Source organism: Erpetoichthys calabaricus, chromosome 2 (genome assembly GCF_900747795.2).
Source record: "Erpetoichthys calabaricus chromosome 2, fErpCal1.3, whole genome shotgun sequence".
NCBI lineage: Eukaryota > Metazoa > Chordata > Cladistia > Polypteriformes > Polypteridae > Erpetoichthys > Erpetoichthys calabaricus.
The window spans coordinates 43,999,635-44,218,123 of NC_041395.2; the positions used below are offsets into that span (position 1 = coordinate 43,999,635).

At 39.1% G+C, this 218,489-nt stretch overlaps 3 protein-coding genes across 29 annotated transcripts; 2 read left to right on the top strand and 1 right to left on the bottom strand.

Annotated features, from left to right (window-relative positions):
- The first annotated feature begins 20,113 nt into the window (after positions 1–20,113).
- LOC114645814 (nuclear factor 7, brain-like) lies at positions 20,114–112,023 on the top strand. 25 transcript variants are annotated; one of them, XM_028793671.2, is made up of 25 exons: positions 20,114–20,255; positions 25,441–25,483; positions 39,362–39,418; positions 39,917–39,961; positions 44,336–44,392; positions 44,891–44,935; positions 59,269–59,291; positions 59,793–59,819; positions 60,509–60,535; positions 60,817–60,843; positions 61,349–61,849; positions 62,717–62,743; positions 64,520–64,546; positions 69,301–69,327; positions 73,317–73,343; positions 74,663–74,689; positions 80,559–80,585; positions 84,990–85,016; positions 87,505–87,531; positions 88,778–88,804; positions 96,266–96,292; positions 98,727–98,753; positions 109,125–109,151; positions 109,438–109,464; positions 110,528–112,023. In XM_028793671.2, exons 2-25 carry the CDS (start codon positions 25,458–25,460, stop codon positions 111,043–111,045), a joined length of 1,704 nt encoding a protein of 567 aa, XP_028649504.1. In that variant the 5' UTR covers positions 20,114–20,255; positions 25,441–25,457; the 3' UTR covers positions 111,046–112,023. The 25 variants fall into 25 exon arrangements, with proteins under 25 accessions (XP_028649504.1, XP_028649506.1, XP_051778336.1 ...); XM_028793673.2 differs by lacking the exon at positions 109,438–109,464; XM_051922376.1 differs by lacking the exon at positions 61,349–61,849.
- Positions 112,024–129,046: 17,023 nt separating this feature from the next.
- On the bottom strand, positions 129,047–164,808 carry ngdn (neuroguidin, EIF4E binding protein). The gene is made up of 11 exons (XM_028793678.2): positions 164,402–164,808; positions 159,521–159,580; positions 159,319–159,390; positions 154,334–154,471; positions 143,186–143,270; positions 141,756–141,808; positions 138,663–138,777; positions 138,352–138,526; positions 136,909–137,065; positions 133,654–133,714; positions 129,047–129,245 (listed from the first exon to the last, which is right to left on the bottom strand). The coding sequence occupies exons 1-11, from the start codon at positions 164,423–164,425 to the stop codon at positions 129,232–129,234; spliced, it is 954 nt and encodes a 317-aa protein (XP_028649511.1). The 5' UTR covers positions 164,426–164,808; the 3' UTR covers positions 129,047–129,231.
- Positions 164,809–165,135: 327 nt separating this feature from the next.
- pabpn1 (poly(A) binding protein, nuclear 1) lies at positions 165,136–202,790 on the top strand. 3 transcript variants are annotated; one of them, XM_028793679.2, is made up of 7 exons: positions 165,136–165,996; positions 167,517–167,625; positions 187,603–187,670; positions 187,757–187,863; positions 189,286–189,373; positions 191,767–191,918; positions 202,263–202,790. In XM_028793679.2, exons 1-7 carry the CDS (start codon positions 165,862–165,864, stop codon positions 202,456–202,458), a joined length of 855 nt encoding a protein of 284 aa, XP_028649512.1. In that variant the 5' UTR covers positions 165,136–165,861; the 3' UTR covers positions 202,459–202,790. The 3 variants fall into 3 exon arrangements, with proteins under 3 accessions (XP_028649512.1, XP_028649513.1, XP_028649514.1); XM_028793680.2 differs by lacking the exon at positions 202,263–202,790 and adding an exon at positions 201,110–201,962; XM_028793681.2 differs by lacking the exon at positions 165,136–165,996 and adding an exon at positions 166,275–166,432.
- Positions 202,791–218,489: the final 15,699 nt, after the last annotated feature.

Genomic DNA, 218,489 nt, shown 5'->3' on the forward strand with positions numbered 1-218,489 from the left:
GCCAAACGTTTCAATAAAGTCATTAGAGTCCATGATACTATGGCTCTAAGTTGCACTGAAATTGTCCAAGGAAATTTGCTAAAATTATTTAACAGAAGAAAATTCTGTTAAATAGACGCTGTTTAAGCGTTGCATTCAGACATACATTCTTGAACGACAAATGTATGTGACACCCATTATTAATTAGATTGCCACCATTTCTTGAAGCTTGAAGAACCCACATTGCAAAACGTTTTTGTATTTTTTTATCAGTAAATTACTGTATTTGTGTATTTACAGTATTTTACTGTTAAATGCTAAGAATTATGGGATATTTTGTTGGCTCCAGGGTTTTTTACATTAATGTTACCAGAAAATGCAATGCATTTTGGGGTGTAACTTTTAAGAAGCATTTTAGGCCTAAGAAATATCTCCAAAGATATTGCCGGTAAGTTACTGTAAAATCTACAGTGATTTTTTTTAACAGTGCATGATGGCCTTTTTAATTCAGAAATTTTCAGTTAAGATGCCATAGATGTACTGAGGTGTCACGCCTGGTATAAACTCTGTGGCATCTCTCTATCTCTAGATCTAAGTCAATTAAGTCTGGAAAGATATTCGTCTATATTTTTTCAAGAAGCATAGAATGTCATTACTTCTAAACCTTCTCTTAGAGCCAAAACAAGGAGGTTGGAATGGCGGGCCCTTGTCTTTAGTTTTGGTGAGTTTAGGAGCGATAGTTTTGTCCTTGGCTTGGGGGCTTTTGAGTTCATGCTCATGTAACAGTTTTTGTCACACCAAACTCTCTGACAAATGTCTTTTGCTCTTCCTTTACTGAGGGTATTTCAGCCCACAACTCCGCAAGTTACGTTAAATGTTTGCATTTATTATTGAGACTTGTGCTAAAACAAAAGATTTCATGTCCTTGAGCAAGATACCATGGAGGTGTTAGTAATTCTGTCATCAACAGCAAACATCCTCTGCTCAGGGAGATTTCTTTATCAGACTGCGACGGTTAGAGTGGCATCTTCTCAAAGTATCCACAGAAGGAATGTTAGAGTCCAAGTAAGTGGTAGGATTGTTATTTTAATCTAATCTTGAACAGGTGTAATAGAATTCTGGTGGTTTTTGTGGCATGAAGGTGAAGGAGGAATTCAAAGCGCAGATTAACCCTTGGGCATCACACGATTTTTCCAATTTTGCTCTTTTAAAACCCCAATTCATGAAATCTGCTCTATGTCCTGCCATTTGGCTACTTGCAAATTACAACTGGGAAGTGATCACTATCTATTGTGAATTTGCAATACCCATATCCCATAAGTGTTTCCAAGGCAAATTACTACATAATAACACCAAATCAGAAAAAAACATCTTATTTGTTCCATCCTTGCACCTTTCTCACCACTTAAACAGACTAAATTAAATTTTTTCATAATATCCTCTATTATTGAACTGTTCTCATCTGTTTGCATATGTGTAAGAATTAAAGACATTACACCAAATAACTATTATTTTTTATAATATACTAACCTGTAATGTTTTACAAGGACAAAAATATAATTATTAATTAAGTCTTATTATGAGCTATAATTCTATACTGTATAAATCCTTTACTAAATTTCTACACTAACTATCATTTCCATCTCTTCTATCTCTCCTTATATGAGTATCCTGAAATTTTAAACTGAAGTTCTTGTTTCAACCAGATCTCTTCTATATATATTATGCCTATCTTGTTTTTATTATCTATTTTATTTATCTTGTTTATAATGCCTATCTTGTATTTTCTTTTAACTTAGCCTCAATTGCTATCAGACATATTGCATTCCATTGTAAAATAGAAAACAACACTATTGGGAAAACAACTGTTATCAGTCTAAAGAAATGTCTTCAGCATGGAAGTATTTTAGGCTAATAATTTTTATTTATTTTTTGTTTTACTCTTACCTTGATCGGTATAGTTAATTACCTCAATAATAAACGCTATACCATGTATTTTAAATTCATATGGCATCTGTAATCATTTGCTCATTACTTTTAATGCTATTTGTTCCCTTCCTTCTAAGACACTTTTCCTTGGATTTATAGGTGCATTTGCATAGATAGATAGATAGATAGATAGATAGATAGATAGATAGATAGATAGATAGATAGATAGATAGATAGATAGATAGATAGATAGATAGATAGATAGATAGATAGATAGATAGATAGATAGATAGATAGATAGATAGATAGATAGATAGATAGATAGATACTTTATTAATCCCAAGGGGAAATTCACATACTCCAGCAGCAGCATACTGATAGAAAAAACAATATTAAATTAAAGAGTAATAAAAATGCAGGTAAAAACAGACAATAACTTTGAATAATGTTAACATTTACCATCCCCAGGTGGAATTGAAGAGTCGCATAGTTTGGGGGAGGAACGATCTCCTCAGTCTGTCAGTGGAGCAGGACAGTGACAGTAGTCTGTCGCTGAAGCTGCTCTTCTGTCTGGAGATGACACTGTTTAGTGGATGCATTGGATTCTCCATAACTGATAGGAGCCTTTTGAGTGCCCGTCGCTCTGCCAAGGATGTCAAACTGTCCAGCTCCATGCCTACAATAGAGCCTGCTTTCCTCACCAGTTTGTCCAGGCGTGAGGCGTCCTTCTTCTTTATGCTGCCTCCCCAGCACACCACTGTGTAGAAGAGGGCACTCGCCACAACCATCTGATAGAACATCTGCAGCATCCTGTTGCAGATGTTGAAGGACGCCAGTCTTCTAAGGAAGTATATATATTCTAATGGGTGAAGCACCTATTGATAGCCCATGTCTGTCTGTCTGTCTGTATGCATGTACTAGCTCAACCCCCCTGTGGACCAATTTTGTTGAAATGTGGGACACATATTCTTTAAGATAATTAATAAAAACAGTTCAGTTTTTGTCAAGATATCTTGAACAGATTTCGCTCAACACAGTTTTAAAATTTCAAAATCTCCCCTTGAAAAGCATTGTCGAATTTGCAAACTTGACTATTTTAACACACAGAAACTTTATGTGTTTCAATTTTACCTTGACAGCAGTTACGCCAATTTGTATATTTTCTTGTTTTTCACCTCTGATAGCCACAGACTGCATGTGCAGGTAGGAAGTCGCTGTCACTGGCTGTTTGCATGAGTGCTGAACTGCAGTCCTCTGTCTGCAAGTCGAGATGGGTGGACATGGTGAAACCTATAATTCAGTAAGTTGTTTCTGGTTTATGAAGTCTTGCCAGCGGCTTAAGCACAAACAGAAGAAAAGCAGTACATCGGCATCTCACTCCACCATGTACTTTAAGTCACAATTGGTAAATTCAATTTTTTTCTAACCGTAAAAGTATAAAATGCAAGAACAGAAAATAAAACATTATGTAGATATGAATTTAGTACCCTGTGGCATGTAAGCTGCTGTGCACAGAGCAAATAAACATTTACTTTGTATTTACCTTACACTAAACCAACCTTTCAACTCCATCATCTGCAGTTTATAATGATTCACTATTTTACTGACACTGTAACTTACAAGGGTGACCATACGTCACGTTGGCAGCAACAGTCCCGATAAATAACTGAACAATAACAGAATGCCCCTGGTTTAATAGCCTGCTCATCTTATAAAATGTTGCTCAGCTGACACAAGCAACCTCACAATATATTTAGAATATATTTACAAGACTTCAAAGAGAACAAAACCCCATAACTCATGTAACATACAAATAATAATGCAGTTAAAACTCTGACAGGGAAAGCTTCATTAAGAACTAGTGTTGAATTTGAACAGCATTGCAAGGATAACTAAGAAGGAGACAAAAACAGACAGCACTGACATTTGTGCAAGCAATATTTGGGCATTCATTTATGAAAGTGTTTTTTTTATGCCCTCATCCCTCTCTGATGACAATGAGATAAAGCAGCCATTAATCAAATGAGGTTGGACATTATGTGTGGGCATACATGCTACACAAATGTCACAGTTTGGGACTTTCAAAAGCTAGTCACGCTATAATTTACCATCAGAGTGCCACATTCACCTGATATCCATAATGGTCGGTCACTAAACTAAAGTTTTCCTTCCCCTTCTGTTTTTCCCTAAAATTTGTTATAGCTGAATAGCTTTTCAAATTCCATGTAATAAAAATTACTATGACCAGAGATGCTCAACCAGAGAAGAAATTACAAAAAGGTTTTATTTATTTAGGGTATGTTAATTGGCGCTTGCAAAGTGTCACTGTGTGAGACTATGGTGTGGGTGAATGAGAGTGGTTCCTGTGATGGACTAGAGTCCTGTCCAGGCCTGGTTTCGGTCTTTTGCCCAGTCCTGGCCTCCACAATCCTGCAATGGATTCGAGAGTTGTAGAACCAACCTACTGAACTCAGTCCATTGAGGGCTACAATGCCTGCACAGCCCTTGATATTAGTTAGATCCTCCTGCTTTTTCTCCTTTACTTTTGCACAGAGCTTCAGCACAAGCTTCCTTGTGTATTTCATATCCACCACTTAACCCCAGCCCCTCCATATTTTCCATATTCAAGTTCACTACTACATGTAGCACAGCATTTTTTAATGTTGCATACTACATGTACATAACAGAATCTTTGGCAATTAAAACATTGATGTGATATAAGAATATGCAACATTACATTATAACATAAAAACAAAATAAACATTCTCTGTTATGGAGACAATCAAAAAAAAGAAATGCCAAAACCTTTTTCATTAATTAAGGTGAATGGCTCAACAAGAAACCATCAAATATATGAACACTCATGGTCACACAGTGGGGAGGTCTTGAACAGTGAATTCAGGTAAAAATTGTTAAAAAATAATAAAAAAGGGAAAACAAGGAATGGTTGAACCCAGCCCTGATGTCAGGGAGTACAGTTAATTCTGTCAGTACAAAGCTTTTCAATATTATCTCTAAAAAGTACATAAGTACGATTAAGGCTGTGAGTATTAATAATACTGTTCTGTTCTGTGAACTGCAATGTATTGTATTGACCCCCTTCTTTTGACACCCACTGCACACCCAACCTACCTGGAAAGGGGTCTCTCTTTGAACTGCCTTTCCCAAGGTTTCTTCCATTTTTTCCCTACAAGGTTTTTTTTTTGGAGTTTTTCCTTGTCTTCTTAGAGAGTCAAGGCTGGGGGGCTGTCAAGAGGCAGGGCCTGTTAAAGCCCATTGCGGCACTTCCTGTGTGATTTTGGGCTATACAAAAATAAACTGTATTGTATTGTATTGTATTGTAATAATGGGTGACAAATTTGATTGCTAAAACATACACTGAAACCAGGCATTTAACTCCACACTAACAACACTTTCCCTTCAAAACTTAAGACTGCTGAAGTGCTCTCATGTTTTACTGCATTTCTAGTATTTATGTCTTTCTGTGCTGTCTGACTACAACTCCATGCATTCCTTGCTGATTCCCAAATGGGTGCTGATATCCAGGGCTGCTGCCATCTAGCGCCAGGGGGGAATAAACACCCTTCCCTGTCCTTCTCTTCATTAAACCCGACCAGGGATGGTACTAGAAACATGTCGAGCTGGGACGCTTGTCCATTTGCCTAGGGCCTGCTGTCTGGATAAGGAATCTTCTCCTCTGTTTGGGATCCATCCACCTGGAAAGTCCCATTCTGTATGGAATCTTTCTCTTCTTTGGCTGGGATACCTGTCTGTCCTATTAGGTAAGGAACCATCCCTTTTCCTGATCAGGATGCCCTTCTGTCCCATGTGACACTTGCATTAACTTGTCACCAGTCATTCTAATTTCTTTTCATTATATTCTCCCCATCCATAGTCACTTACTAATCTACTCACTTTGCCATCTTTTCCAACATTTTTTCTGTCTCCTCCTATTTGCTTTTAAGATGTCCTCCTTTTTTAAATGTTTCTTGTGTTTCTGAACTCTCACGATTGGACAATAGAACACAAACGTGTTCATCTTTAAGTTATCCCTTAGGCATAAAGTCACATTACAAACTATAAGGTGAAAGTTTTAAGATGTATAGTGTATATTTTATTTAATTAAATCAGATAATAATATTTAACATTAAAAGATGGCTACAGGAAATTAAAATGCGTTAGTTAATTCTTCTTAAGTCTCACAGATTTCATCAGCTTGATATACATTATTTGGTACTCTCTACTATTAAATCAATAAAATAAAATGAAAATACTAGTGCGACATGGGTTTTCATTGAACAAACATTCGTCTCTGCATACATTGCCCAATACTACTGTCGAACCCTGTTTATGTTACATTACAGGGGAGGACATCACTCTGGGACTTTTAATTCCAAATACTTTTCTTTTCCAAATAAAACTCTTTTATCCATTAAAACAGAAATACAATTTTTAATTATATAACCTAACAACTAGACTCTTAGTAAATGTATATCAATATGATTTTCTATGGCATATGCCAACAATGCAACTCTTATTAATATTATACATCTGATTATAACAGTTTTTTCGATGAACAGTATCATTTATGAAAATGCAACAATTCTTTAAAATCAGCAGAAAACAGTGTAAAAAAATCGAACTGGTACTAAAAATAAACTTACTGCAAATGCCAGCCCATCTGCCCTATAGCAACATTTATACCAAATATTAGTATTAAATTAACTTTTTTTGTTTCTTTTTTCTCTTTAAATAAGAACAAACATTCTTACGCATAAATGGTGTCTCACACATGCACATGGGAGGCAGCTAACAGGCTCAAATGGTTGTAATTACATGTCAGACCAGGGGGTCTTTTCTCTGTAGACCAACAGAAGGAAATCCCACTGCAGTCTAAGGAAGACGTTGCTTCCGGTTGTAGTCCTAATAACCTCATTTCCTTCAGTCCTTCTATATAAATGCCACCTTGACTCTGTTTTCTCAGTTCTGTTGTGAACTCAAGTTTGTAAAGACCTGCATTTCTGATCATTTATCGCTTGTTTTCAAGTACACAGGGTGACTACCCCAAACCATTTTTTTCTTTTCTCTGTCTTTATATCACAAAGGCTAATAAATATTGTCAGACCCCAAGGTCCTTACCTTTGGCTTTAGCAGTAGAGCAATAAGGGAGTCAGACACAGAGTTGCAGCAAGCTAAAAGTTGCACTTTCTTTTACCATAATGTCATCCAACCATCCATCCTCTTCCGCTTATCTGAGATTGGGCCGTGGGGGCAGCAGCTTGAGCAGAGATGCCACTTCTTCTAGGAGACATAGTCCATCCAGTGTGTCCTGGGTCTTCCTTGGGGCCTCCTCCCGGTTAGACGTGCCCGGAACACCTCACCAGGGAGGCGTCCAGGAGGCATCCTGACCAGATGCCCGAGCCACCTCATCTGACTCCTCTCGATGCGGAGGAGCAGCGGCTCTACTCTGAGCCACTCCTGGATGACTGAGCTTCTCACCCTATCTTTAAGGGAAAGCCCAGACACCCTGCGGAGGAAACTCATTTCAGCCGCTTGTATTCGCGATCCCGTTCTTTTGGTCACTACCCATAGCTCATGACCACAGGTGAGAGTAGGAACATAGATGAACTGGTAAATTGAGAGCTTTGCCTTACGGCTCAGCTCCTTTTTCACCACGACAGACCGATGTAGAGCCCGCATCACTGCAGACGCCGCACCAATCCGCCTGTCCATCTCACGCTCCATTCTTCCCTCACTCGTGAACAAGACCCAGAGATACTTGAACTCCTCCACTTGGGGCAGGATCTCGCTCCCAACCCTGAGAGGGCACTCCACCCTTTTCCGGCTGAGGACCATGGTCTCGGATTTGGACGTGCTGATTCCCATCCCAGTCGCTTCACACTCAACTGCGAACCGATCCAGAGAGAGCTGAAGATCACGGCCTGATGAAGCAAACAGGACAACATAATCTGCCAAAAGCAATGATACAATCCTGAGTCCACCAAACTGGACCCTCTCAACGCCCTGGCTGCGCCTAGAAATTCTGTCCACAAACGTTATGAACATAATCGGAGTCCAACTCTCACTGGAAACGGGTTCGACTTTCTGCCGGCAATGCGGACCAAGCTCTGACAGCGGTTGTACAGAGATCGAACAGCTCTTATCAGGGGGTCCAGTACCCCATACTCCCGGAGCACCCCCCACAGGATTCCCCGAGGGACACAGTCAAACGCCTTTTCCAAGTCCACAAAATACACATAGACTGGTTGGGCAAACTCCCATGCACCCTCCAGGACCCTGCTAAGGCTGTAGAGCTGGTCCACTGTTCCGTGACCAGGATGAAAACCACACTGTTCCTCCTGAATCCGAGGTTCGACTATCTGATGGACCCTCCTCTTCAGGACGACCGAATGGACTTTTCCAGGGAGGCAGAGGAGTGTGATCCCTCTGTAGTTGGAACACACCCTCCGGTCTCCCTTCTTAAAGAGGGGGACCACCACCCCGGTCTGCCAATCCAGAGGCACTGTCCCCGATATCCATGCGATGTTGCAGAGACATGTCAACCAAGACAGTCCTACAACATCCAGAGCCTTGAGGAACTCCGGGCTTATCTCATCCACCCCTGGGGCCCTGCCACCAAGGACTTTTTTGACCACCTCGGTGACCTCAGTCCCAGAGATGGGGGAGCCCACCTCCGAGTCCCCAGGCTCTGCTTCCTCATTGGAAGGCATGTTAATGGGATTGAGGAGGTCTTCGAAGTACTCCCCCCACCGACCCACAATGTCCCGAGTTGAGGTCAGAAGCGCACCATCCCCACTATATACAGTGTTGACACTGCACTGCTTCCCCCTCCTGAGATGCCGGATGGTGGGACAGAATCTCCTTGAAGCCGTCCGAAAGTCATTCTCCATGGCCTCCCCAAACTCCTCCCACGCTCAAGTTTTTGCCTCAGCAACCACTGAAGCCGCATTCCACTTGGTCTGCCGGTACCCATTAGCTGCCTCCAGAGTCCCACAGGACAAAAGTGTCCCGTAGGACTCCTTCTTCAGCTTGACAGCATCCCTCACCGATGTTGTCCACCAACGGGTTCAGGGATTGCTGCTACGACAGGCACCAACCACCTTACAGCCACAGCTCTGGTCAGCCGTCTCAACAATAGAGGCACAGAACATGGCCCATTCGGACTCAATGTCCCCCACCTCCCTCGGGACAAAGTCGAAGTTCTGCCGGAGGTAGGAGTTGAAGCTACTTCTGACAGGGGACTCTGCCAGACGCTCCCAGCAGACTCTCATAACAAGTTTGGGCCTACCAGGCCTGACCGGAATCCTCCTCCACCATCGAAGCTAACTCACCACCAGGTGGTGATCAGTTGACAGCTCCGCCCCTCTCTTCACCCGAATGTCAAAGACATGTGGCCGCAAGTCCGACAACACGACCACAAAGTCAATCATCGAACTGAGGCCTAGGTTGTCCTGGTGCCAAGTGCACATATGAACACCCCTATGCTTGAACATGGTGTTCGTTATGGACAATCCGTGATGAGCACAGAAGTCCAATAATAAAACACCACTTGGGTTCAGATCGGGGGGGCCATTCCTCCCAATCACGCCCTTCCAGGTCTCACTGTCATTGCCCACGTGAGCATTGAAGTCTCCCAGCAGAACGAGAGAGTCCCCAGGAGGTATGCCCTCTAGCACCCCCTTCAGGGACTCCAAAAAGGGTGGGTACTCCAACCTGCTGTTCGGCGCATACGCACAATCAAAGTTAGGACCCGCCCTAAGGTGGAGGGAGGCTACCCTCTTGTCCACCGGGTTAAACCCAAATGAACAGGCTCCAATTCGGGGGGAAATAAGTATACCCACACCCGCTCGGCACCTCTCACCGGGGGTAACTCCAGAGTGGTAGAGAGTCCAGCCCCTCTCAAGGAGATTGGTTCCAGAGTCCAAGCTGTGCGTCAAGGTGAGCCCGACTATATCTAGCCGGAACCTCTCAACCTCGCATACTAGCTCAGGCTCCCTCCCCTTCAGAGAGGTGACATTCCACGTCCCAAGAGCCAGCTTCTGTAGCCGAGGATCGGACTGCCAAGGTCCCCGCCTTTGGCCACCACCCAACTCACACTGCACCCGACCTCCATGGCCCCTCCCATAGGTGGTGAGCCCATGGGAAGGGGGACCCACGTTGCCCCTTCGGGCTGTGCCCGGCTGAGCCTAAAAATCTAAAATCTAAAATAACATGAAACCCTTTTTAATGGCGTATAAGTAGTCTGCATAAGGAAGGATGTCATCCAGAAGCAGCTCTGCTCTCTTCCCACAGAGGAGGAGGAGGAGATTAGGAGCATGTGCTGATACAGTGCATTGCCGCACCCACCACATGACAAACCAACTCAAGATCCAGATTAGGAAAGAGTGCAGCCATGCAACGGGTGACACCTACTTGTAATATATTGCTGCGACCTGCTGGATAATATGCCTCATTCTTTCCTATAATTCCTTTCTAAATCTTTCTATCATCTTTTCTTCTCAAAAACTATCATTTTTCCCAGTATCATTTAGATGTGTCACAAATGATCTTAATTAAATTGTTTTATCTACAATCCTCTTGATAATATCACTTTAATTAACTGAATTTCTGTAGTTCATTGCTAAACCTTTTACATTAATAACCGAGTCATGGTTTTAATTCACGGTGGCGCAGTGGTAGCACTGTTGCCTCGCAGTTAGGAGACCCGGGTTCGCTTCCCGGGTCCACCCTGCATGGAGTTTGCATGTTCTCCCCGTGTCTGCGTGGGTTTCCTCCGGGCGCTCCGGTTTCCTCCCACGGTCCAAAGACATGCAGGTTAGGTGGATTGGTGATTCTAAATTGGCCCTAGTGTGTGCTTGGTGTTTGGGTGTGTTTGTGTGTGTCCTGCGGTGGGTTGGCACCCTGCCCGGGATTGGTTCCCTGCCTTGTGCCCTGTGTTGGCTGGGATTGGCTCCAGCAGACCCCCGTGACCCTGTGTTCGGATTCAGCGGGTTGGGAAATGGATGGATGGATGGTTTTAATTTCATTTTATTTAATGTACTTTGAACCAACTTATCAGCAATCTTATTTACTAGTATATCTTAATGCCCTTCAATCCATATTAGTTTTGCAAACTACTTTTTTTACATATAATCCTGGTAATTTGTGTAGTATTTCTAAATTTTCCCTATTACCCAATTTCAGAGAATCAGTTAATATGGCAACCTTTTGAACTTTATTTCAATTACCTTTTCAAAAGCCAAAGAAAGTGACAGCACTTTAACTGAAAATACTGATAATTTATCCAACACCCTGACAAGTGTTTTTTTTTTCCTTTCAAAATATTTAATATAAAATGCTAATGCCACTCAGTTTTTTCTGGATCATTTTGATTCATCTCTAATTATAATCCTTATACTCTACTGTATATATTAAATTTTAATATATGTTTTATATATCAATACATTTTATCTTTTACTTCCAGTCTTAAGATTGAAATCAATATCTGGTCTAACTGGATAATATGGTGGCCATAGTGAAATTGTGGTATTTGCTATTAAGCATTAATTTAATCCTAAACCTGATACTAATATTACCAGCACTTTTCCTATAAGACTCGTGTTTCTTTCCTTTGAGGTAACCCTAGAAATGTTCAAAATTTCAGCAGGTGGATGGTTACCATGTTGTCTTAAATACATAGTCCAATACAAAAAAAGAGACTGTACCTGTAACTCTTTTTTAATAAATTAAGAAAATTAACTACGATCACCTTCAAAGTAGTTCCTGTCTGAGTTGACACACAGCTGCATATGATGCTGCCAACGTTCAAAGCAATTCCACAGATCATTTTCTGAAAGGCCATTGAGGATCTCCCTCACTTTTGCTTTCACATCTTCTACCAAAAAAAATGGGTTCCTTTCAGCACCAACCTGTGCCATTCAAAAATGCATACACAACACATGCATTCTTCGCTGAAAGCCTCAGTCAATAATTGAAAAGTTTGCGTTGCAGATTTCTTCAGTTTTACAAGAAACTTCATGTTAATTCGCTGTTCACTCTTGCACTCTGACATTTTCTGAACGAGTGTAAGAAAATGTGTATATTTGAGCACATGTCCATTCATACTGAGTGAAGACATTGAGTTGAGCCCATTCTCACTGTGACAAGTTAGGACATGGTCTATAACCATCTCTTTTTTTTTTTCTCCCCTCCCAAACTTGTTTCCTGAGTTATGGGGTTGCTTCTGCTTGGCATCCATAAATCTTCTTATATAATATGCTACCGTGTCTGTCCGTTTGTCTGTCCAGGATTTTAAATCACCTATAGCTCGCAAACCGTTTGAGCTATTGACCTGAAATTTGGTACACATATACTGCATGATGTCTACTATCCGCTATACTATTGACCTCCAAGGTTATTCCATCCATCCATCCATTTTCCAACTCGCTGAATCCGAACACAGGGTCACGGGGGTCTGCTGGAGCCAATCCCAGCCAACACAGGGCACAAGGCAGGATACAATCCTGGGCAGGGTGCCAACCCACAGCAGAGGTTATTCCTCTTTTTATTTTTATTTTATTGTAGAATCAACTCTCAGCCACAGGGTGGTCATTCAGCACATGTGTATGGGCGCCGTTCTCTTCCCTACCACCTTCACTGTCACTTCACCTGCCTCTTCATATCTTAAATCATTCTTGAGGCAAATTGAAGACTTAAGTGCCAGCTTAAGTGAAAAATTAAGGAAAACGTACTAAGTAATTGCAACACAAACACTAACTTAACAAGTTTTAACGTGAAAAGATGCCAATGGAAGAAGAGAAGCGGGCCGCTAGGGTGGAGAAAAGAAGAGCTGCTCAGGAAGCAGCAAGTGCATCAACCTCTGAGCAAACGAATGCTAAACATACAGAGAAAGAGTATGAAAACCGTAAGTCAAGTGTATTCACTGTACGTTATTGTGCAGTCCACCGTTACTGGTATATAATATAATGGTATATAATGTTACATTTCAGTAAAATTTCCTGAATATGTAATTTCCACTTTTTTGTGGTATCAAATACCATTCCCAAAAATCTAAATTTAATCTTCCATTCTGCTGATAAATAACACAAAATAAAGGATGTACTTTTTTCTTTTGTATGATATCTTAATGAAAAGCTGTATCAAACTGAGCACTAGTGATTGTATTCTTTGAACCTTTACATATCCCTGCCCAGTAACCATGGTGGAGATATTAAGACAAGAGAAATATGGAACAAAAGAAAGGAGATATATACATTTTTAATTGAGCAACCAACCAAGAAGAGGCCTTTGAAATATATAGTTGTCTCACAGTTCTTCATTGAGGTTTTTGAAAATTATATGTCCATTTTCATAGGAGTCTTGGATCTTCTGGAAATTTCACCTTTTGCCCAACCTCTTCCAGGCACATGCTTGAAGTTAGTGTTTTTCTTGCTCCTGTAAGAAAAAGCACCAACAATGGTGAAATGTTGGAGCACCCAAAGGCAAACCCTGTATAATGTAAACAAAACATGGGTTTATAAATGCGTTGAAAAACCAAAGAAAACATCATGTAGACAAGAGTCTCCAAATAGACTGCCTCAAGATGGTGGAACTTCTGCTGTTAAGGACTTCTGGCAGAAAAGGATTGTTTCCAGGCAGGTGGACACCAGAAGTGATGTCAAGGGTGGTAAAGCCTTTCGGCCTGCAGAGGGAAGAACAGAAAAGATTTTAGTCAACTGCGCTCTCTTGTGTTCCGGTGGAAAATGACCATTAACTAAGCCTTTAAGCCTCCCCAATGCGCACATGTTTATGCTACTTATTTTTACAAGAAAATCATTAACTTCCCATTTCATAGATTTTTTTTACTTCTTTAAACTTCCACAACCATACTCTTTATCCATGCAGTCAATTTAAGTAGACTAAGTTCTCCAAACTTATTACTATAAATAACTACAAAAGCATTTTCTCATCCCCTGGCTGTTACTGAAATGCCTGAATCCCCAAGTCTCCTTCTCTTTTTATTCCTTACTCCTGCCACATCTCCATTACTTCTATTTCCTCTATTTTATTAAAGTTCCGCACATAATAAAAAAAGTGTGAATTAAACTACACAAGAATGCAGCCTAACAGTCCAGCATAAATTTCAAATCTTTGTAATAAAACAGGGTAATCAAAAGAATCCAACATTTCACCTACAGTACATCAAAATGCATAACTGCAGCATTTTTGTCATGCTGTGACAAGTGTGAAAGCCAGATTGAACTTTTTCTAATAGGCTATAGTGTTTAAGGAGAAAGAGAAGTTGCAAGGCTACATTTTTTTTATCAATAACACAAAAATAAACATGAATATTTGAATTTGGTCTATAATTACTATGTATTTTTTCAGTCTAAAGCTGATTTCTTTAATAAGGATCAGACAATAGCAACTTTTAATGGATCATGAGCTGTGCTTATCAATTAGTTTATGTATGATGTGAAGAAAGGGTGTAATGAACAGAATAAATGAGTTATTTCACTAACTATTTTGTCTTGGCAGAGTTCTATATTAGTCTTCTTTCCCCTTTTGTAATCTTTAATGTTACAATGTTGCCAGAATGCCTCAAATCTCATAGACTTACCACTGTTTATAAGGTATTGTACTTTATAACTTCTCCCCACCTTTCCTTCTACATCTATAACTTCAGGCAATTGCATAGAGTAAAAGGACAAGCAGGAGTTAAGATACAACTTTAAATAATACATTATTGATAATATCCATTGTCACACACGTGCGCATGGGAAACAGCTGAAGGGCTTAAACTCTAGTAATTCTACGCCAGGCCAGGGAGCAGCGGAGTGTACCGACTATCTCTCTCAGTCCCTTGCACACCTTTCCCAAGAAATCCCACCTGTTGCCGGCCCCAAGGATGACGTCACTTCCGGGCACGAGGACGCCACTCCCAGTGCCTGCACCAATGACGTAATTTCTTTTACGGACTGTTAAAACTGCCATCTTGTCTCCATACGGGCAGTTCTGTTCTGGACTCTGACCTAAGCACATCATGCTACCAAACAAAGCAACTTTTGCAGCCGAGAAAATATTATATGGGTGGCTGCCCCAACTCTTTATGATGTCTCCAACTCATTCTTATCACACCATAAATAATGACAATAAGCAAAGTACAAATGAATACCGGCATCCATAATACTTGATAAATGTTGATGTGTAGTTTCAGGCAGCACACAGATTTGTTATTTATGTCTTTAGTTAAGTCAACATTTCTAGCTTCCTTACGGACGGGTCGCATGCCTGTCTCAATATGGCTGCTGAGCTGTGCTCTTCATTGTGCTCTCCTTTTAATGGTAATGGTATGAGAGATGCTCCTTCATGGTGATGATGTAAGAGAGAGATGGATGGGTAAAGCAAGCAAATTTATAGATTCCCTGTTCAAACTTTTACACCAGTAGGGCATCATGGTGCCTCTGATTAAAAACCAAACAGCCAACTTTAGACCAATAGAATTCTGGTGCGACACATCCCCAAGTTACTGGCTTATTTTCACACCTGCCCCCAAAAACCATTAGGTGAGTAAAGCTTGCCAGTCAGATACTTTGGCTTTCCTGTGGGGGTTGATTGAGAGAGAATGTCCTGTAGAGCAGGGGTCCCCAACCACTGGTCCGCGACCCACTACAGGGCCGCAGCCGTCTGACAGCCAGGCCACAAGAGAACTGCCGGCAATGGAGACTCACTCAGACTTTTCACAACGCTTGGCGGGCGGGGCTTTGCAGCGGCACAGAGAGAGGAGAGAGACTGAGGTGAGAGAGTATTACAACAAAGTATTTTTATGGTCCCGACAGTTTCCCCATATGACACGAGACTATAGAAATCTCGTTACTACGAAGTACATTCAGCAGATGCTTTCATTACAACGAGGTGACCTTGAAATGCTTGAATGAATCTCTGTGGCCGCAGCTCAGTCGTACACATTTAGGCTACACAACGATCCCCAATCAGAAACATTGTAAAAAAAAATTCTTTCTTTGAACTTTCCTCGTACTGTTTTTTTTTTGATGTTTTTGTTTTCTGTGGTTTTCAGTGATACCTTTTGCTTATTGCTTTTCAACATCTGAAAAACATTCATTGGAATTTAACTCATTGTCACCCTCCTATAGAAACGGCAGACACGTAAAAAAACGATAACAGTGTTAATGTTTGTGATGTGCAGTCTGTTGGAATGGCAAATGTAAAGCATATGTATTTGTTATATGCAAAAAAAGACGAAAAATCTCAGGTTGCAAACGTATGTGAACTGCTTAATAATAATAGAAATGTTATGTAAATTGTGTATAAAACTGCCCCCCCCCCCCCCCCCCATCCCCTCTTATCCTAAACCCTCCGAAACCTCCAAACACCGACCGGTCCGTGGAAAAATTTGCATCTAATAAAGTGGTCCTTGCTGTCAAAAAGGTTGGGGACCACTGCTGTAGAGAATCATTTGACAAACTGGTTTTAGGCACTTTCCCCAGCCCTGTTATAAAATTCCTCAGTCAGTCATAAAGACTGGACTCTTAATTCTGTAAACAATACTTCTCACCAACGAAACACTAATATTACATCACTTTGTCTAACTTACAAATAAAGACATACAAAATATTTATCAATTTATATACAAAATTTCACACCAAAACACTAACTTAAAATGAATGTAAGACACATGTGGATGATTTTATTTTAATAACCAAGAGTAGAATTTCCTGTTCTGGTACAGAGTTAAAATTACTTAAGTGGTACACTTGATGAATACTCTACTGTATTGTTTTGGGGAAGATTTTGACATTTGTAGTCTTATGACGATCACTTTATTAACAAAATAAATCGGTGCTACAAACATTGGGGAAAAAAATTTTGCATGCCTACTCAGATTTTTTTATTTAAATTAGCTAACTTTAAATCAAAGTGAGTTTTTTCATCAATTTGTTAATTTGAAATAGAACTTATAGTGGACCAAGATAAAGAGTTTTCTTAATTCTCCACACTACCATCCAATGCTATTTGGTAAACTTTAGACATCTGTGCTCTGGTTTTCAGCCTATTAATTTAAAGGAATACTCCATGTAAAAATTACATTTTTTTAAATGTTACTTACGTCATGTGGTTTGTATTGATGGCTGAGAAAAAAAGTAATCTCATTTTTAAATGCAGAATGGAGCTAACAAAATTTATGCTTTAATGGAAGCAGACAGTGACCAACATTGGACAACAGTCAGTTTAACCAGCCATTTAATCATATTATGTTCATAAGAATTAATTATGAATGCTTTCAAATCACTTCAGTTTTTTTTTCTCCAATGTCTTTGACTCACTGGTTCATGAAAATCCCCACATATAATACACTGTTTGATGTGTCTTGATGACTAGTTAAGCAAGATGTCAAGCTTTTCGGGGTTACCATCAATTTTGACCTTCCAGGCCCCAAACAGCCTCATGTTAAGTCATTTTTTGATTACATTTTGTGCAGGAAATTAAACCTTTATGATAAAGAGTAAACCAATAGATGTCTTTGGCAAAAACGATAAGATGAACTTGAAGTTGTGTATACCACATCAACTGACTCCAGTGGCTCATTCACCCCCTAAAGGGATATGAGGAGGTCAAAGTTTATCCATTTCACAAAACTTCCAAAAAATGGAGATCAGTAATATATTCGTGTGAAGTGTTGTTTTAGGCTAATTCAAGGTTGCTGGTCACAAAAATGATAGGATTTTTGATATCTGATTTTTTACTGCTAGCCCAAGCCTTCTAAATACCACTCCCAGAAGGTTAAATATGACAAATTTGATACATAAGCATGTGGGGTATCGCTTTAGACTATTTCAGTGTAAGCGATTATGAGTATGTTATTTTTTGATCCTTTACTAGGGATCTAGCCATCTACAATAGATAATATTTAGAATTTAATTTTTTTAAATTGAAGCACGTTTTATTATTTCAAATTTCTGATGCAAATATGTTTCTTACTGATGCAGTGCTACAATATAAGTATTGCACAGTTTTCTTTTTTTAATGTTTCATGTGACTGGCATGGATAAAGGCAGATCTAATATATTCATATCTGATGTATCCATCATCAGATTTACTTAATCAAATTCAGCCACGCCAGGTTTGGAGGCTATATAGGTAGTCCTAGCTCAAGGTGTCCCATCTGCAGAAAGGGTATCGTTCAGGCCTTATGCACTCTACCAGACTCACCAACGAAATATAAATTACATTTTAAACAACACATCCATCTGACATTTTAAACATTAATATCAAAATGAATAAATATATCCACTAACTGTAATTGTTCAAACGCTTACAATTTCAGCAATGTAATGTGCATAATAAACCTGCTGTGAAAAATAAGATGGGGTCCAGCAAGTCTCGCACAACTACAATCGCACATAATACCAAAAATTACTGAATTACATTTACAAAACTTGGCGACATGACGTTCCAACACATGCCTTAAAGGACTGCTTGCAAATGAGCGAAAGAGAACATATGTCAGCCCAGCACTGACACAATGGCCATAAACCATCCATCCATTTCCCAACCCCCTGAATCCGAACACAGGGTCACAGGGGTCTGCTGGAGCCAATCCCAGCCAACACAGGGCACAAGGCAGGAACCAATCCCAGGCTGGGTGCCAACCCACTGCAGGACACACACAAACACACCCACACACCAAGCACACACTAGGGCCAATTTAGAATCGCCAATCCACCTAACCTGCATGTCTTTGGACTGTGGGAGGAAACCGGAGCACCCTGGAGGAAACCCACGCAGAAAGGGAGAGAAAATGCAAACTCCACGCAGGGAGGACCCGGGAAGCGAACCCTGGTCTGACCACTGCGCCACCGTGCCGCCCGTGTTTATTTGTGATGCCACTCATTTGATGATATGCTGTTCACTCACAGTCTGCTGTCCTAAAGCAATTACTGTAGTAGGTCAAAAGGTTATCAGAGGTACACATTTAATATTTTTGTGCATTTTATTTCACTGTTTTGTAGTATAGGTGTTGCAGGTAATTACTTCAGAGTGTATATAATTGTGTTAAAAAACCCCGAATTTTCAATTTTATGACCCTTAAGATGACAAAATGCTACTTTTAAATGTGACTCACTTTAAAGTTGAGAAGACATGTTACAAATCACACTAACACAAATGTGTCTAAAGAAAAGGAGAATGTTAATTGTTTTGCTTAAACAGCAAACCTAAGGAAACATTGTACAAAAAGACCACAACAGAATAGGAATACAGTTTAACTATTTAATTTTACATACTGCTTCTTGATTTATTTATCACATCATAGTGCATTAAGCATTCACAAAAATCAGAGCAGTTGCATTGTCCAGTTAACTGTCTAGACTGGACTGCCAATACTGATGCTCTGTGTAAGAAAGGACAGCCGGTTATACTTCCTTAGAAGGCTGGCGTCCTTCAACATCTGCAATAAGATGCTGCAGATGTTCTATCAGACGGTTGTGGCGAGCGCCCTCTTCTACGCGGTGGTGTGCTGGGGAGGCAGCATTAAGAAGAAAGACGCCTCACGCCTGGACAAACTGGTGAGGAAGGCAGGCTCTATTGTTGGCATGAAGCTGGACAGTTTAACATCTGTGGCAGAGCAACGGGCGCTAAGCAGGCTCCTATCCCTTCGGGAAACGAACCCAGGTCCCCAGGTCTCCCAACTGCGAGGCAGCAGCGCTACCCACTGCGCCACCGTGCCGCCCTGGCCATAAACCGCTACTGTAAATTAATTCGTCCATTGGATTTTTCGAACGCATTCAAAAATGTATAATTTTATAAAGTAAAATGAACTTTTTCATACCAAATATATATATAACGTATTTGATTGATATTACTAATCCATATAATTTAATACTAAATTCGACCTCGGAATATACAGTAGGTAACAAAACAAATTTCTAACCTTGGTGGCTTTCTGATAAAGGGCCAGAGCTGCGAATGTACTGTACTGTATTACGAAACTCGGCCAAAGTGCATCTTGTTTTCATGTGATCGATGCTCGGACACGCCTCCAGAGAAAACTAACCCTGAGCATCAAGCAGGGTCTTGTCTCTGTGCCTGGATTTATCACGCCAGCGTTAATCCTCCTTAACAGGACTCCGACATCCAGCAAGTCTCGTACTCATGCTGTGGCGCTCGCTCTCATTGTCAGCCACTTCCACAACATCGCGTCAAGAATTTGATCAGCAGCGAGCCCGAAGTGTCAAACAACCTTAAGGACGACCAGTTAATTTTACAGGTGGACCGCGTTTGAAAACAGGAGTGAGAGGGAAGAATTGTAACTGAAAGTTGCGAAAAAGGTATGCAATAACTGACGTCATCGTTTTTTAAACTACGTGACGAACGGTGTGTCTGTGTAAGCTATATAGAGATGAAATTAGTTTAGCTTATTTTTATAGACAAATGCATGTTTGTACTTGATAATTAATTGTAATTTTAGTCTATTTTATCAACCTGACTCCTTTAGTTACGGTATTACGTGCGTTGATGCGGACAATAACTCGAGGCTAAGAAGTGGGATATCACGGATGTCGACCCCAGTTAAAGTTCGCGTAAGACACACGCACTACGTAAATTTAATCCATAAATGTAATTGCCTTTAATTAAATTGTAGGTTTACTCATCAGTGTAGTTTTTGTGGTTGTTTCACATAACACGTATCTATACTGTACTTGCTCTTAAACACTGTGCCTTTACATTAACCACACATGAAAGGAAAGCAAAAGAAAAATCACTGCAGCTGAAGTGTCTGCTGTCTTAGTGCACGCGCGTTTGTTTTACGACCTATACACACTTGGCATTTGTCCGATTTTTTCTGTTTACTCTTTACAGGACTGAACAGCACAGAATCTATTACACTGCACACATACAACAACCATTTAGAGCTGCCAGACACCATAAGAGCAGAGAAAACCAGAACACATGAACACAAACTCAGCGAATTAGCCTGGAAACAGGAGGCAGCAGTGTTAAAGTATTGTGCCAACCAGGTTCAAAGTACTTCATTGCGTTATTGGCAGAAAAGACGTGTCACACGGTGGAATAAAATGCTCTGTATTGTCATAAATGTAATCAGGTTAACAAGGTTAAGTACAACGTGTAAAATGCCCTTTGAAACATTGCAGAGTTGTCACATTATGTGCGACTCTGGCTTCAATTAATATAATTGTGTACTTTTGGGGGCTTATTGGAGGTGTGATAAGATGTATGTGTGTTTTGTCTTTGCTGCCTTCACACATGTTGCAGTTGCATTATCAGGTGGTAGATGATGTTCAAAGTTGTATTGGAATGCAGTAATCGTTAACATGCCATATTTTTAAAATTCTAAGTAATGTTAAAAGAAAATTTAAATATTTAGTGATTCTTGAAGATGCATACAGAAAACTTTGTAAATTGAACAATTTTTAAGAACAATAATTTGGGTCAATCCATAGTATGACATCTGAAAATTTTAACCAGTAAGGTTACAGAATCTTTGACTTTTATTAATGTCACCATAAAACAGTGATCCAGGTGACAATCTAAATTTGTGATGTTTTTAATTGAACAAAAAGTTGCTGACAACATGCTAGATATCTGTAATATTCCACACTATTTTTATTTTCTTACAGTTTAGGCGCTGTCTATTGCTAATCTCTGTTGAGCCATGAATATTTTTCAGTAGTGATAATTTCAACTCAGAAATAACAACCTACAATTTATATATATAATTTCTTAAAACAAATTTCCTATCAAAATATTCTGCAGTGTTGTTATACTTGTAGCTCAATGTATTGCTGCCAGCATTCCGTAATTTTAAATCATAAGGTCTTAAGTGTATTTAACTAACTTGTCTCATAATGTTACAGACATCAGTCTGTTTTATGTTGTTTTGATTATATACATTGTAAAACAGTAGTTCTGTAAAGTGAAGACTGATAATATATTTGGTTTTAAATGCTCATGTTTGCTTGTTTGACAGAAAAAATCCATGCTCATATACAGTAGATAGATAGATAGATAGATAGATAGATAGATAGATAGATAGATAGATAGATAGATAGATAGATAGATAGATAGATAGATAGATAGATAGATAGATACTTTATTAATCCCAATGGGAAATTATACAGCACATTGCAGACTCCGTGTCCTGCCAGTTCAAATTATGATGTAATTGGATCTTGATCCTAAAAGTTTCTTATGCTGCTTGTTTTTTCCCCCAAATTTCTTGACAAAATACAGAAACAACAAACTCTTTATTTTTATTTTAATGATGAAAATAAAACTTTTTCATCTAATTTCTTTTAATCAGCCATACTTCTTTATACTGTGTATGTGCATAAACATGATATCCCAGTCCTCTCTGCTTGATAATCTCAACCAACAGGAAATGACAAATAGTAAAAAATCAATGGGTCATTATGTAATGAGGACAGGATTTAGGCTGCCAATACACAAATTGGTGTGTGCCTGTTTGGTACATTTTAAACGATGCCAAAAGCAGTTCCATAGCACCGAAACAAGATTACAGATGTTGAATGAGCACAGAATAGCACATCAGCTGCAATAAGAAGAACATTAACAACCTTTACCAAAGCCGTCTTGGCACTATGAATCGCCCAAATACCGGAATGATATGCTTCAAACAGTTGGTGCATTTCCATATAAGAAATTACTTGCTCAGGTGATTTACCAAATCTGGAAGGTTGGAAATTAGCTTTAGTCAACTTCTCTAGATCAAGGCCTTAAGACTGGTGTGACAGCAGGCATTTTTTAATCAATTGGGACATTACTGGTTCGAAGAGACATGTTAACAGTGTCTGCTAAGCAAGTACACAAAACAGACATACAAGCCATGACCTGGATAGTAGGCATAGAGTCCAGAGAGCAGGTGGGAGACTTAAGTTTTTTATGATTTCACTGATGAAAGTAATGTCAACTTGAGAATATGCACCAAATTTGTAATTTTGGCTGACCTCCACACATAATCTCACCGATAATGAATGTGTAGTGAGGTACTGGATGATCCAAGTTATTTATGGATAAGCTGAACTTAGTTTAGAAAAAAATTGTTACATTTTTCACACATATCAAATGAGGCTGAGAATGGTGAAAGATGTGATGGTTGCAAGATGGTTGCTTATGTGGAAAGTATAAGTGTATGATTAAAAGTAAATTTTCTGGATTTCCATCACCATTATTAATAATCACTGAAGAAAATATTGTTTTAGTTGATAGAATTGCTTTCCTGTATATATCAATATGTTTTTTATACATTTCTGCATGTATAGGAAGGCCCATCTTTCTTAGTGCGTAGTTCAGTAGTAAATCAAGGTGCTGAATGGTTAAAAGTGATTTTAAAACAGCAACGTTCTCGGATTTCAGGTGTCAGGACACTCGTGAAAATGAAACAGTTGGCCATTATTAGGCAAATGTGGATCAGTGCAATACTGCATATATAATAAATCCATAAGAGGAGAAATAACAAAATATTTAATATTTCTAAAATTATTATCCTGTACTTTATCTAATCAAAAATGTATAAAGTACTATAAATGTCAGAAAGAATAAATTGTGACATTAAAAAAAACTAAAACAATATCAAAATGTTTTATACACTGTGACCCCCCTCAACTAATTTTATCCCCCCGAATCTGAAATCCTTCCTTGTGTTGGGGGATAGCCCCTCCAATTTCAATAATTAATTTTATGCCTATTAATATTGCTGTAATGTATGTGTTTTTCCTTACAGAATAATAAATGTCAGGATAATGTGTGTGCAGTATGAATGTGACTTGTGTTTATTTGTCAGTCAGTCAGTCATTCTCCAACCCGCTACTGTATATCCTAACACAGGGTCATGGGGATCTGCTGGAGCCAATCCCAGCCACCACAGGGCAGGAACCAATCCTGGGCAGGGCGCCAACCTACTGCAGGACACACACACACCAAGCATACACAATAGGGACAATTGAGGATCGACAATACACCTAGCCAGCATATTTTTGGACCATGGGAAGAAACCGGAGCACCCTGGAGGAAACCCATGCAGAAAGGGAGAGAACATGCAAACTCCACGCAGGGAGGACCCGGGAAGCGAACCCTGGTCTGACCACTGTGCCACCGTGCCACCCGTGTTTATTTGTGATGCCACTCATTTGATGATATGCTGTTCACTCACAGTCTGCTGTCCTAAAGCAATTACTGTGGTAGGTCAAAAGGTTATCAGAGGTAGACATTTAATATTTTTGTGCATTTTATTTCACTGTTTTGTAGTATAGGTGTTGCAGGTAATTACTTCAGAGTGTATACAATTGTGTTAAAAAAACCCTGAATTTTCAATTTTATGACCCTTAAGATGACAAAATGCTACTTTTAAATGTAACTCACTTTAAAGTTGAGAAGACATGTTACAAATCACACTAACACAAATGTGTCTAGAGAAAAGGAGAATGTTAATTGTTTTGCTTAAACACCAAACCTAAGGAAACATTGTACAAAAAGATCACAACAGAATAGGAATACAGTTTAACTATTTAATTTTACATACTGCTTCTTGATTTATTTATCACATCATAGTGCATTAAGCATTCACAAAAATCAGAGCAGTTGCATTGTCCAGTTAACTGTCTAACCTAAGAGTAAAAATTTTATTGCACATGACCTGATATTAAGTGCCTTAGTTCAATTATGTTTTATTGTGCCATATATGGAAGTTTATTGAATTATAAAACGTAAGTTATTTTGTAATTAATTACTGCTGTAAAAGTGCTATATGTAAGCCAGGGTAGGTTTTTTATTTCAGATTTACAAGCAGTTGTGCCTTAAAAGTTTTCTTACTGTAATCTGTGAACTGTTCTGTTAAGTCTAGCTGTTACTAGTTTTCTAAGTGTTATGATGAAAATGGAGTGATACATCCTTTAAAAGATAATGCTTTTCACAAATATGTTTTTTTTTAATAATGCCTTCTGTCTTTTATATTTTTGCTTCTGGTATAAGTGGTTTGTTTGTTAGGATCAAACAACTTACAAGTTGTTAACTGTATTACCATATGTGAACTTATTTCAGTTACTATGGCTTTGTGTAAGTAAAGTGTTCATGAAGGATATAGTTTGGGCGCATAACTTGTAAATTCAATGTACAGTATACTATGGCTAACTAAACCAACAAATAATAAGATTGTCTAAATCAGAACTAGATTTTATGTCCACTTACCCACTTGCACATTTTTTTAATGACCCTCTCCATTTCATCTGCTTAAACAAACAAGTGAAGCTTGTTTTTTTCACACTCCCCAACACTTTCAAAAGCAATGTAATGACAGATATGTAAGTGCTCACTTCACCTGAAAAGGTGCAAGTATTTGTATAAATCATTTTTAAAAATTGCACAAAAAAGTTAAGTGCACTCCTTCAGACTTGGATTTAACTGTGAGTCACAACTTTGACACAGAAGGAAATCTTTACATTTAAATTTCTAACTTTTATTTTTTTCTCATCTTAGGGAAATCCAGTCCAATTATGACACCCAAAGACTACCTATTAAAGTGAGTATACTTTTAGACACATTTTACAATATCAAATATAAAAATATCACAGATTTCATCAAAAATGGACTAAAGCATAAATCAGCTTGCAAAGTATTTAATAAATCAGCATCACCTTTACTATTGCTTTCTCAACCAGTATGTAAGATGCCAATGTCTGGATTCTTGAGAACTGGCTCAACAGTTAGAGTGTTTTGAAATGTTTGTTGCATTTACAGTATGACTGAAACCAGACAAAATGCCAAAGACAGCAAAAGTTACAATTGCACTGTAATGTAATATATATAAATGTAAAGAGTTATTATTATTATTATTAGTCAACATGTACAAAGAAAAAAACAGCTAATATGATCAAAAAATATGTCATCATCTGTTTTAATTTTAAGCCACGGTTAATTATTATCTTTGGAGATGAATACAAATGTAATTTGATTTCAACAAAAAAAGTAAATGCATCATAAACTGATAGAATTCACTACCAAGTGACCCACCAATGCATCACAAAAATGCAGACAAATAATCAAAATGAGAATGAGTGATATTATATTTTCAAGCAGCTAACTTTTTTATTCAGTTAATTCATATTTATACAGTTGTGGCTACAAATGCAACAAGAAATGTTCTTTCTCATCAGGCTGAATGCATTACTTTAATCAATTTTTCTATTATTTTCATAAAATAATTTGTTATCACTGCTATTATTGAGTAAATGTCTATGAAGGATTATCTATGTTAACATTAAACACCATCCAAAGTGTAAAATTCACTGAAATGAAATGCAAAATCCTGTCATGCATTTAATTTTAGTTCAGTATTTATTAATGTCATAAGTAAAAAAGAAATCATCTCATCCCCTCTTATCATCTAAAACTGTTTCTTCTCACGAGAGTGGCAGTGGCAGCGGGCCAAGCAGGTCAGCCCAGAGCTTCTGGTCCTCAGCCATAGATTCCACTTCTTCCTGAGGAATTCCCAAGAGTTCCCAAGCAAGCCAAAACATATAATATCTTCAGGGTTGCATGGGTCTGCCACGGGGTTCTTGCACAGTGGGATGTACTAGTAGCAGATGCAGAGGGATTTGCCCAGGAGTATCCTTACGACAAGTCCAAACCACCTCAATTGCCTCCTTTCAATCCAGAGGAGCAGCGACTCTACTCTGATGGTCTCCCGAATTGCTGACCTTCTCATCCTATCAGAGTGTTAGCCTAGCCAACCTACGAAGAAACCTCAACTCTGACTCTTGTACTTACAACTTAATTACTGCAGTCATTATCCATAACTCATGACCATAGGTGAGGACAAGGGTGTAGATTGGTTTTCAAAAGAGAGTTTTCTCTTTAGACTGGCCTCCCGCTTCCCACCCATGGACCGTTACAGCTCTGGGAGAATACCTGCCACCATTTCAACCCACTTGTTAATGATACGTTTTTTTCTTCCATCACTTGTGAACAAGGTCACAGTCAAATGAGGAAAAGAGGGCAGCATCATCAGCGTAAGGCAATGATGCTGCCCCTAACCTGCCCAATTGGACAACCTCCCATCTTAGGCTGCACCTTGACATCCTGTTCATGAAAACCACAAACAACAGCAATGATAAAATACAGCCTAGATGGAGTCCGACACACACAGTGAATGAATTTAAGTTAACGCCCAGTATTTAGACACAGCTCTTACTGCATTCATATAGGGCATGAAGAATATGCAAGAGCAGTCCTGTTACCCTATATTTTTCTACAGCACCTCCCCCAACATGTGCTAGGGCAGTGCTCCGCAACCTTTTCTCACCTACGACACACCAAAGTTCTTCCTAAAATTCCGCGGCACGTCAAGAGCTAAAATATATAGCAGTGGCGTAGCTTGGGGGGGGGGTCGTTGTTCCGCTCCGAGTGCCAGCTATTTAGGGGCGTCCAAACTACGGTAGTTTCCTTGTTTTTTTTGTTCCTTAAGGAGGCGCAAAAAAAAAATTTCATTCAGCTTTGGGGTGTCAAATTTTTCACCGCCCCTGACAACATGAACTCCAATTTATTTTTCAGCTTTAGGGCGTCAAATTTTTCACCGCCCGGGCAACATGATCTCCAATTTATTTTTCAGCTTTAGGGCGTCAAATTTTTCACCGCCCCGGGCAACATGATCTCCAGCTACACCACTGATGTATAGATATGAATTTAATACACAAATTTTACAATAAATTTTCATTTTTTATTATAAGTATACATTTATTGTAAGTAGACATACATAAAAACTATACTTTTACGCAATCTTAATAATTATTATAACATAATGACTGATTAATGTGATACCTGCGCTTGTTTCAATAAACACAAAAGTTTTATATTCGGCTCAATATTTGACAGCGCAACCCGAAGTTCTTGGTCAAGATCTTTTAAGCATGACCGCTTATCATTTTTAATTAACACAAGAGTTGTTTGTCTTTTTTGCCGTAACTGGGATGGTTTGAATTTAGATGGCGATTTAGTTTACTGGGTGCCATTGCCTCGTTTGATAGCTGATCGCCGCAAATGATGCATTGTGGCTTTGGAGGCGTTTCGTCACCACACCACGAGAATCCGTATCGAATGTAGTCTTCGTTGTACTTCCTTTTCACAATCTTCTTTGGTTTTTTTTGCAACAATTGTGCTGGGTTCTTCATCATCTGTACGTGAAGACGAATCTTTTCCACGTAAAAATTTATCCATATTTAAAGGGGTATAAAACTAAATATGAATCACACGAAGAACGTTAACCATACACAATTCAGCAACACAACTAATAGTAATGAATGATAACTACTGTCGCAAGACGAGTGAATGCGACGTAGCACAACTAATACGTCGGCTTGAATTGAATCTAGGTGAGGACACGGAGCGATCTGCCTATCAAAGCATACTACGGAGTTGTCTGGCGACTAGGTAGGGCCTACATCGTAGGCGACAGGCGCCAGGCGATGGGATTTATTATTTCAGAGAAATGACACATAAAATTATGAAACCTTTAAAAGGCTATTTACGCGAATATTTCATTGCATGTATTCTCGTTATTGTGTTTCTAAGGAGGACCGTTGAAATATTATTTAGTTAGAAAATTGTCTTATTTGACCGCGTCACACCTGTATCGGCTCAAGGCACACCAGTGTGCCGTGGCACACCGGTTGCGGAGCACTGTGCTAGAGGACACAGTCATAAACTTTTTCTAAATCTACAATATGCATGAAAACTGGGTTAGGACATAGCCTACAGCAACTGTATCAGACAGAAGATCTGATCCACTGCTCCATGGCCAGGATGAAATCCACATTGTTCCTCCTGTATCTTAGGCTTAACTATTGGACAGGGTATTCCCACCAGCACCTTGGCATACCCATTGCCTGGGAGGCTGAGGAGAATCCTCTGACCAACACTGTGACTTCAGCAACATTGATGAGGTATTCCCCACCAGATGTCTCCAGTGCTGCCACCTGATTGTAAGGCATGTCCATTAGTTTGAAGAGTTCCTCAAACTGTTCCTTCCACTTCTCAATGAATTCCACATCCACAGCTTAGTACCTTCCTGCCTAATACAATAAAACAGTTTATCAGAATACCCTTGAGGCCATCTTTCACAATGTCCTATCCAAACTCCTGCCATGCACAAGCTGTTCCAATCACTTTTGTAGCGCTGCTCTTATCCTGTCATAATGAGATGCTTAGACTTCCCTAAGAGCACATCTTGTAACAAGCAATTTCACATTTGAGGCCATGGGCAGCATCCTTTCAGACTCCATCTCCCTGACTTTGTTTTGCATATGGGAGAAGTTTTTTCAGAGGCTGAGCTTATTACACATGGAAGCTTTAGCCAGAAGTTCTGCTCTTCTAGGCTTCTCCAATCTATCCTGCCTATGCCCATTGCTTTAAATCTAACTCAAATATCTAGAGGTGCTCAACACTCTTCACCCAAGTGTTCAAAATATATGACCTCAGGTCAGAAGACACAACTTCATAGTTTATCATTAACTTGCAACCCAAGGTGCTCTGGTACAAACCTCCTTTGTTCAAACATGCTGTTTGTTACGGATAATCCATGGCTAGTGCAGAAATTCAGTAATAGCTCACCGTTCTAGTTCAGATCTGGAAGGCTGTAGCTTCCAGTTATGCCTCTCCAAGAATATCTGTAACTCTCAACATAAATGTTGAAGACTACAATGTCAGTAAATTTCACCCTTTCAGGCACCTCACATGCTTTCTCTAAGAACGCTGGTGAACAAACAAAAAGTGAGGTTTCCAAAAAGGTCTTTCATTTTAAGATAAAGTTCCAGTTTTTCATTAAATGTTCCTGACTGGCAGCATTAATAAAGGTTTTTGATTAATATTCTGAATCATTAGTGCTATGTGCTCTAACACTGTAAACTGCAGCACTTCATTACTCAACACATATCATATGAATAAATGCTGTTAGAGTTTTTGCCTGTACGGCTTGTAATCACATTTAAGGAAAGTCTGTATGTAAAAACACTATGAATGGTAACTTCTAATTTCATCTGTCAGCATAAATAAACTGATGTATCATATGGTTGTTTTTCATTTCATTTTGTAATCACAACATAAAAATACGGCAGATTTCCAGTTGAGATGTAAAAATATGAAAAAGTATTCACATATAAATATTTATATCTAAAAGCTATAAAAAATCATTTAATTCATACTATCCATGAATAAAGTTTAGATGGCTTGGCCAGGACACTTCCTGTGGCACCTCTGTAGTGTGGCCCTGTGCATGATGGTAAATTTTGTTGTAGGCTTCTTAAGCCAGTAATGTTCTAGCACTTTGCTTTGGCATTCAGGCCTCCTGTCCATGGCGTTTTCAGGTGTGTGTAATCAGTGTCAATTAATAGGAAATCACATAATAGGTGAAATTCTGGTTATATAAAGAGGAGCAATTCCTTAAGGCATTCATCAAGCATTTCTCTCTTCCTCTGTTTCTTTCTTGTGACATCTAGTTTTTGAGTCAAATTTAAAGTGTCTCAGCCTAACTGACCCAGGCCAGCAGGCTACACATCTATCTATCCATCTATCCTTGAGCATGGGAAAGGCTCTATATAAATAAAATATATTATTATTATTCTCAACCCACTTATCCAGAGCAGGGTTATCCAGAGCAGAGTTTTAGGGCAGCTACTGGCAATTATAGAGCGCAAGGCAGGAACAATCCGACCTTTTTCAAATAATCTGCATTGTGCTGTGTTACTGACTAGAGACTATTGTTTTCATACAGTATGGCAAATCACAAAGAAACATCATTTTGACTAAATATGCTGTCTTAAAAGCAAATGTTTTTTCAAACTCCTAAAGAGCTGTAATATGGCATTATCTTCCATTTCCAATAGTATTGAAAAAATAAAGTTTACACTTATGGGTTAAAAACAATATTTTCACTTTTATTTCATTTAAGTATCTTACCTGAAGAAGGGGCCTGAATTGCCTTGAAAGCTTGCATATTGTAATCTTTAGTTAGCCAATAAAAGGTGTCATTTTGCTTGACTTCTAACTACATTCATAATGGCTAACACTGTACAACACCCTAATACTAAAGACATTACATGCAAAAATAAGTGATAATGTACATATTTGCGAAAATAGATGGATCCATTTAAAGTGGAATTTTCACTACAGAAGCAAGAGCAATAAAATATCAACCAATTTTTTAATCATATGGTGGTGAGTTTCTCTTTTAAACCATTTTTACAGGCATTTGTCATCTTTTCTTTAGGAGACATTTTCTTGGTTATATTTATAGTACTAGGGTGTTGTACCGTGTTAGCCATTATGAATGTAGAGAAAAGCCAAGCAAAATGACACCTTTTATTGGCTAACTAGAAAGATTACAATATGCAAGCTTTCGAGGCAACTCAGGCCTCTTCTTCAGGCAAGATTACATCTTGCCTGAAGAAGGGGCCTGAGTTGCCTCGAAAGCTTGGTTATATTTATAAATGTTTATTTCTAAATTTTTATTTTCTTTCCTAGATCAACTGCTTCTATTATAACTCGCACCGTATCATCACCATTTTTTCTATGTAACTGGATTATAAAGTCTAGGATTGTTAGGATAAAGTTTAGAGGCTTCCATATGACTCCAAAGTGCTTCCGCTATTCAAGGCTGTGGTTCCGGAAGTACTCACGGGTCAATCATTAAAGGAAGCCGTCTTGATCCAGGGGTTGAGACAGAGTCGTGAGGCAAATTGAACTGGAGGATCTGAAGGAGGCATTGTGCTCATTGGTTATTTGGGTGTAGATTTTGAATACTGGAAAAAAGAAGGTATTGTAAATAAAAAAAACATTGATTTGCACCTGGGACTGTCTTGATGTAATGTGTGTGTGTGTATATATATTTCTTTTGTGTTCGTACTCTTACTGAAATTTTGTTTTTTTTTCTTTCTAATAATTTTTATGTAATGTTTCTTGATTTAGTATAATTCATTTATTGATTCTCCTAAGACCCACAAATAATATATTTGAATAGTTTTAATATTTTAAGAATATATTTTAAGCTGTTTTCTCTGCTTAGTTATTTGTTTCTTATGTTGTGGTTTATAAGCACATATTATATTTATTTATTTTGTGAATTTCCCCTTGGGATTAATAAAGTTACTACCATCGCAAAATCGCTAACCCGACGTCCTGGGGCTATTGTGTCTTCCAGTCGGGCTACCAAAATCTATCTCAGCCCTGCCCGTCGGGCTATCATAGGAAGGAAAAATATATGTCAATGCTTTTGCATTCTTTTGCAAATGTAGCTGGGTAATTATGTCATTTTCGGGCATCAATGAGCCACTGTCAATATGTGAAATATTGAAATCGTGTTTGAATTCGCGCTTGTTTTTTACTTTCACTTTCACTTTGCGATCGCGCGAACTGTGTATAGAGAGCGGCAGTACTGATTGGTCAGTGACGGATTAATTGCGCACCAATTCCTCTGACATCGTCTTATCACTCATTAGCTTACTATTCAAACGTGACAAGTGAAATCTCCCGCAGCAAGCTTAAACATGTGATAGAGGTTGATTGCGCAGAGAATTTAAAAAATCGCTGACCGTTATGTGTGTGCATGTGTAAAAATAGATGGATTTACGCAGGTATTTTAGTTCTGCTGAGCCAAATAAGACAGGTCCGGGTGAAGAAGGGACAGCCAAAGAAAAGCCTACCACAAAGCGGAAAAGTTATGACAAATCAGACTATGAAGCAAAAAGAAAGCACAGCTTTTTGGTTTCATGGACAAAAGAATTTCTGTGGCTGGAATATGACAATCTACATAACATAATGTTCTGCCGGGTGTGTCGTGAGTTTCCCTCGATTTCTGACTCGACAAGCACCTTTGTTACTGGGACCAGTAATTTTAGGAAAGACCCTATCAAAACCCATGAGAAATCTCTGCATCACAAGAAATGCATTGGTGCTCAGTCTGCAGCATCTTTCCCAGAACAAACACCAATTGCAAAAAACATACTAAAAATAAACCAAGCACAACAAGAAGTCCTGAAAAAGCTGTTTAGAACAGCGTACTATGTTGCAAAGAGTGAACTACCATTGGCAAAATTTAGCAGTCTTTGCAAACTTCAAAAAGCAAATGGCCTAGATCTTGGTTGCACTTACCTCAATGACCATGCTTGCAGAGAGTTTATTGGAGCAACAGCACAAACTTCAAGAGACCAGATCGAAAAGAAATTCAAGAAAGCAGGTTCTTATCCATTCTTGCAGATGGCAGTACAGACACTGGTATAATAGAACAGGAGTTGGTTCATGTCAGGTATGTGAGAGGTAATGGTGACATATCCACATACATGTGTCAGCCAGTCAAGAGTGCAAATGCTGCAGGTATTTTAGAGGCTATTGATGAAGCAGTGAACACCATGGGTATCAGAGAAGACACATGGAAAAAGAAAGTAGTGTGTGCAAATTTTGATGGTGCTGCAGTGATGATGGGTGAGAAAACAGGAGTAGCTGGGAGACTGAAACAGAGGATACCCCACATCATAACAATCCACTGTGTGGCACACAAATTAGAGCTAGCCGTGCTGGATAGTGTGAAAGGCTGTGAGTACCTGGTGAAATTTGAAGATACACTGAAAACCATCTTTAAGATGTACTACTATTCCCCAAAGAAGCGAAGAGAACTGACAGAAATAAGTGAACTGCTAAATGAGAAACTGGCACATTTCAGTGGCCTGAAGAGCACACGGTGGCTTCCAAGCCGGCTGAGATGTCTGAAGGCTGTGGAAAAAAATTACACTCCCACTGTTGTTCATATGGAGAACATGGCAGGAGGAAGTGATGTCAAGTCCGAGGATGCAGCTAAGGCTAAGGGGTTGGTGCAGGAGATGAAGACTGAGAAATTTGTTCGCTTCCTGCATTTCATGTTGGACTACATTACCATCTTATCCAAGTGCTGTACTGATTTTCAGCATGATAACCTAAACATCACACGAACAAATCAGTTAGTTGAGAGCACCACATCACGCTCACTCAGCCTAAAAACAAAACCAGGAAAATACCAGAAAACCTTGGACACAAAGTTCACAGCGAACGAGGATGGCAGCATTTGCTATTGTGGAACTCCGCTCACAAAAAGTCAGCAACCTGCTAGAAGAGGTGAGGGCACAGACAAAGACACCTTTGGTGCAGAGATTCAGAAGATTATTGACAACACAGTCAAGTACATGGACAACAGATTTAAAAATCTGCGTGAAAAGCCTCTCTCTTGTTTCAAGGTTTTTGACCCTTCCACTCTTCCCTACCCCAGAGAAGAGCTGGCAAATTATGGGGATGAAGAGGTGGATTATCTTGTCACACATTTTGCCAGTTTGCTAGATGAGGAAGAGAATTCCACAAGAATGGATGGATCTAAAAGTGTGGCTTGCAGAACACCGGGGTAGCAAGCTAGATGATTGCTTGTACAGAGATCTCCTCTCTGAGAATCCAGAACACCTCTCTCATATCTTGTTGCTGGTGAAATTAATGCTGACACTTAGTCCATCAACAGCCATCTGTGAGAGAGGATTTTCTTGCATGAACCGAGTGAAGACAACACATCGTACCTCTCTACACCCTGAAACACTGAATGGCTGCATGCAACTCTCCATTAATGGGGAAACAGTTGAATCTTTTTGCCCTGACAAGTCAATTCGTTTCTGGATGTTTTCTGGAAAAGGTTCAAGACACCTGGATCATAAAACCCCGACAAGAACAAAGAGCAGTGAAATGGAGGCCAATGCACAGGAAGAGAAAGCTGATGAAGGAGATGCTATGCCCTCAACGTCGAGTGGCATTTTCTCATCCGTGACTTCAGTGGAAATTTCAGATTCAGAATCTGACACAGACTGATTCATGTTCTACACAGTTCTTACAAGTTCATAGAAATTTCTGTTCAATTAGAACCAAATATTTGAGTTGATGATTGAAATTTTTATACAGTTGTTGTAATTTGTGTTTTAACAATTTTTTGATTGATGTTTTGTTTCCTTTACAATATTATACATTAAAAATAATCTCTTTTTTATTCGGGCTACTTAAATTTATTTTGGGCTACCAAAAACTGAAGAGTGCCTGCCCGAAGGGCTACCAGGGATTTTGAAATTTTGCGAGCCCTGATTAGTATCTATCTATCTATCTATCTATCTATCTATCTATCTATCTATCTATCTATCTATCTATCTATCTATCTATCTATCTATCTATCTATCTATCTATCTATCTATCTATCTATCTATCTATCTATAAGCAGTACTGTAACAGGGTTGTATTACTATGAATTGTTTTGTGTGTCCTATTTAATTATGACACAAAAGAAACTGTCTAAATGCACAGCATACACTGTATTTTCATCGCATTTCCCTGTGTTTCAAATACTGGATTGTGTTTAATTTCGACTCAGATAGTCCTACATAAATTTCTGATGCTCTCATAATTGCACTTTAACCCTCATACATGAGAATATGATTTTCATTGACAATTTTTCCGTTTTAAATATTTAATGTCAATTTAAAATAGACATTTAGATTTTTTTTTATCACATACTGTTTGCCTAAGAGACCGCTACACACACTTCTATAGGCAAGAGCTATGGAATGTTTTCTGGTCATACTAACCAACACTATCTGTAAAGAATGGCTGACATTTATCCAGTGATTTATGCAAGACTTGGGTGTTCAAATTCAATCACAGGGAAGTCTTTGATTGCAGATTTTCATTCCAACCAACTCCCGCTTTTAGCAGGAATGCTCTCTGAATTAAGTATGCTGGTGTTCCATACTTTTACCTTTATGTGTCATTCCAGAACATTTAAATATTTTTTAAGGAATCTAATAAGTATTTGTATGTTGAGAGCACTTTCTAGTTATAAATAACCATAATGATGCCAAATATCAGTTTCCTTTACTTTGACACTTTCTTTTTAAAGCTGGATAATCTGAACATTATTATCCATTTCAGAAGGAAGTACCTTCATTTATTTCAGCCTAGAAGTACATAAAGCCATTAGTTAGACTACTTACAATGCCCTTGTAATAAGGAATAATGTAGTGAGTGGTTTCTGTTTTTAACTGCTTTAACAAAATATTCTCTTTGAAAAAAGAGCTGTTATAACCATGCAGTAAGGCTGCCTGACCCCTCTTAGAATTTGCTAATGTTTTCCAACAATACATTTGCTGGTGAACAGAATACTGGGGTACAAGAGATGATATTTTTTGATTCAGACTATCCATAACCAAAATTTAAGCACACACCGATCAGTCTGTCCTGATGAAGACCATCTCAAACTGCTGTACAGTATTCTTAGAATCAGTAACTGTCCTCAAATGACAGATTACTTCACCATGCCATGAAATGTGATCTAAATGACCTAGCCAAGCTTGTTATTTAAGTCACATATTATCATATATTGTTTATGTTTTTGAATGAAAGTATCAAAGGTGATCATGAACTGAAAAATGGTATATTTTCCATAAAAAAGTAAGCATAGTTTAAAGCTTAAAATATTTCCTATGAGGTAAAACATGCACACATGCCTGGATCATTATTTTATGTTTAAAAAAACACACATTTCTGAAATAAGCTAGTTTCTCTTTCTGTGCTTTTATAACAGAGTACACTGAGACATGAAACTGCTTACATTTCTCAAGCTCCATTTTAGCAGTAGCTTTCTTCCTGCCACTCAATCTATCAAACCTACAGCTGCAAGTGTTTTCTTTACAATTAAAAGTGGCACTTAGTTACTGTTAAACTGTGCTTGAAGCTGTTGTCTTGTGAGGTGCCTGTCATGCCAGCTGCTGACTCTTAGAAACTTATCTTCTAATTCTGTTGTGGCTTTGGGTCTATCAGACCTGTTGCTTAAGCTTCCTCCAGTTTCCAAGTATCTTTTAAAAATCGAAAATTTCATTATGTTTCAGTTTTTGTTATGCTAAACATTTTATTTTTAACTGCTGGTGGTTTACTACTTACCTTTGTACCATTTCACAGGTCCTGAACTGGTTAAGTTTCAGTGAAAACTGGAAAAATGGTGGTGTTGTAAAACTTGTGATTTGCAGCTAATACAGTAGTCTTATATGATAGACTAGATATTTAATGAAAACCAGTGTAGATTTTTCAAATAATTCTCCTTAGTGCTAACATTAACCTTGTGGAAACATTTTAAATTAACTATACCCTCAAAGTAAAAACATCTACCAGCCTGCCTTTCTACTTGAAATAAATGCACAAACATTTCTTTTTTGACATCCTGTGTAATAGGAAAATTCCTCAGTGTGCTTTACGCTTCTTGTCTAACAGAAGATTTTGGATAGTGCAGTAATGTAAGAGCTAAAGTATTAATCAATATCAAAGATGACACCTAAATTGTTTAAGGAATGCAGCAACACTAATGTTAAGCTTATATGTCAGAATTAAATTTCCCACCCTGTAGTAATATTTGTTTGTTTTTTTTCTGTCTAATAATATATAAATACAGAAAGTATCAGTTGGTGTGCTGAGGTACTGATTCACATCAAGTCAAACTGAAAATTAGCCGGAGGAAGGCAGTATATTCCATTTTCAGTAGTTTTGAAAGACGCCATTTTTGACTGGTTAAAAGTAATACTTGCATTGTACCACATTTACTTCATTTTAATCATAGAAATTTTCATTTATTTATTTACATTTTATTGATTTTATTGAAGTCACACAACATTCCATACAAATAGATCAATTTATACAAAAGTAGGATTGAAAACAAATCAACCCCCGCCCCTGAGAAAGAGAGCATGGCCAGCAGAGTAAAACTTAAAGCTATTAAAATAAGTAAATAGATGAATTAATAAGTGAATAAAGATAAATGGAGAATAAAAAAGAAAATGAGAGAGAATCTACTTCCTCAGTGCTTTAAAAACTTATTCTAAAATGTTATTGATTAGATCCTGCCAGGTTTTGAAAAAGTTCTGCACAGATTGTCTAAGTGAGAATTTGATTTTTTCCAATTTGAAATAATGTATAACATCAGTTACCCACTGACTTAAAAGAGGAGAGTTAGGATTATTCCAGTTGAGGAAGATAAGTCTACATGCCAATAGTGTAGTAAAGGCAATTACAGTTTGTTTGTCCTTCTCCACTTTAAGCCCACCTGAAGTACACCAAACACAGCTGTTAATGGGTTAGGAGGGATTGTTGATACCAAGGCTGTCTGAAAGGCATTTAAAGATTTTGGTCCAAAATGATGTTAATTTGGTGCAGGCCCAAAACATGTGACCCAGTGAGGCTGGAGCTCGATTGCAGTGTTCGCAGATTGGATCTTGCCCTGGAAACGTTTTGGACAATTTTAAACGAGACAGATGTGCTTGATATACAGTGGAACCTCGAGATACGATCACCTCTGTATACGAGAAATTCAAAATACGAGGAAAGTATGAGCGAAAAATTCAGATCTAAATACGAGCATTGGCTCGCGTAACGAGCCACGAGCCAGGCTGTGGGTATAGCTCGCGGCTTAGCAAGGGGGCGTGGTAGCAGTTGCGAGCCGCGATCTGCGTTGTCTGCGTTTCTCACTTAAGTGCACAGGTGGGAAACTGCCCACATCCATGATTGTTCCTGTGGCTGATGGGCTGCAGCTGCCATGTCCTCCCCGCATATATAGAGAAGCGCGAGCCGGTTAAGGGGGAGAAAAAGTAAAAGAAAAGAGAGAGAGAGAGAGAGAGAGAGACAGGCAGGCAGGCGGGCGAGTGAGTGCAGGCTCGCGTGTAGCTGAACAGGCGAGCCAAACAGCTGAAGCAGGACGGTGTAGAGAAGGTCAGCTGCATTAAGAGTGTCTCGCCTGTTGCAGAGCCCGCAGGTGAGACGCTAACAGAGAAGAAGCACCGGCGATTGTCATCTGTTTTTTAAAGACGGCATCCTTTTGACGTTTTAACCTCGTGTTAAAGGATTGTTATTCTTGTGTATTTTAAACCTCCACTTCACAACTGTTTTAAGGATTATTTATTTAAAGATTTATTGAATGCTCTACTGCACTTTGGACACCTGTTTTGATTCTTTTAATAATCAGTTATATTATTTACCAGTGTTATTTATTAAAGGTAGACTACAGTATATATAATTTATCAGTGTTATTTGTTAGGAAAATTGATTTTTATGTTAATATATTTGGGGTGCAGAACGGATTAACTGGATTTCCATTATTTTCAATGGGGAAGTTTGTTCTAGATACGAGAAATTCGCTATACAAGCTCAGTTCTGGAACGAATTAAACTCGTATCTAGAGGTTCCACTGTATAATTTTGAATTGAAGAATTGTGTGCTTTGCACTTATTTAAACCATTTCTAGATAGACATTTACAATTTGTAAGTGTAATTTGCTCAAGTTATGTTAATAAATGTTTCTTTTTTTCCTCAGATTGCCAGAATCTTTTACTGTAACTAGCATTATATCGGCTCTATTCAAATGTGTAAGGTAAATATGTATTTTTTACAAATTTTAGGATTGTGTGACACATTTATTGCGTGTTAAAAAAATGTAATGTGAAAGTTTCATACACTAAATGGAATGTCCATGGTTTTCAGAGAATACAGTATGTTAAATCACTTAGAAACCTTTTTTTTTAAATAAGCCCCAACTTAAAAGTAAATATTTTTTCTAACTGAAAATTGGCAGTAGGAAGGCAGTATGTTCCATTTTCAATAGTTTTGAAAAATGCAGTTTTCAGTTGCAATATTTGTACTTTTACTTCATTTAAGGAATTAAATGAAGAAAAATTTGTGGTGACACCTCAGTCTTCAAAATATTGGCGAAAATACAGTGGAGCTTAGTTTCTGTGCAGATACAAGAGCAAAAAATTATCAGATCAATATTTTTTAATCATAAAGTGATGAAATTATTATTTAAGTAATTTTTATACAGACATGTAAGGTTTATCTTTAAGTTCAGTTTTATGTTTCATTTCTTTTCTAGGTCAACTATAACTTGCACCCTATCAATTCCAGGAAAATGTGTAAGGTAAATATTTTTGTTTCTCTTTGTAACTAAATTACAAACTATAGAATTATGTGGTCATTAGTGTGACACATGAAGAGTTACAGTACTTCGACAAAAAGGAGTGATACTTTTAAATTATATTGTGCTTCCATATTTCCCATGTACACAGAAAAAACTGAATTTCTGAAAAAGTCTTGCATTTTAAAATAAAATTCCACTCATTCACTAATTATTCCTGACTGGATGCATTAAGGTTTTTAATTCATATTCATGAAACAGAATCATTAGTGCTATATTCTCTGATTTCTAGGAGGGAGAGAAATGTTTATGTGTAAAAAACAAAAAAACTATTAAAGGTCACTTTATAACTATTTATAGATATAATTTGATTCTTTACTGGTGGTCCTAGTCCTCTAAGAGGCTTTCCCAGAAGGTTAAAAAGACAAATTTTAAACATAAGTATGATGGGTAACATTTTAGATTATTTCAAGACCAGTGATTATGAATACAATGTTATTTTTGATCCTTTACTAGGGATCTTGCCCTCTTTGGTCCTCTATCAGAGGGTTTAAAAAGACACATTTTTACTACAATTGAAAATATTTTGACGTTAAATGAGAGCACACAGTTTAATATTTCAAAAATCTGACACAACTATTCTTGTGTATTATGTATTTTAATGTCATGAAGTATATCATTTTTCTACAGAACTTCTCAAATTAGCGCAGCTTATGCTAATTCAAACTTTTTTTCTAACTCAAAATGTGCTGTAAGAAGGCTTCCATTTTCAATAACATTAAAAAAATACAGGTTTTGATTTATAGGTTAAAAGCAATATTTGCATTTTTTTATCCATCCATCCATTATCCAACCCGCTATATCCTAACTACAGGGTCATGGGGGTCTACTGGAGCCAGTCCCAGCCAACACAGGGCGCAAGGCAGGAAACAAACCCCGGGCAGGGCGCGCACACACACACCAAGCACACACTAGGGACAAAAATAGTCTAAAACAATATCCAACACGCTTATGTTTAAAATAAGTAATTTTTTAACCTTCTGGGAGCAACTCTTATATTATATTTATGATCAGCAACCTCAAAAATAGCATAAAACAACACTTCACACACCCAAACGTTTTGTGAAAAAAAGTTACTTTGACCCCATGTGTGCCATTAGATGATGACCCCTGAGGTCAGTTGATGTGGCATAAAGACCTTCAACTCTTTCTGATTATTTTTGCTGAAGATACCTATTGGTTTACTCTTTATCACAAGGATGTAATCTCTTGAACAAAATATGGTCCAAAAATGGTCTAACAATGACCCTAGGGGGCCAAAAAAAGGTTAGAAACCCAAAGGGTTTGACATTTCCATAACTAGACATCAAGATGACTAATACAGTATATCATATATGTGTTTTATTTTTTTTGTGAGGCGGGTGGCTGCAGACAGAGAAAAAAACTGAACTGATTTAAAAGCATATATAAATCTTATGAACACTATTAAGCTGAATTAGATGTGAGGTGATGCCATTTAAAAAAATGCTCATATGCCATTTCTTGGCTTTCTTTCAGAAACTTAAATAAACATATTTGATTCATGTTTTCCATTTATCGTCACATTCTTTTCAAACATTTTGTCATGTTTGTTGTATGTGAGTTGCTACGTTCCTGACATGAGACATGCAGACGCACATCTATCAAACCTACAGCTGCAAGTGTTTTCTTTACAATTAAAAGTGGCACTTAGTTACTGTTAAACTGTGCTTGAAGCTGTTGTCTTGTGAGGTGCCTGTCATGCCAGCTGCTGACTCTTAGAAACTTATCTTCTAATTCTGTTGTGGCTTTGGGTCTATCAGACCTGTTGCTTAAGCTTCCTCCAGTTTCCAAGTATCTTTTAAAAATCGAAAATTTCATTATGTTTCAGTTTTTGTTATGCTAAACATTTTATTTTTAACTGCTGGTGGTTTACTACTTACCTTTGTACCATTTCACAGGTCCTGAACTGGTTAAGTTTCAGTGAAAACTGGAAAAATGGTGGTGTTGTAAAACTTGTGATTTGCAGCTAATACAGTAGTCTTATATGATAGACTAGATATTTAATGAAAACCAGTGTAGATTTTTCAAATAATTCTCCTTAGTGCTAACATTAACCTTGTGGAAACATTTTAAATTAACTATACCCTCAAAGTAAAAACATCTACCAGCCTGCCTTTCTACTTGAAATAAATGCACAAACATTTCTTTTTTGACATCCTGTGTAATAGGAAAATTCCTCAGTGTGCTTTACGCTTCTTGTCTAACAGAAGATTTTGGATAGTGCAGTAATGTAAGAGCTAAAGTATTAATCAATATCAAAGATGACACCTAAATTGTTTAAGGAATGCAGCAACACTAATGTTAAGCTTATATGTCAGAATTAAATTTCCCACCCTGTAGTAATATTTGTTTGTTTTTTTTCTGTCTAATAATATATAAATACAGAAAGTATCAGTTGGTGTGCTGAGGTACTGATTCACATCAAGTCAAACTGAAAATTAGCCGGAGGAAGGCAGTATATTCCATTTTCAGTAGTTTTGAAAGACGCCATTTTTGACTGGTTAAAAGTAATACTTGCATTGTACCACATTTACTTCATTTTAATCATAGAAATTTTCATTTATTTATTTACATTTTATTGATTTTATTGAAGTCACACAACATTCCATACAAATAGATCAATTTATACAAAAGTAGGATTGAAAACAAATCAACCCCCGCCCCTGAGAAAGAGAGCATGGCCAGCAGAGTAAAACTTAAAGCTATTAAAATAAGTAAATAGATGAATTAATAAGTGAATAAAGATAAATGGAGAATAAAAAAGAAAATGAGAGAGAATCTACTTCCTCAGTGCTTTAAAAACTTATTCTAAAATGTTATTGATTAGATCCTGCCAGGTTTTGAAAAAGTTCTGCACAGATTGTCTAAGTGAGAATTTGATTTTTTCCAATTTGAAATAATGTATAACATCAGTTACCCACTGACTTAAAAGAGGAGAGTTAGGATTATTCCAGTTGAGGAAGATAAGTCTACATGCCAATAGTGTAGTAAAGGCAATTACAGTTTGTTTGTCCTTCTCCACTTTAAGCCCACCTGAAGTACACCAAACACAGCTGTTAATGGGTTAGGAGGGATTGTTGATACCAAGGCTGTCTGAAAGGCATTTAAAGATTTTGGTCCAAAATGATGTTAATTTGGTGCAGGCCCAAAACATGTGACCCAGTGAGGCTGGAGCTCGATTGCAGTGTTCGCAGATTGGATCTTGCCCTGGAAACGTTTTGGACAATTTTAAACGAGACAGATGTGCTTGATATACAGTGGAACCTCGAGATACGATCACCTCTGTATACGAGAAATTCAAAATACGAGGAAAGTATGAGCGAAAAATTCAGATCTAAATACGAGCATTGGCTCGCGTAACGAGCCACGAGCCAGGCTGTGGGTATAGCTCGCGGCTTAGCAAGGGGGCGTGGTAGCAGTTGCGAGCCGCGATCTGCGTTGTCTGCGTTTCTCACTTAAGTGCACAGGTGGGAAACTGCCCACATCCATGATTGTTCCTGTGGCTGATGGGCTGCAGCTGCCATGTCCTCCCCGCATATATAGAGAAGCGCGAGCCGGTTAAGGGGGAGAAAAAGTAAAAGAAAAGAGAGAGAGAGAGAGAGAGAGAGACAGGCAGGCAGGCGGGCGAGTGAGTGCAGGCTCGCGTGTAGCTGAACAGGCGAGCCAAACAGCTGAAGCAGGACGGTGTAGAGAAGGTCAGCTGCATTAAGAGTGTCTCGCCTGTTGCAGAGCCCGCAGGTGAGACGCTAACAGAGAAGAAGCACCGGCGATTGTCATCTGTTTTTTAAAGACGGCATCCTTTTGACGTTTTAACCTCGTGTTAAAGGATTGTTATTCTTGTGTATTTTAAACCTCCACTTCACAACTGTTTTAAGGATTATTTATTTAAAGATTTATTGAATGCTCTACTGCACTTTGGACACCTGTTTTGATTCTTTTAATAATCAGTTATATTATTTACCAGTGTTATTTATTAAAGGTAGACTACAGTATATATAATTTATCAGTGTTATTTGTTAGGAAAATTGATTTTTATGTTAATATATTTGGGGTGCAGAACGGATTAACTGGATTTCCATTATTTTCAATGGGGAAGTTTGTTCTAGATACGAGAAATTCGCTATACAAGCTCAGTTCTGGAACGAATTAAACTCGTATCTAGAGGTTCCACTGTATAATTTTGAATTGAAGAATTGTGTGCTTTGCACTTATTTAAACCATTTCTAGATAGACATTTACAATTTGTAAGTGTAATTTGCTCAAGTTATGTTAATAAATGTTTCTTTTTTTCCTCAGATTGCCAGAATCTTTTACTGTAACTAGCATTATATCGGCTCTATTCAAATGTGTAAGGTAAATATGTATTTTTTACAAATTTTAGGATTGTGTGACACATTTATTGCGTGTTAAAAAAATGTAATGTGAAAGTTTCATACACTAAATGGAATGTCCATGGTTTTCAGAGAATACAGTATGTTAAATCACTTAGAAACCTTTTTTTTTAAATAAGCCCCAACTTAAAAGTAAATATTTTTTCTAACTGAAAATTGGCTGTAGGAAGGCAGTATGTTCCATTTTCAATAGTTTTGAAAAATGCAGTTTTCAGTTGCAATATTTGTACTTTTACTTCATTTAAGGAATTAAATGAAGAAAAATTTGTGGTGACACCTCAGTCTTCAAAATATTGGCGAAAATACAGTGGAGCTTAGTTTCTGTGCAGATACAAGAGCAAAAAATTATCAGATCAATATTTTTTAATCATAAAGTGATGAAATTATTATTTAAGTAATTTTTATACAGACATGTAAGGTTTATCTTTAAGTTCAGTTTTATGTTTCATTTCTTTTCTAGGTCAACTATAACTTGCACCCTATCAATTCCAGGAAAATGTGTAAGGTAAATATTTTTGTTTCTCTTTGTAACTAAATTACAAACTATAGAATTATGTGGTCATTAGTGTGACACATGAAGAGTTACAGTACTTCGACAAAAAGGAGTGATACTTTTAAATTATATTGTGCTTCCATATTTCCCATGTACACAGAAAAAACTGAATTTCTGAAAAAGTCTTGCATTTTAAAATAAAATTCCACTCATTCACTAATTATTCCTGACTGGATGCATTAAGGTTTTTAATTCATATTCATGAAACAGAATCATTAGTGCTATATTCTCTGATTTCTAGGAGGGAGAGAAATGTTTATGTGTAAAAAACAAAAAAACTATTAAAGGTCACTTTATAACTATTTATAGATATAATTTGATTCTTTACTGGTGGTCCTAGTCCTCTAAGAGGCTTTCCCAGAAGGTTAAAAAGACAAATTTTAAACATAAGTATGATGGGTAACATTTTAGATTATTTCAAGACCAGTGATTATGAATACAATGTTATTTTTGATCCTTTACTAGGGATCTTGCCCTCTTTGGTCCTCTATCAGAGGGTTTAAAAAGACACATTTTTACTACAATTGAAAATATTTTGACGTTAAATGAGAGCACACAGTTTAATATTTCAAAAATCTGACACAACTATTCTTGTGTATTATGTATTTTAATGTCATGAAGTATATCATTTTTCTACAGAACTTCTCAAATTAGCGCAGCTTATGCTAATTCAAACTTTTTTTCTAACTCAAAATGTGCTGTAAGAAGGCTTCCATTTTCAATAACATTAAAAAAATACAGGTTTTGATTTATAGGTTAAAAGCAATATTTGCATTTTTTTATCCATCCATCCATTATCCAACCCGCTATATCCTAACTACAGGGTCATGGGGGTCTACTGGAGCCAGTCCCAGCCAACACAGGGCGCAAGGCAGGAAACAAACCCCGGGCAGGGCGCGCACACACACACCAAGCACACACTAGGGACAAAAATAGTCTAAAACAATATCCAACACGCTTATGTTTAAAATAAGTAATTTTTTAACCTTCTGGGAGCAACTCTTATATTATATTTATGATCAGCAACCTCAAAAATAGCATAAAACAACACTTCACACACCCAAACGTTTTGTGAAAAAAAGTTACTTTGATCCCATGTGTGCCATTAGATGATGACCCCTGAGGTCAGTTGATGTGGCATAAAGACCTTCAACTCTTTCTGATTATTTTTGCTGAAGATACCTATTGGTTTACTCTTTATCACAAGGATGTAATCTCTTGAACAAAATATGGTCCAAAAATGGTCTAACAATGACCCTAGGGGGCCAAAAAAAGGTTAGAAACCCAAAGGGTTTGACATTTCCATAACTAGACATCAAGATGACTAATACAGTATATCATATATGTGTTTTATTTTTTTTGTGAGGCGGGTGGCTGCAGACAGAGAAAAAAACTGAACTGATTTAAAAGCATATATAAATCTTATGAACACTATTAAGCTGAATTAGATGTGAGGTGATGCCATTTAAAAAAATGCTCATATGCCATTTCTTGGCTTTCTTTCAGAAACTTAAATAAACATATTTGATTCATGTTTTCCATTTATCGTCACATTCTTTTCAAACATTTTGTCATGTTTGTTGTATGTGAGTTGCTACGTTCCTGACATGAGACATGCAGACGCACATGATTTAAACTTATGGTTCATGTTGTTAGTCAGAAAAAAAAATTTAATAACATTGCAGTTACATTAAGTTGTATATACTGACCAGGAGCAGGTACCCCTTCATAGTTGTGTTCCATTGAGAAGGCACCTGCTGTGCTGTTTTTTCTCAGTATGGACTCTCACAGTTTGTGATAAGCATTTTCTCTTTCAAAAGCCAATTGCTGTGTTAGTACGACATCAGAGTTGTTCCAGTTAAAAAGGCAAAGCAGCAGTCTCTTAAGGCTGCATATGAACTTTGTGCAGATTTAAAGTGCTGCCTACAATAATAAGTGTTGCAATGGTGTATAAAGGCAAGGATGTTTGTGTTTAGAATTTGAACACAGAGGAATACTACAGAAGGTCTTTTTTTTTTTTTTTTACAATTCTGCCACTGTATAGGTTAACCAGAAGAAAGTTTTTCTGTCAATGACCCATATCCAACCTGAGCCCATAAAGCTTCAAGGCGTGAACACTAGCCATTGCACCACTAGATCACGCTGTTTCAAAATGTCTAAACTGCATTTGAACTAAACTGATACTTTATTTTTAGGTTTCTGTTACAGGATTGAATGCAGCATATTCTTTTCTGATTGGTTGTGTGATCTAGACCTGCAAAGGACCAGCATTCTGTCCACCATGTTTGCTTTTGGCCTTACACCCAGTGCTGCTGGAATAATCACCGGCTCTCTGTGACTCTAAACTGGGAAGATTTCATTTACCCCAACACATGCAGAATTAAATACATATTTGTAACTGTTGTTCAGCTGTTGTCACTTGATTGCACACTATGCTAGTGCTTAACCTCTCCTTCACTAGTCATCACTAGACTGGAGCATGCACATATCTCTGTGAAAAGACAATATCTCTGTGAAAGAATTCAGTGTTTCCTGCAAAATAGCACAGTACATTTAGAAATAAAGTTCCATAGGACTCCAATAGGCAATATTTGATGAAGAATATAAGAAAAAAGTACATATTGACTTTTGTTTTTGTGGTGAATTACAGACATCGTTGTACCTCACCTTTAATGAAATACACTTTTATGTGTAAAATTAAATTAAAATCCTCACGACCTCAGCCCACCTCCTGCTCTTTCTCCCCGGCTCACCCATTACTCGCATAGCCGACAGAGACTCAGCAGCCACAAATTCCTTTCTGCCGACCCCCGTCTTGGCTGTTTCCAAACTGCGCAGCCAGGCCGTCCAAGGTCGGCTCTCCTCCAGTCTTCCTTCGCGCTCCTTCAGCGGCTCCTCGGATGCCTTGGGAAGTCATCTGACTTGCTTGCCCCAATGCACCCAAAAATTCAGTGAGGCAAACTAGCCCCTAGAACACAACAGCCTACGCTCCTTTGTGGAGCCCCAGCTCGTGCTGCCTTCTCCTTCCAGGTGGCCAGATTGTTCTCCCAAGACTGCCTTTCATGTCTTTTAACCTCCTTGTCTTTCGATCTCCTTTTTTTCCTCCTGATCCCCCTGTGCCTGCCCGCACCTATCAGGCTCTGTGGGAGCAGCGCATTAATCACACACCGCAGGAAGCCAATGAAGCAATTGAAAATGACGCACCTGCACGTGCATGTGTGACTCACCCCAATTACCTCACTAACTCCCCATAGTCTTGCAGTCGCACCCACGCAGCTATCTGGATTTAAAACTGGAAAATATTTTTGAAGCCATAGACCTGTTATACCACAGATGCATTAATAAAGGTTTTTGATTCATATATAAATGTAATGAATTATTATTATTATTATTATTATTATTATTATATTCATAAAACAGAATCATTAGTGCAAAATTCTCTGATTTCCAGGAGGGAGAGAAATGTTTATATGTAAAAAAAACTATAAAAGGTCACTTTAATTTCTTCCATCATTGTGAGTAGAGTGATGTATAATGTTTATTTTTCATTTATTTTTGTAATTACAACATAAAAATACAGTACATTCCAGGTGACATGTAAAAACAAGAGAAGGTAGTCAGACGTACATGTTTGTATCTAAAAAGCTATTTAAAAAAAAGTATTTTAATTCATTACTAGGAGGCTTTGCCCCCTGCTCGCCTCGCTCGCCAACCCCCATTTTTGTTTTTCCAGATTCACAATTTTAAGATTTTTTTTTATTTGAATTGTTGCTGTTTCATTAGTTTCACTTTTATTTCTGAACTTCTGTAAAAAAACAGTATTTGGAATCCTTCGAGTGCCAATGTGCTGAATCTTTTTAAAGAGGTCAGTGAGATATGTGTTTAATGACTTTGTACCATAATTCAGGATAGGTTTCTCTGTTTGGAATTTCAGCACAGACAAAACGATCTACATCATCAGCAGTTAATAATTTTTTTTTTTGCAAAGTAACCAATAAATGCATGTGAGGTAAACTCCATTTTTGAAATTCTCTTGACTTAAATTTCAAAGCCTTACAATATTTACATACTTCTGACATATCACCTATGTCCATATATTCAATCTCTATTCACCTTTTCGTTATTTCTCCGAGTAACAATTTCTATTTCTTTGCGCTAATGCAATGTTTACTTTCTTCGTTTTGACACTGTCATTTTTTCTGCTTTCATATTCTGTATCTTGCTCTGCATGTGTTTTTGCGCCTATGTTTTTTTTGAGGCTCTTGAATTTCAGTTTTCATTATCATTTCCTGCAGTGGGCTGGCGTCCTGCTCGGGGTTTGTTTCCTGCCTTGCTCCCTGTGTTGGCTGGGATTGGCTCCAGCACACCCCCGTGACCCTGTAGTTAAGCTATAGCGGTTTGGATAATGGATGGATGGATTATCATTTCTGACCTCGCTTTATCCTGCTTTTGTTTCAATGATACCTGGTCCGTGGTGATTATTTTCCCTTTTTGGAGTAATAATTTCCGTTTGTTTGCGCTACCGCAATCTTTACTTTCTTTTTTTTTATACTTTCTAATTTTCCTACTTTCATATTCTTTAACTTTTTCCACATGTGTATTGCGCCAACATTTTTTTTTGAGCCTTTCGAATTCCATGGCTTTCATAATCTCTATCCTGCTCTGCATGTGTATTGCGCCAACGTCCGGACTGGACGTGCTTTTTTTTTCAATTCCATTTGTTCCAGTTTAAATTAATGACTTAAATTATTTTACTTTTATTACTTAAATAAATATTATTTTATTTCAGCAAATCTCCAGGAGTACAGTAAGAGAACATAACTGTGTTTGACTGCATGAAACTACACAAAGAAATTCCTAAGATTATATTATTATAAGGCATAGATGAGACATGACAGAGAGTTTAATCATACTATAGACTGTGGAAAGTTACTATGAGAGTTAGAAACTTAGGCCCCGTCCACACTAAGGCATTCTCATTTGTAAAAGCATACATTTACGTGCGTTTTCAACTCTTGGCTACACTACCCCATTGTTTTCAACCCCTGAAAACATAGACTTTTAAAAATGTTCCCCAGAGCTATAAACTTCTGAAAACATGTTGTCAGTGCTTTGGCGTGAACACGCAAAAAAGTTGATACTAGTAAGAAGTCAAGCAAAATGACACCTTTTATTGGCTAACTAAAAAGATTACAATATAATCACACTCTAATTGGTTTGTGCATATTTCATGGCCCTTTCCCAATTGGATCCTGTTAATTATAACAGCTGTAAAAGAAGCCCGGACACAGACAGACACTGAGACAGCCAGATGTCCAAAAAACACTCATTTATTCTTCTTTTCTTCATACACAACACCAACCACCACAATACTCTCACGATTACTCAGTCCTTTACTTTCCTTCTGCCGCCTCCACTCCTCTCATGCAAGGTCCATCCTCTTCCACCCGACTCTGGCTCCATGAGTGGAGTGAGGCGGCCTCTTTTATAGTTCAACCAGATCTACTCCAGGTGCTTTCTGATGATCTTCTGGCACCACCTCCTGGTGTGGCGGAAGTGCTGCCCTTGCACCCGGAAGCACTCCGGGCGTACCTGGACTCTCTTCCGGCAGCACTTCCTGGTGAGCTTCCAAGCTTTGTTCCTGTGGCCCCCACACAGACCAGGGCTGATGCACTCTCGTGGCCTTCATAAACATAAAACATTGTTCAACATAGAAGGCAATAAAGGGTTGCTTTCCATGGCGCTTGCTGTGCTGTTTACCAGTATGCATCTAAGCTGTGTTTTGTAAAGTGTGAATGCTACATACATGAATAAAAAGCAAACGTTTTATCACTCGCTACAGTTCTTCAATAAACCCTGTGGCTGGCGACATTAATGTTGTAGTGAAAAAGTCCTTAATTTTTAAAATAAAAACTAAGATTGCAAATAACTCTGCTGAAGGCCTCTAATCAGGATTTATTACTTAAACTTAATCTGTATCACATGGAAGAGCGCTTTCCACAACAAAATTAATAAGTCGCTTAAAGAAGTGGATGGGTGTAGAATGTAGCTGAGCTCACAATATTACAGGACAGAGAGAGACAAAATCACAATGGAGTAAAGAGACGATATACAATAGATGCACACAAACATGCATTTATTTATCTATTTGTTTATTTTCTCCGTTGAGTTAGTTTTACAAATGTTGTTTGGTACAAGATGCACTCAGATTGCTGTGGACTGTTCATATTATCTCGCAAAAGAACACAGAGCTCAACACTCCTTTAAAGTGTCATTCTAACTTGTGGTTTGATTTTAGTTATTGGTTAGACAACCATCGCCAGTTCTGAAGACATTTTAAACTTGAATCAGTACATTAAAATGACACATGGGCAATTCGCTCCAGTTCCTTAATTAAAGAATTTCTTTCTTTTTCTGTGCTGTGACCATGCTATCAAAGTCTGCACATGTGGATAGTTTTGAAAGGGCATAAAGCACACAGGAATTGAATTGAAGTTAGGAGTTTGCTGCCAATATTCACAAGCCCAGTGTAGGCGAAGATCGCCTTCATATGTGTTTTTGGGAATTTTACTATGGACGGTGATACGTTTGAAAATGGTACAAAAACTACTATATCGCTTTCATTTGTTTTTTTATTGTGAAAACTTGGTTGTGTGGATGTAGCCTTAAAGTAAACAACTTATCATATGGTCAACCCATCACCATTTAGGATTAAGCTGATAGTGATCCTTTGTTCTTTAACAACTGTAAAATTGAATAGACACATATATAAAATGGATCTAAAAATATTAAAAAAAAAAAAATTTTCCTTCACAATGCAGCACTCAAGCAGGGCCAGCTTTACATGGAAAGTTTCAAGCGGCTCACACATGTACGCAAAGGTCTCGCCTTGCAATTGCAAAATAGGCCATACTAAGTGAGACGTGATGTCACCCATAAAAATGCACATATGCCCTTTCTGTACTGTCATTTAGAAAATTAATAAGGCCCAGTCCACATGGGCGTTCAAATCTTACACTGCTCCTTGAATTGACTGTCAGTCTTTCTTAAATGTGCACATTGAGGAATCCTCTTCCATTTTGCTTTTTTTGTAATGTTGCTACAATGGTGCAAAGTGCCATTTTCTTCTCTGAGTATATCATTCAAACAGGGGCCACATTCAGGCTCCTTATTCATGCATACAACACTATAGTTCTTGTCTTGCAATTTAAATGTTTAAAGTACAGTGGAACCTCGGTTCACGAACGTCTCGGCACACGTACAACTCGGTTTACGACCAAAAAGTTCGCCAAACTTTTGCCTCGGTTCACGACCAAACACTCGGTATACGAACAAGCCAGGTTCCCTTTCGGTTTGTTGATGTTCATTCTCTCCCTGTGCATTTCCTGTGCAGCGAGCGAGAGAGAGAGCACACAGCACACAACACAGAGAGGCAGCGCAAGAGACAGAGGGCTGTACACACACACGCACACAGGAGCACGCGTGAGAGAGGCGTGTGCGCACACACACAGGAGCGCTCTAGACAGACACACTGTGAGCTGCAAAGCTGATCGCACCCCCAGAGAATACAGACGCCCCTGGGAAAGCCCCTAAGAAACATGGACAGACTACCTTCACATTCCTCTTTTCTCTTCTTGCCGGCTCTGTCGCGTAATATGCCTCTCGTGCGGTGCTCCGCCTTCTTAAAAAGCCTGCACGGGCTTCTTTCAGTTTGTTAAATTGGTTGCTTGCTTCTCCTTCTTTCTCTCTCAGACAATCTGTGCTCCTGGCGGAGCTGTCATCTCTGACTTGTCATGGAGCACGTTTAAACTGTTGAAAAGAGACAAATGTTTGTTTGCAGTGCTTTGAATAAAGTTCCTTTTTTTCTACAACCTCCTGTGTCTCTGTGCAAATCTGTGACCCAAGCGTGACAACACACACAGGCGCTCCAGGCTCGCAAAAGAGAGACGCATGCACACACAGGCGGGGGAGAGAGAGGCGCGTGCACACACACAGGAGCGCGCTACAGAGACACACACAGGTGCTCCAGGCTCGCAAAAGAGAGACGCAGGCACGCGCACGCACACACACACAGGCGGTGGGGGGGAGGGGTTGAGGCACGCGCACACACACAGGAGCGCGCTAGAGAGATACACACAGGCGCTCCAGGCTCGCAAAAGAGAGACGCACGCACACACACACAGAGCGATTGAGGGACGCATAAGTTAGAGAAGGCTTGTTTTTGTTTTCAGTTCTGTTTCCAGTGATCGGTTCGTAGCCTGCATTGTTGCAATGTTACTTTTCTTGGTGGTTTATTAAATTACGGATTTTTCAAATGTTCCTTTTTCCCCTGTGCTTAAAACTCATTAAAAAAAGTGTTTTTAGCGAGAGCGGTTCCTAGCACTATAGCGCGAACTATTGCGGTGTTAGTTTTCTCTGTTGTTAAAGGTTTTATCAGTGTTATTCAATGTTTTTACATTTAGTTTACCATTACGCTGTGCATTCTATGGTATAATTAACTATATTTGTGCTTAAAAACTAAAAAAATGTATATATTTACATACAGTTTCTACAGTCTAGAATGGATTAATTGTATTTACATACAATCCTATGGGAGAAATTGCTTCGGTTCATGACCAACTCGGTTTACGACCATAGTTTTGGAACGAATTATGGTCGTGAACCGAGGTTCCACTGTACAGTATAAATATTTTCGGTTGTAGCAGAAATTTGTCACTTTTCTCCCTCTGATAGAGGTTCATAGAATGCCCTATTAAAGAATCAAAAAAGTTAAAATAACATCCTGTTCATAATCACTGATCTAGATGTACAGTGATCCCTTGCTATATCGCGCTTCGCCTTTCGCGGCTTCACTCTATCGCGGATTTTATATGTAAGCATATTTAAATATATATCGCAGATTTTTTGCTGGTTCGCTGATTTCTGAGGACAATGGGTCTTTTAATTTCTGGTACATGCTTCCTCAGTTGGTTTGCCCAGTTGATTTCATACAAGGGACGCTATTGGCAGATGGCTGAGAAGCTACCCAACTTACTTTCTCTCTCTCTCTTGCGCTGACTTTCTCTGATCCTGACGTAGGGGGTGTGAGCAGGGGGGCTGTTCGCACACCTAGACGATACGGACGCTCGTCTAAAAATGCTGAAAGATTATCTTCATGTTGCTACCTTCTGTGTGCAGCTGCTTAGTGAAGCGACATGCTGCACGGTGCTTCGCATACTTAAAAGCTCAAAGGGCACGTATTGATTTTTGACTTTGTTTTTCTCTGGCTCTCTCTCTCTCTCTCTCTCTCTCCTTGCTCCTGACGGAGGGGGTGTGAGCTGCCGCCTTCAACAGCTTTGTACCTGCGGTGCTTTGCATACTTAAAAGCCAAACAGCCCTATTGATTTGTTTGCTTCCTCTCTGTTTCCTTTGAAGAGGAAGATATGTTTGCATTCTTTTAATTGTGAGACAGAACTGTCATCTCTGTCTTGTCATGGAGCACAGTTTAAACTTTTGAAAAAGAGACAAATGATTGTTTGCAGTGTTTGAATAACATTCCTGTCTCTCTACAACCTCCTGTGTTTCTGCGCAAATCTGTGACCCAAGCATGACAATCTAAAAATAACCATATAAACATATGGTTTCTACTTCGCGGATTTTCTTATTTCGCGGGTGGCTCTGGAACGCAACCCCCACGATGGAGGAGGGATTACTGTAGTCTAAAACGATGTCCAACATGCTTTAATATGAGTCATTTTTTAACCTTCTGGGAGCAACTCTTAGAGGGTTAGAACCATCAGTAAAAAATCAAATATCAATAATATCGTACATTTATGATCAGCAACCTCAAAAATAGCATAAAATGACACTCTGCCCACCCCACAAAAAATGTATGTACTTTTTTTTTGCTTTGTGTGTTTGGTTAGCTTTTTCTTTTGTTTCTTCACTAAGTTTCCATTGTTTTATATTCAGCTCAATGAAATGTTCTCTTTCATAGGTGTTATTCAAAGTGTTAAAAACATTTAAGTCTTTCTTAACATCTTCTTGAGAACAATCACAGTCTTGCTTAACTTGGAGTCTTGGTTTTGTTGCTTAATTGGAAATATTTAACATTTTGCTAAATTTGCAATCATTTCTATGATTGCATATATTTCATTAGTTATAAAAGCCATTTATTCAAGGGGCAAGGGATCAGTCAGTTTACCTCGTGGGTGGGAGGCACATCTGCTCAGATCTATTAGGTGCTTTCTTCTCTTTGTGACTGGTTTTATTGTTTTTCAGTGGCCTTATAATCACTGACTCACCAAATAATTTTAAGATGAAGCCTACTTTCAAATTTACTGCAGCAGCCATTAATGTAGAAAAAGTACAAAAGAGGTGAAAGAACACAGCCCTGAGGGGATCCTGTGGATGAGGACAGCATGTCACAGAGACATTCACAGACTTTCATTCTTTGAGTCTTGTCTATTAAAAAGTCAGTCACCGACCCTACAAAACTGAAGTCCAAATAAAAATCAATAATAAGTCTCTCTGCAAGAAGGATGGGCAGGATGGTGTTAAAAGCTGATGATAAGTCTACAAACATGAGCCTCATATGAGCCTTGGTGCCATCTTAGTTGTTATATAACAGATGAAGCAAAATGACAACGTCATCCTATGTCCCTTTATTAGCCTGGTAGGCAAACTGAAGTGGACTTCATAAACCCTGAATTTTCTTTGTTACTTTACTTTTTATACATTTTAAAAATGATTTCATAACCAGTGAAGTCAGAACCACTAGTCTAAAGTAATTTATTTATTTAAGTTACTGGAATTACTTTAGCCTGCAGGGATGTTGTCTCAGTGTACATGAATGCCTAGGCCAATTTACAAAGCCTGGTAGAGGTCAAAAACAGGTGTTTGCTGTTTTGTGTTTTCGCACAAGATAATCATCTGGGAACGATAGACGGTATAGAAAGTGATACCACACACTTTTAGAGGAGCACAAAATTTGATTTAGAGTTGGATCGGAATGTTTTGACAAGAAAAAATATTTTACTGCAAAATGTAATTGTTGTGGTACAATTAAATTAAAAATAGCTACTCAGCAGAGTAGTAAGTTAGGTTAGTGCTACTGTCTCTCAGTTCCATGATACTGTGCCCAAATCTGGGCTTAGCCACTGCTTATGTGAGTTTGTCATATTCTTGTCCGCATGGGTTTTTTCCTCTGTTATACCGATTTATGTTTCACATCCCAAATATGTGCTGGTTAGGTTAGCTGTCAGCTCTAAATTGGCTGTCTACGAGTAAGTGTGCCTTTGTGTGTATGAGTGTGTCCTACAGTTGCCTGGCTTCCCATTCAGTGTTGGTTCCTGCATAACTTACAGTACTGATAGTGTAGGCTTCAGCCCACACCACCCAGAATTGCATTAAACAAGTTTGATAAATGGCACCTGCTCAGGTCAGGACAGTGAAGCATTACAGAGGGTGGTGAAGTGGGCACATAATATTACTGGCACACAGCTCTCCTCTGTCCAAGACATATATAGCATATACTGGAGGAGGAGTATAGGGACCTAATCAAGGACTTTGTTAAATGGTGCGACTCAAACCACCTACACCTGAACACCAGCAAAACCAAAAAGCTGGTGGTGGATTTTAGGAGGCCCAGACCCCTCATAGACCCAGTGATCATCAAAGGTGACTGTGTGCAGATGGTGCAGACCTATAAATATCTGGGAGTGCAGCTGGATGATAAATTAGACTGGACTGCCAATACTGATGCGCTGTGCAAGAAAGGACAGAGCCGGTTATACTACCTTAGAAGGCTGGCGTCCTTCAACATCTGCAATAATATGCTGCAGATGTTCTATCAGACAGTTGTGGCGAGCGCCCTCTTCTACGCGGTGGTGTGCTGGGGAGGCAGCATTAAGAGGAAAGACGCCTCACGTCTGGACAAACTGGTGAGGAAGGCAAGCTCTATTGTTGGCATGGAGCTGGACAGTTTAACATCTGTGGCAGAGCGAAGGGCGCTGAGCAGGCTCCTATCAATTATGGAGAATCCACTGCATCCACTTAATAGTATCATCTCCAGACAGAAGAGCAGCTTCAGCGACAGACTGCTGTCACTGTCCTGCTCCACTGACAGATTGAGGAGATCGTTTCTCCCCCAAACTATGCGACTCTTTAATTCCACCCGGGGGGGTAAACGTTAACATTTAACATTATACATAGTTATTGTCTGTTTTTCACCTGCATTATTATCATTCTTTAATTTAATATTATTTATTGTATCAGTATGCTGCTGCTGAAGAATGTGAATTTCCCATTGGGATTAATAAAGTATCTATCTATCTATCTATCTATCTATCTATCTATCTATCTATCTATCTATCTATCTATCTATCTATCTATCTATCTATCTATCTATCTATCTATCTATCTATCTATCTATCTATCTATCTATCTATCTATCTATCTATCTATCTATCTATCTATCTATCTATCTATCTATCTACTGTTTTAAAAAGGTAGATTTTGTTATTGAAGACCTCCAACATCCAACACAGTCACTTTGCTCCTTCCTTTGTTCAAGCAACTAATACAGGGCCATTAGCACTCACACTGCTAAATTTGTGGTCAGTTTTATCCACAGGCAATAAAGATACAGTGTGCTCGCTTATACTGACAGCTGTTTGATTTTTTTCTTATATACACACATGTATGCATAGCAGAGACACAAGTGCAGACTTGAGCACACTTCATACTTACTCAGTTGCGTTGACTTGTGTGTGGAGTGCCTTCTGAAGGAGGAGAACCAGTTACAAGTACACAGGACAATAAATGTGCACTTAAAGGACAGACAAACTTTCAAATCTCTTTGAAGAAACTGCTTCATTAGAAATCTAATTCTTTTGCTCAAAACATCAAGAAAAATATTAAAGATGCACAATGCAGAATATTTATTACTAGACAAAGAGCCCGTTTCGACAATGTAAGATGAAACGAGCACGAGTGGAATAGCAAGTAATAAGTATAAGCACCACAAACCTGATATAGGTGTATTGAATGAATGCGTAATTAGGCCTGGAGCTGTAGTCGAAATCGCCTTTCAGGTCTCTACAGCTTTAATCGAAGTTGCCTTTCTCTTTGAATTTTTGCGGCCGTAAATCCGCCGCCTGCCGCGATGTTGGTCGAAGTCACCTTTCTCTTTGCATTTTCGTGGCCGTAAATCCGCCGCCTGCCGCGATGTTGGCCGAAGTCGCCTTTCTTTTTGAATTTTCGCGGCTGTAAATCCGCCGCCTGCCGCGATGTCGGTCTCGTAAGGTTTTTCGGCCAGCTGCACAGAAGGTGACAGCACATTCAGCTTTGCACATGCGCAGAAGACGACTGCGCATTTGGCTTCGGACGGACCCTGCCGCGATGTTGGTCGAAGTCGCCTTTCTCTTTGAATTTTCGCGGCCGTAAATCCGCCGCCTGCCGCGATGTTGGTTGAAGTCGCCTTTCTCTTTGTATTTTCGCGGCCGTAAATCCGCCGCCTGCCGCGATGTTGGTCAAAGTCGCCTTTCTCTTTGAATTTTCGCGGCCGTAAATCCGCCGCCTGCCGCAATGTCGGTCTCGGGCAGCTGCACAGAAGGCGATTGCGCATTCGGCTTCGGACTGACATGAGTGAGTGAGTGAGTGAGTGAGTGAGTGAGTGAGTGAGTGAGTGAGTGAGTGAGTGAGTGAGTGAGGAGACTGGCAAATTATATATAAGATTAGTAATATGATAACAAGAAATTGTAACACTGTTAAAATGGAGCAGAAAGGTACAGTTTCTCTTTGTGTAATGTTCCAGTCTATATTTACTGTTTTACATGTTTTTGTTTTTTAGAAAGAAAATTCTAATCCCCACATTTTCAGCTCATAATCAAGTACTGATAATTTATGATAGACCAAATAACATAAATTAAACCACAAAACAATGCTGGTCCAGTGTACTGCAATCAATCAAAGATGTTGATTACTGCACTATTGCTTTCTGCACACTTTTGTATTTCTGTCTCATTTTATGCAGTTATGAAATGTTATGTTTCTACATCATGTACAATTCAACCTGCTTTTTTTAAAAATAAGCATAATTTTAATGTGCCACTGACATGATGGAAAAGATTATATCAAGAAGTCTGTTCAGTGAACAATAATGTTCTGTCAGAGCTGTTTACTCCTTTTAAAATACTATCAACTCCATATTTAAGTCATACTGTATAAGGGTAGCATTTGACAGAAAATACATTTTATCAAAACTTTGTTTATATATATATGTTTTTTTCTTTTGATTTCTTTAGGGAATTAAACCACTACAATCAAGGTTGGTAATTACAAGGAGCAATTCTCTAGCAAGGGAAAGCCTCAGTCTTATTTTAATTATGTTTGTGAAAATAATTATCAGCTCAAAATCTAGATGGAGAATAAACCTTGTTATCACAACATATTCTGTATTGCATGTAAAAAAAATAACTGAAGTCCACGTTACATGGACCTTAACTGAATTTTTTGATATAACACTTTGGGTTTATCTTTGCTAACTAAGGTCACTTCATGTATCATAATTAATTAGTGGAGTAGATTGGCCACATGAATGGGCCTTGGGATGGACTAGCACCAAATCTTATAGTTCTAGTATAAGTTCTAGAAAGTAGAAAGTAGAATGTTAAAAATGTTGTGTTAAACTAGTACATCTGGTATGCTATGTAAAAAGTAAATTTTTTTATATCATCTAATTTTACTCACTCTTTGGATATCATCAGCCACATACCGTAGGCAGATGGTTTGTCCTCATTAATCAATGTCCTCTTTGTTTAACTTACAGATGCTGAAGAAATCCTCAGGAGATACAGTAAGATTTTATGCTTTTTTCACACTATCCATCTGATATAGCAATCCTACTGTATAATATTATATCAGTGCACAATCAGCTGTGAAAGCCTTCTGGTCAAATATGATATTCTACTCAAAACAAGCAGGCAAAATTGGGTTCTCTCTTCAGTCACTGGAATAAACTAAAGCTGTTTTCATGCTAACACTCCAGCCCAGACTATAGCACACTTGTTATCACCTCATGTTGTCATTGTCAACTTCCTGCAATCTCTGCTCAAAGAATTCCGTTGGTAAGGGAGCATTTGCTCAAAGGTCTTTGCTGGTACAGAACTGCACATGTTTGATTTATGGCAATCTGGAGAAACACTAGCATCTTATGAAGTATTCAAAGTTGAGCCTATTCATGTTGAAGTGTTTTTCTTTCAGATTGTATGTAGTCTACAGTTTCCTAGGTTCCTATTCATACTCTGACTAAACTACACTTTGGCCCATATTTGCATGATGGCCTCCAATGCTGGTCATCGTCCTTTGATTTTTTTTTCTGTAGTCTGTAGAGGACAAAATAGGGTTGCAGGTAACCCTTTATTTTTCCAAACATCATTTAGTTGTGGGTGTTACTTAAGGTGTTAAATGGCTAAGAAGTGGTGTGGACATGTCTAATCCAGGCCTTTTTTTGTTTTGTTTTTTTGTTTTTGTTTTTTATTCCAGATGCTGAGGGTTACATTGTTCAAAGAGGTATAACACATATTTGTAATATTATATTAATTTGTTTGTTATTGAAGTAGTACGTTTTCAATAATTACCCCACATAAGCTCCAATACTGCCAGTTTTTTTCTGTCACATCCCAAAGGTGTGTGTTAATTGGATATTCTGAAGTAGATTGGCCATATGAATGGGCCTTGGGATGGACTAGCACCCCATCTTACAGTTCTAGTATAAGCTCTAGAAAGTAAAATGTTAAAAATGTTAAGTGTGTTAAACTAGTACATCTGTAATTATTTTGTTTTCATTCCAGAGTGGAATGAAATGCTTACTTGTCAGGGTAAGTTTCTCTCATTTTTGTCTCTAGTTACAGTATTTGAAATCATGTATAAGTCAGACCTGCATTGAGCTGCCCGTCCTTTACAAGTATGCTTTATTGTTTTACATTTAGTGTTTTGCAATAAAGATAAAGCTGACTTTTTGACGTTTGCTCTGTCTTGTACAGAAGAATGTTAAACTGTCTAGGTTAATCTTGAGTTTGCATGTTCTCCCTAAGTCCACGTGGGTTTCTTCTTCTTGCCCTGGTTTAATCTCACTGTCCAAAGACATGTAATTTAGGTGGATTGATGATGCTAAATTGACCCTGATGTCTGTCTGTGTTAAACCTGTGATGGATTGGCTCTCTGTCCAGGGATGGTTTCTGCCTTCTGTTGGTGGCTGGCTGGGATAGACTCCAACCTTCCCACGACCCAAGCAGGTTTAGAAGATGGATGGATGGATCTTCTTACTTTTCTTTTTTCCCCAAATACTAATGGTTGGCCTTATTTTTTTGCAATTGTGAACAGATATAGAGACGGTGGATCGAAGCAGAGTAAATAATGATCTACATGTGTCAGAAGACAATAAAATGATATCATTCCAGGCAAAGTGTCCTGGTGGAAGAGTGGAGTGGCCCTGTGCTTTGGCTAAGGAGTTGGAAAGTGGGAAGCACTGCTGGATACTAGAAGTTGGAGAAAAAAGTAGCTGGGCTGTTGGGGTGGCTTCAGAAACCATTTTAAAAAAAATGTCAATTCCTGACTCTTGTAAAGAAGGCTACTGGTATATCAAGCTGTTTAAAGGGAAGAGGTTCCAAGCCTTTTCAAGCTCTATGACTGACCTTAGCCAAAACCCCAAAAAAATCGCAGTGTATCTGGACTTTGACAAGAGTGAACTTTTATTTGTTGATTTGGAGACACAAATCACCATACACAAATTTAAAGAGCAGTTCTCTGAAAAATTATACCCTTTGTTCAGCCCAGGAATACACGACAAAGGCCCACTTATATTGCAATCCGTATCCCAAAAAGGTATGTATTAGGTGAATTGGTGTCTTTACATTGGCCCAGTATAAGTCCGTGTGAGTGCATGAGAGTGCCTTTCAGTAAACTGGTGTCCTTTCAAGTCTTGATGTTTTATACTAAATTCTGTTGGAGTGATCTATGGTTACCCACAACTGTAGTCTGGGTAAAATTGGTACAAACATTGCATGTTTGGATAATTAATTAGCATATACTCCGGGACAAATATGAGACTGAAAGGCAGGTTTTCCAAGAGAGCACCAACTTTTAATATAAGATCAGTTACAAATGAATGGAAAATCATATGCTGTAGAATGTTTTAAGTATGACCCAGGCTAAGGAAATATACAGAGGAAATAATTTATAAAACCTTTTGTCTTGTACTACAGTACAGTATGAAGTGGTAATACTAATGATCTGTATATCAAGTTGTTACTGTACATTGCATTCATTAGATCTTTTTTAAAATTAACCAGCTTTGTGAGATGTTAAAATCTATAAAGAACCTTCTCAAATAAATACGGAATTTTAACTAGAAGCAAACATTCCCAAGACACCCTAGCTTGTTTCACACATGCAGGCTATTCTACTTGAAAATTTGGTCAAAGTCATGTATGAACAAAACTCTAATCAAGCATTTCTAAAATACCAATTTCTTGTGTGAAACATCTGGTTCCTACATTGTGTTCACTACTGCAGGGATAGACTTTGCATCCCCAACCAATGCTACCCTGATGTGGGTTTGAGAACGCTGTTTGATGTAGACAAGGCTCATTTTATTTCTTTCATTGGGTTTTGTCCACTTGTTGGGTATCATGATACACATTTGCTGATGCACCTTCTCACTAACCAGTGCTATTTTTGTTCACTTTGTAGATGTTAAAGAAACCCTTGGAAGACATAGTAAGATTTTTTTTGCTTTCCTTACAATGTGTAAATAAAACTTTGTGTTTAAGAAGAGTATTTTCTACTTCACAATACATTTTACACACTGATGAGTTATGCCCTATGTTCCCATGCTTCCTGGCCCTATACCATATAAGAATGTGTACATTTTATGCAGTCTTATTTATATTCCATATCAAATCAGATTACTGTTTTTACCTTGAAAGTAATTAATTAATCAAGCGTTTGGCGTACATAAAAATTAAGACACTCACACAAAAAATGGTCCATAATCCTTTATAAAATGCCCAAGTACAATACTGGGGGTTGAGGGTTAAAGAAATATCACCTTTACTTTACTAGTAAGATTTTAATAATTAACAGTTTAAGACTGGAAAACTGGTGGTACCTCAAAACATTTCAATTCCTGCAGGTGGTACAACAAGAGAAAAAGTTTAGAACCCCTGCTTCTAATGGCAAGTGACAGAAAGACACCTTGTTGGTGTCAAAGTGTCACACCATGAAACTGAGATTTGACTAGAATAATCATCTAAGTGTGTTAAGAACATGCTCACACATACAAGGTGAAACGATTTTGTTTATACAATACATTGAGCATGATATGTTTCCACATATCAGGTATAACCTTGCCATGCCTCAATAAAGACCTGCAGTCAGCCATGCAAATGAGCATACAGGTGACAAATGTCCTCCTGAGAATGTGAGTACATGCCATTTGACCTTAAGTTACAACTGGTTGAAATATATTGCTGGTGGCTGTACACCATGCCTGATGTGTTCTCAGTTGGGAGAAGTGCAGTGAGATTGTGGGGCAAGGGAGTTGATGAGCAGTCTCACAGATGTTGTGTTGCAGGTAGAACATACTGTATGTCAAATTTCATGTGGGAACAGAATCAGGATCAAGACTGGCTGGATGATATTCCTGATCTAGGCATTCCTGGTTGATTTCCCCTTCACAAATGCTAGACTCAGTGAGCATTGTACTTAAAAGCACCCCACACCATGATGCTTGGTATTGTGCCCTGTATTTTGTAGGCAAGTACATAATGTATGCAGCCACTTACAAGTCTCCATCAGTCATGTATATGACCATTAGTCATTTCTTGGCACAATCTCAATTTCATCACTAAAGACAACAGACTACCGTTCCTCTTTTCGGACGGTCTATTCCAGGTACCATTATGGGCTTATGTAGTAGTAACAATGAGTAAGTAGCAGTAGTTTCAACCAAATGCATTACCCCAGTCCTGCTTCATGAAAATGAATGAATATAATTTGTGTGGACACTGCTGGTGCTCGCCACTGTAGCCATTCAATCTGCCACAAGCACACATCTGATGCTCTGGTTTTGACATGATATACTTCTGGGCTGTCCAGTGCTTCATCTCTGGCTGTGGATACCCTCTTCTTCTCATGGTCACCCACACCAAAACCAAAACATCTGGTTCATTATGCAATTTCATGGAAACACCATCCTGTTTGTAATGGTCCACTATATGAGCCCCATTCAGACTCCATTAATTGTTCCAACAGTGCATGGTTTAGTCCACTAGGTATGAAGAACACAGAGAGCTGGACAGCATGTGGTAGCACAGACAGCTGTTTCTATAATGCTGTGAATGTGATAGCAGTGATGTGACTTTCTTTAAACTTTGTATTTTTAAATAGAAATACATTACTAAATAATTTCTCTCCTGTTAAACTATTGACCAAGTAAAATAAGTGCATGAGGAAAGTTGTCTCAAAAATAAGTAAGTTTTCTTTTCATTTCAGCTTCTTTACTACTTCAGCTGCTATTTGGTAAGTGTGCTCCTCTTCATGCTATATGTACTAACTGGGTGTCTGACTTTCTACTCAAACTGCATCACTTCATAGTTTGTGGGACTTGTGGATTTCCTTGGCTCAGGTGATAACACTGAATGTTTTTTAAAATGATGGTTGGAAAATGAGACCTTTGCTGTTAATCTTTAGAAACCAGAGATTTAGAATGATTCAGAATTATTTATAAAGATCAAGAATGGAAATGCCATTCTGAGCAGGAGTATATGGAATAGGGAACTGTTCCCTTAAACTTGCTACAAGCAATAAGTGATTTGATGATGTTTGGTACAAATTATTACAATTTCCAAAGATTTCAGAGTTTTTTTAACTGTATTGCAAGTTAATCAAAATTCCTGTAATTTGAAGAGAAAATACATACAAAAAATCTATATAAAATGCAAAGATGATTCACTCACTCATCAACAAAAACACTATTTCCCTTTTAGTTAAAAAGTTAAATTTGGCAGGAGGTATCCACTAAGAAAGGACATTTTGATATATAATATATCAATGTTTAGGGATAAAAACAACACCTACAATTGAAAAACTAAATATTCCAAAATCTAACAAATGCTTCCAATGATCTGATTGAAATTTGGTGATGTTATAGAAAAGGAAACTTAGCTGACATTTGTTTTTTATATGTCGATTCAATGTTTGTTAATACTAATACTGTTCCAAATAGGCTACACTAACACGGTGCGTCCTTTTTCGGCTCAGTGATGAGATGAAGCCAGGACAGGCACAGAGCCACTTGGCTTTTTAGGGTTTCCAGTTAATTCAAATGAAGGCCTCCAGCAGAGGTGATTGGAGGGGCACACAAACAGCGGCACTGACCAATAAGGGTGGATGGATGAATGAAGAAGGAAAAGACACAATATGATATGTGGCATGAAGTGTGAGCAGGAGAATGTCACAATAAGAGAATGTGGAAACATGTCACGTTCAATGTACTGAATTAATTAACAGTGACTTCCTAAGAATATAAATTAAGAACTTATATATGTATTCACTAACTTTCTTAAGCAGTCTTAAAGATAAATATTATCTGGTCATGCTGATTTGTTTGATTTCAGCGTGTTTGAATTAAGCAATACTTCTCCGTCTACAATTTCTAAATCACTTCGTTCATCCTTATTAGTACCTTTAACCATTGGAAAGTTATCTACTTCATCACTTGTGTAGACCTCAGCTATATTTTTTAATTTTCCTTTATTATTCCTGATGTACTTCACCTCCTCCTTGATTGTTCTTTTACTACTAAAACACAGAAAGAATCTCTTTGGGTTATCTTTTGCCTAATCTTCTACTGTATATTCCTCTCCAACTGTCTTTTAGCCTTCCTAATAATTCTTTATTAATTCACTGCAAAGTTTGTTTTTTTTTAATTTCCTACTTATTCCAAATTTAGATAAGTACCTAAGCGTATTAGGGCCACGGAGAAGAAAAAGAAATATGAACACAGTGAAGAAAAAAGCGTATGTCGAGATTAAAGTCGACATCTTGAGTTTATTCTCAACATTTCCACTTTAATCTCGATGTTTATATCAAGATTAAAGTCAACATGTTGACTTTATTCTCATAGTTTATTTTGTCATTAAAGTAGAACGTCATAAACTTCATCTTAAAATCAATATTTAATTTAATAGATTTTCTCAAACCCCATCATAAGTAATGTAGCACATTAAATGCTTGTGTTAAGTGTTCCCCGAGCCATGTTAATCAGTACGTGCTTCTTAAACTGACTTTCAGAATATGTTAATTTCATGATATTCCTGCTCTCTGAACATTTAGGATACTAAGATAAATACTTGATATCATTTTCATGATGAATTGCATTAAAGCATGTATTAAACATGTGGTGGCACGGTGGCATGGAGGTTGTGCTGCTGCCTCGCAGCAAGGGGGTCCCAAGTGTTCCCTGTCTTGAGCTTGCATGTTTTCTGGTGGGTTTACTTGGTGTGCTTCAGTTTCCTTTCAAAGTCATGTAGGATGTGGGGTTTTGTTATGCTAAATTGACCGTAGTGTATGTGTGTGCTCATATTCACCCTGCAATGAGCTGGCGCCCTGTTCAGCAATTGTTCCTGCCTCGCACACAATGCTTGTTGGGATGGGCGCAACCCTGAATGGATAGCATAATTAAACATGTATAAGATTTTTCAAAGTTCTGAACACTCCGTGTCCTACGTTTATAGCTAGTTTTACTTTCACAAAGATGTTTATCGTGTGGTGATTGGTTATGTGGAGAAAGAAAAAGGAAGGATTGGGACTGGGGGTTTGGTACGTCAGATAGAGACAGCATGCATGCAATAAAGAAAACCCGCTCACAATAACATCCATTGAATTCTGCGTTTGTGTCTCTAACCACCAGCTCCCAAACCCAACATTTACACAATATTTCAGTTAAACCAGTGCGATACCCATTCATACATACAGCTTTTTGGAGTCTGGTCACACCTGCCATAAAGGTCCTCTACACTGCACGTACACCTGGGGACTCTTACTGCAAGGGAGCAGCACTGTCGTCATGCCACTGTGTCCCCCTTTGCCCATGTTTAATACCTGCTTTAATGCATTTCATCATGAAAATAATATCAAGTATTTCTCTTGGCATTCTAAATGTTCAGAGAACAGGAATATCATAAAGTGAATGTATTCTGTGTGGCGATCACTGCCTACGCCTCCTCTCAGTGCAAGAGGAAATCAGTTTAAGAAGCATGTACCATTAACAACTGGGTTGGGGAACACTTAATACAAAGCATATAATGTGCTACATTAGTTATGACAGGGTTTGAGAAAATCTAGTACATTAAACATTGATTTTAAAATGAAGTTTACAAAATGCCAAAGTTAAATTAGAGACAGAAACAACGAAGTTAAACTGAACAGTTTTGGTCTTTACATCCGCACTCTTTCAAAATATTGAGAACTGTATTATATTATGGTCACTTGACCCTAGTGGTTCAATCACCTGTACACCCTTAGTTCTATAACAAAATACTAAATCTAGACAGATTTCCCCCCGCATGGGTGCTTTAACATACTGTTTTAAATATACAGTAAGTCATTCCATATAATCAAATAGTGAAAATCATATTTAACAGTAAAATTCAACTCCAACAGACCTTGGCCATACTTTGTATTTTTAAGTAAAATTACATTTATAAATAAATCCTCTCCTGTTGAACTATTTACCAAGTGTGATACGTGTCTGAGGCAAAGCATCTCAAAAATAAAATAAGGTGTTCTAAGCAAATTTTCTTTTCTTTTCAGTCTCCTTACCACTTCATCCTCAGAAAGTGTATTCATGCTCATACCATACATACTAATTGGGTATCTAATGACTTTCTATTCAAACTGCACCAATTTGTAGTTTATTTCATTATGTTTGTGGGACATGTAGATTTACTTAACTCAGATAATAACACTAAAGGGTTTTTAAAGTGATAGCAATAAAATGAGAACTTTTCAAATTTTAGAATGATTCAGAGTTCTTTATCAAAAATGCTCTTCTAAGTAGGATTAAACTGAATAAAGAACTGTTTCCTTGTACTTGTTGCAAGCAATAGTCAATGTGACATTGTCAACAGATATTGTTATAATTACTAAATAAATGAAGATTACTTAATTGTAATGCAAGTTAACCAAACTTCTGAAATGTGAACAGAACATCCATACAGAATAAAGAATATGAAGCAAAATTAATACACATGTGGTGTTCACATTAATGTTTGAAAAATCCCATGATTCTGCTGAGTGAGATGGCTACATTTAGAAATTTGTTAGTAAATAAAAGAGAGTAGGATGTGATGGTGGCCCAATCTCAAGTTCCACTCCAGCTCCTCAAGTTCAGTACCCCTTCCTAGTTGCTGTCTGTGTTGAGTTTACGTGTTCTCCTCATGTTTGTGATTTTTTTTTCTTTGTGTACTCTCATTACTTCCTTCAGTCAGCAGACACAACACATGCACTTCACAACAGGGCATCCTCCTGAAGCTAAGCATGTTCATGCCCAGCCAGTACTTGTTGGGGAGACCATCTAGGGAAAGCTTGGGATGCTACTGAAAGAACCGTTAATGAGGCCAGCCCTGGGGTGCTTACCCTGTGGCCTGTATGTGGATCTAAATACCCCATTGCAGTGATGGGGACACTGCGCTCTAAATATGGTGCTGTCCATCGGATGAGACTTAAAACCAAGGTCCTGAGTCTCTGTGGTAATTAAAGATCCCTGGGCATTTCTCATAAAGAGTAGGGTGTATGCCAATGTCCTGGCTAAACTGCTCACTTCAGCCTAGTCATTCTGGCCCCTAACTCTAATTGGCTATCTTTCTCACTACTTCACCACCTAATAGTTCATGTGTGGTGAGCATACTGGCGTAATATTGTCTGCCATCCCTTCATCCAGTTGGATGTACCATAAACATGTAAAGAATGATTATTGTTATTATTATTCTTTATGCTAAAGCCACACATATTAAGTTACTTGGAGATCATAAATTGGTGCTGTATGTACATGAGTGTAACTTACAATGGACTCGGCTCCCCCATCCAGGATTGGTCCTGCCTTGTGCCCACTACTGCAGGGATAGGCTCTGGCCCCTCGCTACCTTGTTATTTGATGTAGACAAGGGTCATTTTATTTCTGTCATTGGGGTTTTGTCCTCCTTTAGGTACCATCATACACATCTGCTGATGTTTGTTCTCACTAACCAGTGCTATTTTTGTTTACCTTGTAGATGTTAGAGAAATTCTTGGAAAATACAGTAAGAGTTTATGCTTTCCTTACAATGTGTATCTAAAGCTTTCTATGTTTAAGAAAAGTGTTTTATGACTCACAATGCTTTGTGACACTGATGAGCTATGTCTGAACGTTCCCATGCTTCCTGTCCCTATATCACCTCTACTATATACTGTACCATTTTATCACTGCACAAGAAGCCCTGAAAGCCCTTTGGTCAAATCTACAGTATGTTGTTCTGCTCTAAACAAGCATTTGCATTAGCCAGATCAACTACACCACTGCTCAATCTATGGGACAGTCAAGGAGTTTTTAGTGCGAACACTCACCTCTTGTTGTATCAATTTGTGTCGACATAATAAAATTTAAAAGACAGACACCCACACTTATTAAAAAGTGTCCAATACTTGGGGTTGAGTTGGGGTGGTTAATAAATTTCACCTTTAGTTGTGCCAAAAAAGATTCCAGTGCTTAAAAATGTAACACTGAAAAACTGGTGGTACCTCAAAACATTTCAATTCCTGCAGGCGGTACGCCAAGAGAAAAGGTTCAGAAACCTTGCTTTTAGTAGAAAGTGAAAGAAGGACACCGTGTTGGTGTCAAGGTATCACACCATTAAACTTAGATTTGACAAAATCATCTAGGTTTGTTAAGAACATGCTCACACATACAAGATGAAACAACTTTGTTCTGTACATCAAGCGTTACATGTCTCTGCATTCTACCATTAATAACAAGTGTAACCTCCTCAATGCTGCAATACAGGCCTGCAGTCATTCATGCAAACAAGCATACAGGTGGCAAATGTCCTCCTGTGGAATGTGACTATATGCTCTTTCTACCTTGAGGTACAACTGGTAGAAATATATTGCTAATGGATGAGGAGCAGAGACACACTGTCCATTGTAGTCTGATATGTTCATAGCTGGGGAAAGGTGCAGTGAGATTGCTGGCCAGAGGAGTGAAAGAAGACCCTCAAGTTGAATTGCTAGGATGAATGTGAACAGACATTGTTTTTTTAGGCAGAACATATGTCGCATTTCATGCAGGAACAGGATCAGGACTGGCTGGTTTAGGTAGCCATGGTTGATCTTCCCTTTACTGAAACCAGATGTGCCGAGCATTGTACCATCAAGGAACCCACACCATAACACTTACCACAGTCCCTGTCTGTTGTGGCCTTTTACATAATAGATGTAGCTACTCACCAGGTCTCCATCAGTCATGTACGTAACCATTACTCATTTCCTGGCAGAATCTGCCAAACCACCATTCATCTTTCCTGTCACTACATTCAAGGCACCACTGCAGGCTTATTTGGCATTTGGCAAAGAGTAAAGTGTCAGTCATTTGTTAAAAAGGTGCTATATATGCGCCCAACCCGACACAGACTGACACAGAGGCACGTGTAAAATCAACACAAGATTTATTTTTCTTCACCTGTGGGGCACGTCTTCCCCATGATCCCCACAGGCACAACACAGTCCCAAGTTCACAAACACAATAAATCAAAATAAAGCACACTATACTCTTCTTCCTCCTCTACCACTCCTCCCAGGAAACCTTGTCCTCCTCCTCCTGACTCAGACTCCCGAGTGGTGGCCTCTGGCTCCTTTTATTAGGCACCGGAAGTGCTCCAGGTGCTCGATGGCCGAGTCCCAGCTGCACTTCGGGGTGTGGCGAAAGTACTGCCCACATGGGCCCAGCGGTTCCCACTGCAGCACCCTCTGGCCACGCCTGAAGAACCCAACAGGGCTGCACCAAACTGCAACTCCCATGAAGCCCTGCGGGAGTCCATGGCACTGCTGCAACCCAGGGAGGCTGCCATCTAGCGTTCAGGGGAGGTATTGGGTCTCCCATGCTTGCCCCCCCAGGACATATGCTGAAGGGGTGTCCCGGCTGGGCAGGGGCCCCGACCGTCCGTCACACATTCCAGGGTAAGGTGTAATCCCAGTCCTGCTTCAGGAAGATGACTGGATGTGATCTGCATGGACCCTGCTGTTGGGTGCCACTATAGATAGATAGATAGATAGATAGATAGATAGATAGATAGTGTGATGGATGGCTGGCTTCATATTCCGGCCCTCACCCCCAGGCCGCCAGGAGGAGCTCTCCCGACAGCATGGACGGGCCCCGAATTCCAGCAGGGCCTCATGGACTTTGTAGTTTCTACACACAGCCCTGCTGGATACCTTGGGGACCACCGGGAGTCGCTGTAGGGAGGCTCGTGGACTCATATGTGCCCTATAACCTGCAAGTACGTCCTGGTCACGTGAACAGGAGAGATGACATACTTCCAGGTTGAAGAAAAGGACTTTTACCCTGACCCGGAAGTAATAAGGACTTGTGGACTGTTGGGCAGGAACACCTCCGGGTCAGGGAGTATAAAAGGACTCTGGGAAAGCCCAGACACTGAGCTGAGCTGGGAGGTAGGGTGGCTAAGTGTCTGGGAGAAGAGGAGTGATCATTATTGTGCTTTATTATTGATTTATATGAGTAGTGTGGAGTGGAGGGTACTTTGTGCACATGATTGCAAAATAAAAGAGTCTTGGACTTTTACCTGGTGTTTGGAGTGGTACCTGAGGGTTCAAGAGGTGGATCAGAACCTCTACTGCTACAGTAGATAGATACTTTATTAATCCCAAGGGGAAATTCACATACTCCAGCAGCAGCATACTGATACAAAAACAATATTAAATTAAAGAGTAATAAAAGTGCAGGTAAAAACAGACAATAACTTTGAGTAATGTTAACGTTTACCCCTCCGGGTGGAAATGAAGAGTCGCATAGTTTGGGGGAGGAACGATCTCCTCAGTCTGTCAGTGGAGCAGGACAGTGACAGCAGTCTGTTGCTGAAGCTGCTCCTCTGTCTGGAGATGACACTGTTTAGTGGATGAAGTGGATTCTCCATAATTGATAGGAGCCTGCTCAGCGCCCGTCGCTCTGCCACAGATGTCAAATTGTCCAGCTCTATGCCTATAATAGAGCCTGCCTTCCTCACCAGTTTGTCCAGGCGTGAGGCGTCCTTCTTCTTAATGCTGCCTCCCCAGCACACCACCGCGTAGAAGAGGGCGCTCGCCATAACCATCTGATAGAACATCTGCAGCATCTTATTGCAGATGTTGAAGGATGCCAGTCTTCTAAGGAAGTACAGCCTGCTCTGTCCTCTCTTGCACCACAGAGCATCAGTATCGACAGTCCAGTCCAATTTATCTTCCAGCTGCACTCCCAGGTATTTATAGGTCTGCACCCTCTGCACACAGTCACCTCTGACGATCACGGGGTCCATGAGGGGCCTGGGTCTCCTAAAATCCACCACTAGTTCCTTGGTTTTGCTACTGTTCAGTTGTAGGTGGTTTGAGTCGCACCATTTAACAAAGTCCTTGATGAGATTTCTATACTCCTCCTCCTGCCCACTCCTGATGCAGCCCACGATAGCAGTGCCGTCAGCGAACTTTTGTACGTGGCAGGACTCCGAGCTGTATTGGAAGTCCGATGTATATAGGCTGAACAGGACCATAGCCATTTAGTCTGTCATGGCTACTCTTCTGACACCCCGGTTTTGATGTGCCTCCATACTGCCTGGCTATCCAGAGCCACATCTGTGACTATTGATATCCTCGTGTTCTTATCATCGCCAATACCAATGCACTGAGTAGATCTTCTATCTATGTCATTGTGTAAACAGAAGGAAACACCATTGTGCTTTGTGATGGCCCACTATATGAGCCTTGCTCAAACTCCATTAATTGTGTCAACAGTACATGATTATGTCTACCAGGTTGAAAGAACACTTGACAGAGTATTGGATGGCATGTGGTAGCACAGACATTTGTTTCTGTAATTCTGAGAATATGACAGCAGTGATGTGACCGTTACCATATTTTTAAGTAAAAATACATATATAAATAATTCCTCTCCTGTTGAAGTTTTGACTAAGTGTGATAAGCGCACAAGGCGAATCATCTCAAAAATAAATTATGGTGGTCTAAGCAGATTTTCTTTTTGTTTCAGTCTCTTTGTTACGTCAGCGGCTGAATGGTAAGTGTGTTCTTGATCTTGTCATTCATAATAATTAGGTGTCAGATGACTTACTATTCGAACTGCATCACTTCATAATTTATTTCATGACGCATGTAGGACCTTTTTGTAACTCAATATCAGTAATAAGTTTTTAAGGTGGTGGCTAGGAAATGAAGTCTTTGTTGTTAATCTTTAAAAACTAAAGTTTTCAAATAATTAAGAATTGTTTGTCAAAGTGGCGGCACAGTGGCGCAGTGGTAGTGCTGCTGCCTCGCAGTAAGGAGACCTGGGTTCGCTTCCCGGGACCTCCTTGCGTGGAGTTTGCATGTTCTCCCCGTGTCTGCGTGGGTTTCCTCCGGGCGCTCCGGTTTCCTCCCACAGTCCAAAGACATACAGGTTGGGTGGATTGGCGATTCTAAATTGGCCCTAGTGTGTGCTTGGTGTGTGGGTGTTTGTGTGTGTGTCCTGCGGTGGGTTGGCACCCTGCCCAGGATTGGTTCCCTGCCTTGCGCCCTGTGTTGGCTGGGATTGGCTCCAGCAGACCCCCGTGACCCTGTGTTCGGATTCAGCGGGTTGGAAAATGGATGGATGGATGTTTGTCAAAGACTGAGCGTGGAAATACCATCCTAAGCAGGGGTTTGCTGAATAAAGAATTGTTCCCATGAACTTGCTTCAGGTAATAAGCGATTTGATGATTTTTAGCTCAAATCATTATCATTACAATAGACTTGAAGATAATGTCATTTAAATACAAGTTAATCAAAACTTCTGACATGTGAAGAGAAAATCCATATGATATCATTTGAATCAAAATAAGTAGAAACGTAAAATGTGCATGTTAATCTTTGAAATGATTCTGCTGAGCGAGATGGCTACATTTAGAAATGTGTAAGCAATAAAAAGAGTAGGATGGCATAATGGCACAATCTCATCGTTCCTTACAGAGCCATCACCTCTAGTTCAATTCCCCACCTAATTGCTGTCTATGTTGAGTTTACACATTCTACCCATGCTTGTTTGTGTTTTTCTCAGAATTTTTCTTTATCCTAATGTAAGACATGTTAGGTTTTGGAGATCCTAAATTAGTGCTGTGTGTAGATGAATGTGATGTGCAGTGGACTGGACCCCCTATTCAGGATTACTTTCTGCCCTGTGCCCACTACTACAGGAATGGACTCTGGCTCCTGCCACCCTGGTCTGGATTTGAGAATGTTGTTTGATGTAGATAAGGGTCATTTTATTTCTACAATTCAGTTTCATCCTCTCCTTAGGTACCATGATTTTCATTTGCTCATGTGTCTTCTCCCTAACCAGTGCTATTTTTATTTACCTTGCAGATGTTAAAGAAACCCTTTGGATATTCTGTAAGATTTTATGCTTTCCTTACATTGTGAACAGAGATGGGTACAGTAGCCAAAAATTGTACTCAAGTAAGAGTAAAAAAGTATTTGGTAAAAAGACTACTCAAGTACTGAGTAACTGTTTGAACATAATAAATTATTTATTTTTTAGAAATGTTGTAATAAGACAGACAAAAATATAAAATAATGTCCAAATTCTGCTATTTCCAAATAATAAAATTAAAAATGAGTCCAAATAAATAACATTTTTACAAAATAAAGATGCACAAATAACAAAAAGTTCCAAATCTCAGTTTTTCACAACAAAGCTTTTGAAGCCAATACCTACAGTAGGTAACATGTATGTTTGAACAGTGCAGACTACTTACAGTGACAAGATAGTCTGTGCACTGACAGTATAATACTGTATATTCACTTTGTGGTGTAGTGGGTCCACAGCTTCAAAAAAAAAGGCCAGTTCCAAATCCATAAAGCCGTGTCATTCTCCGTAGGCACAATTGCACGACCACGGGGAGTTAATGAGGTAGTTGGAGTGAGTCACACCTGCACGTGCGGGTGCGATCCTTCTCAATTGCTTCATTGGCTTTCTGCGGCATGTGATTAAGGCCCACGGAGACGGGAGTGTATATATACGGGTCTGCAAAGAAAAAAAACAAATGAAGGGGGAATCAAAGAAGAGTGTCTGTAGGGGACTGGCATCGTCACACACTTGCCCTCCAAATAGCACAGTTGATAGAAAATAACATTACAACAAGGCAGCTTGTGCACGTACAAGAAGTCTCACTTTACCATGACTGTCTGTGTATGTCTGGTTAAAATGTGCTTGTTCTTCACTCAGTGAAGTGATGGTTAAGCTTCAGCAGGAGTTGGCTCTCAAGTTCTTGCAGTGAAGCTGTGACCGTTTAGCAGTGAACAGGAGCCCCGCATGACTACAGGAAGTTTGTGTGTGATCATGTGACTGCATGGCTACGTCTGATTGGTGAAACGGAGTCATGTGATTATTGTTGCTACGTCTGATGGTGAAACATAGTCATGTGATTATTGTTGCTACATCTGATTGGTGAAACAGTCATGCAGTAGATCCACTGGTGACTTCTCTCTGGCAAAAATAGCGTATCTGGTGTGTAAATGGATAAAAGTAACGAGTCGAGTGTTGCCCAATGTAGCGGAGTAAGAGTAGCGTTTCTTCTTCACAAATGTACTCAAGTAAAAGTAAAAAGTAGGGTGCAGTAAAATTACTCTTAGAAGTACAATTGTTTTAAAAAGTTACTCAAGTAAATGTAACGGACTAAATGTAACTCATTACTACCCATCTCTGATTGTGAATGTAAAACTATGTGTGTTTAAGATCAGTGTTATATGTTTCACAATGCTTTGAGACACTGATGAATTGTGTCTGAACTTTTCCATGCTCCCTGTCCCTATAACACATCTACTAAACTTGCTGCAAGCAATAAGTGATTTGATGATGTTTGGTACAAATTATTACAATTTCCAAAGATTTCAGAGTTTTTTAACTGTCATGCAAGTTAATCAAAATTCCTGTAATTTGAAGAGAAAAAACAATAAATCCATATAAAATGCAAAGATGATTCACTCACTCATCAACAAAAACACTATTTCCCTTTTAGTTAAAAAGTTTAAATTTGGCAGGAGGTATCCACTAAGAAAGGACATTTTGATATATAATATATCAATGTTTAGAGATAAAAATAACACCTACAATTGAAAAACTAAATATTCCAAAATCTAACAAATGCTTCCAATGATCTGATTGAAATTTGGTGATGTTATAGAAAAGGAAAATTAGCTGACATTTGTTTTTTATATGTCAATTCAATATTTGTTAATAGTAATACTGTTCCAAATAGGCTACACTAACCCGGTGCATACTTTTTTGGATCAGTGATGAGATGAAGCCAGGACAGGCACAGAGCCACTTGGCTTTTTAGGGTTTCCAGTTAATTCAAATGAAGGCCGCCAGCAGAGGTGATTGGAGGGACACACAAACAGCAGCACTGACCAATAGGGTGGATGGACAAATGAAGAAGGAAAAGACACGATATGATATGTGGCATGAAGTGTGAGCAGGAGAATGTCACAATAAGAGAATGTGGAAACATATCACGTTCAATGCACTGAATTAATTAACAGTGACTTCCTAAGAATATGCATCAAGGGTCTATATACTGTATGTATTCACTAACTTTCTTAAGCAGTCTCAAAGATAAATATTATCTGGTCATGCTGATTTGTTTGATTTCAGCGTGTTTGAATTAAGCAGTACTTCTCCGTCTACAATTTCTAAATCACTTCGTTCCTCCTTATTAGTACCTCTAACCACTGGAAAGTTATCCACTTCCTCACTTGTGTAGACCTCATCTATATTTTTTAATTCTCCTTTATTATTCCTGATGCACTTCACCTCCTCCTTGATTGTTCTTTTACTACTAAAACACAGAAAGAATCTCTTTGGGTTATCTTTTGCCTAATCTTCTACTGTATATTCCTTTCCAACTGTCTTTTAGCCTTCCTAATATCATTCTTAATGGTTGCCCTCATGTTTTCATACACCCTACAATTCAATTTGGAGTTATTAGTCTTGTATGCCTTATACAACTATCCATCCATCCATTTTATTTTTTTCCTTTACAGCTTTTTTTAACTCTTTATTAATCCACTGCAAAGTTGTTTTTTTTTAATTTCCTACTTATTCCAAATTTAGGTAAGTACCTACAGAAGCGTATTTGGGCCATAGAGAAGAAAAAAAAAAATACGGACACAGTGAAGAAAAAAAGTGTTTGTCCAGATTAAAGTTGACATCTTGACTTTATTCCCGTAGTTTATTTTGTCATTAAAGTAGAACGTCATAAACTTCATCCTAAAATCAATATTTAATTTACTAGATTTTCTCAAACCCCGTAATAAGTAATGTAGCACATTAAATGCTTGTTACGTGTTCCCCGAGCCATGTTAATCAGTACGTGCTTCTTAAACTGACTTCCAGAATAAGTTAATTTCATGATATTCCTACTCTCTGAACATTTAGAATACAGTAATCCCTCGCTACTTCGCGGTTCACTTTTCACGGATTCACGACTTCGCGGATTTTATATGTAAGCATAGCTAAATATATAACGCGGATTTTTCGCTGCTTCGCGGGTTTCTGCGGACAAAGGGTCTTTTTACTTCTGGTACTTGCTTCCTCAGTTGGTTTGCCCAGTTGATTTCGTACAAGAGATGCTATTGGCGGATGGCTGAGAAGCTACCCAATCAGAGCACACAGTTAAGTTCCTGTGTGCTGCTGATTGGCTCAGCGATGGAGTGCTGTATTAACCAGGAAGTCTCATCTCACTCATTCAGCATTAACGTGCTCCTGCTTCAGGGGTCGTGTCCAAGCGCCAACAGAAGATGCAAATGATTGCAGAAAAGGTAAAAGTTTTGGATATGTTGAAGGAAGGGAACAGCTACACCGCTGCAGGACACCATTACAGCATCAATGAGTCCACGATTCTTTTTATTTAAAAAGGAGGAAAAGCATATAAGATCTACGGCAGCAGTGTCCTTTAACCAGGGCGCAAAACGAGTTGCAAGTGGACGTGATAAGGCAGTAGTCTGGATGGAATCTGCTTTAGAAATCTTTGCAACAAGGTTGACGACGTCATGACCGCCTACAAGCTGCTCTTCGACCGGAAAAAGAAGCAGCGGCAGCAACTGCCGATCACAATGTTTTTGCAGCCTCGCAAAAAAGAGCCAGTTCCTACTACTACTACTACTACGGATACACCTTCGGAAACCGTGGAGGAGGTGCCCCAGGAAATGGCACCGCCGTCTGAAGAGACATTAAATACAGTCATCGGCTGCGCAGTAAAAGTCATCATCACCTTCATCGTCATCATTTTTACTGTGCAGCATATTCATCACCATTATCACGTCATATATAGCTACGTGTACTTCGCTATACAGTAAGTGTAAACTTATATACCGATTTCATATTGCTTAGCAGTTGTCCCTGTTATTAATAGAGTAAAGGGTGGGTTGTAAACAATACAGGCAGGGTTTAAAAACGTCCAAATACACTTTAAATAATTAAAAAAATATGGTGTCCCTACTTCGCGGAAATTCAGTTATCGCGGTCGGCCTTGGAACCTATCTTCCACGATAAGTGAGGGATTACTGTACTAAGATAAATACTTGATATCATTTTCATGATGAATTGCATTAAAGCATGTATTAAACATGTGGTGGCACAGTGGCATGGAGGTTGTGCTGCTGCCTCGCAGCAAGGGGGTCTCAGGTGTTCCCTGTCTTGTGTTTGCATGTTTTCTGGTAGGTTTATTCGGCGTGCTTCAGTTTCCTTTCAAAGTCATGTAGGATGTGGGGTTTTGTTATGCTATATTGACCATAGTGTATGTGTGTGCTCATATTCCCCCTGCAATGAGCTTGCTCCCCGTTCAGGAATTGTTCCTGCCTTGCGCACAGTGCTTGCTGGGATGGGAGCAACCCTGAATGGATTGCATAATTAAACATGTATAACAAAGATTTTTCAAAGTTCTGAACACTCCTTGGTCTAAGTTTTTAACTAGTTTTACTTTCACAAAGACATTTATCGTGTGGTGATTGGTTATGTGGAGAAAGAAAAAGGAAGGATAGGGACTGGGGGTTTGGTACGTCAGATAGAGACAGCACGCATACAATAGAGAAAGCCCGCTCAGAAGAACATCAATTGAATTCTGCGTTTGTGTCTCCGACCACCAGCTCCTGAACCCAACATTTACACAATATTTCAGTTAAACCAGTGCGATATCCATTCATACATCCAGCATTTAGGAGCCTTGTCACACCTGCCATAAAGGTTCTCTACACTGAACGTACACCTGGGGACCCTTACTGCAAGGGAGCAGCACTGCCACCTTGCACCCCTTGCCTATGTTTAATACATGCTTTAATGCATTTCATCATGAAAATAATATCAAGTATTTATCTTGGCATTCTAAATGTTCAGAGAACAGGAATATCATAAAGTGAATGTATTCTGTGTGGCGATCACTGCCTACGCCTCCTCTCAGTGCAAGAGGAAATCAGTTTAAGAAGCACGTACAATTAACAACTGGGTTGAGGAACACTTAATACAAAGCATATAATGTGCTACATTAGTTATGACAGGGTTTGAGAAAATCCAGTACATTAAACATTGATTTTAAAATGAAGTTTACAAAATGCCAAAGTTAAATTAGAGACAGAAACAGCAAGGGTTTAAAGTGGAAATGTCGACTTTATTCTTGACATACACTTTTTTTTCTTCACTGTTTCTGTATTTTTTTTCTTCTCTGTGACCCTAATGCGCTTCTGTAAATACTTGTCCTGTGTTACACGTAAAATGTGTTTAAACCTGTTCCACTGCCATCGACTGTCTCTGCATTTAAAAGCTTATCCCAGTTTATCCCTTTTAGACTTTGCTCATCTGCTCAAATTTTGCCCTACCAAAGTTAAACTGAACAGTTTTGGTCTTTACATCCGCACTCTTTCAAAATATTGAGAACTGTATTATATTATGGTCACTTGACCCTAGTGGTTCAATCACCTGTACACCCTTAGTTCTATTCTGATTATTACAAAATACTAAATCTAGACAGATTTCCCCCCGCATTGGTGCTTTAACATACTGTTTTAAATATACAATAAGTCATTCCATATAATCAAATAGTGAAAATCATATTTAACAGTAAAATTCAACTCCAACAGACCTTGGCCATACTTTGTATTTTTAAGTAAAATTACATTTATAAATAAATCCTCTCCTGTTGAACTATTTACCAAGTGTGATATGTATGTGAGGCAAAGCTCTAAGCAAATTTTCTTTTCATTTCAGTCTCTTTACTACTTCATCCTCAGAATGGTAAGTATTTCAATGCTCATACCATATGTACTAATTGGGTGTCTAATGACTTTCTATTCAAACTGCACCAATTTGTAGTTTATTTCATTATGTTTGTGGAACTTGTAGATTTTCTTAACTCAGATAATAACACTAAAGGGTTTTTAAAGTCTTCCCATGGGCTCACCACCTATGGGAGGGGCCAAGGAAGTCGGGTGCAGTGTGAGTTGGGTGGTGGCCGAAGGCGGGCATCTTGGTGGTCTGATCCTCGGCTACAGAAGCTGGCTCTTGAGACGTGGAATGCCACTTCTCTGAAGGGGAAGGAGCCTGAGCTAATGCGTGAGGTCGACAGGTTCCGGCTAGATATAGTCGGGCTCACCTCGACGCACAGCTTGGACTCTGGAACCAATCTCCTTGAGAGGGGCAGGACTCTCTACCACTCTGGAGTTGCCCCCGGTGAGAGGCGCCGAGGGGGTGTGGGCATATTTATTGCCCCCCCGACCTGGAGCCTGTTCATTGGGGTTTACCCCGGTGGATGAGAGGGTAGTCTCCCTCCGCCTTCGGGTGGGGGGACGGGTCATAACTGTTGTTTGTGCATATGCGCCGAACAGCAGTTTGGAGTACCCACCCTTTTTGGAGTCCCTGGAGGGGGTGATAGAGGGCATACCTTCTGGGGACTCCCTCTTTCTGCTGGTAGACTTCAATGCTTACGTAGGCAATGACAGAGACCTGGAAGGGCGTGATTGGGAGGAATGGCCCCCCCGATCTGAACCCGGGCGGTGTTTTGTTATTGGACTTCTGTGCTCGTCACGGATTGTCCATAATGAACACCATGTTCAAGCATAGGGGTGTTCATATGTGCACTTGGCACCAGGACACCCTAGGCCTCAGTTCGATGATCGACTTTGTGGTCGTGTCATTGGACTTGCGGCCACATGTCTTGGACACTCGGGTGAAGAGAGGGGCGGAGCTGTCAACTGATCACCACCTGGTGGTGAGTAGGCTTCGATGGTGGGGGAGGATGCCGGTCAGGCCTGGTAGGCCCAAACGTGTTGTGAGGGTCTGCTGGGAACGTCTGGCAGAGTCCTCTGTCAAAAGTAGCTTCAACTCCCACCTCCGGTAGAACTTCGACCACATCCCGAGGGAGGTGGGGGACATTGACTCCGAATGGGCCGTGTTCCGTGCCTCTATTGTTGAGGCGGCTGACCGGAGCTGTGGTCGGTGCCAGTCGTGGCGGCAATCCCCGAACCCGTTGGTGGACACCGGCGGTGAGGGATGCTGTCAAGCTGAAGAAGGAGTCCTACAGGACTGTTTTGTCCTGTGGGACTCTGGAGGCAGCTGATAGGTACCGGCAGGCCAAGCGGAATGCGGCCTTGGTGTTTGCTGAGGCAAAAATTGCGTGGGAGGAGTTTGGGGAGGCCATGGAGAACGACTTTCTGACAGCTTCGAGGAGATCTGGTCCACCATCCGGCATCTCAGGAGGGGGAAGCAGTGCAATGTCAACACTGTATATGGTGGGGATGGTGCACTGCTGACCTTGACTCAGGACGTTGTGGGTCGGTGGGGGGAGTACTTCGAAGACCTCCTCAATCCCACTAACATGCCTTCCAATGAGGAAGCAGAGCCTGGGGACTCGCAGGTGGGCTTCCCCATCTCTGGGACTGAGGTCACCGAGGTGGTCAAAAAACTCCTTGGTGGCAGGGCCTTGGGGGTGGATGAGATACGCCCAGAGTTCCTCAAGGCTCTGGCTGTTGTAGGACTGTCTTGGTTGACACGCCTCTGCAACATCACATGGACATCAGGAACAGTGCCTCTAGATTGGCAGACCGGGGTGGTGGTCCCCCTCTTTAAGAAGGGGAACCAAAGGGTGTGTTCCAACTACAGAGGAATCACACTCCTCAGCCACCCTGGAAAAGTCTATTCGGGGGTCCTGGAGAGGAGGGTCCATCGGATAGTCGAACCTCGGATTCAGGAGGAACAGTGTGGTTTTCGTCCTGGTCGTGGAACAGTGGACCAGCTCTACACCCTTAGCAGAGTCCTGGAGGGTGCATGGGAGTTTGCCCAACCAGTCTACATGTGTTTTGTGGACTTGGAAAAGGCGTTCGACCGTGTCCCTCGCAGAATCCTGTTGGGGGTACTCCGAGAGTATGGGGTACCGGACCCCCTGATAAGGGCTGTTCGGTCCCTGTACAACCAGTGTCAGAACTTGGTCCGCATTGCCGGCAGTATGTCAAACCCATTTCCAGTGAGAGTTGGACTCCACCAGGGCTGCCTTTTGTCACCGATTCTGTTCATAACTTTTATGGACAGAATTTCTAGGCGCAGCCAGGGCATTGAGGGGATCCGGTTTGGTGGACTCAGGATTGGGTCACTGCTTTTTGCAGATGATGTTGTCCTGTTTGCTTCATCAGGCCGTGATCTTCAGCTCTCTCTGGATCGGTTCACAGCTGAGTGTGAAGCGGCTGGGATGGGAATCCGCACCTCCAAATCCGAGACCATGGTCCTCAGCCGGAAATGGATGGAGTGCCCTCTCAGGGTTGGGAGCGAGATCCTGCCCCAAGTGGAGGAGTTCAAGTATCTCGGGTCTTGTTCACGAGTGAGGGTAGAATGGAGCGTGAGATCGACAGGCAGATCGGTGCGGCATCTACTGTGATGTGGGCTCTGCATCGGTCTGTTGTGGTGAAAAAGAAGCTAAGCTGTAAGGCAAAGCTCTCAATTTACCAGTCGATCTACATTCCTGCCCTCAGCTATGGTCATGAGCTATGGGTAGTGACCAAAAGAACGAGATCACAAATACAAGCGGCTGAAATGAGTTTCCTCCGTAGGGTGTCTGGGCTTTCCCTTAAAGATAGGGTGAGAAGTTCAGTCATCCGGGAGGGTCTCAGAGTAGAGCCACTGCTCCTCCGCATCGAGAGGAGTCAGATGAGGTGGCTCGGGCATCTGATCAGGATACCTCCTGGACGCCTCCATGGTGAGGTGTTCCGGGCACATCTAACTGAGAGGAGGCCCAGGGGAAGACCCAGGACACGCTGGAAGGACTATGTCTCTCGGCTGGCCTGGGAACGCCTTGGGATTCTCCCAGAAGAGCTTGAAGAAGTGGCCGGGGAGAGGGAAGTCTAGGTATCTCTGCACAAGCTGCTGCCCCCGCAACCTGATCTCTGATAAGCGGAAGAGGATGGATGGATGGATGGGTTTTTAAAGTGATAGCAAGAAAACGAGAACTTTTAGAATTTTAGAATGATTCAGAGTTCTTTATTAAAGATGCTTTTCTAAGTTGGGGTTAAACTGAATAAAGAACTGTTTCCTTGTACTTGTTGCAAGCAATAGTCAATGTGACATTTTCAACAGAAATTGTTATAATTACTAAATAAATGAAGATTACTTAATTGTAATGCAAGTTAACCAAACTTCTGAAATGTGAACAGAACATACATACAGAATAAAGAATATGAAGCAAAATGAATACACTAGTAGTGTTCTCATTAATGTTTGAAAAATTCCATGATTCTGCTGAGTGAGATGGCAACATTTAGAAATTTGTTAATAATTAAAAGAGAGTAGGATGTCATGGTGGCCCAATCTCAAGTTCCACTCCAGCTCCTCGAGTTCAGTACCCCTTCCTAGTTGCTGTCTGTGTTGAGTTTACATGTTCTCCTCATGTTTGTGATTTTTTTTTCTCTGTGTACTTTCATTACTTCCTTCAGTCAGCAGACACAACACATGCACTTCACAACAGGGCATCCACCTGAAGCTAAGCATGTTCATGCCCAGCCAGTACTTGGAAGGGAGACAATCTAGGGAAAGCTTGGGATGCTACCGAAGGAACCGTTAATGAGGCCAGCCCTGGCTGATGGGGACACTGCGCTCTAAATATGGTATTGTCCATCGGATGAGACTTAAAACCAAGGTGCTGAGTCTCTGTGGTAATTAAAGATCCCTGGGCATTTCTCATAAAGAGTAGGGTGTATGCCAATGTCCTGGCTAAACTGCTCACTTCAGCCTAGTCATTCTGGCCCCTAACTCTAATTGGCTATCTTTCTCACTGCTTCACCACCTAATAGTTCATGTGTGGTGAGCATACTGGTGTAAAATTGGCTGCCATCCCTTCATCCAGTTGGATGCACCATAAACATGTAAAGAATGATTATTGTTATTATTATTTTTTATGCTAAAGCTACACATATTAAGTTACTTGGAGATCGTAAATTGGTGCTATATGTACATGAATGTAACTTACAATGGACTCAGCTCCCCTATCCAGGATTGGTCCTGCGTTGTGCCCACTACTGCAGGGTCCCTGTTGTTTGATGTAGACATGGGTCATTTTATTTCTGTCATTGGGGTTTTGTCCTCCTTTAGGTACCATCATACACATCTGCTGATGTTTGTTCTCACTAACCAGTGCTATTTTTGTTTACCTTGTAGATGTTAGAGAAATTCTTGGAAAATACAGTAAGAGTTTATGCTTTCCTTACAATGTGTATCTAAAGCTGTCTGTGTTTAAGAAAAGTGTTTTATGACTCACAATGCTTTGTGACACTGATGAGCTATGTCTGAACTTTCCCATGCTTCCTGTCCCTATATCACCTCTACTATATACTGTACCATTTTATCAATGCACAAGAAGCCCTGAAAGCCCTTTGGTCAAATCTACAGTATGTTGTTCTGCTCTAAACAAGCATTTGCATTAGCCAGATCAACTACACCACTGCTCAATCTATGGGACGGTCAAGGAGTTTTCAGTGCGAACACTCGCCTCATGTTGTATCATTTTGTGTCGACATAATAAAAATTAAAAGACAGGCACCCACACTTTTTAAAAAGTGTCCAATACTTGGGGTTGAATTGAGTTGGGGTGGTTAAAAAATTTCACCTTTAGTTGTGCCAAAAAAGATTCCAGTGCTTAAAAATTTAACACTGAAAAACTGGTGGTACCTCAAAACATTTCAATTCCTGCAGGTGGTACGCCAAGAGAAAAGGTTCAGAAACCTTGCTTTTAGTGGAAAGTGAAATAAGGACACTGTGTTGGTGTCAAGGTGTCACACCATTAAACTGAGATTTGACTAAAAGAATCATCTAGGTTTGTTAAGAACATGCTCACACATACAAGATGAAACAACTTTGTTCTGTACAAACGTTACATGTCTCTGCATTCTACCATTAATAACAAATGTAACCTCCTCAATGCTGCAATAATGCCTGCAGTCATTGATGCATACAGGTGGCAAATGTCCTCCTGTGGAATGTGACTATATGCCCTTTCTACCTTGAGGTACAACTGGTAGAAATATTTTGTCAAGGGATGGGCAGCAGAGACACACTGTCCATTGTAGTCTGATTTGTTCATAGCTGGGGAAAGGTGCAGTGAGATTGCTGGCCAGAGGAGTGGAAGAAGACCCTCAAGTTGAATTGCTAGGATGAATGTGAACAGACATTGTTTTTTTAGGCAGAACATTTGTCTCATTTCATGCAGGAACAGGATCAGGACTGGCTGGTTTAGGTAGCCCTGGTTGATATTCCCTTTACTGAAACCAGATGTGCCGAGCATTGTACCATCAAGGAACCCACACCATAACACTTACCACAGTCCCCGTCGGTGGTGGGCTTTTACATGATAGATGCAGTCACTCACCAGGTCTCCATCAGTCATGTACGTAACCATTACTCATTTCCTGGCAGAATCTGCCAAACCACCATTCATCTTTCCTGTCAATTCATTCAAGGCACCACTGCAGGCTTATTTGGCATTTGGCAAAGAGTAAAGTGTCAGTCATTTGTAAAAAGGTGCTATATATGCGCCCGACCCGACACAGACTGACACGGAGGCACGTGCAAAATCAACACAAGATTTATTTTTCTTCACCTGTGAGGCACGTCTTCCCGGTGATCCCCACAGTCACACCACAGTCCCAAGTACACAAACACAATAAATCAAAATAAAGCACACTACATTCTTCTTCCTCCTCCACCACTCCTCACAGGCAACCTCATCCTCCTCCTCCCAACTCAGTCTCCCGAGTGGTGGCTGCTGGCTCCTTTTATTAGGCACCTGGAAGTGCTCAATGTGCTTGATGGCCAAGTCCCAGCTGCACTTCGGGGTGTGGTGAAAATACTGCCCACAAGGTCCCAGCGGTTCCCACTGCATCACCCCCTGGCGGCACCTGCAGAACCCAACAGGGCTGCACCAAACTCCAACTCCCATGAAGCCCCGCAGGAGTCCGAGGCACCGCTGCAACCCAGGGAGGCTGCCCTCTAGCGTTCAGGGGGAGGTATTGGGTCTCCCATGCTTGCCCCCAGGGACATATGCTGAAGGGGCGTCCTGGCTGGGCAGGGGCCCCGGCCGTCCATCACACATTCCAGGGTAAGATGTAATCCCAGTCCTGCTTCAGGAAGATGACTGGATGTGATCTGCATGGACCCTGCTGTTGGGTGCCACTGTAGCCATTTAGTCTGTCATGGCTACTCTTCTGACAACCCGGTTTTGATGTGCCTCCATACTGCTGGGCTATCCAGAGCCACATCTGTGGCTGTTGATATCCTTGTGTTCTCATCATCGCTGATGGCAATGCACTGAGGAGATCTTCTATCTAGGTCATTGTGTAAATTGAAGGAAACACCATTGTGCTTTGTGATGGCCCACTATATGAGCCTTGCTCAAACTCCATTAATTGTGTCAACAGTACATGATTATGTCTACCAGGTAGAAAGAACACTTGACAGAGTACTGGATGGCATGTGGTAGCACAGACATGTGTTTCTGTAATTCTGAGAATATGACGGCAGTGATGTGACCTTTGCCATATTTTCTATTTTTATGTAAAAATACATATATAAATAATTCCTCTCCAGTTGAAGTTTTGACTGAGTATGATAAGTGCACAAGGCGAATCATCTCAAAAAAAAATTATGGTAGTCTAAGCAGATTTTCTTTTTGTTTCAGTCTCTTTGTTTCGTCAACGGCCGAATGGTAAGTGTGTTCTTGTTCTTGTTATTCATAATAATTAGGTGTCAGATGACTTACTATTCAAACTGCATCACTTCATAATTTATTTCATGACGCATGTAGGACCTGTAGATTTTCGTAACTCAATATCAGTAATAAGTTTTTAAGGTGATGGCTAGGAAATGAAGTCTTTGTTGTTAATCTTTAAAAACTAAAGTTTTCAAATAATTAATAATTGTTTGTCAAAGACTGAGCGTGGAAATGCCCTCCTAAGCAGGGGTATGCTGAATAAAGAATTGTTCCCTTGAACTTGCTTCAGGCAATAAGCGATTTGATGATTTTTAGCTCAAATCGTTATGATTACAGTAGACTTGAAGATAATGTCATTTAAAAACAAGTTAATCAAAACTTCTGACATGTGAAGGGAAAATCCATATGATATCATTTGAATCAAAATAAGTAGAAATATAAAATGTGCATGTTAATGTTTGAAATGATTCTGCTGAGTGAGATGGCTACATTTAGAAATGTGTAAGCAATAAAAAGAGTAGGATGGCATAATGGCACAATCTCGTTGTTCCTTACAGAGCCATCACCTCTAGTTCAATTCGCCACCTAGTTGCTGTCTATGTTGAGTTTACACATTCTCCCAATCCAGGATTACTTTCTGCCCTTTGCCCTCTACTACAGGAATGGACTCTGGCTCCTGCCACCCTGGTCTGGGATTGAGAATGTTGTTTGATGTAGATAAGGGTCATTTTATGTCTACTATTCCGTTTCACCCTCTCTTTAGGTACCATGATTTTCATTTGCTCATGTGTCTTCTCCCTAAGTGTTATTTTTATTTACCTTGCAGATGTTAAAGAAACCCTTTGGAGATTCTGTAATATTTTATGCTTTCTTTACATTGTGAATGTAAAACTATGTGTGTTTAAGATCAGTGTTTTATGTTTCACAATGCTTTGAGACACTGATGAATTGTGTCTGAACTTTTCCATGCTCCCTGTCCCTATACCACATCTACTAAACTTGCTGCAAGCAATAAGTGATTTAATGATGTTTGGTACAAATTATTACAATTTCCAAAGATATGGTATATGGTAGCACAGACAGCTGTTTCTATAATGCTGTGAATGTGATAGCAGTGATGTGACTTTCTTTAAACTTTGTATTTTTAAATAGAAATACATTACTAAATAATTTCTCTCCTGTTAAACTATTGACCAAGTATGAGGTAAGGTGTTCTTAACAAGTTTTCTTTTCATTTCAGCTTCTTTACTACTTCAGCTGCTATTTGGTAAGTGTGCTCCTCTTCATGCTATATGTACAAACTGGGTGTCTGACTTTCTACTCAAACTGCATCACTTCATAGTTTGTCGGACTTGTGGATTTCCTTTACCCAGGTGATAACACTGAAGGTTTTTTAAAATGATGGTTGGAAAATGAGAGCTTTGCTGTTAATCTTTAGAAACCAGAGCTTTAGAATGATTCAGAATTATTTATAAAGATCAAGGATGGAAATGCCATTCTAAGCAGGAGTATATGGAATAGGGAACTGTTCCCTTAAACTTGCTGCAAGCAATAAGTGATTTGATGATGTTTGGTACAAATTATTACAATTTCCAAAGATTTCAGAGTTTTTTAACTGTCATGCAAGTTAATCAAAGTTCCTGTAATTTGAAGAGAAAATACATACAAAAAATCTATATAAAATGCAAAGATGATTCACTCACTCATCAACAAAAACACTATTTCCCTTTTAGTTAAAAAGTTTAAATTTGGCAGGAGGTATCCACTAAAAAGGACATTTTGATATATATCAATGTTTAGGGATAAAAACAACACCTACAATTGAAAAACTAAATATTCCAAAATCTAACAAATGCTTCCAATGATCTGATTGAAATTTGGTGATGTTATAGAAAAGGAAAATTAGCTGACATTTGTTTTTATATGTCGATTCAATGTTTGTTAATAGTAATACTGTTCCAAATAGGCTACACTAACACAGTGCGGCCTTTTTCGGCTCAGTGATGAGATGAAGCCAGGACAGGCACAGAGCCACTTGGCTTTTTAGGGTTTCCAGTTAATTCAAATGAAGGCCGCCAGCAGAGGTGATTGGAGGGGCACACAAACAGTGGCACTGACCAATAGGGTGGATGGATGAATGAAGAAGGAAAAGACACGATATGATATGTGGCATGAAGTGTGAGCAGGAGAATGTCACAATAACAGAATGTGGAAACCTATCACGTTCAATGTACTGAATTAATTAACAGTGACTTCCTAAGAATATACATCAAGAACTTATATATGTATTCACTAACTTTCTTAAGCAGTCTTAAAGATAAATATTATCTGGTCATGCTGATTTGTTTGATTTCAGCGTGTTTGAATTAAGCAGTACTTCTCCGTCTACAATTTCTAAGTCACTTAGTTCATCCTTATTAGTACCTCTAACCATTGGAAAGTTATCCACTTCCTCACTTGTGTAGACCTCATCTATATTTTTTAATTCTCCTTTATTATTCCTGATGCACTTCACCTCCTCCTTGATTGTTCTTTTACTACTAAAACACAGAAAGAATCTCTTTGGGTTATCTTTTGCCTAATCTTCTACTGCATATTCCTCTCCAACTGTCTTTTAGCCTTCCTAATATCATTCTTAATGGTTGCCCTCATGTTTTCATACACCCTACAATTCAATTTGGAGTTATTAGTTTTGTATGCCTTATACAACTATTTTTTTCCTTTACAGCTTTTTTTAACTCTTTATTAATCCACTGCAAAGTTGTTTTTTTTTAATTTCCTACTTATTCCAAATTTAGGTAAGTACCTACAGAAGCGTATTTGGGCCATAGAGAAGAAAAAAAAAATACGGACACAGTGAAGAAAAATAGTGTTTGTCCAGATTAAAGTTGACATCTTGACTTTATTCCCGTAGTTTATTTTGTCATTAAAGTAGAACGTCATAAACTTCATCTTAAAATCAATATTTAATTTACTAGATTTTCTCAAACCCCGTAATAAGTAATGTAGCACATTAAATGCTTGTTAAGTGTTCCCCGAGCCATGTTAATCAGAACGTGCTTCTTAAACTGACTTCCAGAATACGTTCATTTCATGATATTCCTACTCTCTGAACATTTAGAATACTAAGATAAATACTTGATAACATTTTCATGATGAATTGCATTAAAGCATGTATTAAACATGTTTTGGCACAGTGGCATGGAGGTTGTGCTGCTGCCTCGCAGCAAGGGGGTCCCAGGTGTTCCCTGCCTTGAGTTTGCATGTTTTTCTGGTGGGTTTACTCGGCGTGCTTCAGTTTCCTTTCAAAGTCATGTAGGATGTGGGGTTTTGTTATACTATATTGACCATAGTGTATGTGTGTGCTCATATTCACCCTGCAGTGAACTGGCACCTGTTCAGGAATTGTTCCTGTCTCGCGCACAATGCTTTCTGGGATGGGAGCAACCCTGAATGGATGGCATAGTTAAGCATGTATAACAATTCAATGTTAAACTTGCACTTTCCAGCACTAAGTTTTCCCGTCTCATGTCTTTCCGTAATATTAAGAATATTAACTTAGACTCTCTTTCCTGTAGTATTGATTCCCTTAGATAGATAGATAGATAGATAGATAGATAGATAGATAGATAGATAGATAGATAGATAGATAGATAGATAGATAGATAGATAGATAGATAGATAGATAGATAGATAGATAGATAGATAGATAGATAGATACTTTATTAATCCCAAGGGGAAATTCACATTCTCTAGCAGCAGCATACTGATACAAAAACAATATTAAATTAAAGAGTAATAGAAATGCAGGTAAAAACAGACAATAACTTTGAATAATGTTAACGTTTACCCCCCCATGCCCACGGGTGGAATTGAAGAGTCGCAGAGTTTGGGGGAGGAACGATCTCCTCAGTCTGTCTGTGGAGCAGAACAGTGACAGCAGTCAGTCGCTGAAACTGCTCCTCTGTCTGGAGATGATACTGTTTAGTGGATGTAGTGGATTTTCCATAATTGATAGAAGCCTGCTGAGCGCCCGTCGCTCTGCCACGGATGTCAAACTGTGAAGCTCCATGCGTACAATAGAGCCTGCTTTCCTCACCAGTTTGCCCAGGCGTGAGGCGTCCTTCTTCTTAATACTGCGTCCCCAGCACACCACCGCGTAGAAGAGGGCGTGCGCCACAACTGTCTGAGAGAACATCTGCAGCATCTTATTGCAGATGTTGAAGGACGCCAGTCTTCTAAGGAAGTATAGCCGGCTCTGTCCTTTCTTGCACAGAGCATCAGTATTGGCAGTCCAGTCCAGTTTATCATCCAGCTGCACTCCCAGGTATTTATAGGTCTGCACCCTCTGCACACAGTCACCTCTGATGATCACGGGGTCCAGGAGGGGTCTGGGCCTCCTAAAATCCACCACCAGCTCCTTGGTTTTGCTGGTGTTCAGTTGTAGGTGGTTTGAGTCGCACAATTTAACAAAGTCATTGATTAGGTCCCTATACTCCTCCTCCTGCCCACTCCTAATGCAGCCCACGATAGCAGCGTCGTCAGCAAAACTTTTGCACGTGGCAGGACTCCGAGTTGTATTGGAAGTCTGATGTATATAGGCTGAGCAGGACCAGAGAAAGTACAGTCCCCTGTGGCGCTCCTGTGTTGCTGACCACAATGTCAGACCTGCAGTTCCCGAGACGCACATACTGAGGTCTGTTTGTAAGATGGTCCACGATCCATGCTACCAGGTATGAATCTACTCCCATCTCTGTCAGCTTGTCTCTAAGGAGCAGAGGTTGGATGGTGTTGAAGGCGCTAGACATTGATAATATATCCACTCCTGAAGAACTGGTCTCACACTATAACACTGGACTTAATGGTATTCTTAACTCTGTCGCTCCATTAAAAACTATATCTGTTTCTTTCTCCTTTTCTGCTCCCTGGTTCACGCCTGAACTTCAGCTTTTGAAAGCCAAAGGCCAGCAACTTGAACAGTTATATAAAAAAACTGGACTCTTTGTTCACAAAGAGATGGGCAAAAACCATATACTTTATTACAAGGACTGTATTGCCCAAACTAAATCTAACTATTATACTCTCATTATTTCTTCCAATGAAGGAAAGACCAAGTCATTGTTTTCACTATTTAACAATATCACACAACCCCCGGATTCTTTACCGTCTCACCTTTAGTGAACTGAATTTTGCAATTCCCTTATGTCCTTTTTTTAATGAAAAAATCCAGAAGATTCATCAGTCTCTCTGCTCGGATTCTTCCAGTACTTCATTTGAATTTCACCCACCAACTCACTCATTTTCCTCTATTCAGCTACCTGCTTTCTCAGAAATCTCAGATCTTGTCTGTAAGTCTAAGCCATCCACCTGTCAACTGGACCCCCTCTCTACAGTTCTGGTCAAAGCCTGCCTCCCCTCTCTGGTCCCCCTTATCTCTGCTTTAATCCACTCTTCTCTCACTACTGGTACTGTTCCTTCATCTTTTAAAACTGCTGCAATAACCCCAATACTGAAAAAACCTGGTGCCGATCCGACTAATTTCAGTAATTTCCATCCTATTTCTAATCTACCCTTCATTTCCAAAATTCTTGAAAAAATAGTGGCTATTCAACTTCATTCTCATTTATCTCAAAATAATCTGTATGAACATTTCCAGTCTGGTTTTTGTCCCTTCCACAGTACAGAAACGGCACTTATAAAAATTACAAATGACCTCCTTATGGCAGCTGATTCTGGTTTAATTACTATTCTCATCCTCCTTGATCTGAGTGCAGCCTTTGACACTATTTGTCACAGTACTCTTCTCAATAGATTATCTTCGATTGGCATTACCCACACACCACTAGATTGATTCAGATCCTACCTCTAAGGCCGCACTCAGGTTGTTCAGCTTAAAACTTTCACATCCCAACCCACCACTGTTACATCAGGTGCACCCCCGGGCTCTGTCTTGGGGCCCCTCCTTTTCATTATTTACCTCCTTTCCCTTGGCAATATCTTTCGTAAATATAACATTAGCTTCCACTGTTATGCTGATGACACCCAGCTCTATCTCACTAGCAAACCTACTGCTTCCTTTCCACCCTCCTCACTTACTGATTACATAGCAGAAATCAAATACTGGTTTTCTTTAAATTTTCTTAAATTAAATAGTGACAAAACTGAGGTTCTCCTTATTGGTACAAAATCAACATTACCCAAAACTGATCACTTTTCATTTGTTATTGATAATTCCTCTGTCTCCCCTTCCCCACAAGTTAAGAGTCTGGGTGTCATCCTTGACAGTACTTTATCCTTTCAGTCCCACATCAATAACATCTCCCAGTCTGCATATTTCCACTTGCGTAACATTAATTGTAATCGCCCCTCCCTCACTCTCTACACCACTGCTATCCTTGTTCATAGCCTTGTCTCCTCTCGTTTGGATTATTGCAATTCCCTTTTCTTTGGTCTTTCTCACAGATCTCTTTATAAGTTTCAACTGGTCCAGAATCCAGCTGCCCGCATTATTACTAGAACCCCTGTATTCACCATATCTCTCCTGTTTTGCAGCAGCTTCATTGGTTTCCAGTTCAGTTCCGAATTCAATTCAAAATTCTCCTACTATCTTTTAAGGCTCTCCACAACCTTGCCCCTCCACATCTGTCTGACCTCCTCCATGTTGCCATTCCATCCCGTACCCTTAGATCCTCTTCCTCCATCCACTTGACAGTCCCGTTCCAGCTTTGGAACCCACTACCACCTGAACTTAGAAATATTGAATCGTTTTCACTTTTCAAATCTAAACTTAAAACTCATTTGTTTAGGACTGCTTTTTCTCTTTGATTACAATTGCTCTGTCTGATTTTAACTTTTGTATTTTACTTTTGTTTAGAATCTGTGTTTTGTCTATTGTTCGGTGTCCTTGAGTGTTTAGAAAGGTGCCTACAAATAAATAAAATGTATTATTATTATTATTATTAAAGACTTTTCAAAGTTCCAAACACTCCTTGTCCTACGTTTATAGCTAGTTTTACTTTCACAAAGACGTTTATCGTGTGGTGATTAGTTATGTGGGGAAAGAAAAAGGACGGATAGGGACTGGGGGTTTAGTAAGTCAGATAGAGACAGCACACATGCAATAAAGAAAGCCCGCTCAGAAGAACATCCATTGAATTCTGCGTTTGTGTCTCCAACCACCAGCTCCCGAACCCAACATTTACACAATATTTACGTTAAACCTGTGCGATACCCATTCATACATCCAGCTTTTTGGAGCCTCGTCACACCTGCCATAAAGGTTCTCTACACTGAACATACACCTGGGGACCCCTTACTAATGACCATCCATCCATCCATTTTCCAACCCGCTGAATCCGAACACAGGGTCACGGGGGTCTGCCCCTTACTAATGACTTTCTATTCAAACTGCACCAATTTGTAGTTTATTTCATTATGTTTGTGGCACTTGTAGATTTTCTTAACTCAGCTAATAACACTAAAAGTTTTTTAAAGTGACAGCAATAAAATGAGAACTTTTAGAATGATTCAGAGTTCTTTATCAAAAATGCTCTTCTAAGTAGGGTTAAACTGAATAAAAAACTGTTTCCTTGTACTTGTTGCAAGCAATAGTCAATGTGACATTGTCAACAGAAATTGTTATAATTACTAAATAAATGAAGATTACTTAATTGTAATGCAAGTTAACCAAACTTCTGAAATGTGAACAGAACATCCATACAGAATAAAGAATATGAAGCAAAATAAATACACATGTAGTGTTCTCATTAATGTTTGAAAAATTCCATGATTCTGCTGAGTGAGATGGCAACATTTAGAAATTTGTTAATAATTAAAAGAGAGTAGAATGTCATGGAGATCCAATCTCAAGTTCCACTCCAGCTCCTCGAGTTCAGTACCCCTTCCTAGTTGCTGTCTGTGTTGAGTTTACATGTTCTCCTCATGTTTGTGATTTTTTTTCTCTGTGTACTCTCATTACTTCCTTCAGTCAGCAGACACAACACATGCACTTCACAACAGGGCATCCACCTGAAGCTAAGCATGTTCATGCCCAGCCAGTACTTGGATGGGAGACCATCTAGGGAAAGCTTGGGATGCTACCGAAGGAACCGTTAATGAGGCCAGCCCTGGCTGATGGGGACACTGCGCTCTAAATATGGTGCTGTCCTTCAGATGAGACTTAAAACCAAGGTCCTGAGTCTCTGTGGTAATTAAAGATCCCTGGGCATTTCTCATAAAGAGTAGGGTGTATGCCAATGTCCTGGCTAAACTGCTCACTTCAGCCTAGTCATTCTGGCCCCTAACTCTAATTGGCTATCTTTCTCACAACTTCACCACCTAATAGTTCATGTGTGGTGAGCATACTGGCGTAAAATTGGCTGCCATCTCTTCATCCAGTTGGATGTACCATAAACATGTAAAGAATGATTATTGTTATTATTATTCTTTATGCTAAAGCCACACATATTAAGTTACTTGGAGATCATAAATTGGTGGTGTATGTACATGAATGTACCTTACAATGGACTCAGCTCCCCTATCCAGGATTGGTCCTGCCATGTGCCCACTACTGTAGGGATAGGCTCTGGCCCCTCGCTACCTTGTTATTTGATGTAGACAAGGGTCCTTTTATTTCTGTCATTGGGGTTTTGTCCTCCTTTAGGTACCATCATACACATCTGCTGATGTTTGTTCTCACTAACCAGTGGTATTTTTGTTTACCTTGTAGATGTTAGAGAAATTCTTGGAAAATACAGTAAGAGTTTATGCTTTCCTTACAATCTGTATCTAAAGCTTTCTATGTTTAAGAAAAGTGTTTTATGACTCACAATGCTTTGTGACACTGATGAGCTATGTCTGAACGTTCCCATGCTTCCTGTCCCTATATCACCTCTACTATATACTGTACCATTTTATCACTGCACAAGAAGCCCTGAAAGCCCTTTGGTCAAATCTACAGTATGTTGTTCTGCTCTAAACAAGCATTTGCATTAGCCAGATCAACTACACCACTGCTCAATCTATGGGACGGTCAAGGAGTTTTCAGTGCGAACACTCGCCTCATGTTGTATCATTTTGTGTCGACATAATAAAAATTAAAAGACAGGCACCCACACTTTTTAAAAAGTGTCCAATACTTGGGGTTGAGTTGGGGTGGTTAAAAAATTTCACCTTTAGTTGTGCCAAAAAAGATTCCAGTGCTTAAAAATGTAACACTGAAAAACTGGTCGTACCTCAAAACATTTCAATTCCTGCAGGTGGTACACCAAGAGAAAAGGTTCAGAAACCTTGCTTTTAGTGGAAGGTGAAAGAAGGACACCGTGTTGGTGTCAAGGTGTCACACCATTAAACTGATATTTGACTAAAAGAATCATCTAGGTGTGTTAAGAACATGCTCACACATACAAGATGAAACAACTTTGTTCTGTACAAACGTTACATGTCTGTGCATTCTGCCATTAATAACAAATGTAACCTCCTCAATGCTGCAATAAAAGCCTGCAGTCATTGATGCATACAGGTGGCAAGTGTCCTCCTGTGGAATGTGACTATATGCCCTTTCTACCTTGAGGTACAACTGGTAGAAATATTTTGTCAAGGGATGGGCAGCAGAGACACACTGTCCATTGTAGTCTGATTTGTTCATAGCTGGGGAAAGGTGCAGTGAGATTGCTGGCCAGAGGAGTGGAAGAAGACCCTCAAGTTGAATTGCTAGGATGAATGTGAACAGACATTGTTTTTTTAGGCAGAACATATGTGGCATTTAATGCGGAAACAGGATCAGGACTGGCTGGTTTAGGTAGTCTTGGTTGATCTTCCCTTTACCAAAACCAGATGTGCCGAGCATTGTACCATCAAGGAACCCACACCATAACACTTACCACAGTCCCTGTCTGTTGTGGGCTTTTACGTGATAGATGTAGCCACTCACCAGGTCTCCATCAGTCATGTACGTGACCATTACTCATTTCCTGGCAGAATCTGCTAAACCACCATTCATCTTTCCTGTCAATACATTCAAGGCACCACTGCAGGCTTATTTGGCATTTGGCAAATAGTAAAGTGTCAGTAATTTGTAAAAAGGCACTATACCTATATATGCGCCTGACCCAACACAGACTGACGTAGAGGCACGTGTAAAATCAACACAAGATTTATTTTTCTTCACCTGTGGGGCACGTCTTTCCCATGATCCCCACAGGCACGACACAGTCCCAAGTACACAAACACAATAAACCAAAATAATGCACACCACACTCTTCTTCCTCCTCCACCATTCCTCCCAGGCAACCTTGTCCTCCTCCTCCCGACTCAGACTCCCGAGTGGTGGCTGCTGGCTCCTTTTATTAGGCACCCGGAAGTGCTCCAGGTGCTTAATGGCCGAGTCCCAGCTGCACTTCCAGGTGTGGTGAAAATACTGCCCACAAGGGCTCAGCGGTTCCCGCTGCAGCACCCCCTGGCGGCACCAAACTCCAACTCCCATAAAGCCCTGTGGGAGTCCGAGGCACTGCTGCAACCCAGGGAGGCTGCCCTCTAGCATTCAGGGGGAGGTATTGGGTCTCCCATGCTTGCCCCCTCGGAACATATGCCGAAGGGGCGTCCTGGCTGGGCAGGGGCCCTGGCCGTCTGTCACACATTCCAGGGTAAGGTGTAATCCCAGTCCTGCTTCAGGAAGATGACTGGATGTGATCAGTCTGTCATGGCTACTCTTCTGACACCCCGGTTTTGATGTGCCTCCATACTGCTGGGCTATCCAAAGCCACATCTGTGGCTGTTGATATCCTCGTGTTCTCATCATCGCTGATACCAATGCACTGAGGAGATCTTCTATCTAGGTCATTGTGTAAACTGAAGGAAACCCTATCGTGCTTTGTGATGGCCCACTATATGAGCCTTACTCAAACTCCATTAATTTTGTCAACAGTGCATGATTATGTCGACCAGGTAGAAAGAACACTTGACAGAGTACTGGATGGTATGTGGTAGCACAGACATTTGTTTTTGTAATGCTGAGAATACAACAGCAGTGATGTGACCTTTGCCATATTTTGTATTTTTACGTAAGAATACATATATAAATAATTCCTCTCCTGTTGGAGGTTTGACTACTGTAAGTGTGATAAGTGCACAAGGCGAATCATCTTAAAAATAAATTATGGTGGTCTAAGCAGATTTTCTTTTTGTTTCAGTCTCTTTGTTATATCAGCGGCAGAATGGTAAGTGTGTTCTTGTCATTCATAATAATTAGGTGTCAGATGACTTACTATTCATACTGCATCACTTCATAGTTTATTTCATGATGCATGTAGGACCTGTAGATTTTCGTAACTGAATGTCAGTAATAAGTTTTTAAGGTGATGGCTTAGGAAATTAAGTCATTGTTGTTAATCTTTAAAAACTAAAGTTTTCAAATGATTAAGAATTGTTTTTCAAAGACTGAGCGTGGAAATGCCCTCCTAAGCAGGGGTTTGCTGAAAAAAGAACTGTTCCCATGAACTTGCTTCAAGCAATAAGCGATTTGATGATTTTTAGCTCAAATCGTTATGATTATAATAGACTTGAAGATAATGTCATTTAAATACAAGTTAATCAAAACATGTGAAGGGAAAATCCATATGATATCATTTGAATCAAAATAATTACAAATGTAAAATGTGCATGTTAATGTTTGAAATGATTCTGCTGAGCGAAATGGCTACATTTAGAAATTTGTAAGCGATAAAAAGAGTAGGATGGCATAATGGCACAATCTCATCGTTCCTTACAGAGCCATCACCTCTAGTTCAATTCGCCACCTAGTTGCTGTCTATGTTGAGTTTACACATTCTCCCCATGCTTGTTTGTGTTTTTCTCAGAATTTTTCTTTATCCTAATGTAAGACATGTTAGGTTTTGGAGATCCTAAATTGGTGCTGTGTGTAGATGAATGTGATATGCAGTGGACTGGACCCCCAATCCAGGATTACTTTCTGCCCTGTGCCCACTACTACAGGAACACAGGGACTCTGGCTCCTGCCACCCTGGTCTGGGTTTGAGAATGTTGTTTGATGTAGACAAGGGTCATTTTATTTCTACGATTCTTCTCTTTAGGTACCATGATTTTCATTTGCTCATGTGTCTTCTCCCTAACCAGTGCTATTTTTAGAAACCCTTTCGAGATTCTGTAAGATTTTATGCTTTCCTTACATTGTGAATGTAAAATTGTGTGTGTTTAAGATTAGTGTTTTATGTTTCACAATACTTTGAGACACTGATGAATTGTGTCTGAACTTTTCCATGCTCCATGTCTCTATAACACATCTACTATAAAACATTTTAGCACTGCACAAGAAGTCCTGAACGCTTTTGGTCAAGTATATAATATGCTATTCTTCTCTAAACAAACATTTCCATTAGTTAGAGCAACTACACCTCTGCTCAGGCTATGGGCTGAGCTACAGCTGTTTAGCTATTAACACTCCAGCCCTGTCTGCCGCACAGTTCTTATTATCTCATGCTGTGTCAACTCCTGGTATCTCTGCTCGAACAATTCTTTTGCGAATAAAGCACTGGTTAATCTGTTAGTAGAGAATCCACAGATGTGACTTATGGTACATATCTGGAGCAATTCTGGTATCTTATACAGTCATTTGTGAGTTATTCTTAGCCTTTGTTTGATCTGAAATCATTTGTAACTGTATAATTTTTGTAAATTAAAAATTTAGAAATTTTAGGCTTTGTAATTGTTATTCCAATCATTACACACTACTGTTCTTTCTTTACAAAATAATTAATTGCAGAAACGTTTGGTATGCATCCACACACACACACACAAAAAAAAAACCTGTCTCTCCATGAAATGTCAGTACATGTACTTTCAACCTGAAGGTAAATAAATTGCCAGTGGTTGGGCAGCTGAATATGGTCTAATCCGAACCCTAACCTGTTCAGTCTTCCACAGCCACCTTTCTAATGGGTTGGATTTGACATGCCATACTTCTGGGCTGTCCAGAGCCACATCTCCAGCTGTGCATATCCTCCTCTTCCCATAATCCCCAACACTAATGCACTGAGTACGCTTCCCGTCCAGTTCATTCTGTGATTTGATGGAAACAGCCTCCTGCTTTGCAAATGCCCGATATATCATCTTCACTCAGACTCCATGAATTGTGCGAACACTGCATGGTTACTTCTACCAGACTTGAAGAACACTTGACAGAGTACAAGATAGCATGTGGTACACAAACGTCTGTTTCTGTAATGCTGTGAGTATGACAGCAGTGACGTGACTTTCACTGTATTTTGCATTTTTAAGTAAAAACACTTTAATAAATTCCCACAGTCCAAAGACATGCAGGTTAGGTGCACTGGCGATCCTAAATTGTCTCTAAGTGTGTGCCTGGTGTAAAATTAATAGACTCGACACACACAAACGGTGCTAAAAGGTTTGGGGCAGCCACCTCTATATTATTCCTGGCTGCAAAAGAGTCTTTTAAATACAGAGATGTTCTCTATACCGAGTCCAAAACAGAACTGTCGATGGTTTGTCAAGATGGTGGTTTTAAGGGATAGGACAGGAAGTGATGTAAGGGAACTGGAAGTGATGTTCTTCATTAGTCAGAATAGATGCCAGAAGTGATAATCTTCTAGGCGCCGGAACCGGAAGTGATATTTTTCTGGGTACCAGAACCGGAAGTGATGTCTTCTGTTCTAAATCAGACAGGTTTTACTGCAGCTGATCTGCGGAGATAACAGGAGAAAGTTTAGTATACCCTGCCACCCCCTGGCCTGGCATGGAATTACCTTTGCTTGGTCCATACAACATCTTCCTAGTCGCATGTGTGTGACACTGGTGTGTGTGTGTGTGTGCGTGTGTGTGTGTGCTCTGTGGTTGGCTGGCGCCCTGCCCGGGTTTGTTTCCTGCCTTGCGCCCTGTGCTGGCTGGGATTGGCTCCAGCAGACCCCTGTGACCCTGTAGTTAGGATATAGCGGGTTGGATAATGGATGGATGGATGGACTTTAATAAATAATTTCTGTCATATTGAACTTTTGACCATGTGTGATAAGTGCATGAGACAAAGCATATCAGAAAATAAAATAATGTTGTCTAGGCAAGTTTTTTTTTCATTTAGATAGATGTCTGTTGACTTTATTACATATTTGAGACTTTTTGATTTTCTTATCTCATGTGATATCACTGAAGCATTTTTAGGATGATGGCTAGAAAATGAGATCTTTGTTGTTAATTTTCAGAAACCAGACCTTGAATAATTCTGAATTCTGTACCTATTATTAAGGGTGGAAATGCCAATCTTAACAAGTTTAAAATGAATAAAGAACAATTTGCTTGAACTTGTCGCAAGCAATAATTGATTTGATGATTTTTAGCACAAATGTAGTTACTTGTGATTTGTGTGTGGATCCCAGAACGGTGATGGGGACACTGTGCTGTAAATATGGCGCTGTCCATCGCATGACACCGAAAACTGAGGTCCTGACTCTATGTGGTCGTTTAAGATCCCTGGGCATCTTTTAAAAAGAGTAGGGTTTATTCCAATGTCCTGGGTAAATTGCCCATCACAGCCCCACCCATTCTGACTCCCTAATCATTCTTTGTCTCTAATTTGCTCTCTCTCCCTCCCCTTCACCACCTAATAGCTAATGTGTGGTGAGCATAATGGTGCAAAAATGGCTGCCATTGCATCATCCTGGTGGATACTACAGTTTGGTGGTGGTTGATGTGGTTCCCCTATGTCAGTGTAAATACTCTGAGTAGTGAGAAAAGCACCATATAAATGTAATTAATTATTACTGATTATTATTATAAGAAATTTGTATACACATTTAAAGTGTTCAAGATTCCAGGAGCACTGAAGCAAAGATGGCATACTGGATCAGGACCTAGGTGATTGTTTCTAGTGTATTGTAATGCAAGATGATGAAAATGTTTGCATTGTGACTTGCGGCCCTGGAAGATGGGTGCAGAAGAAATAATATAAGAATTGAGGGTATACCTGAGAAATGAGAAAGCTCAAGCCCAGTGAAATTTTCAGTAGAATTACTCTCTAAAATAATTGGAGATGATTTTAAACTCAACATTTGTGATAGCAGCAGCTTATCGCATATACAGATCAAGCACCTTTAAACCTAGGTCTTTTATTGTCCACTTCAAGCGATTACGATGTAAGCTTGATGTGATGGCACTTCTCAGACACAAGCAAGAGATTATATTTGAAAATAATCTTATTCGTATTTTCCCCGACTTCTCACCATTAACAGCTGCAAAACGCGTAGCCTACTTTAACATTAAAAAGTTGCAACAGAAAGCCGATATCAAATACAGCCTCTTGTATCCCACCAAACTGAAAGTGGAAGTTCAAGACCAATATTATGTATTTTCAAGCAAGGAGGAAGCTGAAAAGGAACTAAAGAAGCTGTTTCCGACACTCTTCTGAAAGTTAATAAGGAGCCGTATTCTGTCAAGGCTTGGGAAGGTCCTATCATCTGCTGTCGGATCCACTTTTAAAGAGACTGGTATTATAATTATACATCATTTTCTTTACTTGGACATTATATGTTTATGTCTTAATTACAGTTATAGACGTGAGTGTGGAAGTGTGGAAGTAATTAAAGTAGGGTTTGTTTTTTTTTTTTTTTTTTTAGTACCTTAAAGTAGACTGTTTAACATCATACTCTTGGTTTATTGCTATTTCTACTATTACATTACTATTACTATTACATCACTATTACATTTATACTATTACATTATACTATTACATTAGGATTTATTATGTTTATCCTAGACTACTTTTTAACTCTTTTAGGGCGGATGTCGACTTTTGTCGACAGGAGGGGTTGAAGGCGAATGTCGACAAAAGTCGACATCCAGGGATAAAGGGCGACAATCAGCTGTTAATGGCGACAAATCTCACTGTCACGTCACAGGCATTCCCTCTGTGCTTGGAGGAATGCTAGACTCGTTGACTCGGCAAATAAACATTGCGTGTGCGTGAGTTGCGAAATGTAAACAAAGGCAAGATGGCATCGACATGTGAAAAGGCAGCGAAGCAAGTGCAGAAAAGAAAACACTTGGCAGACGTTGTTTTGCGCATTACCGCGGAGTCGGACTCTTGATTTTTCAGAATCGGACTTTATTGGCAGTGATCAGGAGATCGAGCAAGAGAGTTAGAAGCAGGCATCAGCTGATCAGACACCAGCCGATGCCGCGCGAGCAGATCTGCTGCCAGTTGAGTGCCTTCGCGCAGCCGATGAATCTACGGCAAGGTTCGCATGGGATAAATACACATACATTGATCCGTTGAGAGCCGATCTGGCTACCGGAGTTTACAAGACGGCATGGCTTGCTTTTGGACACGACAGATCACCAGCTGCTGTACTTCAGGCTGCTCTCTCCTGATGCTGCTTTTCAGCTACTGTCAGATGAGACAAACAGGTAGGCAGAGATTTTTTTTGAATCGCGGGCTGCGTTTGCATCGCATTCTCGTTTTTCAAAGTGGAAACCCACAACGAAAGACGAGATGAAACGCGCTGTGGCATTACAAATAGAGATGGGACAGAACTGGTGATATAACTTCAGGGAGCATTGGTCCAAACGTGTTTTGTCCCCTGGTGGCTTAGGTACGTGCTGCTGCAAAGTTTTATTCACTTCTGTAATAAACAGAAGCAAATCCCATGGGGTGAGCCAGGCTATAATGCCATACATAAAGTTCATAAAGTTTCAGAAGATGAAAAGAGGTGACAATACGGTTTTCATGCAGGCAGAAAACTTGGTGGCAGTGGCATGGCACGATGGCAAATGGGTGACTTGTCTCTCTACAGTACACACTAACAATATATGTTAGAAAATGCAGCAACAGACAATTGAAAAATAGGCATCAAAACAACACATATTGTAAGGAGTGCAATGTGGCAATGACTGAAATTGGCTGCTTTGAGCGAGATCAGACTTTGATGTGTAAAATGTATGTGATATGTATGTGAAATCATAGAGAATTCAGGCTCATACAACATGCAAGACAGTAACATTTGTCAAAAGTAAATATTTTTTGTTGATTTGATATGTTAAACAATTGCTTTGTGTTCTTTTTTAAAAAATGTTAGTTTTTGGAAAAATATTCAGCCCTGGGAGAAAAGAAACAAAAAAAAATTAGCCCTAAAAGAGTTAAAATCATTCCCAGGGTTCATTCTTTTATTATCTTAATATCTTAAAATTGCTGAAGATTATTTTAAGCTTAAAGACTGTTAATGATTATATTTTCGGCAGAAAGTATTTAGAATTCAGCTGCAATAGATGTCTCTTTGTTTTAATTCTCAAACGCCGCTGCGGGGTGGGGTTTGTTTTGTTTTGGACCTGCTCTGTCTCTTTGTATGTCAGAGGACCGGGACATCGCAAAGTGTGATCAAGCCTCATGTGGGGAGGCAAAATGGGGGGGTGGGGGGATAAAGGGGGGAGAGAAGGAGAGCAGGCTATATCTAATCTATTCCTCTAATCCTTATAACTATAAATATCAATGCAACAATAGGCTAAAATGCAATAACTCATGGGGAATTTTGAAATTAAGATTAAAACTGCCTCACTACCAGTTAAGACTATAAAATGACATTAAAAACTCAGAATCAATGTCTCCATGATGGGACAGTTAACTTTGTGAGCTGGAATGTTAAAGGCCTGAATCACGAATTAAAGAGAAAGAAAGTATGCTCTCACCTAACAGGCTTAAACGCTAAAATAGTATTTTTACAGGAGACCCACTTACTAAGCAAGGATCAGTTCAGACTACAAAAAGACTGGACTGGCCAAATGTTCCATTCTAGCTTTATAAAGAAAACTAGAGGGGTGGGAATTCTCATACACAGAACAGTTCCATTTGTAGCATCAGATGTAGTATCGGACCCTGAAGGGAGATATGTGATGGTCATGGGCAACTTATTTAACAGTAAAATGAAAATGTTTATGTACCCAATGCTGATGATAAGGAATTCATGAAAAATCTATTTGCATCCATTCCCAATGTGAACACTCATAAAATTATAATGGCTGGGGACTTTAATTGTGTTTTAAATCCACTCTTATATAGGACTCCTGTGACAGGGCGGACTACATCTAACACTGCAAAGACAATTACACAGTTTTTAACTGACCACAACTTATCAGACCCCTGGAGGTTTCTTAACCCAAACTCAAGATCATATTCGTTCTACTCACCATCATAGCTACTCAAGAATTGATTATTTTTTTATAGATAATAATTTCCTGCCTACAATTAAATCGTGCAAATACAACACAATTGTTATATCTGACCATGCCCCTCTAGTTATGGAGCTAAAATCATTAAGCCCCTCACACTCGCCTCGCAGATGGCGTCTTAACCCTCTTCTATTAGCAGACGAGAACTGCACAGAATTTATATTCAAACAAATCAGCATCTTCCTAGAGACAAACACGCCCACAGAGGTTTCTGCAGGAAACTCTAAAGGCCTTCTTAAGAGGACAGATTATTTCATATCTTTCCCACAGAAATAAATTAGAAACCAAGAAAGTGTTAGAGCTAAGAAGCGAAATTACTAGAATAGATGAAGAACAAGCCAGAACTCAACATCTTAGCAACTAAAGAAACTGAACAATTTATTTATAAGTCAAGACATCATAACTATGAACACGGAGAAAAAGCTATTAAGCTTTTAGCTCAACAAATTCACAAACAAGAAGTTCACAATGCAATACCAGTAATCACCAACACGAATGGAGAAGAAATCATTGACCATAAAAATATAATGCACACATTTAGAGATTATTATAAATCCTTATATTCTACTGAGTTCAAAGAAGACAACACACAATCTAATGCATTTCTGGATACATTACAGACACCACAAATAGATGCTTTAAGTGCTGAGGAACTGGATAAACCTCTGACGCTAATAGAATTACTAGATGCTATAAAGTCACTTCAAAGCGGGAAATCAGCAGGCCCTGATCGTTACCCCGTAGAATTTTATAAGAAATTCTCCACTCAGCTAGCTCCCCTCTTATTGGCAACATTTACAGAAGCTAGAGACGACCAAATACTACCTCAAACATTTCGTCAAGCATTAATCACCGTCTTTCCTAAACAAAATGTGCATCATACAGACCAATTTCACTCCTGAATAATGATGTTAAGATACTCTCAAAAATTCTAGCTAGAAGGATGGAGAAAGTGCTGCCTTCGGTAATATCATAGGATCAAACTGGATTTATTAAAGGCCGACACCTATCTTCCAATCTCCGACGCTTGTTTAAAGTTATATATTTACCACCAAAATCAAACACCCCAGAGATATTACTATCATTAGACGCAGAAAAAGCATTTGATATGATTGAATGGAACTACCTTTTCACTGCATTGGAGAAATTTGGGTTTGGCCCAAATATTTGTGCATGGATCAAACTACTGTATACCAATCCAGAAGCTTCGGTTTGTATTAACAACATTTGTTCAGACTACTTTAAGCTAGAACGTGGTACCAGACAAGGATGCCCCTTGTCACCACTGCTGTTTGCAATTGCCATTGAACCACTGGCGGTTCACTGCCGAAATTCTTATCAGATAAAGGGGATTATCAGAGAAGGACTGGAACAGAAAATTTCTCTATATTTAGATGATATGGTTTTATATATATCAGACCCAGAAAACACTGTCCCTGCAGTTTTAACAGCACTCACAGAATTTCAAAAGATATCTGGTCTTAGAATTAATCTGAATTAAAGTATACTCTTTCCAGTGAATTCACAAGCATATAATATTAGATTGGACACCCTACCTTTTACCATAGCAGATCAGTTTAAATACCTAGGGATAAATATCACAAGTAAACATAAAACTCTTTATCAACAAAATTTTGCCTTCTGTATGGAAAAAATTAAGCAAGACTTGCATAGATGGTCAACCCTTCATCTCACTCTAGCCGGAAGAATTAACGTTGTTAAGATGAATATCCTTCCTAAATTTCTTTTTTTATTTCAAAACATTCCAATATATATCAATAAATCGTTTTTTAAGCAATTAGATTCAACCATAACCTCATTCATTTGGAACTCAAAACACCCACGTATCCGAAGAGCGACCCTACAAAGACCTCAGGCAGAAGGTGGCATGGCTTCACCTAATTTTCAGTTTTAATACTGGGCAGCAAACATACAAGCCATAAAAACCTGGACATAAAAAAATGAACATACACTGGCCTGGTCCGCAATAGAAATAAAGTCCTGTAGTACTTCTTTATACTCCCTCCTCTGCGCTCCAATAAATGCAAGTTATCGCAAATATACTAATAACCCAATTGTGCTTTACTCACTCAGAATATGGAACCAACTTAGAAAGCATTTTAAGATGGAAAATCTTTTATCTGTGGCACCTCTGCAAGAGAACCACCTCTTTCAACCCTCACAAACATATCCAGTTTTTAATACCTGGAAAAGTTTTGGGATTAAAATGCTCAGAGATCTTTATATAGACAACATATTTGCATCTTTTGAACAATTACGTTCTAAATTCAACCTCCCAGCTACACATTTCTTTCACTATCTTCAAATTAGAAATTTTGTTAAACAGAAATTGCCCGATTTTCCTCACCTCGTACCCTCCACCATGCTGGAAAAAATACTGCTCAATTTCGAGGAATTAAACACCATTTCCGCATTATATAAAATCTTATTAGAGTCCCTACCTTTCAAAGACCCAAGAGGACATTGGGAAGAAGATCTCTTAATCAATATATCAGAAAAGGAGTGGAAGGTAGCAAAGCAGAGAATTCACTCGAGCTCCATATGCACAAAGCATAAAATTATTCAACTAAAAATTTTATATCGAGCTCATCTGTCTCGCTTAAAACTGTCCAAAATGTTTCCAGGGCAAGATCCAACCTGCGAACGCTGCAACCAAGCTCCTGCCTCACTGGGTCACATGTTCTGGGCCTGCATCAAATTAACTTCATTTTGGACCAAAATTTTTAAGTGCCTCTCAGACAGCCTTGGTATCACAATCCCTCCTAACCCATTAACAGCTGTGTTCGGTGTTCTTCCAGATGGACTTGAATTGGAGAAGGACAAGCAAACGGTGATTGCATTCACTACACTTTTGGCACGCAGACTGATTTTGTTAAATTGGAAGAATCCTAAGTCTCCTTTGATAAGTCAGTGGGAAACCGATGTTTTATATTATTTGAAATTGGAAAAAATAAAATTCTCAGTTAGAGGATCTGTACAGAATTTTTTCAAAACCTGGCAGGATCTAATCAATATTATTTTAGAATAAGAGAAATAACTATTACCGCATTTAATTCCCTTCTCCATTTTTTATTTACATATATATATTTTTTCCTTTCTTTTGTTTATTGTTGCCTTATTAAAAAGCCCTAAGCAATTCTCCTTTGGCTAAGCTCTCCTTCTCAGGGGTGGGGTTTGATTTGTCTTCAATTTTATTTTTGTTATAAATTGATCTATTTGTATGGAATGATTACAATAAAATTAATAAATTAAATTTTTTTAAAAAATGAGCAGAAAATGATTTTACTCTGTGTAATCCAGGTTGGTGTTTTTTTAACCAGATCCTGAGAGGTTCACTCTTGATACAGGTATGTTGTGTTATATTTACAGTTGTGACATGTATTGGTTTCTTATTGATCTACTAAGTTTCTTGCAGTTATCATGCCTTGGATTAAACTGATTAGCCTCATATGCTCTCGCATCCCCAAGTTGTGTGTTAGGGTTAACTGTAAATTCTAGGTTAGCCATATGAGTGGGCCTTGGGATGGAATGAACCCCATCTTGGATCCCCAGTACTGCCAGTACAATCTCTTGAATTAAGAATGTTATGTGTGCTAAACTGGCACATCTGAAATTATTTGTTTTTTGTTCTAGAGTGGAATGAAATGCTTACTTCTCAGGGTAAAATTCTCTCTTTTTTATTCTTAGTTACAGTGTTTGCAGTCACTCACCTGCCAGTCCTGCATTAGCCCCCACCCCCCCAAAAGCTTTTCACTTTCCAGTTAACCCAAGGAGAGTTTATTTACAATTTTGCAATGGACATGTAGCAGACTTTCTGATGTTTGTTCTGTCTTGTAGAAATTGCATTTACAGAGGGGAACAATATAAAACTGTTTAGGTTAAAGGATAAGTTTGGTATATTTTAAGTCAAACTTATTTCTTCACAAAGATGGCATATATGCATTTGCCACGTGAAATTGTGCTTCAAAGTCTAGCATTTTCTAGAAATTAAAAAAAAAAAAACATCCAGCCCACACTGGTGCTTTACAGTGGAGGTAATGGAGCAAAAATCACCACCAGAAAATAAAAACCTGAAACTTACCAAATACGTCCTCTTTGAGTTTCGATACAAGAAAACGTGCCTTCTGTGTTTCTGAAGCATGTTTGCAACAACAAAAGGGATCTGGAAATAATTGCTTTATTGCATATTCCTGGTACTATTTTTTTCTCGAGGTAAGGATATGTTTTACAATCGCTTGTGTGAGTTCTCACATAAATATGGAAATTAAACAAACCAAGCAAACGGGACAAACAGAGGAAACCGCTCTCAGAGGGCTGAACGTTTTTTTGCAGAAGACTGCACACACGCACAACTGCTTTTCTTTTCAAATGGCCAAATCTCATAAAATTGGTGTTTTTTTGTTAAAAAATGACACATATTAACTATTTTAAAATGTGTGTGTAATCACATGACACTGAGCAATAACACAGAGAACTGTCTTGGCTTGACAAAGGGACGTATTTGTTAAGTTTTAAAACTTTTGTTTTTTAGCTATTCCCATGCCCCATTAACTCAGATGTAAAATGCCAGTTATAGAAGTTATAGAAAATGCTGGACTTTGGAGCACAATTTTGTATGGCAAATACATGAAGAAATAACTTGGACTTGAAAAATACCAAACTTATCCTTTAATCTTATTCTTATGCAAATGGTTGGCCTTATTTCATTTATTTATGTGAGCAGATATAGAGACGGTGGATCGAAACACAGCACATGGCGATCTTCATGTGTCAGAAGACAACAAAAGGATATCATTCCAAGGAAATGTAAAGTGTCCTGGTGGAAGAGCGGAGTGGCCCTGTGCTTTGGCTAAGGAGTTGGAAAGTGGAAAGCACTGCTGGATCCTAGAAGTTGGAGAAAAAAGTAGCTGGGCTGTTGGGGTGGCTTCAGAAACCATTTTGAAAAACTTGTCAATTCCTGACTCTTGTAAAGAAGGCTACTGGTATATCAAGCTGTTTAAAAGGAAGAAGTTCCAAGCCTTTTCAAGCTCTACGACTGACCTTAGCCAAAAACCCAGAAAAATCGCAGTGTATCTGGACTTTGACATGGGTGAACTTTCATTTGTTGATGTAGAGAAACATGTCGTCATTCACAGATTTAAAGAGCAGTTCTCTGACAAATTATACCCTGTGTTCAGCCCAGGAATACATGATAAAGGGCCACTTATATTACACTCCATCCCACAAAACAAAACCAATTGAAAATGAGATCATTCAGAACACTAATATGCACTTACTGTATATATTATTGTATTACTAACTGTAATATACACTAACATGTCACAAAAGTTTGGTATGGAGACTTTTGTATCTATTTTTTTTATATTTTTCATGCTGGTGGTGGTCTGCATTAGCTGTCAAGTTGTTTTTGCATTCATCACAATCTTCAATCATACATTTCTGTTCAGTACTAACGTCAATAGATATTATTTATGACACAATAACAAAATGAAAAAGATTAATAAAACTGCACATGGCTATGCTTGTGCTGTACTCTGAGTTCTGAGGTTGACGTAACTAGATAACGCTTTGTGCTGCAGCTGAAGGAGATCTAAACAAGTCACGCTTCACTCTGGACAGTTGAAACGTCTGACAGTCTTACAGCTGCACTTAAGTGTCTTCTTCTCCTCCTGCTTCTCTCACTTCTTTCCAATTTGTTCCCTCACTTGATTCTGATGATGTCCACGCCACCTGCTTCCTGCCACTCATTTTTAAAATGGAGCACAGCCAAGCCTGCCTGCCCCCCCAGTCCACACTGAATCACACCAATCTTGACCCACACTTTGGATTCCTAAAGGAAAGTGTGAGGGGAGACTTTAACAATCCAGAAAGGACCCCCACATCCTGGAGTTTTAAATTGGACCCTGAAAAATGCAAAAAGTATAATAAGATTAACAGAAAGCAGACCACCGGTGTAATATTAGCTTGCTACTTTTTTTAACTTTGACCTGAGTCTGTGAAATTTAATAAAATATCAGGATTGTTTTTATACTACAATAATATTAGCAGTACACATAATTTGTTCACAAATCACCTGTGTAGTGGATCTGAACTCTGCTTACTTATTAAAATCATGTTTACAGATTGAGAAATTCAGCTGCCGGTGGTCAAAGATGTATTTTATTTTATTTTAGATACAACAGCTTGTTAATATTACAAAATAAACTTTTTTGCCAAACATGTAATGCAGTCTTTTGATATTTATCCATGTCAGGATATGAGTTTATAGTTATCATAAGAATTTTTCCTACTTTTCATTTGGGTGGTCCCAGGTCTGTGTGGTCTGTACTGTACATCCTCTGATCTCTCAGTCTCATTTCAGACCTCTGCGTTGTTTTTATTGCCATCTCCATACGGCTAAGTGTGCCCTGCAGTGGCATCGGCTCCCTTTTCATGGTAAGTTCCTGCATTGCGCTTGATGCTGTTAACGTTTTTTCCTGTCTTAAGCAAATTTTGAAAAATGGCTTAATAGATGTTCATCATTTTTCACATTTTTTAGATATTTTGAATGAGGCATTTGATTACATGTGACATGCTTGCCAGTGCTATCAGTGCTATGGTATTTTTGCTCCCTGTGGTTACATCAATATTTAAGCATCTCCATCTTTTATGCAGTGGCTCTCATTTGTGTCCCTCTATCTAAACATACATACAGTAGAGATGGCACTGCATCATTCGAGCTGTCCACTGCAGTGCTTCTCCCATTTGTCTGTCTGTCCATAACAGAGTGCCTCTCTTTTCTGTCTGTTACTGTTGTGACCTCTAGGGGGCGCACCTGCACCCCAAATACCCACATAGAACCACACCACAAGCCTTGTCCACCTCCTCCCGAATCTGACTGCTGGATGAGGTGGAGCGGCTGCTTTTCAGCACAAACCCAGGAAAGTACCATTAACCAACACGGTCGAGATACCTATCCGTCCATGTCCTTCCACTGTCATGGTTTCCTGGCTGGGTAAGGAACCACCCACCATGACACTATATATAAGCTAATAAGCGAAAACATTATGATCACTCCCATATGAAGTGAATGACTATCTTTTAACAATGACAGATGTCAGGATCACAGATTATTAGACTTGAGGCTAACTTTAGGTGCTCACAGTTAACTGGGTGGCTGCAGAAGATACAGGAAGTTGTAAAGACCTGAGTGACTTTGATAAGGGCCAAATCGTTATGGTCAGATGACTGGGTCAGGGCGTTTCCAAAACGTCAAGACTTGTGTGGTGCTCACGGTCAGCCATGTTGAGTACATACTGATAGTAGTCTGAGGAGGGAAAAACCACAAACCACCAATAGGGTGTTGGCAGCCAAGACTCAACGATAAGAGTGGTAAATGAAGTCTGTATCATCTGGTATGGACCAACAGAAGGACTAATGTGCAAATATCATGGATAACTTTAATGATGATTACGGGACATGCAGTGCATTGAAACTTTGCTGTGTGTGTGTGACTGCATAGCTTCAGGCCAGTCAGAGTCTCCATGCTAACCTCTGCCCACCATCAAAAGAGCCTGCAATGGGCACGCCAACATCAAAACCTGACTTCAAATCAATGGAAGAAGGTTGCCTTATCCAATGAATCCTGTTTTCTTTTGCATGATGTAGACACCCAGCTAGATGAGCATCATTTACCAGGGGAACAGATGACACCAGGATACATTTTAAGAAGAGGACAAACTAGTAGAGGGAGTGTGATGCTTTTGGAAGTGTTCTGCTGGGAAACCCTGGGTCCTTTAATTTGATGAGTACCACCTACTTAAACATCATTGCTGACCAGTTACTCCTTTTCATCTCAGTGGTATTCCCCAGTGGAAGTGGCATCTCTCCGCAGGATAACACGCCCTGCCACACTGCACAAATGTCTTTGGAAATTGTTTAAGGAACATGATGACAGAACACCAAATTCACCAGATCTCAATCCAATTAGCATCTGTGGGATGCGTTGGAACAACAAGTAAGATTTCCAGCAGCTTCACTTCACAACTTACAGAACTTGGAGGATCTGATGCTAATGTTCTGGTGCCAGATTTCACAGGACACCTTCAGAGGTCTTCTAACATCGATGTCTCAGGAGTCAGAGCTGTTTTGGGAGAACATGGAGGAGTAACAAATGTGAGATAGACAGGTGGTGATAACGTTTTGGCTCAATGGTGTAGTTCCCTCTCACGTCTACCTGTCTGTTGTTTATCTGAAGGAATGTGACATGTTTATGTCCCGGCAATCACTCAAAACACAAATAATGCTCATCGGGTTCATCAATGTGCCCTTTGACAGCTGCAGACATATAAAGGTTGTGGGTTCCAATCCCACCGCTGACACCATGTGACAATGAGCAAGTCACTTCAGCTGCCTGTGTTCCAGTTGGAAAAATCAAAACAAATGTATCGAGTTGTATCTGAGATGTTGGTAAGTCACTATGGATGAAGGTGTCAGAATAAATAATACAGTAAGGAAGAGAGGTTACTAAACAGAAATTCAATGCGTCACAAAAACAAGCTTCCTTGATCACTAGCAAAGGCTCAGCCTAAGAACTGATTCAAGTCAGATGTGGATTGGCAACACTTGAGGCTTAAAACGGAAAGGCCAACGGGAACTTTTGACAGTTTAGTTAGACAATAAAGAAACTGAGTTGAAAAGATTGAGGAAGAGGAGGATCTGGACAGGTAACACAGCGTCGTCTTCAGTGGGCCGTGGTTTAAGTGACCTTTTGAACCAAACTGTGACATTACAGCCAGAGCTTTCTGTTCTGCAAAATCTAGTTAAATAAGAAATAGGAATGCATTTCAAGGTATTTTACATTTTAAACTTGATGCTTTTGGTTAATCGTAACTGAAACTAAGATAAGAGACAAAGGAATATAATTTCTCTTAAATTAATGATAAGGAAAAAAGTGAAGTCATAGTGATGGCTACAGAAGTCAAGTGGCTTTATGGTCATGCCATTCATCCACTGTGTTACAGCTTACAGTGGCACAGACAAGTAAATATATTATAAATAGATAATTCAATAAATAACAGGTAATGAAGAGATAGCAATAAATAATAACTAAAAATAAAAACAAATGCACTGCATATAAATAATCTACTAGGGGTAGATCTGAGGAGATGGAGGCGGCACTGAGGTCAGAGTCCGGACAGCCAAAGGGTAGAAGCTGTGGCAGAACCTGACAGAACTGACTCAGATGCTATAGAACCTTCTGCAAGAATGAAGTGGGACAAAGAGACCATGGGAGGGGTGGTAGTGGTCCTCCACAAAGGTGTAGGTCTTCAATGGAGGGCAGAGAGCTCCTAATACCACCTGCACTTCAGAAGTGGTCGCCCACCTGAAGCCAAGTATGTTTTTGGCCCAGCCAGTACTTGGATGGGAACACTCGGGTGGATGCAGGTAGAGGTGTTGGTGAGGCCAGCAGGAGGTGCTTAACCTGTGCTCTGTGAATCCTGATGCCCCAGTGCAGTGATGGGGACGCTGTGCTGTAAATATAACTCCGGCCATCGGATGAGACGTAAAACCGAGGTCCTGACTCTCTGGTGTCATACAAGATATCTGGGCATCCGTAAAGAGAAGGGTGTATCCCAATGCCCAGGCTAAACTGCCCAGTGTGGCCTCATCCATTCTGGTCCCCTAATCATCCCCAGTCCTTTATTGGGTAATTGTTTTTATTTTTGCTTTTTCTTTTTGTTTGGACTGTTTTGAAGGCACAACACTTACTGCCAAAATAAAACAACAGCTGTTTATTCGGGTGTCTGTATGTGTCTGTGTCTCACTCCCACTAGTTTATGTGGAACTACAAGATGTCCAGGGTTTAGTGGGTAGTGAAGTTCCACAGCACGGGGCATCACATGTCCACATACTTCCAGCCATTTAGTGTATCACTCGACAGGCTCCTGAAGTCGTTCATTTCCTTCTGACGTGAACCTATCAGGCTTTATGTTCATCCTGCTGTTCCATAGCTCCTGGCCTTGTTTGCTCACTTGTTGAAGTCCCCAGTGTCCCACAGTTCATGGTCCTAGTCCTGCTTTACTCTTCAACACCTTCCCCAACACACAAACCTATCAGACCAGAAACAATTAGGAGGCCTACATGTCCCACACACACTGAGGGTGACCCTCCACCAAAGTGCGTCTCAATGGAGTGGCCTTTGACGCTATTCCTTTCAAGCACCAGGTAAGTGCACCACTGCTATTTACAATAAAAACACCAGTTGCTACCAGCTTGGTGACGCGGCCCATCACAGGACAGCCGTCCACATTTTTGACTTCATGTGTTTCATTGCTGTCAGTGCATTACGTCGAGTACACAGCCATATGACTCCATTGACACCGGCAGTAGAATGCGTCATACTGAAGCACTCGGTGACTTTATACATGGTACTGTCATATGATGTCTCTTTTGCTGCAGGTCTGTATGTGGAATTTCTGCTCTTCTAGATCTGTTAAATGCTGTTACTGTGAAGTGGAAGCGCCCGGGGACGACAGCAGCTTAGCCACAAGGTGGCAGACCACACAAACTCACAGAGTGCGGCCACCAACTGCTGATTAAAAATCGTCTATCCTCAGATGAATCACTCCCATCAGATTTCCAAACCTGCTCTGAAGGCAACATCTGCACAAGAACTGTGGGTCAGGAGCTTCAGGATGAGAGATTCCATGGCTCACAAGCCTAAGGTCACTACATGCATTGCGAAGTGTGGGCTGGAGTGGTGTAAAGGTCGCCACCATTGGGCTGTGGAGCAGTGGTAACATGTTCCCTGGAGTGAGGAGTCGCACCTCGCTATCTGGAAGTGTGAGGGACGAACTTGGGTTCGCCGGATATCAGGAGACCGCTACCTTTCAGACTGTATATTGCCTACTGTAAAGTTTCGGTAGCGTAGGGATGAGTCTGGGGCTGTTTTATGGGTTTGGGCTTGGCCCCTTGTTTCCACTGAAGGGTACTGTTAATGCTCCTTTAAAGCTTGTTTTGAGATCATAGCGGAGTGGGCACATGGCTATTACCATATATACTCGCGGATAAGTGGCTTGATTTTATCATATAATTTTTGGTATTTTATAATGTCAGTTGTATAAATTCAATGTGGAAAACTCATGCTATTAGTACAAGAGATTATGATATGCTGACGCCCACCAGAGAGAGTAACCACGGAACACACAGCCTTTTTTTCTATGTATAGTGCCTACCTGACCACACGGTAATACCCGCACTATTCCAAAGCAACGTTTGCACTGATTTGTGTTTTTTGTATCTCACACCCTCCTAAACCTTGATCGTAAGAACATCCCTTATCCACAATGGAGCGTTCGATCAGAAGAAAATATGAAGCTGGTTTTAAATTAAAAGTCGTTGAAGTAGTGAAAGAAATTGGTAACTGCGCTGCTGCAACAAAACTCGATGTGTCTGAGAAACTGATGCGAGATTGGAGGAGGCAAGAAGATGTTAAAAAAAAAAATTTAAGTGTTGCATTTTTGAACGGGCTTATAAGTCGGGGTCTGATTTTATGATCAATTTTTTGGGTTTCAAGACCTGACTTATATGTGAGTATATACGGTATGCACTCAAATTAGCCATGCGGCGCTGCGAGGCCAGGACATAGGGATCAGTGTCATATGTCCAGTGGCAGTACTCATATTATCATTATGGTCAGCTAAAGTAAATGAAAATCCTGCATGTATTGTTATTTTTTTTTTAGACAGGAATGGCATCACGCATTCCCAAAGGTGCTCCACAACGATCTCACAGTAGGCACACATAAAAGATCTGCACATGGCTGCCACAGCTCTATGATATCATGATGGCTTTGCAAGGCATTATGGGACACTGGGATAAAAAAAAATGTCTGCCTAAGCCACCACAGGATAATTATGAACAAACAAGGTCGCCAACAAATATGATATATTCACTGTGAAAAATGCTTTGGTGAATTTCACTGATCAACACAAGTTGCACGCAGAGCTTTTAGAGTTTTATTTGATTTTGTCAGAGCGTGTTGGAGTGAGTTGCTGGACAAGTCACACTACATGACTGGTGGTCATGGGAGCATAGAAAAGTATATTCTTAAAGTTGATGATTTGTATATATTCAAACAGAAAGTATTATATCCTAATGCCTGCTAGTATAGTGAGGGTTAAACCACAAAAAGCCCTCGCCTGCATAGTTGATTAATTTTCTCTTTGCAGCTCTTGCTGCTGAGCTGATAAAGTTTAGTAAAGGACACTGTGTATGTACTTTGAGAGAGCTAAACAGGCCATTGTTTTAGAAATGCAGCTGCTTAAATCGTCAGCCTTGAGAGATGTTTGGACGTCAAGCGACTTTCATCTGAACAGCACAGTGCATATCTCATATTTGGGTCCTCCTGGTTTCATCTTAAGCTGTGTGTTTGATCAATGAATACGTTTCAGACATCTGCACAGGGTAGGAAGTAATGATGGCAGTTTCGGTCAAGTGATGGACATTAGGTAATAATCTGGAAGAGCCAGAAGGAGGAGAGTATTTTGCCTAAGTGAGAATTGTACTAAATGTAAGCTCACCGAATTTGTTAATGGCTTGTTTCATTTGAATCGAGACTGTGTATGCATCACGCAATACGACTCGATTGTGCCGCCTTCCGGAGACTCCCGTGTACCTTCTTTGAGCAGCGTGTTTCTGCCACATCAGGAGCACACTGGTTATGTACATGGAGGCCACGACTGTTGTGTAGTGTGACATGGCCTTCACTCACATGGGGCCCAGCTAACCATCCAAATGACATTTTTATGCAGATACCTTTCATTTTTCATAATACAACGACCCAATGTGTTTTCAAAGTTAGGCCATCATTGCCAAGTCACATTTCTCAATAAAGATGAAGGTAAAGGAACACAGGAGTCGTTACCTCCCACTTGGAAATACAGTAGTCACTGCGGATGAAGAGAGACTCCATGACCACACTGCCGTTGCTCTAAAAGTGGGCAGTTGAAGTATTCCAGTCACAAGAGGGTGTCATTGTGATGACCTCCAACGGTACAAGAAAATAGAGGACGTTCTGTAGATCATCGCATGCATCCAAGTGTTTAGGTTGAGCTTAGGAATAAAAAAGCTTTGTTTCAAAACAAAAGTAGGAGAACAATTTTTAGAAAAGGTGTTTGCCCTTTGTAACCCTGAGAATGTGGAGGACAGGAGCCATTTTATCTTTTTTGTAAGCTCTGTTATGCTGTTTGTGCTTAGAGGAACGATGCTGGCAAGCCTAACAGATCCCAGGACACTGAAGTTTCTACTTGGTAGTCACTTCCACAAACCCTGTATTCTCCTCGCTCTCCCTCCATTGCCGTCTTCTGTTCACCTCATCAAAGAGTGACTTTGAAAGGAGCCTGGTGAATTTAAAGTCATAGTGGACATTCCTCTTTTAAGGTCTCCTAGCTTATGATTATTCTTTTTTTTTTTTTGTAGGGGTAGGCCCTCAGAGTGTCTTTGAATCATTTCTTCTCACCACTGTTGGCTGACTCAGTTGGGTGGAGAAGCCGACTTTAGGGAACCGAGATCAGTATTGTGATGCAGTCGCCCACCTAGCAGAGTGGCTTCTCTTCATTGCTGGTCACCTCAACCTCCAGGTTGCTTCAACTGAAACATCTCAACAGCTTTTAAATGGTAACAGCTGGTAGTGTGAGAGAATAAAGGGGTAATGTAGTTATTTAGGGGTAATACAGTGATTGGGTATGAAGTGTTTTGGCATGATTTCAACATTCAAATATAGAGTAGCATTTATCTTAGAAGCAGCATGAAGAGACTGCTGAAATGGTTAAGCACAGAGACAGGAATGTTCTTTAAAGGAACTGGCTGATGTCATCTACACAGTAAGAAATTCCATAAAAGGGTAAGAGCTGAGCTTCAGTATTGAAAAGAACAAGGATATAATAAGATGAGACTTTTATTTGGATATTTGAGCTAATGAACCAATCAGAGTAAATGGCATATGATGTGTAAGCATGAATTCAGCTGTCTCCAAATGTGGCTCACTGTCCTTGCTCTGTGACACTCCCTTAACAGACTGCTGTGACGAGGTGCTCCCTCTTTATGAAGAGAAATTAAAGACGCGTGAACAGGCTTCCTCCTGTCTGATTCGGACTCAAAGAGGTTCATTTGTTTCTTTAATATATTTCCAGTTTAATTTTTCTATAGTAGCCTAAAGTCATGTTACTGTTTGAGAGCGCGGAGACACGAATCACCCTTTAGACTGTTAGTTGGGTTCTTTCTCTGAAGTGACACAACAGGGCAGTGTGGAGCCAATCTTGATTAAAATGGTGCTCTGGAGCAAATATTTATGAACTTAAAATATACTGCTCAAAAAATTAAAGGAACACTCTTTAATCAGAGTATAGCATCAAGTCAGTGAAACTTCTGAGGAGAGGGGGTTGTTAATCAATTTCAGCTGCTTTGGTGTTATTGAAATTAACAACAGGTGCACTAGAGGGGCAACAATGAGACGACCCCCAAAACAGGAATGGTTTAACAGGCGGAGGCCACTGACATTTTTCCCTCCTCATCTGTTTTTCAGTAGTTTTGCATTTGGCTATGGTCAGTGTCACTACTTGTAGCATGAGGCGATACCATGACCCTACAGAGGTGGCACAGGTAGTCCAACTTCTCCAGGATGGCACATCAATACATGCCATTGCCAGGTTTGCTGGGTCTCCCAGCACAGTCTCAAGGGCATGAAGGAGATTCCAGGAGACAGGCATTTACTCTAGGAGAGTTGGACAAGGCCGTAGAAGGTCCTTAACCCATCAGCAGGACTGGTATCTGCTCCTTTGGGCAAGGAGGAACAGGATGAGCACTGCCAAAGCCTACAAAATGACCTCCAGCAGGCCACTGGTGTGAATGTCTGTGACCAAACAATCAGAAACAGACTTCATGAGGGTGGCCTGAGGGCCCAACGTCCTCTAGTGGGCCCTGTGCTCATTGTCCAGCACTGTGAAACTCGATTGGCATTTGCCATAGAATACCAGAATTGGCAGGTCCACCGCTGGCGCCCTGTGCTTTTCACAGAGGAGAGCAGGTTCACCCTGAGCACATGACAGACGTGAAAGGGTCTGGAGAAGCCATGGAGAACGTTATGTTGCCTGTAACATCGTTCAGCATGACTGGTTTGGTGGTGGGTCAGTGATGGTCTGGGGAGGCATATCCATGGAGGGACACAAAGACCTTTACAGGCTAGACAACGGCACCTTGACTGCTATTAGGAATCGGGATGAAATCCTTGGACCCATTGTCAGACACTATGCTGGTGCAGTGGGTCCTGGGTCCCTCCTGGTGCACGACAATGCCCGGCTTCATGTGGCGAGAGTATGCAGGCAGTTCCAGGAGGATGAAGGAATTGATACCATTGACTGGCCCCCATGCTCACCTGACCTAAATCCAATAGAACACCTCTGGGACATTATGTTTCAGCCCATCCGATGCTGCCAGGTTGCACCTCAGACTGTCCAGGAGCTCAGTGATGCCCTGGTCCAGATCTGGGAGGAGATCGCCCAGGACACCATCCGTCGTCTCATTAGGAGCATGCTCCGACGTTGTCAGGCATGCATACAAGCACGTGGGGGCCATACAAACTACTGAGTACGATTTTGAGTTGCTGCATTGAAATTTTGCAAAATGGACAAGCCTGCCGCATCATTTTTTCACTTTGATTTTCGGGGTGTCTTTGAATTCAGCCCCCTGTAGGTTGATAATTTTCATTTCCATCAAACAATGTGGTGTCCTTTCATTCCTAACACATTACCCAGTCTGTATCAGTAGAGATAGCCAGCAGGATTATTTTCCCATTGAGATCTGATGTGTTTTCAAAGTGTTCCTTTAATTTTTTTGAACAGTTTATTTACATTTATTCACTTAGTAGTCATTTTTGTCCAAAGTGAATTAAATAAGAGGTCAAACATAATTAAACTGATGCAGTGGAGTGAGAGGGGAGAGTGGTGTGGCAAAGCTGAAGTCAGAAGAGGGTCGCCACTAGAGATCATTTCTTGTTAGTGATGCACTAATATTTTGTATCAACCTTTTGGTGGCTAGGATTTTTGATAATTAGTAATCAATGAGATACCCACCCAGGGGGACGCCATAATAATATGAGATTTGAAAAAGAGATTTTAAGTTGGCTAATTAATTACGTTTTGTCTTACCTTTCTCTGTTGTAGGAGGGGGGTCTCTGACCTTTGGACTTGTATCAAGGTAACTTAAGCAATCTCGTTTTAAGGCTCAGAATAATACAATTTATTAATAAATACTAGGATTATACAAATATGATAACTGCATATATTAGAGGGTCAGCTCAAGTTGGACGGTTGGGAGACGAAGTCAGAGAGGCGAGATTGCGTTGGTTTGGACATGTGAAGAGGAGAGATGCTGGGTATAGTGGGAGAAGGATGTTAAGGATGGAGCTGCAAGGGAAGAGGAAAAGAGGAAGGCCTGAGACAGCAGTTCTCAAACTGTGGGGCGCACACCCCAAGAATCGAAAATATGAAAAATACATCTATTGAAACCAAAACAAATTAATTTAAACTACATTCTGATACTTGAAAAATAAATATAGAGTTAGATAAATGTCAATAAAAGTTAAGTAGGTATAATAAAATATGCATCTATGATATATCATTAATTAAAACAGAACAAATTGGTATTAGTAGGCTCCTTTCAAAAAAACATTAGGGGGGCGCGATTAAAACGGTTATGAAAACCCAGGTCGCAAATACTTAAAGGTTGAGAAACGCTAGCCTAAGAGAAGGTTTATGGATGTGGTGAGAGAGGACATGTTGGTGATGAGTGTGACAGAACAAGATGCAGAGGACAGAAAGATATGGAAGAAGATGATCTGCTGTGGCAACCCCTAACGGGAGCAGCCGAAAGAAGAAGAAGAAGATATACATGTTGACATAAAGGATTGGAAACGGACTAGACAGACAAACTTATAACATACAGGCTGGCTGTTTACTGGTGTTTACAGTTCTACTTTATATTTGCACAGACAACAGAGAAAAGGACTCATTCTGGCCTAAGATTTTGGATGCTGAAGTTCCCTTTTTGAAGTAATGGCCTCTCATCCTTGTCAGACTACTGGCACACAGCTTTGGCTTGACAGACTGGGTCTAAAAGTCTGGTCCACAAAGAGCAGAGTTTGTCAGCTTTGGATCTCCAAGAAACAGCAGCTCATAACTTCTTAGGTTTCAGAAGGTCATTTTGGAGAGTTCCTGCTCCCTGAGAGAATCAATGAACTTCTCTCAACTTGCTATTCTATCCTCTCTTTGCTTCTTCTCATTTACTTTGAGAGATGGGGTGCACGTGTCTTCTAACTGGTGAGTTCTTCTGTCCATCTCAGTTGTCATCCCATTAATTATAGGTCTTTGTCTTTGCTTGAGTCCATGTCATGCTTTCTGGCTCAAAAGGTCTGCAGATGGGCCTCTGGAAAGGTGTCAGTACAACTCTGCTCTTTGTTATCAGATGAAGTGCAGGCAGGACTATAAGCTGGAGCTCAGCATGGGGGAGACGCAGCTCGATGCCAGTATCTCTCTCTACTTTCTTAAACAGGCCTGGTGTGCTACGAAAGCCTGGCAGAAGGGGCAATGCCCACTTTGTCCTACAGCTGATGAAACTGAAATTGTCACAAAGCTGAATAACAGCATCCAGCCAAAAGTCATCTTGCTGTATGAGAGTGCAGTGAGCGCGCAGTTGTTTTAAAACAGAACATTTACACTGAGCACTGCCGTGACTCACAGTTAAAACTAAGGCTTTAATTGAGAGGAGACTTGCTGCTGAATAGCAGGAATGGGTTCGTTTCACTCTGGGTTCTACCTCTTTAGAGTCAACACGGACATTAATGCTTAAAACAGGACGGCATGTGACGGAAGTGTGACACAAAATAGCCCCCTATAGTAAGCAGCATTGATGAGCAACACATAAATATGCTTATTGATCGATATGGAAAATTGCAATTAAAAGTGCTTAGCACATCAAATATACAAGGTCATTTAAATACATTAAGTACAATCTGCCTACAACAGTGGTCTCAAACTCCAGTCCTGGAGGGCCCCAGTGACTGACGCTTTTCTTAATTAGTGAACAGTTTTTGCTGCTAATTAACTCCTTTTCCTTTTTAAGATTTGTTCCTCTGATCATTCCTCTGAATTGCTTGATTTCTTTCCTTAAATGGCACCCAAACAGAAATGAAACGTGAAGTGAGCGAACCAAAAGAAGACCAACTAAGTCAGGGCCTTCAAGTCCAACCAGTTCTGATTAGGCTCTGATTCTTGTTGTTAATTAAACCCGTTCTTTAATTCCGTGGCTTGTTGCTGCTCTCATTGTGCAATAGTAGACATTTCTGAAAGTGTTGATTTTCTCCATTCTAAGAGCACTGGTCAAATGTTTTGAGGACCTGAGCAGATCAACATTCCTGAGACCTTCATCTTTCTTTATTTTCAGATATTGTATGATGGACAGTTTGCTAGTCATGTTTTGGCTCATTTTTGTATCTTATTATTATTTGGCTGCTAATTAAGGAAAAAGAAACAATTAAAGAGGCCAGAGTCTTCAAGAGCAAGTCAATTAAAATTAATTAAGTTAATTAACAGCAAAAACAGGTCATTAATTAAGAAAAGGGTTAGAATGAAAACCTGAAGCTACTGCAGCCCTCCAGGACTACAGAGAGAGTATCAAATGATTTTAGAAACCATGCACAACCATCTCGCCATTCATCGTCTTCAGCGGAGTCTGCCACATGGCAGTTGTCAAAACACTTTTAGTAACTGACCTGTACTTGTGACACACTGAGGCTTTCAACAGTGTCAGAAAGGAAGCACAGATATACACACATAGATGCCGCACTGCCTGCTGCTCTTATTAGCGGCGAGGTGTCTGTGCGCCGGCTGTGCGCTGGCCATACTGAGGCGGTCCAAATCCGCAAGTATGGAGACAGGCAGAGTTCTTATGTTAAAATTGGTTATAACTTTATTTCTCAACTGATTTTCATAAAGTTTATTTTGTTACAATTATAAGACATGTCAGCATATGTATAGCCGGTTTTCCAAATTATGCGGCCTGTTTGTAAAATATTTGTTATTAATGGCTGCAGGAAGCAGTGGCCACAATAAAAATAATAAATACCTAAAATGTTCAGTTTTCTCCAAATAAACATACAGATAATAAGCATACAGATTAGGGAGAGGTTTTGCACAGTACACATAAAATAATACAAAATAAATGAATAAAGTGATAAAAATAAGCATAGCTTGAAATAATATTCTTGTTCCCCCATGTGAAAAGTAATCTTAATTCAACTCCATCAGTACAGAATAATGACATGTCTCAGTTTTGCAGATGTCTGGTGCTGTTCTGATGTTTAGTCCATGACCCACTAGGTGGGCCTTAGTGCAGCCTGCAACACTTACAACGCAGGTCAGGAAATACCCACTACGTCAGTCACAGAATGCCCTCCCACAACCCTAACCTTAACCACAGTGTAACGGGGCATGTGATGGGCATTTGTGACTGGCATTGGAGGCATTTCATCATGATGGGGGCGTTACGTGACTGACCTCATAAGTACTTCGGTCTGCAATTACACTCTGTTGTGACCCATCGCTAGCTTTGCATTATTGTTATTTTTACTGCTGTTGTTAGTTTTATGAAGTTTGCCTCATATTCAAATTGATTTGACAATCTGTGGTTTATCTTGACATGCACTAGTTTATTACGTACTGCTGGTTATTCATTTAGGGTGGTCAGCCTAAATTCTACTTCTCAAATGCCATAAAACAATGTCGAGTAACCTGGACACATCTTATTTATGCTCTATGTCCAATAAATAAATAAAAATGTTTTTAACCTAAACATTAAAATATCACAGTATCATAAAGAAGCTGCCACTAATTCAAAATGTCATTTTCTCTTATTGGAAGCTCAAGTATTAGATCAGCGTGACAGTGACACAGTTTTAGAAACTAAGGTACAAGTTGTCACTGTACCCTGTAGCAGATAGAGGCTTTGTCCACCTCTTGAACCCTCAGGTACCACTCTGATGATCAGGTGAACGTATAAATATTGTTTATTTTATTATTAAACGGTGCACAAAGCACTCTCCACACCACACTATTCATAAACACAATAATTCTCCAATAATAAATCACTCCTCCTCGCCCAGACACTTCGCCCTCCTACCTCCCAGCTCAGCTCAGTGTCTGGGCTTTCCCACAGTCCTTTTATACACCCTGACCCGGAGGTGCCTCTGTTCCAATACCCACAAGTCCGTATTCCTTCCGGGTCAGGGTAAACAGTTCTTTTCTTCACCCCGGGAGCACGTTATTCCTTCCTGACACGTGACCATGACGTACTCCCGGGTTATAGGGCACATAAGAGCCTACTAGCCCCCCTACAGCGACTCCCGGTGGCCCCCAAGGTATCCAGCAGGGCTGTGTATACAAACTACAAAGTCCATGAGGCCCTGCTGGAACTCGGGGCACGATCATGCTGTCCGGAGGGCTTCTCCTGGCGGCCTGGGAGTGAGGGCCGGAGTAAAATGCCGGCAATCCACCACAACCCTCAGGTCATACGCCAACTGTACCACTGGCATGATAATGATATCTGTATCCATCAAATAGCACACAGATGGTTTTTTTTTTTTTTTTTTAAGGGTACATATATTGTACCCAGGCCTGGGTACTGTTGCCATATACCCCGATTATAGATCCCCCACTAACAACACCAGAGTGCACAGTGGAATGTGAAAGGTGAACACGCTGGTCAGGGGTCCAATAATTCCAAGGGAAACAGGCAAGAAATATGGTGGTACCTTCACTGTTTAGCTAAAACAGAAGTGGGAAGGCAGGTGATGTGGCACTGCAACACACCTTCAAATACCCTTGAACAAACACCATCTGTGGAAGGAACTGACTCAGCACACAGCTAACTACATCCCAACACCGTTATTGATAGCTGGCCACTTACAAAACATTTTTAAAAGATAAAATAAAATAGAAGCCACCAGACATGGTCAGAGTCCTGTGGTTTTTGAAAGACATTATGAATGCTCTGGAAAGCATAACTCCTTTGTATTGCTTTTTAATGGGGCTACATAATAATAGGTATTCTGTGTTTGTGCTGAGTGCGTTTCGTTTCATCGTCCCGTTTACTGTCCATTACATGTGCATCAGTGAATGTTGTCCCCGTAAATGAAAAGGGGAAGAATGATGGAGAGAGACCGCAGCACTGAGACGGAAATTACCTGTCAAACTCCTGGAAATTACCTGTCAAACTGCGTATTTAAAAAAAGAGGAGCGAAAGGAAAAAAAATGAAGAGGAGAGGGAGATGGACAGAGAGATAGAGCAGTAGAGCAGAGAAACTAATGGGGAAAAAAAGAAAATTTAACCATTCATTTACTAACTCATTACAGCTTTATTCCACTCCTTGCCTTTTCATCATCTGATTCATCATCACAACAACCAGCACCAAGGAAACCCGGGGTTCGGATTCATCCCAGCAATTGCCAGGACTTTCACGGTGAGTTCGTTTTTTTTTTTGGGAAGGAGCACAATAACATTACAGCCAACATCAATACCGCTGGACTTTATTAACGTTGGACTCATTTATCACCACATTTCAATTGCTGTGTTTAACTAATCTGTGTTTGTATTTGTGTTCCGTGTTTCTATTTATTGTTTAGGAACAAGGGAGGGTTTTTGTAAATATTTATAAATTTTTGTTTTTATATAGTAATCACTGGTGTCATTGGGATAGTGGTGTTTTGGGCGCACATATCTACATTATTGAATATTTGCCTTTTCCATTTACAATATATCCGTGTTTGATTTTACATTCCTGTCTGCTGTTTGCTGGATATTTTGCCGTGTGGGAAAAAAAGTTCAACTTGTAAGGAGTACGGCTTGTTACTAGATCAAGAAGCCTCAGGTTATCCAAGGAATAGTCTTGGTAGTGTAGTGGCCAGTCTGGGTAAGGGGTCAGCCGTTACAGCTTTAGTAATCTGAGCATTCTAAGATGTTCTACCGAGCCAATCCAATATTTATATGTAGAGCAGAGTAGAGGCATTGATATCCAATTGTGTCAAAGAAGAGGAATACAGGGGCATACCTGAAGTTGCTGCCCCAGTGCACAGGCACCATCAATAATACTACTGTTAACATCAATCAACTCCAACCAACAAAGCACACCATCAGCTTTATTAGCGAAGGAGAGCCACTTCAGCCCCAGAAGAGGGTATCCATTGAGAACCCCGCATCTACACAGGACTGGCAGCAGATGGTTGAGAGTCCTTCTGGCATGACCACCTTGAGATCAGATATCTGAATCAACAAGATGGGTAGTCATGTTAGAACTCACTGTTCTCTGAAAAGACAGAATTGAGGACTTGAAGCAGAGGAGAGGGGCCAAGTATGAGGATTTTGTGGCGTAGTGTCATAGTCTGGGGTGGAAGGCACGGGTTTATGCCAGCAAGTCCCTCAGTAAGCCTAGCGTTTTCGGGGAGTAGTGTAATAGAGGTGGTGGAACACTCCTTTGGATAAGGGATCTGCAAAGCTGGTCCTGGCGAGCTGTAGTAGCTACAAGTTTTTGCTTCAAACCAGACTGCGTAATTAGAAGCCTATCCTAGCCAGTAACAGATCTGATCTGATTTTATGGCTTGTTAGCGTTTTCAGTCTGCCACTTCAGGTCATTATCATATCAGAGATTTTTTTTCCTTTCCAATTCAGAGTCTGAAGCGGATGTGTAATTTTCACTTCTTCACTTTTTTATCTTCAGTTCCCTTTCAAATATTTCATTGAACCAGACAGTTCACAATGAATATACACAGGTGTAAATGGAAACAGGATGAAGAACTGCTGGTTCCTTTGTCATTTGCATTTTGGGTTTAGGGCAGCATCTTAAGGTACTACTGATCCTTTGGTTGCATTTCTAGCTAACACGCTCCTCTTCTGTACACACTCACACACATAAATATGTCTGTATTTGGAAAAAAGAACTCCTACCTCTTCAAAAATCAGATTTCGTACTGTTTACAGAAAACATTCCAACTAATTCCTCAACACTATGCTCCAATTTGGCTTCTCACACTTTCCATGAAGTAATCCCAAGACTTGAGGACACACCATGGACTGTTTTGCTTCTAAGTGAACTATTACTTTAAGTTTGAATTATAAATTAAAAATGTTAGGCGTGACATTACCAGCAGTGCAATTACTTCTTTTTTCACCTTTAATTAAAACTTTATGCATTTTGTACAAAACAACACAAAATCAGATGTTACATTCCACATGCTACAGTGATGAGCAGTCAAACATAAAGATTTTTTAAATGTGAGAATACTTTACTGAGGGTCTCCTGCAGAATATCACATGTATTACACCTCCAGCTTTCAATTTTCACTTCCGGAAGCCTAAAAAAAAACCAAAACCAATACATGAAGCACAACATGTACAGCCGTTCATAATTCTTCTCACTGATTAACCCAATCACTGGCCAAAATGCACAGCAACATTAAAAATTTTACAGATAGTCACGTGGTGATGATCATTAAGAAGTCGACTTGTTTCTTGTGCTATTTTGCACTGCACCGATGTACATAGTCAATGTGATCCAAGTATGTGCTTTTTTTTTTTTTTTAAATATAAAAAGTTTTCTAATATACAAACTATTTATCTTCTCTGCATGAATCATGAAATGTTATATGTGAAATTTATAAAACCCACTAAAACTTGAGAGTAAATGATTCTATGCAGGATAGTGTGCATTTAGATGTACAGTTTTAATTCTTGACCACAAATGCTGATATCCAAATTATTACTTGCCAAAATGTAAAAACTATAGAAAGTAAGGATTCATTTAGTTGTCTTCTCAAAATTTTCTTCTTATTGAATTCATAAGAATTACTTCTGAACGCACTGAAATTATGGTATTGATGATTCTGTTTTAGAATTTAACTCTTCTTGTAAAACGGTATTAGACTCAATTGCTCCGCTCAAGATACGCTGTTATAAGGGAAGACCTGCTCCCTGGCTAAATGAAACTACACGATTGCTACGCCACGCCTGTCGAACTGCGGAACGGCTTTGGATAAAAGATGGACTGATTGTTTCTAAACAGATTTTTAGGACTTCTCTATTCAACTTCCAGGTTGCAGTTAAGAAAGCTAAACATGATTTCTTCGCTGATTTAGTAGTCCGTCATTCTAAGAATTCTAGGGTCTTATTTAATTCAATTAATGCGGCCATTCACCCTCATTTTGTGACGGGATTAAATAGAACTGTTCTTTCATGTGAACAGTTTCTTTCATTCTTTGTCAGCAAAATTGATACAATCCGCTGTGGTATTGTTCCAACTGGCTATGAACTTCCTACTGTTAATCATGGCATTGTCTTGGAATCTTTTGATCTTGTCTCACTTTCACAGTTAAAAAGTACTACTGACACCCTTAAACCTACTCTCAGTCCTCTTGATATTGTACCACCACGCCTCTTAGTGGAAGCCTTTGATGTTTTGGGTCCATCTTTACTAGCCATTGTCAATGGTTCTATTAGTGAGGGGGTTGTGCCCTCATTTCTTTTAAACATGCTGCGGTGTGTCCCTGTCTAAAAAAGGCAGAATTAGATCCTGGAGTTTTAGCCAATTTTCGCCCGATTTCCCAATTGCCATTTCAGGCTAAAATATTAGAAAGAATTATTTATAATCAATTGGTTGATCACCTTAACTCCAATAATTTATTTGAGATCTACCAATCTGGCTTTAGGCGTTATCATGGTGTTGAGACGGCCCTCCTGAAAGTATTCAATAACATCTCTTTTATTACTGACTCAGGTGGCGCTGCAGTCCTTGTCCTCCTTGACCTGTCCGCTGCCTTTGACACTATTGACCATGAGATACTGCTGTTGCGGCTTGAACATCTTGTTGGGCTTAAAGGGACTGCTCTTAACTGGTTCAGGTCATATCTAATTGGTAGACACTTTTCAGTGACTTTAAATGCTTCTTTTTTGTCTACTGCTCCTCAGGGATCCATTGTGGGTCCTATTTTATTCTCTATATACCTTCACCCTATTGGAGCTATTTTTAGGAAATTTAACATTTATTTTCACTGCTATGCTGATTATACACAAGTTTATATTCCCGTCTGCAACTCTGCAATGAATCAACTGCACAACTGTCTTTTTGAACTAAGATCCTGGATGGCTTATAATTTTCTTGATCTGAATCAAAATAAAACGGAAGTGCTTATAGTGGGTCCATCAGCTAAAGCCCAAATTGGTCTTGGACTTCTTGGCTCTTTCTCTGTCTTTTGAAAACCTCAAGTCCGCAATCTTGGTGTTATTTTTGACAGTAACCTCTCTTTTGAGAAACAGATTAATTATGTATTCTTTTAGGTAAGATCAAGCCTTTTTTATCTTCTAGAGATCTTGAGAAAGCTACTCATGCTTTTATCTTTTCTCGCCTTGATTACTGCAACTCACTGTATTCTGGGATTAGCAAATCCCTTATACGCAGGTTACAGTTGGTCCAGAATGCTGCCGCTCACTTTCTGGTTGGGGCAAGAAAGGCTGATTCTTTTTCTCCAATATTAGCCTCTTTACACTGGCTGCCTGTCAGTTTTCGAATTGATTTTAAAATCTTGTTGCTAGTTTTTAAATCTTTACATGGGCTTTCTTCTTTCTATTTATCTGAATTATGTGCTTTACACCATCCATCTAGAGTGCTTAGATCTTCTGGTCAGTTGTCTCTTGTTGTCCCTCGTACCAAGTATAAAACTAAGGGGGACAGGGTTTTTGCAGCTGCTGCTCCTCGTCTGTGGAACTCTTTACCTCATCACATAAAGGAGTCGTCTACAATTGAACTGTTTAAAACAAGATTAAAGACTCATTTCTATTCACCTGCTTTCCGTGACCTTCATTAATACTGATGGTTTCCTCATTGTGATTATGTAATCTTACTTTTATTTATTATTTATTTTATTTATGTTAATTTATTTTATTTCTATTTATATTATTTATGTTTAACTGTATGTTTTTTTCTTCTTTTATTGTAAAGCACTTTGGCCACAGCATTCCTATGTTGTTTTAAATGTGCTATATAAATAAATTGACATTGAAATCACTTCAGTTATACTGTCTGGCCCTTTCTGACCCAATAGCAGTCTTCAGCAAAAATGTTCTGAAGGACTAAAAGTTGCAAATGCCAGATCAACCGACTAAAGGGGGTTCACCCCCTAACAGGATACAACGGGTCAAATCTACTACTTTTCACTTAACTTCAAAAAATCAGGATCAGTAATATAGGCAAGTGCAGTGTCATTTTATGCTATTTCAAAGTGGCTGATTACAATTAAAATAAGTTTGATATTTGATTCTTTACTGGTGGCCCTAGCCCTTTAAAAGCCACTTCCCAAAGGTTAAAAATAACAAACATAAGCATGTGGGGGTTTTAGGCTATTTTAAGGTTAGTTATTATAAACAGGATGTTATTTCTGATCCTTTACTAGGGATCTAGCCCTCTATATACCTCTATCAAAGTATGAAAAATGACAAATTTCTATTACAATTAAGAATATTTAGATTTGAAATATTTAAACTGAATCACACAATTTAGTATTTAAAATGTCTGACACAGCTATTCTTGTTTATTATGTACTTCTACCTAATGAAGTAAATCATTACACTTCTTATGAACACCCTGAATTAGGGCAGCTTACACTAACTCAGACTTTTATTTTTGTTTTTTAGTGTTGATTATACCACTAAACACAGATAGCAAATTTGAACATAATGACTTGATTTTAAAATCTTGCTGCTAGTTTTTAAATCTTTACATGGGCTTGCTCCTGCCTATTTATCTGAATTGTGTGATTTACACCAGCCATCCAGAGTGCTTAGATCTTCTGGTCAGTTGCCTCTTGTTGTCCCTCGTACCAAGTGTAAAACTAAGGGGGACAGACAGGGCCTTTGCAGCTGCAGCGCCTCGCCTGTGGATCTCTTTACCTCATCACATAAAGGAGTCGTCTACAATTGAACTGTTCAAAACAAGATTAAAAACTCATTTCTATTCACTTGCATTCCGTGACTTTCAGTAATACCGATGGTTTCCTCTCTGTGATTATATAACATTACTTCTATTTATTATGTATCTTATTTTATGTTCATATATTTTATTTCTATTTATGTTATTTATGTTGTTTTGTTTTTCTTTTATTCTATTAATGTAAAGCACTTTGGCCACAGCATTACTATGTTGTTTTAAATGTGCTATATAAATAAATTGACATTGACATAATGCATGTCTGGCACATATTCAGGTTTGTCAATTCAAAGTATACGTACAACGATTCTGCTTAGCCTCACTCTAGTAATTTCACATCCTTCTCTAGAGGTCTGTGCGGGACTGATTTTTTAAACCCGCAGCCGCCCACTCTCGCAGTACTCCATCCTGCTCCCAAATGTACTTGGCCTCATTTGTCCCGCTTCCACTCGCACCCTAATGGTTTTATCCCGAAAAAAGTAATGTATGGTTGATACCCCTGTTTAACATGATCTTGTACAAGGAGGTGGCTGAAGGTTTCCCCTTATTGGCCTGGTTGTTGTTGTTTGTTTTGTTTTTTTGTCCCCAAACTATTCTACTTTATCAGTATTTAATACAGATCTTCAAATGGGACTGAAATAATCATTTCTGAGCACAAACCTGCACATCTTTATCACAGAAAGGAACAAAACAAGAGCAGTATATAAGCAACACATCTTATAGCCTTATTAATTGAAATTGACTTGATTTGAATATGGTATAAGCAACAACATAAAAATACTCACCTTTGGATTTTTTCTTCTTACTGTTGTGCTTTTTCTTCTTTGGTTTAGGGTTACCAAAGCCCTGTTATACAGATAATTCAATGAAATTAATGACCAATTAATTCTTACAGATAAAATGCCTGTAAATGCTCACTGGAGTGAGTAATGGTATTTTAGACACACAGCAGAAACACAGAATGTGGCAAATGTTAAGTAAGGGCCATTGGTAACATTTTACACTAAGCCATTCCTTTCACGCCAAACCTTAATTTTAAATTCAGCCCTACTGCACTTCAATCTTAAACAAATAATAGTAATCACTTATGATAGTTCACTAGCCTTTGCAAAAGTATGCAGAATATGATGTTCTGTGTACTTGTGTTTATATTAATGAAGTTTAATAGGCATGGGATAGAAAGGTCAAGTCAGGTTGGGGAGTATGCACTGGTACAGCACGTTGCTACATCCACCATACGACGAAACAGCTTGGGATCCAAGGTGGCAACCCCACTGGCAGACACGCGATCCAGCCCTAACCTACGGAAATTACCATCTAACTGCCGCAGCCAGGTGTTACGTGGGCATCTCCTTGGCCTGGTCCAGCCACTTGGGTCCTCACAAAATAGGATCTTGCGAGCTGAATCACCCTCGGGGAATCACATCACATGGCTGTAGTGCCGTTACTGATGCTCTATCACAATGCAGGTAATGTGCATGATTTGGGAATCTGTGAGCAACCACTCATTCAACACAATGTCAAACCAGTGGTACCCAAGGATTCTCCAAAGAGACACAGTACCAAAGGAGTCTAGTCTTCGTCTCTGGTCACTGGATAGCATCCATGTCTCACAACCATATAGTAAAACAAGGAGCACCAGGACTCTAAAGACTCGGACCTTCATTCTTTTGCAGAGATATCAGGAGCGTCACACACCCATTTCCAGCGAAGTAATGACCCTCCTGTGCTCTCCCAATCCGTCTACTGACTTCATAAGAAGAGTCACTAGAGACATGAATGGCCCTGTTGAGGCAAGTAAACTTCTCAATGAGGTCGCCACTCTCTCTACAGGCAGACACACTATTGATTGCTGTGCCCAAGTGGTTATTAAAGGCCTGGATCTTGGTTTTTATCCAGGACACTCACAAGCCCAGACACTAAGACTCCTCACTCAGTCTCTCGAGAGCCCCAATCAGAGCCTCCATTAACTCTGTGAAGAGTCAGTCGCAGTCAGGGCAGGTGGATGATAGAACGGTCCTTATGGATGACACTGCAGTTGTGATCCGCTGGGTTACCTACTTTGAGCAGCTGTTTAAAGCTGATCCTCTGGGTAGAACGGTGGACATATCTGGGTCCACAGTTCTTGAGGCTGATCCTCCAATTAGCTGTTAACCACCCAATCTCATTGAAATTGCACAGATGGTGAACCAGCTGAGGGTAGGGAAGGCTGCAGGGATCTGTGGTATCCAGGGTGAACTTCTCCAGGCTGGTGGTAAGGCTGTCCTCCTGCCACTGCAAGCAATCTTTGCTTCTATCTGGGAGACGGTCATTATCCCAACTGACTGGAAAACTGGACTTGTCATCATTAACTGGAAAGGGAAGGGTGATTGCCTGGATTGCTGCAAATACAGGGGGATAACGCTGCTCTCAGTGCCTGGTGAGGTCCTTACCAGTGTCATCCTCAATAGGATCTGTGATCACTTACCCACCTACCAGCAACCACAACAGTCTGGTTTTAATGCCTAAGAAATCCTACCATCGACTGCATCCTGGCACTGAGGGTTTTCTCATTGAGCACAAATGCAAATTTCGGCATTGGTTTCTTTGTAGCCTTTTTTGTTTTTCATAAAGCATTTAACTCAACCTAAGACTTCGCGGGATCCTCCCAAAACTGCTGGATACCATGCCTTTACACAGGTACTGCGAGTGCAGCAAAGAGTGGAGGCAGAACCTCTGCATTTTTTCCCCAGTTGATTCTGAGGTTCATCAGGGGTGTTTTCTTGCTCCTACCCTGTTCAATGTTTGCATGAACTGGGTGTTGGGCAGGGTCATGGGCTCCAGTGGCTGTGGGGCATTTGTTGAATAAGGAAGATTCACTGATCTTGACTTTGCCAACTATGTGATCTCCAAGGAATCAATGGGATATTCAGCCAAGAAAAATCTAATCTTTTTACATTGACAAAGCTCTTTAATATTTATAAGTAAAGCAGTGTTGCCTTTCAATAAAACCTACATTGCAATAGTTTACTAGAAATGTACCATATATCCCTCCACTAGAAAAACAACAGCAAATTTCCCAGCATTGCATTATGAGCAAGTGCAGTAAGCTTAATTTAGTTCAATTCATATTTTCAAGTATGACTAAGTCTTTCATACTGTACAAATGATAAAAATGAATGCCAGCATCATAACTAATGTACAAATGTTGGAAGCCATGATGTTTCAGCCAATATTAAATGCATCACTGTGGTCTATGTATTCCATTAGCTTTGTACATCTATAACCTGCTGATTACACTTTATTCTTTCATGTACCACATACATCTTATTTATACTTATTTTTATGTTACATTGTTTGCTTTTCCTTTTTATTAAATATTTTGTTTTTTGTTTTCAATACTACACTATATCAGTTGGTAAGAAAACCTTTTGGGCTCTACTAAGAAAAGCACTGATATAGTTTTATTCCCACATAATTTCTAGCATGTAGAAGCACTAAGCTAAACACTGATTGGTTTAGTGTACAGTAGTATCTTAACAGCTATAAAATAACATTACACACACTGATACTGAGACCCCACAACCACTGAATTCCGTACATTTCAGAGCACCACAGCTGCTGACCTGTTCCACCCTGGGACTGTTGATTTACAGCTCTTTGTAACCTTTCACCCTCTGGTAGCATATGGAGAAGGTAACAGCTGGAGCACTGACAGCGCCTCAGTTAACATATATTTCCGTCTTTATTGACTTTTATCAGAGATCTCCCAGTATTACCTGGTTGTGGATTTGTATGCTGAAAATGTCTTTAATACAAGCTAAATATAAAATCATTACTTATGTCATTACTGGGTCTTTCAGTTTATATTCTAAGTGGAATGATGTTTCCACAGTGGATTTTCCAAAAATAATCTTGTACATCCATGGAGATAATGCTCCCTGAGGGACACAGCAAACAAGTACAAACCTCTGCTATACAACTGATTAATATTGTAAATTTCCCAAAATCTTTACATTTTTACACTGTGTAACAGTTACTACTCTTAAAACACAACTTACCAAATCAGATTTGTCTTGACCTGTTAATGCACCAATATCCCCAAACTGTGTGATTGAGCGAAGTTGGGAAGACATTCCCATCATGCCTCGTTTTCTGGCAGAGCGTTCTTTTTTTGACACTCCTATACGGACCATCATGGATTCTTCATATTGCAGTCTAAAAAAAATAATGAAGTATACTAAATCATGTTCAATTTTTCATCTTCTATAAAACACAAAGTTTGAATAAAAACATTAAAACTTTATTCAAAAATAGCTGTAGAGGTACTCAACCACAACCAAGCCTCAATCCAATCATTTTCACATATACCACAAAGCCATATGGGAGTAGGAGCTCAATCATGTTGAGCAATAAATATCCTTAAAGTCAGACTCCTAATTTGCACTTTTCCTTCAGCTATGAACAGACAACCATTTTTCCTTCTTAAACACTTGTTTTTGTAGAGTTGTGTAAAGTGCCTCTTGACATATTCTAATCTACCTGTTAACATTTTATTTCTTTTCTGCTTTGGAACAAATAATATTGTTTTTTGTGTGTTTTCTTTCACTGATATCTGCTTCTTAATTATATTATTGTAATTTAAAGCATCAGATTAAAGAAAAAACATATCCATATAATTTGAAATAAAACTTTCCTATTTGTCCATTACTGCATATACAATGTATTCAGTTAAGAAGATTAATGCAATTTGTGTGTAGCTGACAGTAAAACTGAAAACAAAATGTTTACATAGTGCCAATGTCATATTATGCAAGGTCTAGTCGGAGGGGTTGTCAGACTTGCCAACTGCCATTGCTGATCTCATTGCCGGAGAATGCCAATTTACATGACTAAAATTCTCTTTGTATGTCAAATTATGTGACTCTGCATTGACTTTCCAGCAAAGTTTCACACTTCTAAAAATCTTGTGCTCAATAGTTTTTTTATTGATACAGCGAAGAACATGCTCCCTGATGTAACTGGGACTGTACAAATGGTTAGCAGGTAAGGAAAGCTGAGCTGCAATCGTTTGTCTGGGTGTGTCCAGGACTAGTAAGAAAGAGTCACTGAGAGTAGGTCAAACTACATGATTGTGTGTTACAAGATCATGCTGCCACTGCCTCCAACTTGTTAAGATAATGTAAATGAAGTCTGAAACAGAAAATCACTAGAAAAGTCATATAATGTGACATGGCCCTTAAGGAAAAGTAGCACACAGACACAAGCTGAGATTTAAAAATCACACACACACTCAAACACTCAAATATTCATTTTATCGTTATTAAACATGTGATAAATACAGTGAACAAACAAAAAAACAAACAGTCTACAAAATGTACTGATGTACACTGCTGACTACCAACTTATTTAGTTGTAGTAAAAAACATAAGCCATATATGGTAAGCAGTATTGAAAGTTAAAAACACAATACTTTTTCGACATGTCCCTAAAAGCAGTCTCACCTGTGCTGCTCTTCTTGACTTTGGCGAATGCTTCCAAAAATGTGTCTTTCTTGGATCTCTTCAGGTGCATCACCATATTGTTCCCGGAGCTCACGGATAACAGAGCTACTAAGCGCACGCTTCTTGGCTCTGTCTAAAATTTGTTTGTTTCGATCTGCATCAGTCTGGTCACCATCTGCATATAATACAAATACAAACAGGCTGACAAGTCAAAAGTGGAAAAATAAAACATGTGGCGAAGCTTTAGGCAGTCATTATCTGCTTCAGACTTAAGCTATCACTCACTTATAAAAATTAAATCAGGTAGTTACCATAATGCATTGGAGCAAGTCTTGGAGGAATGTACTTCTTGCCAGTGGCAGATTGATCCCCTGATTTTTCTGATTTATGTGCTTCATCTGCAGATTCCCCTTCAGATTCACTGAGCTGAAAAAAGTGAAAAGAATGAAACCAACAGAATTATCGCAAAAATAATCACTGTATTAATATTACATTGTTATGCAAAATAACAGCCTTAAAAATAAAATGGAAATCCTTACAACAGATTGCCAGTATATCTTATTATCACAGTAAATGCATTATGCGTTCTTTTAAATTATACATATGATCAAGAACACACAACATAAGCAGTATGTCAAAGAGGATTTTGATGGAGGATTTGACTAACAGCAGTTTTTATAAAACGCTTAGGAGCTGCAAATGTGATTCTATCATCAGGTGTCTCCTGAATGCCCAGATAAGATGTTGCTCTACAAAGCTGAAATGTTTCACCAGTAAAAGCAGAAAGGGGCAGCAGAAATTAAGATGGACAGACAGCATTTGTGAGGCCAAGAATATGACCATACAACAACTACGACCATACGATCACGAAGAGTCAGACTCGAATGAACGATTGAAGAGTGCAAGTGAACATAGCAAACCCTGCTTTGAGTTTACCATGAACCGTCGCCAAAACCAAGAACATTTCTAAAATTCCATAAGAGAAAGTAAAATCGAATTGTGGTAGCATGGGGGATAAACATCCTGCAGTGTTGTAATTTTTCTGCTAAAATGTCCTTCAGTTCAGAATTGGGTGGCAGCCTAAGCCATGGATATATATAACAGCTCACATTTTCTTGAAAATTTTACTTGAACACCATATCTTATCTGTTTATGTGTCACTGAAATTTACCTTTCAGATTTAAAGGCAGTCAGACTATCATAAAAATTTTAAAGAAATGACAATTTTTAGTGTCTTTTAGTGCTCTAATAAAGACACAAATCGGTTGCAGTCAGTTTAACAATTAAAAAGGAGTGAAGCTGAATATAAATCAACTGAGCAATCCAAGCCAATTTCCAGAATTTGTGCATTGATGTTCATACAAGAATATAGTTACAGCCTCGTTTCAGCCTTCAATATTAACCAAGTTTAGTCAAGTTTCTTGTAATCTGTGGCTTAAATTCAAGGCATCACGCACTGCCCGTGTCTTCAAATTCTGCTGCACACTGGCGCAGCTCTATTGAACAACCAATTGCTGAATTCTCCAGCAGCAGTCAAGATTAATTGAAACAGCCCTGTGACCTCTTATATGAATGTGATCTTAATGAAAGAAACAAGAAAAAAACAAATTAAGATCAATTAAAAAAATGTAGTTTTACAAAGATGTTGACCATTATTGCAACAAGCAAAAGAGACTACTTGCCAAATAAAATGTGTGGGAGATTTGTACATTAAAAATTAGAAAATGAAGGAATTATTAAATATGTGCAGGATACCTGTAAACCTGGCACTGAATTTCAACAACTGCCTGTATCACAAAAAATGACCAAATTGAAGAATTATTGCCACTTCAGGACAAAGGGGAAAGATGACAAAATGTACAATTGTATAGCGTGACCACAAATGTATAGAACTAAATTATAAAATAAGGAAGTAGAACTGTGCCAGGTTGCGTATCCATTAAAATGTCTCTGCACTTTATATCGAACACTGAGAAACATGTGAAAGGATGGTGTGGCACTAAGCTCCACAGGCTGAAGTATATTGCTTTTTTCACTATAGTTATTACATATACACTGATAATGCAGGTTGCATCAAGGATGTTTGTTATGAAATATAATTGTCTCCATGTGAAGTAAGTACCTTGTTATTCTTGGTATACCAATTCAGGTGCCTTGCTGTTCCCCTTCTCAAAGTAGTTTTAGTGTTTTTTTTCTTGTTTAAAGTCAGGTTTTCAAATAATGAAATTTACTGGTGGTTTTGCCTACAGAAATTGCAATGCTGTTTCATGGTGTTTTACACTGGCTGCCTGGAGTTTGTAAGCATTTATACCTGATCCTTATGAAAGGCTCATCTGTCATATGGAGAATTTGATTATCTGACAAGGACAGCTGGTGGACTTAGGAGGATAAAAAAGTATTATAAAGGAGAAGTGCAAGTCTCAGCCATATGACAACATATGGTTATATACAGTATTTCCCTTGACAACTTCAATTTAGCAAAGTGTGATTTGCAGTGTTAGTTGTCACTGTGGTTAAATGTTTAATTTTTTTTAATTTTATTTTATTATGATTCATAATAATATTTTGTACTGTTTGAAAGTGTGGGAATTTTCAAGGGTCCTCTTAATTTTGTTTGGTATAGCCATTACTGAATGATCTATAATAACGACATGCTGCAAATAGTCGCCTGGCTGTTTTTCTGTAACCTTTGAGAAAGCTGACTTTTCTTATTATTATTCATAAAAAACCCCTGCTATGTGCTTGTTTTTCCCTTCCATTTGTCTTGTTAGGCTTATTTTGTGCCACTGACATTAATAAGTTCATACAACAAGATTCCAATACTGAGTGCTCTGAGGAGGGCATATTCAATGTGTTTAAGAGTTCCTCAAAATGTGCTTAGAACATTTTTGCAAAATATAGAGATTTCTTCTCCTGCATATCCTTCTCAAGTCATCACATGCCTTGCTGGAAGACACAGAAGGCCTTCATTTAACCTGATGGCTTCCATCAAGATGTCACAAGTGTACTTCTGTGACAAGAAAAGGCCACCTTCTGCTCACTCTTTGAAGCTGGATGGAATAACAAGTTATAAAACAGGTTAATTTAGAATTTATGTTCTTTACTTCAATATGGTACTGAGGATGCTCTCTCAGGAAGATCTTAACTTATCCCTAACAGGAGTTGATCGCTCCCAGGATACATCCTCAAGCCCTTTGGACCTTCCCAGTCTCTCTAGCAAATGCCCAATGATTCTGAGCCACCTCACCAGAAAGTAGTAATTAGCAAATATATAAGCCTTAAATGACATGACTTCAATCAGATCCGTGTATGAACAAGTCTGAACTGTGATACATTTGATATGTTCACAATGATACTGTCTTAAATTGCAGGTGATAGAGGATAACTTTTCATGAACAGATTACCTTGCTTTGAAGTAACTCTGGACGAGGCTTGAAGTGCAAAGGATCATCTGTAGCTGCAAAAACACATTAAAATGAATTAGTCTTTTTTAATAACTATTTTAACTGTTACTGTAAATGTTCTATTAAACAGTCCCTCAGAACAAAATTACAGAAAACCCTAGTGATGCTCCAATCAATCAGTGTTATGTCCATTAATGAATACTAAAACAAACATATAATTATTTTTATTAACTAAATTGATTCACTAAAACTAAACTAAGAAAAAACATTTGTGCATGTTGATGACTGACATACAATGATACTGCCATCGTTAACCATGTGTAATCTAACAAAAAGAAGGACAATATAAATGTTAACAGCAATTTGTTAATGCACCAAAAATAAATTGGCTTCAATTTGTGTTTATGTATGAAGAAACCATGGGCAAAAACTCTTGGCTGCTTTCTTTTCTGATGTAGCCGAGTACTTTGAAACTTGTGAAATTCCTTCATTGAGAGCAAAATAAGAATAAACCCTGAGCTGAGCACAGCACTACAACAGGGTACATTATTTTGACATCATGGCTTGGTTTTTGATCTGATACACATTGATAGCTGTGGGACTTTAGCAAAGGGTCTTAATACTTGTGTCAAAGAATTATTTCATTTTTTTTTGTTATTTTCAAAAAATGTGGAAAATTTTCTACAATCCTGTTTTGCACTTTGTCATTTTGGGGTTATTGAATGTTACTTGATGTGGCGGAAAAACGTATTTACATAACGTTGGTACAAGACTGCAACAAAGCAAAATGTGAAAGAAGTGAAGGGGTCTGAATACTTTCTGAATCCATTGTGTGTGTATGTATATATATATATAAATATGTTTTGGGTAAAATATTACAGTATAGCTTTATATATGAAAAACAAATCCCTAAAAATTGGGATTTGAATGCACTAACTGTCCCATAGCATGGTATAAAGGCAGGTAAAATGGGTAGGCATCAATTATGGACCCAAGCTATGCCTCAAAACCTCTAGATTTAGTGGAGTCAATTAGCCTATCAACCGACTATGACAGAATTTTAAAAAAACACATTTTGTATCAAATAGTGCATTTATTGTGGTAATTAATATGATATAAATGAATATAAACACAATCCCATACCCACCTATTTCCTACTGTGACAAAAAAAAAGAAATGAATACCAACCAATAATATACACTGTTAAAATATGTACTTGTACCTTTCTAATTACTTTATCTGTCATTTAAAGTGTTCAAAACAGTACAATTTTTTTAACAGAAGTACATACATCAAATACTTGTAATTACTCAGCTACCAATGGCACAGCTCTGACAAAACAAAATGTAAAAACTAAAAAACAAAATTCTGATCTAGAATAATCAAACAGAATCGTTTTTGTTAAAAGGGACCATTAAAGTTCAGCTTACCTAATTTCCCAGTCACAGCTGTTCGCACCAGTTTATCAACCTGGTATTTTAGTTTTTGATCAATAGGTCGCATTTTTTCCAGGACCTAATGAAAAAAAGAAAAATATCATTGTCAATTACAAATATTAAATAGAGGGGGATATAAAGTAAATGATACCTTTAAATGTCAAATGTTGGATATCCAATGACACAAACCATTAAACAGTCTTTGAGAGCATGTGGTAGAGCTAGTGATACTGAGTGACTTTGTCATTAAGTGAATTAAGATGCAGGTTTGCTCCACAGTCAAATTGTCTCGTACAGCATGTTACCTTCTGAGCATACAGAAGGGGGTGAAAGACCTGCCTGGAAGGATGGATCCTAGTGGTTATCGTCCATGCTGGAGTTTAGGTCAGGCTAAATGTATAGTGTCACACATGGGCTCCTCAAATATCGACAATACTACCCCAAGCACAAAGATGTCACTTTCATTTACTGCCTGTTCCTTTTCACCTGCAGTTCCAAAGCCTGCTCACAGAATAAGTGACTTAGTTCTGCTTTTGGCCAGTAACTCCACCCTTCCAGGCCACCAATATATACGCAGAAGCTCAACCAGAAGCTGACATTCAGGGTGAAACTACCATTAGCAGGAACCTGAAAACAGCTATAGTCAGTTTTGTACGCTTGTAGGTCTTTCTCTTTACCTTTTTTTTTTTTGACGTTAAATAGGTTTTTCCATCTGTAATCTCAACCCTCTTTGAGATTTCGACTTCTTTCTTTTTGACCACTGATTAACCCAGCCACAGGGGATGCACAAACAAGTGTGTTTCTTTGTGCCGGTCCTAAGCCCAGATAAATGGGGAGGGTTATGTCAGGAAGGGCATCTGGTGTAAAATTATGCCAAATCAATAAGCGAACAACAATACAAATTTCCATACCGGATCGGTCGAGCCCCGGGTTAACAACGAACACCACCAGTACTGTTAGCCAACAGGGTGCTGGTGGAAACTGGGCTACTGTTGGCCGAAGAAGAAGAAGGAGAAGAAGAGGGGGGAGACGTGTCTGGAGGCAGGAGGAGAGGAGGAAAGTAAAGAGAGTGGAACTGAGGGTAGGAACTTTGAATGTTGGCAGTATGACTGGTAAGGGGAGAGAGTTAGCAGATATTATGGAGAGAAGGAAGGTTGATATATTCTGCATGTAAGAGACTAAATGGAAGGGGAGTAAGGCCAGGTGGAAAGGAGGTGGATTCAAATTGTTCTATCATGGTGTGGATGGGAGGACAAATGGGGTAGGAGTTATTCTGAAGGAACAGTATGTCAAGAGTGTTTTGGAGGTGAAGAGAGTGTCAGATAGAGAAATGATTATGAAGCTGGAAATTGGAGGTGTAATGATGAATGTTGTTCGTGTATATGCAACGCAAGTTGCGTGTGCAATGGGTGAGAAAGAAGATTTTTGGAGTGAGTTGGATGAAATGATGAACAGTGTACCCAAGGGACAGAAAGTGGTGATTGGAGCAGATTTCAATGGGCATGTTGGTGAAGGGAACAGTGGAGACATGGAGGTGATGGGTAGGTATGGTGTCAAGGAGAGGAATGAAAAAGGTCAAAGGATAGTGGATTTTGCCAAAAGGATGGACATGGCTGTGGTGAATACGTATTTTAAGAAGAGGGAGGAACATAGGGTTATGTACAAGAGTGGAGGAAGATGCACACAGGTAGATTACATCCTATGCAGAAGAGCTGATCTGAAGGAGATTGAGGACTGCAAAGTGGTGGCAGGTGAAAGTGTAGTTAAGCAGCATAGGATAGTGGTTTGTGCGATGACGTTGGAGATCAAGATGAGGAAGACAGTGAGGGCAGAGCCAACGATCAAATGGTGGAAGTTGAAAAAGGAAGACTGCAAGGTTGAGTTTAGGGAGGAGGTGTGACAGGCACTGGGTGGCAGTGAAGAGTTACCAGACAGCTGGGAAACTACAGTAGATGTAGTAAGAGTGACAGAAAGAAGGGTGCTTGGCGTGACATCCGGAAGGAGGAAAAGGAAACCTGGCGGTGGAATGAGGAAATACAGGAGAGTATTAGTGGAAGAGGATGGCAAAGAAGAAGTGGGATAGTCAGAGAGATGCAGAAAGTAGACAAGAGTACAAGGAGATAAGGCACAAGGTGAAGAGAGAGGTGGCAAAGGCTAAAGAAAAGGCGTATGATGAGTTGTATGAGAGGTTGGACACTAAACAGGGAGAAAAGGACCTGTACTGATTGGCTAGACAGAGGACCGAGCTGGGAAAGATGTGCAGCAGGTTAGGGTGATAAAGGATAAAGATGGAAACGCACTCACAAGCGAGGAGAGTGTGTTGAGCAGATGGAAAGAGTACTTTGAGAGGCTGATGAATGAAGAGAACGAGAGAGAGAAGAGGTTGGATGATATGGAGATAGTGAATCAGGAAGTGAAAAGGATTAGCAAGGAGGAAGTAAGGACCATGAAGAGGATGAAAAATGGAAAGGCCGTTGGTCCAGATGACATACCTATGGGAGCATGGAGGTGTTTTGGTAGAGATGGCAGTGGAGTTTTTAACCAGATTATTTAATGGAATCTTGGAAAGTGAGAGGATGCCTGAGGAGTGGAGAAGAAGTGCACTGGTGCCGATATTTAAGAATAAGAGGGATGTGCAGGACTGCAGAAACTACAGGGGAATAAAATTGATGAGCCACAGCATGAAGTTATGGGAAAGAATACTGGAAGCTAGGTTAAGAAGTGAGGTGATGATTAGTGGGCAGCAGTATGGTTTCATGTCAAGAAAGACCACCACAGATGCAAAGTTTGCTCTGAGGATGTTGGTGGAGAAGTTTAGAGAAGGCCAGAAGGAGTTGCATTGCATCTTTGTGGACCTGGAGAAAGCATACGACAGAGTGCCTCGAGAGGAGCTGTGGTATTGTATGAGGAATGAGTGGCAGAGAACTACGCAAGAGTTGTACAGGATATGTACGAGGGAAGTGTGACAGTGGTGAGGTCTACGGTAGGAGTGACGGATGCATTCAAGTTGGAGGTGGGATTACATCAGGGATCGGCTCTGAGCCCTTTCTTATTTGCAATGGTGATGGACAGGTTGACAGACGAGATTAGACAAGAGTCCCCATGGACTATGATGTTTGCTGATGACATTGTGATCTGTAGCGATAGTAGGGAGCAGGTTGAGGAGACCCTGGAGAGGTAGAGATATGCTCTAGAGAGGAGAGGAATGAAGGTCAGTAGGAACAAGACAGAATACATGTGTGTGAATGAGAGGGAGGTCAGTGGAATGGTGAGGACGCAGGGAGTACAGTTTGCGAAGGAGGATGAGTTTAAATACTTGGGAACAACAGTAAAGAGTAACAGGGATTGTAAAAGAGAGGTGAAAAAGAGAGTGCAGGCAGGGTGGAATGGGTGGAGAAGAGTGTCAGGAGTAATTTGTGACAGACGGGTATCAGCAAGAGTGAAAGGGAAGGTCTACAGGACGGTAGTGAGACCAGCTGTGTTATATGGGTTGGAGATGGTGGCACTGACCAGAAAGGAGGAGACAGAGCTGCAGGACAGAAAGATATGGAAGAAGATGATCCGCTGTGGCAACCCCTAATGGGAGCAGCCAAAAGGAAAAGAAGAAGATTTTTTGAACACAGTATAACAGTTTAAAAGCCAAAGTAAAACAAATAACACATTAAATATGACTTTTTTAATGATAGGAGCATCAAAAACAAAACCAATGAGTTTGAGCTGTATAGATGAATTTTACTATTACAGAATTAACAGAAATCAGTTTAAAAAGAGATAAATACTGTATAACATAGACAGTTACACAACCTTATAGAAAGACAGACAAAAACAAAAATGTAAAGGGGTTGCACTTAAATGCATTTTTCTTCAAATGGATGATGAGACACATCTTAGTATGTGTGGATTTGAGCAGTAAACATTAGAGAGAAAGGCTTGTTATTGGGAATGTGTTAAAAACCAACTAATGTAAACAACAGTTTTAATGTGCATCTTTATAAAGTTAAAAAAAGCATTTTGTTTAAGGGGTATTGTGAATTATGGTGGATTACCTAAATATTAACTAGGCTAATCTGACAAACAGCGGAGCATAACAGCTGGATTTTTTATATGTAAACAATGACTATTTTTAACACCGTATGTTAAACACCAAAAACCTGTCTAGATTTAGAATTACGTAATAATCATGACTGAATTCAACTTGGGAGAGGTGAACTACTAAGATCTAGCGACCATAATATAATACTTTTCATTGTTTTGGTACAGCACATGTGCAATAGCTAAAAACTAAGTTAAGTTTAACTTTGCTTGGGCAAATTTTAAGCAGATGCAGTAATGTCTAAAAATTGTTACTTTTGATATGCCTTTAAGTGTGGAATCAGCTAAGGTTAAGTGTGGAATCAGATAAGGAGCAGTTTAAAAGTGTTTTACATACAATGCAGTACAGGTTTATTGTGAAATTTAGAATTAGCAAGAAATTAAAGAAAAATATGAAGTGGATAAAGAAGCTAAAAAAGCTGCAAAGCAAGAAACAGCTGAATAAAGTGCACAAGATAAATATCCAGCACTATCCAGATGGTGTATGAGAGAGCGAAGGGTAAAAAGGATATTAGGAAACCTAAAAGGCAATTAGAGAGAAATATTGCAGAAAAGTCAAGAAGATGCTGAGATTCTTTTAGCATTCTAGTAGTAAAAGAATAGTTAAGAAGGAAGTGAAATATGTCACAAACACTAAGGATGAATTAAAATATAAAGACAATGAAATACTTTGAACTTGCATATTTCTGATGTGTACACATGTGAAGAGCTCCTAAAAGTAAAAAGGTCATGTCAAGGAGGTATATAGTGATTTGGAAATTATAGAGGGAGAAGTGCTGCTTGGATTAGAAAGGCTGAAATCAAAGAAACTGTTGGGACCAGATAAGATCTTTCCTAGAGCCCTTAAACAAGATGACTACATGCAAAATAAAAATCCTTGAAACATATTTTAAAAAAAAAAAAATCACTGATTACTGGGGAAAATCCTAAAGACAACTGTAATCTACAAAGCATTATCCTATCATATTCTATACATTAAGGAAAACACTAAGCATCACATGGTATGAACGGGAGTGTTAGTGCACAGTCAATGTGGATTCAGCCAGGGTAAGTTGTCTATATTACTAAACGACAGTTTAATTTATGCACGGCAGATGCACCGAAGTGCATGCGCACTGTGCCGCGGCGCCCCAGAGTCAAACGCAGCGGCTTCCCAGAGTCAGTAGGTGGTGCCCAAACAACACAACCTGTAAACTAAACTTGCTCTAATCCACTGTGCCAGCAGTCTGTGTGGCATGTTCAATTATGATTCCTAACAGTAAACGACGTCTACCTAACGACACAGCCACAGAACAACAAAGACGAGACTGCATGGATAAAAACAATACACGGAGGCTCCTACAACGTGCTTCAGACACACCAGAAGCAAAGACGTCACAGCTCCACAATGAAAGAGCTCAACTAACGGAAACACAAAACAAGCCCGTATGGATAAACACAATGAACGAGCGCGCCCACAACGCGCTTCTGACACAGCAGAGGCAAAGAAGGCATGGCTCCAAATGGAAGGAGCTCAACGATTAGTAATACAAACACGAGCCCGTATGGCTACGACCTGTAAACGAGCCCGTATGGATAAAAACAATGAACGAAGGCGCCCACACAAAGAAACCGCTTTAGTACAAATAGGTTTATTTAATTAAATGAAAACTTTACCATGGCTACGACCTGTGAACTAAACCTGAGGTAAAGCGTGCACGCCAGGTTGTAGAGCCGCCCGAACGCGACCGCCCACACCACCGCATATACCACGTTCGTTTAGTAATGTGGCCCTCCATGCCCGGATCCGCTGCCATGGTCACTTCAGCACGCGAATCCACCGCCGTCAGCATACGACTTCTCGCTGACGACACAGCCATAGAAAAACAAAAAAGAGACTGCATGAATAAAAACAATAAACAAAGGCACCTACAACACGTTTCTGAAACACCAGAACCAGATGAGTCACAGCTCCAAAAAGAAACCGCTTTAGTACAAATATGTTTATTTATTTAAATGAACTTTGCCAGGACGCACCCACCCTCCATGATATTTCATCCCTCCAAATATCGGAGGGAACAGAAAGTGATTGCCATTCTTGGATTTGCGATTTGCTAGTGTTTTACTAAAATGCTGGTACTCTAAGAGAAAGCAACAGAAGCATATGGTCATAGAGGTGGATATACAGTATTATATGCTGCGAATTTCAAAAAGCTTTTGATAAAATACTACACAAGAGGCTTGGCATCAAACCAAAAAATTGTGAGAATACAAAGCACAGTGTGTGAGGAGGTGCAAAATTGGCTCAAATACAGGAAGCAAGGTGAATTTTATTGGAAGCAGCGAACATGAAAACACTGGAATATACTTGTGTTTGTGTGAAATTCGCTCTTTAACAAGAAGGTATTTCATTACACAGGGAACACATCGAGAAATTACCAAGTAATTATTTAGTATAAATGGGATAGAACTGGGGAGCTTGTTGGGATGAATAGCATGCTCTCATTAAAACTGTTCTAATGTTAAAAGTACTCGCCATTTTTCTGCATCCAAGTCCTTCTGTTTCCATGCATGGACGGAGTCTTTTGGCTTATTTTTTACCATAGAGGAATGGCAGTTTATTTGCAACTCTTCTGTGCGGACGACTTCTGATAAGATGTTTCTGGACTACAGATGGTGGTCCAGAGTCACAATGGTTTCTGCCAGATAGTGGTGCTGGAGTTTTTGAAAAGAAGTAACCTCAATATATTTCTCATTTGCTGTATTCAGTCTTCATGGTTGACCACTGCATTTCCAGTCCTCGAACTTGCCTGTTTGTTTGTGCTTCTGCCGAAGTAGTAGAACAGCAGATCGGTACAGAAGCCATTAAGAACACTAACTAGATGTTCAGTTAAAGAACGATGTGTTGAGTACAAGATAAATGAAGTTAATTTTAGGATTTTAAGATATTTTTGTACTACCCTATACTTTATCATCCTGTTTCCCATTTGAGTAAGCTAAAATAAATAATAGGCACAAAGACACTTTAATCACAAACTGACTTGTGATGCATACTTCTGCTTTAAAAGTGCTGAAATAACATGGCACCTCATTTATTTCGGTGAAAAATTTAATGTTGGGCTACATGGTGGTGGTGCAGTGGTTAGTGATGAAACCTCACAACTCCAAAATTCTGAAACTAAATTCCTGCCTGTGTGTGGAACTAATTCTTTCTCCAAGTGTCCGTGTAGGTTTTTCTTGAAACACTTTAGTATTCTTTTACAGTTTTTCTCAGTTGCTTTGGTGCATTTCTCACAAAAGAATTGCAGTTCTCAAAACTGCTCGTTCAATTCCCACAACCTTTAGTCAGTTGTGCACATCATAACAGCAATTTCTGGGTGTTTTCGTCATTTTGCAATTGCTTTAGTTCACTCAGGCAGATGCTTATGTGCAATTCTCAGCTATATCATGCATCAGCGGTTGCTTATGTCATGATGATCAAAATGCATTGTGTAGCCCTCTTTTGCATAGTCTTACACTCCAGACAAACTTGTCATTTTTGCATTGTGTAAGTCATTGCAGTCAAAAGTGTTCAACAAGATATCATTGGCTGTCAAGTATTTTATAGGTTTCTACAAAACTTTTTTTGGTTTGTATTGAACATGTGCAGTAATACTGTAACTGTAATCTACTGTACAGCAAATAGTCCAACATTGTATATCGACATGCAGTACAATTGATTTTACCTTGACACATTTGCTACTGCTATGAATGCAACATGAATATGTTAGATTTGACTCTATTGTCTCCAAAATGAAAATGCATTTTACATCAAACTTACTGTAGTATCTTGTTTGATACAGCGTATAATGGACCTGGAATCAAGTGAACCATCACATATTTTCATATACATGGATGAGGCTGGCTTCAACTTGGCCAAAGGAAGAAGACGTGGGCGTAATCTGATTGGACAGAGAGCTACTGTTGACGTGCCAGGCCAGCGGGGTGGGAACATCACTATTTGTGCGGCTATTTCGGACAATGGGGTCCACACTCATATTCCTCTTGTGGGGCCATACAACACCCAACATCTGCTGACCTTCTTGAACACCCTCTACAGGGATCTCATTCCTGAAGAGGAGATTGGTCAAGAAAATGTACCACAGTATGTGATCATTTGTGATAATGTGAGTTTCCATCACTCCAACCTAATCAGACAATGGTTTGCCAACCACCCCAGGATGAAATTCCTACCTCCATATTCCCCATTCCTCAACCCAATTGAGGAGTTCTTCTCAGCTCGGAGGTGGAAGGTATAGGAGTGTAACCCACATACACAAATGACACTGCTTGCTGCCATGGAAGCTGCGTGTGGGGATATAACAGCAGATGCCTGCAGAGGCTGGATAAGACATTCTAGGAGGTTCGTTCCACACTGCATTGCAAAGGAAGATATCCGTTGTGATGTGGATGAGAACATGTGGCCCAATATACAGGATCAGCAGCAATTGTAGAGAGCATTTAGAGTTTCAGTATGTATATATTGTTTTCGATGTTGTAATTTTTTTTCCTTCATTTCATATGTTATGCATAAAGTATTGAAATGCATTTTTTTTTTTGCTAGACTCCAAGTGCAGTGCATGGTATGTCACCATATACCTGTGCAATCAATACAATATTCTTCTTGAATCAATCTCCCGCAATCGGTGTTTTTGTATTTTTATGTTTCCTGCCCTTGTCATTCAGATGTTTTGTGCACCAGAAAATGTTTAGATTGTGCCAATTTTATACTGATAACATGACTTTACATTTTGGCTGTCATGTCCGTGGACAATGATTCATGGACTTGGCATTTTGATGGCAGTGACATATTCAGCGATGTAAATACTTGCTTTTGAGGCATGGATTAAGGATTTTGAAGAGGTTACCTGCTTTTGCTGGTCATCCATGATGTTTTGCCATTTGCACTAAGTGTTTTGAGAAATGCACTCGCTGTTATGCAAATGTTAAGTCTGTTGTGAGAAATGCACCAAAGCAACTGAGAAAAACTGTACTAACCATTATTCCTCTTGTGATACCAGTGTTTCTTTACTGATTTTAAACTGTATGCTGGTATCTGGGCCTTGGAATGAAAAATTGTCCATTCAGGGTTTTGTTACTACCTTATACTCAAAGCTAACAACATAGGCCTCAGTAACTGTGAGCTAAATTTGGAAAGATGAATGGAAATTCAGTAGGGGTGGGGGGAAAATCAATTCATTTACAAATCGAGGTTTGGAAGTATGTCGGTTATGGGATTGCCAGGCTGATTAAAAATTTTTTTTTTTTTTTTTTTTTTTTTTTATATAATGGGAAAAAAAAAATGCTAACATTTCATTTAACAAAATGTAACCGTGTGCAACCACGCATAAACTATATTATGTGATTAATTACTACAAACATTTAAATATGTGTCATTTCATGTGTCATACAGTGTCATGTTACAGTAACATCACATCATATAACTGAAGAACAGTGCTTATGTCATACAAAATTTAGTCATGCATGAAAGTCATACTGGGGCTAACATGGTCGAGCTACTTTGTAATGTCACTAAGCAATGATGGATTGAAGAGAAAGAGCCAGTGTTAGTCACCGAACACACAATGAATATGCTTACTACAGCACAGGTGGCTGGCTTTCCTCATGTTAACGGTTATGCACACATATTAAAATCGGCAGCTCAGCTTGCACTCAAACTATCAGCTGTAGCACAGCTTTTAGTAAGCATAAGATGCATCACTGGCTTTTTCCACACAAGCACGTAAGGCCATCAAGCTTTGCAACAAAAGCAGAAAGTTTGGGATTTTTGACAGCACTGGCTGATTACCGATGTGTACCTGGTGGAACAGTACACATGATATGGCAATGACAGTGTGACATATCTTAATTCTATAAATTTCTATTGTAATGGATACAGTTATGAAGTTTACTTGTTGACACAAAAGGCATATTTTTCGCACTTTATTTCAATATCAACATAGTGATCTCTTAGGTCAACATATGACTCTGCTACTAGACTAAAGGACAGTGGTGTTCCTGATTAGAAAAGGAGTGATCTTATCCAGGATTTGGACGTCTTTATAACTTTAGTAATATTTCATGTAAAACAAATACAACTTAAAATATCACAAATATAATTTTTACAATTTTTTCCTCAATGCTATCCCTTTCTACCTTGTATATTAGTCTTATCTTATGCTTAGAAATTTCACATAACCTGCACACTATGGGCTGGAATTTTGGTTAATGCACTGTTGATCCTAACAAGCCCTTTGTATTCAGTGTATGGTTTAAAGTCAAAGGCGATTAAAAGGTTTAATGAGGTTATTAAACTTACATTGCACATTTTCATTGAAACAGTTTACATAGACCTATATTTTGCTCAACGTAGGATTTCCTAAATCCCAAATCAATTCCAAATAATGCATGTGACATTTTGTCAGAATAGTGATGGGATGTGTGTTTGAAGGGGGAACATAGTGATTTCTTTTTAAAAAGTATGCTTAACAGTGAGAAGACAAACACACAGTAATGACTAAAATGCACAAGGGGAAAAAGTACTAGAATTTGGCAATACATAATTTGTAGAATGTTGTTCTAAAAATATACTGTATTTATTCTAAATAAAAACATAATAAATCATCTAATCCTACTTGCAATGCTTTTTACAGTTTGGTAAACATGAAACCAAAAGAAAAAGCAGTTCCTGTAAGTTTGTCAAGTTAAATGGTGAACTGTTTACTTGCCAAAACATTTACGATTTAAGAGGAAAAGCACTCAAATTGCCAAAAAACATGTTCAAACAAAACATTGTGGGAATAATGAAGACAATGTAGGACCATTGAATTAAAGCAGTAACCCTGAGTTTAAAAAGAAACAAATATCAGGATAACATAGTATGTTTGGGCAATACATTTGCTGCATAACCAAAAGAGCCAAAGGGGTAATTGTTCTCCACTTAACCTTCATACTCACATTCTGATTTGGAGAAGATGACCATGTTAGGGTGGGATTTACCTAAAATTTGACAAAATTTAGCAAGTACTTTACCGTTCGAATTTCCACCAGCCTCATAATCTCACTAGCATCCTTGAGAGATTGTCCCTCTATCTTCCTTAATAAAACTTGTGTTAAGTCCTGCAAGTAGCTGAGAAGTAGGTGGTAGCGCACCTCATGAAAACTCAGTCCCTGGAATTAAAAAGAGACACAGTTCAGCAATAACTTATGGTCTGTAGGCATCATACTGATTTCTTGTTACTTTCTCGTTTACGAAGTATAGGGACAATATTGTAATCATCCAAAAATTCAATGTTGAGATTTTGATGAATTTCGACGTTTTAGACCTCCCCGAGTCCGAAAATACCATTTTTGAAATTATGTCTGTGTCTGTGGGTGTGTATGTAAACACGATAACTTGAGTACGCTTTCACTTAGGTCAGCCAAATTTTGCATTCAAGTATTAGGTACAAAACATAGATTTCTATCAACTTTTGGGGTATTTCCGCTAACTGGAAATGGTACTTTACCTTTTATTCATGCAGCTGCAGAGTTCGATTTATTCAACTTTACTTTTATAATACTTGTTCAATATATTATTAATTTGATTTGGTTTGTTGTTGATGGTTCTTTAATGTACATAATATTCAAATACAATCATTGTCTTGCTGTTTACTCCTCAAATATCCATCCCCATTTCTGAGTATACGAGAAAGTCTAGGGGAGACCACTCCCAATTTTTTCCAGACAACTGTCCATGTTCACATTTTGCTGCATGTCTTTTTATTCTTTACTGCTGTATTCTATGGGTGTCAATGGGAAAAAAGAGACATATAAAAGGCTGAATGAATAGAAGATAAGGATATGCAACCAAATACTAAGTGTTATGCTAATTTAATATTGAAGATTCAATGAAAAGAGATGGAAACAAAAAGTGAAATTATTCTAAGGCTAAAGCATAAATGCACAAAACACACAGTAATAAAAGAGTACATTCTGTATTAATGTCTTATATTCATCATAAATTGTAATTGCTTGTGCAAACCGCACTACAGTCTTTTAAGGTGAACATTTTATGCTTGATAAAAACAGCAAAGTTTGAAACAAACAAAAAGATTTAAACGGACTGTTCCTATTGTAAGCACCACAAATTAGAAAACACTCATATGCACCCTAAACCAGTAAAACACTATATATGAACAGGAGTTTAAAAAGCACCTTTAGTTTGTTTCTTTTCTCTACACAAAAGAACAATGCAGATTCCGTTAGAATATCGGATTTAGTAAAAGCCTCAAAGATGAAAGAATGCCACAAACAAAAACATCAGGTATTATTTGTGAAAAAGAAACTAATTTTTGTTATTTCCAAATCATGTAGCTGAGGTTCAGGTTCTCTAATCCACCATACTCTTTCTTCATCTATTTCTAACTCACTGCAGGAATTATGGTCAATGTTGTCTCTCTCCTAGCACCTGATTTAGCCTTAGAGTCTTTTTATCCCGGTCATGAAGGGATAGCAGCTGACCAAATTGATTCACTGCATTGGATTTGTCCTTGTTTCCTTCCAGCACCTCAGCACTGGATTGCTAGAGTCCATTAGATATGCTCAGGCTATTACCAATATATTTCATATTTTGAGTGAGTTTATCTTCTCTTTTAGATCTGTAATGTTCCTTCTCTTCACTCAAATTTTTCTTTTGCACTATCTGTACACCTTTTAGCACATTTAAAAGCTGTCTTCTTATTATTTAAGCTCCTTAATAATCCAGGGCTTTTTCTTTTAAAAGATGAAAACTATTTTAAGGGCAAGATAGTGTCAGCACCAACGTTAATACAGTCTTTGATGCAGTGAGTGAGTTCCTTTACATTGTCCTCTGGTGAACTGCTGATCATTTTCCACTCTGTCATTTGGAAATGTTCATTGAGACATTTTGGCATCCAGAGTCCAATTTCCCTGGCACATCCTGGTGGCAACAGTTGCCATCTAATAAGGGACTTGTAAGTGGGAGTAAGTTGGATAAGACTGTGGCCAGATCTGTCCAGTGGTGACCCAGGTTTACATTTAAAGGAATTTTTAGCTTTTGAATAAAACAAGTCTAGCTTGTGCTCCATGAGTATAACATGACATATACTGATAAAAACGTATCATTGTTCCTTTCAAAGTTACATAGTTGAAATCACCACAAATTATAACTGTTGCATCCCAGTGATTCATCATTAGGGTGATGGTAACAGACTAAATCACTTCTGTTGTCGAGTCCCCATTTGCAGCAGGAGTAATACAGTGGTGTGAAAAACTATTTGCCCCCTTCCTGATTTCTTATTCTTTTGCATGTTTGTCACACAAAATGTTTCTGATCATCAAACACATTTAACCATTAGTCAAATATAACACAAGTAAACACAAAATGCAGTTTGTAAATGGTGGTTTTTATTATTTAGGGAGAAAAAAAAAATCCAAACCTACATGGCCCTGTGTGAAAAAGTAATTGCCCCCTGAAACTAATAACTGGTTGGGCCACCCTTAGCAGCAATAACTGCAATCAAGCGTTTGCGATAACTTGCAATGAGTCTTTTACAGCGCTCTGGAGGAATTTTGGCCCACTCATCCTTGAAAAATTGTTGTAATTCAGCTTTATTTGAGGGTTTTCTAGTATGTACCGCCTTTTTAAGGTCATGCCATAGCATCTCAATTGGATTCAGGTCAGGACTTTGACTAGGCCACTCCAAAGTCTTCATTTTGTTTTTCTTCAGCCATTCAGAGGTGGATTTGCTGGTGTGTTTTGGGTCATTGTCCTGTTGCAGCACCCAAGATCGCTTCAGCTTGAGTTGACGAACAGATGGCCGGACATTCTCCTTCAGGATTTTTTGGTAGACAGTAGAATTCATGGTTCCATCTATCACAGCAAGCCTTCCAGGTCCTGAAGCAGCAAAACAACCCCAGACCATCACACTACCACCACCATATTTTACTGTTGGTATGATGTTCTTTTTCTGAAATGCTGTGTTCCTTTTACGCCAGATGTAACGGGACATTTGCCTTCCAAAAAGTTCAACTTTTGACTCATCAGTCCACAAGGTATTTTCCCAAAAGTCTTGGCAATCATTGAGCTGTTTCTTAGCAAAATTGAGACGAGCCCTAATGTTCTTTTTGCTTAACAGTGGTTTGCGTCTTGGAAATCTGCCATGCAGGCCGTTTTTGCCCAGTCTCTTTCTTATGGTGGAGTCGTGAACACTGACCTTAATTGAGGCAAGTGAGGCCTGCAGTTCTTTAGACGTTGTCCTGGGGTCTTTTGTGACCTCTCGGATGAGTCGTCTCTGCGCTCTTGGGGTAATTTTGGTCGGCCGGCCACTCCTGGGAAGGTTCACCACTGTTCCATGTTTTTGCCATTTGTGGATAATGGCTCTCACTGTGGTTCGCTGGAGTCCCAAAGCTTTAGAAATGGCTTTATAACCTTTACCAGACTGATAGATCTCAATTACTTCTGTTCTCATTTGTTCCTGAATTTCTTTGGATCTTGGCATGATGTCTAGCTTTTGAGGTGCTTTTGGTCTACTTCTCTGTGTCAGGCAGCTCGTATTTAAGTGATTTCTTGATTGAAACAGGTGTGGCAGTAATCAGGCCTGGGGGTGGCTACGGAAATTGAACTCAGGTGTGATACACCACAGTTAGGTTATTTTTTAACAAGGGGGCAATTACTTTTTCACACAGGGCCATGTAGGTTTGGATTTTTTTTCTCCCTAAATAATAAACACCATCATTGAAAAACTGCATTTTGTGTTTACTTGTGTTATATTTGACTAATGGTTAAATGTGTTTGATGATCAGAAACATTTTGTGTGACAAACATGCAAAAGAATAAGAAATCAGGAAGGGGGCAAATAGTTTTTCACACCACTGTATAAACATTAATTAGGATAAGATAACTATTTCCAAAGCCAGATAAGTTTGGCTAGTTCCTATAGCCATATTTTATGTATTACACATTTTACTTTTAAGTGTAATTTGCTCTCTTTTATACTATCAAACCTTGCTATGAATGTCCAATCTCCTTTGTGCCTTTCTTCATTTCCACAATGGGTTTCTGTCTAATCTTATTAGATGAAATCCATTCATGATTAAAATAGTGCCAGGAACATCAGGTTTAAGCCAGCTTTCTGTAATATAGAAAATGCCAATGTACCTGAACATGGCATGACATGCCCCGAGAGTGAACAGTTCATTCATTTTATTTGAAAGCAACTGATTCCCATTATGGTGGATGGTGGGCTAGTTCTGAATCCGTTCTGCCTTGCTTTTATTCTTGCACAGGATCTTCACTCTCTCCGTCTTCAGACAAGGAGCTCCTCCATTATGGTTAAAGAGAACTGCTTAGGCACTAGGAGTTACAGTGGTAGCAGACTAATAAGGGAATGCTTAAAATATCCAGTTTCTAGTTTCTTAGTTTCTCTTACATTTTTAGGTGTTGCAGGCATAAGGCAGCCTTCTGATATTCTTTGATTTTCCTGTGTCTTCTCCCAAATTTGCAGTTTGTCTGAAAGGCAGACAGGATGAGCCGGTGCACCCATTTGTGATGACAGCAGCAGATCATTTGTAAATTTAGAATTCACTTTATACAATTTTTAGTCGCTAATTTCAATGACAAGCCAGATGCCATATCACATCTAATCTTAAAGTTAATAAAAACTTTAAAAATAAAAATAGTAACAAATAAAATAAGTTAAATATCAGAGAGAATATGGAGCTTGTGTAAAAGGCTGCTGCCTGCACAGCACTCAAAAGTAAGGAATTACTAAAATTGTCAATGACTACCTTAATTGGTAACTTAACTAGTAAGTACTAGTTTGATTGGTCAAACGAAAGATTGAAGATATAAAGCAGCTGTGTATGCTCCCTGTGTGATGTTTAAATGCTTTATGTAAAGCAAAGACCACAGATCAATGCAAATAAATGCCCATATACAACAAACAAAGAAACTGAAACTGCTGTTCCGAGATTTCAATTTATCTGCAAAGCATATTACAAAACATGACCTGTACCTTAGCAGTCTGGAAGGCTTTATTCTGAACAAGCCTTATCAAATGCTGAATGTGACTAGTAACTGCAGCAACCTGGAAAACAGAAATGAAGAGAGACTTGTTATTTAACAACCACATCATAGTAATCATTACGTAAACTGTCAAATTTTGCATTGGAATTCTGTAATTTTAATCCAGGCATAAGAAATAAGCACTCTTTTACCTGTTCTGTCATATTGGTAAGCAACTTCACAGCTTCTGGAAGATCTTGCTCCACCAGTGTCTGCATAAATAACAAGAAAAAAAAGTTAATACAAAAAGAAAAAAAAACTTAAAAAGTGTACCCCTTACCTACTTACATTTCATGAAGCAATCTTTCTTAATAATATGCAGTGATGCAGCATCTCATTATGAGGCTGAAACTATGAAGCTTCTTATGCAGTTCTACATTAACAGGAACAGAAAATGATTTAAAAAGTTTGTGTAATTAAATAATCTCAAAGGAATTCAGAAGCAAACAGAGCATGTTGCCACATCTGCTATACACGATGGGTTTAACTGGCATTTCAGAGGGTTAAACTGCATTGGGTCCCTTTCATTATTATCACTGGGACAAGGGCAACCGTTCTTTTAAACTACCAATAAAAATCAAAAGTGGCTAAATATTATTTAAAGACATTTAGTGTCCATTACATATCATAGTTTGCCCTGTATTGTGCATGTGAGAATGCACCAGGATTTGCAATGAATGTGACAAGTACAATTCTCCATACCAAAACATCCTCCGAGAGCAACTTCTCCCAAACTTCCAAGAAGAGTTTGGTGATGAACAATTCCTTTTCCAGCATGACAGAGCACCGTTCCATAAGGCAAAAGTGATAATTAAGTGGCTCGGGGAACAAATCATCGAAATTTTGGGTCCATGGCCAGGAAACACCCCAGACTTTAATCCCATTGTGGTCAATCCTGAAGAGACGGGTGGACAAACAAAAACCTACAAATTCTAAAACTCCAAGCACTGATTATGCAAGAATGGGCTGCCATCAGCCAGGATTTGGCCCAGAAATTGATTGACAGCATGCCATGGCAAACTGCAGAGGTCTTGGTCTGTATGACCATCAGCATCAAGTGACTCCGTTTGAACCCTAACTACAAAGAGGACTATTTCATTTATGTTAGGTAGAATGCCCAGAGGGGACTGGGCGGTCTCGTGGCCTGGAAGCCATACAGATTTTATTTTTTTCTCCAGCCTTCTGGAGTTATTTTTTGTTTTTTCTGTCCACCCTGGCCATCGGACCTTACTCCTTTTCTATGTTAACTAATGTTATCTTATTTTAATTTCTTACTTTGTCTTTTATTTTTCTTTTCTTCATTATGTAAAGCACTTTGAGCTACTTTTTGTATGAAAATGTGCTATATAAATAAATGTTGTTGTTGTTGTTGAAACATAAGGGCCAACAATGCAAATATTGACACTGTACAAAAGTCTGAGAGCACTGTTGCGTCATCACGCTCACAGGTTATGCGTGAGCATGCACACGTGTTTTTTCTGTATCTGATACTCGGAAAACGCTGTAATGCATGTACCCGCATTTATTCAATTGTTTGTTGACTTTGTGTGCGTCTGTTCGATAAACCACACATAAATATTTGTCTGCAAATAAACATTTAGTTCTACAAAGCCATTGCAACTACAGTAATCCCTCCTCGATCGCGGGGGTTACGTTCCAGAACCCCCCGCGAAAGGTAAAAATCCGCGAAGTAGAAACCATATGTTTATATGGTTATTTTTATATTGTCATGCTTGGGTCACAGATTTGCACAGAAACACAGGAGGTTGTAGAGAGACAGGAACTTTATTCAAACACTGCAAACAAACATTTGTCTCTTTTTCAAAAGTTTAAACTGTGCTCCATGACAAGACAGAGATGACAGTTCCGTCTCACAATTAAAAGAATGCAAACATATCTTCCTCTTCAAAGGAGTGTGCATCAGGAGCAGAGAATGTCAGAGAGAGAGAGAGAAAAAAGCAGACAATCAAAAATCAATAGGGCTGTTTGGCTTTTAAGTATGCGAAGCACAGCCGGACAAAGCAACTGCAAGAAAGAGAGCAATGTGAAGGTAGTCTTTCAGCATTTTTTTGAGGAGCGTCCATATCCTCTAGGCCAGTGTGCGAACAGCCCCTATGCTCACACCCTCTCCGTCAGGAGCAGACAATGTCAGAGAGAGTGAGTGAGACAGAGAAAAACAAACAATCAAAAATCAATACGTGCCGTTCAAGCTTTTTAGTATGCGAAGCACCGTGCGGGAAGCATGTCGCTTGACAAAGCAGCTGCACAGAAGGGAGCAATGTGAAGATAATCTTTCAGCATTTTTAGACGAGCGTCCGTATCGTCTAGGGGTGCGAACAGCCCCCCTGCTCACACTCCCTCCGTCAGGAGCAGAGAATGTCAGAGCAAGAGAGTGAAAGAGAGAAAGTAAACAATCAAAAATCAATACGTGCTGTTTGATCTTTTAAGTATGCGAAGCACCATGCGGGAAGCATATCGCTTTACAAAGCAGCCACATGTAAGCCCAGCAAGGATGGCAGCAATGTGAAGGTAATCTTTCAGTGTTTTTTGAGGAGCAGCCGTATCCTCTAGGGGTGCGAACAGCCCCCATGCTCACAATATATTTGAGGAGTTTTATTTAATACGTAATACGCGCTCTGGTTGAGTAGCTTCTCAGCCATCTGCCAATAGCATCCCTTGTATGAAATCAACTGGGCAAACCAACTGAGGAAGCATGTACCAGAAATGAAAAGACCCATTGCCCGCAGAAATCCGCGAACCAGCAAAAAATCCGCGATATATATTTAAATATGCTTACATATAAAATCCGCGATAGAGTGAAGCCGCGAAAGGCGAAGCACGATATAGCGAGGGATTACTGTATTCCTTCCTTTGCAACATTCAGCAGTTAGCTGAGATCTTTCTACCTTAATTCTGGTCTGCCTCATCCTTCTTATCGAGGATTAGGATTTGGTGCCACAGACACACATCAGTTTGACGCACGCACTGTTTAACAGACACTTTACATAAACTTAATGTAACTGTCAATAAAAGCCTCCGAAACATATGAAATGCTTGTAATTATACTTCAGTATACCACAGAAACATCTGACAAAAAGACCTAAAAACACTTATGCAGTAAATTTTGTGAAAACCAATACTTCTGTCATTCTCAAAACTTTTGGCCATGACTGTATATATAAGGGACACTAGTTTTGTTTTTTTATTTTTATTTTTTTACTAATTATACGGCTATTATGTAAGTGTGTGTTGATTTTTTTGTATGTTATTTATTCATTAATATTATCTAATTATAATTTGTATTTCTTTTCCTATAACTATTTCTTTAACATCTTCTAAAGAACTCTGAGCTACACCTTGTGTATGAAGATGTGGTATAGAAATAAAAGTTCTTATTGTATTATTTGGCCATGAGTCAGATGACAAAGTTAAGTGGCTACTTGTACTGTCCTTTTTAAATTCATGTCCTGGTACCACTATAAAGAAGAAAAAAAACCCACTTGTCTCAGCTTAGCTATACCTTACACTAAGAATTTACAGTGAGTGATTTACCTCAGGAATCTCTTCCTTATTTTAAATGACAATGACTTTTATTTTTACTGTATTAACAATATGCTTCCTACTTGGGTCCTCCGATTGAAAAGTTTAAGAAACCTTGTTTTACAGATGCCATTATATACTGTAATTCAACCAGTGCACTGAAGTAGATATTAATATTATAATATTATAATTTGTGAATTTCCCCTTGGGATTAATAAAGTAGGGCGGCACGGTGGCGCAGTGGGTAGCGCTGCTGCCTCGCAGTTGGGAGATCTGGGGACCTGGGTTCGATTCCCGGGTCCTCCCTGCGTGGAGTTTGCATGTTCTCCCTGTGTCTGCGTGGGTTTCCTCCGGGCGCTCCGGTTTCCTCCCACAGTCCAAAGACCTGCAGGTTAGGTGGATTGGCGCTTCTAAATTGGCCCTAGTGTGTGGGTGTGTTTGTGTGTGTCCTGCAGTGGGTTGGCACCCTGCCCAGGATTGTTTCCTGTCTTGTGCCCTGTGTTGGCTGGGATTGGCTCCAGCAGACCCCCGTGACCCTGTGTTCCGATTCAGCGGGTTGGAAAATGGATGGATGGATTAATAAAGTATCTATCTATCTAATATGTTTTCTCTATCCAGTGAAGTATGTCCGAGAGTGATCCTAGGTTGCCAGTGACTTGTTTATTTGTGCGGGCAAATCTAAACTGCGATTTTTGTTTTGTTTTTTTTCTCGAGTCTCCCGTATTAAAATTATTGCCCAATGCGATTTAACAATTTAGAGAGCCTATTCAGTATCGCAGTTCGACTCTTTCTGTAGGTGCTAGGGTCTGAATAGTTTGCCTAAGGATTTAGCGTACTCTCTGTTTGGGCCGGCCAAATCTGATCTGCAGTTTCAAACAGGAGTGTCTCCCAAACATTAAACAACAAGAGTCGCCTAACACGATTTAAACTGAAATACTGAATAACGGCGCAGTTAGTCCCATTCCGTGCGGCTGATACAAGAAAACTCCGAGAATAAGAAAACTTTGGCGAACGATTAAAAATCTGACAATCAGCCTCGTCGTCTATTACTAATGGATGTCAAGTCCATCTCTACAAAAGTACACCCAGTGCAGGTCAACCTCAGGATTCTGATTAGTTTTACTTCTATTACTTTAGCAAGCGAACACGCTAACGTGTTTGATGTCAAGTAGACCCTGCCAAATATTCCTCTGGGGCCACACTGTGGTAGTGAAATACACTCGCACTCCCAACGAAGCCTTATTACTAATTATAACATAAATTTATAAACAATAAGTAATAAAAGACTAGACTGAAGCATCCGTGTTAAATTACACACACGATTCCAACCATTAGCTTCAGGGGTAACAGTGTGGACTTATTTACAGCATAAACATTTCATAACAAATATATACACTTTAAATAAGAATGTCCGACTGCGGATAAAAAATACAATTGATGCTACAAATACATAATTAGTAAGTTCTTCTAAACTGTTCGCTAATAAAACTCACGTGGTCAATGTTGGTAGTCGCCATTTTGATGTCTCCAAGACGGTGGCCGCTGTAGGACAATTTAACTAGTGAGAATGGGGCATAGGAGGGGTATGCTGTAGTTACGTTATATCTTTATGAATGGCATTGTAACCGTCAGAAATATTCGTATATTGTTATATGCTTATATATATTTGAGCTGTACCTTAGAATGGTGAACACTATTATGATTTGGTCATTCGTTTACTCTCTAATATTGATATATTTCTTAGTTCCGCTTGGTGCCAGTATTGAGCTTTGGAAAAAGATGTTATGCAATCGGTTGTAAAAAAGCAGGCATGTCTTTTAAGAATGGCACGGTGACTGGCGCCGCAGGAGAGTAGGTTTGAATCGCGCCCTTGTATTTCTGTGTTCTTTATTGTTCTCTGTGTATGTGTGTTTGTGTGTATTTCCCTCCGCTATTCCAGCTTTATTTTCGGATCCCAGAAAGAGTGCATGCTAAGTTAAATGGCCACTCTACACTGACCCTTGTTTTAAGTCGTCGTTGAATGTGATAGACTGTGACTCCGTCCAAAGATTTTTTCCAGCCTTATGATGCTTCTAAATGGGTGGAATACACCCAAATTAAACTAAGATAACGTCCTACAGGTATAAAAATAGAAATGTACTGTTTCCTCTCTGCTATGGGTGTTCTCTGATGTTTTTCATGGTACGTAAAGTATGATAATTAACTATTTCTAAAATATTTTATTAATTAAGTTAGACGTCGTTGGATACATTAATATAAATGACTTGTGGAAGGACACATCAGTATTTAAATAAAAGTTTTCTTTAATTTTGGTGCAGTTAACCTCTGTATAGATATTCCAGAATCCGCCAATCCCTCACTGGACGGCGAGAGAAGCCCGCGAATTAAACAGTTATCATCCAATCAACTTATACATAGCTCGAGCGTCAAGGGAGCATACTAAAGATTGATGTGCGCCTTATCCAATAACAGATGTAACCCTGTGACTGACATTATAGTTAGCCATTGCCACTGTGAATATTATTATCAAGGGTGGACCACTGTTGTTTGAGTGATTTAAAGAGTGGACAAATAGAATTATCTGAACTGCATCCGGGGTGTAACCATCGTCGTGTAAGTAGCCAATGCAGAGTTGAGTTACGGCTGCAGTTGCGTGAAGTCCCGCCCCACGTTTCCATTTCGATTGAAGAGACGCGGCTCACGAGCAGGGAATTATTAAACTATATACATTTAAGTGCGGTGTTAGACGCGTTAATTTAGTATTTTTGTAATATAGACACATTTTTAAACAGTCGATGTTACGCAAATACCATTCATAACCAGTTTTGTAAACAGGCGCAGTTATTTAGCCTTAACCACGGCCTGTGCAAATTTAAGGCAAATCAAAGCCTAAAATCACGCGCAGTTGAGTTTAGAGACCTCCGGCAAAATAGCGGGCTTTAGGTCCAGAGATATGGCGGAGTATGGTAACGGCCTCGCCGAGGAGAGTTTGCTGGATTCTGATCCAGGGCACCCTGAACTGGAAGATCCAGGAGCTGTCGACGAGGAGCCAGGTTTGGAAGAAGGAGAGACTACCATCGAAGACCCGGTAAACTATGCCTTTGTGAATGCTATTCATGATTAAATTGTCACCGCGTGTGGGTACAGCTCATGTTTTTGTAAACGAATGTTTCGAGTGTTTGCAGTTCTATTACTCCGCATAGCAAGATTAGGCGTAAAATGGAGGGGTAGGGTGCCTAGTGAAGTGGTGCTGGCGTGGAACTGCCCTCGTGTCTGTCATTGTGGCTCCGATGTCCTGTGCAGCGCGAGTCGAGCTGGCTCGTGCTGGAGCCACAATGGCCGCAATTTCGCGCCCCTCCCCCCAGCACTGCGAGATAGACGAGCAAGGAAGAGAGGGGGCCGGCCGCCATCTGGGAGCTCGGAGACAAACCGCATTATTGAACTGCAGAACGAATACTGTTCAGGTTGACAAAAGCCCGCTCATGGAGGTTAATTGATACCTGGTGCAGAAATCAACATTCATTGTATGTACATCTTTACTTCAGTTTAAAGCCTGCATTATTAAAGTGCAGTTCGGTTTAAGATAGGTTACCAAGCTGCTCAGCTGTCTAGCCTTCAGCTCTTCCCGATTTCGGGTGTGTTTTGCACCAGTGGGCTGATGAAAACAGCCGCATTGAACTGATGGCATTGCAATTATAGATCAATATTGGTACAGTGAATGGACAAACAGTATGTTTGTTTAAATAAACCGATTTGTGTAATTTCACCGTGAATTCGAAGCACCACGAGCTATTGTTTGTTTTACCACCTGAGTGTGTTCGGCCTCCGCGTGCTTCAGTCAAGCTTGCGCATCTGTTAGCCGGGTTGGAGCTTTTGGGCCGAATTATCTTTTTTTTTTCGCCGCCGAAAAATCAGTATTGCTCTGCAAAAATCCCATATCAGCTGCTGAAATATATTAAAGTTTTGATTTTTGTGTAAAGAGTCGGTTTAGTAAAAACCGTATAACGAAACGTTTGTATATTTGAAAAGAGACAGTGCTGATTATGTAGCTGCAGAATCATTCCTGTATTTTTACAGGTTGGTTAATGCGGAAGTCGTCGGAGAAATCTGTTTTCTGAGTAGCTGTTGGTAGGTGAGATTCTACATTTTCAGTTATTAATCAATGTATAAAATACAATAATGATTGAAATACAATGGGTTCATTTCCTTAAGGGAAAGCCTCCTTATCAGTTTACAGGCTGTATACAGTTTAATATCGATTAGGGTTCTTGTATATGAACAGGCACTGAGTAGGTGTGGTACGTAATCGTCTGCATTGCCGTTGTTAGCATCCCTCGAGTAACTGGTGAGTTTAACTTGTATGTTGACACAAAAAAAAAACAAATCGGGTTGTGTCGTAAATTGACAATAATTTGGAAGCGATAATAGGTTAAGCAAGTAACAAGCATGGGTTGTGCTAGCCTCGTCTTCTGAAAGCAACTGGTTTAGTGTGTCGCCGTCCTGCCACGTATCATGAAATTCCACTGAGTTCAATTTATATCACTACAAAATATTAAGTGTACTTTGAAATTTGGAGTAACGGTTGTTATTTTATTCCTTTACCTACAGGAGCTGGAGGCAATCAAGGCTCGAGTTAGAGAAATGGAGGAGGAGGCAGAGAAATTGAAAGAGCTTCAGAATGAAGTAGAAAAGCAGATGAATCTCAGTCCTCCTCCAGGTGAAGTTTAAATTCTCTATTCATTTACTACTTATGTCTGTCCTTTCCACTCTTAATGTGATTTCCCTTTTTTTTTGAGAAATATTAAGTCAAAATAATTGGCACATATTTGTTAGGTGAAAATAAAAAGAAAACCAAGTTCATTACTATTGTCTACAGTATCCCAGAGCACATGTATTCACCCTTGGCTCATGACTCTTAGGTGTCATAACGTTTTACTGTTTTGAGTTTTCCATTATTTAAGGAGAGACTCGTGTGAATCATACCCAATGCCAAGGGCATATAAGATCTAAAACTTTTTCACCTTTGCAAATTAAATGTAACTGTTCTCATTCAGGCCACGTTTAATTGCTGATGACCGTTTCTGCCACTGAGCCATAAGTTTCTGTGTAGTTAGAAAATTACACAGTGGTTCATTATTGCCTTTTCAAGTATATATGATTAGTTTTATGTCCTTGCACTGTGAACATTATGAATTGCCTAAAACCTTGTCTTTACCCGTACTGGATGCATTTTTGAAATGTTATCATAGTTCATTGTGAGTATTGAAAGCTTTGATTTTGTGTATGAGGAAATACATTATTTTTGTTGGGTTCTATAAGAAAAGTCATTAGTTAATGAAATGTTATCATAGTTCATTGTGAGTATTAAAAGTTTTGATTTTGTGTATGAGGGAATACATTATTTTTGTTGGGTTCTATAAGAAAAGTCAGTATTTAAGATGAATCAAAATGAATATTGAAATACAAATTCGCAAGGAATATTTATCCCTTCATTTTTAGTACATGCTTCTCTCTGGTCAGTTGTTTGGTGCCAGACCTTACCTTGGCAGTATTAAATGCAAAGTGGAACTAACAAGTTTTGATTAAGTAGAAAAACAAGTCTCAAAAAAATGCTAGGCTTACCTGCTGTTGGATTTCAGTTGCAATGCCCTTCACAATATTAAAATGCATAGTCAGATGAATACTCCACCTAAAAGTAGTGTTGTTTTTGTTTGGTATACTTTGTAGTAATAGCCGAGAAAAGGTTTAAATTAATGTTTTGATAGCATTCAAGCCAATGGTGACTAATTGTATATATACTATGGCAAACTATGTAAGAAATTTGGGGGGGTGGGGGTTGAGTAACAATAGTTTCATATTATTTGTATTGCATAATCTGTCTTTTATCCAATTGTATGATCAAAACCTATAAAACACACTTATGTTAAAATCGTGTTAGATACCTCCAGAAAAATCGGCACACACCTTAAATGGGAATTGACTTTTTAATCTGAAGAGTCACCTCTACACCTTTATTCATTGGTCACAAGTCTTACTTTCAATTCAAAAACTCAATCACCTGTGAGTTGTTTTCACTGTTTGTTGTGTGCACTAATTATAAAAATCTTGAGACGAGACTATTGCCAAGAGGTTTTTTCAAGTCCCGCCCTTCTCTCAAACATTTCCCGTTAACCGTCGCAGTCCTCTCTCTTCTCATTTGTGTGAATACTTTTGTCAAGACGCAGTTCCTGCGCTGTCTACTTTTTTTAAATGTTTACGTTTTCCTCACTTTAAGTTCCAAATAAAAGAAGACTTGTGTCCAAATTTTATTGAAGAATTTCATCCCGAAGGGTAATAAACAGAGGAAATGAGTACGTGGGCAATCCTAGCACCGAGAAACGAACTCAAACGAATTAACATGAAAATTGTCTATCGGTCACACAGCAAATTGGTTAAATGCGTATCAATAGACAATGCTGTAACAGTTGGTGGTGATGGTACAGAAGATGAAACCATCAAATTACAATAGCCTGTAGAATATCTACAACCATTAACACCGAATGGATCTTCCAGTGGCCGAATTACTGTTGAAAGAAGGATGTATCGATGGGCTGTGCAATAGGACAAGATTCCAAATTGGTGGAACAATTTTAACATTTTACAATTTTAACAAGGAAGGTAATGCAATACATCTTCCGCAGATAACATTAGACAACAAAGGAGATTTTGCTATGACAATTAACAAATCACAGAGACAAACATCTGAAAGTCTATTTATTAGAGAGAAAGAAACGATATTCAGTCACAGGCAGTTACACGTTGCGTTGTCACGATGAAAGTCCAAACATGGAATCAAAATTCAGTGTGAGATTGATGAAAAGTTAATTCTAAATACGGCTTTTGCTGAAGTTTTACGGTAAAAGTGTAAGTTTAAAAAGTATTTGTGTGTTAATTTCAAAGCCAAACGGAATGAAAATGTATAACGCAACGATTACCTCTAACGCAACATGAAACACAATTTTCTTACAATTTTACGTTTTACTATTTTTTTTATTTTTTTTTTTTTTATTATTATTTTTTTTTTTTTTTTAACTATGGTTGATTACTCACTGTCATGGAGCGTGAGATCGACAGGCGGATCGGTGCGGCGTCCGCAGTGATGCGGGGTCTGCATCGGTCTGTCGTGGTGAAAAAGGAGCTGAACCATAAGGCAAAGCTCTCAATTTACCGGTCGATCTATGTTCCTACCCTCACCTATGGTCATGAGCTATGGGTAGTGACCGAAAGAACGAGATCGCGAATACAAGCGGCTGAAATGAGTTTCCTCCGCAGGGTGTCTGGGCTCTCCCTTAAAGATAGGGTGAGAAGCTCAGTCATCCGGGAGGGGGCTCAGAGTATTTCTAAAAATGTGAATATACCATTGGGATTAATAAAGTATCTATCTATCTATCTATCTATCTATCTATCTATCATTATAATAGAAGCATACAAGTGTGTGCATGTTCCACTAAATGTCTGGTTTAATAGCCACTATCCAAGTTCACCAAGGCAGGCTAGCTACACCATCTCTCTCTTCAAACCCAGTGTGGTGGTATTGGCATAGATATTTTCACAGCTGGGTTCCCCCATGTCACCAACCTACTGCTGTTGCCTATTCCAACATGGAAGAAGGACAGTGACTTTATTCTGACCTAGTACAGGGGTAATTCAATGTTTAATATACATATGTTGATGTTTGTACTATGTCTTATTAGATTGGGGGGCTGTGGGTTTACCAGTAGAGGTGGGTGACATAGACAAAAATATATATCACGATTTAAATAATCATGGTAAATCATTGTACATACACTGTTCCAACTGAATCCAGTGTAAGTACTTCTATTAGCCCAATTTTATAGGTACGCAGCAGCTGTGGGGCATCTGTTGGTGAAGAAAGATTCACGGATCATGACTTTGTTGACGATGCTGTGATCTTCACAGAGTCAATGGATGCTCTGATTGGGGTGCTCAAGAGACTGGGCGAGGAGTCGGAGTGTCTGGGCTTGCGAGTGTCCTAATAAAAACCAAAATCCAGGCCTTTAATGACCTTTTGGGCACAGCCATCAGCAGTGTGTCTGTTTGCGGAGAGTGTGTCAACCTTGTCGAGAGGTTTAGTTACCTCGGCAGTGACATTCATGTGTCTGGTGACTCTTCCTATGAAGTCAGTAGATGGATTGGGAGAGTATTGGGGGTCATGAGATCGCTGGAAAGGAGTGTGTGGTGCTCCTGATATCTATGCAAAAGGACGAAGGTCCAAGTCTTTAGAGTCCTGGTGCTTCCTGTCTTGCTATATGGTTGCGAGACATGGACGCTATCCAGTGACCTGAGATGAAGACTGGACTCCTTTGGAAAATCCTTGGGTACCATTGGTTTGACTTTGTTTCAAATGAGGCACATTACCTGCATTGTGAGGGAGTGTCCATTATGGCACTATGGTCATGTGGCACGTTTCCCCGATGGTGATCCAGCTCATACGATCCTTTTGTTGGGGACCCAAGTAGCTGGACCAGGCCAAGGGGTCGCCCATGTAACACCTGGCTGCGGCAGATGGAGGGTCATTTTCGGAGGGCGGGACTGGACCGCGTGTCTGCCTGGGGGATTGCGAACCAGGATTCAGAGTTGTTTTGTTGTGTGGGGGGTGCGGCAACACACTGTACCAGTGCATGCTCCCCGACTTGACAGTGGGTAGTTGTACTGTGATGTTTCTTATCATAAGGACTTTTAACCAACTAAAGAAATAGCAATTATTTTTATAGCACCTTTACTATGTTCAGAGTTTCAGAATGAACAACTGGGTAAAAGCATTAAAAAAAGATGAAATGCACAACATTGAAACACTAAAGATGAATACAAAAAATACAAAACTTGGAATTTGAATAAGACAATGAACCATAAAAAATGCACATACTACAAGAAAACCCTAAACAACCTAATTGGTGATACAAATGCAAATCACCCTGAGCACCTAGAAAGACAAAGCGGGTAACTTGAAGGAAGGGTCAGAATGTCGGGATAAATTGAATGCCTTCCTGAACCAATGAGTTTATAAAAGAATGCATTCACCCACTTTTATGTGTCTGCTTTTATCCCTTCAGGCCAACTATTACAAGTACCATAAATTCACACAGGCTATTACAGACTCGAATCAAATGTATGTTTTTATTATAATAGCGGCTCATTACTTAACTTTTAGGGCTTTTTTTTTTCTTTTCTGCCAGGGCTGAATATTTTTCCAAAAACTTTTTTTTTTTTTTTTTTTTTTTTTTAAAGAACACAAAGCAATTGTTTAACATATCAAATCAGCAAAAAAAATTTACTTTTGACAAATGTTACTGTCTTGCATGTTGTATGAGCCTGCATACTATATGGTTTCACATACATATCACGTACATGTTACATAGCAAAGTATATCGCTCAAAGCAGCCAATTGCATGCGTTGCCGCATTGGACTGCTTACAATATGTGTTGCATTGGTTCCTCCTTTTCAATTGTCTGTTGTTGCACTTTCTCGCATATATTGTTAGCGTTTACTGTAGAGAGACAAGTCACCCATTTGACATTGTGCCATGCCAATGCCACCAAGTTTTCTGCCTGCATGAAAACCAGACTGCCGCCTCTTTTCCTCTTCAGCCTGTCCGGCTTCAACTGTGAAGGTATGTGTCTCCTGTTCACCCTCACTGCCACAAGCTCCAATTCCCCTACTCTGTAGCTCCATGAACAATTCTGGGCTTGTATAAAAATTGTCCATGTACACAACCCAAATGTTTATAGCCCTAAAGCAGCTCCAGCACACCCTGACTTGTCAAGGGACAGTTCTCTCTTTTGAAGGGAATACTTTCCTATATATGTAATTCCTTTCAGGCAGAAACCAGTGTTTGCTTCTGCCAGTACAAAATCCTTTATGCCATACTTTGTGGGCTTGTCTGGCATATATTATCAGAAAAAAAGGCGTCCCTTTTATTTTATCATAGATTCATGCACAGACTAATTACGGCCAGGATAATAAAATTGTTTATATGTTGGTTCCACAATGTCAAGCAGGGGCTGAATTTTATACATGGGGTTATAGCCTGGCTCACCCCTTGGGATTTGCTTCTGGTTATCACAAAATTGAATAAAACTTTGCAGCAGCACGTACCTATCACACGGCATAACCTGTCCAAAGCCATCAAAGGGGACAAAGTACCTTTGGACCAGTGATCCCTGAAGTTATATCACCAGTCTAGTCCCATCTGTATTTGTAATGCCACAAAGCCCTTCATCTCATCTTTTGTTGTGGGTTTCCACTTTTAAAAAGAATGCGGTGCAAGCGCAGCCCGCGATTCAATAAATTGCTTTGCATACCTGTTTGTTTCGTCTGACAGTAGCTGAAAAGCAGCATCAGGAAAGAACAGCCTTAAGTAGTCCAGCGGCTTGTAATCTGTCGTGTCCAACAGCAAGCCATGCTGTCTTGTGAAGTTCGGTAACAAGTTTGGCTGTCACGGATCAATGTCTGGGTATTCCTCCCACACAAATCTTGCGGTAGGTGCATCGGCTGCGCGGATGTGCTAAGCTAGCAGCTGATCAGCTGGGGCAGCATCGGCTGGTGTCCGATCAGCTGATGCCAGTTCCTCACTGTCTTGCTCCGATCTCCTGATCACTGTCAACAAAATCAGATTCTGCAAAATCAGAGTCCGACTCGGCGATAATGTGCAAAACATCATCTGCTGAGTATTTTTTCTGCACTCGCTTTGCTCCCTCGTAAGATGTCGATGCCATCTTGCCTTTGTTTACATTTCATAACTCACACGCACGCAAGGATTAGATGCTGAGTCAATGAGTCTAACATTCCTCCGAGCAGAGAGGGAATGCCTGTGACGTAACGGTGAGTTTTGTCGCTATTAACAGCTGATTGTTGCCCTCAACCCCTCCTGTCGACAAAAGTCGACACTCTCCCTGAAGTGCTAAATAGAGGGAGGATCTGGGTTTTGAACCAAGAAACCACTTCGCAGTGAGACAGCAGATTTACCTCTGCACCCCCTGAGCGGATCTGTGAGAGAGGTGTGTTTTCACTGTGAAACGCGCAAACACACACATACATTCAAATGTCTTCCTATACAATTCCCTACAACTCGGTGTCCGATAAAAACATCCACACACACTTGAGTGGTGAGAATTTTACTGTGTGGTGACTTCATTTGGCTGAATCGTGGATGGGGGAGTGCATTCTGTGTGCTGCTAATTGACACGTTTGCAAACAAAAGTGCTAATCACTGGGTAGTTGGCATGGTGATAAGGAGCTGCGAGGAAAATTAAGGTGGTCTGGGACAACAAAATTCGCTGGCTTCAGGGATTCTAGTGATAGAATGATTGTGCATGCACTGCGATAGAAGCGCTGGGCAGCTTGCTGTCATTCACTGATGTATAGGGTGCAAGACCGTTTTTTTTTTTTTTTTTTTTTTTTTTAAATATGCACAAATGATCACTTGCAGAATTTCAATCTGTTCATAAGCTACAGTGGTTAGATTTTAATTGTGGTAGAGCCCAACAGACATGCACTGGAGCTTGTCCAGTGCCACACACTCCGAAACAAAATTGCATGGTGCACATGTGATCTGATGTCCATTATAACAAGCTGCAGGCTTTATTTGCACGTACTGTATATAATTCAGAAGTCTGCTGTATTGAAATGTATAATCAACAAGACTTCCACTTAAAACAGCTTTGACCGTTGTGGGCATGGACCATGAGTGAAAAACGTTTCGTCTGACTTTTCGGGTGTTTGCATTATTTTAACTATTTGCTTGTAACTTTGCGTGTTAGTAAGAACTTTTTTGAAAATAATCTACTTCTCTGCACTTTATGTACCTGTGCAGAATGCTGTTGTAGACAGACCACAAATTGAACCTTATGCAGTTACTCAGTTGGCCTTATCTGTATATTAAACTACAGATAAAGTGCATTAGTAGCTTAACAGAAGTGCCCAGATTCTGCAAACTTGTAAGAAGCCAAACCTGCTGATATGTGTTTTGTCTTTGATCAGTTTTTAATATTTTTTTCTAAATTTTATCTTAAGATAAAAACGGCCAGTATTGTGAAATAACTGGGTGTCAGAATGTTTTACGTTTTTTTCCCCCCTCCTTATCTCTATCTTTGTCTCTCAGAGAGTTGATGGATTGATTTTTGTTTTTAATATTTGAAATGGCAGACTGTGCTCTGATGGTTGTCAAGTAGAATTTAAAGTTTTGGAATTGCATGCTCTGTCTTTCTCAGTCAATCATAATCTCTGATGTTTTTGTGGCTTTTTGCTTCTGTCTTTTATTTGGTGCTGTAGCGTCGTTTTCTTCTTTTGGCTGCATCCTGTTGGGTTTGCCGCATCTTTTTCCATTTCTTCCTGTCCTCTACTTCTTGCTCTGTTACACTCATCACCTGCATGTCCTTTCTCGCCACTTCCATAAACCTTCTCTTAGGCCTTCCTCTTTTCCTCTTGCCTGGCAGGTCCATCCTTTGCATCCTTTTCCCAGTATACCCAATATCTCTCCTCTGCACATGTCCAAACCAATGCAATCTTGCCTCTCTGACTTACATGAAGTTATAAATTGAAGTTTAGAATGGAATCCTATTCAGTATCCTTATATTACATGAAGGGTGTGTGCGATAGCATTTTGTTACAAGTGTTTTGAAAATAACCATCTTGTCCTTTAAACTGCTAATTAAAAAGTGTGTTAGCAATGCCTCAAACTGAATTGTACAATCCCAACACTCACAGGCTAGGTTTGAACAAACCATGTGGCACAAGGAATGGGTGTGCACAGAGGGGAAATTCTGACATGTCGAGTATTACCACTTCTGATTGAAATGCTGCAAAGTAGCAGCTTGCTGAAATATAAGTGTACCAGTAACAGCGTACTGCACGATAACGTGCAGTGAACACATTTGACTTGAGCATTCATAGTTTTCATACTCTTTCTCTGTATGTTTAACATTCGTTTGCTCAGAGGTTGATGTGCTTGCTGTTTCCTGAGCAGCTCTTCTTTTCTCCACCCTAGCGACCCGCTTCTTCTTTTTCTTCCGTCTGCATCTTTTTGCATAAAAACTGATTGTCAGTTTTTGTGTTTCAATTACTTAGTAAGTTTTTCGTAATTTTTCACTTATGGTTCAATCTGCCTCAAGAATAAGATATAAGATATAAAGAAGTAGGGGAAGTGATGACGAAGGTGATAGCGATGAGAACAGCACCTGTACATATGTGCCGCATGGCCTCCCTGCTGCCGAGAGTGGATTCTAAATTAAAATAAGAGGAATAACCTTGGAGGTCAATCATCACCCCAAAAGCAGATAGTAGATGTCATGTAGCATATATGTACCAAATTTTAGGTCAATAGTTCAAACGGTTTGCGAGCTACAGGTGATTTTCAAATCCTGGACAGCCACAGTAGGGTATTTATATAAGAAGATAACACTTTATTACTCCAAATAATTGCCTGTTAAAATGGCGACCAAAATAATTAATGCATTGTTGCCACTTCTGGCAAACAGTTTTAAAAGTTAATGATGAGCCCTGTTAATAATTTGATGGTCATTGAGAGAGTAGTGTGACGATGAAACAATTAAGTAACTTTGTTACAGGCCTCTGTTTTTTTTATATTAAAAAATAAAAAAAATTAATAAAAACACACTGCCATCCACACATTTGCATTTGTAGCAGTAGTGATGGTGTATGGAGCCTTTTTGAGTTATAGCCCACCTTTAAGTTTTCCATTTGCGGAAAACGCTGGGTGTGACAGTCACTATAATATAAAAGTTCAGCTTAACACTTTTCCTTCTAAAGTTACTATTTTACAGGTTTCCCCTTGTGAATGCTCTCATTTGTAAAGCTGAAACAGGGCTTACATTTTTCCAGCAACACTACAGATTTCTGGCATTTGGGCCATTTTAGAGTCACAAACATTTGGTATCTTTCATGCTGTTCTTAATAAAGCTGCAACCATCACATAATTATGCTGCTGCTGGAGTATGTGAATTTCCCCTTGGGATTAATAAAGTATCTATATGTATTAATTAAAGCAGAAACACAGGTTTATGTTTTGAACATTTACTAATCACGTAATAGTGTTTATCACAGTTACCTGTGTTTATATGAGCAGGGAAGTTTTTGTTAACGAGTTGCCAACAATGTGCTTTCTGTGAGTGGCTCTGATCCTGTTGTGAAGGCATGTCAGCCTCTGCCCAAAATGGGGAATCAAACTTGGTTAAGGATTAAGACACAAGTGCAGCAGAACATGATTAATTAGTATAACTGGTGCTTGCTTCTACTCTGTCTGCTCGGCTACAGTAAGGTATGAGTTGGAAAAAGGTACTGTTACAACATGACACGGATGAAATGCATAGGGAAGCTATTTGTGTTCTTTAGTTTATATAAACCTTTCCAGAAGCAACAGCTGCCACTGCAACTACACCAGACCATACATGCAATCAAAAAATGTCTATTGCCACAGTTACTGTGGAGCATGACCTGACATTCGGTATAACAACCACCCATTTACTTGTAAAAAGATACTGGAGGAAGTCTGCTTTCAAGATTAACTAATGAATGCTAATTTATTTTGTAGTTATTTTCATTACTTGATTATTCTCCGTTTGTTAGCAGTCTGTATTTTTTTTATGTTGCATTCTCATTTATGTTCATAGCCGTTGCTGTTTTTTCTTCATACCCAAGTTTTTCAAATTTAACATGAAAATGTTTGTTTCCCTGTTCAGTTACTGTTGTAGGTAAATATTAATTTCTCACAGCAAAAGGAAGCTCTTGAACACATCTAATAAGCACATTTTATTTAATGTGCGACACAAGGAAGTACTTGAACATTTGTACACATTTTCATGTTTTGTTCATTGTGACTTTTTTTATCATCCCTGGTCTAAAGTTAACTTTTAGTTTAGCTCTTTTCCTTGTTCAATTGTAGTGATCACCCTCTTTTCCTCCTTGTAGTGAACAATAAAAATTGAGTAAAGGTCTCTCTTTTAAATCATTTCATCTTTATAATGAGCTTGAAGATTCCTTTCTGGCCTTTGTAGTCCTATTATTTCATTTTGCCAATAATACTGTATATGCGCTACAGTAATCCCTCGCTACTTCGCGGTTCACTTTTCGCGGATTCACGACTTCGCGGGTTTTTAAATACAAGTGATTGCCCGCCTATCGCGGAAGTTATGTTCCAGACCCATCAGCAACAGGAGAAAATCCGCGATGTAGAAAGACCATATAAATAAACATTTTTATAGTTTAAAGCATATGGGATGGGTATTTTAAGGCTTAAACACATGCAAACTTATAAAACACACTTTGTTAACACATGATATGTGGATGTTGGGCTAAGGATATGAGTAACATCTCACTATTATAAAACATTTTAACTTCATGCAAGACAAGACAGTGAGACAGGAAAATAGGTGATGTACAGGCTTTAAAATTATTGACACGCAGAGCGACAAGCAGCACAAACCCAGCACAAAGTCCACTTCTCCTTAGCGTTCATTCAGCTCCCCAGCCCCTTGACAATGCGAAGTTGCAGGAGCGTATTGCGCCTCCGGGGAGGGGGGTTTGAGCGAACATGCGTTCAGCCCTCACACACCCCCACTCCTCCTCCTCCTTCCGAACGCGCAGAGCGACAAGCAGGCATTTTGGCAGAAGCAGCACAAAGTCCATTTCTGCTCTGCTCAGAGTTCAGCTGCCCCCCTTCACAAAGCGAGTGCAGACACATTGACGTCTGATCACTGCGTGCAGTGTTGGTCTGCGGTGTTTAAGAATGCAGAAAGTGTGTAAGAGCAGAGGAAGTGTTTATAAGAGCGTGGGAAAGGTTAACAAGAGAGTGAGAGAGGTTTATAAGAGTGTGGGAAGGGTTTATAAAGCCTTAAAATATGTATAAATAATAAAATAAATATAGGTCGCTACTTCGCGGATTTTCACCTATCGCGGGGGGCTCTGGAACGTAACCCCCAAGATAGGTGAGGGATTACTGTACTTGAGCTGCATCAGTGCATTCAAGCTTCCTGCTTTTATGATTCCTTCATGGACGAGAGGTTATTAAGTATGATTGACTGAAATCTGGTGCTTTGAATCTACAGCCAGCAGTGAAATGCAGTGATATTCACAGCATCGATGTGATCTGTGTATTTAATAAGCTTTGAATTCATAAAAATACCCTGCTTATGACAATTATTCTTCCCATATACAGTAATCCCTCCTCTATCGCGGGGGTTGCGTTCCAGAGCCACCCGCGAAATAAGAAAATCCGCGAAGTAGAAACCATATGTTTATATGGTTTATTTTTATATTGTCATGCTTGGGTCACAGATTTGCGCAGAAACACAGGAGGTTGTAGAGAGACAGGAACGTTATTCAAACACTGCAAACAAACATTTGTCTCTTTTTCAAAAGTTTAAACTGTGCTCCATGACAAGACAGAGATGACAATTCTGTCTCACAATTAAAAGAATGCAAACATATCTTCCTCTTCAAAGAAGTGTGCGTCAGGAGCACAGATTGTCAGAAACAGAGAGGAAAGCAAACAAATCAATAGGGCTGTTTGGCTTTTAAGTATGCGAAGCACCGCCGGTACAAAGCTGTTGAAGGCGGCAGCTCACACCCCCTCCGTCAGGAGCAGGGAGAGAGAGAGAGAGACAGACAGACAGAGAAAAACAAACAGTGAAAAATCAATACGTGCCCTTTGAGCTTTTAAGTATGCGAAGCACCGTGCAGCATGTCGCTTCACGAAGCAGCTGCACACAGACGGTAGCAACGTGAAGATAATCTTTCAGCATTTTTAGACGAGCGTTCGTATCGTCTAGGTGTGCAAACAGCCCCCCTGCTCACACCCCCTACGTCAGGATCAGAGAAACTCAGCGCAAGAGAGAGAGAGAAAAGTAAGTTGGGTAGCTTCTCAGCCATCTGCCAATAGCGTCCCTTGTATGAAATCAACTGGGCAAACCAACTGAGGAAGCATGTACCAGAAATTAAAAGACCCATTGTCCTCAGAAACCAGCAAAAAATCCGCGATATATATTTAAATATGCTTACATATAAAATCCACGATAGAGTGAAGCCGCGAAAGGCGAAGCGCGATATAGCGAGGGATCACTGTACATGCTTCCTCACTTGGTTTGCCCAGTTGATTTCATACAAGGGACGCTATTGGCAGATGGCTGAGAAGCTACCCAACCAGAGCGTGTATTACGTATTAAATAAAACTCCTCAAATATATTGTGAGCACGGGGCTGTTCGCACCCCTAGAGGATACGGCCACTCCTCAAAAAATGCTGAAAGATTACCTTCACATTGCTTCCTTCCTTGCTGGGCTTACATGTGGCTGCTTTGTCAAGCAATATGCTTCCCGCACGGTGCTTCGCATACTTAAGAGATCAAACAGCACGTATTGATTTTTGATTGTTTGCTTTTCTCCGTGTGTGTGTGTGTGTGTGTCTCTCTCTCTCTCTAACATGCTCTGCTCCTGACGGAGGGGATGTGAGCAGAGGGGCTGTTCGCACACTGGCCTAGAGGATACGGACGCTCCTCTAAAATATGCTGAAAGACTACCTTCACATTGCTCCCTTCCTTGCAGCTGCTTTGTTCGGCGGTGCTTCACATACTTAAAAGCCAAACAGCCCTATTGATATTTGATTGTTTGCTTTTTTTCTGCCTCTCTCCCTCTGACATTCTCTGCTCCTGACGCGCACTCCTTTGAAGAGGAAGATATGTTTGCATTCTTTAAATTGTGAGACGGAACTGTCATCTCTGTCTTGTCATGGAGCACAGTTTAAACTTTTGAAAAAGAGACAAATGTTTGTTTGCAGTGTTTAAATAAAGTTCCTGTCTCTCTACAATCTCCTGTGTTTCTGTGCAAATCTGTGACCCAAGCATGACAATATAAAAATAACCATATAAACATATGGTTTCTACTTCGCGGATTACAACTGCAAGAAGGCATGTGAATGAATATGAATAATGTTGCATCAGTGTCACAATGTTTTCGTACTATACAGGTCATAAAATTAATTATTCCAAATATGTATACCTATGTCTCTATTTTTGTCAGTGCAGCTTTGACCTCATGGACCATAAGGTGCATACTAATTCAGTGTGAGCAGGAACACTCAATAAAACTGAATAAAAAAGATTAAAGTGACAATGAGATACCAAGAAGGCAGATTAACCAGCGTTTGTGTGTCCGCTTTTATCCCTCCAGATGAGAGAATTTTCAGTTCCATTGTCACAAAACACCAGTCACGTCTATAGTTATTCCCAGTTTCAAATAAAAACTGTCAGATCTTTGGGGGATAGGGGGGATAGTGACTGAGAGAATAGAAGTGGGAAAAAATAACTTTTACAAGTACTATATATTTACACCGGCTGTTACAGACGCAAATCAATGTGTGTTTTTATTGTATTATAATAATAATAAGAGCAGCTCACTACTCAAAACGGTAAATTTGTGAGACACTCGGGAGCGATCCCGTGGCCTCTTGATTACAAGTCAGCCGTTCTTACCGCTGCACCACAGAAGCTGTCGTACTGCACTTGCACCTTTTGTGAAAGTGTTTGATATTTGGACTTCAGGCTTCACACATTACAGTTCATGTCAACATTTTGTCATTTATTACTACAACATGAACAATGTTTGTTTTAACAATGTGTTTACATAGATTGTTGTAGACATGGAACACACATGAAATGAATGCATTTCAAATAATCTGTTTCCCCTCTAAAACTTCAGCACTTCACTCGAAGATAATCGAGGCTTGAGCTGGGCTTTTTCTGTGTTGGTGGGTGGGATGGTATAGCCGGCTGCTTGTGTTGATCGATACATTTACAAGACAAAAGACGCTGATGGAGAGGTGCGAAGAGATTTAAGGTTGGCCTGATTTACAGGTTTTTTTCGTAGCCTTTGATAATTCTAGTGTTAAGAAGGCACCACAGGTTCTCAATAGCGTTGAGGTCAGGAGATGATGGTAGCCATACCATGATTTTTTTTTTTTTTTCCTCAAATGGCAAGGCAGGAAATGGACAGTTAAGTACACACATTTTGTGTAGGTCATTTTGACACCCTCGGGGACCTACAATCTCTCTTCCCAATAGTCCATCCCAGATCATCACTCTGCCACTTTCTTGCTGACGTCCCAGTCTTCTTGTTGGATCAGGGTGGCCATTCACCATCATCCAGAACTCCATCAGTCTGGAACATCCAGTATAGCACGGCATTCATCAGTGAAAGCGTTTCTCTTTGTGAGCATTGGTTAAGGATACAGCTTTAATGCATAATAGGAAGCCTTTGAGTCTTCTGTCAAGAGGTTCTTGGACTCCAGAGCTTCAAATACCTGTTCATCAGTGGCTTTTTAATACCTGGTCATTTTATTTGCCTGCCAGATACTTTTCTTTAATAAGCCTTTATCTCTCCGAATTCATCCGTGCTGTGAATTCACACAAATCTCTCCAATTTTTGTGAAATATCAAATGTTCTCATGCCTTTTGCAAGACATTGCAAAATTTCATGTTTTTCATCTTTAGAAAGATCCGTCTTTCTCCCCATATTGCATGAGATCTGTGACTTTTTAATAATGTGGAACAACATCCTTCAGTAGGTTTCCATTTAATTGAGATCATGTGGCAAACTAATTAATAACCTGTCTGAGATTGATCCCAGTTATCTAAAAAGACGGGACACAAAACAAGCAAGAACTTTCATTTGAAAAATTAAAACCAAAATGTTTAACTGAAATCCTACTGATGCATCACTTGCATAATAATTTGGAACACCGTGTGTAGACATTGACTTGTACACTTTGACTGTTTGACTTAGGCCCGCTACGGCATCTTGTGGGCAAATGACAAGTTTCTCCACGCCAGTTCCATATGCCGTGACTCCTTATCTTGATCTCAATTTATTACCTACGGTGGTTTCGACTGTTCAGTTTTGTTTGTTTTAGAATTACAGGCAATTGATCTTGACACAAAACTGAAGGTGATCAAGCAGTATATGGGAGGAAAGAAAGCGAATGCAACTGCATGAGACTTAGTTATCCCATTGTAACCAGTGTTCGCTGCACTCTGTACTCCTGTGCTCCGGTTTTGAATCTAGTCGACTTGCAAAGTTTCTGCGTTGTGACTCATGATGTGCAGCTTCGTACAAACCAACATGAAGGGGCAATGCAACCCTACTAAACTCCTTTATCTGTTAATATTTATTATTAACAGGCTGAAATGTTAAATGGGTAAACATGAGTGCTCAGACTCCGCTGGTGCAATTCCTCATCTCACAGTGAACTCTGGAAGAGGCTCACACTGATGACATAATGCAGACAAAGAGAGGATTCGTGAAGCTGTTAAAGGTTCAGCACCCATGTAAGCAACAGTAATAATTAAACACAATATACACTGTATACAATGTTTTTTTAATTAATGAAAAAGCCCAAATTTAAAATAAATAGGAAGCGAGGGGGAGTAGCTTTTGTAAATGCAACATATCTAAACTTAATTTAAGACAAGACAAAAAGACTGACTCTTAACGCTGTAATCCAACGAGACAATGAAACTGTTGTCCAAAAATTGTTGAGGAAAAATTGCAGCAATTGCTGTCTATGACTTGCTGCTTTTGAAAATTTTATTTCAACTTGTGTGGGAATGAAAAGAGTAGCGCACTGGCTAATGCAAATTGTATTTCCTATGTCCGCATTTGCCTCAAGATTTGCAGATAAGATGGGTTAGGGGGTAGTATACACTTAAATACCTTTTACTAAATACCGAACTGTAATAGCATGAGAGAAGTCGCAAATCACCCAGAATGTTCAAGCAAAATAGGAAAAAAAACCCTGATCTAAATCCAGTAAGTAGTTCTTTCATGAAAAGCAGACAGACATTGGATTCTATATATAAAAAAGCTATAAGATAAAATAAATTTTCATTACGCCACAAGAAACACATGACTCGTTCAGCCACTTCATGGGGAATAGCGTCCTTGGGCACTTCAGGGTTTTGAGGTCGGTTTGTATACCTTCAACTTGAGAGAGCTCCACAAGAAGAAATCGCACGGAGCAAGATCGGGCGAACGTGAAGACCACCCAACATCGCCGCACAGGGAGATAAGCTTCCCTGAAAATCTCTCCCGCAAAACTTGCATAGATCTACGCACCGTATGAGCTGTTGCTCCATCCTGTTTAAAAAACAAAAAAAAAGCTACACCAGCACACCAAACTATAACACACTCACTGTGCAGGGGTTTTGCTTGTTTACGCAACCATTCAAATGGAAATGTGCCTCGTCGCTGCACGTGACGATGGCATCTTAATGAACGGTTTGCAGAATTGTTCGCACAAAATTCTCTATGGCTCTTTTAGTCTCTCTCAATGAGTTCCTGTACGACAGTCATTTTGTATGGATGGAAATTAAGATCCTCCTGCAAAATCCTCCTCAAAGATGTGTTGGAAATGCCTAAGGCAGAAGCATGTTTGCGCGCTAAATGTCTAATAGACTGCAAAATTGATGCCCTTACAACTTGGATGTTTTCAGGCGTTCATACAGTCAAAAGATGGCCTGGAGATTGTTGTACCTGTCTGTCTAAATTTAGCCACCCACTGAAGAATTGTTTTCCCGGTTTGGGACGGAATGCTGAAGTGCGTTCAGATGGTACGTTTTTTGAACGCTTCGACAGCGAAAGCAAGGTGTGCACCAGCCCAAGACGTTGCTGGCTGAAAACCACAAGGGATTGCCTATCAAAAGACCACCATCCCATGCCTGTGCCTCACCCAATGACCTTGAGAAATGTGGTACTTCATTCAGTCTGTCTGTCTGTCCCATCTATCACACAACTGGTCTAATTAAATTCAAAATATATTTCACAATACTTTTTTTTGTGAAAAATAAAAGAATGGAGAAAAAAAGCATGTATTGTACATACCATTAAAAAGATACTCTTTGGGAAAACTGTACTGATTACACAGTAAGACATAAAAATCCGAGCTATTCTTCCCAAGTCGATTGGTTCCCAATTGAACAAAAACAAGCCTAACTAGATTTACAGATTCCCTTTCATCTAACATCTTTATGAGCATGAAGAAAAATTATATATGTTGGCCTTCCTCTTTCTCATGGGTAGGGGTTGAATTGAATTGTTTTGTTTGACTTGTTTGTATCTAATGTTACTAGCTCTTAATAAACAAGTTTATTAACACAGACAAAATACTGCCTCAGCAGATGCTATCAAACCAAACCCTCCTATACAGTCTAGTTAAGAGAACGTTCACACTTTTTATATTAAAAAAAAAAAAAAAAAAACTATGCTGCTCTGTATCCCCTTTTGATAACCTAACCATGTGCTTATTTTGCTTAGTTTTTTAAGCTAGGGCTACTTTATCATCAGTGTCTGAAGTAGTATAACAGTATTATTTTCAAATATTACAGAAGTGGGGAAGTTATCTTCTTCAAACTCCAAAGCATGTTCAAAAACAGAAGTAATTCCAGATGCAAAAGGGATAGGGAGATTGGAAGGGGGATGGACTGGAGTCCTCTTGAAAGATCTGAACATGCAAACAAAAACCCTTTTGGAGGCATGATTGGTGGCGGTTGTGAATGCGTTCTATGAGGTGTGCTGGCTCTGTCTGAGGGTAAAGTTTCCACTTATTCCTACCACATGCCTTTTCTTTTGACACAAGTAATAAATGTGAGTTCCTGATGATCCTTCCATCACGATAGAAATGATATACAAAAATTTCTAATAGTTGACAAGTTTCTACTGATGTCATTTCTGCCAGTATATCACATACCTTTAATCCTACACTAAAATGAAGCACCCTAATGTTTTTAGAATGCAATGTGTTCCTGCTATGATGAACAATAAATACATAATTGGAGTTATTTATATGCGCAAATGTTACCAGGCTTTTGATCTTCCCCCTCATTCATTGATCAAGAGTCTAGACTTCAGTTCAGAAGTTCAGTTCCACGTGAATGCATTTCCACTACATAACATCCTCTGATTTTTCTGGAAATATTTATTTAAGAATATTTTAGCAAAAATACATGCGTTTTGCCCAACGTTGTTTTCATAATGGATTTGTATGAAGTGACCGGTGTTGTCAAATGCAAACACCTGACTGCTGTTCTGACATGTTTTGTACTTGTGATCAGTGTTTTGGGTAATGTACATTGTCGTTATGTTACTTGTTTCTTTAAAAAGTAATCTAGCACAATACTTGAGTATTTTTACTTCCCAGTTGCTCTTTCGTGTTATATATATATATATATATGCCACCTAGCACTGCCTTACTCTGCTTATGTGGGTTCAGAGATATGCCACACTAATTCTTACTTTCCATCCCCCACCATAACTCCATGAGCTTACTCAAACCTAGGGCCCACATCCAGGCATCCACATAATTAGTGGCCACACATCATGTTGGGTTTTAGATGGTTTGAGGTGTGATCAAAATACTATCCAAGTACTGTTTCTGATCACATGGGTTCCTTGTAGGACTGTCAATCGGGATATAATTTTTATATTTAAAAGGTAGGGGTAATTTATGTCGCCCTCCCCGAATGGATGGAGCAAGTTATGTTGGTTTGCAAAAAATAGAATAAAGATGGTACACCTACTTCAAGCTCTGGATTTAATAACAAACGCTGGCCAGTGAAATACGCGTTTTTTTTGGAACACCGTGTAACACACTGCTTGTAACTAATTACATTTTATTAACTATATAACATTTTATTTCTATAAATAAGCAATAAGTAATGTAACTAAAGTGATGTTCCCCAATATTGCTTGTGATCCTTTTTATGTCATGTCAAATCACTTTCTTCTCCAGCAGCCCATATTTAGTTCACCTGCTGCCTTTCCCTCTGTCACTACCAGCAGTACATTGAGGATGCATGAACTCTGGGATCACAGCATACATGTCACTAGTAGTAGGCAGTTTCTGTGAGATCGCAAAGATGGCCTTTAAAGAGAACTGCATCTCCATTCTTGAGGCAGGATTTTTTTTTCCCATATATTTTGGTTAATTTCAGGGTCAGATTAGTCTGTGCAAAAGACTGGCTTTGCCCAGCTGTTGGAATGCAGATTTAGGTCGAAACCAAAATTTCAGTAAAGCTTCTGAAGTTGTTTAAATTTACTACTTTTCAAGCAATCCCTAATCCATTGTAAAATAAATGATGAAGCAGGTTATCAGTAATATTCTCAACCCCTTGTTAACGTTCTAGGTAGAATATACAGTTATTAAAGCTAAATTACTGATGTATGTAATAAGGATGCTAAAGTTACTCAAACAAATATTAATTTACAGAGTTCCTTTTTTGTTGGCTATAAACAGATGTGAAATAATGGCAATTAAGTAGTTTGAATTTTTTAAAGGTGGCAGTGCGGACTAGCTGTTCTTTAGTCCAAATATCCTAGCAGTAGTCTTCACATGGTACAGACCTGCTTTTCATATGTTTAGTTTGCACATGTTCCACACAGATATTTTTGAACCTGTATCACAGTCTGAGATAATGCCACTAACCAATAGGCCATCATACCAAATAGGTGAGAATTTATAGAGTATTTGCCTTTAGGTTTGAGTGTGAAGTGTGGTTCCCCCAACCCCTACCCCCTTCCTTCTTTCATTTCACTAATGATGAATGTACATTAAATTTCAAACTTTCATGTTTCAGCGGGTCCAGTGATAATGTCTATTGAAGAAAGAATAGAAGCAGATGGCAGATCTATCTATGTTGGAAATGTGAGTTTCTGTTTAATTATTCCTAGCCAAATCATTTTATTTTTTTTTTTTTTTAAATGTGTGAATTTAATTCCTCTTTGTTTTAGGTTGACTATGGAGCAACAGCAGAGGAATTGGAAGCTCACTTTCATGGTTGCGGCTCAGTAAACAGAGTAACTATTTTGTGCGACAAGTTCACAGGACATCCTAAAGGGTATGCCATTATTTTGTACTCCTACATTAGTGCATTAGTTTATTGGGAGGCTTTAAATTGGACTGATGCAAGTGTAGGAATGTATGTATTTCTGGGTAAGCATTCCATGCTAATACATGTGTTTGTTTTGTCAGCTTTAGTTGCATAGCCTAAGAAAAGTCTTGACTGTGAGACTTGTGTGGTAAAATCAAATCCTTCAACTGTTTGTTTATCTCCTATAGTTCGCCTGAAGGTGCTGTCTCTAAACCGTATATATGTACATGCAGTATTAATAGGGCTTGGCATGTATTTTGTAAATTCTTTGGTTAAATGTTTCACAGTTTGTATATACAGGGAAGTGCATGATGGAATACTATATAGTGGAGTTGATAGTTTGATATTCCTTTTTTGTTTTCCTCATCTCGTACCCTCCACCATGCTGGAAAAAATACTGCTCACTTTCGAGGAATTGGACACCATTTCTGCATTATAAAAAATTTTATTAGAGTCCCTTCCTTTCAAAGATCCAAGAGGACAATAGGAAAAAGATCTCTTGATTAATATATCAGAAAAGGAGTGGAAGGTAGCATTGCAGAGAATTCACTCACGCTCCATATGCGCAAAGCATAGAATTATTCAACTAAAAATGATATGTCAAGCTCCTCTGTCTCACTTAAAACTGTCCAAAATGTTTCCAGGGCAAGATCCAACCTGCGAACGCTGCAACCAAGCTTCTGCCTCTCTGGGTCACATGTTTTGGGCATGCACCAAATTAACATCATTTTGGACCAAAATTTTTAAGTGCTTTTCAGACAGCCTTGGTATCACAATCCCTCCTAACCCATTAACAGCTGTGTTCGGTGTTCTTCCAGACGGACTTGAATTGGAGAAGGACAAGCAAACTGTGATTGCATTCACTACACTTTTGGCACACAGACTTATTTTGTTAAATTGGAAGAATCCTAACTCTCCTCTGATAAGTCAGTGGGAAACCGATGTTTTATATTATTTGAAATTGGAAAAAATCACATTCTCGGTTAGAGGATATGTACAGAATTTTTTTTCAAAACCTGGCAGGATCTACTCAATAATATTTTAGAATAAGAAGAAATAATTATTTCCGCATTTCTTTCCCTTCTCCATTTTTATTTATATATATATATATATATATATATATATATATATATATATATATATATATATATATTATAATATGGTTTTTTTTTCCTTTCTTTTGTTTATTTTTGCCCTATTAAAAAGCCCTAAGCAATTCTACTTTGGCCATGCTCTCCTTCTCAAGGCTGGGGTTTGATTTGTCTTCAATTCTTTTTTTATAAATTGATCTATTTGTATGGAATGATTACAATAAAATTAAGTAAAATTTAAAAAAAAAATCCTTTTTTGGTTCTCCATTATGGTAATCATTTGTTCATTCATTTTTAGGTTTGCATACATAGAATTTGCAGATAAGGAGTCTGTACGAACGGCAATGGCGCTTGATGAGTCCCTCTTCAGAGGACGACAGATTAAGGTAAAAAATCTGTAAACTTATTTTCCAAGTGCCTCTATTTTCAAGTGTTGTTACACTAGCTCTAGAAAGTTTTAAAATGTAAGACTCCAGCTGTATTGTATGCCAAGTTTCTAAGAGGAATGATTAGTTCATAATAATGCTGGTCGGTATGACCAAAATTCTATATCGCAGTATTTTTCAAAATTATACTGGTTTCACGGTATTCAACGGTAGGTTTTTCCCATGCATGAGTGGATGTTAACCAAATTTTCCACTGCAGTTACTGCTGTAGGCTGGCTAAACATAACCTGTTCCACTGTCATGAGAATTGTACATAAAATATTTTAATGTGCACACAAGTATTAATACAGGTTTGCATGGTCCCATAAAGTGATAGTTTTCAAGGGGGTGGCACTAATGAAGAGAAGGAATCACATTGCATGACAGATGCAGTCAAAATATAGAACCTTTTTATTAAACAAAGTTTACAAACAACTTAAAGTAAAATTTTAACATATTTTCAACCATCCAAAGAGGCATTTAGACTTCGTAAAATATCCAGAGGTGCTTGTCAAAAGTTGTATTGCACTGAACATGTCTTAGAAAAGGAATACAGCAATCCCTCGCTGTATCGCGCTTCGCCTTTCGCGGCTTCATTCTATCGCGGATTTTATATGTTAGCATATTTAAATATATATTGCGGATTTTTTGCTGGTTCGCGGATTTCTGCGGACAATGGGTCTTTTAATTTCTTGTACATGCTTCCTCAGTTGGTTTGCCCAGTTGATTTCATACAAGGGACGCTATTGGCAGATGGCTGAGAAGCTACCCAACCAGAGCGCATATTACGTATTAAATAAAACTCCTCAAATATATTGTGAGCACAGGGGCTGTTCGCACCCCTAGAGGATACGGCCGCTCCTCAAAAAACGCTGAATGATTACCTTCACATTGCTCCCTTCCTTGCTGGGCTTACATGTGGCTACTTTGTCAAGCGATATGCTTCCTGCACGGTGTTTCACATACTTAAAAGATCAAACGGCACGTATTGATTTTTGATTGTTTGCTTTTCTCTCTCTCTCTCTCTGACATTCTCTTCTCTTGACGCGCACTCCTTTGAAGAGGAAGATATATTTGCATTCTTTTAATTGTGAGACAGAACTGTCATCTCTGTCTTGTCATGGAGCACAGTTTAAACTTTTGAAAAAGAGACAAATATTTGTTTGCAGTGTTTGAATAAAGTTCCTATCTCTCTACAACCTCCTGTGTTTCTGTGCAAATCTGTGACCCAAGCATGACAATATAAAAATAAACATATGGTTTCAACTTCGCGGTTTTTCATCTTTCGCGGGGGGTTCTGGAATGCAACCCCCGCGATCGAGGAGGGATTACTGTATTATCAGTTACAACGCTCACTCTCATTTTGTATGATATAGCATAGAACAAATGTGGGTACCAGCATGTGCATTACGGGTACTCTAAGACCCATAGTAAAACTTGTGTGTATGTACACGAACTTTTAGCTCTGATGCACAAAAGTAAATTGGCAGTCAACAGTAAGAAATGTGTGGTGGCAAGTTGTGTGTGTATGTATAATTCGAACTGCAACAAAAATATGACCACCACCATCATTATAAAAGTTGTTTACATATTATAAATACAATTTTAATGTATTATAATGTTTGTTCCAAGCACTAAATACGTAAGATATTGAGAGCAGGCAGATGTACAAAAGAGAAGCACAACTAATCACTATAGTGCAGTGGAAGGCAAAGAAAAGCCAGACAAAATAGTAAATTGTGTCTTAAGTTGTGTTTAGAACTTTTTGATGTCGTGATTTTGTAGCTGGTGTGAAGGCTTTGTCCATCTTGATCAATACTTCATAGATATGGCTACAAAAATACAAAACCTTTTGGTTTTTATTAAAATAAAAATCCTCACCTAACATATTCCAAATTGATTGTATTCATTTGAAGCAGTTGGAGTGAGTTCCTTACAAAACATTTTTGCAGACTGGATTATTCAGGCAATCTTTGGCAACAGCATTAAAAAGATTTGCTGTGCACAGCTCTTAAATATAGAATACAGTACACACACCCTATAGATGCACTAAAGGTTGCTCTGTAATTTGCATATCTGTTAGCATGCTTTGTGAGGGTATAGCTTAACTTCACATAGCATCCCCTGCACAACTGTTACAGCTCAGCTTGGTGCAGGTTTTCAATACTCTAAGTTTAGTTTAAACCAAATGGCATTTGAGTTTGTATTCATTACTGTGTTAGCCAGTAAAACCTGACAAAAAGGACTGAGGGTTTTTTTTAAATAAAGGCATACCTGTATATTCTCAGTTGGCTTAAACTGTAAAAGTAGCATCTTGTAATTTGTGCACAATCATTTTTGGCTTTCCTATGCAGGTGGGTGCAAAGAGAACAAACCGGCCTGGAATCAGCACTACAGATCGTGGATTTCCCAGAGCTCGATTCCGGTCTCGGGGTACCTTCTCTACATCACGAGCTCGATACTACAGTGGCTATACCCCTCCACGAGGAAGAGGCAGAGCTTTCAGGTCAGGGAAATCTCTCTAATCTCACTCATCCTCACTGGAAACAGACTTGATCTCTTTTAAAAGACTGCAAAGCATGCTTTTCTGCAGAGGAGTTGGCAGTAACACAAGTCAGATGGCCTACTACCAAAAAAAAAAAAAGAATAAGAACTTAATCCAGTATTTGAGAGATACTGTATAGACACCAGAAACTAGCAATTTATGCTTTCTCTACTCAACATTAGTATGCAACAGGGTCAGACTCCTTTTATAATTTTTTACTTTGAAAGTAGACATTGCCATTGGTTGCTTTGTCTCTAACTATAAAGAATCCAGCCGCTCTAATAGGTGCCCATTAATCCTTCGGTGCATGGATTTTTTTTTTTTTACTTTGGATATATAATGGTTTTATCTTATTCTTAGTGAATTAGTGATCATTTTGCCTGAAATATTGTTCATTGTATTATAACAAAGTAGTGAACAATGTTTCGGTCAACAAAACGCAACAACCCTAATCATGTAGTGGTGAGCAAGAGTGCTTTTTCACAGGCCTCTGGTTTTGCTGTATACTTTGGTGATTATGGGGTTTGTATATGAAAATGGCAGTTAAGGTTGGATTTGGGATGTTTTTCCCATGGATCTTGCCACTTAAGATTTGATGAAATACTTTATTTGTGTAATGTTTGATATAATTATGTAATTGTAGTGAAGATGTCCAGGCAGTGTAAATCGATAAAGCAGCCAGTGTTTTGCCTGTGGAACAACATATTGTTCACATGGATACTTGAGGATAATTTGTGCCATTATAACAAGTCCTTTTTGAAATGGTTTCTTAAAGTATTTCATTACCTTTTAGTCCATTACAAAGGATGAGAAAATATTGAAAGTATGTTTACTGTACTGTATTAACATGTGGTTTCAGGAGATTGGCATGGTTCCCCATGTCGTTAATTTTAATATTTTCATAAACAAGTTTTAGAGTTTAACACAATCATACATTGGACAAAATATAAATTTTAATGATTAGTGTTTTTGGAATATCTTATCTGAACACTTGTAAAGTTAGTTGCTAATTTAGCTGATTTAACTTATTCCAATCTACATTACCTTCTCCAATTTGTATGTGGATAGCATTTGAAGTCATTTTTCAGTGTTGTTCACAGGCTTACACAGCTATTATTATAAAATATCTTAGTCCTTTTAATTTGGTAATCTAAAGTGTTTATAAGTTTTGTAAATCACTTTTTAGTAATTGTAAATTTTAATTGTTAAATTCTTAATGAAATTCTTGCTTCATGTTTGACACATTCTTGCTCCTTTTGATCACCCCAGCTGGATGCTGCTTTTGGCATTGGTACATTCTTCTCCAATGCTGTATTTGTTATACCCTTGGCTAATGTTTGTCCTGTGAATAGTGCTCCTTCAAGTTCAACTGAAACACTATTTTTCTTGCTGTACATACAGAAAGCTTTGAAGATGCCTGCGTCACAGAAATTGTTTCATGATGAAATACAATTTTGTTGCTCATAATCCAAAACAAAGTTTAGAAAAATCTTAATCTCTTCACACTAGTGGTGCAGTAATTGGTTAACCCGATGTTAGGTTTACCTGTTCATTTTCTCGTAGTATTGATTTTGGTTTAACATCCTTTTTAGACATAACCTTTGCCTTAGTACTACTGATTGTGTTGAATTCTGGATTGATGTGAATGGTCAGTGTAAAATGAGGAAATTGGCAATCATTTTAGCTGCTGGTATCTTATCCATTATATGTTTCCATGACTTTCATTAAATTGGAGAGTATTTAAAGACCGGCTCATCCACTCCTAGAATTCCTTTTTTTCCTCCATGCCATTTAGCTTTTTTTAAATGAAAACATAATTGTATACAGAAGAATGTTAGAATTGTCAAGAGGGTTTTGTCTTTGATGCATCTAAGTGAAATGTATGTGAGACTGTTGGTACTAAGCTGTTTTCTAAGCAATATTTGTAAAGTGTTTGCCAACGTTGTGAATGCACCTGAAGACACGTTTTCTTGTGTAAGCATGACTAAATAAAATACTTATGTTAATTTTGTTGGATTTTTAGCCTACAAATATGGGTGCATGTAATTAACACCATGCCTTCAAACCACATTTCCACTAGCCCCGTGCTTCACTTACATTCCTACTGTCATTTACTGTTTCTGAAATTGAAGTGTAAATGCAGTACACTGTGGTCTTCATTTAGCAAATGGCTACCATGTGTTCACTCACTCCTTCACTTTACTATATTGAAGTAAAATGATTCAGGGTAAATGTGTGGTGTTTGTGGAATTTTTAGTAAAGTTTAAGAATTTGTTTTAATTAGCCAGATGTGTGGTATTATGGATATAAGCATTTCTTGCAAACAGCAGTAGTAGTACATCAGAGATATGCAGTTTAAGGGTGAATCCGAATAGGGTCAGCTTTGCATCTATTATAGCTGTCAAATGTCCATGAATAAAGATTTAAATATCCTCAAAATTAAAAAAAACTATCTATTCAGAGCATATTTGGTTGTAAGTTGCATATTTTGGGTGTCGCATCTATACTTTTTGTGCTGCCAACGTCCTGCTTCTACAAGATATAAAGTGCTTATGACTCATGCACAGTTGCTTTAAATAACCATTAGAATGAAAAATGTTTAGGAGCCAGTTTTTTAAAACCTGTTTAAAAGATGCATTTGTATGAATGAGTTAAGTTTTTAACCAAGGTTCATTAACAGTAATCTGGATTTAAAAGTTGGGTGGTGTTTGCAGACTTGTGGTATCTTTTCTTTTGGTTGATCAAACTTTCATTATGAAGTGTGCAATTGCGTAATTTCTGCCTGATGGTCTCTGTAACATAGGTTCCAGTTCAGCACACATCTTCAAGAGGATGACTCTAGGGCATCTAAATCAACTTGTAAGTTTTTAGTCGTCATCATTCTGATAAAGGACACATACCATTTATATTTAAATCACAGAAAAACTTTTGTGTTGAAGCTTTTATCCATGTATTTTATTTGGGCCAAAATAAGCACTTTATTAAGATGTTATGAAATGCATAGTATAACATTCAGGTGTGAAATCGCTAAATGATTTGAAAGTTGGATAATTTTCTATTATTTGCTTAACCAAAGGTACAGACATCACGCTTGTTTTTAAATATTTTCCAAAAGAGGTATGTGTGATGTGTTGTGGTGATTTGTTTAGATCAACAGGCAGTTGTTTGTACAGGCAGGCAAAAACACAGGGAACACATGTAGCCATTTCAATTGCGCAGACTGAATACTGATGACATGTTTGCCAACAGGACTTTGGCTGGCAGATAAAGGAGGAAAATACTTTATGCAACACATTCAAGTTGAAATAATCTCTTTCCAGCTGAATACCAAGCAGCGATCTAACCTGTAACTGAAACTACAGAGTATTTCTCTGTTTTTAGGACTGACAATGTGCAAGAGAGTTGCTATTGTTGGTACTATTTGTTCATCCATCCATCTTCTTGCCCTGCTTCCCAGGACAGGGTGCAGCTGGAGCCTATGCCAAGCAACTCCAAAACAAACAAGATGCCACACCATGGACTGCTGGTTTACCCATGGGTCCCAACATGCAAACTCCATGCAGTACCACTACCAGTATATCACCATGCAGCCAATTCGTTGATTAACAAATTACATTAACTATGGCCTTTAAAATGTAAGGGACAAAATTCATTTTTTTTATATATCAATATTTTATATATGAGGCCCTAGGCCTGCAAGTAATGGTTTGATAATCATAATGTTAAGTTTTGAAAGAATATATTCTGTACTTCTGAGCAGCAGAATTCAAAAGCTATTAATCCTGAAAACTACTCTTCATAGTATTTCCCACCTTCCATCAATAGTTACATGATCTAAAGAAAAAACAATGCTGCATATTCCTGACGAATTACAAGCTTGCCTTTTTATGTTTGTGAAGCAAGTGGAGGCTTGCTGTATATAAAAGGAGAGGGAAATATGGTGCTGTTTAGTTTGCTTTTAAGATATTTGTTTGGTGCAGGATAAAATATTTTAAAACATTAAGATGCCATAATCTAGTATCCTAAGTGCAAATAGAGGAATAATCAAAATGTAATTGAAAATACAAATCAAAACAACTTTGTGAATATTTTGTTTAAACATTAAGGATGGTTGTTTAAATTGAGTGACTTTGGGTTCTTTTATTATTGGCACAAATTATCCTCTGCTGTGTTTAGGAAGTTTGATTTGTTGATTAGGAGTAGATTAGATTGTTCAGCAAACCAGGGATGACTTTCACTAAAGTAGTTATTGGGAGGTCCTAATTTTTTTTCAAACTGGTTTTTATTTTTAAAATATTGCTTTCTGTAGACTGCTATCCATTTTTCTCTCTGAAAGCCAGCATTAACAGTGTTTGATTTCTGCTGGTCTCTCAGGGCAGAGTATGGCAGGTTATAGCAGTATTAAGTTTACTGCCATCTAGTTACAACAGTACCTGATTCATAATAAAATTATTTAAATTTCGTGTTCGTTAAGTAGCATTTAAACTATAGCACACTTCTCACAATTGGCTAACACCAATTTACTCTTGTATTGAAGAGTGTCTCCTTTGGTGTTTTTTTTTTTTTTTTTTTTGCCCTTTTCCTATCTTTTGTATAAATATGAATGTACAGTCATATGAAAGTTTGGGAATCCCTCTTAATTATTTGGATTTTTGTTTATCATTGACTGAGCTGTCAAAGTAGCAACTTCCTTTTAATATATGACATGCCTGATGGAAACAGTAATATTTCAGCAGTCACATTAAATTTATTGGATTAACAGAAAATATACAATTTGCATCATAACAAAATTAGACGGGTGTATAAATTTGGGCACCCCAACAGAGATATTACATCAATACTTAGTTGAGCCTCATTTTGCAAATATAACAGCCTCTAGACGCCTCCTATAGCCTTTGAGTGTCTGGATACTGGATGGAGGTTTTTTTGACCATTCTAACGTACAAATTCTCTCCAGTTCAGTTACATTTGATGGCTGCCATGCATGGACAGCATGCTTCAAACCATCCCATAGATTTTCCATGATATTCAAGTCCGGGAACTGTGATGGCCATTCCAGAACATTGTACTTCTCCCTCTGCATGAATTCCTTTTGTAGATTTCGAACTGTGTTTTGGGCCATTGTGTTGTTGGAATATCCAACCCCTGTGTAACTTCAACTTTGTGACTGATGCTTGAACATTATCCTGAAGAATTTGTTGATATTGGGTTGAATTCATCCGACCCTCGACTTTAACAAGGGCCCGAGTCTCTGAACTAACCACACAGCCCCACAGCATGGTGGAACCTCCACCAAATTTGACAGTAGGTAGCAGGTGATTTTCTTGGAATGCGATGTTGTTCTTCCACCATGCAAAGCACTTTTTGTTATGACCAAATAACTCAATTTTTGTCTCATCAGTCCAAAGCACTTTGTTCCAAAATGAATCTGGCTTGTCTAAATGAGTATTTGCATACAACAAGCGACTGTTTGTGGCGTGAGTGCAGAAAGGGCTTCTTTCCCATCACCCTGCCGTACAGATGTTCTTTGTGCAAATTGCACTGAATTGTAGAACAATGTACAGATACATCATCTGCAGCAAGATGTTCTTTCAGGTCTTTGGAGGTGATCTGTGGCTTGTTGGTAACCATTCTCACAATCCTGCGCATATGCCACTCCTGTATTTTTTTTGGCCTGCCAGACCTGGGTTTAACAACAACTGTGCCTGTGGCCTTCTATTTCCTGATTACATTCCTTACAGTTGAAACTGACAGTTTAAACCTCTGAGATAGCTTTGTGTAGCCTTTCCCTAAACCATGATACTGAACAATCTTTGTTTTCAGATCTTTTGAGAGTTGCTTTGAGGATCCCATGCTGTCATTCTTCAGAGGAGAGTCAAAGGAAAGCACAAGTTGCAATTGACCACCTTAAATACCTTTATATCTCATGATTGGACACACCTGTCTGTGAAGTTCAAGGCTTAATGAGCTAATCCAACCAATTTGTTGTTGCAAGTAATCGGTATTGAGCAGTTATATGCATTCAAATCCGCAAAATTACAAGGGGACCCAAATTTTTGCACAGCCAGTTTTTCACATTTGATTTAATTTCATACAACTAAATACTGCTTCACTAAAAATCTTTGTTCAGAAAACACCACAGTACTCGGGTGTTCCTAGGAAATGAAAGATATACCACTGTTATCTTTTTTTTGTTGAAAGTAAATTATTATGCAGGCTGAGAGGGGTTCACAAACTTTTTCATATGACGGTATATGTAAAGTATTACCATGTTCACACTTCATAATAATAGGCATAGCTGTGTGCTGAAGCAGAAGAGCTTTGTGCTTTTGGAGGGGTGCACCAATACAGATTTTTAGCAATTGCTAATTTGTTCTCCCATATCATTAGCTACTATATCAGATTCCAGTTTTAAAAAGATGTATTGTATAATACACTCCTTTCAAATTACAAAATTTCTGCTGACAAAGGTACATGTTTGTCATTTTAGTTTAAAAAGCAATTAATGTTTCACATTTTTTGTGTACATAGTTTCAGACAATATATTATAAAAACAAAATTAAATACTGATGTGTAGCTTTATGACAGTTTACAAGTTACCTTTTAAGTGTAATTTCATGCAGTAATGGTACATTAAATTTACTATTAAAAAAAAAAAAAAAAAAATTGAGGTGTTCAATTTCAGAAAACGGTTTCATTGGCAATGATGAATATCTCCAAAAAATGTGTGGTACAAGTTCTTAAACTAATTCTAAATGCTTGTCAATTGCAAACTAGAACCTGCAATATTGAAGTATTTGAATTTTACCTGTGCAAAATTTTCAGTGAAATATAATTGAAGACTTTTTTTATTACATGCTAAGTTTAACTTTATTACTAGTAATTCGGACAAATTATTCGCCCCATGACAGTCTCATTCGCTGTGGCCAGTGTCATTTCAGGCTTGTTGAAGATAAGTGAAATACCTCTGTGCTTGAGTATTAAAAATGTTTAATTTGTCACTAAAAGGACTAGTAAAAAGTATTTCTACATCTGTGGTTTTACTTTTTTAACCAATATAAATATCCCATTTTCTTTATGCGTTAAGTGGGAAATGTTATGGTATTATTACCTGCTGAAATTAGCCAACTTGTCAAATATGTTCAGGTACTCATTAGGTACTTAATAAATGACACACGAAAGTGAAATAATCAGTGTTGCTTTTTAGGCAATATTTGACTACTGTGCACCCCAAACAAGAAAGTAGTAAATGGGTACAAAATGTTACGGGAGACTAAGAGTAATTGGATTTAAACATTTGTGCAGCCATCTTTGCTGTCTGTAATTCTTTCTGTCTTAAAAGAGAAATTTTAATACAAAAGTCCCTTTAATAACTGTTTGCTCTTTAAGGCAGCCCTCTTAATTTTTTAATTTACAGGGCACTGTTTACCTTTTACGTAACTTTTATCCTACTTTTTTTTTTTTTTTTTTTAATATTAAAGTGGTTCAGTTTTGTGACCTTACTAGAAATGTACGGTTTAGTGAAGGTGATCCTTGGTTGCTGTTAAGCTTTTTTTTTTTTTTTTTGCCTTATTTGCTGTTGTATCTTATTTGCTCGTACTGTAGTTCATGCAACAGATATGCTACCATGCATGCATTAGCAAGCATGTGCATGATGTCCTTGTGTAAACATGTAGATAAGGGGATTCCTGCACACATTGTTTAATACAGTGTGTTACAAGCCCTCCATTAGTTTTCATTGCTTCAGATCTGATACAGTCATACACTGAGACAGGGTTGTATGTGGAGGTTTGTTTGAATTACAGTTGGCATTTGAACTTGAGATTGCCTATAATAATTGACTTAATGTTGTATACTCCAGAAAAGTCTTGCTGTATCAGGTCTGAACCAGTGTTCATGAACAACCTATTTGGATTATGTACATTTATGAAAACTATTTGGGGTTCATATACCAGTTGTTTAACTAGTGTTAATATTGTCACATTGGGCCACAACCCCCGTAGCCGCATAAGGAGTTGGAGTGCTGGGTTAACTTCTGGCCCGTGGTTCATTTAGTGTCTGGTTATCTTCACCCATTTCCCTGGAGCAAAACAAATGTTTGCTGCTTAGTTGTCATATCTGCTAATACTTGTGATAGAAGTTTCTTTTTAAGTAGTGATATAACATTAATTAATTGGTTTCTTTTGAGCTTAAAAGTAGCCCAATACTATAAACTTCTGTGGTATACTAAAGCCTTCATGTAAACAGGTTGGCAGTGATGCCAAGATGTGGACTACTGATGGTACCAGCTGAGCTTCGGCCCTCTTGGAGCACCACTCATAGATGATGCACCTGAGACCAACTATATACATTTTTCACACCAAAATTCATACCTTCAGCACTGGCCTGTGTGTGTCCTCTTTAAAGTAACTTCATACTCGGAAGTAATTTTTTCACAACTTAAATGACATGTAGTTAAAAGCACAGTTTTATACCAATCCCTTCTTGATTGGAATTTGAACTAACACAATTAGTTTTGATTAATTTGGCACGCCTGGCTGGATTCACATAAGTCAACTTTAATTTTGCACCTCCATTTTCTTTCTGGCTTTCAGATGCTGTCAAGGCTTCATGCATTTTGGTATCTGATAGGAAAATTGTAAATTTGCTTTGATATTAAAATAACCCAAGTTATCCACAACAAAGGACTACATCTGAAATTTAACGTTACATAGTATTGAAATTGGCTGTCTTTGTCTTAGTCTTGTGCTTACTGGCAACTAAGGTGAATGGATACACTTTGCCCTTAATTACACACAGTATTCTAAAGATTTTAGAACTACTCCCCCCTCTGGCTTTTATACACAATGCTGTTTAAGTAGCCACTGGAGATGGCATCCTACTACATATTTAATGTTACAATTTAAATCTGCTGATTGATTATGCCCCTCTTTATTTGAGTGAGTTTAGGTTGTAACATTAAAATGTATTTGCCCATTTTTTTTGCTTTTATTTTCTCCATTTCTTGTCTGTGCATACTTGTGCAGACCTTTTAGTATTTCCTGTTTCCATAATTCTTTTAAGTAAAGAATGTTAGCTCACACTCATGATTTGGTTCTCTAATGTTACAACCTAAACTCACTCTCTGTTCTCTTTCTCTCTCTCTTTTCTAGGGGCCGTGGGCGAGCGACTTCCTGGTATTCCCCTTACTAATTATCTCCCCCACCCATAATCCCAAAAAAGAGAGAAAGAAAACAAAACAAAAACAAAACAGTTAAAAGTAAATGGAAAAGAGGAAGAAAACCAGAAGAGACAGAGACAAAAAAAAATTTAAAAAAAAAAAAAAAAAAAAAAAAAAACCTTCTGTCCCAAACAGGCCTGGAGCAAGGGAGTCTGGGCTTGATGGTTAAAATTGTTACCTTGATATTGTGCTCCATATTGATAGCAGGCAAGTGTACACGCCTGGGTGCACACATACACACGTCTGTGTGTGAAGGTGCACTGTCCCAGCAGTGGGTAAGATGACTTAGGGGATTTGGTTGGGGTGGCCTCGCTCTTTGTGACAATAATCAGAGGAATCTCTTTATTTTAAATGTTTCTGGGGCACCACAAGTGAAACTGTTTGAAGCCATGGGCTGTTGTTTTTCATGTGGCTGAGTGATCCCTGCCCTTTGACCTAGCTTCTGTGTCTGCTTTATGTTAACCCCTCTTCTGTGCTCGCTTGCTCTCAGCTTGATACCTGGAAATCACTGCATTATTTGTTTTCCTCTTACATGTTTGCACTTTCCACTATCCTGTAGCATAATTTTATTTTCTTCCAGTTATCGTTTAACTTTTAGAAAGAAAAAAGCAACATTCAAATTCTGAAGCTAATTTGCTCTTTGCATTTAGTAAAATTATTTTAATTCAAGGTTTTAAAATGTTAAAAAAAAAAAAAAAAATCCAGATATTTCATTAAGGGAGCAGTTTTATGTTGCCTACCCAGTCCTCATTAGCCCTGCTTTCCCAGTTAATTTCATCTTTTAATTTCCCTTTACAACCCACTCTTATTTCTTTATTAACTGTTGTCCTCATGTCAAAGCATCTGGCATTGTATACATATTGGCTGTATTTGTGCTTTGTTTTAATTTGCAAAGTAATCATTTAACAGAGTACTTTGGCCTGTTGCGCTTAGCTGTGTTGTTTGTAACATTTTCATTGTTTGCTTCCTACTTTGCTTCTCCCTCTGTTGTTGCAGGGTTCTCACTTTGTGCTGTCAGTCCAACTCCTCCTTTCTCTACTGTCTCCCCCTATCCCTATATATTAGACCACTTCTTCTCGTTGCAGGTTTCAGGACCAGTGGAGACTGACCACCCCTCCTCCCGTGGCTGCAGCACCCCCTACAGTGTCGGCGCCGTCTCTCTCTCTTTCCGCTCCTGCAATTCACACTCACCCCATCCTGTCCGTTTGGGGGGGCGGGGGTGGGGGTCAGGGTGACCACAGGCCTGCGCCTGGGGGACTATACTACAATAACAAGCGCTGAGCTCCACTCAGCAAGAGTCATAGAATAAGCAAGCTAGCGCCAGCTGTTAAAAACGAGAGAGAGACAGACACAGAGAAAGGGGGTTATTGTAGAGCGACTGCCCTGCTTGTCAGTCCCCATTTCAGACAGTGGGGCCTGAGGAGTAATATGGCAGGCTTAAATACTGAAGGGTGGGGGGAGCTTTCTGTTTGAGCGATATGAGGTTGGGGTTTTGAGGGTGAAAGAAATGGTTTGGCTTTTTTTTTTTTTTTCTTTTTTTTCTTTTTTTTTTTTTTTTTTAAACCTGTAATTAGAGGAGAAAAAAAAATAAAGAAAAAATTGTTTAAAATGTATTTCCTTGTTCAGTTTTTCCTTAACATTTGTCTTGTTTCACGTCATCTGTAGAATAGTAAGAGTAATATGTTCATTCTTTCCACAGGCCAATGTGAGGGTTTGTTAATATACAACCAGCTGGGGATTGATTTCTGCTGACTGTATTGATAAATGCTTATTAAACAACTTTGTACTGTGGCAGAGAGCAGAGTTAAATCTTAGCATTAAAGCTTTGGACAAACTAAGGTCATAAGTGCACTGCATATTTTTAAATGTACTCACAACTCTTATGTGCTGTTAAGAAATTTAAAAACGATGGCATGCCTGGATCAAACCTATAGTCTGGAATCCTGTGTCCTGAGGCAAACTACCTCAACGTAAAGTGATCAAAGGTTTGAGACCTGGTGGTATGACAAGGCTCTTAGAAAAGTTCCATTTGACCAGACTTTTACCATAGATATATAACACTTTATCACAAGACTTGAACCAAAACCTAGACCTAATTTACTTACACAAACCTTAATTAACAACAAAATTACACCAGTGAACTTAAAGGATGATACCACATCTCAGACATGATCAGTAGTCCAGTAAGAGGATGGTAAAGCTGTGATTGAAAAAAATTGTGCCGATTCTGTGCCACTTAGACATGATTTTTTTTCTAAACCTACTAAATTGCAAAATAATGAAAAGGTAATTCTGTCATGGTTCGAGTGTTGCTAAAAGTAATGAGGGTTGTCTTACTACTAGTAAACATTCAACCATATTTTTATAAACCTGGTGCAGAAGAGAGAGTTAAGCAAAAAAGGCATTTGTAAGTCTGGTTAATCTCAGCCTTACTGTTGCTTAGAACTTCGAATCTTGAGAACAAAGCCATGCGAGTCATATTCATGGTTTCAATATATAGATACTTTTGGCAGGTTTTAAGCAAGCAAAAAATGCCATAGTACAAATGCTGTGTGGTGTTTCTGATATTCCCAATCCCACATAATTTCTGAAAATAAATGCAATAGATACTGTATAATGGGAGTTTGCTGTTTTCTGAATCTTTTACATGAAGTGAGCAATACATTTTAGGCAGACCAACTAAGATACCAGTAAAACAAAACAAGTCCTCTTTGAAATCTTCTAAAACCCTTAGAATACTTTGCATTTTTATTTATATATCTATCTATATATACAGTGGGTATAGAAAAAGAATCACCCCCTTTCAAATATTCCTTTTTTTTTTTTTTTTTTCTTTACAGCCTTAAATGAAAACGCGCACAATTTTTTTTTTTTTTTTTTTTTTTCTTCCCCCAGCTTTACTTACTCAATGCAACCTATAACCTCTAAGTGAAAGATATCACAGCTACAATTCAGAAGAATTTAAAAAAATGAAAAACAAGACCTGGAGATAAAGGATCACCCCCAATGTCTATTTTGTTGAACCACTTTTTGTTTTAATGACAATCTTGAGTCTGTTGGGATACTTCTCTAACAGCTCTGCACATCTAGTTTGAGCAATATTTGCCCACTGTTCTTTACAGAACTGTTCAACTTCGGTCAAATTGGATGGTGAGCGTTGGTGGACTGCTATCTTCAAATCTTTCCACAGATTTTCAATGGGATTTAGGTCTGGGCTCTGACTAGGCTGCACGAGGACATTCACGTTTTCCTCCTTCAGCCACTGTGTGGTCAATTTTGCTGTGTGCTTTGGGTCATTGTCGTGCTGAAAGATGAATATTCTGCCCATCTTCAACTTTCTGGCTGGGGGTAGCAGGTTTTCCTCAAGAATTTGATGGTATTTTGCCCCATCCATTTTTCCTTCTCTACCAAGAGCCCCAGGCCCTGCAGCAGAGAAACACCCCCACAACAGGCTGCTGATACCTCCATGCTTTACTGTAGGTATGGTGTGTTGTGGATGGTGTGCTGCATTGGATTTCTGCCAGGTGTACCGTTTGGTATTAAGGCCAAATAGTTCAATTTTGATGTCATTGGACCAGAAGACCTTTTTCCACTTGGCATTAGAATCTTCAAGGTGAATTCTGGCAAAGCTCAAACGAGCCTTAATGTGGCCTTTCTTGAGAAGTGACTTTTTTCCTTGCGACCCTCCCAAACAAGCCACAATTGTGGAGTGCTTATGAAATTGTTGTCACATGCACACAATGACCACTCTGCCATAAAATCGTGTAACTCCTTCAAAGTGGCTATTGGCCTCTTGGTAGCCTCTCTTACCACTTTCCTCCTTGCCCTTCCATCCACTTTGGAGAGACGGCTGGATCCAGAGAGGGTCCTAGTAGTACCAAACACTTGCCACTTCTTTAATATGGACTTTACTGTGCTCCTTGGGATTGATAAAGCCACTGAGATTTTTTTTGTATCCATCTCCTGCCTTATGTCTGTCCACAACTCAATCCATGAAATCTTTTGAAAGTGGCTTTCCACCCATAGTTGGTTGTTTGCTGTCGGTTGCACTACCAAGCAAGGGAATGCTCCAGGAACAGCTGTTTTTATGCTTCACTAATCACACTATGTATATGTATGGATATATATATACAGTTAGGTCCATAAATATTTGGACAGACAACTTTTTTCTAATTTTGGTTCTGCACATTACCACAATGAATTTTAAATGAAACCACTCGGATGCAGCTGAAGTGCAGACTTTCAGCTTTAATTCAGTGGGATGAACAAAACGATTGCATAAAAATGTGAGGCAACTAAAGCATTTTTTAACACAATCCCATCATTTCAGGGGCTCAAAAGTAATTGGACAGTTGACTCAAAGGCTATTTCATGGGCAGGTGTGGGCAAGTCTGTTGTTATGTCATTATCAATTAAGCAGATAAAAGGCCTGGAGTTGATTTGAGGTGTGGTGCTTGCATGTGGAAGATTTTGCTGTGAATAGACAACATGCGGTCAAAGGAGCTCTCCATGCAGGTGAAAGAAGCCATCCTTAAGCTGCAAAAACAGAAAAAACCCATCCGAGAAATTGCTACAATATTATGAGTGGCAAAATCTACAGTTTGGTACATCCTGAGAAAGAAAGCAAGCACTGGTGAACTCCACAACACAAAAAGACCTGGACGTCCACAGAAGACAACAGTGGTGGATGATCACAATCATTTCCATGGTGAAGAGAAACCCCTTTACAACAGCCAGCCAAGTGAACAACACTCTCCAGGGGGTAGACGTATCGATATTCAAGTCTACCATAAAGAGAAGACTGCATGAAAGTAAATACAGAGGGTGCAGTGTAAGGTGCAAGCCACTCATAAGCCTCAAGAATAGAAAGGCTTGATTGGACTTTGCTAAAGAACATCTGAAAAAGCCAGCACAGTTCTGGAAAAACATTCTTTGGACAGATGAAACCAAAATCAACCTCTACCAGAATGATGGCAAGAAAAAAGTATGGAGAAGGCATGGAACAGCTCATTATCCAAAGCATACTACATCATCTGTAAAACACTGTGGAGGCAGTGTGATGGCTTGGGCATGCATGGCTGCCAGTGGCACTGGGACACTAGTGTTTATTGATGATGTGACACAGGACAGAAGCAGCCAAATGAATTCTGGGGTGTTCCGAGACGTACTGTCTTCTCAAAATCAGCTAAATGCAGTCAAATTGATTGGGCGGTGTTTCATGATATAGATGGACAATGACCCAAAACATACAGCCAAAGCAACCCAGGGGGGTATTTTCCGTACGTCGCTTAAATCATCAGAGATCAGATGCCTCATCTTGGATGAGTTAATGCCAGTGAAACTCATCCGGGATAAGTCAGTTTTTCAAACGCAGCCATGTAGTAGATTAGTCTAGCTGGATCTAATCATCCGAGATGAATGCATGTGCCCGCGCTGATTGAAAAGCCCATACATATTGAGTCTAGAAAACATGATCAGCAAGTCTTTGATGGGCCCTTTCTTTCGTCATTTTGTTACAGCCTTTTTTTTTTTTTTCACACAAGCGGAGCAAGACCTTTTATTCAAAGGACATGAAGAATTTCAAGATTTAATATGCACAAGGGGTAACACTGCAAAAGCAGCCCAAACCAGAAAAGACAGCTGGCAAAAAGTGGCCGACAAATTAAACGCTAAATAGTGTGCATTGTACTTACTGAATGCAGCGTTTCATTTCCAATGTGTCAGATTATTTAATATGTCATAATTCCAGATCAAACGTGAGCACAAGGAGAACAGGTTAAAGTGAAGTACAAGAATATACTTCAAACTGGTAAATATGTATAACTGTTTAAAGAATTGTTGACATAAAGAATCGTATATAATATAAAAAACATTAATTCTAAAGCTAATAAGAAGGCAGACAAGCAAAAAACAGGTGGAGGTCCACACAGTCCAGACCTAACCCCTGCAGAAGAGTTGGCTCTCCAGCAAAATGCCCATCGCCCTATTTCTGAGGGCATTCCAGGGGGAAGCTCCTCCTCAGTACCAGTGGCAGGATACAGTGGTCACTTCATTTCAGGTAAAGGATGGTCATTGCATATGTTTGTCCTCAATGTGTGCCATAGGTATGTTCCATATAGCCCTCTTTTTTGTTGGGTCAGTTGCAGGGAATGTCATATACCTAGAACCTGTGTCTGACCAACGAGATATTGACAAAGGTCAAATATTTAATGAAGACACTGTGTCTGATTATTCGGATCTGCCTACAATCCAGTGCCCTAATCACATTTGGAAATCCTGGGTAATGAGAATGTTATTCTGATTGTGAGATTCTTCATGGAACTGTGGGTGTTTTTGCCTGTGTGTTGCCTACCTGCAATGGCATGAAACGCCTCTTTTATTGTCTGCACACGCAGGTGTCCAGGAAACACTATGAAAACCTGAAGGAAATATTTCAGAGCCAAACAGATTTTATGAATTGCCTGGCAAACTGCACTTTTGGTTAGATTTTCTGCATCTCCTACAGTATATAAAAAAAGTGCCACTTGCAAAAAACCTCAAAGCAATGTCTACTGTCTGTGTGGTTGTGAGAGCCCGACTTCGCCTAGATTGACTTCGGATATAAGGTGCTAATAAATCTTTGAGGTACAATATTTCCCCTCGGCTAAAGCGGTATCTTTCAAAAAGAATTCCCTCTGGGAGCAATAAAGGATCTTGCCAATCGCGCCAAACCCTCTCTATATGAAATTCTCTTCTTATGATTTGCGCACCGATATCAATTGGTTGCTCATTCATGAACGGTGAAGCCATGACTGAATGAGTTCCACGCACGGACACTGATTAAGTATGTGAGCTAATCCTTGTTTATATCAAACAAACCTGCTCTGAGCAGTTTTGAGGATTTGGATGTGTTGCTATGACAACACATCCAGCAAGAGTTTCGAAAAACCGACAGATCCAGGATCATGCCAAATCGTCAACAATTACATCTGGCCAAACGAGTAATCCACGTACAAAAAATACCCCCCCCAGGAATTTATTAAAGCAAAGAAGTGGAAAATTCTTGAATGGCCAAGTCAGTCACCTGATCTTAACCCAATTGAGCATGCATTTCACTTGTTGAAGACTAAACTTTGGACAGAAAGGCCCACAAACAAACAGCAACTGAAAGCCGCTGCAGTAAAGGCCTGGCAGAGCATCAAAAACGAGGAAACCCAGCATCTAGTGATGTCCATGAGTTCAAGACTTCAGGCTGTCATTGCCGGCAAAGGGTTTTCAACCAAGTATTAGAAATGAAGAACATTTTATTTCCAGTTATTTAATTTGTCCAATTACTTTTGAGCCCCTGAAATGAAGGGATTGTATTAAAAAATGCTTTAGTTGCCTCACATTTTTATGCAATCATTTTGTTCACCCCACTGAATTAAAGCTGAAAGTCTGCACTTCAATTGCATCTGAGTTGTTTCATTTAAAATTCATTGTGGTAATGTACAGAACCAAAATTAGAAAAAAGTTGTCTCTGATCAAATATTTATGGACCTGTGTGTATATATATATATATATATATATATATATATATATATATATATATATATATATATATATATGTGTGTGTGTGTATACAGTATAATTAGCTCTTGCTGGCTTGACATGTTCAAAATGCATCTCTCAGAGAGCTGTTCAGATTTGGTAACATCTGTTTTATCACATCACCCCACTCAAAAGAGTGGGACAGCCAACAGCTTTTCTCACTAATATTCCCTGATAAACACAAACTAATCAGTGTAATACTGACAAATCGTCATCAAGATGGATATCTCACTTACCATCATTCTAAGCACTCACTTAGAACTTGAATTTTTCATGTCAATAAATGACCGTGCTTCCACTGTTTTAACTGTTGTTAGGATTCTGGTTTTTATAGTGATGTATCAAAGTGTTATTCTCCATTATGAACTGATGGGTACATTTTTCTTGCCTGCAATTAGCTACAAATTCAACCTTTTCGGTCCCCACTATGCAGATTTCTTGTCTTACTTCTGTAGAATGGATTCAAATGACACACAACTACTATTTATAGTGTCTTGCTGTCTCGAACAGCATCCTCAATTCTTCATTATGGTTCACTCGAAAGCAGTAACATTTTCTCCTGTGGTCCATGTCCAAGACCAGTCAAGAAATGTCCTGCCACAATGAAATTCTGCAGCCTTAAGTTTTCACTAAGGCATAAGAAGGTGACTAGGTAAGAATGAATATGTGAATGTGTATTGTTGTCCTGTATTAGATGCTGAAAACCACAAAAATGTAAGTGTTATGCCATCACTGACCATCCTATGTTGACTTGGTTCTAAAACAAGAAACATTACAAACCAAAAATTCAAGAAACTTACACATTTTAATACACATGATCAAAACTTATACAATATCACCACTATATAATACCCATTTTGATTTCAGGCTCAAAATCACCTGATAACCCCACTTGGATAAAAAAATCAAGTGTAGAAAGCCTTTCATTCCAGATACCTAACAATAGGACACTATGGCCCATATTTTTGCTACTGGGAGACACTGTCTTTGATATGTAATAGACAAGGGTTGTGATAGCATCTTTCCACTCTTAAAAGGAGACCAAGTGTGTTACAGATTGTGCATTTATTACAACCGATAAGTGAATAAAAATAACAAAAGCATTTAAATTGTTCTTGAATCCTTGTCTGGTAAGGCTGATAATTCAATTGTATACCTATGAGCTCCCTCTTCAATATGGAACTTGTCCCCAGGTAGTGAACTTATGCTGCTGCCAGGCTATTAAGAGGTCCTGTGGCCTCTTGGCCTACGCACACCTTTATTTTTTTCTTTTCCTTGCATTGGTGGTCTGTGCCAGTCAGGGTTGACTACCTAATGGTCCCTGTTCAACCCTGATCTAATGGGTCCTTACTATGATGGTACATTTGCCCCTGGAACCCTCTTGCACTCCACATATGATGATGATGAAACCGATAAGAATTGTAATCTCTACAAAAGTTAAATGAAAAATAGGTTAGATGATTTGGAGCAAATGTCGGTTGGCAGGAGAAGAAAAGACTGGAATGACCAGAGTTGGAGGAAGGATAGAAAAGGAGAAGCCTAAGTGTAACCAGTGAGTAACTGCTGAGTGTCTTGCCCCTCCATTTCTTGCCTTGGAGAAGCTGTTGACAAACCTAGAGCTCGCCTAGTCAGAAACAAATAGTTATCTAGCTGAGCAATAGAGTGGGCCTCTGACTTGCACTGACTGCAGTGTGGATAGTGCCACATTACACAGTGACAGGCTTACCTTCTGTCTCGCCATGTAGTCCCCTTCTCACACAACAGAAGCATTTATACTTTTGTGTTCTCAAAGTCTCCTAATCCAGTACATAGTCATGGAGGGGCTAGAGCCTATGCCAGCATAATGCCATTGCAGGGTGCACATATAACTATCTCAGGGTATATTCACGTAGCATTGAACATGGGAGGAATGTTTGAAGTTGCTTACTCTTTCTCCATTTTTACTTTACAACCTCTCTATTTGCATGGTACCTATGCACATGCATTATGATGAAAAATTATAAAACACATTTTTAAGGCAGTTTTATTCTTTAATTGTTATGAAATGAGAAATCTGCAGACATATATTCTCAATTTACAGCATTTGCCCAAATTTTGTCGTTAGAGACCCTGAAGTTTCACCATAGTCAATTTATATTCTATTTGTTGTTAGAAGATGCTGATGTGTTCAATTCATGCACATATTTATATGCCAACAAGAAAATACAGTGCAATGTGTTTATTTGTTGTTATGGTAACAAGATCAGTGAGTCATTTTGCAGCCACAGCAGAGAGAAGGCTGCCTGCTGTATACAAGCTGGGATGGAGAAAGTGTGATGCAGCTTAACTGGATCCTTTCAGCAATCCAATATATTTTGTGCAGATAGGTGTATCAATTAAAGTGGCCTGCTTTCTTTTATAAAGACTAATGTATAATGCCTCAGCAGAAAATTTGGGCTTGCATTTGATTTTTGTCGACAAGGTGTGTGCTATGTCCTGGATACCATAACATTTAAAAATTGAATGCTGTGATAACAGTATTGGTGGTCAGTATTGCAACCAGCAACAGAGGATGCAGAGTGGGCCCCTCTATTTTTTTTATTACCTTACAGTACAGGCTACTATATTAACGAGCATGCGCATTTATGTACAGTTTCACCAACACAGCATTTCCAAGCAGGAGTTGCCTCATTCAATGCATGGCATTACATTATTCCATAGATGGAGTGGATGAGACTAAGCTCCTAAATTTTGCTACATTATACAAGCTAGTCTGATTAGTCAAAGGAGTTCAGGAATGTAATTGAGCAGTCCATATTTAAATTTAGAGATGGCCTATTTTTTTACTTTGCGGTATCTTCCTAATTTATGTTTTTTCCTCATCTTTCAGTATAAAAAAACTTTTTAATCCTTTAAAAACATTTTTACAAAAAATACATAGTTGTTCTGTCAGTCGGTTTGCAGATTGGGAAGTTACATTTGTTATGTGTACACAGCACAGTGACATTCTCACCTGCTTACTTGCAAGTGTCTCCTAGACTAGTGACAGTAATACAGTACAAACAACAGACAGTGAAGACAACACTTTGTATTAATTTACGATCTGATGATACATAAAGGTAAGGCACATTCATGCAGCTCTCAATATGGCCAGCTGCTGAGTAGCCTTGTGACTTGGCGTGTGAGAGCTAATGGTGCTTTATCGATGTGGGGGGAAAGGGTCTCTGTGGAATGGCAGTTATTGATGAATCCAGTTTACCTTTAGAAGGTAGCCTGTTATTTATGAACTGCAAGGAAGGAATTTGTGTGACAGCTGGATAGATGCCATAGCAGGATGTCATACAACTAATGAGCACTGATTTCAGTGTGCATTGAAGAAGGGCGTTGAAATTCTGAAGGGGCAGTGCAACAAGGACTGGCTATAGCATTTTTCTTGCCCCAGGTGAAGATGTAAATGTTGCCCCCACAACACACACCACCAATCCCTGGCCAAATGTTGACTCTTTTCTGAAACTCTGCTAAAGAATGTGGGATTATTGCTACTTCACCCTTTGATAAACTATTATCTGTGTAACATTTTGTTAAATGGATTACGAATTGATTCATATGTTCACACTCACATATGCATTTGATGTAGGATATAAGTATTTGTTTTAATTCATTTCACAATTTTTAGCAAATGATGCCAAAGTACAATTACAGTGGTTTACTCCATATATTAGACAAATTAATGTGAATTTGACTTGACATTTTAAATCTCAGTATATTTTATTTATGTAACAGTAATAAATAGGTAAGTTGCTTCATGGAAGATTCACTTTACAAAGAGAAGATCCATCCATCCATCCATTTTCCAACCCGCTGAATCCAAACACAGGGTCACGGGGGTCTGCTGGAGCCAATCCCAGCCAACACAGGGCACAAGGCAGGAAACAATCCTGGGCAGGGTGCCAACCCACCGCAGCAAAGAGAAGATCAGTTTTAAAAATACTTATTTTTCATTAAAGTTCTTTACCATTTATAAAAATCATTGACTGTGTTTTTCTTGCCATAATCTTTGAGAAATTGGAATTATTTCTTTTAAAGCTGTTTGGGCGAGTTCACCCTTAACTGATAAGATTGCTGAGACATACAGTGCAGACTTTCAACTGCATCTGATTCATTGTGGTAATGTACAGAACTAAAAGTAGAAAAAAGTTGTCTCTGTCCAAATATTTATGGACCTAACTGTATATGAATCATAAAGGCCATATACAGTATACAAAAAGTTAGAAATGTATTCTTGTCATAACATTAAGGTGCGTTCGCTCAGTGATTTTAATTGAAATGACAGTTGTCGAAGATTTCACATCTTTTTAGTTACTTCATTCAAGTGTCAGTTATCACATTATTCTTTATTAAAATATTTTTGTAATGGTGAGTCGTAGTCAAAAATAGAGGTAACAGAAGTAGAAGTTAGTAGACTACATTATATACACATTTTTAACAGCACTTAACAATGTCATGTAGTTAAAAACATACTTTAAATAATTTTGTGCCTCAAAAGCTTTTAACAACAGGAGATTCCAATTCACATGATGTGAAAATCATGTGTTTTAGTGGTGGAGGGTCTGTGACTAACTGTTGTGCAATTTTTTTAAACATAACATTTCTGAAAATACACTCCGTACAGTAGTATCCAGTAATTAGCAAAAGGGAAAAAGGCTATTAATACAAAATGACCAATGCTAACATAAAATAACTATCAATATTACCCAATGACTAGAGAAAAAAAACTTAAATAATCTCCCCATCTAGCTATTAATAAATATTACTTAAAACCCAGTAACCCATTAAAATTAAATCAATAACTACCATAAGAACTTGTAAAGGATCTAATTTATTGTATAATGGGAATACCAAAGAAGACAATTATGTTAAAATACTTCAATTCCAGTCTGAAGGTAGAAACCATAACTCCAACCCAGTCTGTTATACATTATACCACTGAGTTACTTTTTCAGTGTGGCACAAAGTGTAACCCTGCCAACCACTGCCATTTGGGTTACATTCAGCATTTGTGCACTGTACAAACTGTGTAGTATAGCGAAGTCTTTATTGCATGCCCACCAGCAGGTTAAGTGCAGTTCCTTTCTAAACCCGTAATGTCTATCATTTAGGGAAGGTGCACCTTTTCCATGTAATTAATAAGTCCAAATGCCATTTAGCTAAAGGTTTCTTTCCAAAAGTAATCTGCAAATAATATAAGTTCAGTCAATTCAGTCTTAATGTAGTGTAGAGTTACATAATTGTTTACCTCTTCCATTCATTTCTGGAGAAATTACTTTTTTTGTACATTTATGGTTAACTTGTCTAAATCAGCTGGAGATGGAAAAGTAAAAGAAGGAAATATATCATTTGATGCTCTAAAGGTAAATTTGAAATGGTAGACTAATTTGTAGTTGAAGTTGCACCGAATGCTTCTATGTTTTAAAATGATTGGTAGATTCGCCAATGCTTTTCAAAGAAAGATTTAGAAATTTCAAAACTGTGTACAGTGCAAACTGTGTGAGGTATCTCAACGAAAATTGAACCATCTCATCAAATTCCTTTGAAGTGCCAGTTTTTTTTTATCAGGCAGACAGGCATGAATATATGTTTCTCATATTATATTCGAAAGCACCTAAAAACCACTAAATTGATCATTACATTGTTTTTCTATAATTTTCACCAACTTCACACATTTATCACTAATACAAAATTTTAATGATTATACAGAAAATAGGCATATTATACATAGTATTAAATATGCAATTCAAGAAATGCAAAGTTGTAAAATGTCCCTTAAATATAGCATTCATAATAGGCACATAAATGAGCCTTCTTAAACATAAATGGCAATGCACTGCACTTACAAAATAAAGGAAGAAATGGAAAAAAAAATATTTATATGTACAGTGCATCCGGAAAGTATTCACAGCGCATCACTTTTTCCACATTTTCTTATGTTACAGCCTTATTCCAAAATGGATTCATTTTTTTCCTCAGAACTCTACACACAACACCCCATAATGACAACATGAAAAAAGTTTACTTGAGGTTTTTGCAAATTTATTAAAAATAAAAAAATTGAGAAAGCACATGTACGTAAGTATTCACAGCCTTTGCCGTGAAGCTTGAAATTGAGCTCAGATGCATCCTGTTTCCCCTGATCATCCTTGAGATGTTTCTGCTGCTTAATTGGAGTCCACCTGTGGTAAATTCAGTTGACTGGACATGATTTGGAAAGGCACACACCTGTCTATAAGGTCCCACAGTTGACAGTGCATGTGAGATCACAAACCAAGCATGAAGTCAAAGGAATTGTCTGTAGACCTCCGAGACAGGATTGTCTTGAGGCACATATCTGGGGAAGGTTACAGAAAAATTTCTGCTGCTTTGAAGGTCCCAATGAGCACAGTGGCCTCCATCATCCGTAAGTGGAAGAAGTTCGAAACCACCAGGACTCTTTCTAGAGCTGGCCAGCCATCTAAACTGAGCGATTGGGGGAGAAGGGCCTTAGTCAGGGAGGTGACTAAGAACCCGATGGTCACTCTGTCAGAGCTCCAGAGGTCCTCTGTGGAGAGAGGAGAACCTTCCAGAAGGACAACCATCTCTTCAGCAATCCACCAATCAGGCCTGTATGGTAGAGTGGCCAGACGGAAGCCACTCCTTAGCAAAAGGCACATGGCAGCCCGCCTGGAGTTTGCCAAAACGCACCTGAAGGACTCTTAGACCATGAGAAAGAAAATTCTCTGGTCTGATGAGACAAAGATTGAACTCTTTGTTGTGAATGCCAGGCATCACGATTGGAGGAAACCTGGCACCATCCCTACAGTGAAGCATGGTGGTGGCAGCATCATGCTGTGGAGATGTTTTTCAGAGGCAGGAACTGGGAGAGTAGTCAGGATAAAGGGAAAGAAAGGGAAAGCAATGTACAGAGACATCCTGGATGAAAACCTGCTCCAGAGCACTCTTGACCTCAGACTGGGGCGACGGTTCATCTTTCAGCAGGACAACGACCCTAAGCACACAGCCAAGATATCAAAGGAGTGGCTTCAGGACAACTCTGTGAATGTCCTTGAGTGGCCCAGCGAGAGCTCAGACTTGAATCCGATTGAACATCTCTGGAGAGATCTTAAAATGGCTGTGCACCGACGCTTCCCATCCAACCTGATGGAGCTTGAGAGGTGCTGCAAAGAGGAATGGGCGAAACTGGCCAAGGATAGGTGTGCCAAGCTTGTGGCATCATATTCAACAAGACTTGAGGCTGTAATTGCTGCCAAAGGTGCATCGACAAAGTATTGAGCAAAGGCTGTGAATACTTATGTACATGTGATTTCTCAGTTTTTTTATTTTTAATAAATTTGCAAAAACCTCAAGTAAACTTTTTTCACGTTGTCATTATGGGGTGTCGTGTGTAGAATTCTGAGGAAAAAAATGAATTTAATCCATTTTGGAATAAGGCTGTAACATAACAAAATGTGGAAAAAGTGATGCGCTGTGAATACTTTCTGGATGCACTGTATGTATGCAAATCCTCATCAACCAAATGTCGAAATACAGTTCAAAAAAAGATAAATGTGCTTAAAAGGGATTAACAAAACAAAAACTATAATGCTGCACCTAAACAAAAAAATAACGTAACAAGGAATTTTAGTGTAAAAAGAGAACCTCTGTGAATCCAAATGTAGTGCATCCTGGGATTTAGTAGAGCAGTGGGCCTGGTGAACCTATGGACATTACCATGTTCAGGTGACATGTTCATGGTAAAACGTAAGGAATATGCTGTTTTCCATTAATTAATTTATCTTATCCTACACTTACTGCAGTTTAGATTTGGGTACAGTCAAACCAGATACTCACCCAGCACAAACAACTGCAAGGCACAACCCTACCATCAAAGATGCATACATACTATAGACACATCTTCTGACTTTGCCAAGTTATGCCAGAGTCACAGGCAGCCTGCCCTGTGCATAAAACACAAATCACCACTTTCTGCATGGTAGTCCATCACATGATCCATTCACTAAAATGTTAATATTTGAACAGGGTGTACTTAACAGTAAAACTATGATGCACCTCTAAGGAGGGTTTGTGAAAAGCAGTGTATCTCTGGACAAGGGACAAATGTGAAACCCAATGCATATAGTGACCCAACTGGGAATTTAACACATTCTGTTAAGCTGTGAAGGAACAGAACTCTATGAAGATACGTGCAATATCTGCTTAGATGGTACAATGAATTCAGAAAGTATTCAGACTCCTTCACTTTTTCACATTTTACTAAGTTGCAGCCTTATACTAAAAATTTTCCCTCATTAAGTATCACTCAGCACCCCGGAATGGCAAAGCATAAACAGGATTTTACCATTTTTTTGCAAATTCATTAAGGATAAAAAGGCAAAATATCACATTGACACAAGTATTCAGAGAGTTGGCTATGACACTTGACATTTGGCTTAATATGTCCTGTTCTACTGATCACTGTTAAGATGTTTTTACACCTAGTTTGGTGTAGATGCACAGATTCAGAAGCAGTGCTCAATGCTAGCTGCCACAAATAATTCAATCAAAAGTCTTTATTTGAAAAATTAATAAAAAAGACAAGAGTATGAACTTGACATTTTAGCCACAAGTCACACTTATGTGTTATATTAAGTGAGGCAATGCATGATATTGTCAAAAATCAGTTCAAAAATTTGTAACAGTCCAAAGGTGTCAGATTTGGTTTTGCATCTCATTTTGTTTATTAATTTAAAAAAATGAGGGTTCACTTTATTTACAATTACCCTGTAGATAGGAAAAAAATATTAACACAATATTTTAAAACCTTGCCAAATCTATTTTCAAGCACATGGAAGACACGAGGAGGAAAACAACCCCTGATTGGGTAGGGACTAAGTCTATTGCCAGGCCCACTCATGCATACATCCTCACTCTTAGCTCCCAAAGGGCTGTTTTGGAATTTCAAATTCATCTTTAAAATGTCGTCAGAAAACCAACAAAAATACCAAAAAAATTGCAAAATCAACACAGACAGTGACTGATGATCAGATTAAAACCCACATTGCAGGATCCATGAAGTACCATTGCTGCACGATGTCACACCTTTAAAATGTCTACAGTGTAAATGAATCAAAATGTAAGAAACAAGCTTGTTCAATGAAGCCATCTTCTGAACCTTCTTATTTCAACAGAGGGTTGCAGCATAATCTGGTAGATCTGTGTGGTTGGTAGGAACTAAGCCTGGATATGGTTGCTGACATCCTTATTTTTAAGTATTTTAGTTTAGCAATTGAATTTCATTGTGCTTTAGAGTTGAAATTCAGGGTTTTGTAGAAATTGGGAAAAATGCAAAAATCAAATCATAGTCACATTTGAATGGTTGACCGGTCAGTAATGAGCTCTGGATATGGCACGAGCCTGTCAGACTGCACATTAGGAATTGTTGATACAAGCCATTATACTTCTGTGAGGAGTAGATGTCTACAATTTTTAAATAAACTGCCATTAAAAGGGATATGTTTAACACAGTTAAAACTGTTTTGCATGAAGGTCTTGCTTCTTGGGTGAGTAAAGGAAAAAATGCCCATGGATCAATGTTTAGATTAGTATGAACTGATCCTCGTGAATGGGTTCCCATCATCCAAATAAATGTCACAGTGATGGATTTGATTTTACTGTGAAACGTGAAACTGGTGCATAGGTAAATATCTTTTTCTGAATTTACTAGCTCTTAT

Coding starts and splice junctions, on each gene's coding strand:
- pabpn1 (XM_028793679.2), top strand. CDS start 165,862: ATGGCGGAGTATGGTAACGGCCTCGCCGAGGAGAGTTTGCTGGATTCT. Junction 165,997..167,516: donor AGACTACCATCGAAGACCCG/GTAAACTATGCC, acceptor CTTTACCTACAG/GAGCTGGAGGCAATCAAGGC. Junction 187,864..189,285: donor TTCACAGGACATCCTAAAGG/GTATGCCATTAT, acceptor ATTCATTTTTAG/GTTTGCATACATAGAATTTG.
- ngdn (XM_028793678.2), bottom strand. CDS start 164,425: ATGGCGACTACCAACATTGACCAC. Junction 154,472..159,318: donor AAGCCTTCCAGACTGCTAAG/GTACAGGTCATG, acceptor TTTTAATTCCAG/GGACTGAGTTTTCATGAGGT. Junction 137,066..138,351: donor AGTCAAGAAGAGCAGCACAG/GTGAGACTGCTT, acceptor TATTTTTTTTAG/ACTGCAATATGAAGAATCCA.
- LOC114645814 (XM_028793671.2), top strand. CDS start 25,458: ATGACACCCAAAGACTACCTATTAAA. Junction 62,744..64,519: donor AGAAACCCTTGGAAGACATA/GTAAGATTTTTT, acceptor TTTTCATTTCAG/CTTCTTTACTACTTCAGCTG. Junction 98,754..109,124: donor GTTATATCAGCGGCAGAATG/GTAAGTGTGTTC, acceptor TTTTTTAACCAG/ATCCTGAGAGGTTCACTCTT.